This window comes from Ochlerotatus camptorhynchus, unplaced genomic scaffold (genome assembly GCF_037179485.1).
Source record: "Ochlerotatus camptorhynchus isolate MF236.1 unplaced genomic scaffold, CSIRO-AGI_Acam_v1.1 ptg000315l, whole genome shotgun sequence".
Lineage (NCBI taxonomy): Eukaryota > Metazoa > Arthropoda > Insecta > Diptera > Culicidae > Ochlerotatus > Ochlerotatus camptorhynchus.
In genome coordinates, this window is record NW_027040803.1 from 16,042 (window position 1) to 259,834 (window position 243,793).

At 39.4% G+C, this 243,793-nt stretch overlaps 6 protein-coding genes across 7 annotated transcripts; 4 read left to right on the forward strand and 2 right to left on the reverse strand.

The window, feature by feature from the left end:
- The first annotated feature begins 119,417 nt into the window (after positions 1-119,417).
- Positions 119,418-170,689, forward strand: Ptp36E (protein tyrosine phosphatase 36E). The gene is made up of 16 exons (XM_065229498.1): positions 119,418-119,428; positions 119,538-119,662; positions 119,875-119,898; positions 120,327-120,607; positions 120,737-120,871; positions 147,501-147,641; positions 148,383-148,549; positions 148,615-148,750; positions 148,817-149,066; positions 149,627-149,703; positions 149,812-149,943; positions 150,014-150,235; positions 150,310-150,404; positions 163,465-163,600; positions 163,727-163,833; positions 170,523-170,689. The coding sequence occupies exons 1-15, from the start codon at positions 119,418-119,420 to the stop codon at positions 163,805-163,807; spliced, it is 2,013 nt and encodes a 670-aa protein (XP_065085570.1). The 3' UTR covers positions 163,808-163,833; positions 170,523-170,689.
- A 41-nt stretch (positions 170,690-170,730) lies between these two features.
- LOC135707655 (glutamic acid-rich protein-like) lies at positions 170,731-177,135 on the forward strand. Its single transcript, XM_065229501.1, has one exon. It carries the CDS (start codon positions 170,863-170,865, stop codon positions 174,316-174,318), a length of 3,456 nt encoding a protein of 1,151 aa, XP_065085573.1. The 5' UTR covers positions 170,731-170,862; the 3' UTR covers positions 174,319-177,135.
- A 21,570-nt stretch (positions 177,136-198,705) lies between these two features.
- CNBP (CCHC-type zinc finger nucleic acid binding protein) lies at positions 198,706-212,149 on the forward strand. Of its 2 annotated transcripts, none has more exons than XM_065229510.1 (3): positions 198,706-198,835; positions 199,092-199,414; positions 211,774-212,149. In XM_065229510.1, exons 2-3 carry the CDS (start codon positions 199,171-199,173, stop codon positions 212,022-212,024), a joined length of 495 nt encoding a protein of 164 aa, XP_065085582.1. In that variant the 5' UTR covers positions 198,706-198,835; positions 199,092-199,170; the 3' UTR covers positions 212,025-212,149. The 2 variants fall into 2 exon arrangements, with proteins under 2 accessions (XP_065085582.1, XP_065085583.1); XM_065229511.1 differs by lacking the exon at positions 198,706-198,835 and adding an exon at positions 198,842-199,035.
- Positions 212,150-232,619: 20,470 nt separating this feature from the next.
- On the reverse strand, positions 232,620-234,694 carry LOC135707661 (E3 ubiquitin-protein ligase TRIM37-like). The gene is made up of 3 exons (XM_065229513.1): positions 233,805-234,694; positions 233,285-233,749; positions 232,620-233,219 (listed from the first exon to the last, which is right to left on the reverse strand). Exons 1-3 carry the CDS (start codon positions 234,605-234,607, stop codon positions 232,829-232,831), a joined length of 1,659 nt encoding a protein of 552 aa, XP_065085585.1. The 5' UTR covers positions 234,608-234,694; the 3' UTR covers positions 232,620-232,828.
- A 4,667-nt stretch (positions 234,695-239,361) lies between these two features.
- PIG-U (phosphatidylinositol glycan anchor biosynthesis class U) lies at positions 239,362-240,976 on the forward strand. Its single transcript, XM_065229499.1, has 4 exons — positions 239,362-239,590; positions 239,644-240,277; positions 240,341-240,612; positions 240,677-240,976. The coding sequence occupies exons 1-4, from the start codon at positions 239,467-239,469 to the stop codon at positions 240,928-240,930; spliced, it is 1,284 nt and encodes a 427-aa protein (XP_065085571.1). The 5' UTR covers positions 239,362-239,466; the 3' UTR covers positions 240,931-240,976.
- A 188-nt stretch (positions 240,977-241,164) lies between these two features.
- Tap42 (immunoglobulin binding protein Tap42) lies at positions 241,165-242,471 on the reverse strand. The gene is made up of 4 exons (XM_065229500.1): positions 242,315-242,471; positions 242,024-242,232; positions 241,340-241,961; positions 241,165-241,279 (listed from the first exon to the last, which is right to left on the reverse strand). The coding sequence occupies exons 1-4, from the start codon at positions 242,432-242,434 to the stop codon at positions 241,169-241,171; spliced, it is 1,062 nt and encodes a 353-aa protein (XP_065085572.1). The 5' UTR covers positions 242,435-242,471; the 3' UTR covers positions 241,165-241,168.
- Positions 242,472-243,793: the final 1,322 nt, after the last annotated feature.

Consider the following 243,793-nt stretch of genomic DNA (forward strand, 5'->3'; position numbering starts at 1 on the left):
CTATCCTCGCTGTTTTACTTGATCAAGTTGTATAACCTCTAATTTTACTCAACCTGCTATTGTATGAAGGGCCAAAAACGGTTTGGGTAAATCCGTGGGCAACATCTCCAACGTGCATTCACGGGATAAATGAAAATCTCCTTCCAACAACACGATTACAACCGGTCAAAAATCAAGCCAACCAACAGGAGGATGTCCCTATGAGTGGAGAGAAGAGCCCGCTCTCTTTTCACGAAATATTAAAGACAGGGAGTTGGCATTCCACTCTCCCCATCCATTTCGCTTCAATCGGGTGGTGAACCGTCCCGTACCCAGCATTTATTGTTTCATATAATAATGGAATGAAAGTTAAGAGAAATAGTAAGGAAATATCTCACTCGATATGTTGCAAAAGAATCCATGACGTAAAAGTATCCATGATTATTTCGAAGAGCTCCCATAGATATGCTGCCGCTACTTCTTCAACCGATGTTAAAAACAGCACTCTTGCCTTCCGTTCCTCACACAGCAGCGTAAACCTTAATCAACCACGAAACACACTCTAGGACTGCTTTCACTTTCCATCAATCGCGACACAGCGGCTTTAGTTTGCCAGTACAGTCTGTAAGACGCAGCGCTAGTTCCTCACTGGCCGAATCAACTCGCGACCAACGCGGAAATCTGAACCGACAAGTCCTGCGACCGAAAACAAACGCGTCTATTAGCGGCCACGGCCAACGGATTTACAACATGACGCCATATATACTAATTTGTGGTTCTCTGGTTCTGTCAAAACTAGTATTTTATGCTGTTACATATGGAAAGGGCGTATTCATTAAATTGATTAAAACATTTTTTATTGTCTTTTTTACACAAGATAGTTGCACAGCGTTTCAATTTGTTCATAACGAAACAGAATGAGTTTAGCAAGCTTATTGCGAATCGATAGTTTGAATTGTTATATTTTTTTTGCGTATTGTTCCATCCAAAACTTTATATTTAAATCGACGCACAACTTCAACAAAAAATGTCGATGGTTATTTACTGCATTTTGATCAAGTAAAGGGTGATACGGTCAAAATTTGGTCAAGGGAAAACGCGTGTAAATCGGTGAAATCGTTTATTTAAAAAATCAAATTAAATTTCTTTTTCAAGTTCAATTAGTATGAAATTCAGGAAAAATATTCAGTTAGGCTTCCGCTTTTCCAAATCCGAATTGCCGGGCCTTACGCTTGACCCCTGCCATCAGATTTTGTACAGCCACCTTGTCCACCTTCTTCGCCGCAGAAAGCCAGTTTGCCTTGAACTGCTGCTCGCCCTTAGCAGTTTTTTTGGTCTTCTTTAGGTTCCGCTTGACAATAGCCCAGTATTTCTCAAATGGGCGGAGCTCTGGCGAGGGTTTTTGTCCTTGGGAACCACCTGCACGTTGTTGGTGGCGTACCACTCCATGGCCTTTTTACCGTAATGGCAAGATGCCAAATCCGGCCAAAACAGTACGGAACAACCGTGTTTCTTCAGGAAAGGCAGCAGACGTTTATTCAAACACTCTTTCACGTAAATTTCTTGGTTGACAGTCCCGGAAGCTATGAAAATGCTGCTTTTCAAGCCACAGGTACAGATGGCTTGCCAAACCAGATATTTCTTTGCGAACTTTGACAGTTTCATGTGCTTGAAAACATCTGCTACCTTTCCCCTTCCTTTTGCCGTATAAAACTCCTGTCCCGGAAGCTGCTTGTAGTCGGCTTTGACGTAGGTTTCGTCGTCCATTACCACGCAGTCAAACTTCGTCAGCATCGTCGTGTACAGCCTCCGGGATCGCGCTTTGGCCGTCGTATTTTGTTTATCATCGCGATTTGGAGTCACTACCTTCTTGTAAGTCGATAGTCCGGCTCGTTTTTTGGCTCGATGCACGGTTGTAGACGATACACCCAGCTTATTTGCGGCATCTCGGAGAGAGAGGTTAGGGTTTCGCTTGAAACTACCGGCAACTCTCTTTGTCGTCTCAGCGGCTTCCGGTTTTCGATTTCCCCCCGATCCAGACTTCCTGGCTGTCGACAAACGTTCCCCAAACACTTTAATTACATTTGTAACGGTTGATTTGGCAACTTTTAGCGATTTTGCCAACTTTGCGTGCGAGTAGCTCGGATTTTCGCGATGCGCGAGCAAAATTTTGATACGCTGCTCTTCTTGCTTGGACGGCATTTTGACAACTGAAGAGTGAATTCCAAAATCAAAATAGGAGCAACATTCTACACACACACCTTCAAAATGAGGGGTGTTCAGGTTTTTTAAATGCAAAATTGAAAGAAATACGTCAAGTTGATATTGACCAAATTTTGACCGTATCACCCTTTATGTGCTCCGACAGTACTGATAAAGCATTTGATGCATCATTTGCCACTCTAAGAAGCGTCCGATTAATTATTAGATCGTAGTATTTTCCCACATTTCAGTTGTCTTTCTCGTTGGTTAGAAGCTTCACTTCTAATTCTGCCATTCGGCACACCAATAAAATATCTCCTAACATTAGCTAATATTGATTTCTATTCACCCAAGTCGAACGTTAACTTTGAGCTGAAGGGCTTGAAGTAGTTTTCATTCGCTCGCATGTAAACAAATTACTTACTGTAATGAGAGAGAGAAGGATTATTAATTTCCATTTAATAACACTACCTTATTTGCTTATCCTTGACAGATACGCGTATTTCGTCTACAATGTGCAGACTTCTTCAGTGTCTTGTAATAATGCTCGACTGAAGAAAAACATCGCATTTACCGAATATATATTTACAGGTATATTACAGGTACATTTTCACTTAGAAACTAGGTAAACTTAAATTACTTAGGTACTCCGCTGCTTGCTCGTTGATGTGTCCTAGGTAGTAACTTGAAAAGCCATGTGTGTCCGTTTCCTTGATCCCTGTAGAGTAAAGTTGAATTCCGTTGTTTGTTGATCTCGAGGCTCTCTTTGGAACATTTGGAACAAAGCTAAGTTAGTCTTCCTAATGCATTAGGGAAAAAAATGTATGAGAATCCGAGTCAAAAATTATTCCAATGCACTAGGAAGTTTAAAAGAACTCAATAGTTAGATACTTTTGATTTTCCGTGTATATTTCAATCATTATCCACTGCACAACTCAGGGCTGGTGGCAATCACTGCTGTCAAAACTAGTGTTTTAGTGAACATGTTGAAGAAAAAAGTGACCAAATAGTGACTTATAGTTGTAACAATAGTGACTAAAAAGTGACAATGGCACACCAAATAAATGATTGATGTTTTAAACTTATTCAATTAGTTGGAGAACCGGGATTTTTTTTCCTTAAAATACCTGCCTAAATAAGGATATTTTAAGGAAAAGAATAAATTTATATGAATGAACTTTATAGATTGATCTACAGTGGATTAATCTTCAGTAACAAATAAATGAAAAAAAAATAGAGGCTTTAAATATGATTTCTTTTGGTTTTTGAACATGCTTATTTCCTAGAAATTTTAAATTTGAGCTACTTCTGGACTTAAAAACTATTATAGTTCAAGAAATTTTCAAGAATATCGAATCCAATTACATGCACGATTTAAAAGGCTCGTGGAATTTTATTATAATTCATTATAAGTTCTTGAAATGTTTCTGAAAACCACTGTTCTTATGTGAAGTTTTAGAAGTTTTTCTAAATTCCTGGAACTTTTGTGCTCCTCAATTTTCATGGAATAAGAACGAAATAATTAATTAATATTCAATAAAGTTCTCAAAATGTCATGAAACTTCCCTTAAATTATCGACACCAATTTAAAACTCCTTCAAACATTCTGACGATTACTGAATATCTATAAAGTTCTCTATACTGTCCTGAATGTATCAGTATTTTTTTAAGAACCCACAACTATATTGAAATTAATTGATTTGCCTTAAAGTTGCCACAGTTTTCCTTAAGTATTATAGCCATTATAAACGCTCACTAATGTTCCTTGAACTTAACTATGCTTACCTGTTCTTTAAATTTGTTTAATAAGCCGGCAAATTTCCTAATGAATATTAATAATTCCCTGACGCTTTCAGATCAATCATAGAATTCGTGGAATACCCTATAATTCCACGGAATTCCTTGTAAGTTGCTACTAATTTGCTGAAGTTAATGGGATTGTTCTGAAGCGATCTGATCTTCCTCGAAATCATGAAAGTTCTTACAATTGTTGTGAACTTTGATGAATACCATGAAAGTTCTAACAATTGTTGTGAAGTTAACTGCAATGAAGATCTCTAATCGTTCTTCTAAGTAAATGAAATAAATCATTTATTTTTTCTTTAATTCTGGCAGTTTGAAAATTTTCAATATCTTCAACTTGTACATGAAATACGAAACTTCAAGACACTGAATGATTTTAGATCTTGGACTTACTCAAATTAAGTTAGTTTTATTTAACTATCTTAAAGTGGGAAATAAAGTAAGTGTTAAGCTTCAACATTCAATGGATTTGATTGTAAAACTTTTTCTTTAAAATTGATTGCCATGTCTTATTTTTTTTGGGTCAATTGCTGTTGTTTTTAGCTTTTTTATTATAAGTCTAGAATTTATCCGTTAAAGTTCTAAGACTAAGTAGAGAAAGACGATTAAACGTCACAAAGCAAAGAATGCTTAAACTTGAAATAAATTCTCGCTAAAAAAAATTGAAAATAGTGATTGATTACAATTAAAAGTGACTTTAGTTACTTGGCCTTTAAAAAAGAGGCTTTTTAGTGCCTGGCTTGAAAAAAGTGACTCGCTACCAGCCCTGCAACTACACATGATACGCTAACACATAGGCATCGAACAAAATGCAAGTACCTTCAATAACAGTAGCAGAAATCAAAAATCAAAAATCATCTTTAAAATTTGTTATTTGAATGCAATGATTGAAATTCATTGATACGCCTTTTTCATTTGATGAGCTGGAAATCAATGTGACGTTCTAATGCATCCACATAGCACGAAACAAAAACATATTTTTCACTGGGGATAAAAAATTGCGCTAGCAAAGGATGCCCCAGCTGATGTGTAAACAAAGGCTACTGGTGCGGCATTTACAATTCTAAGGGGGGTACGTGAAACTCGGCTTATCTGTCAAGATATCAAGCCGCTGGCCATGGTACACATCGATTGCATTTCTGAAACACACACCCCTATTCTGTATTTCGTTTCGAACGTAATTCTCATACAAAAAAGCACATTTCGTCCGCCAACTCGCAGAAATGCACAAACAGAGCACAAAGAACGAGCTTAACTGCTAACGTTGAAAGCCAAATACAAACTGATTCTTCTAGGACATGATATCCGGAGAAAAAAATTGAACGTGGGTTCGAAAAAACTACGTAACTTTTATCGATAATTCTAACCTCACTAACTACAAATTGAAAGCAATATAGAAACTGGATAAACAAATGTTTAACAACCATCATAGCTTCACGCAATGTGAAGCTATGCAAGATTTAGGACAGTCTTTAATCTAATCACACCGCAACTCCAGGTTTTCGGAGAAAATAGTAATTTTGAAAATCAGTTGATAAAACACCTTAAAATAGAGTCCTTTACTGTACCATTTCGGGTAGGGCTTTTTTCCCGTCTTTCAATTGGAACGTAAAGTTTCAATTGTAACGTACAAGCTTGAGCTTGAGCTTGCTTGAGCTTGATTGACCGCCCACGGTTGCTACTCTGTTACTGCCAGATCAGCTGTAATTACACAGAGAACCAATAGACGATGCATGGGACTAGCAATCATCCTCAATGTGTAAAAACTGGTGATCTTAAATTAGGCAATACCAGTGCCGGCCGCGCCCGAACACAGGTCAAGAAAGGAATGGGAAGGATTGTGTTGACATGACACTCGCTTTGATGGAAGCCGAGAACACCTCTGCACTTTCACGAGGAATCACTGGGATGTTGGATAAGAGGGTTGGGTTTGCAGCAGGGTTCGTTTTGGTAAACGATAAGCTGAATTGATGTCCTAACGATCATATAACGCGAAGGAGCTTGGGACTAAACCCACGGTCTTCTGCTCAGTAAGCAAAAACGTTTGCCACTAGGCAGACGAGCACCTTTTAATAACCGAGTTGCTGTTATTACCATGTAGTCATATTAACAAATAAAACGATTGACGAATCTTGAATGTGGATGGGCCTGAGATTAGACTCATGATGTTCTGCTCAGTAAGCAAAAACGGTTGCTCTAAGGCCACCGAGCCCCTCATATCACATAATACCGTTGCTCAAATTTGTGTATCCATTCAAACCCGGAACCAACGACAACAACGAGTTTCGCAAAATACACGATACACAAGCGATTTTACCATAAATCTCTTTGATATGTAAGGACGTGGGACCGCGTTTTTCTGCTCAGTAAGCAGGCCACTGTAACCGACGATCTTTCAAATCCGAAAACTAAAAACTACGAAAAAGTACTTAGGCTATCATTAAGTTCCACTTTCACGCGACGTTCAATGACAGGGTCCTATCCAGGATTATATCTGAAAAATCCAAATCTGGCCAACGCCCACCCTAAACCTAAACCTGTTCTAATCCACCTGAAATGACTAACGAATGGAAGACTTTGACTACCCAGCCATGCAATAGTCTCATTCCGTGCCTTATGGCAACTTGATGATTCTATTGCGCTTATCTTTTGGCACCACCCAGGGGAGACTTAGTCCTGTACCCAATGCTTAACTTATCTCCATCCCACTCAGCTACTCGCAATTTCTTGTGATATAGTGTACGGAATATTATTATATGAGACAATTCAATGCAGACGCCTTTCTAAATTTGGCAGATCGACAGGTAATCGGTGAGTTACCACGATAGTTGCTATTCAACAACTCGACAACGTCCCATCGTCAACGCCTGCTATGAGAATTTCCCATTGCAGACGTTAACGAAATGACGTCATCGAGCTATCGATCAACTACCCTGGTTATCGCCTGGTACCTTATAGCACGATGCTAGGAGGCGAACCGGAAGAATCGATGAGCTACCTCTCCCCCCGTAAAGTTTCAATTGTAACGTACAAGTTAGAAAAAAAAAGAAAATGTAGCTTATCTAGATGGAAATCGCTATTTTATGGACACAATAATTATGCAACCAAATTAAACCCATCCACCTGTTATCGCTTGTTTTCTTACCGGCCATCAACCGAAACAACAAGTATATACACCTTTATTAAAAATCCTCTTTTATTCTTTTTATTCTCTCTCTTCAGGTAAGCCACGGACCTAACAACTTGTCGAAAGGATACAGAGGAGCAAACGTGACAAAATAAGTAAATTTAACATAACGTCCACCATGACGAAATCGATTCCGCCGTTATGCAGGTACAAAATATAGTAAACAAATTCTGCCTCCTTTGGCGCTAATTTATTGCTCAATTTTCCTGATACTATGAATTATGGCAACCAGAAGATTTAAGGCACCCCTGATGGTATCGGTAGACCTTCGAGGGGGGGGGGGGGGTTCGGCGTTCATCGGGTTGTTCCAGTATAGTTCTCAGTGTTGACCTGTTCCAGCACGGATTCAGCCATGCGACAACAAAGTGACGGATGCGCCAATAAAGACAATTTTTTTTTTATATTTGTATTTTCTCTCATCATGGGAAAATTTGTACTATGAACGGCGCTTTTTTTCCAGATGTCGATTTGAAATAAAGTTATATTTTTCCTGACATTTTCGATTGAAATCAAACTGCGGTGAAATATTTTTTTATAATGCCTGAACAGAAAATAGCTTCTTCTGCTCAATTTTGATTTTGGCGCTTACGTCACATTGCTTTCACATGGCAGGGATAGCCACGGGACAATGAGTTATAAATCACCTGCAGGTCTTGTATCTCGAAACAATGAACTACAATGGGAAATTGAGTTAATGTACTAGATGGGATGAGGGTACAATAAATAGTTGATTAAAACGTTTTGTGTAACTAATAATGTTGCCTCTCACGGCATTGTGTTGTGAAAATTTGGTGTTTTTAGACAACATTACTCCTTTTTCCATTGTAGTGTGGTGTAGTTGTTGTATTATGAACAGAATTCAATGAAAATGTTATAACCATTCATTTCAATCAACGATTGGCCACGTAGCTTAGGCCAATAATCGCTATAGAAACCTTATTTCTGATTGATCTTACTATCACTTCGCAATTTCAAAAGCACAAATTTCAGGTCCTTCAAAACATTTAACTGGAACTCCACGATTGCTCCAGTGCAGCAAATTTCAATTTCATAAGCGGTGCCGCATCACTTACCGAGATTATCAGCCATCATGACGGCCATTTTTGAATTCTTCAAGGAATCACCTTAACTAAGTTCATGTTGGAAGTGGTGGGTTTGGTGGATCCAGATTCGGTCGAGGCTGAAAATTTTCTCGGCTTTTTTAAGCATGAAGTACCATTGTGATTGTCGCACTGTAAACAAAATGCAAAAAATGGTCAGGCTTAGATAGTTCTGAAAGTTTAAAGTCAGCGAAAAGTATCAGTTATATGCCAAACTTATGACTTCGTCGAGCTTGCCACATCATCAGTTGCCAATGTTCGCCCAAATGTTTCGATTCCAGCAGAAAGAAAGATCCTACTATTCTGCACCCCCTCCTTTCTCTCCTTTTGACACCGGACCTTTTCAGCAAAAAATCAAACAAATTGAACATTACCAACAACGAAAAGAGGCGAATATTTTTCATCCCATCCACGAGCATCCAACAAACCAACAACCAACACTTGGTGCGCTGCCGGTTGGCAAGCAGAACAGAACATCGGAAAAGATGCATAAAATATTACAATCATTCCATTCACCGGCGTCGACGACGGAGACGACGATGACATTGACGAAGACCGGAAAAGGCGACCGGCACCGGGTGAAAGCAGCATTGCAGAAATTTACATATAAATAAATTCTGCTTCTAGCACATTAAACTTTTCACTTGAGTACTCGTCGGGCTCCTCGGCTTGGCTGTCCACCATGCAATCATTCTCCGCCCCCGCACTGCTATTTGAAGCACTTGTGTAGCTGCTACAGCTACGGTTCATCAAGAATGCAAAGAACCACAACAACGACGAACGGTCCCACACATCTACGGGTTGGCTAAAAGCTAACATGGAAAAGTTGGAGTTTGAAAGGGGCTCGTTTTCGTCACCGGCGTCGTTCGTCGATAGCTTACATGTTTGAAGCAATTTCAAAACCAATACTCCATGCATCCACCCGCTCTTTCATTCAATTGTCAGTGTTCAGTGTGAGTGCTATTTTGCCCATGGGAGTAAGACATCTGCAAATATCAGCTCTCACACAAAGGCTTGTGATGATTGGCCTGCCGCTACCGTCGCCGTCCTCTCATCGTCTATGTAGGATGGGTTCATTTGAATCTAATTTTTGGTTTTTTTTTATGATGAGGCAGAAGGAATCAATTGTATGTGAAAATTTTGAAGGCAATAAAATTGTATGCAATCACCATTTGGATTAGTATGCGGTCAGGACATTAGATCAAATTGGACAGTAGTTTGCGAACCAAATTGAGCTGTGAAAAAAAATGGTTCGTACTCGAAACCATTGCAATTCACTGTGTTCTTCATTTTTCCTTTTTGTAATTCAGATAGGCATTCGAGGCAAACGGGCATAGGGAAAGAGTCTTATAGGCCCAGCAGCCATCCAAGCACCGGGATCATAACAGGAACTTTGTAATTTATAAAAATCCTTGTTTCCTTTTCAGAAAGTTCTGTCCCACTCTTAACAAAGCCCTCTTGACGCACTTCCATAGTTGTTAATTGAGAGCTTTCTAAATCTTAAAAGTGCAGAGCGAGATTGAAGAACTCACTCCCAGAATCAGTGAAATATCTATCCGATTATCGTCCAGTAAGTGCAATTTAAAAATATCTACTACGAACTGACGATTTTTGACGTAGGACTACGTCTTTCGGGAAGGGTGCCAATCTTGGGAAATGCAACGAAAATTGGTCAGACTTTAAATGCTAATAACTTGGCCAAAAATCAATGGATTTTGATGATTGGTATGGCGATCGATTCGGCAGTTTTATAAGATTTTTTTATAAATGTTAATTATTTAAATAGCTAAACATTAAGAAATATGGAAACATTCAAATTTCTCATACATTTTCTTCGACCGCAAGGTGCTCACCCCTAACACAGCCATCAGAAAGTTGGTCCCTAACAACACAAGCCAAAGCCGCATAATCATTCAGCGTTGCACGCAGCGTTGCCAGCATACCAAATTTATCTGGATTTTCCAGATTTTTAGTCGTCTTTCCAGATACACAGACAGACCATTTTATTAAATATACTGCAATTGATTTACCCTCTAATAAAAAATAAATAAAAATCCAAACTTGATTCTTCAATTTTTAAAGGCCATCAACATTGGACATTATTGGAATATTAAGATAATTCTGAAAATAGTTCACAGTTAAGTGTGCGGCGAATTCTTTGTGAAATCAAAGGAGAATTTCAAACTAATTCTAAGTAATTAATGAATAATGAATTATATCCATCTTTGTGAGTTTCAGGGTCGTGCGGCATCACTCATCATTTAGGCGTATTGTGAGTGAAGCGAAGTGAGGGTTCGATTCCCACTCCAGCCGGTGCAAATTTTGGCAACCTGAAAATTTCCCTACTGATCTAACGGATGTGGTGTGTTGTCCGTTGTCTAGTGTTAAATATTCAGTCTGTGCAACCTCTGGTTGAAGACGGTGTCAATTGTCTTGTCAACTCTGATGACAATTGCATGGAGATTTTGTCAATAAAGGAAATACAATCCGGAAGAGAAATCAAAGAAAATTCTTACGATGAAACTTAAGGAGTATGCTGATACGAATCGTGATAATAATTTCAATGGAATTCTGTTTAATAGAAACAGAGTTTATTTCTGGGAGACTTTCAAAACTATTTTGGCAAAGTACTTGTGTACTTAGATAATACTGAGAAGGATTTCAAAACAATTCTAACCCAACCTACAAAGCAGTTTAAAGGGAATTATCAGATAAGTCTGAGAAGAGTGTGACTGTCATTCTAAAGAGTGTACCAAGAAAATAGTTAAGAATATTTTAAGAATTTCATAGAGAAAAATGGACACAAAATGAGCCAATTCTTGAGAATTATTACCAATTTGAGGGAGTTGTGGAATTGGAGATTGATTTATTAGAGATTAAAAGAGGTAATGCTAATAACTCTTAGAATGATACTGGAAAGTTTATATATTTTCAAGATTATTTTAGAGGAATATAGAAAAGAAATATTATGGAATTCTAAGATGATTCGAATTGAACTAAAAAAAAGGCAAAGATATCCTGTGAAGAGTTCCAAGTAAATTCAGACTAACAAAAAAAAATTCATGATCTGGGACCCAGGAAAAATATGAATTCCTGGAATTTAAAATCATTACAAGATCCTGAGACTTTCACTTTAGTAATATAATAAAATTATTCTTTGGCATAATGGGCATGCGAATAGTAGTTTTGCGTAGTTTAGGGTAACTTTGTGTGAGTTCAAGAATTAAACTGTACATCTAATAAACCTCAGAGTAATATTAGTATTATCAAGACCTAATAAAATCTTTAAATTCTGGTACTGCATCAAATAGTAAGGACTACATCGACTATTATTTCAAAAAATCCATCCCATCAAATTGCCTTCATTCTTTGCTTTTTATTCGTTAAAAAAAAAAGTTACAGTTTAAAAAACAATTCTAACCATATTTTCTGCTTTTTTTACCCATATTTAACCCAATTTTTGAAATGCTGCGTAATGGATATTTGAATTTTCTGGGCACACCGTGTAAACACTTTTCAACTTTTGGATGATTTTAGCAATGCTCACAAGTTATTTGCGTTACATAATTAATTTAAACATGTAATTTATAACCATTCTAGTACTTTAAATAAACTCTAGATGATCTACTGACCTATTTTTACGGGAGATTGGCACATCAGTTTGATTTCAATAGCATTATGTTAAAAAGAGGAGTTTTTGGAGCATTCCAAATTTTTCAAGCTTTTATATTTTACCTGGTCCAGATTTTTCTGAAAATGACCTGGCAACGCTGGTTGCACGTTGGACGGGTCGACCTCGAACTTGTTTGCTGCAGCGTGGACATTGTGGATTTTTTTTTTTCCTATATTCATTCACCTACATCATCTAAATACAGAAAAAGGAAGGGCATAGAATGATAAGCCAAATGGTTAATTAAGCGAAACGTAGAGAGTTTGACTGCAGTTATCGTTTGACCGCCGAGTGATAAACAGGGGTGTTCCTTGCGTTGCACATTGAAAGCGAAACTAACTCAGAGAGTGAATAACTTTTACTCAGTTGTGACCTTTACTCATTCGTATGTTTTTTTCTTTCTTACAGCGTAGGTTATTCAACGCATGAGTATCCTACGATTTAAAAAAAAAATCTCCACACGAATCAGTACACCCAACCGGTGGATGTAAGATGCGCTTACAATTATGTGGGATTCATCATCAGAGGATGTAAGTGGAGACCGCATGAACCGAGGATGCGATATACCTAGCTGCGGTCCAATGCAAGAAAATTGGAGACCGACAAATGTAGAGTGTATTAGTGAGGTAAATTTATTATGTCGAAAAAAAAATAGGAAAAAGGACTCGAACCACGAACGTTGAGATTATCAGACCTGTGCTTTCTCCACTGCTCTCTCCATGCTTCTGAATATGGATAGCCTAAAAGCAAAGAAGAAGCGTTCATTTTTTCTCACACTCGACTTCGTATGCTTTTTCTGCTGGAGAGATTCGAGGCAAGTGTGTGCGTCGTTTTACCATGTTTACATAAAAATCAAGGCAAATGCTTGCTTGTGTAGGTGAAAGCACAGACAGAAAATGAAATAAAAAAGGCAATCGCCTGCAAGGTCAACTTCTAACATTCGCTGCGATGTTCATGAACAGAGGATGATAGGAAATGGAACTAACATTAATTGTAATATATTTTTGGTTTGCGTGTATGGGTGTATTTCTTCACTGTAACAACTACGGGTAATCATCGAAAGTACTTGCATTTTACTCAGGCACTTTTGAGCAAACTGCAATCACTCTCTCATACTCGAAATGTGCCACGACCAAATTGGCACAACAACACCCTATACGCTATCTGACCAAAGCGCAAGGGAATAGCTTTTACTCAGTTTTGAGTGACTTTTACTCATCCGTATGTTTTTTTCTTTCTTAAAGCGTAGGTTATTCAACGCATGAGTAGCCTATGATCTAAAAAAATCTCCATACTAATCAGTAAACGAGACTCATTACACTAGTTTACAAAACAACATAAAAGTGTGAACTTTAGTGGTTGATCAACGTTTCTAATGCAAAATCCTACGCTGAATTCAATGCCGTGGTCAAAAAAAAATTAAAGTAGAGCCATTTTTGAGATATACAAAAATTTTGATTTTTTGAATTTTGGACAAAAGTACGATTACTAAAATGTCAATATCTTTGGAACTAGTGCACCAATTTTAAATCTTTTTTTTTTATGAAAGTAAAGCTAAATAAATTTGCTATCCTTCACTAGAATATTATGTCTTAATTAAAAATTTAATTTTGAAGTCATTTAAAAATTTACAGCATTTTTTTTTAATTTTTCCTGCGAATTTTCCATAAAAATCTTATTTTAATCAACATTTTTAATGGGATAAAACAATTCAAAAAATCATTCCATAACTTATTCTTAAAGTCCATTAAAAACTGGAGAAAATGAGCCTTTAATGGATGAAATCGGTTGGGAACCGCTATTCCTGGAATTTTCTTCCGATTTCCGAAACCTTTCTGGCTTCCTCTATATGTGTCCTCCGATTTTCCTCGAAAATTTCTTTAAATTTTCCCCGAAAGTTACTCTATATTTTATTTGGAAGTTCCTCGGAGTTTTTTCGACTTTTCCTACTGTTTTACCTGACTTATAACGAATATACGTTGTATGCGAGTACCCCGTATACAACGTTTGACTCGTCTAATTTTGCATAGCATTTGCAATGTAAAATAAGACGAACTATACTTTGTATTCGGGGTACTCGTATACAACCTATATTTGTTATAAGTCAGGTAACACAGTAGAACTTTCTACAAACTTCCTCCAGAAAAGCTTCTTTCTCCTTTCTCTGGAAGTTTGTTCGGCTTGTTTCAGAAGCTAATTGAAAAATTCCCCAGAAATTTCTTCTGAATTTCCTGGGAAGGCCATTTTTGTTCCAAAAGATCAAATTTTCGCTTTCGAAAACAGCAACAAAATTAATTAAAATTGTAAATACCGATAAATACCAATTTTTTAAACCATTGATACCGATAAGCCCGAACACAATCTGGTAACGCTGCTCTAGTAATGTTATCCAGCTTGATAAATCCTATATATAATGGACACAGGGTGACCAGTGAACCAGGAAATCGGGAAAAAGCTGGAAATTCTAAATCACCGGGAGAAGTCCGTGAATTTCGATGATCAACAGGGAAAAAAATACTTCGTCCTCTATTTGCAAAATAATAATCTTCTTAATTAGGTACTAGATTTTTCGGATACATTTACTTTGAAGAACTTATTCGATAATTTTGATGAAAATTCCAAAGAAATTTAGAGAAAATTTAAGGGTGAATTGTAGAGATAATAAGGCATGTAAGAAACAAATTCCAATATAGTTTTTGGAAGTATTTTTATAGAGCTTTGACTACAAAGTCAAGTCAAATGTTTAAGTTCAAAGTAGAATTATTCGGTGATTCTGTGTGAAATTACATGACGATTGTTAAGAGGATTACAGGTTAATTTCTAATGAATATTCTAAATTAATTCTGAGAAGAATGTGAAGAAAGTTCGTATGAGAACTTTTATAGAAATTCCGAGAGTATTGAATTCTGAGGGAATTAGAAAGATAATTTCATGTGCATTCTAATGAAAGTTCCAAAAGACATGTATGAAAAATATCAGCAAAATAATCTCGTAGTTCTACGTCAACAATGCGGTCGTGTTTTGGACACAACCCTCAACTTTTTATCTAAGCCTTCTCCCCATGTAGGTAGTGAGGCACCTACGCCTCACCAAAAATTGACCTCAATCAAGACCGGCGGTAGGACTATAGTGGGCTAAACTGGCGGGGGCTCCTATTAGTTGACATACGAGACCATTAGAACAATACGTTTTGAATTATATGACAAGATGCGTTGGGTTAATTACGGCATTACATTAAATACTATTTTCATCAGGGGGGGTGGACAAAATTTAAGATTGCGCATTTTTTATCAAACGATGCCCTGATACGGGACATGTATGTAATTTCGGCCTAAGTGTCCCTAATTTGGGCCCATACATAAATTCAGAAATCGACTAAATTTTCAATAGCAACCAAAAATATCCATTAGTACCGTCCCAATGACGCATTCATCTAGATACAATTGATAAATAGCAGATTTTTAGCGATGAGCCCAATATTAAATCCATAGGGCAACATTAGAGCCATTTCCCCTATATGATACATGCTCATGCAAAAGATGAGCGCTCAAGGACTTCATTTGCCCCCAGCGCTGTTATGGTAAATTTAGAGCTGGCTATTCACTATTTTTTATGGTCGCCCCCCATCTACCTCAACTTCAAGCGCCCCCTATTGGGAGCGCCCGTAATATTAATAAACAGAGGTGCGTCCACCGACAAACCAACATGAATGATCATACAAATTACAACGAAATTTCTGATCAAAACACAAAACTGACATCTGCCGCCGTGTTCGCGGAAAATATTTATCCTAGCCACGAACACGCGTACTAAATTTATGAGTTCGTTCGTGTCTAATCTATTTCGGTGACAGATGGGATCGCTGCACATTTGAATCGGCCGTTATGAATTCTCAATCAAGAGTTAAGTTTAAGTTTCATGTCGGTTTATCGGTGGTGCGTTTTCTTCTAAGATGTGCGTGGGACAAGGTATCGATATTTTTAGAATCGTGAACTGGTTTCGGAAATTTATGGTGGCCTGAATGACATGAGAATTCAAAAACCAATTCAATCAAAGCACAGGACTATGCTGGCCACCTCCAGCCATGTTCCGGGAACCCCCGGCTCCAGTTAATAGCTAAGGGCCAAAATCCATCAAGCGATACCTTAAGTCACATGACAATTCATCTACCTTTTCTCATCGTATGAGCACTTTAGTCGGAATATCTATTAGTAAGAAGGATAAGAGTTTATTATTGGAAGATTAATTCAAAAACGACAAAACGCTTGCTACTACTACTAGGATACACTCTCTCCTTAATATAGCTTGATCGGAGTTGTAAAAGAATAATGATATATTTCTTGCCTGGAAAAAAATAAATTTTTGGCGTACCCCTCAAAAATCCGGAACAAATCCTGTGGCCACTGGCCACAACATATTTTCAAATGGTTTATTACAAAACTGTTATAAATTATTTTTCGAAAAGTTTTTGAATTTTGACTAAATTTTGCCTGTCCCAATCATTTTGCTTATCCCCTGTAACTGCATGTATTGACACAGTGATACGAGTAAAACTGCAAAGGGGCTGACCTCCGGGGAAATCCGAAATAAGATGGTTGGTGGACATTTTGAGTACAAAGGACTCAAGAGAGATTTTGGAGAATGTTTAGAAAAATTCCTAAAGTTCTCGAAGTTTTCCTGAAGCTCTCGAAACTTTCCATAAGTTCTCTGTTCTCCTCTAGGGATTCCGAAATTTTCCAGATGTTCATAAAGCAAGCCCATAAGATCCCTTGATTCTCCTAAACCCCTCGGAGCTGTTCAACTAACTTTCTAAAAGGTCTAAGGCTTGTACTCGAAAAAAAATGTACCATTTTTATCCGTGTGTAACTTTTTTATCCGTGGGTAAAAATTGATGAATATCTGGGTATAACTAGTTTGAAGTGAATTGTTTACATGTGCAAAATTTCATAACAATCGGTTCAGTGGTTATTGAGATGTCATCAAAACAAAAAGAAATGGATCGGAAGACAACTGGGAATCACCCATACAACTGTGTCTCGGGTGGTAAAATCGTTTAAGGAGTCCCAGACGACCGAGCGGTGGGCTGGAAGTGGAAGAAAATCGAAGACAGCTAACCCTGTGAAGGCCCGGAAGGTGTTGGATTATTTCAAGCGTAATCCGAACCTTTCGATTCACGACGCGGCTCTGAAGGCAAAGTGTTCCTCCTGGATCGTTCAGCAAACCATAAAACGAGCTGGGCTTCGTGTATTCAAGGTCCGGAAGGCACCGATCCAGCGAGATCAACAAAACACGGATGCCAAATCCCGCGCAAGGAAGCTGTATCGAGAGTGGTTAACGAAACCGATGTGTGTGGTTATGGATGACGAAACCTACATCAAGGCAGACGCAAAGCAGATATCGGGGCTGGAGTTCTACGTTGCCAAATCACGGTTTGATGTGGATCTGATCTGATGTGACATCGCCAAAAAATACTTGCTCTGGCAGGCCATACCGTACATCACAATGGGTACCATCAACAGCGAAATTTACCGCACCGAGTGCCTCCAGAAGCGTCTGTTGCCCTTCCTGCGGTCCCACGGAGGCGAGACATTATTTTGGCCGGACCTGGCATCATGCCGTTACGCGCGATCAACGTTGGATTGAGACAATAACGTTGTTTTTGAACCAAAAACCGCCAACCCCCCCAAATTCACCAGAGATTCGTCCGGTGGAAAGATTTTGGTCCATAATGAAGGCCAAAGTTCGAAAATCATCCAAGGTGTTTAAGAATGAGCTGGAGTTGAAGAAAGAATGGATGAAAGTGACCAAATAGGTCGGCTCCACCATTACACAAAATGTAATGAGGGGTCTTAAGGGAAAGGTGCGGGCTTTCAGCGATGGAAAGGAAAAGGAATAAAGGAATAAAGTAATTATGCCATAGTCATTAAAACATAATCCATATGTATTAGTTCATTCCCTGAAAGTTTCAAGAAAATCCGACTTAAAATAAATTTTTGGCGAACACTTTTGTCTGGTGCATTTTTTTCGAGTACAGGCCTTATAAACGTTCTCATAATTCCCTAGCGTCTGATATAGGGAAGTTCGTGAAGTTCATTGAGCTTACCTGCAATTCGATAGGCGTCTCTAGACTTCAAAAGTATTCCTTTAAGGTTCCCACAGTTTTCCTAAAGTTAATGGGAATGCTTTGATGTTCTTTGATCTTCCCTGTAAGTTTTCTCCCTTTTTGTTATGTTCATGAAGTTCCCACAATTTTTGTTTAATTTCCGGAACAATTTAAAATATTTAAAACATTCCTGAAAATATCAAAACATCTCAACAGATCTTAAGATCTTCAAACTAAATTGCACTGTGGTTGTTTGATCTTCCCCGATGTTCAAGGAATTTATCTGTAGTTCTTAAGATTGTCCTGAAGCTTTTGATACTGTTTTTCCATGGAGCTCTCAAGTTTCTGTGAAATTCCTGACATATATCAGATGTTTTCTAAGGTTCTTTAAAGATCACTTCCTTCGACTACAATGATCTTCCCTGAAGTTCCCACCATACTTGAAACTATCCTGAAATTTACGGAACTTAAAATTAAAATGTTTCCGCACAATCCTGATGACCATTGAGTTATTGCAAATTTTCCGCAATTTTTGGAACTTTCCTGAAGATCTCAAAGTTTTCAAAGGATTTCTTAAACTTCACTGGAGATCTGTTTCTTAAAATTTTCTGAATTTCACTGCCATCAATCGACGACAATCGAATGTGCAGGAAGGCATCTTCCACACCTGCGTAGGATATCGCACCCATTCTCAATTCAATACACATAAGCCGGGACCAACGGCTTTACTTCCCTTCCGAAGTAAGACGTGGCCATAGATTTTTATGCCTCAGAAAAATCCCACCGACCTCAGCTGGGATTGAACCCAGACCCATTGGGGTGCGAAAGCAGTCACGCTTATCACTACACCACCGGCGCCGGCTTATACAGATTTATGACCTGCTCCATTTAAGCCCATGGCTGCTTGAAATCAAAGACGAATGAAATGTCTAATCCTACTAACAATACAAGCTGATATTTGTACTATTTAAAACAATAACACAACATATACCCATTTTGCCCATTGAGAATTGCATATTTGCGAAATCGATGACAGTTATTCTGAATCACCCTGTAGTTATACACAACTTACAACCAGGCCGGTAGCTGGCAGCTGTGCTCCACACGAACTCGGTTCTTCGGAATTTTTCAACTCTATTTATGCAACGGAAAAAAATAGTTAGTTAGTCTTCATCTATATGATTCCTATTCTTCTATTCGTTGCTCTCTAGTTTGAAGTGGTTAAGACTAGGGTTCTGATGCATGGTCATTATTGGTGTCATTGTTTAATTTTGTTACTAAGGAATCAAACTTTGACTAACAAAGGGGCGTGCCTTTGGAGGATGTTCCAACGCTACGAATGGCATAAATAGGAGGACCTTTCAATTCGGATCGATTTCTTACGATGAAGGCAAGAATGACAACTGTATCAAAACTGATTAATTCTTCATTTCTCAATAGTGAAATACAACATGCACAATAGATCAAATTACTGGTCGGAGTGGTGTCTCCCTTAGCTCATTCGGTAAAGGCGCAGCTACAAAGCAAGACCATACTGGAGGTGGCTGGGATCAATTCCCGGTCCGGTCTAGGAATTTTGCGGGTTGGAAAATTTCTCGACTTCCCTGGGCATAGAAGTATGATTGAACTTGCCACACAATTATATCAATGCAAAAATGGTACAGGCATCGAAAGCTCTCAATTAATAACTGTGGAAGTGCATCTAGAACACTAAGTTGCCTTAGTTGCGATATTAGACTGATGCAAAATTAGAAATTTTCGCTCCACAGTGCTCAAACGGTTTCAAATCAGGTCTTGATTAGCCTCCCAAATTTAAACTCATTTGGTTAGATAACTGACTTGGCACAAACTATTCAAAGTTTATATGGAAATTACTATGGGAAAACTAAACTTTTTGTTCATTGTCTTCTACCCACTTTCCATATTGCTTTTTCAAAAATTTCTATAACTATTATTACGGGAAATTTTCTAAACTACAACTTTGCGCAATATCGTTTTTCAGCCAAATGTCAAATTAAATTGTTATTAATTGTTCAAGAAATTGATAATCTTATGCCATGATCAAGCAGCTGTTCTGAAGGCAACACTGTATTCTGCAGTGTGACATAGTAGCCATAATATTTGTGCTCTATTCTTCGAACCAGAAACACCAATGTTGCCTGATGAACAGTTGAATGAGCATAATCATAAAACATCAGTGACTTGAATCATTAATAACTTTTGTTCCTTACATTTGATTGAAAAGTGGTTTTGAACAAAGTTGTAGCTGGGAAAATTTGCTACAATCACTGCTTTCATTTTTGAAAGCATAGTGATGTGGTGAATTGTTAGATAGATATCAACAAAAACATAAGTTTTCCCATAGTAATTCCCATATAAACTTGAAATGGTTTAGTCAGTTTCTTACTAAAGTAGTTCAAATTTTGGGTGACTAAGCAGGACGCAATTTGAAGATACGGAACTGTGGAGCGAAAATTTCGATTTTTGCATCAGTCTAATGCGATATGCAAGAAGTTTGAAATGCGAAGGAGAAGAAGAAGAAGAAGTGGTTTTATGTACCGAACAGAGGAAAAAAAACTCTATTTATTCCAAACTCAAAACAATTTTTCATTATTTTCAATATATATATATATATTTTTTTCGTATTGCAATTAGTTTTCAAACTTGCGTGTTTGATGAGGTGGATCTTACTACGACCTGTTAAGAGGGTATCTATCAGCGTTGAGGCTTCTGCTTGATTCATCTCGTACTAAATTCTCCGGAAAATAGGATAGAATTAATCTTTTAATTTACGTTATTGACCGTAATACACCTTGTTTATTTTCATCCGTTCTCTACAAAGCTTGTAATGTACACATACCGTAAAGATTTATTCCAAGCAGACAGTGAATGTGATGATGTTTATTCAAGAAAACAACCGAACGGAAATAATCGTCCAAATCTAACCAAACAGCATTAAATTTTCCCAAGATGCGATTACTCGATGGTGTTTGGAGAAGCCATATTACCACAGACAAACAGATTCTCCGGAATCTGAGTATCATATTTGATGTTTACACTAAATTTAATCTAAGATCTCTGAATGTGTAATCTGAGCATATCTAAGTGTAAGTGCAGTACAAACCGTGAATGTACGATCGTTTTATTATACTAATTCTCATTTTGGTTTTTGAACACTACCGCCATCTGTTGCGCACTCTGCCCTCCACAGTGTGGTTAACATATGGCGGTAGTAATTAATGGACGATGCAATAAAAAGTATTCACAGAGTAATGTCTGGTTGTCTGTGATGTTATAATCATAATCAAGCCAATGGCAATGAACGGCCCAACACATTCATGTACGAATGTTTGTATGTGTAAAGCAATAACAGTGATAACTGAGAGGATCCCAGTTGATGTGAGTTTTACGCCAATCCTAATTCCGGAAACCACTGCTGCGCACCGGGGATGTAATCCGGGTACGGTAAACGGCTATGGTGGAGGGTTGACGACCACGCGCCACGAGGCAGGCATGATAAAATAATGAAATTATGAGCTCTTGTAACCGCATCATAAACGTGGTCGTCTCTCTACGCCGGGTATGGAACGAACTGGTGGACGATTATGCTGGTAATTCCTTTCCTGATAAATTCGCATAATCGAGTAAGGGGTTCACGAGATTGTGTGATAATGATGTGGCGGGCAGGTATAATCACACGAACCCATCGGCATATGGAAGGTGAATCAAAAGTTTGATTCACTCTGTTTGCCACGTAATGGCAGGAACGTGCCCCAATTACGAATGTACGAAAAGTTTAAAAAGTTGTACACTTTCTCGGAAGCGTATGCCAAACTGAATCGAATGCTTACTTACTTTAATTGCGATGTAAGGAGGATGAAACGAGGATAGAATATGTTTCAAAGATGTGGTTTCTTTAGGAACAGAAGTTTTCCTTTTCCCTTGCTCCAGAGCTTTCGTCATCATGGGAACGACAACTTTTGGAATGTTACTATTGAGAACCGTTGTGTTTGTCATCGTTCGGGTTAGCTCCACTTGGAAGAATTTCACTGAAAAGGTTGCTAGTTAAAGTAGAGAAAACTTCAAATTAGTGGTAGCCACTGATGGCCTAAAAGTTTTTGCGGTCTAAGGATTATTTTTCTACCATTCAACAAAGATGGGGGAAAACCGCAGAAGCATTCAGAATAAACCGAATTCAACGTAGTTAATGAGGGCGCGATCACATATTCGTTGAAAATTGCCAGTCGTTTTTTTTTTTAACATGATTGTTAAGTAGTTCTGAAGGGTGTATTCGATAAAAATGGGACACACATATTTACTCACCAAAATTAAATCGATCAATTTCGTCTCCCATCCCGAATGTCCGCACCTTCTTTTTCACTCCACCCATCATATTTTGTACAACCGATTTTCACAGTGTTTTTGTTGTTTTTACCCAAATTTTCTTCAACTCCAGCTCTGCTTTAATAGTTTTGGGATGTTTGCGAAGTTCCGTCTTCATAATTGCCCAGAATTTTCCAATTGGGCGAGGTTTCGGTGAATTTGGAGGGTTCAATTCTTTTGGCACAAAATTGACTCCTTTGCACAGTGGCGGGCCTCCATACAAAGGTCGGACAAAACCTCATATGTTATCCGAAATTACTAAAACTCACATGTTAAGATGATTTTGGTATCCTGAATGTATTTCTGATATTAAACTTTTCATATATTTTGGTTTTATTATATTAGGGTGGTTCGAAATTATTAAAATCAGCTCATTTTGGGTTAAGTAAAATGTTATCAATAATAAGCTATCACGATGTGTTAGTTGAATGGAGATTTTGATTAAAAGGGTTATTAGGGGGTTCTGAAATCATTATTGATATTGAAATTAACTTAACTTGTGTATTTTTTGCTCTTAGGGTGGTCCAAAAGCTATAAAACCATATAAATTATTAAAAAAGTTCGATTACCTACGTTTTTCATTCAATGGATCGATTCAACTACACACACATGTTAGCTGACAAAACTGATTGGTATTCTTAGGGACTGTCCATAAACCACGTGACGTTTTTAAGGTGCGAACCTCAGAGCTAAGTTAATGCTGAAGTTGATGTTATATAAGGATTCATTTCTTTTACGATTTACAATGGGATCAGATAGTCTCAAAATGTGAACTACGTAAAATGTGAACTGTCCCTTACCAATCTCATTTCAACGCTTTCATACATGCTCCTCTGAGTGTGGGCTATAATATACATTGATCTTTTTTCTCACTTGTCGAAGAGATACCATACAGCGCGCTGCAGTGAACAAAAAAATGATGATACCTCATCTCATTTTACTTGTCGAAAGTGAAACAAATGTCAATACACATTCGCAATACCGAACGGAGTTGCTGATAAACAATCATCAGTGATCGGTTATCATATTGATAAAAAGTAGAGTTCCAACAAATACTTTCAAATTGTTAATCACTCTTTGTGTGGTTTAGTGGAAATGTGCTCTAAGAAAAACGGTATAGATAACACACAATGAAATTTCTAGTTATATTAGAAGTAATATTTGTTTATATTTTATAGAAGTTTACTTAAAAAGAAAAGCCGTATTGGAGGGTGCTCTGAACTGTAGCGATGTACGTGTAGAGCAGAAACGCAAAGCTGTCGACCAATATGTGTCGCTATATGTTGGATGTGCGGTAGAAGGTCGTGATGAGATCGTTTCCAAGCTTTTTAAGGAGTTTCAACGAAGATGGCAGAGTGCGAATCGAAAAAAGGATCAGTTTTTGAAGACCAATGAGCAATGGTTTGTAGGTATTGTTTCATGTTTTTTACGGTTGATTATTTTTTGCTTTTATTTAATTTCTTAGGTTAGAAGAGTTCGTCGTTTTTGGTGAAGCAACATCATCTTCATCAATGCGGAATGTAGGTGGTCGTCCTTCAAAAGATTTTGAAGACGTTTGTGATCGAACCAAGCGGCGAAAAACAGAAGTGTTGCGTAAATCATTTACTCTGCAAGAACTGAAATTTGCTGCAGGAATGGCTTTGCAAGCAGAAGGAAATGCGGAATTGGCTTTGTTACTAAAGAAAGGCACCTGCACGACAAGCATTCCGATTGAGCATGCTTTGGCAAAATATGTCGACGCAAAACTTTCGAAAAGAAGATACAATATCATTCGCGCACCCGTTCATCTTATGAAAAAATATCTTCTTCGAAAAATTAGTGCTTTCCATCACTTGAGCACTTTGAAATTACGGAGACTGTATGTAACATTCAATTACAAGCATTACTGAACCACACTTGCTCTCGGTTGATTGTAATTGTTAAAGATAAATTTGAAAATCTAGTTCGTGAAGGTTTCGACGATTTCAGCCTTTTACTAAAATGGGGCTGTGATGGAAGTTCTGGTTTTAACGAATACAAGCAAAAATTTATGGATCCTAGCTGCTCCGACGCTCACATTTTTTTAACATCGGTAGTACCATTAAGATTAATTACCGACCGGAAAGTAGTTTGGGATAACCCTCGATCGTCCTCTACGCGATACTGTCGCCCTGTTTCATTGAAATTTGCAAAAGAAACTGTCGAGTTAACAAAACAAGAATTTGAGCGCATGAATGACGAAATTTCTAATTTAGAACCATTCGAATTAGAAATTTCAGGCATCAAGGTGTTAATCACATTTGATCTTATGTTAAATATGATTGATGGAAAGACTGTTAACGCCATCACCAAAACAAAATCTTCTCAGAGATGCTACCTTTGCTATGCTACGAGTTTCAATTTTAACGACATTGAAGAAAAGTTCAACAGAGCTATCATCTCGGATAATCATGAGTACGGTATGTGTAGCTTACATTGCTGGATCAGAACATTTGAGTGTCTGTTACATATAGTATACCGACTTAGCTTCCGAAAACGGATAAAAACTGCACATATGGAGGAGTACAACAATGCTAAAGCTCGAATTCAAAAAAGTTTCTTCCAGCAACTTGGATTACACGTCGATAAGCCTCGTGCTAAATTTTGAAATAGCAACGATGGTAAGATGGCATTTTATAAGACTGACTTTCTTTGATTTGCACGCTAGGATTCTTCAATATTAATACCTTTTACCTGTTAATATTCTAATCGTATCGTTCTTATTATCTACAGGTAACACCGTGAGACGTTTCTTCAAAAATGCTGAGATTTCATCTCAAATCACTGGAATTTATCTTGATCTTATCATTCGATTGAGAACGATTTTGCAAGCCGTTTCATCTGGAGAATCCGTTGACCCAGAAAAATTCCACCAATATGCAAAAGAGACAGCCAAACGCTATGCTTCTTTATATGGATGGTATAATATGCCTACAACGCTGCATAAGTTGCTTGTCCATGGGTATCAAATAATAAATAACGCATTGCTTCCCATTGGTCGTATGTCCGAAGAAGCCCAAGAAGCAATGAATAAAGAAATTAGGCATCAGTCCGCATCGTGCTCTCTTGCCGTGCGGATCTATTTGCTTTTTGCTTAAGGAAGTGTTACTACTACCTAAAGCTACAACAAATTTAAACAGCACTTTTCAGTGCTCAACCTGTAAAAATTTTCTACCTTGTTCAACTCCTCTTATTCCTCTTCGATCCTTGTTTGGACCCTACCCGAGGTAATCCTTCTTGGATATCGATTTGGAAAATTCCTCTTCGATCCTTCAGATTCTTATAGTAATCTGCTTGGAAGTCGATTTGGATAAAAATTTACTGCCGCCATGGCGCCTAAACGCAAAAGAAAGGGGCAAACTCTTGACCCCCCTTCTGATGAAATTAATTTGAGTAATCAATTTGATTTGCTCACGGATGATGAGAATGATCCATCATCCAAGAAAAATTCTAGTAAACTTTCCCGGCTTAATGCCAAGAAGGAAAAGATTCCCCCTATTGTGATAACTACTACCGATTTCCATGCTCTTCGCATGGAACTTTTGAATTTCGTGAAAGTTAAGTTTTCACTACAAATTGGACGTCGGGGTGAATGCCGTGTATTGGCTGAAACCTTGGACGGATTTAAATGTCTTCTCAAGTATCTTACTGAGAAGAAGCACAAATTTTTTACTTACGACACCAAAACTGAACGTGTGTTCAAGGTTGTCATGAAAGGACTGCCCAGTGGTGAATCCCTGGATCAGATCAAAGATGAACTGGCAAAATTACTTGGAGTTGTGCCACTCCAAGTAATCAAAATGAAAATGAAATCCCGTCCTGGCGATTCGCGCAACGGGATTTCTAATGATTTTTATTTAGTTCACTTCAAGTCTAGTGAACTAAACAACCTTAAGGCCTTAGAAAAAGCTAGCCTTATGCTCCATGTCCGAGTGAAGTGGGAACACTTCAGGAAGACTGGAGGAAATTTCCAAAACCTCACTCAGTGCCGTAAGTGCCAGGGATGGGGCCACGGAACTAAAAATTGCTACATGCCAGCTAAATGCATGAATTGTGGTGATTCCTCTCACGCAAAGGACGACTGTCCTGTGAAGGAAGATCCTAAGAAATTTAAATGTTCAAATTGTGGTGAAAACCACAAATCCAATTTTTGGGAATGTAAGACTCGCAAAGCGATCCTACAATCTCGTTCTAACCGTCAGGTAGGAAACGCTCCACGTTTCCGACCAGGTACAAATTCCTCTGCTGTTAACAACGGTCAGCGAGGAACAAATTCTACATTCGTACCCGTAGGTACAAATATCTCCCCTGCTTCAAATGTTTCATCTGTACCTACTCCCCTCGCTGCTAACAATGTTCAGCGAGTTAATGGAGCTACCTATGCTGCTATTGCAGCGGGTAGAAATCAAAATACTAACCAACGTTCTAACGGAAATTTTGACAATTTTGACTTAGGAAGCATTACTGCCCCTAAAATGGAATTTTTACAGAATTCATTAATTGACATGATTTCTGATATGCTTAAATCTAACTCCATGTTTGATGCTATTCAAACTGGAGTAAAATTTGCTAATAATATTGTCATGACTTTAAAATTCAGCAATGGATTTTAAAGCATTAAACATTTTAAATTGGAATGCTCGATCTCTTAAAGATAATGAAGACGAGCTATTTAATTTTTTGAGAGTTCATAACGTGCATATTGCCGTTATAACTGAAACGTTCCTTAAACCTGGCCATAAGGTTAAGAAGGACTCAAATTATTTAATTTATAGAAATGATCGTCTTGATGGACCCTGTGGTGGCGTTGCCATCATTATTCATAGACGAATCAAACACAAAATACTTTCTTCATTTGAAACCAAAGTTTTTGAAACTTTGGGAGTTTCTGTTGAAACAAAATTTGGACAACTTACGTTTATAGCTGCCTATTTGCCATTCCAATGCGTAGGCCAGCAAAAGAATTTTCTCAAGGGTGACCTTCAGAAACTTACCCGTCATAGGTCTAAATTCTTCATTATTGGTGATTTTAATGCAAAACACCGCTCATGGAATAATGCTCAAAGCAATTCCAATGGTAATATTCTGTTTGATGATTGTTCTGCAGGTTATTACACTATTCAATATCCAAACAGCCCAACATGCTTTTCTTCTGCAAGAAATCCCTCAACTATTGATTTGGCCTTAACTGATTCATGTCATCTTTGTAGCCAATTGGTTACCCATGCTGACTTCGGTTCTGATCACCTTCCAGTAACTTTTGAAATATCCCAAGAAATAATTTCTAATCCCAACAGCTTTACTTTCAATTACCATAGGGCTGATTGGGAGCAATATCGAACATTTATGGAATATAACTTCGATCCAAACATTCCTTTGCAAACCAAAGATGAAATTAATTATGCTCTTGAATCTCTGACTACTTCTATAGTTGAAGCAAGAGCTGCCTCAGTACCAAAATGCGAGGTTAAATTCGATTCAATTATAATAGACGATGATCTTCAGCTCTTGATCCGTCTTAAAAATGTCCGTAGGAGACAATTTCAAAGAACACGCGATCCTGCCATGAAAGTTATCTGGCGGGATTTGCAAAAACAAATTAAAAAGCGATTCTCTGCCCTGAGGAACAAAACTTTTGAAAATAATGTTTCTAAATTAGACCCGAGTTCCAAACCCTTTTGGAAACTCACAAAAATTTTGAAAAAACCTCAAAAGCCAATTCCAGCGCTTAAAGAAGGTGGTAAAATTTTGATCACAAATTTGGAAAAAGCTCAGAAACTTGCTAAGCAATTCGAGAGTTCCCATAATTTCAGTTTGGGTCTTACTAGTCCTATTGAGAATCAGGTTGCTGGGGATTTTCTGAATATTTTCTCTCGGGAAAATATTTTTGATGATTCCTGGGGGACTGATTTGGACGAAGTAAGGTCTATAACTAAAAAATTTCAAAATATGAAAGCTCCAGGTGATGATGGAATTTTCTATATCCTCATCAAAAAACTCCCAGAGAGTACCTTGTCTTTCTTGGTAAAATTATTTAACAGATGTTTCCATTTGGCATACTTTCCTGATAAATGGAAAAATGCAAAAGTTGTTCCAATTTTGAAGCCGGATAAAAATCCAGCTGAAGCTTCTAGCTACCGTCCAATAAGTTTGCTTTCTTCAATAAGTAAACTTTTTGAAAAAATAATTTTGAATAGAATGATGCTTCACATCAATACGAACTCAATTTTTGCAGATGAGCAGTTTGGATTTCGCCATGGGCATTCAACTACTCATCAACTCTTGAGAGTTACCAATTTAATTCGTTCAAACAAATCTGAAGGCCACTCAACTGGAGTTGCTCTTCTAGACATAGAAAAAGCATTCGACAGTGTTTGGCATGAAGGTTTGATTGCTAAATTGAAAAAGTTTAATTTTCCACTTTACATTATGAAATTAGTTCAAAATTATTTAACTGACAGAACTCTGCAGGTAAATTATCAAAATTCCAAATCTAATCGACTACCTGTTAAAGCAGGAGTTCCTCAGGGTAGCATTCTTGGGCCTATATTGTATAACATTTTCACTTCGGACCTCCCTGATTTGCCTCAGGGTTGCCACAAATCTTTGTTCGCTGATTACACAGGCATTTCCGCTAAAGGAAGAAGTCTTCGTGTTATTTGCAGCAGACTTCAGAAAAGTTTAGATATTTTCTCTTCTTATTTACAAAAATGGAAGATTTCTCCCAACGCTTCCAAAACTCAACTTATAATATTTCCACATAAGCCTAGGGCTTCCTTTTTGAAACCTAGTAGTAGTCACATAGTCACTATGAACGGAGTTCCAATTTCCTGGTCAAACCAAGTGAAATATCTTGGATTAGTTCTTGACCAAAAATTAACTTTTAAAGATCACATTGAGGGCATTCAAGCCAAATGTAATAAATATATAAAATGTTTGTATCCTCTTATAAACAGGAAATCCAAACTTTGCCTGACGAATAAACTTCTAATATTTAAACAAGTTTTTAGACCGGCCATGCTTTACGCTGTGCCAATATGGTCTAGTTGTTGCACTACCAGGAAAAAAGCACTTCAAAGGATTCAGAACAAAATTCTGAAGATGATTTTGAAGTTGCCTCCCTGGTACAGTACTACCGAAGTACATAGAATTTCGAATGTTGAGACTTTAGCACAAATGTCCAACAAAATAATTAATAATTTCCGGCAAAAATCGTTACAATCCTCAATTGCAACGATTAATTCCCTTTATACTTAGATAAGATTTAGTTTTAGTTATTTAGTTTTAAGCTATCAATTGTTATACTGACATGCAGGTTTAAAAAACCTGTTTAAAATACTGAATTGCCAAGACAGGAACAATGTAAAAACACTTAGATATATATCATAACAATTAAGGCTGGTAAGTTACTGTAGTAACTGGAGCACCTAGGTTAAAAATGAAATGTAATTTATTTTGAATTTGGAACAAATAAAGAGTTAAAAAAAAAAATAAAAAAAAAAAAAAAAAAAAAAGAAATTAGGCAGCTAAGAGAGCATCACGCGTGGAAAGGTTCACGCAAGCAAACAATGAAAGATTTATGTTGTGGATTGCTTGTTGCATCCGATCCCATTGTTTCAAGTCATCGCCATGGGCAAACGGTAGTGGCAGATGAATTGCCTAAAGAGGTGGAAGATTTGTTGATAGTTGAAGATTGCGATGAATAAATGTTAGTTTGTTTAATAAATGTTTGTTTATAGAAATAAAAGTTAAATTTTAATAATTTTTTGGTGTCCCAAATTGATTACGTAATTGACTGTTTAAACGCTACTCAAACTGTTTATCAAAACTCTCAAATTACTTTTTTCTGGAATGAAACCTCTCCAAAAATAAATGTCTTAACAAATAAAGGCTAAATCATTCTTAGTCATCACTCTCCTCCTCTCCACCTTACTGTTTTTTTTACCTAATATGTAACACTCACCTCCTTGTGGTCTTTTGTCCGTAGAAAAATTCTAAAATTTGTTAGGGCCGTGGTCATGACCCCCTCCCCCTCTGGCCCTCCCACCTTCCCTCCTCCCTAAGACCACGTGGTTTATTGACGGCCATTTACCTACCAGAATAAGGATTACACTAAATAGTCAGTATTTAGATGGTAATTTTATTTATGTTAAGATAAAATACAATCTTCAAACTATTTGGCTTCCTCCACAACCATGCGTCTCCATAGTGACTTGATAAAAAAAATCGCAAAGAGTGGCCTATATACTCAAAAACTAGACAAAATTTCGCGTCAGATCCGGGATATGGCATCGTTTTCTGATGTTTCCTGTAAAAGTACTGGCTCTCCTTAATACTAAGTATTTCTCCAAAATTTGCATATAAATCAATATTTTTGCACGCTGGAAAAACACTATAATTTTGCGAATGGATTTCAAACAAACCTTGAAATGTTTTGGTTATTTATGCCCAAAAACACCTACAGTATTGTCAGATTATCCTAATTTTCCAATGTTTTACAACGAGCTCATGAAGAAAGCTCATAAAATAAAGAGAATAAAAATTGAAAAACTATCACACAAACCTCAACTTTGAAAAAATCCCCAAGACTCAATTTTTGACCAAATGACTTGAAAATTTGGGATTTTCTTAGTTGAAGTATCTTTATTGAGAGAAAAATATAAGAAAAATAAAATAATGAAGTCAATTTTTGAGGTTTTGTCCGACTTCCGGCCACTGTGCTTTGGCTCGAAATTACTCCAACACGTTTCGAGCGTAGTGGCAGGATGCTAGATCAGACCAAAACAGAGTTGATCCTTTGTGCTTCCTTATGAATGGCAAGAGACGCTTCGTAAGGCACTTTTTCGTGTAAATCACACCGTTGATTGTTCCGGAAGTGATGAAGGGATCGCTTATTTCACCACATCCGCAAATCGCCTGCCAGATCAGGAACTTATATGCAAAATTTCGATAATTTCATCTTTCAAACATCGTCCGGAGCTTAGACTTGGCAACGAAATATTCTTGCCCAAGAATTTGCCGGAAGTCAGCCTTGACGTAAGTTTCGTCATTCATGACGATGCAACACAATTTGGTGAGCAACTTCATGTAAAGTTTCCGAGCGCGGATTTTCGCTGTAATGTTTTGCTTTTCATTCCGGTTTGGGGCTTTTTGCACCTTGTAAACATGTAACCCAGCACGCTTCATGGTTTTCTGCACAAAACCGAGTGACACCTGGGACTTTTTAGCGACATCTTGAATTGACATGTTTGGAAGGTTCTGGAACTGCACACTAAAAAAATATTAAAATCACACGCAACCTAATTCATTTAAACATGCTTATAAAAAAGACGTAAACGAAATATTATTCAAATTTACGTTCTCTATCACTGAGATGAAAACATGATCTTGATATATAAATATGTACATAGTAACAAACTGAATATTACATTTCAGTCTTGAAATTCATCGTGCTTGACTTCAACATTGCTCACTGTAATATTTTTCAGTGTTAAGCCACGTAATTATGCCAAGCGCACGCATGTAAACTATGCTGAACATAAAAGTGTCTGCTGAATTTTTTAGCTTCTTTATGCAGAGTCTGCTTCCGTCCGTCGTCGGTGTCGAGCGCAAATGTCTTTTCAGTTAAACGGTAATTTAGTGAAAAATGACTTTAGAGTGTCGAATTTTTTATATTAAATGTGAAACTGTGGAGGTTTTAATAAAACACCTCAGGGTGCATAAGAATATTGGAATTTATGAGTGTCCTATCGATGATTGTCGCGTTAATTTTAAATCTTTCGTGGCTTTAAAAAAGCACTTAAAGCAACGCCATATTGGAAAAATCAAAAGCGGCGAATTCGACTGTGGGGTGTTAGGATGCGACGTGAAATTGGATAATTTTAAGCTTCTTACGAAGCATACATTACGCCATATAGAATCTGGTGAACCTGTATTTTGTCCTCTAAAGTGCCAAACTAAAAAATCATTCCGAGCTGGAAACAGCCTTCGGATTAATAATATGTAATTTCATCGCGTCAGAAGAAGTGTGCCACAGAATGATAGCAAAAATAGTTGTGTTGAAGAAGAAATAGCTTCTAACCTCGATAATCACAATTGTGATGAAGAAACACCTAAAAATTTCCGCGAAGAACAGTGCGACGACGATAAAAATTGTGAAGCAGCTGAAGCTTTGTTTGGAAGCCTATTTATAAAACTAATTTCCAAAAATCATGTTACTGATGCTGCAATTCAGGAAATTATAGTGGCATTAGAAGAAGTTACTGCTGCACAGAATAAAAGCTTTAAAAAAATAAGCGAAGAAATTGCAAGAGAATTTGACCTTTCCGAAAACAGAAGAAACATATTGGTGTGAACTTTGACTAGCGAAAATGTAGTAAACCGTTTATTTGGTGAAAATGGAAAATTTCGTACTTCTCACATGCGCAAGAAGTTTTTTAAGGAAAACTTCTCATACGTTGCACCAGAACAAATTTCCCTCCAAAAAGACAACGATCACGTCGAATGTTGCTACTATTATGTTCCCGTGTTGCAGACATTAGCTGCTATGTAAGATGACAAACGGATTTATCAAGCTGTTTTCCGCGATAAACCGTCGGTGCCAGGATATTTCACAGACTATCGGGATGGCTTGAAGTTCAAAAACAGTTTTTTTTTTTTTACAGTGACAAAACCATTAACATTTTTTTGTATCAAGATGCCGCAGAAGTGGTAGTTAACGCGATTGGGAATGCTACTGGTCGCCATAAGTTGCTTTGTGTTTATATGGTCATTGGAAATCTTGGCCCTCATCTGCGATGTCTTACTGATAATGTTCAGTTAGTGTTGCTATGCAAAACCAAAGATTTTGCACATTTCGGATCACGTGCTATATTCAGAAGATTAGTTGAAGATCTCAAGACGTTGGAGGATCAAGGAATTGTTGTGCACGGTGGTGGTAGTGCGAAGCGGGTATATGGTTCGGTATTCACCATAATGAACGATAACCTGGGCGCACATCAATTGGCCGGGTTGACCGAAAACTTTTCTAGAAATTCTTTCTTCTGCCGTTCTTGTTATGCAAATGACCAAACATTTCAGAAAGACTTTACTAGTGTTGCCGAGCCTAGAACACCCGAGTTCATTACACAAGATCTTGCCGTTATTGCCAGTAATCCATCTGCTACACCTTATAGAGGAGTCCTCTATAAGAGGAGTCAAGGCCAACTGCATTTTCAACGAGTTGAAACATTTTAACATGTTCGACTTGGTGCTCCACCTTGTATTGCCCATGAACGTGAACGTCGATTTGTTCCTTATACTAGGAAGAATAGTAAAAGCTAAAGCATGTTCTGCAGCTTTCCTCCAAGCAAGAGTTAATAGCATCTGTCGTCAACTGAAACTTGGTACGAAAATAGCATTTGATTTCACTCGAAAGACCCGGAACTTTAAAGCTAAAGCTTGTGACATTTGGCACCTTGTTCAAATATTACCTCTTATTTTCATAACAGCTTCAGTTGATCATTCAAATCCAATGTTTCAAATGCTACTCTTGATAAAACAAATCACCGATATTGTAACATCACCAATTATTTGCACGCAGCAAATAGATCTACTTTCCTCATTAATCGTTGAGTATTTGGAGTTCAGAACGCAGCAGTTCAATGTTCCACTCAGACCCAAGCATCACTTCACGATGCACTATCCCCGTTTTATTACTTGGTTAGGTCCCCTGATGACATACTGTACCTTGTTTTGTGAACGCAAGCATTGCTTTTTCAAGAGAGCATTGCGAAACACGTTAAATTTCAAAAACGTTTTGAAATTTTGTACTGAACAACACCAATATTACCAGGGTCTACTGAATACAAAAAATATTCGTTTCGCAAAGGAGTTCTTGGTTGAGAAATATATTGAACACCATCAGGATCTACCAGCCTCTTTGATACATCAACTAAATAAGCATGGTTTTCAAGATAAGGATATTATTTGTGCTGAGATAGCCTCTTACAGCGGATATACGTATAACTCAAATGATTTTCTTTTTTTGAGTCACGTGAATATGGCGAAGTTTTTTACGTTATTCAAATTAAATTTCTTGTCTATCAAAAATCAACATATAGTCAAAGTACGCTTTAAATGTATACTCAGGTCATGAAAAAGTTAACGACAACCTAAAAAAAGCATTAATGGACTTTTTCGATCAGTTTCATCGTGGAAGTTATTGGTAAACAAGTTAAAAATAAATAAAAATGATTTCTCCTATAACTTTTTTATCCGCTTTACTACCAGGTCCCAGAGAGTCCGAAATTTCAAATTTGAGAGAGAAAATTCTCTCTCACGAGCTCAATCTCCCAACAAGTCATGTAATTTGATAACACTGTGTGATTTCCCTTTCACAAACTTCAGAATAGAGCACCTAGCGCTGAAAAATTTGCCCTTATTTATGCTCACACACGAAGTCCTTCCTTTTTACCATGCCCAACACACAAAATACTGACTTCGAAAGTGAATCTAAAGTCATAAGCATTGGCGTAAGTTATGAAAATCCTTGGGGGCAAAATAAATTTTTCGAATAACAAGTAACGCCAATGTGCATAAGTAGAGATACCAGGCATGTTTTGCAGCATCAGGTACTCTATTTTGCAGCCTGTGAAAGCGATTCCTAGGAGTGTTATCTATCTCTGCTAATAGCTCACGAAATACAATTGAAAATTTTCCGAAAGATGTCGCCACAAATAACAGCAGTGACAAATGATGGGAAATTAATGCAGAAGCTTAATTAAATGGTTAATTCCTTAACAACTTATTAGGCATTTTGACTATTCAAAATCAGTCCGAATTTTCATTGCCAGTTTTGTGAATATTGAGTTATTTTGCTTCAGCTACTACACAGTCATCTAAAGTTAGACTAAAACTAAATATTATCTAAGTATAAAGGGAATTAATCGTTGCAATTGCCTGAAATTATATTTTGTTGGACATTTGTTCTCAAGTCTCAACATTAGAAATTCTATGTACTTCGGTAGTACTGTACCAGGGAGGCAGCTTCAAAATCATCGTCAGAACTATGTTCTGGATAATTTGAAGTGCTTTTTTCCTGGTAGTCCAAAACTAGACCATATTGGCACAGCATAAACCATGGCCGGTCTAAAAACTTGTTTAACTATTAGAAGTTTATTCTTCATGGAAAATTTTGGATTTCCTGTTTAAAAAGAGGATTCAAACATTTTATATATTTGTTACCTTTGGCTTGAATGCCCTCAATGTGAAGTTAATTTTCGGTGAAGTAGTAATCCAAGGTATTTCACTTGGTTTGACCAAGAAATTGGAACTCCGTTCATAGTCACTATCTGACTACTACTAGGTTTCAAAAACTACAAGGGACAGCCCTATGGGGTTGTATGCAATGGCGACGTAGGACTACGCGGTCTTATATAATAAATCTTATTTGTAAACTGCAGCAGGAGCTTGTGATTTGTGTAGGAATAGGAATTTGAGTAGGGTTCTCTCTGTTTATACTCTTTAATATGACGCGCTTGACATAGATGGCCCAATCAATAGTGGTGCGGCTTCTTCCTCGTTCTATGAATGCTCATGTGGGCTGCAGACTTTCGTTGTGAACTGGAGAACACCACCACTCACCACACGGAGATTGAATAAACACCGTTTGGTGAGACCGGAAGGTATTCAACTTTGAAATCTGTGTTAGGGAAGTCGCTTTTCGTAGGCAAGCGGTTATTTTTAATATCATAGCAACAGTAGCATATTGTGCAATTTTCAATAGTGACATTTTGAAAAATGATATAGTCTTAATATTAACAGATTTGTAGAAAAAATCCTATCGATTGATGTAATCAGAATTAAAATCCATCATCTCTGGATCAAAATCAGACCACTTTCATGCCACGACCGACTTTGGTTTTTGAAATTGCACCCAGATTTAAACATATCTAGATAGAGCTGGAAATAGGCGTAACAGTGATGACTTCTCTCGATGATTTTTAGGAATTCAAGGTACGCTCACGCAAACCAACATTACCGTCGGGTAGAGGAAGCCTTACCCTACCTAATGGTGATCCGATTGATGACCTTGACCATCACACACGGTGATTGGAACTGAATTCGATCAACGGTTAGGGCCAACCTTGATAGCTAGCTGTTTGGGGGAGCTTTTCGTTTTGAAATGGAGAACACCACCCGGATGGAATTGAACTTTGAAATCTGTGTTAGAGAAATCGGTTTTCGCAGGCAATCGTCGATAATTTTAATAATCATAGCAACAGTTGTACATTCGTGCAATTTTCGATAGTGACATTTTGAAAAATGATAAAATCTTAACTTAAGCGTAGGAATATTTCTGATCGATTGGTGATAAAATTATTGAAATAAGTCCAGGGGCAGCTAAGTAATTAACGTTCAAAATCTTTCATAATTTTGTTACATGTTCCATTTTTGATTTTCACAAAATGCACCCCATATATAAATCACAGACGTAGTCCTACATCAAAAAAAAAGCTCAAGGCTTATGTGGGAATATTATAGGTTGAGTTTTGGAAGCGTTGGGATAAATCTTCCATTTTTGTAAATAAGAAAAGGAAATATCCAAACTTTTCTGCAATCTGCTGCAAATAACACGAAAACTTCTTCCTTCGGAACTGCCTGTGTCAACGGTGAACAAAGATTTGTGGCAACCCTGAGGCAAACCAATGAGGTCCGGAGTGAAAATGTTATACAATATAGGCCAAAGAATGCTACCCTGAAGAACTCCACCCCTAGAAGCGACCAAAAATATCCATTAGTACCGTCCCAATGACGCGTTCATCTAGATAAAATTGATTAATAACAGATTTTTAGCGATGGGCCCAATCTTAGACCAATAGACCAACTTTAGAGCCATTTCCCCTATCATAATATTGAGTGGAAAACTAAACTTTTTTCGATTTGCCAATCAAATTTTCATGCCAAATACTGTCGAATGCGTTTTCTATGTCTAGACGAGCAACTCAAGTTTAGCAGCCTTCTGATTTGTTTGAACGAAATAAATTGGTAACTCTTAAGGGAACATGAGTAGTTGAATACCCATGACGAAGTCCAAACTGTTCATCTGCAAAAATTGAGTTCGTATTGATGTGAAGCATCATTCTATTTATAATTATCTGTTCAAAAAGTTTACTTATTGAAGAAAGCAAACTTACTGGCTCACATTCCCAAAAGTTGGATTTGTGGTTTTCACCACAATTTGAACATTTATTGCTTTAGGATCTTCTTTCACAAGACACTTGGACTTAGCGTGAGAGGAATCACCACAATTCATGCCATGCATTTAGCTGGCATGTAGCATTTTTTTTTGTTCCGTGACCCCATCCCTGGCATCCCTGGGAGAGGTTTTTGAAATTTCCTCCAGTCTTCCACTTCAATCGGACATGGAGCATAAGGCTAGCTTTTTCTATGATCTTAGGGTTGTTAAGATCACTAGACTTGAAGTTAACTAAATAAAAATCATTAGAAAAATCCCGTTGCGTGAATCTCCAGGACGGGATTTCATTTTCATTTTGATTGGCTTGGAGTGACTCAACTCCAAGTAATTTTATCAATTCATCTTTGATCTGATCCAGGGATTTACCACTGGGCAAACCTTTCAAGACAATCTTGAACAGACTTCAGTTTTGGTCTCGTAAGCGAAAAATGTGTGTTGCTTCTCAGTAAGGTACTTGAGAAGACGTTTGAATCCGTCCAAGGTTTCAGCCAATCCACGGCATTCACCCCGACGGCCAAGTTGAAGTGAAAACTTAAATTTCACGAAGCTCAAAGGTTTCTTGCGAAGACCATGGAAATCGGAAGTGGTTATCACAATAGGGGGAACCTTCTCTTTCTTGACATTAAACCGGGAATGTTTAATGGAATTTTGCCTGGGTTATGGATCATAAGCATCACCCGTGAGCATATCAAATTGATTGCTCACATAAATTTCATCAGAAGGGGTATCAAAAGATTGCCCTTTTCTTTTGCGATGAAACGCCATGGCAGCAGTGTAACGTTTCTCCAAATCGACTTCCAAGCAGATTACTATAGAATCTGAAGGATCGAAGAGGCATTTTCCAAATCGACATCCATTTTGCATTTTGACAATTTTGAACATTTTTGCGTTTCAAGATTATTATAAGAGTTTTAGTGATTTTGAGTACATTTGAGGGGTTTCTAACACACACATGTATGTGTTTTAAAATTTATTTCGGTGATTGCAAGATTATTTTGAAAAAAATATTGAGTTTTTTAGTCATTCCAGCGTTTGAGGATATTTTAGCGATTTTTGGTAATGTGTGTGTTTAAAGATCATTTTGCCAATGTAATTTCATTGAACTTTTCTAATTAGTTTCAATCAAGGTTGCAAATACTCGTTTTAGCTAAAATAATGTTTTTCGGAATAATAAAACCAAAAGATGGTATGATGGCATGTTTTACTTGTAACTTACAAGAAGAGGTTACAAAGTATGCGTTTGAAACATAAAACCTGTAAATTTTGCTTTCTATGAGTCACAACCAGCGATTTTCTGATCGCTGAGTGAGTGAGTGAGTGAGTGAGTGAGTTTGTGAAAAATCGCTGATTGTGACTCTCATGAAGTGAAATAAACAGGTTTAATATGTCAAACACATTCTTTGCAACCTCTTCTTGTATCCTACCAATTCAAAATATGATCATGGCATCTAATTATTTCATAATTTAGAAAAACATTGTTTTAGCTGAAATCAGCATTTGCAACCTTGGTTTCAATACTAATTTGCCATTTATAGACTACTCTTAGTTTCTATTAGTGTTTTCAAATCATTTTCGCATTAATTTTCAAGTCGTTTTAATGCCATTCTGTTATTGAGTTTCTGGAAATCAAACATCATGCTCTTTTAAGCGGTTTAAAGCCATTTTGGAGTTTTGAAGCTTATGGATTTTTTCAGCGCAAGCGGGTAGCAAACGACAAAAATTTATAAACCACTACAGCAAAATCATAAGACCTATGTTATTGACTCAAAAGCCCTTTGTACGTACACAGTACGTCCGTTGAAGTTCAGAGCTAGGAGGCTGAAGTTAAACCATAAATTCCCTGAAGGTTCTTAAGATCTTCGAAATTAACTAATAGGAGTTACCCGTAAGACCTTTGAAGTTGAATCAGAAGAATTCTAACATTACCACATATGGCTGCATAAATCTTGTAATAATTGTAATGGCAAGTTATTTCGAACTAACTTGACAACCTATGGGTCCTCTGGAATTGGCTGAATAATTATTTTATGTGAACCAAAAAAGCTACATGAGTCATCTGATATTGAGCTCTGAATCTGAAGGCTTTTAGAAGAGATTTAATTATCAAATCAACCTATAGATTAAAAAAAAATGCTGGTTAGCCCTATAAATGCTGCAAGGCCTCTACGGGCCATTTGTAATCTCTCTAGACCTAGCCCGTTAGGCCAGCATAAAATGTGTATAGCTCATGCAAGCCCATTGTAGGCATTTGACGTTGACTCTAGACTTAGGTAGTTAAATTCAAAGCATTAGTCTTCAAGCTTTGAACAATTTTGCACTTAGAACATTCCACTTTTGAACTCCAGCAATGTCTAGTGAATTCGGTGAACAAACGAAACGAAAAAATAAGTCGTGTTGTGCACTTCTGCACAATTTCTTCGCCATTTTCGAAGAACAGGTTCAGTGTTCTGATCGGTGATTTTCAAAAAAAAATGCAAACTAATCAAGCTGAAAGTCGCTAATCGAACAATACTCAACCATTGTTTTCCGGGAATCCAGTTGTAAGACCAACAATCAATACGAAACTAACGATTTTAAATTGCCTCAAAACTTGACTAGCCTATTGGTCTCAAGCAAATCGATTAACGTACCCCATTTTAGTCAAAATTCTAGTACTACACAATGTTTGTTTTGATTCGCTATGAAAGTTTAACAGATAAAATGAGGGGTTAGTGGATTTTCCTATGTTTCGAGGGGTGAATCGATTAGCTTGGGACCGAAGAGCATAACACCGTTCAAACGTTTTGACTAACTTTTCGACTAAATGAAATAGGGTTAATGTCCCTAATTTCGGCCTATGCGTTCCTAATATTGGACTCATTCATAAATTTCGAAGGACAGCGCTGTTTGCCAATTTTTCCCTAGAAACCAAAAATATACATTTACAGATGATGCATTGTTCCAAGATAAATTAAGGTACAGGAGATTTTTATCGATCCCAATCTTTAGATCCATAGGCAAACATTAGAGCCATTTCCCCTATGATCGTCCTTTTACGACTAAAATAGTACCAACCAGGAATTGAAGCAAAAATCAAGCTCTGGGCCACTCTACCCATCACGCTGTCGTTACGCAATCTTCAGTGAAAAGTTCAATCAACCCAAGGCCCAGGGCCCAGGGCACTCGACCGAATTCCTCCGAGTCTAACCACACCGTGTTAATCACCAAAATGGCAAAAAATTCATCTCGCTAATGAGAGCCAAAATACCGCGTCACAACTCGTGGTCGGAGAGGTGATTTAATTTATTCCACGAATGACATTCCACCCGCAATCCATGCATCCACACCGTTCAGTTGATGATGATGATGCTGATGATGATGGTAGCACGTAAATTACGACGGCCCTAAAATGCTAGCTGTCATGTCTGAAACAACGTGGCACTATACCTACCGTCAGCTATACAGGCAACGGACAGCAGAACGGAACACGGAGAACGGTGCTAAAAAGTGAAGTGTCATCTAATTGAATCAAAACAGCTCTTCAAAAGCATTCGACGCCGTCGCTCTGCCTCTCAGAGTGTCAGCGTCAGGATTCTAGGACTCCCTCTCGGTCCCTACTTATAGCACTTATTCATCGAGGTGTAAACGTGCTTATCCAAGCGATTCTTCCTCAATGAATTAGAGTGTGGAGGCTTCATTTTCAATGCCATTTCCTCTGTTGGTTTCCGTACCTAGGGTAGAACAGAGGATAAATGCACCCCGGGCAAAACGCCCGATTTGGTTTTTCATAGCTATTCCACTCTTAATTCTAAGATTGTTGGTGCCGAAATGCTAGTTTAAGTACTAATGTACCAACAAATTTATGAATTAAAAATGGAAATGCTATGAAAAACCGCATCGGGCGTTTTGCCCCAGGGTGCGTTTTGGGCTGTTTTCCTCTACATAGTTCACTCGGTCTCTCATCAAACGGGTTTTCCACTGCTCTTGGGATCGTCCTCCTGCTCCATGAACAGTGTGTGTTTTTCGATTCTTCAATTCATTTTCCCACATCTTGGCTAGCTTTATATGTTTCACGGATTCGTAACACCTTTATCGCTTGCTTTTCCTGGTGGCTGCCACCCACCATGAGCACAGGTTGGTTGTTCAATCGATGGGACACATTTGCTAGCTAGCTGTGGATGTTTTCACGGGCGTAGCTAGAAAGTGCTTGATCTGTTCGGGAGTGTCTGTGGCACCATAGTAGTTCTGCATACGTTAGTGTATCTTTATCCGTACTCTTTGAGAGTTTGACTCTAGTGGTATGCACTCACGAGATGTGAATGAAAAATATAGGAATCCTTTGGTAGACCTAGACCGTTTGCTACACAACTTGGTTAAACTGCAAGCTCTTCGAAGAATGGAGACATCGTTCGCATCCATCATCCGAGACACAGCTGGAGCTGGAACTATAAAGGCTTCAACGGGAACACGGTTCTGCTTGAGAAACCGCAAAGCACAACAAGGATTACGTGTCGGTGCATTACCAGCCAGCCACATGTTTTAATCACCCTTTACCGTCTCGTGCTTGCTCGGGAGGTAAGTAGAAGCCTTCGAAACTATCCCAGCTGAGCGTCTTACAGCTATAAGTACAGATGGCTCAAAATCCTTCTGAAACAGAAACGTCATCATTATCACTTGCTACTATTAAGCTGTACAAGTGGTCGATCGTCCCTCTCCGGCAGCCAAGCATGGTGCAATGCAAATGTGCATGTGCATATATATGTCACACACTCTCGACCTAGATTTTCCTGTCCTGTTGACCGGTGCAGGGCGAGCGAGCGGGAAGAACTGCATACATGTGCAACTTTTGTGCGATGCGACGGTCGTTTCAGTAGATGAATGGAACAATTATTGCCAGGGAAAAGCGGTTCGTGCTGTTGCAATGATACGGCAAGTGGATTAGAAAACGAGTGAGCATTTATGTGTTTAGCAGAGCTGAATTATGGAGCAGGTTTTCGAGTGATTTGTGTGGGTAGCTTGTTCAATGTACTAGACGAGAAGCGGAAAAAAATCACCAACACAAGAAAAGCGATTTTCTTAGTACAGTAAAGAAGATGTTTCATAAATAATTAAACGCAAATTCACGGGCAATGAGAACGACCCAAAATGCAGGTGCAGGTATTCAGCGATGAATAAATTTACCTCATGTTTTTTTTTCTGTGGAAAATCTTAAAAATCTGCCGGAAAATGAGGAAAATTGACGAAAATTGTAATCTGTCTAGGAGTAGCACCAATAGACTGAGTCAATCCAATTTTTATTTTTCTCATATTCGGGACTTTTCTCCAGGTCAAACCCGGACAAACCTGGAAAAACATAAGGCAAATTTACTCATCGCTGATTTCCTGCACTTTATGTGATTAATGAGTAAACTAAACGCAAATAAGGGTTGTTCTCATTCGCCATGTTGGAAGCAAATTTGAACTGCCATAGCTTACCAGTGACGTAGTGAGGGTTTTGCAAAGAGAGGTGGGAGCTTTTTTTTCAATATTGGGGATTCTAAACGACTAGGGTAGAGAACTACTTTGGCCCAATCGCCCATTTTGGGCCTATCGAGCAGAAAACTTCAAATAAATCCATGATTTTAGAGTTAAGAAGTCAATTATGCGTTTGGTACTTTAGTTAATAAGCTACGGAACGAAGTCAATGAGAACGAGTGATATGAAAAGTTGCACCCATTATTCCCAAAAACAAAAGAAGCGCTCCGACCGAATCAATTTTTATCTTCATCCGATAAGCCGAAGTGAATTTATTTGCGCTTCTTTGGCATTTCAATGCGTTAGGCCGAGTTTAGAATTTGTAGGCCGAGTTTGGCGTCAAGAAGCAGTGTTACACTTTTGACAATATCTCAACGATTGGTTTCTCTTTTTCAAATCTCACGATACGTACGGAAAGGTAAATAAATTTGGAAGCCATCAGTAATAATAACATTCCGTTTGGTGCTAAACTGCGCTAGAATAAGAAAGATTAAGTGCAGGTTGTGCTTAATAGGCCGGAAATGGGGTAGTTAACCCTATATATCTTTTTTTCAAATTGTGATTTCTCGGTTAATTGACTTCTCGTACTTTGTTATCAATAATTTCTTTGGAATATTCTTTATAATTCCCATAGAAGAAATTTAGATTTCCAATTTCCCGGTAATTCTGCTTACATCTATCTTGGAGTTCTTCTCGTAATTCCCTGATTAATTTTATAGAAACTTTCCTTTACAACCCCTGAGTATTTTTTAATTACTTGATTTGTATAGGCTCAATCAAATAAAATTAACAGAGCCAAGTTATCATTTCCGTTATACATTATTAATGTCTTATATCTAAATTTAAAGGAATTCAACCGAATACTCGTGGTCTCCTCGAGGTTAGTGAATAACAATTTTATAGATGTGTAGAGGGAGAAGAAGATAGGAGGTATGATTTATGAGATATTCCCTAAGTATTCTTCTAAAATTTGTTTAACATTTCCATTAAATTTCCTTGGAAAACATTGAAATTCATCTTAGTTTATTAGGAATTCCCATTCAGCATTCCCTACGTACTATCCCAAAACATCCTTGCAATTCTCCTCAAACTTATCTCGAAATGCTCCCAAAAGTTCTTCGATATAGTTCTAAGAATTCCCTTGCAATCTTCGTCGTAAGTTTTTTCTAACCATCATCTAATTAATACCCTATTTGAATTGCAATTATTGTCAAAATGCCCTTGATGTTATTTTTTAGAATTCCCTTAGAATTTGGATCAGAATTTCTCTGGAAAGACAATCAGAATTATTATCAGAATTTCCTGTGATTTTTTCTGAAAACTCCGTCGAAAATTTTCGCATATTCTGTTGAGATTCTTTTACGAATTATTTGCACAATTCCTCAATGGCTCTTCTACTATAATTCCCAAGTAATTTCCCTCGGCACTCCATAAGGAATGTTCCCTCCTTAAAATGCTGTCGAAAAATTGATACTCTCTTTTAGACTATGTACAGATTGAAATTCCCATAGAATTTTTATCACAGTTCTGTTGGAGCTCAAGTCAGAATTGCTGTGTAGTTCTTGTCAAAATTTTCTTGTGATCAGAATATCTTTGGAAAGACCTTCTCGCATGCACCGGAGGTCACTGTCGCAAACCAACGACACTGGTTGTCACTTTGTTGTTGGTTATCATGAGCGAGGTTCGGTTCGCGCGAAAAGGATATAACAACCTTTTTTACAGAAGCGGGTATGCCCTTTTCTATTGTTAATCGAGATAAATAAATAAATAAATTAAGATTTGAGGGGTGTTTAGGTGTTCGAAATTATTAAACCCGATTTTCTCCGTAAATTTGGCTTAAATCATAGTTTGGAAACCTTGGTAAATATGACCTTAATCGAGATTTCAAGAGTGTTTAGGTGTTCGAAAATGTTATACTCAATTTTCTCCATAAATTTGGCCAAATTCAAGACTTTTGTTTTCACATATTTTAACACGTTTATGTACGAAAATATTACCTCAATCGCGATTTGAGGGGTGTTTGGGTGTTCGAAATTTGTACACCCGATTTTCACCATAAATTTGGGCTAAATCATGATCATATTTTCCGTCGATATTCTTTTCCGTACTGAGTACCAATGCTACCAACACCAGGGAGGCAGCTCCCACACCTGGACCCTACCTATCGACACATCAACTCATGGACCGGGGACCAACGGCTTTAATTCCGTTCCCGAAGGAAGGCGGGATCAGAGATGTTATGCCTCTGAACAAAGCGGTGGCGCCGACTGAAATTGAACCCAGGACTACTGGGGTGAGAGGCAATCACGCTTACCACTACATCACCGGCACTGCTATGGTATAAATCTTGAATTAGGTTTATCAAATCTTTAAATCCGTTTACCTTATAAATATTGGGTTAATCGTTATTTGAGGGGTGTTAAGGTGTTCGATATATTTATTCCCGTTTGAGGGGTGTTTAAGTGTTCGAAATGTGTGTATTCGGTTTTCTCCGTAAATTTTGCCTAAATCATGATTTGGGTTTTGAAAATCTTTAAACCCGTTTATCTCCGTAAATATGACCTTAATCACGATATGAGGGTGTTTATGTGTTCGAAATTGTTAAATCTGATTTGCTCCGTTAATTTGGCTTAAATCATAGTTTGGAAACCTTCGTCAATATGACCTTAATCGAGATTTGCAGAGTATTTAGGTGTTCGAAATAGTTATACCCAATTTTCTCCATAAATTTAGGCCAAAATCATGACATTTGTTTTCACATATTTTAACACGTTTATCTCCGAAAATATTACCTTAATTGTTATTTGAGGGGTGTTAAGGTGTTCGATATATTTATTCCCGTTTGAGGGGTGTTTAAGTGTTCGATATATGTGTATCCGGTTTTCTCCGTAAATTTGGCCAAAATCATGATATGGGTGTTCCAAGCCATTCAGCCCGTTTATCTCCATAAATAAAAGCTGACTAAAAGTTAATTGGTACGCACAAAAAGACCTGTTATTCGTGATTCAATAAGTTTAAAAAGTTCATTAATGGTTGCTTTACAGTATTTTTTATTAAAACTTCAAAGTTACATCATTAGATGGTTATACCCAACTAACAATTTTAGCTGCAGCTTAGCTTATACAGGCAAACATTAGCTGCATAAGGCAAATTTTGACTGTATAAGCTAATCTGCAGCTAAAATTGTTTGTTGGGATATATCTCCAGTTCGAACGAAATCTCGAACCTTTGTCTTGATGGAGCCCATCAGCGCCCGAACAGTGGAAACGGGCACGGAATCAGCGCATTTCTTCCATTTTGCCCACATTTACTGAATTTCCTTGAATGCCCCGCCACTTCGTCAAAGTCGGTGCTTTGAAATTGCCCAGTATTTTTCGATTGATCGAAAATCCGGGCAATTCGGAGGATTCATTAGCTTGGGGACAAAATCGATCTTGTCGGCGGCATACCATTCCAGAATCACCTTGGAGTAGTGGCATCTGGCCAAATTGGGCCAAAATATGACTGCCCCTATGCTTGCGGATGAACGGCAATGGTTCCGTTTTCAGGAAACAACTGCAAATTGCTTGCCAAATCATGGCCTTCTTCGCCAACTTGTTTGCAAACACGAACTTGAATCTTCCCGGCACATCCCCACGTCCAGTCGCGATGTAAAACTTTTGACCGGGAAGCTGCTTAAAATCGAGTTTGACGTATGTTTTGTCATCGATCAAAGTGCAGCCCTTGTTTCGTGAAAACACGGTCGTACAAGGGCCTTGCACGCTTTTTGGCCACGGAATTCATGTGCTTCATGTGCCGGTTCGAATGTTAACTGGCTTTGTACGACCTGTATCCCTCTCTGGCAAGAATGTTCCACACTGTTTGAAAGTTGGCGTTGTACCTTCTATCCACATCTCGGATCGAAAGACCGGGGTTGACTTTAACGCACCTCAACACATTGCTGTGCAGCTGACGGTCCCTGGTTCCAGCTGATTCCTTTTCCACACTCAAGGTTTCCTCGTAGTTTTTGAGCACTCGACAAACTGTTGTTTTCGGCATCTTCAGCAATTTAGCAAGCTTGGACCACTCCGGATTTTCCAGGTGTATGTGCACAATAGTTTTTCTTCTTTCGAGTTCCATTTTACGTTATTTCTGAACGCGATCGACTACTTTGATCAAACTTGCACCAGTTGTTCTCTATAGAAGTGTAAACAAACCACTGCCAAATATTTTCGATTCCCAACACTAGAGGCGTGCTAGCGGCGCGCGAGGGGCGTACCAATTTACTTTTAGTCGCTTTTTTGGCCTTAATCACGATTTGATGGGTGCTTAACTTAACGAAATTGTTATACCCGATTTTCTCCATAATTTTGGCCTAAATCATTATTTGGGTTATCCAAATCTTTAACCCAGTTTTTCTTCGTAAATATGGCCTTAATCACAACTTGAAGGGTGTTTAGGTGTTCATGATATTTGTTTTCCAAATCATTAACCCTGAAATGGTAACGTTAAATCATGGTCCATGTATTGCTGTATCTCAAGATCTTGATTATTTAGAAGGGTGATGTCTTCAGCAAAGTTGATCAGGCACCATGCATAAATGACGTAGCATTTCAGGGGGAGGGGGATTTGAGAAGTTGTGACAAGCCATATTTTAGGTATTGAAAAATTCGCTATCAGGGAGGGAGATGAGTCTAAAATTGGTCAAAAATAGGCCACGTCAAGGTCAAGAGAATTTCTCAATTCGGAATTCTGTCGCTGGGCAGTGCTACTGAGCATTCCACATAAATATATTCTGAACTGCTGTATGGTCAGGTGGACAGGTCGACAGATCATCTCGTAAGCATACATTTTATAATGGTGTATGTATTTTGCAAATCGATCAAGAGGTCAAGGGCTGCTGGGAAGGGAACAAATCAATTGGACATACTGCCACAAGGTGGCACTAGTGAACATCCCACATGCAAATATTTTGTACTGCTGTTTCCCTAGACCCTGATTATTGAGACGGGTGAGGTCTTCGACAAAGTTGATCAGTAAGTCAAAGACTGCTGCGAGGTAGACAGATCAATTTCAGAATTCTGCCTCTAGGCAGTGGTAGTAAGCATGCACATATGTTGTACTGCTAAATCTCATGATCCCGATTATATTGAACGGTGATGTTTTCGGCAAAGTTGATCATGTGGTAAAAGGCTGATGGGAGGTGGACTTACCAATCATGAATTCTGCCACTAGGCAGCTGTAGTGAGCATCTCCCACATGCACATATTCAGTATTGCTGTAACTATCTCAAGATCCTGATTATTTAGACCAGTAATGTCTTCGGCAAAGTTGATCAGGAGGTCAAGAACTGCTGGGTGGTTAACAGATCAATTCGGAATTCTGCCGCTAGTGAGCATCCCGCACGCAAATATTCTGTATTAAAGTCTCTCAACATTCTGATTATTTAGACCGATGATGTTTGATGACCGGTGATGTTGGGTGGTGGGCATAGTAATTAATAATTATCCCGCTAGGTAGCGCTAGTGAGTATGTTAATAATATGTTCTTCTGTATGTCCAGATACTGATTATATACAAGGGTAATGTCGTCGAAAAAGTTGATCAGGAGGTCATGGGCTGCTGGGTGGTTGACAATAATTCTGCCGCTAGGCTAGTTAGCATTCAGCATGCAAATATTCTGTGCAGATGTATCTCAAGACCCAGATTATATAGAACGGTGATGTCTTCGGCAAAATTGAACACGAGGCCAAAAAATGCTGTGAGATTGACAGATCAACTCTGAATTCTGCTGCTAGACAGTACTAGTGAGCATGCAAATATTGTATACTGCTGTATCTCCAAATACTGATTATATAGAAGGGTGATGTCTTCGAGAAAGTTGATCAGGGGTTATGAGTTGTCGGGTGGTTGACAGAGTTTCCACTAGGTGGTGATTATGAGGAGAAGCCACATGCAAATATTATGTGCTGTTGATCAGAAGGTCTGGATGCTGAGCAGATCATATTACAATTCTGCTGCTAGGAGGCGTTGTGCTCCCTAACGCCTTAGATTTTATTTATGTGAAATTTATTTATGCGTTTTGTAAGAAAAATTTGTCTATGGACCACACTGCAGTTGATCACTAGACACAAAGCGTGGATTGATATGGAATAGATACAGTAGTCATAATGACCAGTAATTCGATCATCAAGGTCAACGTTCATCATGTTTTTAAGCTTTGAAAGCGTTGCTTTATGGTCAAATCTGACGTAAGATGACAACTAGCTAGGGATAGTGAGAAGGATGAAGGTTTTGGAATTGATAGTTCCGTTAGAGAACGGCAGTGTGAAGTTTGAACAGAAACTGAAAATAAGTAAGCAAACTTTTGTTGACGATATAATTTGAATTTTCTTCAAGCTTGATCTGATGATCATGTGGTAGATTCTGAGTAAAGCGTGGTGTCTTTACAACCTAAACTCGCAAATAAATAAAAAGATTTCAATTCGCTCATATACCATTGACTTGCATTCTGACTAGCGCCACCTACGGGGAGAATTAAAAAATATCTGTTCACCTCCCAGCAGCCCTTCACCTCCTGATCAACTTTGTCCAATGCATCATCCTTCTAAATAATCAAGATCTTGAGATATAGCAGTACAGAATATTTGCATGGTGTGGAGTGTATACGCAATCCGGGTTTCCAACTACGCCAAGTCCGACTTAACAACCCAAAATAACTCAAACTATGCCATGAATTGAATTTCAATTCAGCTTAAACTGGGACAGTGGAACCGTCTCAGTACGTTACTTTAAATAATTATGCGATTGCTTCAAAGTGGCCTGTGGTACATATGCCTTCGTTTATCTCCGTAAATATGGCCTTGATGTGAGTGGTGTTTAAGTGCTCGAAATTGATAAACCCGATTTTCTCCGTAAATTTGACCAAACTCGTGATTTTGGTTTTCCAAATAAATAAACCCGTTTAACTCCGTAGCAAGTTACTTCACAACCCTATTGCTAGAACACTAATGGCTAGATTCGTAGGCTTGTTCTTCAAATATAATTTTCATTTATTTATAAATTTATTTATTTATGTATCTATTTATTTATTTATCTAATAATTTAATTATTTATTTATTTATTTATTTACTTATTTATTTATTTATTTATTTATTTGTGTATGTTTTTATTCATTAATTAATTTGTTTATTTATTTACTTTTTTTTTTTTATTTATTAATTAATTAATTTATTTATTTATTAATTAATTTAATTATTTATTTATTTATTTATTTATTTATTTATTTATTTATTTATTTATTTATTTATCTATTTATTTATTTATATATTTATTTATTCATTTATTCATTTATTTATGTATTTATTTATTTATTTATTTATTAATTTATTTATTTATTTATTTATTTATTTATTTATTTATTTATTTATTTATTTATTTATTTATTTATTTATTTATTTATTTATTTATTTATTTATTTATTTATTTATTTATTTGTTTATTTATTTATTTATTTATTTATTTATTTATTTATTTATTTATTAATTTATTTATTTATTTATTTATTTATTTATTTATTTATTTATTAATTTATTTTTTTATTTATTTATTGATTTTTAATTTTTTTTATTTATTTACGTATTTATTTATTTATTTATTTATTTATTTATATACGTATTTATTTATTTATTCATGTTTATTTTTTTTTTATTTTTTTTTATTTAATAATTTATTTGTGATTTGTAATTATTAATTCATTTTTATTTTATATTTTATAAAGAAAAATATATAAAAATATGTGAAATGCGATTTGAGATTTCAACCATCACCGGATAAGCCATCTAGAAGAAAGCTAGACGCATATACAAACATGGCAAATTTCGTCTCACTGGGCCGATTTCTCATATTTAATTTGATTCTACGATGGCACCATCAAACTGTCGAATCAAGACCTATCGATTAGGATTGGTTTGTGCAGGTTAAATAGTTTATGCGGGTTGCTATTAGTCGCAGACGAAAAGTGACGTTGAAACCGATTTTAAATCCTTCGTAGGCTTAAATCACGATTTTAGAGGTGTTTTAGGGTCGATATATCGCAATTATAGCTATAAATAAGATCACAATCTCGATTTCACGGTTTAAATCTCTCAACGTGATTATTTCCCTAAATAAGACATGATTCGCGATTACAGGGGTGTTTCTGGGCATCGAAATCTTTCATTGCGTGTATCTCCATAAATAAGGTCTAAATTCTAGATAGAGCTGGAATTAGGGCGTAACAGCCTTTGAAAACAATGACTTCTCTCGAAGATTTCTAGAAATTCAAGGCACGTCTACATAAAGCAACTTATCCATCGAGTAGGGTAAGTCTTCCCCTACTCGATGGGAATGTCAATTTACCAGGGAGAGCCATGACTTTCGAGAAATCATCGAGAGAAGTCATTGTTTACAAAAGCTGTTTCGCCCTAATTCCAGCTCTATCTAGAATTATGATCTCAGGTGTGTTTTGATAATCTTACTGCGATTATCTTCTAGATGCTCTGAGACCCACGTATACGAGCGTCAATTTTGACATTAAATTGAGTCATAGCAGACGTGAAAGTTAGCTCAATCAAACGTACCTTTCGTCGAGTCTCAAAGCAATTAATTGTACATGACGTTTTTGTTTACGTCTCAACCTGTATGCCAAAGATGGATTCCATCACGTGTAAAATTAGTCATTTCTAAGTTTGAAGATACACCTTACATTGAAGGGATTAATTTGGGCCATAAAGGCCTACAACACGGATGCGGGATGCTAACATCATTCTCGCATATTTGTGCCATGCATGAGACATGTCATTTGGATCGTACAATTTTCCTACCCACTTAGAAAAAGAATGCCTGTGTCATCGCAGTGTTGAAATGTACCCTATTGTGAGTATCACACACACCCTTCTCTTGAATAATGATATGGTATCGTGTGGCTGTTAAATACAAGCATGCACCAGCCATTATGTGGACTGACTAGAGACGGGAAAACGAGTGCTTCGTGAGAAGAGTCACTAGTGAGCGGTGTGCAGGGATATGGCGTAAACAAAATTAAAAATTAAAACGTGCTCACCAGGATCAGTCGCAGTCGGGGGATGCGAAGCGGCGGTATGATGCTGCTAATGCAACTCTCAATAGGAGCAATGGCACATCCTGCTGCACCAACGTCGTAGCCTTTTTCGCTGAACATCCGGGGATTTCATTAGAACCCTGGCTTGGTTGGTAGAAGTGGGACGAAGTTGGAAAGTGCCTTGTCGACGGGATACCAAGAAGCTTTCCAGTCCTAGTCTAGTGGTGCCAGTCTAGCAGATTGAAAGAAAGTGAAATGCGGCTCACTGTTGTTGGAAGAAAATGCCAAGGGGGGAATGTTGGGGCAATAGAACACTGGAATATGTGTATGTATCTAGGTATGTGACTATGCAGTCTACTTGTCGGAGATGCACGAGTAGGGGAGCCTCTTAGAGGTCTGTTTCCCCGTTAGTTAAGATCAAAGTTCACTGCCGTAATGGTATTTGTTTTAATAGTGTTATAGCTCATTGCACAGGATGCGGCAAATGACGCTTGATGGGAGGACAAACTGTGTTATATGTGTGTAAAAATGATTGCACTTTTCTTATGTAATGTACATCATGCACTACTGCTGGGGCGGGATAAAATGCAGAGGGTTAGGAAATGTTAATTATCATTCTTGCGATGTGGGGTACACTTTATAAGGCAGAAGAGGAATTTATCAGCTTAAATAGATGGGAAATGAGGACGTCAATCTAATTACCTTTATATAATTAAAAGATTCAAGTGATCGATACGTGAGGAGCAAATTGGTGCTTGTAAAGCTAACAAAAGCTCTGTTATACCTCAAAATACAGGTGCCAAACAATTCATCTACATTCGTATGTGCAATTTGTGGTACAAGCAACCAGCAACCTTAATTCCGCTTGAAAAGTTTGCTATTCCTGAAACTTACTGCTTTGATAGCCAAAATTTGCTTCATTGACAGAGTTCTAAATCCCAGCCTGTATTCATTTACTTTTCTGTAGTGCATTGCATACGGTGCCGTCACTGCAAACGGTTGCACAATTAGCCCTGCTGCTGAGTTAATGATTCCAGGTGTTTACACTTTCCTCATTAGTCCTGGGTCCTGGGTGCTGGGTTCCGGGAACCAGGGACGGTCGACGACGGCAGAGCTCTCTTATCTACATGTTCGTTTCTCTGGTGCATGGAAAATTGCATAAAATGCGAGGAAATCTTTCTCAAGCATCCTTGCCACGAAGCGTGAAAACCAGTCCTATGCCATACAGCCACAATCCGGAACTTTAGAATCCGTTTGAAAAAAAAGTCTAACCACTGACAGTGTGCTTATGCTCATATGTGCGGATTTTCGCAGCAAAGCAGTACGAAACGGAATCGGAATTAGCTGTGTATTAGCATAACATTTACAGCCATATGTTGAGGCCTTTAGGTTTGGTCCGGTTTGAAGAGTTTATCCTTTATCGCTTCGACACAGACTTTAAGGCCAAATGAAGGCATCAGTGACTGTTTTGTACTTGTACGAACGAGTACGTACGAACCGACAACGTTTACATAATATCCCTTCACAAGTAGCGTACTTCCGTTTTATGATCAAAGCCATTTCGGAAGGATTATAGCCGTTTGAAATGGATTTGCGTTACACGCATAAAAATCGTAAACGGTACTTTTGCTTGGCATTAGAGCGTATAATATATTGAATTATTGCACGCTATGGACTTGTTATTACGGTATATCTTGAATTTCTGACCAGATATGAACTACCATAGTTGGTTCAGTTGCTCTGATAGATAAATACCACAGACAAACAGACATAACACATTGAATATTTCTCACTGTAAAACATCGTCGCTAAAACATTACCGCCATCTGTTGAGTACACTGTGGTGGGTAGTACGCTGAACAGATGGCGGTAGTATGTAAACGTCAAACGCAAGGGAATTTACTATGCACGCCACATGTGGCAGTACTATTTCTAAATTGACCGTTAAATGCTTGTTCGATGAACAACTTGCGAGTGTTATGTCTGTTTGTCTGTGTAAATACTATTTATCAATGGACGGTTTAATTCAAAAGTGCTTTACCAACCGATATGCTATTGTGCACATGATTTTTTCATACAAAATTGAGAGATGAATAATATAATATAATATATTGTATATCTCGAGATGCCAATAAAATTACAAACGCATTTGAAGTTCAAGCGGAGAAGGCTGAGTAAGAATACCTGTCGAATAGAAAGCTAGCTAGAAACAAATTGACTGCAGTAAGACATCCTTTTGTCATTTGTGACCACTGTCAAATTTATTTTATTTTCAGTCGAACAGTCGAATTCATCTCTCCAGAAAGCGTCAACATACATATGGAATTGGTGTTTTGATTTATTGTTCTGTTTCCGATGAGATATCATATATTTTCTTTCTCCGTAGAATAAAATTTTCTAAAGCCTAAGTTCCTGAAAAATGTAAATTCTAAAAATGTTTTCGTGTCCAAGATTTAAAAAAATATATCAGTGCCTGGGGTCATAAGGTTGGCATGTATGTCCAAAAACCCAAAAAATTTACAGTATGAGATCTTGCAATGTATCTCAAGATACTCCCAATAAACTAAACCGACCACCATCCAGAAGGTTTTGCCACTTACCACGACATAGACCTTAGTCCCTTGAACTGCAGAAAACAGGCTTGGTGAAATAAATTAATTTTGATATCACATCAAAGTGGATGCACTTCACTCGTGTCGAAAATATGGTGTAATATTACTTGCCAAAAAGGACAAAATGTGCATTAATACAGTGCATGAACTGACATTACGCTGCTTTTACTGCATTTGTTTATTTTTGTGGCCATAAAAATTACATGAAATTTTCGACATGATATAAATGCATCCTCTTGGATGTAATATTAAAATTTTATTTTTAGCTATGAACCATGAAATAAACTGTCCACCAGTAAGAATATCTTGGTCTTGAAATCAACTTTCTGCATGACTCGAATGATAGACATACATGCACACAAGTACCTCCTATCAAGAGAATTCCAAATCAACCAGCGGCCTTAATATCCCTAGCAAAATTTTTGCTCCGCCCACCGTATAAAAAAAACCGTTTGAAAACAATGTCACCTGCAAATGTATCAAAAAAATTATTTGCGCTCATTATATATAAAATACAGCTATCACTCCACACATGCGCACAATATAGTAACCCCTCCATGTATAAAGGGGGTAGAAACGTCGTAGATATGACAGTTTTTCAGAAACCGGAAGCCGCCACCTTAGATACCTTAGATATAATGGCGATTATTATTCGTCGTTTCCGCTCCGAAAATACCCAAAACTCGATTTTGGTCTCTACATGTTGTATTTGACAGTTTTTAAAAACCGTAAGCCACCATCCTGTATTCCCAAATGACAGTAATCATCGATTTTCGGCTTCGTTTCCAGTCTGAAATAGTCAATATTGAAGGGTATTCAAAAACCGGAAGCCGTCACCTTGGATTTTAAAGATCCGGAATTAGCCACCTTGAATTCCAAAATGGTGTCAATCATCGATTTCCAGCCTCTACACGACGTTTCCGTTTTGGAAATACCCATATTGTAGGGTAGGGCTAATAATCCTATTCTCAGCCTATGGTCCTATTTTGGGCCTAACGCTAAAACTCAGTTTTAAACCTACTTCGGCCTGATTTTTCTGCTGGAATGGAGTATAGTGAATTGCATAATATCATTAGTAAATGAAAATTAATGACATGTTGCTTCAATCCTGAGTTTTTGCATAGGCCTAGAATAGGTTCCGTTCCCCTATTTTCCAGTTTTTCAAAAAACCAGAAACCACCATAGTGTATTTCAAAAAGACGTCAATCACCGACTTCCGGCTTTTTCTCGTTATTTCCGTTCCAGGGTATTGGACAATTTATCAAAATCCGGAAGTCTCTATCCCAAGATTCCTAAATAGCGTCAATCATCGATTTCCGGACTCTCCACACCGTTTCTTATTCGAAAAATTTTGGTTTTTGAAAGTTTTTTTTTTTTCAAAAACTGGAAGTTACCATGTTAAATTTTAGAAAATCTGAAGCAGTCATTTTGGATTCCAAAATGGCGTCGAAAATCTTTTTTATCTAATTTCCGTCCTACCAAGCTCAACCCGCGCATCACCTCTATTTTCTGAACGAGTTTAAACAAAAAATGGAATATTTCTGTCAAAAATGACTTTTAAATTTATTTACCTTTCCATACGTTTCGTTGGATTTGATAAAGAGTCACAAATTGTTGAGATATTGTTTAAAATCTAATTCTGCTTCTTGATTCTAAATTCGTTTTACGAGTTTCAATTCTGTCCTAACGCATTGAAACGCCATTAGATTTTCTTCATCCTACGGATAAACGTAAAAAAGGGGATTCGCTAGGAACGCTTCTTTTGTTTTAAGAACAATGAGCGTAAATATTCAAACAATGCGCTCTAATAGTATTAATGTGGTAGCTAATGAACTAACGCATGGGAACAAATCTATTATTGAATTGTGGACGGTGAAATCATTGATATTATTGATCTTTGCTGCTCGATAAAACGGAAATAGGAGATTACGACGAAGTAGCGCTCTACCCTATTACACCACATTACATTAATGTACAAAACATGTACATTTGAGTTTATCAACTCCCCAAAAATCAAAAACGAAGTAGAAGCAGCATCATTACGGACAAACTTTTGCATTTAAATCAGAAAGATAGATACCACGTAGTGGATGATTTCTCAACCAATCTGCCCACCGTCCGTAAGGTCTGGGTCACCTGAACAACTTGTCTGAAGACAGACAAATTCTAGATGGCCAGGATCTCATGATATAGCTTAAGCAGCAAATACACACGCACACTAGCGCCGCGTAGTGAGACAACTTTGAACTGCTGTCCACCAACCAATGATCCAATGAACAAATTTGCCCAAGACATTAACCTTCTATATGTCCAGGATCCATGTTGGAACCAATTAACGTGGACTCCATTTATGCGCTTCCCCGCACAAATGGAATTGGCAACCTAAGCAGCGACCTTCTTTCTATAACCTTTTTCTCTAAGGAACGCACACATATGCAGTATTGGTTTGTTTACAATCTTTTGCTGCCAGCTGCTCTAACAATTTCAGTCGAAAGAATTGTCAAAAACTGTTTTGAAACGCTTTTACAAAGCTCCAATCTTCTCTAGTGAGAGCGAGTATTGTCGACAACCAGTTTTTCTTCGGCAACCGTTCCATTTGAACTGCATGTAAATCTGTTGTTCTATTATCGGCAACTCGAAATCAGCTACAATTTGTAGTGCGTGTGTTGCATTTCAAGAAAACCTTGCTAGATTGCTTTTTCTCAGTGGTAAAAATATAGTCAAATTGAAGCTGAAAGCATAAAGAATCGTTTACATGCTTTCAGCGAAGTGTTTTCGTAAGAAAATCCAGTGAAAATAGTGTTTCAATTTGTGTTGCCGAAAATAGTCTGTCATGCCGAAGCCGTCATTTCCCCTATAAAGATTCGTTTGTCGGTTTAAGTAAATTTTGTTCGTGGACAGTTTCAATGATTTCAGGAAAATAACACGAAGCTCTGATGAATTCAAGGAATTCAAGAAAAATAGCAACGTCCTGAGCCCTTCTTTATATTAATTTCGAATACTTCAGTGAAGCTCCTAGAACTTTAGTGAATACCCGAGCTGCCGTTCTACGCATATCTTTCCCATGTTACTTTTGGACGTTTTTTAGTTTTGTTCATAAAACAGTACTTTTTTAGGTAGACTTTGGAATGAAAATAGAAAAAAATATATAATTTGTTCTACAACATCAAGCTTTATTGTCCCATGTTGATATTCTACGCATAACTGTCCCACGAAGATTTTTTTGACTGAATCTATCATTAACGAATCGATTTGTGTACAAGAATTATTGAAACAGGATTTATATGATCAAAAGAAACGAAATGAACCATTTTAGGAAGTGGAAGTTTTATTTTATGTTGATACATATTAAGAAGAACGGGATTTCATATTAAAACACCTGGTTCCAATTTCAAACAATGCGTTATTAGACACTTACGTAGACGCAACGGACGGATCTAATGTAGGTGGCCCTTAACAGTCCCATGGACGTTGGGAAAATTGCACAATTGCGGGAATTTGAATGAACTTCCATGAGCTTTTGGAAAACTTTACTTAATGTTAGTTCCACAGTAGCGCAGCCAGAATTTCAGTTTAGAAGGGTTTGTAAAAATGACGTAATTATAATAAAGCTATTTTTATTGAAGTACCTTAAAACGGGGTAACATTGATAATTTTTCAAAGTATATTCTAAATATTTTTTTACAGCAATGACTGTTTTTCAAATTTTATATTTTTAAAACAAGTACTGAGGATCCAAGAGTTAATTCGTGAGCAATATATTGAACGAAAATTAAAGCATTTGCAATATTTTTTTAGTTTTTTGACCGAACTTCAGTATTTTGATTTGGGGTTACTTGATAATGCTCGATGAATGTAGAAAAAATGAGTGAAACTTAATAAGCAATAAGAATACAAGATTGAATTTGTGATGACTGTATCGGAAATACATTTCATAAGTGATGGTTTGAGTGCATTTTTCAAAAAAGACGAAAACACGAAAATGGTTTATTAATATTTTTGTAAAATATGTAACACATACTATTAAAAACTATAAACCATGTCAACGGAAATACCCTAAGCTACAATATGGAACCAATGTTTCTTATTTGGAAAAAGCACAGTGAGTATTTTTTTTTTTTTTCTTTATATTATACTATCAAAGTTACCCGCATTATCAAAGGGGTATCTGGTACCAGTGACATCATGAAAATCAATTTCCACTAATTTCATCTAACTTTATGGAAGCTATTTTGGTTTAGAGAGCAAAGCAAAGCCTTCTAGCTCAATCGTTAGAACTGTCCAATGTCAGTTAGAAGAAACTTCCAGATCAAGTCTTGAATAACCGGAATTAACTTCCAGGAGAATATGCAGGACTCTTCCGGCGGAAGTCTTAAAAGTCAACCCAATAAAACTAGAACAAGCTTTCGCGGAAATATTGAAGAAAACGAATATATTAACAAATGTAATCAATCCAAGAAAATTATAATAAATTTCCAGGAGTGGCCTTAAGATTCTTTTTGGGGAATATAGAAAATAAACAATCAGGATAAGTGCAAAGAGCCTTCCGGAGAAATTAAAAGAAAAATTCTGAAGGATATTGGTTGGCATAGCAAAAATTGCAAATATCTGTGCATATGTGTAAAAGTTGTCCCACATTTTTTATAAAAAGACAATCTATATATATATAAAAATGAATTTTTGTCTGTCTGTCTGTCTGTCTGTCTGACCCTTATAGACTCGGAAACTACTGAACCGATTGGCGTGAAAATTTGTATACAGGGGTTTTTGGGGCCGTGGAAGGTTCTTATGATGGTTCGAGACCCCTCCCCCTTCTGTAAGGGGGGGGGGGCTCCCATACAAATGAAACAGAAATTTCTGCATAACTCGAGAACTAATCAAGCAAATGGAACCAAATTATGCATGTGGGGGCGAGTGTGGGGGTATATGGAGATAATCATAGGGGGTAGCCCTTTAGATAATAGGGGGTGGGGGCTACGTACAATATAGCATGCTTTTTTTTAAATCGGTGCATAAACTCAAGCTAATATTGAATCCCGAGCAAGACCGGGCACACTCAGCTAGTTTTATATAAAATTCAAGACTCTGTGGGGGTTGAACCCTCAAATTGCCCCCTGGCTGCGCCAGCGTAGTTCCATTAACATCAGAAAAAAAATGAAAGAACCTTCAGGAAGATCCGATTTATGGAAATTCCATTAATTAAAAAAAAAATCCGAAAACATCCAGATCGACAACGTACAGAACAACATTGAAGTTTTATGATCTTTATGATAGGTTCCGATAGGTTCCGATAGGTTCCGATAGGTTCCGATAGGTTCCGATAGGTTAAGGGCAGTTCCATAGATTAAACATGTTTCGAAAACTTCATTGAAAATCAAAAGCTTCAGATCAGTTTTATTGAATTCATCCGATGCATAAACTTCAGTTGAGTTTAATGATATCAAGGGTTTTTTTGTAACTTCGAGCAGTTCTGACCTTTCAGGGCCTGTTTCATGATTATCTGGAAAATCATGGGAACTTCAGGGAAATTCTAACAACTTTAGGGAAGTTCTGAGACCTTCAGGTGAATTCTGAGTACATTAGGGAAATTCCATTAAATTCAGGAAAATAGCGAGATGAGAACCGTCAAGAAGTTCTAAAAATGATAAATGACAGTCTAGAGAGAACATTAGCAAGTTTAGAGAGTACTGCAGAAAACGTCGTGAAGTTTGGAGGTCTTTAGGGCAGTTTTATTAATTTCAGGCCAATTCCATGAACATCATCAGTAGATTAGTGAATCCAAACAACAAACAAGAGAACTACAGGGTGATTTACAAAAATTGCAGGAAGCTCTGCGAAATGAATGGAAATACCGAGGATTTTGAAGAAGCTCCTGGGGGATAGTAGGGAAATTTCTGTAAAATTTCAGCCATTTCAGGCAAGCTTGGAGAACTTTGAGATCGGTTCCATCAACTTCAAGATGACTTCAAGAACTTTTAAGAAGCTATTGATACTTCAGAGATATCGGGAAAGTCAAGAAAACTTCAGAGAAATTGTGGATACTTTAGAGAAGTTCCAAGAACCTCAGGGCAGATAGTTCTAGAGAGTATCAGGATAGCTCAGAGATCTTAAGGCTGTAACAATCACTTCAGGGACGTCCAGACTTTCGGGCAGGTTTAAAAATATTGAATATTAGTTCCGATTGATTCAGGACAGCACCATGAACATCATAAAAATTTTGAGAAACTTTAAAAATTCCAGGAATTTCAGTGAAGTGCAGGGAACTGCTGAAAATGTAAGAAAACTCATCACATGTTTTGTGAATTTCAAAGAAGATCAGAGATTTCTAATCAGAGGCATAACATCTCTGATTACGCTTTCCTTCGTTAAAGCCGTTAGTCCCCGGTTCATGAGTTGATGGGTCGATAGGAAACAAAGCAAGGAAAAAATACAGATCTTTAGGAAACCTCAATTTATATCAGGGCAGTACCTGGACCAGGCATGGACAATTATTTACATACATTTCGTGCATTTGTTTACATTTATTTGCCTCTAACTTTTTTCATCGATAAAATTCCACAAAATACTGTATACAACTTTGTTAGTTTTTGGTATTAACTACAACTTTTGTCAATAACTCAAATCTGTATTTCTTATGCTCGACGAACCAGACCGAGCAGAACTTGTTATTGCTTTTCAGCGAATTTAATTTAGATAGACTGAAAAACAATGGTGGGTTCTGCTTTAATTAATCCGCTCTGATTCATCATGCATAAGAGATACAGATTTTAATTATTCACAAAACTTCTAGCTACAAAACCTTCGTACATAATTTTACAGAATTCTGTTGGGGAAAAAAGTTAGAGGCAAAAGAATGTAAATGAATGCACGAAATGAACGTAAATGATTTTCCATGCCTGTTCAGGAGATTTGCTAGATCTTCAGTATGGCTTTGAAAGGCTCGGGGCAGTTCAGTAAACTTCATGGAAATTACAGGAACTTTACAGACGCTTCGAGAAACTCAGGGAATTTCTAAAAACTTCTCAAAAGTTAATCTTCGAACTTTAGAGAAGTTTAAACATTTTTAGCAGTTCCAAGTATTTCGAGGAAGATCAGCGATTTCAGAGCAGTTAAATTAAATAAAGGGTGTATGTGATAAAAATGGCACACACATACACAGCTGTAATTTTTTTACTACTATACCAAATGATTCGACATTTTCAGTGATGATTGTTTAGTTCATACCGTAAACATAATAATACACGTAACTTATATGAAGGTCTGTGAGGTGCTTTTTCTCAAGTAGTAGTCATGAGAACAATACGCAGTCTAATAAAATGTATACAATCTCAAATTTGAAATAAAAGTTTATGCAAAAAAAAATATTTGACCAGAAATTACACTTCAAAATTTCAGGTCATTTTGACATATCGTAATCCTTCAAAACAAATGAAAATCAATTGTTACCGCCAAACAAATGTTTTTTTTTCTACCACACTTTTAAGGTCCATAATGCGTCAATAAATTTAACAAGGAATGAAAAGAATATGTAAAAATTTGTAAAATTTTGTCTTTATTTTTGGGGTTTTTTTTTCTTGATTAAGACCCAAGTCAAAGCTCGTATTTAAATAACACCATATTTTTTACTGGTGCAGTACTCTCTAAAGAATGTTCTCTATAATTTTAGAGTTATTTGGTATAATATTTAAAAGCTTACAGCTGTTTATGTGTATGCCATTTTTATCACAGGAACTTTCAAGAAGTTCCGAAGAATTATGGAATGTTCCAAGAATTTCAGGAATGTTCTGAAAATATCTGTAAATGTTTGGGGTCTTCAGGGAAGTTCCATGAATATTATGAAAATTGTTGGAACCCTTGAGATGTTTCAAGAACTACTTGAAAAATAATGAAACGTAAGAGAAAATTCGATAACTTCTCCAGAATTACGGAAATTTTCAGGAAATTTGGAGATTTTAAACGAAGTTCCATTAGCTTCACAGAAGTTTCGAACACATCGGAACAATTGTGGGAGCTTCAGAATAGCTCCAAGAACTTCAGGGCAGTTCAATTTACTTGAAGAAAACTGCGTCTTTCAATACCTCTGAGAAATTCTGGTCTAGAGAACATTATTGAAGTTCAGAGATCTTTAGGGCACTTTCAATTAATTCAAAGAAGCTCCGAAACCTTCAGAAAAATCTAGACTTTTGGGTAAGTTTAAATATCTTTAAGAATTAGTCATTTTGTTTCGGCATTCAGTCTTCAAGAAAAATGTTGAAGTTTTATCATCGTCATCGTTTCGATCCAGGATTGGGATCTTCATGAGGGCTTTTTAGGTTAAGGTCATAAAGATTATTGAGCTGAACGAAAAACGGTACAACTTTATATTCCGAAGGACGTCGTGATAAGGGAATTCATGTATCACAAAATCCCGACGGCACCGCTTGGGATGGAAACCAGGTCCTTTGAAGTGAGAGGCAGTCACGCTTACCACCGCACGTCCAGCGCCGCTGATGAATGGAATCTTAAATATTTTTCATATTTTGTTACTCATGAGCAGTACGAGAATTTGGTTGGTTAAAAGAAAGATGTTCAACGTCAATTAAAAACTGCTCATCTTAGGAAAAGGACCAATATAGACATATAGCTAATAAATGATGACTTTCAAGCATTTAAGTAAAGAAGAAGCCATCCCCAGAGTGATTTTAGACTTTCGATTTTTATCAGTTGAATTGTTATCTTCCATAGAACTGCTTGTTTTTAAGAAGGATATAACGTTTAAGAGAGATAAATGACTTTTGAAAATTTCAGTTAAATTGCCCGAATTGCGTTTAAGTTTGCTGCTTGCTTTATTCAGTATATTTCATTTTCAAATATAAGTTCTTTCGACCTTTTGTCCTTTATTTTTTATGATTCGGCCTTTTTTCTCTTCGCTTTTTTGTTCCTTCGGCCCTTTGTCCCATCGACCTTTTGCCCTTCCAACATTTTCTTCTACAGCCCAGAGATATACCCAAGAGCGAAACATCAACAGAGAAATAAAATGCCGAAAGCAAAAAAAAACTCCTTGGGGGCACTTGCGATTTGAATTAAATTCATGATTAAATATCCTTAACATCATTCATCTGATGAAATTACCAAATCGTCGAAATAACTGCAGTGATCTTGCCACCGTAAATGATGTCTAAATTCTAAACCACAACGCCAACAATTTTCACCATTCATCATAACGTTGAAATCCACCGCGAATTTATTTCATTCAATGTCCCATTCTCAAGCAAGCGCCAACTGCCCCGCCCATCTTCGACATTCAGTGTTGCAATCGGTTTCAAAATAGCACCCAATTGAATTTCGACGAACAATTAGCTTTTTGCCGAAAGCCCAACAGAGACGGCTCGAACCGGACTACGTTCTGTGTTTTGTGTAGAGGTACGGCCTATGTATAGAAGCTATCATCATACGCCCGGCACACGGCTCGGTGGCGTGGCGGTGGCATTAATTTCCTAGCTTTTCCCTTCCGGGCATCCGACGCCGCAGTGGAGGGGTGTACAATAATAAGCCAATTAACATTTCGCGTGCAAAAATCATCATTTCGCTGAATTGTTATTTTTAGCAGTATAACAATTAGACCGCGTCTATTCTCATTGTGTTTGCTCGCGTCGCATCGTATTCTATTTCATTTGCCCTCCTAGCTGATCTGATGGTGCTGTGATGTTTGTTCGTAAGTACCTACGTTTTGGTTTGGTGCTATCCGGAACAATTGGCCGGTGGCAGTAGAGGCAGGAGGTGTCTGCTACTGCCTATAGAATACAGTCATCCAATTAGGGAGGTTCTGACCCAAAGAAGATTGTAATTAAAGGGTCGTCCTTTTTTTTATTAGATGGATAAGGAGCGTTCAAGAATATTTCGCCGTCACAATTAATCTGCATCATATGACCGAAAATTTAAGAAATTCTGAAAATTATAAGAACCACCTTGGACGACCCATCGTCACAATTGTTTCATATTTCAAAAGATTTCTGTTAAGCAAATCTGTACGACTCATCAACCGTCATTGCCGTGTCATCATTGTGTAGCGTTCAGCCATTTGTTGTCAGAATCTAGTCCGCCTCGCAGCTGTCATGGGTAATTGGCGTGGTCTTTGCAACGTATCTATAAACTATTTTCGGTGAGACGCGATCTATGAACGGGACAAAGTGTACAAAATAATGTTTTGTCCTGATGATTGTGTTGTATGAGATGATTTAAGCAACGCTGATTGAACTCTTAGTGTCTCCTACAAATTAAATTTCTGGGAAATGAGAAAAAGAGTTTCGTCCCATGCACAAGTTGCGAGATGCAGAACTAGATGTAAACATTCGGGATATCGGGAAGGTTTTTCCTGTGAAACCGCTAAAAGGAAAGATATCATGGGACAATACGAAAAATAATAGATAGATACGATTAGTGCCGTGTTTTTGGATCTGAAACGCGCTTTCGCAACTATGTTTAGTCACTCACACTTATTCAGTCAGTAATTTTTACTGAATTTTTGAATTACGGAACTGTCCGGTTATTTAAAAAAATCTGTGGAAAATTCAAAGTGGAGGAAATGTGTTACGAAAATTTACAGACTTACTTTTGTTAACCACGTTTAATGATGAAAAATAAAATTTGTCAAATTTATCGAATCTTTGCGAATAACGTTCATTTTAATTTTAACCGAGTTTTTCAGCAATTCAAAAACCCAGTTAAAAAATAATGACTCCTGTAAAAAATCTAAGTGAATCATTGCAGTTTAAAATTTAGTAGATGCCGTAACACACTTGAATGAAGATTTGCATTCTTTGAGTTGATGGAAAAAATTTAAATATTATTTTCCAATTCTTCATACTTCTCATGAGAATTCATTCACATTGCATTCCTTTAATATAGAGTATGCCCATGCCTACCTTGGCATTCCTCTCAGAATTCTCTTTTGTATTTACCTCAGATTTGCATTGAAATTCTGATTGAAAATATCTTAAAAATCTCATGGCTTTCTCCTCAGGTTTTTTTAGAATTTTGCTTTGAAAATTCCTAGGATTTTTTCTCAAAACTCCCTTAAACTATTTTTAGAATTATCTTGAAATTCTTCTAAGAATTCGTTTGTAATCATCATCAGAATTTCTTCTGAAGTTCCTTGGAATTTTTCTAAGAATTCCTTTGAAATTATCCTCACAATTTCCTTTAAATTTTCACCAGAACTGGAATTTTATTTTTATAATTTTCATGATGAATTTAAACCTCTTGCGGTCACTCGTTACTTGTCCGGGGGTGAAATTTTAGCTCGTGACTTTGTTGTGGATGGTATGGATGTTTATCACTACGCCGGGTCCGTTTCCATTGAACTGGAGTTCTCATCACATTCGCCATAGAATTATCCTTATAATCGTATTGAAAATTTACTTAAAACTACATTGCATTAACCTTGAAATTCGACTCAGAACTAGTTTTTGAAATTCAATTCAGAAATCCTTAGCAATATACCTCAGAATTCTCGAGGAATCTTCCTCAAAAATTCTCTTGGAACTATCACTAGATTTAAAAGCCTGAAAGAGACTCACTTTTCACAATTTGGCCCTAAGACCTATTCAGTTGAGTGGCTCAAAAAATCGATTTTTCTTCCCCAAGCTTAATCGATTTCAAATCAGGTCCTGCACCCAACCGAGGGATGTAAGATTCGCTTAAAATTATGTAGGATTCATCATCAGAGGATGTAAGTGGAGACCGCATGAACCGAGGATGCAATATACCTAGCTGCGGTCCAATGCAAGAGAATTGGAGACCGAAAAATGTTGAGTGTATTAGTGAGATATTATGTCGAAAAAAAAATGGAAAAAGGTTGCCGACTGGGAATCGAACAACGAACGTTATGATTATCAGACCTGTGCTTTCTCCACTGCTCTCTCCATGCTTCTGAATATAGATAGCCTAAAAGCAAACAAGAAGCGCTCATTTCCTCTCACACTTGACTTCGTATGCTTTTTCTGCTGGAGAGATTCGAGGCAAGAGTGTGCTTCGTTCTGCCATGTTATACATAAAAATCAAGGCAAATGCTTGCTTGTGTAGATGAAAGCACAGACAGAACACGAAATAAAAAAGACAAAAAACCATTACATCGCCTGCAAGGTCAACTTCTAACATTCGCTGCGATGTTCATGAACAGAGGATGATAGGAAATGGAACTTACATTCATTATAATAATTTTTTGGTTTGCGTGTATATTTTGAACCACCCTACTATTCAGCCTTCAAGAAATAATAAATCTGGAATTCAAAAAATTTCCCCTTTAAGAACGTCACTACTATCCATTGAACTTAACTTCCAAAATGATTGCGATTGTTCAATAAGTTCCAAAAATTGCATGAAGCTATTGTTAAAATTGTTTATCCGAAATCTTTCAGGATTTGCCACATGAGCTATCATCATCTTACTAAAGAGGTCCACAATGGGATAATTTTTTGAAATCTTAAATTGAATGACTGCAATTCTCAGGTCCATGGATTCAGCAATATTATTCAGAATTCTAAATGGAGTTAAGATGGGGATCAGGAAATCTTGAATCGAGATTTGACGGAAGTCCAATCGTCATTCAGCAGAATTCCACTTTCTGACACAGCAGAATTCCAGTCGAAAAGCGACAGAATCGCAGTTCAGATTCAGTGCAATTTCAGTCGAGTCAAAATTCAGCAGAATCCAAGTTGAAATTTAGCAGAATCCAAGTCAAAATTCAGCAGAAATCCGGTGTGGATTCCCATTAGGGATTCAACAGAATATAATTTCAGTGAAATCCCAGATTGCATTCAAGAGAATTCCAGTTGAGATTCAGCATTATTTTAGTGAGGATTCAGCAAGCAGGTTTTATCCAAATTCGGATTGAGATTCAGCAGAATTTCAATCGTGTTTCAACGAGGAGGGCGACCCCGTCGTAGTGGTGAAGATCCATACCTCTCACGCCAAAGTCACGAGTTCAACTCTCACCCCCGGACAAGTCACGAATGACCCAGGAGCGTTAAAGTGACACACACAAAAGAGTTTCAACAGAAGCCGAATCGTGATTCAACCGAAGTCGAGTCGGGGTTCAACCGAAGAACAAAGTCTGCACACTTATCATATATTAAAAACTCATGTTAATTTAGGTGCTCTGAGACTGACATGTACGAGCTCAATGTTGACATAAAATTGAGTCATAAGAGACGCGAAATTCAGCTCAATCAAACGTACTTTCCGTCAAGAAACGAATTTTTCAGTCTCATAACATGTTTGCTTACGTATCAACCTTTATATCAAAAAATTATTCCGTTATGTGTAAAATTATGTATTTGTAAAAATTCAGCAGAATCTCAGTCAGGTTCAGCAGATTGCGAGTCTGGGTTTGACAGAATAACAAACTGCATTCAATAGAATCTCCTTCAGTCGAGGTTTAGCAGAATTTCAGTGATTCAGAAGAATGCAAGACGGGATTCAGCAGAATTCCAATAAGGATTTAGTGAAATCTAAGACTGGATTCATCTGAATTTTAGTAGAGATTCAGCATGATCCTACCCGAGTAGCACATTTCCGTCACAACAAGTTGCAGCAACTTGTTTATGACTGATATAAGTTGTAAAGAAGTTGCCACAACCAATTTGTGACAAGCGTGCTACTAGGGTAGTGTTGATTCCGCAGAATCTAATACGAGAACAGCTAGAAATCAACAGAATTCCAGTCAAAGTCAAAATAGGATTCAGAGGAACCCCAGTCTTGATTCAGATAAGAGTCCAGATTTATGGAATTATTATAATCCGTCTCGGAATTCAGCTTAATCTCAGTTGGGGTTTAACAGGTTCCCACTAAAGAATCAATTTTGGTTTTATGAGGATTATGTAGACCTTGATTTAGACTTGTGGAATGCCTTAAAGTCTCGATAAAACTTGGAATGTTACTTGAGCAGTCTAGAATCAACAGAACGACAGTCTGCATTCTACAGAGTTCCAGTCAGTCGAGATTCATTATGAAATCCAGTTGAAGGTCAGGATTTAGCAAAATTCCAGAATCTCATTTATGATACAATACAATCTTAATTGGGATTCTGAATGAATCAAGACGGGGCTCAGCAGAATCCCAAAGCAGATTCAGCGTCAAATTCAAAATTCAGCAGATTCTCAGCCTGGGTTTGACAGAATCACAATCTACATTTAATATTGCAGTCAAACAAGCCAAGCTGGGATTCAGCAGAATTCTAACCTGGATCCGGCAGAATCAAAGTCTGGACTCAGCAGCACCAAAGTAGAAATTCATCAGAATCTCAACCAGTGACAGATTCCTAGTCTGGATTCAACAGAATCACAATCTGCGTTCAATTGAATCACTGTCAGTCTGTAATTAGTAGAATTCATGTCAGGTTTCAGTAGAACTTCAGTCGGGATTGAGCAGAATTCAAGTTGTAATTCATCAGAATCTCAAAATGGATTCATAAAAAAACCCAGACTAGATTTATCAGAATTTCAGTTGAGATTCAGAATAATCCTAGTCAAGATTCAGCAAAATATCATACGGAATTCAACATATTTTTTTATTAATTCAGCCGAATGAAAGTTTTGATTTAACAGAATCCCAGCCGAAATAGGATTAATCGGGATTTATTAGAATCCTATTAGGGATTCAGCTCAATCTCAGTTGGGGTTTATCAGGAGCCCAGTGGGGATTCATCAAAATCACAGTCTGCATTCAACAGTCTTTCGAGATTCATCATCATCCAGTCAAAACTTATCAAAATTCATCAAAATTCAAGTTGGGATACTTCAGAATCTCAATCACGATACAATAGAATCTCAATTGGGATTCTTCATAAACCCAGATGGGATTCAGCAGAATCTAAACCTAAGTAGATACATAAGACATGTAAGCGGCGCTGGTGGTGTAGTGGTAAGCGTGATTATCTCTCACCCCAGCAGGCCTGGGTTCAATCCCAGTCAGCGCCACCGGGATGTTCTGAGACATAACATCTCTAATAACGCAGTCCTTCGGAAGGGAAGTAAAGCCGTTGGTCCCCGGTTCATGAGTTTGATGGGTCGAAAGGTAGGGTCCAGGTGTGAGAGCTGCCTCCCTGGCGTCGGTAGCATTGGTGCTCAGCACGGAAAACAAATCAAGGAAAAAATATACATAAGATTCAGAATACGGAGTCATCAGCGTCAAAGTCGAAATTCAGCAGAATTTCACCCAGGATAAAACAGATTCCCAGTTTGGATTCAACAGAATCACGATTTGCATTCAATAGAATCCCTATCAGTTGAGATTTAATAGAATTTTAGTGAGTACATCAGAATTCAAGATGTGATTCAGCAGAATTCAAGTCAGGATTCAGCAGAATCTTAATCAGGATTAAGCGAAATCTCAGTGTGTATTCATCAAAATTTCAACTGAGATTCAGCATGATCCTAGTAAGGATTCAACAAAATTTCATAAAGGACTCAACAAAATCCCAGTCGTAATACAGCAGAATGAGAGTTTCGATTCACCAGAATCCCATTCAAGGTATGATGAATCGTGTTTTTAATCCCACTAGAGATTAAATTTAATCTCAGTTGAAGTTTATCAAGATCCCAATCTGAATTTAACAGAATTTCAGTCAGTAGAGATTCTGCAAAATCCCAGTCAAAACTCTTCAAATTCCACTCAGGGCTCAGCATAATTCCTGTCGGAGTACAGAAGAATCCCAATCGGGATACATCAAAATTCCAGTCGGGATTCAGCATCTTGAAACCAGTAGAATTAGGGTTTGGAATAAGCAGCATCAAAGTTGAAATTCATTAGAATCTCAGCGAGGAACGGATTCCCAGACTGGATTCAACGGAAACAATTCAATAGAATCCTTGTCAGTCTGGCATGCCCAGAATTTCAGAGAAGATTCAGCAAAATTTCAGTTGGGATCTAGCAGAATTCCATTCAGGATTACGCTGGATTCAATTTCGGTCAAGTTAGCACAATCTCCATGCGGATTTGGAAAAATCCCAGACCAGATTCGTCAGAATTTCAGTTGAGATTCAGAATAATACTTCAGCAGAACCTCTTTCAGGATTCAGCAGTATGAGTTTCTTTTTAATTTAACAGAATGAATGAGTGCGTTTCGATTAAACAAAATCTCAGTCAAAATAGGATTAATAGGGATTGACTAGAATTCCATTAGGGATTCAGCCTAATCTCAGCTAGGTTTTATCATGATCCCAGTCTGGATTCAACAGAATCACTCTGCTTCCTGATGAATGTGGGCGTCTTTGTGGAATACCTGTAAAATGAGAGAGAGAAGGATTAGTAATTTCCATTTAATTCCACTACCTTATTTGCTTATCCTTGACAGATACGCGTATTTCGTCTACAATGTGCAGACTTCTTCAGTGTCTTGTACTAATACTTTCAAAAGAGTTCCAGTCTGTCGAGATTCATCCAGTTAAAGCTCATCAGGATCCCAGTCAGAATTCAGCAAAATTTCAGTTGGAATACATCAGATCTCAATCAAAATACAATAGAATCTCAATTGGGATTGCACATAAACCTCAGAGTATGGATTCATCAGATCGAAATTAATAAGAATCACAGCCAGGATGAAATAGAATCCCAGTTTGGATTTGACAGAATCACAATCTGCAATCAATAAAATCCACGTCAGTCTGGAACCAGGAGAATTCTAGTCGGGATTCAACAGAATTCCAGCTTTAGTTCACCCGAGTTTCATTCAGGATTCTCTTAGAATTCCATTCGGGATTCAGCAGAATCTTCAAGATTCAGCAAACATCAAGACTGGATTCAGTAGAATTACTGTTGATATTGAGCATAATCCTAGTCGGGTTGTAGAAGAATCTCATTAGAGATTCAACAGAACGCTAGTAGGAATTTAGCAGCATGAGAGTCTGGATTCAACTGAATCCAAGTTTGATACAGGATTAATATTTTTTTAATCCTACTATGTATTCAGCTTAGTCACAGTCTGCATTCAACAGAATTCCTGTCAGATCTAGCAGCATTCCAGTTAAAACTCTTCAGAAACTCAGTCAGGACTTAAGAGAATCCCAATCTGGATCCCCAAGAATCAGAGTCTAGACTCAGCAGCATCAAAGTCGAAATTTAATAGATTTTCAGTATGGATTCAACAGAATCATAATCAGAGTTCAATAGAATAAATGTTTGAAATGATTCAAAATTCAGCAAAATCCCAGACTAGATTCATCAGAATTCCAGTTGACATTTCAACATAATCAGTCGAGATTCAGCTGAATGAAAGGTCAAACTAGGTCGGAACTAGGAATCTGCTAAATGCAGACTGTGACTCCGATGATTCCCAATGCAGCAGATTCAGACTCTGGATTCAACAGCATCAACGCCAAATTTCGGCAAAATCTCAATACCCAGATTTCCAGTTTTGATTCAACAGAATCACAATTGGCAATCAATATAGAATCCGAGATAGACCAGATTTCACAGAATTCTAGTCAAGATTCAGTAGAATTTTCATAGTTGGAAGCTCAGAGAAATCCCAGTCGTAATTCAGCAGAATCTCAATCGCAATTTAACAGATTTACAATCAAAATTGAAAATAATTCCGGTGTGGATTAAATAGAAATCAAATCAGTTTTCAAAAGATTCAAAAAAGTAATTCAGTAAAATCGCAAAAAATATTCAACAGAATCTTAGGTTACATCCAGCACAATACAGGTGTACTTAAGTATTCAAAATCTTGTAATGCACTTCACTTCCTAAATAAGGCTTAAATCACGATTTAGGTATTTTTTTTTTAATTCGATCCCAATAAGTGTGTTTATCTTTGTAAATAAGAGGCTGTCCGTGGACAGTATAAGAGAGAAGAGAGTTGTCGAATGTACACGGCTCATACAAATGTTTAATCATTAAATTAAATTTAACGGCTCATACAAATATTTAAACATTTTAAACAACAAATGTTTAAACATTAACATTGCATGGATGATTGCCCACGCAGAGGGAAGAAGGGTCCAAATCCTTAAAAAAAAACTGTCAACTTAAATGTGGACATTGCCTTAGCAATTCATTTTCGTGATTCAAGTTTAAAGCGCGATTTTGGCGGTGAAATATTTAAACGCATTTCTCTCAGTATCTCGAGTATCTCTTTGCTAAATTTCTCACAGATCTTGTAGCCTCTATTTTCTTCAAAAGCTAATAGTTTAGGGCTATAAATCGAACTGGAGGATGAAATGTAAACTGGATTTGCCCCGTAACGTGGGTAGATCACCTTTTCGTGGTACGTTACGGGATGTAAGATCTACCACCGATTTCTAGTCCTGACTACTTCAAACTAGGGGAACAGGATTTTTTAGTAATCCAAGGAACACATCTTAGTCCTTGTTACTTTTTATGCCTTGTTTGATAGTGACAAGACTCGGCTTTGTCTACCGAGGATGATCTTGAAACAAGGAAAAAAAATGAGTTAGTTGTCTTCATCTATGTGATTCCTAATCTTCTATTCGTTGTTCCCTAGTTTGAAGTGGTTAATACTAGGGTTCTGAATCAGATGCATGGTCATTATCGGTGTCATACCTTAATTTTGTTGCTAAGGAATCCAATTTTGACTGACAAAGGGGCGCGCCTTTGGAGGGTGTTTCAACACTCCGAAGGGTATAAATAGCGGGACCTTTCAATTAGAGTCGGATCCTTGCGATAAATGCAAGAGTGGCAACTGTAAAAAAATCGAATACTTCATCATTTCTCAATAGTGATGGAGTAATACGACATGCACTAAACTAAGGACACGAGATATACTACAATAGATCAATTTACTGGTCGCAGTAGTGTTAGGTCCCGAACAAAGGAAAAAAAAAACTGGATTTACTTTTACTCTCTACTCATGAGCATATTCACTATCATTTACTGATAATGCACATAATGACTATGCAAAACGGATCAAAAGTACGCAACATCCCTCAACTATGACGATATGACTCATGAGATTTCACAACACTGCTAACTATCTTACGGAGTATCCATTAAGATTATACGATCCAGACACCACAAATGGCCGTCAAAATAGCTGACCCGCACTATCACTTCATATTTTCAAGAGCACAAATCTCGAACACTATTGCGATTTCATTTGCTTCTCCATGTTTGCTTCACGGCAGCATTACTTGTAAAGATTTCTAAAATCCACCCTCCTTCCTGAAACGTGACGTACATATTGGATCACCCCTTAAAACATTACGAAACTAGGGGCAGTGTACCAGTTATGGCTTCTGTGGTCCTCCAATGGGCCATACAGTTTCAAAATTTTATCCACGACAATCTCTATGTTGTTTACGTTGAAAAATTTGAAAAAAACTTATTTTGAGCAAGATTTAGACCGTATGGTCAATTAGGAGAACACTAGTGCAATAACTGGCACACTTCTCCTAGTTCATGTTGATCTCTCGCTAAAAGCTTTACTTCCATCAAAATAAGACAACTTACCTGGAAGATTCCCGTCAACCAGTTATCAAAGCCAACGTCCAACCCTTCAAAAACAAATTCCCCGTCGATACCAGTCACTAAAACCATGCATAATGTATTATCGATGACGTTCTTTCAACACGTAATCGACATCAAACCGTATTACGAAGCGAACTGCCACTTTGGTGCTTAACTCATTTCCCATTAACGATGATGGTTTATACAGTAGAGAAAGAAACGACACACCTCGACCTCCACTCGGAAAAGTTCGCTCAAGAAAACACCTCCTGCAAGTCATTAGACAGATGAGCGCCGGGAAGCACTCATCTCGTGTCTTTTTTTTTCGTTCGTTAAAAGATGAGACAGAAAGCTTTAGTTAAACAAAAATGGGAAAAGTTTGCAATTTGTCTGCTAAATTTACAGGGTAGTTTGTGTTGGCAAAATGTTCAACCGTAAACACGGAATAACTTTGCCACTTGATGATGGGATCTGTCAGTTGGGTGGGGTTGGTAACTGCTGTGCTTCATTAAGAGTGATGAGAAAAATTTCGTTGAAAGTGGAACGTATGTTCTTGTTCTAGTTTATCCGGCTATTGGGTTGGAAAACAAAGCTTAAAACAACCAGATTAAGATTTCCGACTTCTAAAGGGTGTCCACGATGAAATTGCCACACTATGAAATTGCTCTAACTTTTTAACCGTTGGGTAGAATTTAATGAAAATTTGGGTGGATTTAGTTCATAGTGCATTATTTACATCCTGCAAGTTTTAAAGTCCTGTGATCAAAACTCGCGGAAATGGAGTCGAAAGAACAGCTCGTGCGTGATAAAATCTTGCACATTCATCACGAGAACAAGGATCTCTCGCATCGTTCCATCGCTAAAACGTTGGGAATCGCGAATTCCACGGTGTCGCGAGTGATTAAGCGGTTCGAGGAACGGTTGACCACCGATCGGAAGCCCAGAAGTGAAGGAAAAAGTATTCCGTACAACACCAAAAATCACAACCGCGTAGTTGGGGCCTTCAACCGAAATCCGAACGCCTCCGTTAGGGATGTGGCTAAGAAGCTGCACCTAAGCCGAAGTTTTGTCCAGAAGGCCAAAACTAAGGCTGGGCTTCGAACGTTCAAGGTACAAAAGGCCCCTAATCGCGATGAGAAGCAGAACAAGTCCGCCAAAACCCGTGCCAGGAAGTTGTACCTCAACATGCTGACGAAAGTTGAATGCTGCATCATGGACGACGAAACATATGTGAAGGCCGACTTCAAACAGATCCCCGGCAACCTGTTTTTCACGGCCAAGGATAAGTTCAGCGTTCCGGAGCATGTCCGCACTCAGAAGATGTCCAAATTTGCGAAGAAGTTCCTGGTTTGGCAAGCCATCTGCACGTGCGGGAAGCGGAGTGCACCTTTCGTGACCCAGGACACGATGAACGGACAGGTGTACATAAAAGAGTGCCTCCAGAAGCGGCTGCTTCCTCTCCTGAAGGCCCACAACGTCCCAACAATCTTCTGGCCAGATTTGGCCTCATGCCACTACTCTAAGGACGTGCTGAAGTGGTATGCGGACAATAAGGTCAATTTCGTGCCGAAAATGTTCAACCCTCCCAACACTCCGCCCCATCGAGAAGTACTGGGCGATTATGAAGCAGCTCCTTCTTAAACGACCTAAGGTAGTGAAGACAGTCGAGGAACTGAAGAAAGTATGGGTTTACATGCAAAAAACGGTTGATTCACAGGTTGTGCAGAATCTTATGGCCGGGGTTAAGGCCAAGGTGCGGGCATTTGCGTATGGACTGTAAATAAAATACGAGTAAAATGGTAAAATGAAGTTTAATAGTTATTTCTCAATCCCTGAAAATTTGATGGCAATCGGATGAAAACTCGAATTTTGCGAATCAATTTTGTGTGTGGCAATTTCATCGTGGACACCCTTTACAATATGGTATTTGTTTGTTCAACAGCGATAATTCTTTCAAAAGGTCGCTCCAATAGCTATAGGAAATCATCGGCTTGTTTTCCACTGCAATTAAATTTAATTGCTCAATAAAAGCCTCCGATCTACAGCGCTTGATCTGATGTAGTTTCCATTGAAAGCAGTAAATACCAAACGGGGTTTAGCAGGATGGTTTTTCACTGTGGTGACTGAAGGTAACTATTAAAAGAAAACTGCATTAGTAATTGCGTGATTGTCTAAATCATTGCCATGAGTGTATGAAAGCCATTTATTTCTCAAAACGTTGGATTGCTTCCAAGAGAACTTTTTGCAATATATCCTGTTTGGCTTTCATAAATTTTATTGGCTTCCATTCAATTTGGTGAAATCAATTTCCTTGCAAGCTTCCTAAACAAATACTCACAGACGGGGATGGGTTGCGTTTAAAAGGATTCACAATTTTCAACGCATGTTAGTAAGGAGTGAAATCTTCTGTAGCTTACGTTTCCGAAAAATAGATCAATTTTATGCCAAATCTTACAAAAGATCCCATATCGGAGTTGGATGGAACTTTTGACGCGTCTTCGGCAGGGATGGATTCACCTCAGAGCAGAAAAAAAAAGAAAAGTAAAATTCCAACTTCACTCAGTTTTCGATACAATGCGCTCTTCTCCGCTTTGCATCAACTTTCCTCTTTAAAACTGAGAACGGCTGTTTGGATACCACCTCAATTTTCAAAAAAATGAGGAAGCCACATTTTGTTCCGCTTTGAGACACTTTTTAACTTTATTGAATCCGTTGCTGCGATGAGTCAAGGAATGCATGCTTCCTGTTTGGTTTTCCTTGCAATGTTTAATAAGCGTCGCTGGACTAACTGATTAGGAACGTACCTTTTGATCACAGAGTGTTTGGTTCGATTCCCGGTTGTAACGTTTTTTTTTTTATTTATCTTTTGCTACTTTTCTACTTCATTCGCCACCGGTAAAAATTCAAATGCTTCTTATTTAAAGAGCATATTGAGGAAAGTAGCTTTATCCAAGCGTACTACTCTTTCTCCGCTTACTTTTGTGAATGTGTTTTTATAAAGCTGTGAAATCGTTCAACTCAAGTCGATAAGCTGTAAAGTTTTACACTGCAGCCAGTGCTGCAAAATCTCGACAGTACACGGTGATATTGACAATTCTGCTTTGGTCACTCATTTGAGCTAACAGTCATAGTCAAGGCAAACCATGTCAATTGTCAATGACAATGGTGTCAGTGACGAACATGTGCAAATTGGTTTATTAGCTAAATTTTTAACGAAATAAAATAACTTGAGCAAAACAATTACATGGATCCATTTTAATGAACAAATATCTACGTCCTGAGCTACTTGGATAACAATAATGTGACACAGAATGTCCTAAATTACACTATTTGTTATCAGGTGAATCTTTGTCATTGACGAAAAAATGAATGAGATTTTGACGAAGGTTTTTTTGAGGATCAAGTCTGTCAGTGACTATGTGACGAGCAATTTTGTCAATATCGCGCGAAAGTCTGTCAATGACAATGACAAATCTCAGCACTGACTGCAGCACATGCTATTGTTATCCAATTGATATTGACAAAAAAGTTACCGTGTATTTTTTTCAAGAATTACTTTTCTAAACAACTTTATCTCAGACGTCATTTTGATCAGAAGTGACGTTTCCTGCATTTTTTTGAAAAATGCCATTTTGAAAAAAAAAATTATATGATCCAAAATGGTTGAATTTTTGTAAAATTGTGAATGATTGTCCATAACACTTAAATCTTAAATATTTTTTTTTTGTATTTTGTATTTTATACTTGGTCTGGAACTAATGCATTGCTTGCCACACATTTGTAACCCTCTCCCCCCTCTCTTCTTCTAAGAGCGTGACATAATTTATGGATCTTCCTTTTTCAAGCATCCGACATACAAGTAGGGGAAATAGCTCTTATGTTGGCCTATAGATCTAAGATTGGGCCCATCGCAAAAATGTGCTATTGATCAATTTTATATAGATGAACGCGTCATTTCCAAGTAACCAAAAGTTCCGCATTCAACGATTAAAATCACTTCCATGTTCCATAAAGTTCAAATAAAGTTCCGACCGAACCTTCAAGTTCCATAAAGTTCAAATAAAGCTCCAACAGAACTTTCAAGTTCCATAAAGTTCAAATAAAGTTCCGACCGAACCTTCCAATTCCATAAAGTTCAAAAAAGTTCCGACAGAAGTTTCAAGTTCCATAAAGTTCGAATAAAGTTCTGACAGAACTTTCAAGCCACATGAAGCAATCCGCACAAGTCTTTATTAGTAACAAAATTTAAAGTACGTAAATGTGAAATGATCAGTGGCCCGAATAAATCATCATTCTTATATTTATGCAGTACATCAACATTTTATCCAAACATACACAAAATTAAAGAGTTATTTCCTGGATTCGAACCCGTGTATTCGGCATGCGATCTACGAACGCTAACTACTGCACCACAAGTGTGTTGGAATACGGTGCGGGCAAACACCAAATTTACAATTCATTAAGGTGTTGTGTTTCATGTCAGTCAGCTGGCACTGAAAACTCCAAAAGTAGGCGGGACAACAGACAACACTTTAATATGTATCAGATGATGTAGCGGTTCGTGCTGGGGCTCTCACGCAGAAAGACTGGGTGTAATTCTTCAAACAGCTCCAATTCTACTACTAATTCTGATCAATCAATACACATTAATAAAACCTGACTTTAGAAATAACTTTCATAAAAGGGCGAACTAAATATAGAATTAGTGTAGAGGACAATTTTTTTTTTTAATTTTTTTATTTTCTTAAAGTACCGTTTAAGTTCCACCAGAAGCTGCTTAGAATGCTCTTCAATTATGGTAACGGAACTTTCAAGTTCTTATAGCAACTTAAAAATGAGGCTGCTTAGATTTCTATAGACCACCTGTAACCAAGCTGCTTAAGCCACAAATAGCCTTTTATCGGAACTTTTGGTTACTTGTGTTGGGACGGTACTAATGGATATTTTTGGTCACTATTGAAAACTTAGTCGATTGCTGAATTTATGTATGGGCCCAAATTAAGAGTATTTAGGCCGAAATTACATCCATTTCCTCTATTACTTCTACAAATTTGGGATCATGGAATTGACGGAGAGGGATATGAAAAAAGACGAAGACGAGACCGAGCAGCTGGTACTGGCCAAACTGAATCGAAAGTAGTAATTAAATTAATGGCGGAAAAAAGAGAACTTACACGGTAAATCACCACCGGGAAAAACCCGAAGAACACGTCAATACAACACTGCCTTCGGAATAGTGAAATCAATCTATTTTAAAATTGTTTTTATTTTATTTCGTTTATTGACACAGTAGAGCCTGTTACGACATTAGAGCCTACTACCCTAGTAGCACGTTTGTCACAGATCAATTGTAGAAACTTATATACGACTTATTTTAGTCATAAACAAGTTGCTGTATCTTATTGTGATGAAAGTGTGCTACTCGGGTAGAGAGGGTCTAGTATAAGAGAGGAGTGGATTCATAACAAACTGCCTAGATGATTTCTTGTAACACTGCTGATGCAATCAAGATAGGCGCTGCTCGATTGGCTCTGGCTTTGACAGTTCGTTTGGCTTAAAACCAGTCAGATCGCTCTTCTTTTATACTAGACCCTCTCTAGAGCCTACCAAAGGGGTTATGCATATATTATGTAATGCTCTAAGGGGGAAGGGTGAATATGGGTCCGTAGATATCCTAGACAGGAATGACATGGTATTACCATAGATGTAACTCTAAGACCAGAAGGTCCCGAAGAAACGTGCTCAACTTCTTGGCTCAGCTCTGGTAATCTCTTTGGTCCCAAGCTAATCGATGCACCCCTCGAAACATAGGAAAATCCACGAACCCCTAATTTTATCTGTCAAACTTTCATAGCGAATCAAAACAATCATAATGTAGTAAAAGAATTTCGACTAGAATGGGGTACGTTAATCGATTTGCTTGGGACTAATAGGCTAGTCAAATAGTGAGCCAATTTAAAATCGTAAGTTTCCACCGGTTGGTATTACCAAGCCAGAGCGGCGAGTTCGGTTTGGTTGTAGGATAAAAGGTCGAAGGACAAAACGTCGAAAAACAAAAGGTCGAAAAACAAAAGGTCGAAAAACAAAAGGTCTAATAACAAAAGGTCGAAAGACCCAAAGTCGAAAGACAAAAGGTCAAAAGACAAAAGGTTGAAAGACAAAAGGTCGAAAGACAAAAGGTCGAAAGACAAAAGGTCGAAAGACAAAAGGTCGAAAGACAAAAGGTCGAAAGACAAAAGGTCGAAAGACAAAAGGTCGAAAGACAAAAGATCGAAGGACAAAAGGTCGAAAGACAAAAGGTCGAAAGACAAAAGGTCGAAAGACAAAAGGTCGAAAGACAAAAGGTCGAAAGACAAAAGGTCGAAAGACAAAAGGTCGAAAGACAAAAGGTCGAAAGACAAAAGGTCGAACGACAAAATGTCGAAAATCAAAAGGTCGAAAGACAAAAGGTCGGAAGACGTATGTTTGAAACATAAAAGGTTGAAGAACAAAAGCTTGAATGGACAAAAGCTTGAATGGACAAAAGGTCGAAGCAACAGTAGCTCGAATGAAATTCAAAGGGACAAAAGGTCAAAATTGAAAAAAAATTCGAAGGGACAAAAATTCTTATTGTAAAATGTCCGAAATATACAATAGGTTAAAATAGGCAAAATGTTGAATAAAATTGAAGGGTAGGTAGAATTAAAATAAAAGGTACAAAATATTGAATGCTTAAAAGGTCAATGTTTTTTACTGGATCAATAAATTAAAACATTAAAAGGTCGGAAAGACAATATGCTGAGTAAAGCAAGTAAATCAAGCTAAGGTTTTGACTAACCTGACGAAGTTATTTATGTATATTGGAGTTAACTCCTTCTATGAGCATTTTCTTTGTCTGATTGAACAATCCAGCTTAAAATAATTGAAATATATATATCAATCTTAAAGTTGACTCCTTCTTTATATCATGAGCAGTTCTTTGACAGGCGAAGCTACTGAACACTCTAACGGAAAATGCTCGAAAATTATTTCTCACAATTGAAGTTAACTTCTTCTTTGTAACATGAGCAGTTCTTTTCAGATAAAAGTACTGAACCAACCAACTTATTATCTGACCAATGCTTCAAAAATGTCATTCGACATTTTGTCTATTCGATCATTGAGCATTTCCAGGCTAAAGGGCAAACAAAAAAATTTCAAACTCGAGCTTCTCCGATTTGCATGAAACTTAGCATAATTGTTTTATCGTCAATAATTCACATTTGAGCTTAATTTCGGCCATTTTGAATCTTACATCAAATTTTTCAACACTTGAAAACGTTACTTTCCATGGATATGGATTCCCGCTCCAGCCGGTGGAACTTTTCGCAACCCGAAAAGTTCCCTACTGGCGTACTGATTGTTGTGTGTTGTACCCGTTGTTCTCTAGTGTTAAGTTAAGTGTTCAGTCTGTGCAACCTCTGGTGAAAGACGATATCAATTGTCTTAATAGAGTGCTTTCGATGCCTCCATTCCTTTATTTAACGTCGGCCTATGTTCCGCAGTGCCAATCACCGACGGACATCGATTGCCTTCCATTGACGGCAATCGAATGTGCAGGATGGCAGCTTTCACACCTGCGTAGGATATCGCGCTCATTCAACACACATGGGCCGGGACCAACGGCTTTACTTCCCTTCCGAAGGAAGACGTGACCAGAGATTTTTATGTCTCAGAAAAATCCCACCAATCTCGGCTGCGAATGAACCCATGCCCATTGGGGTGAGAAAGCAGTCACGCTTATCACTACACCACCGGCGCCGGCCCTTTCGATGCCTGTTACCATTTTTTTTGCATTAGTGTATATGTTTGTTAGCTGAGATCTTGGCAAAATTCCCGTTTGTTAGAATCTCGGCAAGTTTTTCACTGAGATCCAGCAAAATAAAATGCCGAGCTGCTCGGTGGTGCCCATCTCGGCGAAAAAATCTAAGTGTGTAGATTACACTAATGCAAAAAAAATGGTAACAGGAATCGGTAACAAAATGGTAACACTGTGTAATTGTGTGGCAAGTACAATCATACTCTATGCCCAGGGAAGTCGAGAAATTTTCCGAATACAACCACTGCCAGCATGGTCTTGCTTTGTAGATGCACCTTTATCGACTGAGCTAAGAGAGGCCTTTAGGGAAAAATAGACGATAAAGTAATTTTTGGTGAAAAAAAAAGTGTTTAATATTTAAATAACATAAAAAATACCCTTTTAATATTTTCGAACAATTTCTATTAAAGTCTTATAATTATAGCTTCTGTGAACTTTTCACATGAGACACTAAAAATTCCCAAAAATAATAGAACAACAACTTTTGGACAAATTTTTGGAATATTTGTTTAAACTAATTCTTCGAGAAATTTTGCTCAGAAAACAGTTTTTTGATAATCAAAATTATACAAAAAATATTGTACAAACAAAAAGATCTAAAATATAACTAAAGGTTGTTGTTCTATGATTTTTGTCAATTCTGAAGTGCCCAACTTGAAAATTTCGCAGAAGTTAGCAAATGGCCGAAATTCAGCTCAAATGTGTCAGATCGGAGTTGGTTGGAAATGCTAACATGAAGCTTTAGTGTGATGATTTATTAGCTAGAGAATGATCTTTAGAAGAGGGTAGGTGGATAGTTCCGTTAGAGTACGGCAGTATGAAAATTGAATAGAAGTTGAAAATGAGCGAAGGGCCATTAAAGCGACAGTTTTCAAGATAGACGCACATTTTTGCCTAGCCCGTACGATGTACGCGGGGACTTGAAGTATGTCTCCAAGTCCACAGGCAAAAATGTGCGTCCCTCTTGTTGCTCATAAACTGACTGCGGCTGTGGAATAGTTCTAGCGACGTTTTCATCACTACCTAAAGCCCCACGTTGCGAGAGCATTTCCAGTCGATGGTGTGTTATAATGCAGTTCTTCTTTACCCAACTATTGTGTTGCTCCTCTCGTCATGACCAACGTGATCATCTCAGAGAGAAAGCAGTAGGGTGGTTGTTGCGTGCTGTACCATCATCAGCATTGTTGACGATCGATTCGTCATTAAGCGTGAAACTACTTTTTTTATCCATTTCGATCTTTTGTCCATTCCACATTTTGTACATTCGACCCTTTGTCCATTCGACCTTGTGTTCATTTGACTTTCTGTCCCTTCGACCTTTCGTCCCTTCGAACTTTTGTTTTTCGACCTTTTGTCATAGATTCGCCACACAATATACAAATGCATGCATTGGTTGGCATAGAAATGTTTATGCCGAGTAGAAGAGAATATCAAACCAATAACAAGTTTACTACTGAAAAAAGAATATCATAACATCTCAATTTGTTATTGATTTGATCGAAATACATGTTAAAATTTCAAAAAAAAACATTGTAACATCAAACCAACAACATAGTTCTTTGAGCTGCTGAAGATCAAACCGATAGCAAAATGAGCTAATATAGAAAAAACAAAATTAAAAAAGCATCAAACATGACTTCAACGAGTCTCAAACTGCGTGACTGTCGCAAGTGCTGACCACGCACCTATACTAGGCTGGCCCACAAAAATAAAAGTTTTAATTTTCCACGGGCCAACCTCTAGATTTGTGCCTTTAGGTGAGAAAACCATTCTCTGCAAGTTTTAGCTCATTCGGTTGTAGGATGAGCTGGCGCTTTTAGTTTGAATTTTGTATGGGGACTTTGGTTAAAAAACATGAAAAATGACACTCATACACTTTATCGATCATAAAAAAGTTTCCTTATTTTCGATTTGATTCTGATTTTCAAAAATTGTAGTTCAAAGAATGAGTAACATTTTTGCTGAAGACTGCATTATGAATTCGGTTAGTTTCATTGAGATATTCGCTTTGTATATGAGCATTATGTATATTTAAATTTTAACCAAGTCCCCTTTATAAACATTAAACTAAAAGCACCAGTTCGAGTTACGTCGAAAACAGCTGAAACATTCAGAGAGTGGTTATCTCACCTACTGAAATGAGTCTGGTTGTTGGCCTGTGGAAAATATGAACTTTTATTTTTTTTAATTGGTAATCTAGTTGATACATTGCATAAGCTGCCTGTATTTTGTTGCAATATACGAACAAAATGCACATATAAGTTCAATAATGAATATATCCATAATACTAACTTGAATTATGATGCTGTCTTCAGCAAAGTTGTTTCTTATAGATTAAGCTACATGTGCTGAAATTCTGAGCTTAAAAGAGTTTGCTGAACCTGTTTTATGCACGAAAGAGTGAAGAGATGTTATTTATCCATACATTTCAACCAATATCCCCATATAAACTTTAAGCCGAAAGCGCCAGCTCGTGTTACAGTGAGCTGAAATTTTCAGAGAGTGGTTTTCTCACCTAATGGCACAAATCTGGGGGTTGGCCCATTGAAAAAAATGATAAAAAATTTCTCCCATATAAATGTGGGCCAGTCTAACCTATACCTATCAACTTGTTGAAGGTGAGAGGAAAACGGGCCAACAATCAAGTTTTAAGCCGTTCAGTGATAAAAATAAAATAATCCATAAATAAAAGTATGGAAACAAGTCGGGGTGTCATAAAATATGATTGATTTTTGACGAAAAATGATAAAATCCAGTTCCGGTCGGTCAAAAATATCTAAATAAATGCTAAATATATTGAACCAAAATGCCTAAATCTCACTGTGGTCGTCACAAATCAGCACACTCACAACCTCATCCATCAAATCCCATTCACAATCAGTCACTGCATGGATTGTTCGGTCGGTAAACAAACCGAACTTTTCGGGTTACCCTCAGCGAGCGAGCAAATGGTGTCAACCCAGCTAATCACAAAAGCAAACTCCGGATTGACTCCTAACTCTCAAAGGCACAAGCTCAATCATTGATACAGTCCGGGTTCTGCAAGTCCGGGTATGGACTCTTTGATTTGATTCATTATGTATCACGTCAAATCAATCTCGACAATGGTGATTCGTGGTTTCACGTCGCCACTTGATTCTGTGGATGTACCCGTCCGTGTTCCGGTATAGTGCCAATGCGATGTAAATCCGACTGCATAGTCACAAGTACACGGAATTTTAGATGGGTCATTTTATTATTAATGAAACAAAGTATTTAAAGAAAGGGAAATTCCTTGGTTATTGGTAGTTCATATTAACGCCAATTAAGTTCGCAATTATTATGCTATCCATCGAAGTGACGCGTTTGAAAGTGAGTCAATCAGAAGTCGGTGATAAATTAGTACAACATTTCAAATAAATAACCACTCCGCTTTCCCATGGCGAAGAAAGTACCTACAAATGGTGCATTCGGTAAACAGTTTTATTGAATTTAATTAAACCATCCATTACACTACGAAGCAGGAAGCTCGCAATCGCAGGCAGCAGATTTATTGCAGCATCAGAACTTGTTTGCAGGAACCACATCATCCCCACATTGTGCAAATGGAATGTTCGCTTTTTCGCAATATTCAATATGGAATATATCCACCTACACATATGCAGTACGGCACACAAACCGATTCAATTTGTTTGCATACCGCACTGTAGAGCATCAGTCAGTAATGTTGGTTTTGGTTCTGTAAGGGGTTTATTGAGCGATGCAGTTGGTGCACCGCCTTTAGGTACTGCTGCTTCTGCTGCTGCAACTGCGGTGTAGGATTGTTTCTGACGTTTTGAATGGGAACCTGCAAGAGCGAACCCACATATGAAATTGTACGAATCGAAAATATACAGTGCCTAATTACTTATTATAGAAGAATAATTTGTGGAAAATGCGGTGCTTTACGGAATGCCTAGCGAGGTGTGTAAAGATGCGATTTAAATTAGTTATGTGTTTGTATAAATTAATAATGGAATTGTAAAACCAAATGCAATACACGTTCAATTGAATAGTCTAATCGTGACATTGACCATGAGCATGAGGATGAATGACCGCCCACGGTTGCTACTCTGTTATTGCCAGATCTGCTGTAATTACACAGAGAATCAATAGACGATGCTTGGGATTAGAAATCACCCTCAATGTGTAAAAACTGGTGATCTCAAACTTTTTAAAAGCAATACCAAAAAAGGAATGATCTCACCCAAATAACCAAGTGAAGCTGCACCAGTAGCAACAGGCCTTCTTGTAGACTCATCGCAGGTATCTCCTTCCTCCTTACGTGATAATTATTATTTTTTTTTTAATTATTATAGTCATTTTAACGCTTTTGGGCCATTTGTGACTTGTCTGGGGGTGAGATTTGAACTCGTGACTTTGGCGTGAGAGGTATGGATGCTAACCACTACGCCGAGGTCGCCCCCAATAATTATTATTGTAGACGGTCTGCTTAACATCAACACGAACCTGTCAGGGCTTTGGCAGAAGCTGCATAAAATATGAGTATGAGCATGATTGACCGCCCGCGTCCACTACTCCGTTACTGTCAGATCAGTTGTAATTACACAGAGAACCAATAGACGATGCTCGGGACTAGCAATCATCCTCAATGTGTAAAAACTGGTGACATACTTTTAAAAGGCAATACCAGCGCCTGCCGCGTCCGAATGCAGGTTAATTAAAGAATGGGTAGGAATATGTTGACGTGAAAACTCATGTTGTACGTTAGCGTTAGCGTTACAAAAAAGTACCCAAAATTAAGTTCTTTTCACTCATCTCGGCACTATAGTGCAGGAACCCAAAAGTAGGTAAAGCGGGTCAAAGTAATTTTCATTTACTTGTGTGCAGTTCGTATGGAATTTTCCACTAGCTTTTTAACCAAAAGTAAGTTAGTTGTACCCAACAGTAGGTAAATATGATTATACCCAACGTTGGGTTCCCACACTTTACTACCCCTGTTGGGTGGTTTTGCTCCTTCTTTTTTGACAACATTAGAATGAGCAAATGAGACAAACTAGTCTAAAGTAGGTAAAAATGAACTGGCCTGTGGTTTAACGCAACACGACAGAAAGGGGGAATTCTTCCGTAATGATAATCTCCAGAGCACTCGTATATAATTACACTCTTTATTGGGGAGATTATAATATTCCTGTGCGGGTCATGAAAGAGCGTTCCAAAGAGAATGCATAATTTTAGTTCAGTATACTGGTTTAGGTTATGTTTAGGCATTGGCATTATAGTTTTTAATAATTGAGTAGCTTTAACTTACGTTTAGTTTCCCCTAAATGAGATTTGTCCTCACGTTCTTGTCAGGTTTTAAGTTCGCTCTTGCTGTAAGTAGTTTTAATCTTTAATTTTAGAAGAAATTTCCGGTTTGTCACTAGTTTCTTACCGGTGTGCATCCAGATTAGCTTTAAGTTAGGTTATTGTGTTCAATTGTGATCGTACTGATTCTTCGTTTGTAGGCAAACTTCTAGTTCATGTAAATAGTTTAGGTTTAACAACTAATTTAGTATTCAAATTAATAAATGTAGGAAAACTTGAAATTTTACCGCATAGAAAGGTGCACTGATAGTTTTCACTTTTGTCTTCTGTTATTTTTTTTTTTGCATTCTCACGAGTCGCTGTGGTGACATTGGCATCTGTCACTTCCCTGCAGGGTTACCACCAACACTCATCGGGATTCCAGGGGTGGTATCGGGTCGACAAGCTGCTCGTGATGATCGTAAAGGGCGCGTGCTGTTCGTAACAGCTAACATGGCCGTTGGGTACTTTTTTCTTACCGTGTAGATTGGATACTAGCGACACTCACGTCTCTTCTGAAATTCGCAGTTAGACTACTTTCGGGAATAATGCTGGGGAGTAAACATTGGTTCCAGTCTAAACAAGAGTAACAGAAGCATAACTGTCGCTATTCCCGGCCACGCCCATCTTTACCATAACTAGGGATAAGAAAGGATTTTTTTTTGCAATTACTTTATTTGTACAGACTCAATCGAATAAACTTTACAGAGCCAAGTTATCATTTTCTTTATACATTATAAATGTCTTAAATCTAAAATTAAAGGATTTGAACCGATTACTCGCGGTCTTCTCGAGGTTAGTGGATGACAATTGTTTGGATCGGGAGAAGGAAAAAGAGATTTGGAATATGATTTATGATTCAAAAATTTCACTATTTCTAAAACATATACTTAATCCTATCGACGTTTTATCAACTCTGTAATTATACATTATTACAGAAACAAATCTACAAAAAAAACACACACACACACACATACAAGGAAGGAAATGTTGATGTAGTACTTACTTAACGAGAGGCCACCGCTAAGTCACCCTCATAAGTGCTACGGAGTTGGAGGGTTGGGTAGGGTATTCGGTTAAGATTCACCACAAGTTGGCGATGCAACCAAAATTATATATTGTTTATTTGTTGTTCATTTAATCTCTCGATAGCCGACTATCGAAAGAAAATATTAATTTTGTTTAGTGAGCATGAATTTTAAGAGTCATGACGGAAAATTTGGGATTAAACCCGTAATTTTCTGATCAGTAAGCAAAATCGATAACTCCAGGGTCATCGAGCATCTCATAATCCACAGCGCTTCGCTTCAAAGTACGAATATATGGATGAACTATCTATTATTGAATAACTATTATCTACGATTATTACATAAATGAAATAAAATATAAACTACAAACAAAACGTGACTACTAAAATCTCAAAAAGATATTCTCACAAATATATTTCACGCAACCAGGAATCTCAAAACCATTAGACGTTATAATGATATTCTGCTTTCGGTTCATTGTTTTGGCCGAATCTGGCATCTGTTCACTATGCTTCTGCTACGTTGGAGATGCTCAAGAAGGAAAAAGTCGATTTTGTCGAAAATTTCCAAAATCCCCCAAACGGCCCTGAACTGCGTCCTATCGAAAGATACTGGGCATCTTATGTCGTTTTCGTTTTTGCGGTGTAGCACTGGTGTAGTGTAAGCAGGAATAAGCACGAGTCTTTGACAACTCAACATCATTTATTTGTAAACAAAGGTGCATCCTATATCTACACCCTAAAATATTTCGGTGTACGGCAGTGTAGCACCGGTGTAGCTACACCGCAAAAACGAAAACGACATTAAGAAAGATGGAAGAGAAGCAAGCTCTGTTGACTGCTTCAAGAAAATTTGGTCTGCAGCACAACGAAAAGTTAAGAAGAAAGTTCTGCAAAATCTAATGGGTGGTATGAAGATAAAAGTCCGAGCGTTCTTCAGAAATGAGAAGTAAACATTCAAACTCACGTGAAATTGGTCATATGTATGTCGATTTTCATTTATATAAAGTAAACTTATGAATTTGTTCGAAAATAAATATTTTCCTTTGAGAAACAGGTGTCTACTTTTATTAATGAACAGTCCTTAGGATATAACACCTTTGCCCGGTACCTCCACTTGAGCTTCATGTCTGCTATCTATCACTGTTTGCAAAAATATCTAATAGCAATAACCTTTGTTGTAATACTTCCTTCAACGAAAACAAATTTTCTTGCATTGCCATCTGGTCATCTGGGAGGAGGTTCGCGTCTAGTGCTTTCCCCAGGAACCCTTCACGGCCACCAGCTACCGCCCGTCCAGTCTTGGACGTATCCTGCGAGTCATCTTTCGGCTTTCTCACAATCTCCGACACTGGCGAGAAACCAGCAAACGAGCACTTTTGCAAGCCATAAACTTGCTGATTCACGGTAACGTCGGTCACCGAATCACCACCAATACTCGCGACGGACACATTATCAGCACTTTCCTCGGCTAATTTGCCAACCGGACCGTGTTCAAACTCGCACACGGTGACGAGACTCTCGATAGAACTACACACCGAAAGCGTGACATCCGAGCATGGTGAACCAGCCTCCCGGGAGGCAAATCTTAACAGTCTAATCGTGACCATCAAGTATACAAACAAAACCGAAAAATAATTTAATAAATCGAATAATCACCGAATCATGCTACTCGATAAGAAGGTGTAGCTGGTGTATGGAATGAGATAACTGATTTGTTTTTCATTCCCTCGTACAGCCATTCCATAACAAATAGTGGTTCTCAGAATTTCGTAAAAAATTGCAAAATATTAGACCCGGTTTTTTTTATTTCGCCATTAGGGTGACCATTTCCAGAAAAAAAATCGATTTTTACAAAAATGCCTATTTTCAGCCGAGACAAATTTAGGGACTTATGAAGTCGAAGATTGAACATAGAAATAAAAAAGTGTATGGTAATTGAACCTGGTCAAGGTAGTAAAAATTAAAGGCACAGTATGGACATTTTTTGACGGTGTCGGTGCTTGAATAGTAAGCGTGACTGCTTTCTCACAGCAGTGTGCCTTATGCAAAATGTATTTATTTTTTATGTGTTGAACGAGTTCTGAATCGTTTTCTGTCTTTTCTCAATCAAATGAATGCAAAAGTGGTGCAATTTACATTTATACTGTATAAATCCGCACCATTGGATATCGATCATGGATAGCTTTGGTGAGTTTATTTCAGTTGAAAACATTCCTATAAATGTATTATCATTGTTCTTGATTTCCTTTTGATGTTCATCACACGTTTGATCGAAGTGTTTAGACACTTGATTTTTTAAATGCACAATCACATTTACTGTAAGTGTATTTCACCTTAGTTCAATGTGTTATACACGTTGATCTCTAGTGTTTCAAACTTGGTGATACTGTACCTTCATCCTTCCTGCGTCTGGGGATTGCCGTGGCAACTGAAGCTCTTTCACCGTTCGCACTTCATTTATTTTGAACATCTTTGCTCCGTCGTGCTTGCCCGCAATCGAAACGGTAGTGATTAAGGAGTCTCTCTCGCAACGCTCAGTGCCACCGGTCCATCGAAGATACAGTGGGCTTTCCACTCCATCCAATTCGAGCTTGTCAGCTAGGTCTTGGTCCATAAGGGTAAGCTTTGAACCTTCGTCCAAGAATGTGAACGTCTGCACGTACCCGCTCTTTCCGTGCAGTGTGACTGGGATGTAACGGAATAGAGAAGTGCTGGAGCTAGAGCGATGAGTGTTGCACTCATGTCTTGATGAGCTCGCATCCTGTCGATCTGGATGACTTTCGTTGGTCATCGGGTCCGCATCCTTCTTGCTCTGATTCTCGTTGTGAAGTAGCGCGTGATGCTTCCGCGTGCAACCATCCTTTCCGCACGGCCGGGCCTTACATCCACCGTTATGTTTCCCCAGACAGCGACGACACAGACTGAAGTCGTGCACCACAGCCCACCGGGAATCTCTCGATAACTCCAAGAACTGTTTGCATTTTTCAATTGCTTTGCAACTGGACTTGCAAACCGGGCACTCGTTGTTCGAAGGTTTTTGAACAATCTCCTTCCATGAATGCAATTCTAGAGCATTCGAGTCCAAATGCGCGTTAAGGCAGCCGCTGCCCTTCTTGGTGGTCCGTGGCTCGTTCCACGAGGGCTTGGGATCTTGAATTCCAGGGATGGTCACCATACTAGCTGCTTCTGCTAGGGAATAGATCCAGTTTCTGAAGTTCGCCAGGTTGACCCTAGGAAGCGTTTGGCGATACCTGGCCCAGTCCAGTTTGATGGACGGTGGCACTCTGCAGACGAGTTGATGCTACAGCGACACGTTATACATGTGCTCCTCCAACTCGCACGCGTCCACGATGGCGCAAAAGTTTTGAACTTCAACGGCAAAATCCATTATCGTTTCGAGTTTGTCAAAATTTATAAGATGTTGGTTTTCGTTGGTTTTGATTGAAGAGTTTAGACACTTGATTTTTTAAATACACAATCACATTTACTGCAAGTGTATTTCACCTTAGTTCAATGTGTTAAACACGTTGATTTTTAGTGTTTCAAACTTTGAAATGTTGAAAATTTTTCACTATCTATTCAAGTGTATTGCACATTGAATCACACCACTGTTCAAAACAGATGGATTTAAAGTGTTTTGCATTTCAATGCGATGTGAATTGCTTGCTCAGAAAGGTAAACATTGAAAACAAGAGTTGTGACTTTATCCTATCAATCCGCCTTATATATGAAAACAACCGTGGCACATATTCAGGTGGCGAACTCTCATTTTTATGGCTATCCACCCTACTCATGCCATCGATCATTTTTCATAAGGGAACCGTAATAGAGAAGAGATATTGCAACAAATTCTCTCTATCATACCTGTTTTCTAAAACATGAAGTGGAAGTTGTTCCACCAATGACCCGACGAGATAGCTTATAGAAGTTACATTCAAATTCAAAACCATAAGTTTTTCCTTGATTTCGTTGAACTTTGATTAAATTCTTAAAACTTTCCTGATGTTCTAAAAACTTCTTTGAAGTTCACAGAAAGTCTCTCAGTTTCGCATCTTTTTTTTTCCTAAAAAATTTATTTTTATTTCTTAAAGTTCACAGTACTTTCCTAATGTTAATAAATTTTCGCTGTGGTTCGCAGACCATGCTAAAGTTTTCAACAACTGGCGTTTCAATAACTGATTGAAGAGCATCATTGAAATTCATATAGTTATAGTTCACAGAGCTCTCTTAAAGTTCGTATAACTTACCAGGACGACATTGAACTCCCCAAACTTCTCTGAAAGATGCTCTGATTCTATGGAGGGACGTTTTTAAAGATTGCAGAACTTTCTTAAAGTTCACTATAGTTCCCTATACTTCGCAGAATTTCCTAAAAATTCGCAGAACCTTCCTGAATGATGAGAGAGAGAAGGATTAGTATTTTCCATTTAATTCCACTACTTTATTTGCTTATCGACTATCTTGTACTAATAGTACAAGACACTGAAGAAGTCTGCACATTGTAGACGAAATACGCGTATCTGTCAACGATAAGCAAATAAAGTAGTGGAATTAAATGGAAAATACTAATCCTTCCCTCTCTCATTATATAGGTATTCCACTAAGACGAACACATTCATCAGGATTCTTCCTGAATGTTTTTTAGGCAAAATATAGGAACTGCAATGAAGCTCTAGCAATTCTGTAGTAATTCAAGATGAGGGCTACCTAAACTCACTGCGCAAGAGTTGCTAACCTCATGTGAATTTCAATCCTGTATTAGCGGCATTATCGGTCAAACGATTTTCAGAAAATATTTAAGATTTTTTTTTTCGAAGCACAACAAACGAACTCTTTATTTTCTTCGTAAGATTTTTTAAATTTTCCTAGATTTCCTACACGATACATCTATAAAAAAAAACACCACTCAAAACAGGACAAAAATGAATGCCTACTATGATTATGCGGATTTTTTGGACTGTCCTGCTGGTCATTTCTCTTTTACTCTTATGAGGGAAGAGATATTAAAAAAGATGTTGTTCTAGCAATAAATATTTATTGATTTTGCGCAAAGTCCACATAATTAATACGGATCTTATTTGAGAGTTAAAGGGAACTCTTTAATGCCATTTGGATCAATTCAATCAACTTTTGAACCTTATTTAGCTGCATTTGTTCAATTCATAATAGTTTTGTATCGTCAATAGTCCATATACGCCTTTGTAAACTTCAAAACACTTTTCTCAAAAAACCCAAGGTGAAATATTTTAAATCCATCATCGATTTGATTGTAAGGATCAACACTAACATCCTGAGTAGAAAAAACTGAAGTACATAGCGTGCAACGCTCTTGATAGACTTCTGATCGACTTAAAAATACTAGTGAAAATATCCTTTGAAAGCCCCCTGTAGAGCTAGTCGAAAAAAGAATGGCCACACTATCAAATGAGCTGTAAACAGTACACTCCGTCTACAATTTAAACAACGGAGGAACAAAAGAGACGATAAATTATCTGGGCCTCACCTCTTTACACTCATTGCGCAATACCTTGACGATTGACAATTCGCCTTTTCGTTTACTCTGTAACAATTGACTCCTATGGTAAAATCCGTAAAATCCCATCAGCAAACATCAGTCTGTGCGTTAAATATGGTGAACATTTCCTTACCCTTTTACTCCTATGAAAATCCCATCAGATACTGACAAAGCCCGCTAGATTTCAAGTATAGATTGTCAGATGCATATGGGATTTTACCAACAATCAATACGAAACAAACGATTTTTAATTGGCTCACTACTTGACTAGCCTATTGGTCCCAAGCAAATCGATTAACGTACTCCATTCTAGTAGAAATTCTAGTACTGTTTGTTTTGATTCGCTATGAAAGTTTGACAGATAAAATGAGGGGTTAGTGAATTTTCCTATGTTTCGAGGGGTGAATCGATTAGCTTGGGACCGAAGAGAGTACCAGAGGTGAGCCAAAAAGTTGAGCACGTTTCTTCGGGACCTTCTAGTCTTAGAGTTACCTCTATGATCCGAGCAAAGAGTTGCAGAGTTGCCGTCAACATCAATGAGCATGCAACCATATATCTGATTTTCTTCCATAAGGGCCAATTCCGCAAACGTAAATAATTACTTTTTCGGCGAATTTCTCGAGAGTGAAAACTCACTCAAGTAAACCACCACGATGATTGTGTAGAGCGAAAGTCTTCCTATCCGATAGAATTGGTGGCTTACATTGATTGACATAGAAATTTACGAAAGAAGCCATTGTTTACGTTTTCGGCATTGGTCCTTATGAACGCTGAGTGTCGATATCACGAAAATTTTGTTTTGACACATCGATGTCGAACTATGCCACTGAGGCAACGCAAAAATGGGGTCAACTTTCAGTCATCTGTTTTGCATGAAGTTCCACATATGTTATGTGACCGAAGCATAGCCCGAACTACTTCAAACTAGAGGAACAGGATTGTTTTTGTAATCAACCTTAATCTTTTTTTACTTTGTATCTCTTTTTTTTATCCAGTTCGTTTATTTGGAAGGCTCAATCGTGTTAGCTTTACGGAGCCGATGATTCATTGTTCACTGTTTGTAACAAAATTCACTTAATTCTATGTCTAGTAGGAGTTGGGCCGAATACTCGCAGCTTACGCTAGGTTAGAAGGGTACATTGTCTAAGGATAGGATCAGGGGAGGAGCTAAGGGGTGGGTTTTCGCTGTCTCATCATACTTTGTATGCCTTGTTGATAGTGACAAGACTCGGTTTTTTTTCCACCAAGGATGATCTTGAATCAAGGAAAAAAATTGTTAGGTAGTTATTTTTCATCTATGTGATTCCTAATCTTTTGCTTGCTGTTTCTTAGTTTGAAGTGGTTAAGACTAGGATTCTGATGCATGGTCATTATCGCTGTTATTTATTGCTTGATTTGGTTGCGAAGGAATCCGTTTTTGACTAACAAAGTGGCGCGCCTTTGGAGGGTGTTCCAACACTCCGAAGGGTATAAATAGTGGGACCTTACAATATGAGTCGGATCCTTGCAATAAAGGCAAGCATGATACCTGTATCTCACCCGAATACTTCATCATTTCTCAATAGTGATGGAGTAATATGAAATGGATTAAACTAAGGACACGGGGTATACCACAATAGATCAAATAACTGGTCGCAGTGAAGCCCATAAATGTCTGAGCAAGATTTAAAAGGAATTCTGAAGCCAAATAACAATGCCTATGGACTTTTGACCACAATTCCAAGAAAATTCTTACAAAAGCTCCAAAGAACTTCTGATATTATTTTCAATGGAAGTGTGATAATAATCCTGAATATGAAAACAATAACAAAGGAACTCTAAACAGAATATTATTTTTGGAAGAACGTTACCAAATGGATGAAGATTAATAAGGGAATGTTGATGAGAATAGTAGTATGTTTATTATTGAATTACCTTGTCAATTTGGATGCAAAGAGGATAAGGGGTTGAACAAATTCTTGTGATATTATGATTTTGTTTTCAACATTCTTGGACTGGGACTGTTGGGAGATTTTAATCTTGAAAAAATCTCGAAACGCTTGACACACTCACATTTTTTGATACCCGGGTTTCGAAAAATAACAGATGGCTCTTCCTGGAAATTGTGACGTATTTTTATCCCGTTACCAGACAAAATGTTTTAACCTAGTTATTCAATGGACAGTATTCATACAAATTAGATCATCTCCATCTTTCCCTGGAAGTTTCCAACATTCTCCGAATTTGTTTGGATCTTCCCAGAAGTATCTTCCGACCTCCTCCAGTAGTCCTACTGGATTCATTTATATCTTTACAGACACTAGTCTGAGTTAGTCTGAGGTGGGCTATATCTTGACTGAGGTGGACTAAGACTTTCTGCTTATTGAATTTTATATAACAACTTAAATTCTTGCCTCCACTCTTGACTACGGTTCAAAGGCTCGAATGAACTAGATTTTATTTGATCTCTGAAGTGAGAATATTTTAGTACACATTGCATTTTACCCTTGTTCATTTTATTGTACAACTGTGAATGTAATCAAACCGAAACTGTTAGGATATTACAGTTTTCTCTGTAAGTGGAAATTGGCAATAAGACTCTTCAAACTTCGCCAGAAGTCATTGAGACTTCCTTTAGAGCAGTCTTTCGTCTTACCCACCCATACCTACTGGGACGACAAAGCAGTCACGCTTCTCGAGCAAAGTTGGTTAACAAAAAGTTAGCAAATCGATATTAATGTTTGTACTTCCTATCACAATGAAAACTCATTTTGATTTCAATTGTCACGACATTAGTCTGATATCATATTGTGCTTTCATTATGCAGTCAAAACTTTTTAGGTTGGGTGAGCCAGTAGTGGAGGTACTAAGCCAATTTATCAATTAAGAAATAAATATACGATGTACACGCAATTGTTATACGTCAATCTATAGCTTTCAACCTCTATTTTGATAGTAAAATATTACATTGTAATAAAATTGCATAAAATTTTAGAAAGATCGTCCTCCATTAATAGTTGTGGTAGTTGCTAACTTTGGTTCCTATAATAGTGGAATGCGTTGGTTTCTTATGGGTTCTACTATTATTTCTTATTTATTTCTTATTTATTTGTCTGCATCAACAGGCTGTGTAAAGCCCCAATGATGATTTAAGTAACTTATATAGGTAAAAATCAAATCAAAAAATAAAAACTAAGAATAAAATACATAAATAAAACACACAATCATTCACGGTTAACTGTGCCAGAAAAGAACGATGAGAAGTATCTTCGTAGCAGCTGTCGAGGCATATGGAAATCGAAGATGCCCGAGACTCGATTGAACACTCGTTGCAGCCCACCTATTGCACCGTTCATGCCATAGTTTGTGCGCTGAAGTGGCAATCTCAGCATAACGTTGTTACGTAGCGCACGGGGTTGGACGTTAAAGTTGACTTGCCCCAAGATTGCACTGCAATCAATTCTACCTTGTAAAGTGTCCGCAATGAACAGGGCCCTAGAGGTGTCTCTTCTAGTTCGGAGAGGCTCCAGATCAATCAGCTGGCAACGACTTTCATAGCTGGGCAGATGAAATGGGTCTCTCCAAGGCAGCTTCCGCAGAGCGAATCGAAGAAAACGGCGTTGAACGGACTCAACTCTCTCAGCACCATTGTTGTAGTTTGGACTCCAGACCACAGAACAATATTCCAGAATGGATCGCACTAAGGAACAGTACAGTGACTTCAAACAGTAGATATCGGAGAAATTCTTTGCTATCCTGAAGATAAATCCCAACGTCCTAGACGCCTTGTCGACAACGTACGAGATGTGCTGCTTGTACGTAAGTTGAGAATCTAGAATAACACCCAGATCTTTCACATGGTTCACACGGTCGATTACAGTGCCGATAAGTTTGTATTCAAATGTGATTGGTTCTTTCTTCCGAGTAAAAGTGATCACTGAACACTTAGTGGGGTTAACCACCATTCGGTTCAAATTACACCAGCTGGCAAAGGCTTCGAACTGACGTTGAAGGAAGTGACAGTCATCAATCGAGTGGATTCGTAGGTAGATTTTAAGATCGTCTGCATACGATAGTCGTGGACCTTCGATGACCAAGTTCACGTCATTGAAGTAGAGTAAGAAAATCAAAGGTCCCAGGTGACTTCCTTGAGGTATTCCTGACGTAGCTAGATATATATTGGACCGGTTGTCACCAATGGCAACCATCAGTTGCCGATCAGTGAGATATGAACGAAACCATCGCAAGAGGTTGCCGCTGACCCCAAGTCTATGCAACTTGGCAATCGCGATGGCATGGTTTAGCTTATCGAAGGCAGCTGACAAGTCGGTGTATATGACGTCTGTTTGAGTCCTCTCTGCCATGCTTTCCGTAAGATACGATGTCAAACACAGCAGATTTGTGGAAGTAGAACGACCGGAAGTGAAGCCGTGTTGATCACCACTTAGATACTGCTTACAATGAGAGAGTAGAGGCTCCATGATGACTAACTCGAATAACTTCGAAACTGCGCTCAACGACGTAATTCCACGATAATTGTCCACATCCCGTTTGCTGCCCTTTTTGTGGATAGGAAACATATGTGCGAATTTCCAACAAGATGGAAATGTACCACTCGATATGGACAATCGAAATAGGTGAAGCATGGGCATCAGCAAGCTGGCGATATGCTTTTTCAGGAATACGGATGGAACGCCATCGGGTCCTGGATTGAAGGACGACTTGAGTTGTGATGCGGCAGTGGAAATCATCTCGACGTTGACATCCATCGCACCCAGTGTTTGACCGTACAGTGGAACATTACTAGCTGCTAGGGTAACGTGTTCGTCAGTTAATCCCTCATTCGTGAAAACACTGGCGAACTTCTCAGAAAACAAGCGACAGATCTGCTGAGAAGTGGATGCAACTGCTCCATTCAACACCATTGAAGAAGGTAGGCCGGATTCCTTGCGCTGCTCATTTACGTAATTCCAGAATGACTTCGGGTGCGACTTGAGTTTCCTCTGAATCCCTCGTTGATATCGCGAATAGCATCGACGGCTAACTCGCTTGAACTCATAATTGAGCCTAACGTAGTGACGTTTCAGCGAAAGCGTACGATACTTAGTGAATTTTCTTAATGCGGCTCTCTTGGTCGACTTCAACCTACGCAGTTCACTCGTCTGCCAGGGAGGATGAGAAATTTTACGGTGAACTCTTTTCGGAACGTGCCTGTCAATGACATAAGCCAAGACATGTGAAAATGTTTGCGCAGCGGTTTCAACATTATCAGGATCGAGGATGCTCTCCCAATCTAAACTAGATAGCACGTTGACGATACTACGGTGATCGGCTTTCCGGAAATCGTATGACACGGTCGTGGAAATGTTGTCAAAGACCCGATCGTGATTGTCAGCAACAGTGACAACCAAGGGAGGGTGATGATGTACTTGCTTTACTAGTGGAGAAGGTGCCGTGGAGATGAAAGGAGCGGTGTCCTGAACGCTAACGAAGCAGAGGTCCAGGCTACGGTTGTTTTCGTTGACTACGTGGTTTATTTGAGTTGTTGTTGCTGTTATAGTTATAGTTGCTGTACTATAGCAGTCGAGAAGGCTAACTGATCCTGTATGAAATGCAGAGTGTACAGGGTCTGGGTAGAGAAAGCCGCTGTAAGATGGTTTCCAGAAAACACCGGGTAGATTGAAGTCGCCCAGAACGATTATCTCATCAGTTGGTGTCGCACTCTCCATTATGGTGAAAACGGACCGGCAATGGGTATCGATAAGTTCGTTGTCACGAACCCGGTCAGGTGCAATATACACCGCACATAGGTACAGTGTGCGATCGCTCAGTTCTACGGCCACCCAAACTTGTTCCACACAGTTCCACAAGACGTTTTCAATAGCTCTCGCCTTTAACCCGGAACGAACTGCCACGAGAACACCACCTCCAGTAGATTTCCGACTGTTTTTCGGATTTCTGTCACAGCGGAAAACCTCGTATTCGGATCCGAACACCTGGATGGAAAGCGTTCGAGAATCGAGCCAAGTCTCGACAAAAACGATGACATCGTAGCACAGGTCCGATACAGCTAGGTGGTAGTCGAGAACACCAGAATTCATTCCGCCTACGTTTTGGTAGTAGAAAATGACGTCGTGTTTACTACGGTCGGTGGTCGCACGAGGTAAGGCGTTTTCCCTGGAAGTCATGGAAATATCAGGTGGCGAATGGACATGAACAATCTCAAGTGGATACTCGCCGTAGTGAGTAGGTTGGAAGACCCTCTCTCCACATCCAACCACAGGCCCGGAACGACTATGAAGATCGGAGGCGGCAGATGGCAGGACTGGGTCAGAGGGATTGGGGGCTTCCACAATGCTTTCTACAGCGCGTCCCAGGTTCCAATTAACAGGAGTAGAAGCATTTCCTCGATCGGTGACATCCAGAGTGCTGAAATTCGACTCGGCATCAGGCAGTGAATGTTCAGAATAATATTTGTACTTGCCTGACATAGCAAGTTGGAAGACCCTCGATCCACATCTAAGCTCAGGGCCGGGACGACATTGATGTACGCTGGCAGGAATCGGCACGACTGAGTTAGAGGAACCGAGGACTTCCCAAGTGCTTTCTACGGTGCGTCCCGGTTGAAAATACTCATCGTTCGTTCCTGCGATGCGTCTATTTGTCCGAAGTGCAGCAGCAACAGGATTCACTTCATCATGGTCCGGACAGCTAATGATAACCTGGGTGCGGGAAAACTCGTCACGCAACGAAAAGCTCGAATCAAAACAGTACTTGCCTGTGCAAGCATGGTGGAAGACTCCCTTTCCACCACCAACCACAGCACCGAGACGGCTGTGATGAACGGAGGCTGCGATATGCCGGACTGGGTTGGGGCGATTGGGAGCTTCCATCAGGCTTTCTACGGTGCGTCTCGGTTGAATTTCTGGAAGTATAAGCTGTCACTCCATAGGGGCAGCATTCGTCAATTGGGTGATTTTCAAGCTTCGTGAATCTTCGAACTCACGGAACTGGATACTCTCAGGCCAAGAGTCGCAAGAAAGTGCCAGGTCACGCAGTTCTTTCTTGACGCCAATTTTGAACGATACGAAGTTCAGCGTTGTTGGATCTCTACCTTTGGGTACCAGTTTGGCCACCATTGGTGTTTCACTAGGGTCCAGTGCCAGACAGTCACGAACGAGTGACGCAATATCTTCGTTCGTGGTACTGGGGTGAAACGCCGATAAATATACCCACACCTTATCCGCATTTTGGTTAACTGTTTTAATCGACTCACTGGGTGGTTTCGTGCCGCTGAGAATCGGTTTATCGTTCGAGTTAATCGAGGTCCGACGACGCTTTGGGGTGTTACGATTAGAGTTGAGACGATCCGATCTAGGCCAAGACAATGTCGATGTCGAAGCGGATGGTAGTTTTGAGTCTACTTTGGCCGCTAGGGTGGCCACTGCCGAATTCAATTTATCAATGTCCGCCTTCATCGAATCGACGGCTTCCGGTATTAAAGAGCTCTGCGCGCTGTCCCGGCTGACGATGTTGCGGAAATGACCGTTAGTGAAAAGCTCGGAACAGTGATCACACATCCAGAACACGTTTTTCTCGTACAGTCCCAGCTGGTCAAGAAGCTCCAGTTCAACCTTGGCGCAAATGATGTGAAAAGTATCACCGCAGAATCCACGACAAAAAATGCGTTCCTTTTCGGAAACGGTCTTCTGGCACTTTTTACAAGCCATGGTCGAAAATTTCTGGCCGATGGTGTAAGTACTACAGCTATGCAAATGCGCCGAAGGGTAGGCAAAGGAAAGCTCGAAGTACACTGGGTTCAGCTATTGCCAGAATTATTTCAAATTGGCGCGTCGCAAAGCACTTGAAGATTGCGCTATTCACCAGCAGATGGCGCTTCAGACGAAAAACGTGACGGTAGTATAGCAGTACAATTAAAACAAAACACCACGAATGACCAAAACACTTTTCAGAAATAATACCACTCAAGCACAAAAAAACTAGTTTCACACGCACGATTTCACAGCACAGGGTACTAATAAAGGACGGGATCACTAAACTGTGAATTTACGAATATATTTCGAACGAAAACAAGCCAAATGTTTACAGACAGTGAACAAAGCATTCGCGGAGCTGTGTACACGGAGAGATTTTTTTTATAGGAACACTACCGCAACTATAGGTGCAAAGGAGTGAAAATCTTAAAGAAAATTAATTATTTTCCGTCACTTTTGGGCATATTTAAAGTTTGAAATATGCAAATATGCTTTATTTTAGGAGAGCTACCGATGAAAAATAATCTTATCCGGGACCTCCTCACTATTCCGGAACAACCTCCATACCGCAACTATTGGTACACCACTATTACTAGAACACCTACCCTAAATGAAAGCGACTTAACTTGAAGTTCTGCTGTTAACGTCTTGTTTAAAATTTAATTTAAGCTCGTATGCTGTTAAACTAACTATTATTGTTTATTTGTTTTGTTTAACACATTTTGGATCATTCGTTACTTGCCCGGGGTGAGATTTGTGCTCAAGTCTTTCAGCGTGAAAAGCATGGATGCTAAAGATTTACGCCAGGCCCGTACTCAGTTAAACATTATGAATGCAAAATCAGAAATCAAATTGATTTCATTGAAAGCAATATTAGTTTTCCGTTTGATTCAACAGTGTAAAAGTTTGCTCTAATTTTTGCTGTGTTAACCGTTAAGTCAACCAAAATGAGATCAACTGGAGTATTCAAAATAAGTTACATCATAACAGCAATTTTTGATTTCAATTTGATCTTCAGCTTTGCTCGGGTTACCACTCAGCCATCGGTGCCGTCAATAAATGGTACTTGACTTTTTAGTTTGGAAAGGGTTGAATGTCGAAAGATTTCTAGGGTGTAGTAAACCCTCACTACGGCTCTGCACCCAGTAGACCACTAGGGAAATTTCTGACGCCGCTTACCGCAAGGCCACGAAGCCCACAAGTCTATTGCACACTGGATATAGAAACACAAAAATGTATCAAAATTCAACAACTCTTTGGCCCACAAAAGGAATTTGATTAAATTAGTCGATATTTCAGGGAAAAGTCTCAGGAATCGAATAAAATTAGTTTTTTGAGCAGGATAGTTCAAATCAGGGTTTTAAGTGATTTTCATCAAAAAAAAACTGTCACACACAGATGCAGCTACAGACGATCTTACTGTGGGATCCATGTACATGTACAGGAGTGGAACGGCGTGAAGAATGAGGATGTTCCGAAAATTCCAATCCAGCATTGAAGCTCAAGGAACTGCTGGGCGTTTCATGGGCAACAAGAAACAATTGCTACATGTGCCCTAGTGAGATGTGTTCCTTTTAAGACGCATGGACCATATTCCATTATACGCACCCACCGTAATCTAAACGTATGGTATTAACTCACACATCTACCCTATAATCAAGTTAACTCACAAGCCCGGTAATCTTTTCATAGCAATTAAAATCTAATTTGGTAATAAACAGCAATCGGATTTTGTTGTAGCTTTGGCAAGCTTTAAATTTAGGCAGTTGTTTTGAAATTTGTTACCAAAACAATCCCGTGAAACAACATTTCGAGTCAACTCGCCCCCGTAATAGGATTAGTAGGAAAGTTTGCCGGTTTTCCTCCGAAACGGAAACGCAGACGAGGACAACGGACAACCTTTCCTCCCACGCATAAAGGCTACCGAATAACAAGCACAAATAGTGCTTAGTGTTGATTCTTCCTCATCTCCGATAAGCAAAACCTTACACGGAATATGCAAAGCGTGGAACTCTTCTTGTTGACAATGTCGTTGAGCGTGCCACAGTCTATTAACCCACTTCTAAAATTTCAAATTTATTTAAATAAAGTATCATTTCAATTTTTCATCTTTTGTCATCACCACACTGACTCTGACGTTGCAACGAGATTCCCGTTCAACAACGATACGGTTGGCTGATGGTGGTTGGGTGCAGGAGTAGTAGGTGGGTCTTCATAAACAAATTATCCTCGCAGCGAGCCGTTCTGTCTTGCGTTTGGCTCCTGTCCATTGTACTCTATGAGCAGTACTCATCGGATGGCTACCCGGAGGCACTTGGACTCGTTAAGCAGCTTACATCACCATCGTAGTCGTCGTCATCATCGGTTACTACAGCAGCACTTGAACTTTTCCAAGGAAAAACGACAAGATACATCATTGGGTGGTGCAAGAACAAGAAAACCAACATCCATCGCACTGTGTACTTCATCATCGAGTGCCCTTTCGTTAATTTTATTTTGCCCTTCAATATCCCACTGGGGGAATGAGGCTGTGCTGCTAAAGGACTGCGGCAACGTGATGCAACGAACGCAACGCTTTAGGAAAATGGCAGATGTTCTTCTGTGAGACGTGAGAGAACGACCAAGAGAGAGAGAGAGAGAGAGAAGGTGAAGTTCTACAAATAATGATCACAAGATGCTTCAAAAACTAGCTGGTGTGGTTTGCAAATATAAATTACCGGTAGGACTTGTCAATGAATGAATTTCCTTTGGGAAGGAAAATGGAGTTATCGGTTCTCTTTCCACTTCCTGCGAATGGATTGATGATTTTACAATTCATCATGCGTCTTCATGTGTACATAAATTATCAAGGAGGTTTGACTACTCCTATTAATGAAAGTTAAGAATTGGGTTTTTAGTGGAATGCTCAAGAGAAAAAAAGTGACTATTTTCCATTTAAGATGAATCTCTGAAGAACACAAAAAAGACTGAGTCACTATGACTGATATTCTCTATTCAGTGGCGTAGCCAGGATTTCTGTCTGAGGTAGGTTTGAAAAAATGACGTCATTTAAAAAAAATTATTGAAGTACCAGTGACATTCTGGGAATCAATTTCCACCAATTTTACCTCATTCTATGGAAGCTGAAAGAGAGGAAACAGTTTGAAGAAAAATGGTGAGATACAAGACACGACCCCATGGTTGACGTAGATTACGTTGAGCTGTTAAGTGAACTTCTCGTGCATTTTTCTTGATATTGATTTAAAATACAGTAGAAGAAACCTATTATTTCGATCATTTATATTTCATATTTCATACTACAGTGTATGAAGTCTGTTCATTTTTTCCATGCTTTATGTGTTCGCGAGTACAGGTCAATGGAAATGGAAAAGGGTGCTCATGCCCCTTCCTCTTCTATCTACCGTCTGCCGGCTGTCTGACCGTCTGCCTGACGATCCTTCGTGCACTGCCGGGAATTACGCATGCATTTGTCTCTCTTTAATAGTTTTTGTTTGTCTTGTTCCCCCGTCTCGATGAGTCTCATCGTCACCCACTGGTCAGCATAGCCGGTCGAACTACAGACGAAGCTATAACCGCACTACCGTCCATACTAGCGACAACGCTCAGATGAGACAACGAAACCTCACCCCCAAGCTCCTCCCCTGATTCATCCGTCGACAATGTACCTCTCTAACCTCGGGTAAGCCGCGAGTATTTGGCCCAACTCCTACTAGACATAGAATTAGGTGAATTTTGTTACAAATAACGAACAATGAATTATCGGCTCCGCAAAGCTTACGTGATTGAAACTAGATAAAAAAAAATAACTCATATATGTTGCAGCCATATGTTGACACATAGCACTGATTTTCACTGTTGTACCGTTTCTCAATAATCGATTATTTTACTTAGAAGAACGCGGGCTCGTAGTCACTCCTGAGTAATATTGTACTAATTGGAAATAGTAGATAGAGTTTCTTTCTCTAATATGCACCTCTATATCGTTCCCTTAATATTACAACTAGGTAACTCAAATTTTGAAGATTCAAGAAAAACAAGTTTCAAGCCGATGGCATATTCAAAATAGCTTAAAACTTATTTTCACACTGCACTGATATGCCATAACTAATAGGGTGGCCCAAAACAACACATTATCTTCAACCAAATGATAGCTAAGGGTGTTACAAAAAAACATTTGTATGAAAGTAACCCTTTTTCCTTTCCTTTATTTAACGTCGGTCTCTGTTCCGCAATCTAGTGCCAATCACCGACGGACATCGATTGCCATCCATTGACGGCAATCGAATGTGCAGGAAGGCAGCTTCCACACCTGCGTAGGATATCGCACCCATTCAAACACACTCATGGGCCGGGACCAACGGCTTTACTTCCCTTCCGAAGGAAGACGGGACCAGAGATTTTTATGCCTCAGAAAAATCCCACCGACCTCGGCTGGGATTGAACACAGACCCATTGGGGTGTTAGAAAGCAGTCACGCTTACCACTACACCACCGGCGCCGGCTGAAAGTAACCCTGCAAAACGTGATTAAGAGGTAGCCCCGATGAAATTTTTAAAAGAAGTAAATTGTACATAGTTATAGCTGAACAAATATTTCCACTGCCTACTAAATGCCTTACTTTTTCATGGCATTTTTTAAATATTTTGAAATCACGGTTTTCTAGATGAACAATGACTTTTAATCATCAAAAAAGAGTATCTAAATAAGTCTTCTAACTTTTTAAAGTTTATTAATTGGAAATTTTATTTTCAGAAACTTTGCTTAAGTATACGATTATTGTCGATCGTTATTAAGTTATTCATGATTTCCTGGAACAAACAAAGTAATATTTTTGCAAATTTCCATTAAAATCTATTTATTTGCAATGTCACACAAAAACCGTCAAAAAATATAAATTATTTGGAAAAGTTAGATGTAATGATTCAAAATAAAACTCTTCTGAGAGATTTTCAGATCATAAGGACTTAAATTTCAGTATGTATATCAAACGCATTCATGGGTACAGCTTAACCAAAGAACATTGGGATGGTCAATTAAAAAAAAATCATTTTTGGCAGCCATTGGTTGTATTCAGAACTTAAAAGTATAAAAATTTTCAAAAAATAATGCATAATGTAAATTATAAAGATATCTTAGATATTTCTCTGAATAGCTACTGGCAAAATTAAATTAAATTCCACCAAATCTTTGATTTTAGGTCAACCTTTCAACTACATATACAATTTTGGCACACTTTCAAGTTCTGAATGAAACTAGTTGCAGGTGAACATGAAAAGATTTGTTTGTTTTTTTTAACTGGACATCAATGTACTTTGAACTACTCACTTGGACTTTTAAACGGGTTTGAGCTAAACACTGATGTTTATAAGCACCCAAAATCAGAATTATTCTCCGAAAAGTTTAAATTATTCACTTGATTATTTCTGCATACATAATTCGTTGAGTTTAAAACAATTTTTATTTTTTAGATATTTGTATATGCAGTCTTCATTTATTGACAATTTCAAATTAAACGTATGTTTTAAAATAGCATGTAAGGCAACAGCAGTATTGTAAAACGGTCTACACTGATTGACGACAAATAAATAAATAAATAAATTGATAATCCGTTCATTTTTCCAGGCTCATTTGCTGTAGCTTTGCGGAGCCGATATTCTTTGTTTAGATCACAAAATTGCATAAAACTAACGTTAGTAAAGCGGGGGCCGATTACTCGCGGCTATCTCGAGGCTAGGAGTAACAAATTGTAACAAATGGATGGCAGGGTTGGGATTGAGAACGCAAGGGTTTGAGTGATTATTTCTTCTAATAGTTCATATTTATTGACCGTTTTTGTATGACATTGCAAATATATAAATATTTTAAAGGAAATTAATAAAAAAATCTTGCTACAGGAAATCATGAATTACTTTGAAACGATCAAAAATAGGCATATATTTTTTCAACAAATGTGTTAGTCATAAAATTTCCTATCCATGAGCTGTATAAAATCACATATAGGGTTACGGTATGTAATGTGGGTCTAGTCCTTTCATTCGGCCTATCACGCAAATAAATAATTAATTAAGGAATATTACACAAAAAATAAGGAAAATATTGATCACTGATGGTTGATAAATGTGTACCACACACAAATCAATTTATATCACAACATTTCAATACATTTTCAGCTCTCGTAAGTAATAAAACTGGTTGAGAATATCACAATGTTCGGAGTTTTTAGCCGCCATGACTTATAAGGTTAAGATGGGAAGGTTGACTGACGATCATCAAATGGCCTGATTATGGCATTTATTGATTGGAATTACCTGATAATACACACTAGACGTAAAACTTACAGTTGCTGTTTGAATATTTTATGTTTATTTTAATTGTTTAACAACGTTTTCACAAGTAAAACATGGACCCAACTTTAGGGACACATTTCTTTTCTATGTTCCTAACTATGGCCCATGAAATTCATTTGACAGCATATAGCAATAAGAGTAACGTCAACAATGTTGTTTTGCATTTGGATGATAAGGAACGAACAGGAAGGGAGATTTTTTCTGCCAAACCTGTATAATGAACATCACAATGTTCTGATTTAGATATTCTGCGGTCAAAAGACGATAAGCGAAATTTTTAATTTTTAATTTTTAAATTGAGTGATTTAATGTAGTTTTCGTAAAATTTTCTCTAAGAAATGTTTTGAGGAATGAAGAGCATTAAGTTAACAGTGATAGTGATAAAAAAAATACATCAGAAAACGTTACCAAGAGCGTTTTTTTGAGGATCAAACAAGATAGGACGAAGTTGCATCCATAAATAGACCCAATTTGGGGACAATAGACCCATATTACATACATTTCCCTCGTGAGTTATTGTCTTAAAAAAAGTAAGTTTTTCAACTTTTCGTGGTTTCTGATAGCAAACGACATGATAAGCATATCTAAGCATACCATTTAGCAGTAGAATATCGTTTGCAGGTAAATTCATTGATGAGTTATGATTAAAAACGTAATCGATGGCTGCATATTAGACCGAGGTTAGGGACGTATACCCTAAGTATTATTTTGATACCCTCGAAATTTCTGTGAATAGAAAAAAAATGTCATGAAAAAATTAAGCATCTAGCAGGCTGTGACAATTTGTTGTCCTAATAGTATGGAGCTGTGAAAAATCAACGTTTTCAAAGATCTCATCGGGGCTACCTTTAAATCACGTTTTCCAGAATTTCCGCAACACGAAGTTTTTTTTTGTAACATCCTTAGTTATCATCCTATCCTATTTCTCGGTATGATCGAGTTTCACATTTTTCATTAGTATTAACGAAAAAATATCGAGTTTTAAATTAAAACCACCTAGTTACCTAGTAGTATCTTAAAAAAATTAAATTTTCCGCTTTCGTAATATTTGAACGGGACCCAAATGGGAAATAATATCTCACTGCAAATCGGTCAAAACCACCGATTTGTCCCAGGAATATAACTCTTTCTGTAAAAATTAGTGGTCCTGAGAAGGAACGATTCTCCTAGTCAGAAAGCTTACCCTCTTACCGTTGGAGATACTGCTGCTAGTAGTTGCTCAGGAGATCGGTCAACTACATTGTCTGATGCGAAAATGAGCTTCTCTATGGCATCGTTATTAACTAAAAACTCTTCCCACACCGGACGAATTTTATCCGATTAACTCTCGACAAATCAAGCTAGGCATTAGGTCCTAAGTTACATTGACAGATTCTCTTCTCCTCGTCGACTATCTCTTTGCATCCTCACGGCCATATTAAGACATTCTCAGCTATTTTCAGCACATAGATCAATGGAAGGATCTTCTGAGGGATCGCAGTAGGCCGCGCTTGAAAGCTGACGTGTTTTTCTTTTGCTGCGTATTTTTCGTCAGCGAATTAAGCTTTTTTGCCTTGAATTTGTAAATTTGTGTGCTGAAATTTACTTTCAAGTGTTCTTAAAGTTATCATTTAGTAATATATCGTGTTTTTTCCTGTGTTGAGGCGTCCAGTTTTGAAGCCAAATTAGATTAAAAAAGAGAAGAATATAGCAAATGAAAATAGAAACATGCAGTGACAAAAGAAAGAAGCAAGGAAAAAAAAAATCCGCCTTGAGTGCTTCGGTTGACCTTGAATTTAACCTCCAAAATCTACGTCGCAGCTTCAGTTCAATTGTTTGGTGTCGGTTTAATTGTCCCGGTTCTCCGAGTTCGGATGCCACACTTTCGGCGCGTAGTTCTATTGAGAGATTCGTCACCGTGGACGAGTTTTAATCCAGTCCGATTGGTGAATTAGCCCGGGAAAGTGCTGATAATGTGTCCGTCGCGAGTTTTGGTGGTGATTCGGTGGAAGACGTTACCGTGAATCAGCAAGTTTTCCGCTTGCAAAAGTGTTCGGCTGCTGGTTTCTTGACGGTGTCGGAGATTACGACTAATTTTAAAAATGCCTCGCTTAAGACTTGACGGGGTGTAACTGATGGCCGCGAACGGTTCCTAGGGAAAGCACTAGACGCGAACATCCTCCCAGGCATGGCAGTGCAAGAAAATTTATGTTCGGAACTACGTAACCCATGGATTGGGGGATCAAATGAACATCGTGAGACCAGTCCAAATACTTTTTACAATAAAAAAAAACATAAACTAAATACGTGCCAGGATTCAAAAGAACATTTTGAAGCTGGAAGTGTGTGTGTAATACTAATATCCAATTGATAGAGGTAATACATACATGCGGGGTTTATTGTAAGTGAACGTAACCTCGGAATGGGCGTAGCTCTCCAGAAAATCTTGAAATGGGTTGCTGGATCTGCAATAAATGCGACATTGTAGAGAGAGTTCTTCCATAATAACACTGCCGGTCAGTGGGGGTTAGAGTGAATACACACACACACACACACACACATAGATCAATGGAAGGATCTTCTCTAGTTTTTTTTTCTATATGACAAACACGACAAGAAACAGTTCTGTACCCAAGTTATTAACAAAAGAGAAGGATTCAGCTTGAAATGAAAGAATAAGATAAATATAGAAAACCACCAGTCGGATCAGATGTTATCGGGTAGATGCGGATTGAGTTTAATGCAAAAACAACTTGTTGAAGCGGTGAGTTTCCTTCCACTCTACCGCTGATCCACTCATCACGCCGACCACTGCACGACAGAAGAAGGAAAAATTTCACCTTTTACCGCTGACTTGCTGCTAGTACCACTCAGCACGCCTTCCGATGCGAAAATGAGCGAAGGCACGACGACAGCAGCGCTCTTTTATAACTTTTGAGGTTCAAACAGAACGATGTGCAACTATGTGGTACTTGACGACTGGGTTTGAGAAAAAAAAACGTTTATTTCATAAAAATAGTAATAAAATTATTACTTTTTATTTTTACATTTTTCAAAAGTTTTATTATTGAAAATTGGAAAAGTCTTTATTTTAGCCGATTTGTAGAGTTATTTCCTATCGATTCGTGTGTTTGGATTTTAATTTCTTCTATAAATGACAAAGTTATAAGCGTTCAAACCCCAACATCTTTTCGTGACGTACCTGTACCTTTCCGTAAGACGTAGTCTAGGTCAAAAAGCGTGTGTTTGTTCCGGAAAAAAAATCAAAATCTACCATTTCCAGGAAATTAACTCTGTGAAGAACTATCAATGAACTACAAATTTCGAATCGGTGCTGAAGGAAATTTTTTGGAGAAGTTATAAAGAGCTTCCAGAGCAGGCAGAAAGATTGAAGAAACTTCCAGGGAAAGCTGACGAACTCCCGAAATCCAAAACGGAAGAAATTTTTGGGGCAGGTTGTTCCAAGTATAGAGAAACCTTCTAAAGAAGTAGGCTGACAGCAGGACCTCTTGGGGAACATGGAAGGAGCTTTTAAGATATATCGTTGGATGTTTGAATTGGCCGATGTCAGTCAGAAGAAACTTCTAGATTAAATCTAGAATAACCAGATTTAACTTCCAGTAGAAGTTACAGGACTTTTCCGGTGGAAGTCGTAAAAATCATCCTAATAAAAAAAACTCCAACAAGCTTACGCGGAAAAGTGGACTGGCAATTAGATTAATTTAGGGGAATATAGAAAATAAACTATCAGGATAAGTTGGATGAATCTTCCGAAGAAAGTTAAAAAAAAACTTGCGAGGGATGTATGAAGAATCTTACAAAGGAAATCAGAAGAATCTTCCGGGGGTACTTAGAAGAAACTCATGAAATAAGTCAGAAGAAATCGGGACATTTGGAAAAACAAATCAGGAGACAATTCTTTTAGTAGTTGGATTAAACATGCACTGAAAATATATTTTCGTTAATACTATTACGCTCATTTCGTAAATATGGGTTTCGTAGATAAAATAAATATTTCCTTAATTGTGCAAAACATTCGTATTGCATGTTTTAAGCTACAATGCCAACATTACGCATAATTCATAAAATATACGAACTATATTTCGTACATTCGCTCCGATGTGGAGTTAAACGTCAAAAAACGTAAATTAATGCAATCAAGTCAAACAAAAGTAGTGAAAAGTTTCCTTAGTGCGTGAACACAAAAGTGCAACCAAGTGGAAATGTCGATGGTTCCAATTGACCACTTTGTCAAGCAGTTTTGGCGTTACTTTCTACCAGCGGTTTCACAAAACTGGACCAACTAATTTCTATTTTTTTATGAAACGCACAATTTTTGGCTACTTTTTTCGTGATTCTAGAAGAAAAAATCTCAAAATAATGTTTTATTTCAAAGTTCAAGTGGTAGTAAACGTCATTTTAACTGCTCGAATGAAGTGGTTAATTATATCCGTGACTGGTGGGATGACATCAAGGATACTGTAATACGTACTTCTTGAATTCAAGACCAGCACTTTGGTAACGGAATCAACTCGGATAAGCTGATAACGGTAACTCGGACACTTAAACTTCATTGTTTTATTTCCTCTCTCAGGTATTGGCGCTCGATCAGGACATTGGCAAAAATTGATGGGTAACCTATTCCATCAAATTCGGTCACGGAAAGGCGATACAACTACGCATCGACGAGAACCAAACTTCACGGCCGGCCCTTCAGAACCTTAGGCGGACCATGTATATTCGAAGGAGGCTCAATTTCAGCATCAGCCCAACAGGAAATCGGTCGTCGGTCAATAAGGACCTATAAAGACTATAAATAGGATGTTGTGTGTGCAGTTCACAGCTAACAGAAATGTCGATCAAGGCTTCCTGAAACAGCATCATCAGCATCGAGAAGAAACAGGACGAGCAAGGTTGCATTTCGAGTTATCAATTCGGTGCAACATCCTTCGGTTAAGCCACAAAGCCTTTAAGATCAAGTCACTGAATTCAATTTTAATTACCTTGCCCTTAGAATAACAATTGTAACTGTTGTTTTTAAGAAGAATAAATAATTTTCGTTTGTGTTTACTGTAAACATTGTTTTGACAGGCAAATTTGCTTGAGTCAAACGAATTTGAAAGAAATACGAATTGATTTCGTTCTCCGAATTTTTTTCGTATATAACACGAAAGCCAGAGAGACGGTTTTATTCTTCTACGAAATGTTCGTACAATGTATGTATGATGTTTTATTGGTAAACGAATATTTCGTGCTATTTTCAATGCTTGTACTTCTTGTCACGAATAATTCGTATTTATTTTATGATACATTTGTAAAATACAAGAATGTTACGCAGTGAATGATTTTAATATTTAAACGAAACTAGATTCATGTATAGTACGAGTTTATTTTGTTGCAGATAACAACGAAAAGATTCGTAGAATAAACAAACGCTTTTGTTATATGTACTAAATTTTATTTTCAGTGTGTGGAACAAGTTAACTTCCAGCAAAGTCGGATGAATCTTTTGGGGGGAATTCAATAGGTCTTCCAGGGTAAATCACAATATCAAAATAAAACTGTTAAGCTTATTTAATACTTTAGGGAATTAAGTTGTCCAGAAGGTCATAATTGATTTTCCTTCAGCTAAAATCAACCCATGGGGTTCTTGTTATTATGAATTTATTATTAAACATCGTAATTAATTACTTTTTCAAGCTTCTGCATACATTTTCCATCAGATGTCACTGCTGTTTTTGGGGGGACATCTATCGGATGTCTGATACCTCTATATAGGCATTTGGTAACATCCGAAGTCCCTCCCTCCACACAAAATAGCTCACCCCTCACAGGATTTCCCAACACCTTGATTTTTTTTTCTGAACTGACGATTTTTATACAAGTTTGTGTCAGACATCATTTCCATTAGACAAGCCATTTCCGTTTGAAAAATATTGAATATGCCATTTTGAAAAATTAGGCGGTAGTCAAAATGGTCAAATTTTAGCACAAACTTGGTTAATTTCCCCTAGTGAACAAGTTTCATGGAATTCGGAATTGCACAGGATTTGCACAGGAGTCCAATGAGGCAGAAATCTTCAATATTGATCGGAAAAATTGTTTGTTAGGGTGAGTCACTTTGAAAACAAACACCTCGCCCCATAACTGCCTTTTCGATTTGAGGTTCCCATCATTGTGCGTAATTTTAATGAATTTGATTGCGATCTGCATAACTGACAGAATATTAATGCTTATTTGAAAAATTAAAACTAAATATTTATTCATTCCCATTGCCCATAATAATGCCATACCTGTGATTTAAGTTGGGTTAATTGTGCAGAATGATTAGATGAATACCGCATATTGAATCGATATCTGCGTCCCGACCTCGTGCAAATTTGGTACGGTTTTAGGTGACCTCAATATTTACAAAATCTAAAACGCAGTTGGGAGCCACTATTTACGACCCGCCATACAAAGTTGCCCAACCCTACTAATGTCAGATTGTCCTGTAATATTAAAGCTTCGAGGAACTTCAAAAACACTAGAAATTATAGCAAATCCAGAAACTTCGAAAGCTCCATGAACTTGGAGATCTCCGTTAACTTCTGGTACCGTACCGTGGGGGTGACATTGGACCAAAAAAAAGTCGTTCCCTACAACACAATTTATGCATGTATTCATCAATGATATATTTAAAGACTGTCATGGAAATGGTTGATTGAAATTGATATCCCATTTCACTAAAATTAAATTTTAAAAATAAAACAATATAAACTTTATTGGGGGTGACATTGGGCCAAATCATATATTAGGTTAAAATATCTTAAAATATGTAAATTTAACGTGGCTATTATAAGTACACTTGGTTATAATCACAATTTACTTCGTATGTATGGCAAAAGATCGCATGCAACCCTCGTCTACCCACATCAGTGTGTTCAAACTTTTGATTGCCTGTGGACATTTTAAAAAACGTATGTTTGCTACTATTTATACTTTGGGATAGTTTTCGGCTCTTGCAGTCTTGAATGAGCAGCTACAAGGAAGTTTTGCGTCTACTATAAACGTTTCTATGATATATTGCATCTTTATCTGGAATTTAAAGGCTTTGTTGTGTTGTTGTGAATGTATGTGTTTTCTATACAGCTAAATGTAGGACTACTCATACACTCAGAACAACACAACGAAGCCTCTAAATGCCAGATGAAGATGAAGCGTATCATCGAAATGTTGGATGGTAAACGCAAAACTTCGTTGTAGCTGTTTATTCAAGAGCCAAAAACCAACCCCAAATTTCTCAATACAACAGTCGAGAAAGCATTACTATTTATAACACTTAGCTTTACAGCACTATTTAAATAAAACAACTAGTTAATGTTATCTACACTATACTCAAGGAGCTCTAGCAACATATTCTAGTAATCATTTACTGTATATTCAAAATTTTTACATCAATAAACATTTTTCAATTTTGGCCCAATGCCACCTAGAAAAAAACTCCATAAACAAGAGAGATTTCTCGAAGTATCGGGACTGTGGTTCCTAATAGATCCTTATTACACTGGAGGCATACATGTGAGAACATTGAAAATACTCCAGCAACTGCTAGGTTGCAGAAAATACTCGCTAAAGATCATTCCAATGGTCTGGGCACTTTGAAAAAAGAGGATGGCTCTTTTACTACTTCTACAAATGAAACGTTAGAGTTGATGATGAGAACGCATTTTCCATGCTCTATTATTAATTCAAACGAAGACCAAAACGTGACGACAACAGCAATTGGTATCGATGAAACCAGGACGGATATTCATGAAATATTGAATGAAACGACTGAATTAGACAGAACAAGAGCTAATGCTTGCACTTTGGCCAACAAAATCTTTACTGAAAGAAAAGTTGAATGGGCGATTGACTCCTTTGAACCTTTCAAGTCACCAGGTAGGGATGGAATTTTTCCTGTACTACTACAGAAGGGAAAAGCGGTTGTAATGCCTATTCTAACAAAGATATTTCGAGCAAGCTTAATATTAAGCTTTATACCGGCAGTGTGGCGACAAGTCCGGTTATTTTTATTCCCAAGGCTAATAAAAAGGATAAAACTTCACCAAAATCCTTCAGGCCAATAAGATTATCGTCTATTTTGCTAAAAATAATGGAAAAAATAATAGATGAACACATAAAGTCATCATATTTAGTCACAAATCCTCTGAGCAAATATCAATTTGCATACCAGGAAGGTAAGTCATCAGTAACAGCACTCCATACGGTTGTTACAAAACTAGAAAGATCTTTTGAAGCAAAAGAAATTTCACTTGCTGCATTCCTTGACATTGAAGGTGCATTCGATAATTCATCTCACGATTCAATGACTACAGCTATGATGAAACGTGGTTTCGATCAAAGCATTGTAAATTGGATCAATGAAATGTTATCAAAAAGAGAAATATCAGCAAACCTTGGAAGCTCACTCATCAGTGTAAGAGCAGCCAAAGGATGCCCGCAAGGAGGCGTGTTATCACCTGTATTGTGGTCTTTAATAGTTGATGATCTTCTCAAAAATTTAATAGCCCATGGCTTCGAAATAATTGGCTTCGTAGATGATATAGTCATAATTGTACGTGGCAAATATGATTGTATTATTGCTAACAGAATGCAAATTGCTTTAAATTTTGTCTCATCGTGGTGTGATAGGGAAGGATTAAACATAAATCCTTCTAAAACTACTATCGTGCCATTTACACGAAGGAAGAAATTTTCATTAGACAACATAAGATTGAAAGGCACACTTTTGGAACTTTCTAATGCTGTCAAATATCTTGGAGTAATCCTCGATAGTAAACTTAATTGGAATATGCACCTAGAGCAGGCAATAAACAAAGCTACTAATGCTCTATGGATATGCAAAAGAACATTCGGTAAACAGTGGGGACTGAAACCGAAAATGATCCATTGGATTTACTCGGCAATTGTGAAACCCAGGATTACTTATGGTGCATTGGTCTGGTGGCCAAAAACAAAAGAGAGTGTTGCTCAGAGAAAGTTAGAAAAACTCCAAAGGTTAGCAACTCTCTCAATAACAGGTGCAATGAGAAGTACACCATCGAAGGCATTGGATGCTTTGCTTTATATGCTACCATTGCATCAATTTGTACAATTAGAAGCCGAAAAGTGTGCTCTAAGGATTACAAGGTCAGTGAAACTCTTTGAAGGAGACCTTAGAGGACATCTTAGGATTCTAAAAACTGTTAGTATCAACTCTCTAGTAAGGAACAACGAAGACTGGATGGAGAAAAGATACAATTTCAATCGACTTTTTCAAGTAGTTGACCCTGGGCGTAATTCATGGCAATTTGGTGGCCCAGTTCTTCGTCCAGGATCGATTGTTTTTTATACAGATGGTTCAAGATTGAACAATCAAGTGGGAGCAGGAGTAACTGGCCCAGGGATAGAAATATCGGTTCCTATGGGCAGATGGCCAACTGTGTTCCAAGCTGAAATCCAAGCAATTTTAAGCTGTTCCGTTATATGTTTGCGTAGAAACTATAAGAGTTCAAATATATGCGTCATGTCCGACAGTCAAGCTGCTCTAAATGCTTTAAAGTCGGCGACATGTACATCAAAACTTGTCTGGGAGTGTGTTCAATCACTTCAAAAATTGTCTTGTCATAATCAAGTCAACTTATATTGGGTTCCTGGTCATTGCGGGATTGAGGGAAATGAAAGAGCTGATGCACTAGCAAGACTCGGATCTTCTCATAAGTTCATCGGGCCAGAGCCCTTTTGTGGCTTATCGGCTGCATCTCTTAGAATGGAGCTAAAAGCGTGGGAATCTTCAAAAGTGGAGGAAAACTGGAAGAACACTTCCATAGCTAGGCAGTCGAAGCGATTTATTAATCCAAACATTTCTGTGACCCACAAAATCCTGGAACTTTCTAAGAAAGATCTTAGTATATATGCAGGTCTTATAACAGGTTATTGTCCGAGCCGTTATCACTTGAAGCTGATTGGAAAACTTCAAGATGATGTATGTCGCTTCTGTGGCATAGAAAAGGAAGACTCGGAACATTTGCTATGCCACTGTCCGGCAATTTTCAATAAAAGGCGTAAGTTCTTCGACAAGGGGCTGATAGAAACCTTTGACATTTGGAGAACAACTCCCAGTACGGCAGTGCACTTTATTCGAAGTATAATGCCGTGCTGGGATAATGCTATTAGTCAAACGATGGCGATCACTCCTAATAATAGTGATACGGCATCTTGATATAGCTAAAGAAAAAAAAATGGGGAATATATCACAATAGATCAGAAAAATGGTCGCAGTGATGAAAATACCCGACAAGGAAAAAAAATAGATCCTTATAGTTCTTTCAGTGCTAAGACTACCGGAAGTTTCCACACTTTCGGGAGTTGCCGCAGATTTAGAATAATTCTTGAAAATTACAGAATTGCATAAACTCCAGAATTATCGGACTTCCGGAGCTTCGTGGAGTTTCGAAAGTTCCCACAATTCCGGATGTTTCTAAAATTTCTGGTATTCAGAAAGCTCAGAGATTTCCTAGGTTTGTTGGTGTTTCCGTAGATTATTATAGTCTGGAGAATTTTCGGAGTTTCGAGACATTCAAGAGTTTTTGGATTCCCTAAAATTGCAAGATGAAAGTTCCTGAAGTACCAAGATTTTTGATAGTTATCGATGAATCGGAATATCCAGACGCTCTTAAGTGTTCTTTTAGGGTCGGTAATTTTTGAAACTAAGGTACCAATCAAACATACGCCTCACAATTAGATAAAAAAAAAAAACATTTATTCAGCCTTTAACCACCTCAAATTCATTCATGGGCAGCCTAGTTAGTAAAGTCACGGTATTACCAAGCCGGAGACAGCGGGTTTGATTCCTGGTTCGGTCGTGGAAATCTTTCAGGTTCGAATTTTTCTCGACTTCCTTGGGCATAGTGTATCATTGTGCCTCCCTGGAATATATAAATTCATGCATTGGTTAGCATAGAATGGTCTCAGTTGATAAATGTGGAAGAGGATCTAGAACAATAAGATGAAAGCCAGCAATACATAACCGTAAGAAGCTTAGCGTATTCTGCATTGCTTCGATCTCCAATGGCCCTTTGGAATGAGCGGCAGTCACGCTTCCCAGACAACCAGAAGTCGTATAACAATGTTCAGACAGTATCGTAAATTGTTACAGTTTAAGTCAATATCGCATAAAAGAATGACATGCATCGCATTATGTTTATGTATTACGAAAAAGGATATACAACATTTTATAAATACTGGATGTTTTAAGAAGGGTGGATAAAAGTTGGCATTGCCGCTTGAGCACCATGAGTTCTAAGTGCAGCTCTAATTGTAACCTGTGCAATCGAAACCACATTCATTTTGCGAAAAATTCTATCAACCACCAGCATCTAACCATATCCCATCCATTCTGGTCCCTCTTTCAGGTCAACCTCACGCTATGCAGATCTGGAGAAGCCCAAGAAGAAAAAGACACTCAGTTCCACCAGCCTAGTTTCCATACCGAACACAATCAAGTTAAGCATGTTGAATAGCGGTTTAATTTCATTAGGTAAGTCCATTTTCACAGTCTCTTGTGGTGCGTTTATCAAATCGACTGATCAAAGAAGCAGCTGCAACAACAACAACATCGACGACGACAGCAAAGTTGCATTTTCTAAGCTGATTTGCATAAACGATCACAAAGTGTCACGATGGTCGCCGTGCTTCTAATGAAGTTTTCTCAATTTTTCTCTCCTTCTCCTTCTCGGTGGATTCTACCAGATAAAGTTAAATTATCAGCCAGAGGTAAGTGTTTTTTGACCCAGAGAAATTGTGTGCGACTCCTATCAAGTTTTCCCTGTCTTGCCTGTTCACCATTCTCTTTTATTATTACGCTCTATCCGTACGTTGTTCTACCTTGTAAGATTTGAAATTCATTAGAATTCATGAGTAGGAAAAATCGCGAAAGCACTCTACAGTCATTGCAAACTTCCTCATCATTCAAATGTTTATTCATTCCACGAAATTGTACTCTAGCCCTTTGGACCTCTTCATTTAATTGACTCACGTCCTATTCTTTCGCGAAAAGCTCGCCCGTGCGCGAACAGCAACGTCCAAACCGGGGGGGTGGCAGGGAAATCTATCGGAAAAGCATCTCTTCCTCGTCGCACTTTAATTTCAATTCACGCTTGTCTCCTGCTGGCAATTTACGTTCCTTTCACTGTCACCAACAGATGAGAAAAACCCGCTCTCGCAGACGATGCCGGACAAACCGACCGAGCTGCGACACTTTAGCAAACTGTGCGAGCAGCGGCGAAAGTTTCCCATCCTCTACAAGCTCGAATTCCAGACGGCTGTGAAGGTGGAGACCAATACCTGCCGGCACGCGACACGCAAAGCCAATGCCCACAAGAACCAAAATCCCAAATGCATTCCATACGACTACAACCGGGTCGTGCTCGGCAAGTACGAAAACATCCCAGACACCGACTACATCAACGCGTCCTATGTCGATGTGAGTATCCTTGAGTCTCGTCTTGTTTCTTTGATAAATCTATGTCGTCGATTTATGTGTTAAAAAAAAACTGATCAATATATATTCCATTCTTTCATGTTCCCGCTTAATATTGGCCAACGCGAGCAGAGTTTACTGAAACCCAATGCATACATCGTAACACAGGGACCAACCGAGGAGACAGTGTTAGACTTTTGGCGGATGGTGTGGCAGGAGAACTGCAGCGCAATTGTGATGTTAACGAAAACTTTCGATTTTACCAAAGTAAGTACCGCTGCTGATGAACTTTTTTTTTTTGGCTAGAGTAGACTGTATGGAACTGACTCCGTTAGGAAAAAAAAAACATCCCCTATAACAATGCTCAACAGCTGCAGGTATATCAAGCGACGAAAAGTTTTTTTTCTGTGGACATTGGAGAGCAAAAACTGAAAATTGTTCGACCAAATCGGGGTTTATCCTGAGAGAACGGAAACAAACTCCTCGTTGATTACATGCAGCGTCGGAATCAAAGTTTGAACTGGTCACGTAACAAAAAAAAGAAGTGCATTTTATGGAAATTTCCTGGTCCCAGGTGGAATAATTGAGAGATTTAACAAAGTTCTATACATGCGCGTCGTAATTACAGTAGTTGGGGCTCCAACTTAATCCCTACATACAATTCCATCGTTCAGATGACAATTGTATGACAGAAAAGCAGACAGGTGGAACGATGATTGGTGGAAAGTCGATAGGTTCATAACTCAAACGAACATTCGCTGTAATATAAATTATCATTTTAATACACAGGAATCTCCCAAAGAGCGCAGTTGGTGGCAGTGCTGAGATTTGTCATTGTCATTGACAGACTTTCGCGCGATATTGACAAAATTGTTTGTCAAATAGTCGCTGACAGACTTGACCCAAAAAAAAAACCTTCGTCAAAATCCTATTCATTTTTTCGTCAATGACAAAGATTCACCTGGTAACAACAAGTGTAATTTCGTACATTCTGTATTACATTAATGTTATCCAAGCAATTCAGGACGTAGTTGCTTGCTCAAAACGTAAAATCTGATATAAACAAATCTGCTATATATTCTCTCTAGATCGAGTCCATTTCACAAGACACATAAACTTCTCTTCCTAATTAGTTAACCACAAAGTCAACAACAGCCTAAATAAAAACAAGCAAATGATAAACAGCACGCAACTTTCTACCCTAAACGAAACCATCTCAATTTAGAAGCCAAAAACTAAGATTTGCAACCTTAAGTTTGTTTGTCAAAAGTCCTTCAAAATACAATTAGCCATTCACATTTGATTGAGACTGTCAGATAACAACATCGTTAGTTAATCCCTCCCTAGATCATTGGAGCCATAAACAGAACGGCTCTTCCATCGCTACTGAAAATATTTCCTTCATTACGTAATGGGACTAAAAAGTTTCACATCCCGCCTATCGCATTTTCCACACGGGACAAGAACAATCAAATACTCATTTTATGGGACACGCGACTTTCGTCTTCTCCTTCTTCTTCTACTAGGCTTTACGCTTCTGCAGTGGGCGTTTAGCCGGCTCTCAAAACTTAGTTGTTCTAGATGCACTTCCACAGCTATTAATTGAGAGCTTTCTATGTCAACCAATTCATGAATTTGTATATCGTTTGGCAAGGCAAGGAAATTAAGAAAATTCCCGGGAATCGAACCCACCGCCTCCGACTTGGTAATGCCGTGCCTGTGCTGACTAACCTATCAGTGCCATTCGTGCGCAGCCCGCAAAAAAAACGTTCAAGAACTTTTCCTCGTGAATCGTATCATAAAGCAGGGCCTCGTTTGCTACCCCATTTGAAGTGAATTAACTTGGCGAGATGACAATTTATCGCCAATCGCGTTTTCGAAAGTGCTACTCCTCTGCCCTTTTCCGGAGCGCACCAGTTTGCCAGAAATCTCACTTCGTGACTTGAATTCCGCAGATTCTCATACTCCCTCGAGGGCCAACAAAGCCTCGCACCAAATTACTTCACTTTATAGCGGCGCGGTCGATTCATCCGGTTTACTCCCTTGCGCTTGGGAGAAGGTTTTAGTAGCAAGAATAAAAATCACTTCATCGCCACCGCCAGCAGCGAAAACGGCAGGCACGATTGAAACAGGGGATGAAACTTCGCGAAGAAGGATCACCCACGGGAAACCGATTCCAGGGACACAGATAAATGTTTTTTCCTGTCAATCTTTCAACCCCCGTCGTCGTCGTCGTGCGATGAATATGTGATTCCGGAGCCGAGTAGAACATCGTCATCACCATCGGCAACGGGGGAAACAGCACAATAAACGGCACCTTCTGGAAGTTTATTTGGCTGTTTTTCCGGTCCTGAAAAAAATGCTTCGCATTTTATGGGAAATCTGTTCTATTAGTCTGCGATGTGTAATTTCGTGGCCTTCAGTAGGGTTTGACTGTCGATGCCGACAGCTGTGGAAGAGATCAACTTTACTGTCGGAATGTTGGCATTAATGGCTATTTAACATTGGGTGATTTGAAACTTGGAACTGGATGGTCATCTTTGGGAAATCCCTCTCGTTGAATTATCTACGATCATCGATTATCCCAAATTGAGGGGAATTTCTTTTGCTTCGTAGATGATTTTTTTTTTCTAATTGACTCATCATTCTCCAATGCAAATAAAATAATACTTCCTGTGTATTCTACTGTAAACCGATCTCCAACCATGAGCGAATTGCTCATACGAACAAGACTTAAATAATTGTTTCTTGTTCACAATCACTTTCTTCAATTTTCGGTCTTGTTAACATCACAGTTCACAACTTCTTTGTTTTAAATTCAGCGTCAGTACCGTCCTGATGTGCTTCTTTGAACTGGACGGGCTACTTTGAACACTTTCATACTTGTACCGTATGCGTGATAATGTTTGCACCATTGAGCAATGTCAAAGTTTAAAAACCCGAATTTATCCACCTATGGTGTTATCAGACCCTTCTTACTTATTCAAGTTTATTTATTTTATTGTCATTATCAGTGACCAAGCCCCCCACCCCCGTGTCATCCAGTGACGCTACGCCACTGCCTGGGGGTACCTGGAATATATCCGGGTGTAGTCTATTTGGTGAGGCTACCAATCACCTTATCATCGTATTTTAATGTGATTTAATGGGTTTTAATTCAATTCATATTCAAGCAACTTCCCCGGGGTACCCGGAACATGTCCAAGTGTGTCGAATGTGGTCTGGAACACTTAACACGACTTGCATTGATCTTATTTTTGAATTCTGTAGTAATTTGATGTGTCGCATGATGGTTTTGATACGTTTTCCGTTAAATCCAGCGTGAAGGCCCATATTCACCGGATCTCATTCCGGCCATATCTCCGGAACCGGTTCACCGATTCCAAAACCGTTCAAAAGCGTTCAATGGGACCCCAAGACCTATCATTTGGCGCCGAGTTTGTCCAAATCGGTTGAGCGGTTGCTGAGAAACATGAGCGCATTCATTTCGTTACATACACACACACACACAGACATGTTCCGATCTCTTCGAGCTGAGTCGAATGGTATATGACACTCGGCCCTCCGGGCCTCGGATCGATAGTCGGTTTTTCAAGTGATATCTATACCCTTCTTTGTAAGAAGGGTAAAAATTCTCAAAAATTTCGTTTTTGAGTTTTTTTTTTATTCATAGGGGGGATGTTTCTCAAAGTCTTAAACTATGTTAATCATCGATCGAGTTTCCACTTGCTGAAATTACGGCCTCCACACGCTTCTGGAATGCATGGCAGGTTTCAATGATGTAGTCTGGATCCATTTATCTCCAGGTACGGGTCAATGTTTGTCTGAGGCTTGCTGTACTCGGGTGGCGTTTAGAACAGGCCTTGGCCTTAATGATGCGCCATATTGAGTAATCCAGCGGACTAAGATCGGGGCTGGATGGCGGCCACATATCCTTCGCCCAGAACGGAAGATTTTCTTACCACCACTTCTGAGTGCGGTTCGAGGTGTGGCACGGCGCCCCATCTTGTTCAAATACAACATTTGGCTTAAGACCGTACTGTTCTTTGATCCACGGAAGAACATACTTACTTAAAATCCCGATGTAGACCTCCGTGTTGACCTTGTCGCCTTCTGGAATGAACACCGGGTCCATTTTTGCCATCGGAAGCCACCAATCCAAAAACGATAACGCTAGCAGGATGCTTGGTCCAGATACACGTTCTTGTGCTCGTCGGCCACGTCTTTTACCGGAAAAGAACTAATGTACCGGCCGGTTCTGGAATTTAATACGGGATCGACGGTAAACATGCTCTCGTCGGTGATCAGGATAACCGGATTTTTTCGATTAAGGAAGTTCAAGATTTTCTTGGATCGTTCGACTCGTAGCTCCCGGATGCGGTTGGTAATCATGTGAGTTTTTTTTTCCGTGCCCTCGACTTCGCCCCGCAATCTTCCTTTACGATCTTCCAATGGTCCCATGTTCCTTTGCCATTTTCGTTATTGAACGCACTGGATTCACCCGAATCTTCCTTTTGATAGCAGCGATAACCCTCGGAGACCTTCGCGGATAGTTGTCCTTTCTTTTCTCGGTCTAAAACCCTTTTGACGGTCCACCGGGACACTCCCACGGCGATTGAAAATGTCTTTTTGCGACATTTGCGCGTGGGACAAATCACGAATACGCTGCCACTTCGTCATGGTGTTTTTATACACAGCCTACTACGGTATGAGCTATAGGTTACGTGCATGCAAAGAAAACCAAGGCATTTTATGCACAGTTGAAACGGGAACCGTATGTGTACGATGGTGCAAACATTATCACGCATACGGTAGAATCAAATAAAGTAGCGTAAAGAATCGATTGAATGTATATCTACAACAGTGATGGAAATCAAGCGAGCATGATTCGATTTCCAGTTTGTCGTAAACTGTACAGATCGTGATCTTAAAAATACGTTATTGCATAGGCAACTCACAGATAACAAATACATAGTTAGACTGAGTCAAACTCAGATAAGTGAGTTACCCTTTTCGCTCATTATATCCACAAATCGCAATGTGCTTATTTCAAAAGACGAGAGTGAGTGTCTCTCTATGAGTAGCATTCTTTGGCAGTTTGGGGTTACAGAGCAATAGCGAATTTGTTTATTCCCAGGTTGAAACCAGTTCCAACCCAGTGCAAACCCGAACTTTTTGTCAGTGCGAAAGTCGACCCGTGCCAGGTTATAAAAACAAACGATCAAACTGACGTTTGCTAGAAAACAAGCAGACCCTAGGATTCCCCAACTTGTTACTGGGATTGTAGTTTACTCGATCGTATAAAACCTTCAGCTAATATCTTTGAGCAACTCCCAGAATTAAGCGGAAAGGTTTACCAACGAGTTCTATAAAATGTTTACCTTCACAAAAATTTGAACCTTTGAAACTTGTAAAAACATTCACTCTTGGGAGTCGATAAGAATTCATAATACCAAAATTGCATGATTTTTGACTGAACTGACTATGAATTTAATACAGGTTGTTTAAATATTTATTGGATGGAGATTATGATGTCGATTGATTTTGTCCATTTTACATTCAAAACAGGTGAAAATTGACCACAAGTCTACACAGCAAAAAATCTGAATTTTACTTGCAATGTAAACAATCATCCGTGTAAACTTATATTTCATTTAACGCAAACGGGTAACTTACAAGAAATGTTGCTTACAAAGATGGATGGTTGCATATCCAGGGGTGGGATGTGACTGTCAAGTACGAAAAATCGTCACCTACTTCATATAACTGGCTCCAAACGTTAACAAGCCATAAGAAACCAACATGGCGAGATGGATCAACTATGGTCTTAGTCAATCGAAGGCAACACAAAAAAAAACTACATGGTTTGTTTACGTTTGGAACCAATTTCATACAAGAATGATCAGTAGGCTGTTTTGACAGCAGGTCCTCCCCCTCACACACGATCTAATACCATAGAGGTAACTCTAAGACCAGAAGGTCCCGAAGAAACGTGTTCAACTTTTTGGCTCAGCTCTGGTCTTCGGTCCCAAGCTAATCGATATACCCTTCGAAACATAGGAAAATCCACGAACCCCTCATTTTATCTGTCAAACTTTCATAGCGAATCAAAACAAACATTGTGTAGTACTATAATGGGGTACGTTAATCGATTTGCTTGAGACCAATAGGCTAGTCAAGTTTTGAGCCAGTTTAAAATCGTTAGTTTCCACCGATTGCTAATACCCCCTACAGACTATGGCTTATATCCTGTAATATACCCGAGCAAAGTCGGTTAACAAAATGAAAGCAAATCGATATTAAAGTTCGCAGTTCCTATCATAATGAAAACTCATTTTGATTTCAATTGTCGCGACAGAAGTCTGATATCATATTGTGTTTTCATTATGCAGTCAAGACTTTTTAAATTAAAGAAACTTAACTTGAAGTTCTGCTGTTAATTTCTTGTTTAAAATTTGATTTAAGTTCATCTGTCGTTAAACTAACGATTATTGTTTATTTGTTTTGTTTAACACATTTTGCATCATTCGTGACTAGCCAGAGGTGACATTTGAGCTCAAATCTTTCAGCGTGAGAAGCATGGATGCTAACCATTTACGACAGGCCCATATTAAGTCAAACATTATGAATGCAAAATCAGTAATCAAATTGATTTCATTGAAAGCAGAATTAGTTTTCCGTTTGATGCAACAGTGTAAAATGTTGATCTCATTTTTGTTGTGTTAACCGTTAAGTCAACCAAAATGAGATCAAATGGAGTATTCAAAATAAGTTATATCATAACAGCAAATTCTGATTTCGAAAGACATTACAAAAAGTAGAAGGGTCTGTACCTAGGGGTACGAACGGAAGCTTGACGTAGGACCGCTAGTAAACGGAACAAGTGTGAAGAGCATTTAGTTCTTTTAATTGAGCCACTCTTTTATATCTTAAAGGGCTGAACTCAATGATAGCGGCAGAAATCCGTTTGACAACCCACAATGAGCGCGTTGCGGCAAAAGCGGCATTGTACTAAAACGCATTTTTTTTTTACATTTTGGAAAAACGCGTTACGGTTGAGCGGCAACCTGAGAAGTGCTCAATGTTTTCAGATGAATTTTTTTGTAATTTTGAATTAACCAGAAACTTCAAGACGTGAACCAAATAATCATCCAAGGTAGTAAGTAAGTAGTCAGAAAAATGATGGCCGCATCCGGACATGTTCTGGGTACCACCGAGGAAGTGGTCAGATCCTTATTGAATCAACACCCTTATGTGACACATCAAACTACATGAGAATTACAGTTGTTACCTGCGTTGGAATTAAAGATTATTGCGTGCCCCTAGTGAGAATTTAAAAATAAGAACATTGGTGGCCATATTAAGTACTGAGGACTACGCTGGCCAGACATGTTCCGGGTGCTCCCGGGGAGTTTCATAAATTTCCCGAAATTTTTCTGATGCCAATGGAACTTCTCTGGAGTTCTCAGAAATTCTCTTCAGAACTACTCTGAAGGTCTCCTCAGAACTACTCTGAAGGTCTCTTCAGAACTACTCTGAAGGTCTCTTCAGAACTACTCTGAAGTTCTCCTAAAACTACTGTAGATCTTCGATGAAGTTTTCAACATTTCATTTCCCCAAGGTTCTTTAAACTTCTCAATAAATTAGAGTTCTCTGGACTTCCCTAAAATTCATGGAGCTTTCCTTAAGCTCTCGAAGTTTTCCTAATATTCATAATTCTTCTACGAAGAGCTCTCGATATTTCCCCACGGTTAATGGTGCTTCTTCAAAGTGTTCCTAATTTTTTTGAAGTTAATGCAAATTCAGACACGATCACTGAACTTTGGAGAATTTCAAAACCCCTTGGATATTTTTACAAGATTGATCAATTATTCAGAAGACCTTCTACGGATCAACTATTCAATCAGATAATCCCTCACATATTTCTTCACTGTGTCAGCTGAATCAGAGATTATTCAAATAACCGTATGACTTCATGATGATTAGCTAGTTTGAAGATCTCCGACTGATTGGAAGTGCATGAACCCAGAGTGGGCAAAGTGCTTATCAACAAAACCATACGAAAATCATGATAAAGTATACAATTTCCGATAAACGTGTACTTTTCAAAGATATCACACAGCTCCATGATTAAAAGTATGTAAAAAACTATCAATACAAGCGGTCTAATTATGCGCTGTATTACCGTGTTTTAAGTTTTTTTCTCAATCCGAAACTAGTCCGCCCATTAACTCAGTCGCCCAAACTCAAAACTACAATCAAAATTATCCCATTTTCGTGGTTTGTTTACGTACAGCATGCAGCAGAAGAGGAAAAATAAATAGATTTTGCGTGCATGCATTGTGGGTAGGAATGCGGCAAAGTTTTTAGTTTTACATTGTAATAGTTTACATTTTGCTAATAAGGAAAGCATATTTGTTGATTTTAATTAGAAAATTTGATATTCTACCTACTTAACCTAGTTGTCTAACCTAACGTGCCAGAAACTTAATGTTCTGTTGATCGGATCGCATGCAGCAATCTCTGAACCTTTTGATGGTAACAGTTCTCCGTAACGCCAAGGTCTGAAGACCAGCCAGGTGGTGGACCTCAGAATTTCTAGTACGCGGTGGACTGTTGAGGATCATCCTCAGGATCTTGTTCTGGATCCTTTGAAGTTTGAGGTGATGAGAATGTGCGCAACACTCCCAGATAGGCAACCCATACTCTATGACGGGAAGAATTATTTGTTTGTAGACAGCAAGCTTGTTTCTCAGGGATAGGGTGGATCTCCAATTGATTAGCGTGTATAACGACCTTATCAAGATGTTGCATTTTGTTTTTGGTTTCTCAACATGCTCCCTGAAAATCAGCTTGCTGTCGAGTGTTTGTGTTGAGGCTAGACAGGAGCGATGTTCTATATCTTTTCAGGTTAAGCAATGATGTGCAACCAAGTGGTACTCGATTATGACGACTGGGTTTGGGAAGAACGTTTATTTCATGAAAACAGTGATAAAATTATCACTTTTTATTTGTACATTGGACAATGCTTGGCATTACCACTTTTTCAATTATTTCTTGTTGAATATCTTCAGTCGGAGGAAGCATTGTTGTAGATGCGTAGAAATATTTCTGATCGATTGGAAATTATTGAAATTGGTCCAGAGGGAAGCTGAGTTATTAATTTTCAAAATCTTTCATAATTTTGTTTCATGTTCCATTTTAGGTTTTGACAAAGTGTACCAGTATAGAAATTAAAGACGTAGTCCTACGTCAAAAAACCTACATGGTTTGTTTACGTTTGGAACCAATTTCATACAAGAATGATCAGTAGGCTGATTTGATAGCACATCCCCCCGCAGACACGATCTTACATGTGAACTTGTATGATATACGCTACGATATACGCTCCATTTATGTGCAGCATAGTAAATCTGTGAAATTTTACCGAAATCTCAACAGCTGAATGTTCGATGATTTTTCACAATTTCCTGTAATTTTTCAACGAATATCTGTGAAAAAACACAGAAAATCTGTGAAAAATCATCGAACTGTTTACCGAACGTTCAGGTGTAATCTTAGTGTGTAGTCTAAATAATGGCCTTCAATACCATCATAAAACCCAAATTGTTACTTGGGATTGCCGTTCTAACAATAGCGCTCGTGGCGAATTGGAGAAATAGAAAAATGATGATGGTGTCAACATTTTGCACGTTGAGGTATAGGAAAGAAATCTTGAAAAGCGTTTATTATCCGAAAGAAATATTTGTCATTTTTTAAAAGCTGCTACGGGGGAAGAAACCTCAAAAGCTACCCGATAGACGTATAATTTTAAATTTTTATTTTTTTTTCTTAGTTTTCGTTTAGATCTGTAGATTTAAACTTTTTTAACCTCGTATGCACAACCAAATTTATAGAGAATACTTTATTCGTTAAATAAAAGCGTTTTTAAAATATTATCCCATACCTCGCCGTGCAAAATTATGATACTATCATTATTTTACTAAAAACGGCGCCGGTGGTGTAGTGGTAAGCGTGATTACCTCTCACCCCAGCAGGCCTGGGTTCAATCCCAGTCGGCGCCACCGGGATGTTCTGAAGCATAACATCTCTGATCACGCCTTCCTTCGGATGGGAAGTAAAGCCGTTGGTCCCCGGTTCATGAGTTGATGGGTCGATAGGTAGGCTAAGCCTCCTAAATAAAGCTAAATTAATTAATTAATCGATAGGTAGGTTCCAGGTGTGGGAGCTGCCTTCCTGGCACGTCGTCGGTAGCATTGGTGCTCAGCACGGAAAACAAGATCGACGGAAAAAACAAACCAAAAAATTATTTGTCTAATTCTCCTATTTGCCAAAAGTGGCGCTTTATGCTATCGTTAGATTGCCAATTACACTCCATAAAGGTATTCCTATTGGATGCACACCACATCCTATTATTAACTACTTTATAGATTTCATACGAACATGTTCAAGTTTGCTTACATCAGAAAACATGTCCAAAGAAGCCCGCCACGACGGTACACACTCCATCACTCCGGTTGACACGGAGCGATAAGAGCCAGTGCTTAAAAGACGCCATCGTTACACGACCCGTCGTCTGACACTTGAGCGGTACCCAAAAGACCGAATAATACCTATCATAGCAAAACAATAGCAATTCACAACATCCCTCCGACACGGGCAAAAGCAACAACTTTGATACTCGAATGTGTCTACATAATATGTAGGCTGGGCTGTGGGTAGGGTGGCAAAAACAAAAGCATAAAGATGACAACGAACTTAGCTACATACTGTCCGCATGGGGAGGCAATCCGACGAAACTTTGCTGTTCATTTTCTGGTCGGCTTCCTTCGGCTTCCCAGACAGACAGCTGTTGTTTACAGCGCCGATTGTGAATAAGCCGGAAAGATGTTCTTCACACGAACCGCACCGCACACACATCCACGCACACGTGTTACAATAGAATTTTCTGGCTAGGGAAGCAAAGAACACTTAATGCGGTTGAAACGAATGGTGCCTAATTATTGCTCAGCTTCAACCAACGGTATAGCTAAGCTGGAGTGTTTAAGATACGAACAAGGTTGTTGTTTGGAATTAAACTAATTCTTAATTATTTTTTTTTTCTATTATAGTCACTTTAACACTCTTGGGTCATTCGTGACATGTCCGGGGTTGAGATATGAACTCGTGACTTTGGCGTGAGAGGTATGGATGTTAACCACTACGCCCCGGGGTCGCCCCCATTCTCAATTCCAATTTCGCCAAACGTTATAAAAATCGATTTCAAGTACACGAAAGCGATGCGTACATATCTGCATAATTTATGACCTAAAACCACCATGAGAAAATGAATTCACACACCGCAATTCAGGATTGTAGTCGCGCATCCCCCAAAAAAATAAACTCAAGTAGAAGTGGATTGACCTAATCCAACGAAATTTTCACAAAGAACCAAATTAATGGGACTTCGGTTTGCAGTCCATTCTCAGTGTGCAAATTTTGGTGAATAAGAATTTTCAAGATCAATAGCGGTGCCGACCACGTCCTTACGTTCATCGGAGAAGGGAAGGATTGTTAGTATGTAAGACGTTGCTACTAGAGACCGAGAACACAGCTGCATTTCCACTCCTATCGTGGGAAGGGAAATAATGTTAGTGGAAAGGTAGCAGATCAGGATTCACCATAGCATGTAATATGATCGTTTGTTTGCATTGCGACCCTAACAAATCTCTGAAAAGAAGTAGGTGGGAATTGAACCCCTAATTTTCTGCTCAGTCAGCAAAAACGGTCGCCACTAGGCCACCAAATGCCTAATTGTTAATACATCTCTGGCATTTAGAATCATAAGGGCCTGCGATTATCGATTCTTATCATTAAATTTCTCTTCGCATTACTACAGTTAGTGAACCAATTTTCCGAAATTGTTCTCGTACAGTGTGCTAAAAGGATGTATTAGTTAAAAGAAACATCGCACCGAAAAATGTTAAACCTGCCAAGTATTAACTGGAGAAAAAATCGATGGATGCAGAGAAACGATCATTGCAGCTAGGCCCTCATGGTTCTGAACGCTTATTATAGTCGAGTTTCCTATAGAGATCTTGCTTTGCTATTATCGATCATTTTAATTTCTCTAAAAGAGAATGGTGAATTGACCATACTTTTTAACAACATGATGAACGAAAAAAAAAATCAATCATAATAACGGGTCAGGATATGTTAGACGAAGTTACCATCGTTGATTTTCCCTTGAGTGTATTGGCAAGCATTTACAGAATCACTGGCACAGGAAGCTCTTGTTACATCCCGTCGAAAGGATCATGCATGATTTCGGCGAGAATTGCTCTATTTTCACTGGATTTTTTGTTTTGCCTTATTTTCCTACAGTTTCATCGGTCATTGATGCAGAAGTCGATACACACAAAATTTTTTTTTTTTAATATAAGTACAACGGATTGCTGGATCATGATCAGCGATCCTATGCTTTACTGAAAAACAACAAACGATATTTTTTTACCGAAAAATTCAGGTAACATAAACTGTCAACCAAAAGAGTTGTCAAACTGTTAGCATCACCGTCGCAAGTATTTTTGAATTCGTACATCACCTTCAACACCGCAAGAGGAGGGAGCATATTTTTTTTTTTTTATTATTATAGTCACTTTAACACTCTTGGGTCATTCGTGACTTCTCCGGGGGTGAGATTTGAACTCGTGACTTTGGCGTGAAAGGCATGGATGCTAACCACTACGCCGGGGTCGCCCCCAGGAAGAGCATAAAAAACTACAAATAATTAAAACTATGTAGGCAAGGACACTGGCGCGGATACTGGATATATTTAATATGTTGTGCATGGAAAAGAACCTGCCGATTTTGTCTTTATTATTTGTATATTTGTATCAACGATCTCAGAAGCTAAAAGCTCCTAGTGAAAACGAATCCGATTTACCGTGTTTAATAGTTTAATCAGCAAAATGCTGCCAAATGTCAGAATTTTTTAATTCCTGAAAAAGAGATATTACTGAAATCATTACTGATTTTCAGTAAAATTTTGTCATTCTGACAGATGTTGGATTTGCTGTAAAATTCAGCAGTATTATTTAGCTGGAACGTTTGCTGATCTTTCATCAAGTCTAAAATACGCTAAATTTTGCTGATTTCCAGCGATTTAAATTTGGTGTGTAGTTTTCCATCTTTGCTTCGGTTTTTTTACAGAAATGCGCTGAAAATCATTGATATGGCTACATTCGATAAAGATTTTCAATGAGCTTCTTAAACGAGTATCACCACTTCTATCACCGAATGAACTTAAAAAAGCAACAGTCATTTACATGAAAGGTTGCTTAAATGAATAAAGGCCGGCGCACAATAGATACGTTTTCGGGTTTTTCGACAGTTAGCCCAAAAAACCCGAAAACGTATCTATTGTGCGCCAGCCTTAAGAATGCAGCGAATACGTATAGACAAAAAAAAAACAAATAATCCGTACGTGCACTGTCAAGGCTTTTTACTTTTCCATGACAAAGGTTCATTCCAAGGGGCATCCCACTCTAAATTTCATACCTAAAATCAATAAAATATTTGTAAATCCCGCGTAAGTATTCTAAGGTATTTTTTAGTATTTTAAACCATGGTTATAAATTTCCATCGAAGTAGCACTTATTTTTTGATGACCGGTTGCTAGTGTATGTGTTTGTTGTTGACTTGTTGTTTTCGGTCGTCTTGTATTTATACAAATAGGAGTGTTAACCCAACTAACAATTTTAGCTGCAGATTAGCTTATACAGCTGAAAATCTGCTTATACAGCTAATTTTTGCCTGTATAAGCTAGTCTGCAGCTAAAATTGTTTGTTGGGAAGTACTTTCATTATGAGTATAAATTAGTAATATTTAAGTTATATTTTTCAGCGATTCAGCTTGTAAAAATACTTCAAGGGCTGGTTACAAATAATGATGTTTTCAGTACAAGTTTAACGGTATTTACCGATCGACTGAACTCAAAGTGTGTATTGGCTCACATATACCCTCTCGGTGCACAAAGATGATGAGTATTGGTATATTCAGATATATGCGTGTATTAGCTGACCGGAGCAAAATTTGCGAGACATGAGAGAGACAACTAGCACTTTTCTCTCTCTCTCTCTCTCCCTCTCGTAGCTTCGCAAAATCTCACCTTGCGCGTGAAACATCGCCCAGGGTGGAATTCACCTTATTTCTAAACATGTTAATTACCTTGCAGTGAATCATCTGACTACCATTTGGTTTTTGCAGTATCGAGGATCTGAAGCCGTGAAAACGTGTTGCAGGCCTGAACAAATGCAGGAAGAAAAGTTTGTCGATCTACCGGGTGTTGAATGGGAATGATCGTGATTCGTTTCTGATCGGAAGGTTTTGGCCCTTTTGACTCTCCTTTTGAATAAACTACTGTATTGATTATTTTGAAAAATTAATGCAATTATTATATCACATTTAACACAACGTTTTATACGTAGGAAAATAAAGAAAACTAAACCCGTTTATTTAAATAATTCTGACTATGTTGCTTATACTGTGTCCAGTGGCCTTTATGGTTTATTATCTATTGTAATAAGCATGTTCTGCGTTTAGAAGGTGGAAAGCTACGAGATCTGCGTTTCCGCAATACGCCCATATTCTCGTTTAAAATACTGTCCGGACGTAAAAGAGAATATGGGTGATAGTATGGTCACATGGTTTCGTACTTTAACACTCTTGGGTCATTCGTGACATGTCCGGGGTTGAGATATGAACTCGTGACTTTGGCGTGAGAGGTATGGATGTTAACCACTACGCCCCGGGGTCGCCCCCATTCTCAATTCCAATTTCGCCAAACGTTATAAAAATCGATTTCAAGTACACGAAAGCGATGCGTACATATCTGCATAATTTATGACCTAAAACCACCATGAGAAAATGAATTCACACACCGCAATTCAGGATTGTAGTCGCGCATCCCCCAAAAAAATAAACTCAAGTAGAAGTGGATTGACCTAATCCAACGAAATTTTCACAAAGAACCAAATTAATGGGACTTCGGTTTGCAGTCCATTCTCAGTGTGCAAATTTTGGTGAATAAGAATTTTCAAGATCAATAGCGGTGCCGACCACGTCCTTACGTTCATCGGAGAAGGGAAGGATTGTTAGTATGTAAGACGTTGCTACTAGAGACCGAGAACACAGCTGCATTTCCACTCCTATCGTGGGAAGGGAAATAATGTTAGTGGAAAGGTAGCAGATCAGGATTCACCATAGCATGTAATATGATCGTTTGTTTGCATTGCGACCCTAACAAATCTCTGAAAAGAAGTAGGTGGGAATTGAACCCCTAATTTTCTGCTCAGTCAGCAAAAACGGTCGCCACTAGGCCACCAAATGCCTAATTGTTAATACATCTCTGGCATTTAGAATCATAAGGGCCTGCGATTATCGATTCTTATCATTAAATTTCTCTTCGCATTACTACAGTTAGTGAACCAATTTTCCGAAATTGTTCTCGTACAGTGTGCTAAAAGGATGTATTAGTTAAAAGAAACATCGCACCGAAAAATGTTAAACCTGCCAAGTATTAACTGGAGAAAAAATCGATGGATGCAGAGAAACGATCATTGCAGCTAGGCCCTCATGGTTCTGAACGCTTATTATAGTCGAGTTTCCTATAGAGATCTTGCTTTGCTATTATCGATCATTTTAATTTCTCTAAAAGAGAATGGTGAATTGACCATACTTTTTAACAACATGATGAACGAAAAAAAAAATCAATCATAATAACGGGTCAGGATATGTTAGACGAAGTTACCATCGTTGATTTTCCCTTGAGTGTATTGGCAAGCATTTACAGAATCACTGGCACAGGAAGCTCTTGTTACATCCCGTCGAAAGGATCATGCATGATTTCGGCGAGAATTGCTCTATTTTCACTGGATTTTTTGTTTTGCCTTATTTTCCTACAGTTTCATCGGTCATTGATGCAGAAGTCGATACACACAAAATTTTTTTTTTTTAATATAAGTACAACGGATTGCTGGATCATGATCAGCGATCCTATGCTTTACTGAAAAACAACAAACGATATTTTTTTACCGAAAAATTCAGGTAACATAAACTGTCAACCAAAAGAGTTGTCAAACTGTTAGCATCACCGTCGCAAGTATTTTTGAATTCGTACATCACCTTCAACACCGCAAGAGGAGGGAGCATATTTTTTTTTTTTTATTATTATAGTCACTTTAACACTCTTGGGTCATTCGTGACTTCTCCGGGGGTGAGATTTGAACTCGTGACTTTGGCGTGAAAGGCATGGATGCTAACCACTACGCCGGGGTCGCCCCCAGGAAGAGCATAAAAAACTACAAATAATTAAAACTATGTAGGCAAGGACACTGGCGCGGATACTGGATATATTTAATATGTTGTGCATGGAAAAGAACCTGCCGATTTTGTCTTTATTATTTGTATATTTGTATCAACGATCTCAGAAGCTAAAAGCTCCTAGTGAAAACGAATCCGATTTACCGTGTTTAATAGTTTAATCAGCAAAATGCTGCCAAATGTCAGAATTTTTTAATTCCTGAAAAAGAGATATTACTGAAATCATTACTGATTTTCAGTAAAATTTTGTCATTCTGACAGATGTTGGATTTGCTGTAAAATTCAGCAGTATTATTTAGCTGGAACGTTTGCTGATCTTTCATCAAGTCTAAAATACGCTAAATTTTGCTGATTTCCAGCGATTTAAATTTGGTGTGTAGTTTTCCATCTTTGCTTCGGTTTTTTTACAGAAATGCGCTGAAAATCATTGATATGGCTACATTCGATAAAGATTTTCAATGAGCTTCTTAAACGAGTATCACCACTTCTATCACCGAATGAACTTAAAAAAGCAACAGTCATTTACATGAAAGGTTGCTTAAATGAATAAAGGCCGGCGCACAATAGATACGTTTTCGGGTTTTTCGACAGTTAGCCCAAAAAACCCGAAAACGTATCTATTGTGCGCCAGCCTTAAGAATGCAGCGAATACGTATAGACAAAAAAAAAACAAATAATCCGTACGTGCACTGTCAAGGCTTTTTACTTTTCCATGACAAAGGTTCATTCCAAGGGGCATCCCACTCTAAATTTCATACCTAAAATCAATAAAATATTTGTAAATCCCGCGTAAGTATTCTAAGGTATTTTTTAGTATTTTAAACCATGGTTATAAATTTCCATCGAAGTAGCACTTATTTTTTGATGACCGGTTGCTAGTGTATGTGTTTGTTGTTGACTTGTTGTTTTCGGTCGTCTTGTATTTATACAAATAGGAGTGTTAACCCAACTAACAATTTTAGCTGCAGATTAGCTTATACAGCTGAAAATCTGCTTATACAGCTAATTTTTGCCTGTATAAGCTAGTCTGCAGCTAAAATTGTTTGTTGGGAAGTACTTTCATTATGAGTATAAATTAGTAATATTTAAGTTATATTTTTCAGCGATTCAGCTTGTAAAAATACTTCAAGGGCTGGTTACAAATAATGATGTTTTCAGTACAAGTTTAACGGTATTTACCGATCGACTGAACTCAAAGTGTGTATTGGCTCACATATACCCTCTCGGTGCACAAAGATGATGAGTATTGGTATATTCAGATATATGCGTGTATTAGCTGACCGGAGCAAAATTTGCGAGACATGAGAGAGACAACTAGCACTTTTCTCTCTCTCTCTCTCTCCCTCTCGTAGCTTCGCAAAATCTCACCTTGCGCGTGAAACATCGCCCAGGGTGGAATTCACCTTATTTCTAAACATGTTAATTACCTTGCAGTGAATCATCTGACTACCATTTGGTTTTTGCAGTATCGAGGATCTGAAGCCGTGAAAACGTGTTGCAGGCCTGAACAAATGCAGGAAGAAAAGTTTGTCGATCTACCGGGTGTTGAATGGGAATGATCGTGATTCGTTTCTGATCGGAAGGTTTTGGCCCTTTTGACTCTCCTTTTGAATAAACTACTGTATTGATTATTTTGAAAAATTAATGCAATTATTATATCACATTTAACACAACGTTTTATACGTAGGAAAATAAAGAAAACTAAACCCGTTTATTTAAATAATTCTGACTATGTTGCTTATACTGTGTCCAGTGGCCTTTATGGTTTATTATCTATTGTAATAAGCATGTTCTGCGTTTAGAAGGTGGAAAGCTACGAGATCTGCGTTTCCGCAATACGCCCATATTCTCGTTTAAAATACTGTCCGGACGTAAAAGAGAATATGGGTGATAGTATGGTCACATGGTTTCGTACATCCAATTATGTTCTTATCAGGCATTGTCATAGTCACACAGCGAAGAACCGAGCGGAAAAAGAACAACACAAAATTCACAATTAGATTGGTTACACAAATCATGGAACTCGAACGAGTAACAACAAAAGGTTTCAATGCCTATCAGAATTAATTCTTTCTGGTACATGGTGAACAGATTACACCGTAAATGGTCCAGGAAACCTGTTCACGCTTCTAATCAAATTAATACTAATTGTTTAACAAATTAACCAATATCCACACAAAACGCCTGACATTGGATAAACAAGCAAATCAAATTGACATAGCAACCAACCAAATAAACTAACGCTAGATATTTCTTAAGTATTTTTAAGTATTTTTGGGTATCTTAGATATCACTAAGATTTTTATATGTATATTAGGAAAAATACAAAGTTTAGAGTGGATACCCCTAGGTTCATTCTCCTTCATATGAATGAAAACAGATAGATATGAAAAGTTGAATTCAAATATTTATAACACTGCAAGTAGTAGGCGATATGCGCATTTGTCAAGATACAAATATTGTAGTGGAATTCAATGGAAATACTCACCTACATATTTATTTTGCTTTAAGTACAAGTACTCTAAGTACTATATTAGTAATAAAATGGTAGTATCGTGAAAATAGAGCAAAGACACGTTCAGTTCGCATCGTGCTCTCTTGCCGTGTAGATCTATTTGCTTTTCCCGAAGAAAGTGTTACTGCTACCTAAAGCTACAAAAAATTTAAACAGCACTTTTGAATATTACAATAGAGTTACCTCTATGATATTACCTGCAAATGTTCTACCTTTTTCGACTCTTATTCCTTTTCGATCCTTATTTGGACCCTGCCCGAGGTATTCCTGCTTGGACATCGATTGGTAAAATTCTTCTTCGATCCTTCGGATGCTTATAGTAATCTGTTTGTAAGTCAATTTGGAGAAGCTTTGATCTACCGCCATGGCACCTAAACGCAAAAGAAAGGGGTAATATCTTGATCCCCCTTCTGATGAAATTCATTTGAGCAATCAATTTGATATGCTCACAGATGATGAGAATGATCTATCATCCAGGCAAACTAGTTATAAACTTTCCCGGCTTAATGCCAAGAATGAAAAGGTCCCCCCTATTGTGGTAGCCACTACCAATCGCCATGCTCTTCGCACAGAGCTTGTGAACTTCGTTAAATTCAAGTTTTCACTTCAAATTGACCGTCGGGGTGAATGCCGTGTATTGGTTGTAACTTTGGACAGATTCAATCGTCTTCTCCAGTATCTTACTGAGAAGGAATACACAGTTTTTACTTACGACATCAAAACTGAACATCTGTTCAAGGCCCATTGGTGAATCCCTGGATCAGATCAAAGATGAAGTGACAAAATTACTGGGAGTTGTGCCAGTCCAAGCAGTCAAAATGAAAATTAAATCCCGTCCTGGCGATTCGCGCAACGAGATTTCTATATAATGGTTTTTATTAGGTTCACTTCAGGTCTAGTGAACTAAACAACCTTAAGGCCTTAGAAAAAGCTAGCCTTATGCTCCATCTTCGAGTGAAGTGGGAACACTTCAGGAAGACTGCATGAACTTTCCAAAACCTCACCCAGTGTCATAAGTGCCACGGATGGGGTGACGGAACGAAAAATTTCTTCATGCCAACTAAGTGCATGAATTGTTGTGATTCCTTTCACGTAAAGGACGAATAGGTAGGAAACGCTCTACGTTCCCGAACTGGTACTGATTTCTCTGCTGTCAACAACGGTCAGTGAAGAACAAATTCTACATTCGTGCCCGTAGGTTCAAATAGTTCACAAACTTGAAATTTTTCATCTAAACCTGCTCGTTACAATGTTAAGCAAGTAAATTGAGCTAACTATGCTACTATTGCTGCTGGTAAAAATCTGAATCAAAATTCTAGTCAACATAAATCTAATGAAAATGATGCTGATTCCAACTTGGGTAGCATTACTTCTCTTAAAATGGAATCTTTACAAAAATCGTTAATCAACTTGGCTACTGATATGCTGAACTGATATGCTGAAAACTAGCTCCATGTTTGATGTTATTCAAAGTGAAGGTAAATTTGCTAATAACATAGTTGAAGATGCTAATTTCAAATAACAGATAATTTGTTAACGATAGATTAGGAGGAGAAAGTATAGAATTGATAGTTCCGTTTAGAGTACGGCAGTTTGGAAATTGCATATAGAGAGTAGACATTGTTGTCCTAAGCTCGCTCTCTACTCTCTATATGCAATTTTCACACTGCCGTTCTACGCATATCTGTCCCATGTTCTAAAAGTAACATCTGAGAAAATCGCGAATAATGTTTCGAATCATTTCTGCTCATTGGAAGAAATATGAGTTAAAATAAGTTAGTGTATTGTTCATCTTTTCAACAGAATCAATTTCAGAAATTACCTTCTATGAAATTAGTCAAGCCAATTTTTATACGAAAACAATTCAGTGGGACTGTTCTGCCGAGAAATTTGCTATGAAGTAGGAAAATCTACGCATATCAGTCCCACTAAGAACTATTACTTTCCGTGTTGCTTTGACGGCCACGTTGCGTTTGACATCTTTACTCTTGTGGTTGTAGTTGTGTTTACATGAGAGTGCTTGAGTTCTCCGTGAAGTTTTGAAAGTGGATAGTTTGCATAGGTTTGCACATTAACTGAAACCAACAATAAGTGAGTTGACATTGCTGCAATCGTCGTTTGCTACATCTATAAAGCCTATAAGTATCGGCATCTTGAGAAACAAATGATGAATGCTCTGTGCAGAACACAATAAGATACGTTCTCTTAATATTTTTCATCATAAAATAAAGTTTCTACTTCTATTTTTCATCATGAAATAAAGCTTCTACTTCCTGAAATGACTCATTGAGTTTCTTTTGATCATATAAATTCTGTTTCAATCATTCGTGCACTCAAATCGATTCGTTAATAAAAGATTAAAAAAAAATTCTTTGTGGGACAGTTATGCCACAGACACACCGACATAAAACTCACAATCACATTCATCGCAAATAATGTTTTAGTTGGGAATGTGCTTGCATTTGTCATGGTGGCGCCACTGAAGCATTGAGCAAGACACCACATTTCGAAATTATCACTGGAGACAGTTCTTTTTCACGTCTAGTTAGCAGATGTCAGCTCTTGAAAATGATAAGTGGTCAAGGCATCTCACTGGAGACACATACCACATCTGACAAATACAGAATAAAAGTTGTTGAATATTACATCAAAACTGCTGCACATTAGTCATTCCCTTCCTAATATTACGCTGTACGATGTACACAGAATTTGAGAACAAATCAATTGGATGACTGTAATATTCTATCAACTTTTACCAGTTTTGATGTTCAATACTTCACCATGAATGTCATTGATTGATACATATTATACTTTTTTTGCTGTGTACACATTAAAATGATGAGCGGTAGAAGAAAGGGCACTACTTAGTGATGCATTACCTTGTTTAAAAACTTGTTTCCAGCAAAAGAAAAAGCACACTAAGCAAACAAAACAAATCCCTTAAAAAAAAGTCTGAGCTTCTATGAATTTTTCCTACGGATCCGTACTTCCGAACAATTCAATCAATTATATAGATCTACGGAAAATTTCGTAGAACCGACATCACTGACTTCCATCTGTTTTGTTTTTATTCAACACAGCTGACGCGTTGACAGAACGAGGGAAAAGTAACTAGTGAAATAATTTCATGAACGAGGGATGATCCGGTTGCAAAACAATGCTTGGGAATGTGGATGATAGATGGTGCTAAGGCGCATGCAAAATACGCTTGACGATATTTTTTCCGAACAATTTTCTTCTAAGAGTTATGTATGTTTGTCTGTGGTTATGCGTAGAATTTCAACATAGGACTTGATGTTGTTTTTTAATAAGCCTAAAACAAATAACATATTTTTCTATTTTCATTCGAAAGTTTACCTAAAAATGTACTGTTTTATGAACAAAAGTGAAAAACGTCCAAAAATAACATGGGACAGATATGCGTAGAACGGCAGCGTACTCTAAACGGAACTATCAATTCTATACTTTCTCCTCCTCATCTATCGTATAATAACATAGTTATGACATTCAAAGTGTTTACGACTTTCAGAGTTGGTTGGAAATGCTATCGAACAAGAAGCTTTAGTTTGATAATTTATTAGCTAGAGAAAGGTCTGAAGAGGGTAGGTTGATAGTTCCGCTAGAGTACGGCAGTATGAAAATTGAATAGAAGTTGAAATTAAACGAAGGGCCATCAATGCGACAGTACTAGTCAAACGCACACTTCTTTAACTAACTAATACATAATTGGATGAGGAGGCTTGAAGTATTTCTTCAAATCTACAAACAAAACAGTGCGCGTTTGACTTTTTTTCCCCTTGCTTTACTTTTCCGTCGATCTGAGTACGAATGCTACCACCAGGGAGACAGCTCCCACACCTGGACCCTACCTATCGACCCATCTTACAACTCATGAACCGATGACGAACAGGCTTTACTTCCCTACCGAAGAAAGGCGTCATCAGAAATTGTATGCCTCAGAAAATCCCGGTGGCGCCGACTGGGATTGAATCCAGGCCTTTTGGAGTGAGATGCAATCATGATTACCACAACTATGACTACCAGCGCCGCTTACGCGGTTGACTTGCTCATATGCTCTCTGTGGCTGTGGAATATTTCTAGCGACGTTTCATCACTACTTAAAGCCCCACGTTGCCGAAAGCATTTCCGATTCTTCTTGACCAAACTATAAGAGAGAAAGCAGTAGAGTGGTTGTTGCGTGCTGTACAATCATCAGCATTGTTGACGGTAACTCCCGCCTTGCTTTGTTTCATGCAAAGTAGTATAGTCGCATTAATGGCCCTTCGCTCAATTTCAACTTCTATGCAATGTTCATACTGCCGTGCTCTAGCGGAATAATCAACCTACCCTCATCAGACCTTTCTCTAGCTAATACATTATCACACATTGGCTGAAAATCTCCTTAATAAACCAAATTACCAACCAACCAACCAAATTATCACACTAAAGCTTCCTGTTAGATAGAATTTTCAACCAACTATGATAGTTATGACTTTGAAATTCAGTAATGGATTTTAAAACATTAAATATTCCTGAAACATTCCTTAAACCTGATTATACGGTTTCATTTATCGAAATGATCGTCTTGATGGGGCCGTTGGTGTCGTTTCCATCATTGTTCGTATCAAACATCAAATTCTTTCTTCATTTGACTCCAAATTTTATGAAACTAAACATGGACAACTTACATGTATTTGCCATTCCAATGCGTAGGCCAGCAAAAGAATTTTCTCAAGTGTGACCTTCGGAAACTTACTCGTCATAGCTCTAAATTCTTCATTATTGATGATTTTAATGCAAATCACCACTCATGGAATAATGTTCAAAGCAATTTCAATAGTAAAATTCTATTTGATGATTGTTCTGCAGGTTATTAAGCTATTCAATATTCAAACAGCCCAACATGCTTTTCTTCTACAAGAAATCCTTCAACTATTGATTTGGTCTTAACTGATTCATGTCAACTTTGTAGCCAATTGGTTACCCATGCTTTGGTTCTGATCATCTTCCAGCAATTTTTGAATTATCCCAAGAAATAATGTCTAATCCCAACAGCTCTACTTTCAATTATCATCAAACATTTATCGAATATAACTTTGATCCATACATTCCTTTGCAAAGATTATATTAATAATGCTCTTGAATCTCTGACTACTTCATATACTCGCAAATGCATCTGACTCCGACTCCAAATCCATTGTCCTGCTAAAAAGGATGAAGTAAGTCATCTAATCTAATCTAATCTAACATCAACACAGCCAGTTCTTGAAAGCATCCTGGAAAATGATGTAGGGAAAATGACGGCTTCGGCATGACAGACTATTTTCGGCAACCCAAATTGAAACACTATTTTCACTGGATTTTCTTACGAAAACACTTCGCTGAATGCATGCAAACTATTCTTTATGCTTTCAGCTTCAATTTGGCTATATTTTTATCACTGAGAAAAAGCAATCTAGCAGGGTTTTCTTGAAATGAAACACACGCACTACAAATTGTAGCTGATTTCGAGTTGCCGATAATAGAACAGCAGATTTACATGCAGTTCAAATGGAACGGTTGCCGAAGAAAAACTGGTTGCCGACAATACTCGCTCTCACTAGAGAAGATTGGAGCTTTGTAAAAGCGTTTCAAAACAGTTTTTGACAATTCTTTCGACTGAAATTGTTAGAGCAGCTGGCAGCAAAAGATTGTAAACAAACCAATACTGCATATGTGTGCGTTCCATAGAGAAAAAGGCTATAGAAAGCAGGTCGCTGCTTAGGTTGCCGAGAATACGTAAATTCCCCTATATACCTACATAATTTTTATTGTCTTTTCGATATATGTTTCAAATCGAAGATGCGTCACACATATCAAAACGGCCAGGCCTACTGTGCAGCATTTAAGGGGCAAGATGATTCAGAAAATATCGGGCTGTTTAAATTGAAAATTTAAACACGATGCTTCAAAATCCAATAAATGGATGAAACGTGGACATCTCGTACCGTACGTTTCGATTTTGGTAATTATGATTGGTTGGTCGTTGGAAGCATCAAAGCTAGAGCATGAGGGCATGAGCACTAACTCTTGTCCTAGCCTTATATGACTTATGGATATAGCGCCATTACTCGGTTTCTGAAAAGAGAAGAGAGAAAGGAAAAGGCGAAGGACAAAGGGAAAAGGATTATGTGAAATCTATGAACCTAAGCAATATTTTTGATTTGAAATATACAATATATAAATGCACTGCCCGAGTCTTGTCACTATTAAATATCAAGTCATAAAAAGTAACAAGGACTAAAATGTGATCCTTTGATTACTGGAAAATCCTGATTATTGGGACTAGCAATCATCCTTAATGTGTAAAAACTGGTGATCTCAAACTAGGCAACACCAGCGCCGGCCGCGCCCGAACGCAGGTCAAGAAAGGAATGGATAGGAATGTGTTGACGTTGCACTCGCTTTGATAGAACGAGAAATCCTCTGCACTTCTACGAGGAATCACTGGGATGTTGGGTAAGATGGTTGGGTTTGCAGCAGGGTTCGTTTTGGTAAACGATAAGCTGAAGTGAAATATAAAGAGATAAATAAAGATAATAAGAACGATCTCATCGAGAGACCAAGTGAATCTGTATCAAGCTGCCAAGCAATGTTCCAGCGCAGTAGTCCAAATCGTTTGCTTGATGAGAATCAACATCCGGTCTGGCTGTCCGGTAAAACTTGAATGAAATGTCCTTAATCGAGTGCTCTCTAGATAGGTTCATCACTCCAACTTGCTCCTCAGTGTGATCAAGATTTACTTCGTTTTGTAAACTGCTTAAGCAGTGAATAGCTAATATTTCTCTGAGAATCTTGCAAGATGGCTGCTATACAGACGAACTCGGCAACATGTTCACCCTTTCTCCTCTATCCAACGCTGATCGATCGTCCAACACTCCTCCCCACGAACACAACAAACTTCACTTCCTCTTCCAAACAAACAACAAACGACTAAATTTATATACCAAAAATAGTTTATTGTCCGATAAGTCCATTCCGGATTCACTATCATTAATGCTTTATATATCAAATAATCACACTCGCGGAAAAATAGAAAAAAAAAATCGTGACAGCTTTTAAAAAGCCAACCGACCTCAGCAACGCCTACTCCGAATCTCGTTAAAAATATGAAGCAAGTCATGCCCATCAACTTTGCTTAAGGCGGCATAACTCTTAATCCACGTTTTCATGGTGCTATTAATTCAGGTCATGAAATTAGACTAGAAACTGTGCACCGTGGAGTGAAAAAGAGTCAACACAAGGGTCATCTTTAGGACGTCGGCTTCATTCATAATTAAACGTTTATTAAAAATTGTTGTCACAATGAACGAAAAAATATTATTTTCAACACCCGTTCGATTTTGGCACGGTGCCAAAATCGAACCGGCACTGTAATTCAGAAGCTCTGCCTTTGATATATCGAATAACACTACATAAGAACTATCATCGAAATGTCGACCAAAGGAGGTATCGAAATGCAAAGGAGAATTAAAAAAAAAAATTAATGTTAAATTAATAGAGAATATTTTTACTTTTGACAAAAATAGAAAACAAAACTGCAAATAAGCCTGCTTATGATACCGTAGTTTGAGCAGTTTAAGTTAAATGCTTCCTTCGGCAGTGTCAGTTTTGAAACTTTATTTTCTTCCCTCATTACTTTTTGTATTTTTTACAATTATTTGTGTTTCTTTAAATATTCAGCAGTTACACCCCTGTTATCGTCAAACGTACAGGCGAATAAATCTGATTTTCCACAACTTACATTAACCCCCGGAGCAAACTCAATCTTTCCGCATTTTTTGTTTTACAATTCCCAACTTACCCGAGGATCTGCTGCAGTGCGCACTGACTCCCCGCCACAAAGGAAATTGGTTTAATAAATTCTAAAAAAAAGTTTTACTTCTCGAAAAATGAACTTTGTTTTCATATTCCTTATCGCCGGACGATTTCTTTTTCTCATTGCTTTTCTCTCTCTCTCTCTGTCTTTTACCCCCGCAGGTAATGTGTGTTCAGTACTGGCCACCCAACCGGGAAAAGGAGGAAATCTACGGCGACATTCACATCAAAGTGCAATCCGAAGAAGAGCTAGCTAATTTCCATATAAGAACGTTTAGGTTATTTAAAGTGAACAAAGACAACGTAAGTGCTGTAGCCGCACAGACTGTCCTCATCATCAACTCATTCCAAGTCACGTGCCTTCCATCCCTTTTGTGTGAAGGTGTCATTTGTGTACCAACTTCCAGCCAAATCCATCAAAACTTCTCTTCAAACAATAGTTCATACAGAAAGCTAGCAAAGCAAAGTACGTGATGGCATTCCACTGACACGGTCCTGTGACGCCGGCAAAGCTGACGACGTGTGTTCTGCATGTATTTGAAGCGTCTTTGGACGACACAAACATGCACTTGTAATGGTGAAAAGCGTTCAGCAGCCGGATACATTTAGCACCCACGATAGAATATGTCTGTCCATAAACTCTCACGTTGTGTAGACTAAGCGAGGAGGAAAGTTACATCGCATACGTCTTAAATCTCTGACAGAATCCTACAAGATTTGCTAATCATAGTCTTCGGGAACGTGTGTCATCCTGACAAAATATTTGTCGTTTTTTTCCATGGATTATAAAGTTATCTCATTCCCCATACATTTTACTTGAACATTTTCCCATCTCATTAGCTCGAGCACGTCGAGTGATTCTGCAGGTGCCGGGCTGTGTCTCATTCATTGTCTACCTTGTTCCCATCTCGTTACATCCATCACCCATTCCATCACTTCTCCACCCACTCATCGCTCATGGGAATAACGCTAACAACAATAACGGTAACCCACTGAACGGAATATGACGAATTTCCGTTTCTCTGGCTCTTCCTGCAAGTACAGGTAATGACGGAGGAGCGTTTCCTGCTGCAGTTTCACTACACCGAATGGCACTCGCACACCTGCCCCTTCTCCAATGCGATCCTCGAGTTCCGACGAAGGGTCCGCTCCGTCGTGGGGACAATCATCAAGGCAAACAGCCAGGTTGGTCCGATGCTGGTGCATTGCAAGTGAGTTCCACAATTGTATATCTAAATGAATGTTAAATTTACACATTTTCCCCCGCCAATCGCAGTGACGGCGGAGGGCGATCCGGGGTGTACCTGGCAATCGATGCCAACATGGAACTGGCCGAAGAGGAGGACTCGTTTCACGCGTTTGGTTATCTGAAAAAGTTGCGACAGTCTCGGAAAGGCCTTATCGAAAATGTGGTAAGTTCATCCCTCGGGTCGAGTCTTTCACAACCGAAAAACTTTTAAATTTTCTTCCCCCTTCAGGAACAATACAAGTTCGTATACGACACATTGGAGGAGTTTGTGATCTGCGGCAATTCGTGGTTTCCGGTGAAGGAACTGTCGCAGCGGTTGAAGGAGAAGAGCCTCAAAGATAACGTATCGAAAATGAACTCCTACCAAAAGGAGTACGCTCAGATTTGCAAACAGACGCCCCGGTTCACCATTGGAGACTGCGCCGGGGGCCACCGCGGTGACAACCGGGATAAGAACCGAGACGTGCTCTGTGTACCACGTAAGTTTAGTGGAACGGCGAGAGGTAAACAGTTAGCAGTGAACATGTGCTGACATTTGCGATATTATCACGCGCTAGCAGGACGGAGATGTGGATCAAGGATTATTTGCTAAAAATAGTCGCAATTTGAGACAATATGATTATTTAGTTACGCAATGTAATTACCCAACTTATAGACACTCGAATTTGGAAACCGCCGAAAATTCAATTTTTGTTTGTCACCAGAGCACTCCGCCAATTTTGTCAGCTTATAGCTCTCTCATTACATTAGCATGTCAATGTCAACAACGTCTGCAGCCTTCCCGTGTTCCCGTGCCAAGGAGAATGTGTTGGTACCTAGTGTTCCGTAGGGACCTATCCACCACCTATTCCAGCACGCAGCACGGTGGAGGCGTCCACTAGCCGCTTACCTGTGTCTGCATTAGGCACGCTGTTCCTAGCGTCGTCATCGTTGGCCCTGTCGTCGTCGTCGCGACTGGCAAAAGTTTAATTGAATTACGTGCGGGTGTTGTTAACAGCATCTTTTTTCTCTATCTCTCTCTCTCTCCCTCTCCCAACAGCTGACAACTTCCGTCCTTACCTTACCTCGTTTCAGGGAAATTCATTTACCGACTACATTAACGCTGTATTTGTAGATGTAAGTACGCGCGGAAATAGTACCCTTGGGATACTGCTCCCACTGCATACGGTTCTCTTTAATTAGCGTACCTTTTTTTTCATATTCGTTCTCAATTTTCATTTTCAGGGCTACACCAAGCCTAGAGAGTATATAGTTACCGAGTGGCCCTTACAGAAAACCTGCGGAGAATTCTGGTCCTTAGTGTACGATCACGAATGTTCCGCGGTCGTCGTCCTCTGTCAACCACCTCAAAACTCGGTAAGTACAATAATTTCCGACTTTCAGTCCTAGTAGGATTCAAAACAACTGTCCCCCATTTACAAAACAGCAACAATATCCTTCCTGCTGGCCCGAGGGTCGCCATTCGAAAAAGTACGGTCCGGTCTTTACGATCGATCACATCTCGCACAACCACTACGCCAACATCAAGTCGTGGGTCTTCCGAATCAACAAGAAGGTGATCTCGCTGACGGAACTGATGGCCGGTGTGAAAGCTCCACCCAGAACGGTACAGCTCTTTCAGCTGATATGCTGGCCCATGGGACACAAGGTGAGTTCGGTGAACCAGTCAAGTTAAGAAAACAAATCGTTTAGAATCCAATTGCAATGGTCATATGTTTACAGGTGCCAACATCCACGAATTCGTTGGTGGAGCTGATGAACATGGTCGAACGGTGGAGGCAGAAAACCGACTACGGTCCAGTTTGTGTCGTATCGCCGTAAGTAGAGATCAAAATCATGTATTCAATGACCCATTAACATCAGGAATCCGTTTAGAATTACCGGAGAGCAAGTCATAAGCCGTAAACTTGATTATCGGTTTGTGACCGGAATAGTTGAATCAGTAATTTTAGGAAACGTCCCGCTTTCATTACGCTTTATTGATATGCAGAGATCTTTGTAGCAGCGTTTTAAACAGTGGAAAAAATTCGGAAAAAGTTACCCTTAATCACAGAGAACAGGCGTTGAGGCTCGCATAAAATTTCTCTAAAAACTAGTGTAAAGATTCCTATTTGACTTAAGCGACACTAACGGCGACTTCCCCACTTAAAAAACCTATTTGACAACCTGATGGCACTGGCATTGCACAATTTACACTAGACACTAAGTGCTGGTAGCGCCAAGTGGCAATTTTCAACAAAACAGTTTCTGAGTTTCTGACCGAAGTTGGACGTCTATTTTCTGTGCCTTAATTGATTTTCTCGAACGTAAACGGTTGGAGTAGATTGGAGATGAACTAGCCAGATGATTAAATATCTCCTTAATAAAGCTTTTAAAAAAAGCTTGCAGTGGATGAAACAGTACTACTTCTAGTGTTTCCTGGACATCCCGGGAAATTTAACAAAAATCAAATTTCCCAGTTCCCGGGAATCTGCTCAAATTTCCTGGGAAACAAATTTATATTTCCCAAAGGAACCAACAGAGCATTTCCAGACCCAATAGCAAACAAAATTGAATCGAATTTCATACTCGACCTTCTCCAATTTGTATAAAACTTTGCATGATTGTTTGATCATAACTCGAAAATGTCACTTCCAATAGAAATGACGTCTTAGACAAAGTTGTAGGAAAAATTATTGCTTTCCACGGTAAAAAAAAATCAAGTTATTTTCGGTAAATAATCAAAAATATACATGTATATATTTCATTCTTTAGTGCAAATATTTTTAGGGGTGATAGAAGATCATATTTTATGAAAAAAATGTTCTACGCATAGAACAAACCTCAAAGATTACTGAGTTATTGAGCTTTTTTCTGTTTTTCTTTCTATGCTTGCTACAAATTGGCTCTAACTCGGAAAATATACTATTTGGCACAAAATTATTATCTTCACTGGATAGCTTAGAAAATATCCTACTTAAAAGTGTCATTCCTACTTCAAGTATGCTGCATTTAATTACATTTTAGAGATAAACATGTCTAAAATTTGTGTTTTTCTACGTGTTTTCCCTTATTATTCCAAAAGATACGTAATAAAGTGAATTATTTTGTCTAATCAAAAAATGCCTCTTAAATCGTTCTGCATTGCTCTCTTTGACACCACCTTTGTATCTTGTTTAGTTTTGTTGCTATTTTGGTCTAAACACGTAATGTTGGGTCGTTCATTAACGGTTGCATAAAACACAAATTCAACCCCACCCAAGGGTGGTTACTCTACACACTTATTTTGCACCAACATTTTTCTCAGTGTGCCTCAAGTGTGCCGCACTGTACCAAGAGTGCCATGTCATCTGACTGATTTTTGTGTGTGTTTGGCAACCCGGTATTTTGACAATTCAAATGTGTTTTTTTTTTTGTATATCAAACCGTACGAGCTGTCGAAGACAATGGTCACGTCAACGCCAGATCAACAGAATGGGCAGCCCTTCAAGAATACTGCTGCTGCGCAGCACTCTGATCGGCATAGGCGTAGCTAATGAGGATGCCAGGGGGCCAGCCCCCTCGAGAATTATCTAGGCCCCCTCCAAAATTTTTGGTGCTTTTTTTTACTCACCGGTGTGGTATATAGAGTTGAATATTAATGAATAAAATTGATAACTTTATATGTAGGTATAAAAAAAATACTTGAGTAATGAAACACTCATTTTGAGTAAAATATCGTTGGTGTGAAACATCGTGAGGGGAAATCCCGGCACAGCTAGCAGCCAATAGAGATGGATAGATGGAAAGAACGTAGGGTAGGTATAAATACGGGCTATCTCAGTTTGTAGAAGTTTTTTTTTTTCGCTGCCAGACTGATGAGCAGTACAGTCGACGTTTCTTCTCTCGCTCTCTTCGTTCGTTCGATTGAGTTGTTCCGGCAATCCCGGGAAACGGTCAAGGCCTGAAGACAACAGTGACAGTGCGACTGCCGGGAAGAAGCTGCTCGTCAACAATCGGTTCTCCGTTCTGAAGGACGGTGCAGAACCGGTGACGGTAACAACAGGACCGCCGAAAAAGGACAGAATGCCGCCCTTCTACGTGAAAGGCTTCCCTCCCGGACTGCGGGAAAAAATAAACTTCTACATCACGAAGGGCGTCCGGTGCACCATCCAGCTGTGCACGGAAGGATACAAATTGATGGTTCCTGCGTTGAACCATTACAACGTGGTTCAGGCCATGCTGGACCAAGCACAGGTGGAGTACTTCTTCCACGACATCGAGGCTGTTAAGCCGTTTCATGGTGGTCCTGCGAGGACTATACGACATGGACACAGGCGTCCTCTTGGAAGAGCTGGTGGCTAATGGACTAAAGCCGGTCCAAATTCACAAGATGGCCCGCCACAACAAGGCCGTCAAGTACCACGACCAGCTATACCTGGTCCACCTTGAGAAGAACTCAACAACTTTGATGGACCTCAAGGGCATCCGCGTCCTGTTCAACGATTGGCTGCTGCGGCAGCCGCCACCGCTCAAGTTCAAACTGCCAGAGTCCCTGCAAACTCAGGCTAAACTGGCGTCAGGATGGACCGTCCCTACCGCAGCCCGAAATCAACGATGGTTCTTGGTTCACCGCAGCGGAACTAATGATCATCTTCCTCAAGATGCACGACATTGCCAACACCATCAGGAACAAATCCGACCAGCTCCAAGCTGTGACTGCCTTCATGCTCAGTTATGGACCGTGAAACCATCAAGATCGCCAACTGGAACGCTTGCTCGCTCAAGAGCAAGATCATCGAGTTCTTTGACTTCCTTAACAAACAAAACATCGACATTGCCGTTATCACCGAAACCCACCTGAAACCGGAGGTAAACATCTACCTTCCTAACTTCCGGCTTCTAAGACTTGATCGAACCAGCTCCGGGGGAGGAGGAGTGGCCATTGCTGTATGGAGAAACATCTGCTGTCGGCTTCTGCCGAGCTTCCAGCCGATAACCATCGAAGCTTTAGGGGTAGAAGTCTCCACTCCTGTCGGCCCTATCACCATCATTGCGACCTACTGCCCCAAGCAAGTCACCATCAGGGACGGGTCGGCAGCAGACCTGCGGAGGGACATCATCAATCTAACTCGACGGCGCGAAAAGTACATCATCGTTGGCGACCAGGCTTGGGGCAACAGTCGACGCAACCAAAACGGCACCATCCTGAACGACGACCTGCAAGGGGCTCGCTACACCATATTAGCGCCGGACTGTCCCACCTGGTTGAGCCGGTCTGGCGTTCACTCCACGATAGACATCTTCATCAGCAACATGGGAGACATCATCTCGCTACCTGTGACCCATCAGGAGCTGAGTTCGGACCACTATCCGGTGGTGGCCGAAGTAGGCTCATCCGTCAACCGAATCCAAGCTTCCCGACGCAACTACCATCGTGTCAGCTGGGAGCAGTTCCAACACTGTGTCGACTCTACTGTCGACTACGGTGTCCTTCCAGAGACGCCCGAGGACGTTTACCGGTGTCTACGTTCCATCGAGGAGGCGATATCCCGGGCCAGGGAACAACACGTGCCAGTATCCAGAGAGGTGAGCAATACTCTGAACCTTGATAGTATTACCAAAGATCTCATCAGACTCCGTAACTCCATCCGAAGGAAATACCAGCGCTCTGGTTACGTGTCTTGAAGACCCATTGCAATCGTCTTACAAAAACCATCCAAGCCAGGATGGTGGACCTCAGAAATCAAGATTTTGCTAACAAGATCCGCTCTCTCCCAGATTGTGCTAAGCCCTTCTGGAAACTAACGAAAATCCCTAAAAATAAGCCAAGACCCATTCCACCACTGACCCCACTGGATCGTCCCGGCGACCCAGTGGTTCATCTGATAATTCCTGAAGAGAAGGCTGCCGCGATAGGTCAACACTTCGTCAGCTCCCATAATCTCGGACAAAACATCGTCAGCCCTCATGAATCTGTGGTTGCTGAAAATGCAACCAATCTTCATCAGATTCATAACATTTTTCCAGAGGAATCTGAGATTACGGCTGACGAACTGTTGGCCTTTATCAAATCATCTAAAAACATGAAGGCCGCAGGTTTCGACAACATCCTGAATCTGGAACTCAAACACTTCGGATGCTTTCAACATCGGTCCCGGGGTTACACAAGGAAGCATCCTTGGCCCTATTCTATTCAACCTGTTCACCTCCGATATGCTGGCTCTCCCTGATGGTGGATCGTTGTCTCTGTTCGCAGATGACACATCCATTGTTTACAAGGGTAGGTTCATCGGCGCTCTGACTGCCAAACTTCAGAGAGGCCTGGACGTCCTGTCTGAATATTTCAACAGCTGGAAGATCCGTATCAACGCGGCAAAGAACCAGGTCATCATCTTTGCACACTCAAAATCTCCCAGACTTGATCCGTCTGAAAATAATAAGATCTGCTTAAACGGCTCAGTGGTGGAATGGTCCAAAGAGGTCGTGTACCTCGGGCTAACACTAGACAGCAAACTTCTTTTCAGGGAGCACGTTGACAAAACCAAAACCAAGTGCAACATCTTGATAAGATCGTTGTATCCACTCATCAACAGGAGGTCTACCCTGTCCCTGAAAAATAAGCTTGCTGTCTACAAACAAATCATCCTTCCCGTAATAGAATACGGGATGCCAATCTGGGAGAGTTGCGCCAAATGCCATCACCTCACCATCACCTCAAACTCCTAAGGATTCAAAACAAGTTCCTTAGGATGATCCTCAACAGTCCCCCGCGGACTAAAAATTCTGAGGTCCACCACCTGGCTGGTCTTCAGACACTGGAGTTACGGAGAGCTAACTCCATCGCAAGGTTCAAAGATTGCTGTAGGCGATCCGATCAACAGATCGTCAGGGATCTGGCACGTTAGGTTAAGTTAGGTTAAGTAGGTAGAATAACAAATGAATACATTCAAGCAACATACATCACAAGAAGAAAATTGAAAAACATTACACAGTAAAAAACAACATGTACAACACAAAATCAAAAAGTCCACCAAAGATGAAGAGCCCTTCTGGCTAACGTCTTGCCCTGTATTAGCAATTGTAAACCACATGACAAATCAAAATAAAGAAGAATTTTACTTACTCGTAGAAGGTATTCTTGTGACGAATTTTGGAGGTGACAAACCACCACCAGCAGCAGAAGCAGCATAGCAGCCGCAATAAAAGCAGCGCACCCGTGGGAGCTGCCTCGCTAATTCGTGTAGCCGTGGCCGAGGCTGGAAACATCGGTCCGGTCACGACAACCTGTATTTTGTCAAGCTTGTTAAGTTCGATGCTACTATTTAACAGTGATTATTAAAATTGGACCACCAACATTTTCTTTTGAAGCTCTTTATGTTCACAGCAAAAAAATAATTTTAATATTACATCCAAGAGGATGTATCATGTCGAAAATCTAATGTAATTTTTATGGCCACACAAATAAACAAAAGCAGTAAAAGCAACGTAATGTCAGTTTATACACTGTATTCATGATAATTTTGTCCTTATGGCAAGTAATATTACATCATATTTTTGTCACGATTGAAGTGTATCCACTTTGATGTGATATTAAAATTAATTTTTTGCTGCGTTGATTACTTTTGTTATGTTCTGGACTAGTAGAAACAATTTTGAGAAATTATATTATATCAAATTGATGGCAATAAGACGTCTTCAGACTCTACAAATTGGCCATGAGCCCAGAGATTTTTCTTTAACTTCACAGCAAAAAAATAATTTTGATATCACGTCAAAGTGGATGCACTACAATCATGTTGAAAATATGGTGTAATATTACTTGCTAAAAAGCACAAAATTATCATTAATACAATGCATGCACTGACATTACGCTGCTTTTACTGCATTTGTTTATTTATGTGGTCATAAAAATTACATGAAATTTTCGACATGATTGTAGTGCATCCACTTTGATGTGATATCAAAATTATTTTTTTGCTGTGTTGTGGGAACTTCGTAAATCTTCAAAAAAAAGTTCAGGGAAGATCGTAGAAATTACGAGAAACGTAGAAGTGCAGCAAACTTTGTAGACGTTTTTCGAATTTGGTAGCAATTTGAGGAGCTGCGTAAAACTTTATATAAGTGTAAGGAATTTTGAAAAAGTTCAAGGAATTTAGTAAAAGATCTAAAAATAGTTCAATAAACTTCCAAGAACTTCAGGGATCTTCGCTTCAGATTAGGGAACTTCGTTGCAGTTTTTCAGAGATCTTACTCCAAAAAAGCTCCATGAACTTCTTGGAGGTTTTGCGAACTTTGCTAAATTTCAAGAAACTTTCTAGGTGTTCAAGAATATGTTTAGATGTCTTAGGTGTCTTTCCAGAAGTGCAAAGATATTCAGAGATCTTTGTATAGATGGTCTATGGTAGAAGCATAGTGGTAACTCTAAGATCAGAAGGTCCCGAAGAAACGTGCTCAACTTTTTGGCTCAGCTCGGGTACTCTCTTCGGTCCCAAGCTAATCGATTAACCCCTTGAAACATAGGAAAATCCACTAGCCCCTAATTTCATCTGTCAAACTTTCATAGCGAATCAAAACAAACATTGTGTAGTACTAGAATTTAGACTAGAATGGGGTACGTTAATCGATTTGCTTGGGACCAATAGGCTAGTCAAGTGGTGAGCCATTTTAAAATCGTTAGTTTCGAATTGATTGTTGGTAGTAGTGTTGCCATGGTACAATAACTAAGCGATCGATTGCACCTCTGGTGATGAATAGGAGAACGTCAAAAAGAGTGGTGTGAGCAGAATTTTCTGCCATAAACATAGAAAGCGGAACACTTTTTCACTTTTCCTGATAAATTGATTCATCAAAGATGCTTCAAAACTTGATGTACAGTGGAAAAATTTAATTCTGTATCGGTTTTGCAAGGATCTTGCTGGTGTTCAAGAATATTTTTGTTGAGAAAAATGGTAAGTTAGAATAGTGCCTTAGTGGTTATGATCTTCCGAATTTCTTGTGTGTACATAGTTTGAGTGCAAATTAGTTCAGATCAGTGGAAAATCATACAATTACCGAAGGAAATTGGATATATGTTGAATGAAAAATGCTTTAATTTGCGTTGTGAAAAATTCTGAGTCTGATGTAAACAACCGGTTTTTGTTGATGTTTCCCCTCCAACTCGCGGGGCGCACTCTACGTTGGTGGTGCATTAAAAAGGCCTATCCAGTAGTAGTGTTGCCATGTGGTACACTGAAAAATTGCAATAGCAGTTTCGTCACCAAAGTTCACTTCGTTTGTGCTTCTACGGCACGACCAACTGAACTGAAAATGTGGGCTCTCTATGTGACACTGTACGTGTTGTTGTTCAAAAATCCCCAAACTCAAATCACCATCCAGGAGCTACTGGAGGTGGAATGGATGACGCAGAAAATCAATTCGTCACAGTTCAATTTTCCCAAAATCGTCCTCTGCTAACTTACGAAGTCAATCCGTCGAAGTGCTACGTAGATGCAAATATCTGCTCCAGCTAGACAGGACTGTTCACGTCACCGCACAGCCTTTCGATATTGGATGATGTAGATGGTGAAAATGAGGATGAGCATGCCAATGATTCACTGTTATTTAATTAATATATTTTTGGATTCATTTTTAATGATTTTTATTCGGGGACTGAGGTTAAAATGTTTAGTGGCGGAGTAGCAGTGACTCTATTTTAATCAATCCTGAACTTTTCCAGGTTGAGCGTAGAAGCATTTAATTAAATGCGAAATTATTTGTTGCTGATACCGAAAATTGTTTGTTGTTGCGCAGAAATAATGCAGTGATGCCAGTTACTTTAGAGATCACAAAAAATATGTACCATGGGTGCCATATGAGTGAGCCATGGTGTGCCCTACTGTGTTTTTGGCACACTGTGCTGAGTGACCTACCCCTTGATCCCACCGTGTTTTACTATTGACGTCTGTATGCACTTATTCGCCGTGGTGGATGACGGTCTGATGAGTGTGACCAAGAAGAGAAAATCTAAACAGCGGTCAGTGATGCATCGCTCTTTTGGGACTTTTTCATTACTTTTTAATATAGAATGCCTACGTTAAATCCAATTGAATTTTCAGTTAACCCATCTTAAAATAGAGTAGAGCCACACTCAGTGTTTTCACTGAAGCTACACTCGAGAGCGCTCTCAAGTGTACCTTTATTGAAAACACAGAGTGTGGCTCTACGGTGCAGATATTTTCAATTTTGATAGGGAGATTAATAGCACCAAACTATCTTTTTTAAGATGGGTAAACTTAAAATTAATTTGGATTTAATGTAAGCATTCTATATTAAAAAGTAACGAAAAAGTCCCAAAAGAGCGATCCATCCTTGTCAGCGGCTATCAAGTGTGCTGTGCGCGCTGCATACAGACGTCAACACGAGGGCAAAAATCGCGAATTTCGGTGGAGCTCACATCAATATGATGAATATAGTGGGTGAGAATGACTACAACAAGCTACTATTTCTAGCATTCACCACTATGTTTGTTTTGATTCGCTATGAAAGTTTGACAGATAAAATTAAGGGTTCGTGGATTTTCCTATGTTTCGAGGCGTGCATCGGTTAGCTTGTGACCGAAGGGAGTCCCAGAGTTGAGCCAAAAAGTTGAGTACGTTTCTTCTGGACCCTCTGGTCTTAGAGTTACCTCTATGTCTTTAGTGCATCCACACGGGCAGAAATCCGATACCATTTTCATGATTAAAAAAACAAAACATCAAAAAACATGCCATCACATGAAATCATAACAATGATTCATGATTTCTTTACGCACTGATAAAATTTCAAAGATTGTTTTTATGTGTCCGACACATGGATTTTTGCAATGTGATCCACAAATTATATCTATGTATCAGACACATACTTAATATGTGTACTAGATTGATGCAAAATTTGACTTTTTCGCTCCAAAGTGCTTAAATGGTTTCAAATCGGGTCCTGATTAGCCTCCCAAAGTTACAACTCATTTGGTTAGAAACAGACTTCGCACAAGACATTTGAAGTTTACATGTAAATTACTATGGGAAATCTCAACTTTTTGTTCCTTGCCTTCTAGTCTTTTTCCATATTGAGCTGCAAAACAGTTCGATAGCCATTCTTATAGAAAATTTTCTCAGCTACAACTTTGCCCAAGATCATTTCTATGTAAAACGAGACAGGAAAAAGCTATTAATTATTTAAGAGATTGGTAAACTTATGACATGATCAAGCAGCTGCTCTGTAGGCAACACTGTATTTTGCAGTGTGACATAGTAGCCATGATTGTTGTGTCTTATTCAACGCCCCAGAAACACCAATGTTGCCTGCTGAGCAGTTGATTGAGCATCATCATAAGACATCAGCGCATTGAACCATTGATAACTTTTGATCCTTGCATTTAATCAAAAAGTGGTCTTGGACAAAGTTGTAGCTGGGAAAATTTCCTGCAAGTACAGTTGTTTGTTTTTGAAGCAGACCGATCTGGTGAATTATTAGATAGACATGAACAAAAATCTTGGTTTTACCATAGTAATTCCCATACAAACTTCAAATGGTTTGTGCCATCTCAGTTTCTCACCAAATGGGTTCAAATTTTGAGAGGTGAGTCAAGATCCGATTTGGAATCGTTTACGTATTGTGGAGCGAAAATTTCAAATTTTGCATCACTCTAATGTGTACACATAAAAGCCATGTGTAACCACACATATTATTCATTTGACTCATAAATTTCATGTGTGCTTCTGGGTGGATTCTGTTTATGTGTGGTCACATAAAAATCATAATGCAGCGGAATCATTACCGCTTCAAGCGTTACCTGGAAACCGTGCTCAACGCACTACATACGCCTTTTGTCTTCCATCTTATACAAGTACTGTTAGTCAAGTGTTTTTGTTAGTTAGTCTAGTTATTTTTGGTTTGAAAGCTAAAAGTTAAATTCATGATTTTAACTCGGATGATTCATGGTTTCGGGAATCTTGGGTGCGTTACGCAAACATAGCTCATGATATCATGAATATTATTCATGGGGTATTTTCATAACATGAAAATATGCTATATTCATGAAATCATGAGTCATTTTTTCTCATTTCGGATTTTTGATTTGTTCCCGTGTATCACAGAAAAACAAAACTACCCACCGCTTGGGTTTTTTAAACTTAAATTTGAGTTATTTGACCTCTGTCCGTTTCATTTCCTCTCGCTATTGTTGTCAAAAATAGAACGAAAGATTCGACTCAACCGTCTAGTTCCGTACAAGAAGCCAAAATTGAGTAATATGCGATATACCCAAATTTGAGTTAATTGAACTTAATTTTGGGTAGAAAAAATTGAAAATAACTTAGCGATGGGTAATTTTTTTTGCCGTGCTTAAATGCAAACTACTTTGAGCCGGTTTACCCAAATTTGGCTTATCGTACGGAACATGGGAGATGAGTGAAAAGAACTTAATTTTGGGTTGTTTTGAATTTCTGTGTATATATGGTTGACAGGAAAAAGGGTCCCCTGCACGGTGTTTCGTGAAAAACCATTAATGAATAAAAATACCCATTTATAATAACCAAAAATGGGTATATTTTTTACCCACTAATGGGTGAAAAAACACTTGGATATTTTACCGTCTCATTTCATTTCATTAAGAAATTTCTAATCCTTTCATTGACCTTAAAACTCTTGCTGACAATCTATCGTATCTTTGTGGGATCGTGAAGCATACTGTTCCAGAACCTGAGGAGTACGTACTGGCACAGAGAACAGACGCTAGTATCTATAAATTATCTGTCGAAAATTACCTCCTGGTGCTACCAGCACTTAGTGTCTAGTGTAAGTTGTGCAACGCCAGCGCCATCAGGTTGTCAAAGAGGGTTTTAAGTGGGGAAGTCACCGTTAGTGGCGCTTAAGTCCAATAGGAATCTTTAAACAACTTTTTACAGAAATTTAGTTCGAGCCTCAACCACCGACAAACCGACATCTAGTCTAGTCTAGTCTACACATACACTCCTCAACCACCGACAAACCGACATGACACTTAATTCTGACTTATGTCCGAAAATTTTATTGTTTTAGCTATGGTCATTCATGTCGGTTTGTCGGTGCCTCAACGTCTGTTCTCTGTGGTACTGGGTAGTCGTAAAGCTCATAAAACAACGCGTTACCAAGTAGCTCGCCATTAGAACAAACGAATGTTTAAATCTGTTAAAAGGACAAGGCAAGTTAAAGAAGCAATGCACGACATTTCCGTGTAAGATGTTCTTGGTATCATATTGCAGAACCCATACGTCTTTTTAATAGAAACTAAGCGATTGATTCAACCTTTGGTGGTGAATATGAGAAGTGTTGTGAGCAGAAATTTTTGCTACACCGGTGCTACACTGCCGTACACCGAAATAATTTTGGGTGTAGATGTAGGATGCTCCTTTGTTTACAAGCAAATAATGTTGAGCTGTCAAAGACTCGCGCTTATTCATGCTCACGGAACCGAAAAATTACCCAAAATTAAGTTCTTTTCACTCATCTCCCATGTTCTGTTCAATAAGCTAATTTTCAGTAAACCGCTTATAGTAGTTTGCATTTGACTACGGCAAAAATAATTACTTACTCGTGAGTATTTTCTACCCAAAATTAAGTTCCATTTACTCAAATTTAAGAATATCTCATATACTCACTAGTAGCTTATTGAACGATAGTCATGCGAAAGTCGAATCTCTCGTTCCGTTTTTGACAACAACAAAAGTGAGAGTGGGATGCAAAACTCAAATTTACCAAAAATTAAGTAAAAAGAATTTAAATTAAGGGTAATTTTTTTTCTCTTCCGTAAAAGTGAAAACGACATTAAACAGCTTTAAGTCTTAAAAATTGTTCCAAATTTCAGTGGCATGTAAAATTATGGAGGAGCGTAGCACCCTTATAACCTACGCCAGAAATTTTTAATTGTTGACATAATTTAAACGCTTCTGTGAATGCAGTTTTTCATATGCTCTTCAATCCACCGATCTCAATTATCAACACGGCAAAAATTCGCCAATTACGCAATCCACACTGCGCCAATGAGAACTCCATTGAAATGAATCAGCCTGAGTGAAACCTATAACCATCGGGATAATGGCGACTCCTTTTTCCGCAGCTAAATGTGCCTCGCATTTTCAATGCATCGTTTCATCGTTTGCCACTCAAAGCAAAGTGAAAACGAATAAAAACTTTACCTACGTTGTTTGGTCGGCAACTACCCGAGCAGGAGAAAATAACTTATTAATTCCAAATTCAGGAATGAAAATACTATGACTAATGTTCTACGAATAACGAACTAATACATAATATATTTATTAAATTAACTGACGGATAACAGAAGCTTTTTTTGTACACAAGAATAACATAATTTGTTATTTAAAAGGACTTCTAATACCAATTCAAGAGCCCTTTTAGGTATTATGTTCTAAAAACTGAAAGATAACATTTTGTTATTTTGGAATCAAATTTTATAAAGTATGTCGATAACTGTTAGTTTAGATAAGTTTTTATCCAACAAGCATACTAAAATAAGGTATCATACAACATTAAGATATTCATATGTTATCGGTTAGTTATCGGTTCCTGCTCAGGTTGTGACAATAATTGACGCCGATTTGATCGAGATTTTTTTCTCGTTATTAAATTGCTTATCTTTTCTGACGAGCAATTTCCATCGCATTTCTGCAAAATATTACTCCATACAATGTTCACCTTCTCTCACCATCACAAACCGATTCAATACTGTCCAATTCAATGAATTCAATCGTCTCCCCATCATCGAAATGTGTTCTCCCTAACCTCTCTTCTACGATCCTAATCGATTTTAATTATTGGGGCCATTGCTTTTTGCTGCATCTATTTCATTTCAATGATTTGACTTTTTTCCTCCCTTGCTTCTTCTTTTTGTTTTTGCTACAGAGACGGTCGCAGCCGAGCCGGAGTGTACTGTGCGGCGAACGCGTGCATCGAGCAGGTCATTCAGCACGGCGAGGTGGACGTATTTCAGGCGGTCAAAACGGTCCGAAGGCACCGGCCCCAGCTGGTGGACAATATGGTGAGTTTCTTCGTCCGGAAGCGCCCCTCTTCTCCGGGCTATGAATGCTGATGATTGCACAGGGAAATTGATTACCCCTCTTTTCGGTTTTTTTTTTCTTTCTCTCGTTCCCCTTTTTCACTGCAGACTGAGTATAAATACTGCTACGATTTAGTTTTACACTACGTTCTACACTATTTGAATAAAGACTTGAAGGAAAAGAAGTGAGAATGCGAATTACACGATGATCTGTGGTAAGTTTGATGGTTCAATTTGATTGTTATAAGGCTAGAATAGATCATCAAATGTCTTTTGTAATATTTTTGTTTATTAATCATAGGAATTTGAACTTGTTTTCTATTTTCACAGGAGCTTCTGATTTTGTCATTTAGATATAATTTGTTTAGAATTTATTGGTAAGTTTTACGTTTTGTTTGATTTGTTTCTGTAAGTTTTGATGATTACCTGTTCTGTTTTCGTTTACATCACATTTATATCATACTAACATCATGCTTTGGTCTAATCTAATACTTAAGTTGTCATAAGTCCTAAACAAAATTGAAAATGTTAATGTCCAGAATATAAACTAACATGAATTTGAAATATGGTTCGAAATTTTCATAAATTTAGAATGATCAAAATTTTTTTAAATAGGGTTAACTACCCCATTTCCTTCCTATTAAGCACAACCTGCACTTAATCTTTCTTAATCTAGCGCAGTTTAGCATGAAACGGAATGTTATTATTACTGATGGCTTCCAAATTTATTTACCTTTTCATACGTACCGTAAGATTTGATAAAGAGAAACCAATCGTTGAGATATTGTCAAAAGTCTAACGCTGCTTCTTGACGCCAAACTCGGCCTACGGATTCTAAGCTCGGCCTAACGCATTGAAACGCCAATGAATTCAGTTCGGCCTATCGGATGAAGATAAAAATTTATTCGGTCGGAGCGCTTCTTTTGTTTTTGGGAATAATGGGTGCAAACATTCACACCACGCGTTCTCATTGACTTCGTTCGGTAGCTTATTAACTAAAGTATCGAACCAAACGCATAATTGACTTGTTAACTCTGAAATCATGGATTTATTTGAAGTTTTCTGCTCGATAGGCCCAAAATGGGCGATTAGGCCGAAGTAGTTCTCTACCCTATGTCAAAATCTATTAGGATTTTCGAGGAGCGCTTTATGGGAGGCTAGTTCTGGAAAAAGGTCAAGATGATTCTCATCCGTAGTGCCCCTACGACGCGTGTAGAGATGCTGATCTAATTGCATATATCGAAAAAAAACTGGGTTACTCAAGGGGTAATCGACTCTGCACATTGTGCCGAAACACATCGTGGCACACTGATCGGCGCGTCATGGCACTCGATGACAAGTATGACACAAAATATAATATTAAATGGCATCACTGTTTTGTGTTGACATTTTGCCAATCGTTGCTAATGTTTACTTCTTCGTTTACTTCAAAGTAAGGGGGGAAAGGGATTTTTTTTGTCAGTGCCACTTTCCAGCGAAATTGTCCCCAATCAATTATACAAGATTGTATAATTCACGACACTTTTTTTTGTCTTTATGTCTTCTCTACCAAGGGGTAGGTCACTCCACACATCAATCTTGGGTCATCTTTTTTGTCAGTGTGCCGCAGGTGTGCCGCAAGTGTGCCGCAGGTGTACCGGTTGGGCCGGTGATAGAGCAAGCTACGATTGTTTGTAAAATACCCATCCCAGCAACCCGGTGCTTCTGACACCTTGAATGTTTTGGTTTGAAATCGCAAGGATAAATCGGATTGAGAATGACGCGGGAAGTGGCGGGTCTGCAAAATTTTGGTGTTTTGTGTTCATAGTGATGTGAAAAGCAACTGTCCATCAGCGACCGGAAAGAGTTGGAACAGGTGGGGAACATTGTTGGAAACCCGCTATAGAGGATGATAAATAGACTACTGCAGTTTGTTTTGTGTGAGTTGCAGCATTATTTGAATTAAGAGTACTAATGGGGTCTGATAAACTACCTTTTTCTCTTGAGCCCACACTAGAATCTATTAGCGAATTCGTTTATTTTCAGTTCCAACCTGGATCGGATATCAAGATTGGGTCTGCTTGTTTTCTGACAAACGTCAGTTTGCTCGTTTGTTTTTAAAACCTAGCTCAGGTTGAGGTTCACACTGACAAAAAGTTCGGTTTCGCACTGGGTTGGAACTGGTGTTAACTCCGATAATATATATTTCGTATTTAGATCTATAAGTGAACCAAGAAGTAAACTGCTGGTCTGAGATCCACTTGTATATTCATTTAGAGGATGTTTCTGAATATACAGTCAAACAGCACGTAATGTTGTGAACAACTTCAATTACAGTTGTCCAGCGGTGCTCCCATTTTATTTACAGGAATCCAATGCCTACAAGATTGACCTCTACAGAAAGTACACACGGCTTTTGAGAGATGTCCATAGTTTCAGGGAAGTCCAAACGAACTAGTGAGAGTCACCACGCCCGGCAGAATAGGCCAGAATTAACAGGAATTGACTAGAATTAAGTATTAACTCGATGGCCATAGGATCCGGACCGAGAGTCAATTGTATGGGTAAGAAGCATTGCAGCGATAATGTACGGTGTCAACAACACCCCGGTGCCGAACGATCGTACTATTCTTCAGATGAATCTGCAATGGCAGCTATTTCTCCCGCATAACACCTCGGTACGATTGATGATTCACCAATCAGTCAGCCATACAGTTCATTATATGAACTGAACTCGGATTCGATTGACTGTGGAGGTCAACAGCAACATTAAGAAAGATGCTGCTAACAGAATTGTGAAGGTAACCACACCGGAGGTAACCGAGCCAATCTAAATCGCGGTCTTACGAACGCAATCGGAACCGGCAGCAGTTTCAGGGAGATTACATAATATGCGATTCAGAAATGACCAAGGAAAAAAATAAGATGGAACAACAGGTTGATACAAGGAGGAGGTAATCATCAAACGACTGCAATCAGTATCGAGATTCTGGACCGACATTTGGATAAACGATTGATGAAGTAGTCGGAGTCAGACGAATTTAGTACCTAACCACGACTGCTGACACTATGAAGCTACCACGGGTCTATTGCTGCTACTAATACCGCCGGTGGGCATTTTAAGTCGAGTCCTTCGTATTTTTGAGATTGTAGCATTGCCGACGATATTGCAGACAAGATTCATGTTCCACTTGCCGGTTCTTGGTTTTGGCAAACGTCTGCCAGAATGACACACGGTAGAGAACTGTCTTCTCCTGGGTGGACAGCTTCTGCCATCATTGACCCTTCTCCTTCTCGCGGAGAGGCTAATCTTCCAGTGCCACTTCGTTGAAGCGGATGACCGGCAACCAGCTCGTTGAATATTAAAACGACTTTTTTCCGTCCTTGACTTGAAAATGTAAACACACTATCGCAAAAATCATAAGTGCAGGGTTGCCAAACTCATGGGTTACTGAGACTGATAGCTTGATTGCCACACTTTGGCACGTTCAGCACAACGCTTGACCTAGCTTTCGGCACAGATAAAGTACTCGGCACAGATTGGGATGTGCAGAGTTGAATACCCCTTGGGGTTACTGCAACCACAAGTTATTTTCAATGTTCGAAAATCCCGGTGTTATCGATCGATCGGTTTTCAAACCACGGTTGTCAAAATTTAACTTCTATTCTGTCAGAAGTAATCACGCTCGGATCAGGGTTATTCGATAACTTTTCATCTGTCACGTTTAACCACGAGTTAAATTTAACACAGGCTGTGAACTATTTGCCGAGTTAAATATAACTCGTGGTTAAAAGTGACATTTCGAAAGCTATTCTGTATGTTCGAAAATCCCTGTTCTGTCGATCGACCGGTTTTCGAGAAGAACTCAGCCACGGTTGTCAAAATTTAACTTCTTGTCTGTCAAAATAACCACGCTCGGATAGCAGGGTTAATCAATAATTTTCCATCCGTCAAAATTTTACCAAAAGTTAAATAAATCCACCAAATGATTCACAGCCTAAATAGTTAATAATAATTGATGAATATAAGTGACGGTCGACCAGCAGATGGAAATGATGTGAACAATTATAATGACTTTTTACTACCTGTCAAATCGTATGGAATATTTTTTAGTACATCATCATTGTTACTTATTTTTAATAGTGGAGCTTCTTGAAATAGTTTTTGTTTAACTGCAGAAGGATATAAATCGTAGCGAGTGTGAATTAATCTCCACGGCTATCGACTGTCTTTGAAGTAGTCCTCAGAACTGGCCAAGGATCGGGAGAGACTGCATACTAGAGTGATGCAAAATTTGAAACTTTCGCTACACAATACTTAAACGATTCCAAATCGGATCCTGGCTAACCTCTCAAAATTTGTACCCATTTGGTGAGAAACTGAGATGGCACAAACCATTTGAAGTTTGTATGGGAATTACTATGGTAGACCAAGATTTTTGTTCTTGTCTATCTAATAATTCACCATATCGGTCTGCTTCAAAAGCTTTCCACTGCACTTGTAGGAAAGCTACAACTTTGCTCAAGACCTCTTTTTGATTAAATGCAAGGATCGAAAGTTATCAATGGTTCAATTCGCTGATGTCTAATGATCATGCTCAATCAACTGCTCAGCAGGCAACATTGGTGTTTCTGGGGCGTTGAATAGGACACAAAAATCATGTCTTCTATGTTACACTGCAAAATCGCCGGCGCCGGTGGTGTAGTGGTAAGCGTGACTGCTTCCTAACACCCCAATGGGTCTGGGTTCAATCCCCAGCCGAGGTCGGTGGGATTTTTCTGAGGCAAAAAAATCTCTGGTCACGTCTTCCTTCGGAAGGGAAGTAAAGCCGTTGGTCCCGGCCCATGTGTGTTGAGTGGGTGCGATATCCTACGCAGGTGTGGAAGCTGCCTTCCTGCACATTCGGTTGCCGTCAATGGATGGCAATCGATGTCCGTCGGTGATTGGCACTAGATTGCGGAAAAGAGACCGACGTTAAATAAAGGAAAAGAGTTACACTGCAAAATACAGTGTTGCCTACAGAGCTGCTGCTTGATCTTGTCATAAGTTTACCAATCTCTTAAATAATTAATAACTTTTTCCTGTCTCGTTTTACATAGAAACGATCTTGAGCTAATTTGTAGCTGAAAATTTTTTCTATAAGAATTGCTATCGAACTGTTTCTCAGGTCAATATGGAAAAAGACTGGAAGGCAATGAACAAAAAGTTGAGATTTCCCATAGTAATTTACATGTAAACTTCAAATGGCTGTGCGAAGTCTGTTTCTAACCAAATGAGTTGTAACTTTGGGAGGCTAATCAGGACCCGATTTGAAACAATTTGAGCACTGTGGAGCGAAAAAGTCAAATTTTGCATAAGTCTACTGCATACGTTCAAAGTGCAGAAGACTCCAAATCGTGACGATCGGCAAAATACAGTGGTAAAGTCACGGGCCCGGAAACTGTACATTCAGATACTGACGAAGCCTCATTGTCTCATCATGGATCAAGGCGGACTTCCAGCAGCTTCTGGGGCTATTATTCTTTACCGCCCAGCACAAGTTTGATGTTCCGGAGGAAGTAAGGAAGCAGAAACTTTCATGATTTGGCAAGCAATCTGTTCATGTGGCAAACGGAGTGCGTCTATCGTGACTACCGGGACTGTAAACGGGGAGATCTACCTCAAGGAGTGTCTACCGAAGCATCTGCTTCCTCTGTTGAAGCAACACGAGGCCCTACGATATTCTGGCTGGATCTAGCTTCGTTCCACTATTCAAATGTTGTCCTGGAGTACCCAAAGACATGAACCTCCCCAACGGAACTAAGGCCCATCGAAAAATACTGGGCTATTATGAAACAGGCACTACGGAAGCATCCCAAGGAGGTCAAATTTGAGGAAGACATGAAGAAAAAGTGGGTTTCCGTACAGAAGAAGCTGCAGCCAGATGTCGTATGGAACCTAATGAGTGGAGTTAAGCGTAAGGTACGAGCGTACGGTTATGGTATTGAAGTTGAATGAAATAAATATGCCAAAAGCTTACTAATGGGTTATATTTTATTGTCTGAAAGTTTGAAAAGGATCGGTCTATTAGGTAATTTTCTACAGCGTTTTTCCGTGATGCAATTTGGTGTGGGACACCCTTTACTATGGTCGCATCGCCTGCTTAAGCTAATCCTGACCCATATCCTTTCTAACTATGCAACTCCTTAGCATCTATGGGGGCGACGGTGAGTCGCCGGTCTCCCGTTAAGTAGATGTTATATGAACAATATCCTTCCTTTACCCGTAACGAAGAAAATGGGTGTGGCCGGCATAGGTAATCGTCACACTTTTCCAATTCTGAATTTTGATTGGAGATCTATTCACTCCAAATAGTTTTCCTTAAGCAATCAGAATAAGAACGTTAAAGGTGATACATGACAGTTGCCAGTATGCAATCTACGAATTACTCCGTTACACATGCAACGCTACGAAATAATAATACCGAACTTGGTAGCAATTCCAACCTCAACAATATTGACAGCATTCAACCCTGGCCATATGCGTTCAATCGAAACTAATTAATCTAATTATTTTCTGGACATAGATTACTGGCGCTTCATTTTGGATTTTCAATTTGATTAACTATAATCGGATAACGTGATTACTCAATTTAAATTAATAAATTATAATTTATATCTGAGCAGCTAATCAGATTAATATTTACCGTCCTATTTCGAATGTAAAATTTAATTTCATTCTAACACAATTATAAACTATTCCCTGGTTTTATCCGGATGCATTAACATTGTCATTCATTTGTGGATTTGTTCATTTAGTTTCGCTACCTACATTTTGTTTTCTTAAATAAACCATCACAAGTCAAAAGATAACGGAACGGAATCCCTCCTGGTAATTTACTTAACTAAATCTTCTCTCCGTCTCTTTCTCTCGTCCCTCTTGCAGGTTTATCGAATTTGGCCGGGGCAAAAGCATCCCGCTGACCCCCGAGTACTCAAATTCCGAACTCTCCAAAGAACTATCGAACGCAGGTCGTGTAATCGTGGAAAAGTCAATCAGAAAACTGCAACGAGGAGAGTGCTACGACCGTGGTCAATCGTTTGACGACAAAAAGTTTGTTATCGACAAGAACGGCAAAATATGCGAACGGAAGAAGAAGGGCCGCCTGTACAGTTTGGGTGGAAATGATCCACCGCGGAGGTGTCATCGCGGCCGGCTGGACCGGCTCAAAACCGTCGGCACGTTCGACATCTCCAACGAAATTTCGCGGCTCAGCCAAAAGACGATGAACCTAAACGAACGCATCATCGGTAACCAACTGTTTGCCCAGAGGGTTGACGAGGTCACTGCCACTGCCATCGGTAGTGCCGCCGGCGGTATCGGTGCCGGGTTGGTCCCATTCATAGCGACGGCCGCCTTTGGACCTGCCCTTACCAATCCCGGCATCGGTACGGCCAACCATCATCAGCAACAGCAACAACAGATCAGTGGCGTCATCCGGCCGGGTAACGGTCCGACGCTGCTGAAGCAAAACACCGAAATCATTCACCTGTCGCCTCATCATCATCTGCCACTCAATCATCCGCTGATGCTGCAAAAACAGCAACAGCAGCTGAAAGCCGCCAAAAGCCGAAGCCTAAGTACGGGTTCCTACATTACTAAAGAATCGAGTGTTCATTCTAGCGTAGAGAAGATTACCAAATCCAATAGCAATTCCGAGTTGACCGAGAACGCGCAAAAGACGATCGAAACAATTCCGAAGAACAAATCATTAGAAGATAGTAGAACAATGAAGCTCAACCAGTCGCACTACTCGCCGATGCGCAAACCGATTCTGCGCAAGTCCAAGAAGATCATCCGTACCGATTCGGAGTTCCTCAAGGGCAACATCTACGAGAAGGAATCAAGCCTGTCGAGCTCGCAGTACACTCCGACTCACGAAAAGCGACGGGAGTTTGCCGAGTACTGCAGCAGCAATCCATCCTCGGAGACGCACAAATCAACCGACGAAAGTTCGAAAAACATTTCGACGGACGAAATCGACACGGTGTTCTCCGATACGATGGAACTGGAACAGATGGAAGCCGACTACAAGATGCATCTGAAGAACAACCTTCAGCGAGAGTACAAAAGTGATAGCGATACCCTAGACGAGGTGGGTAAGAAGCAACCGGACTACAGTACGTGGAAAAATCAAAGCTACGAGAATACGTTCGACATTTTTGAGGAGAAGGAGCAAGAACAGGAGGAAAGTGGGAACTCTTCGAAGGAAGTAACCAAGACCGATGAAGATTCGAAGAAGGAAACCGAACGCTCGAAAAGCGTAGAAGACAGCACTGCGCGAAAGGCTAGTGAAACGGATATCAAGTTCAAACGAACGGCAGATCGGCCGACGGAGTTGGAACTGGGAACTTCGTCGGACGGTAGCAAGAATCCTTCCGTAGACGGTTCGTTCGGTCACATCTTCGAGAAAAACCTCGGTCGATTCAAGAGGATGAATAAACTTTTGAAATGCAAGCGATTCAGCACTTCTGCTCTGTACGATAAGAAGAGTAAACCGAACTTTAAGGAAACCATGTTCTTTGAAGACAAAACCTCACCCGCAAAGCCGACCACGGAACCTGCAGAACGCTCGCCTGTCAAATCCTGTCACTCACAGTCCAAAGCGTCAATCAGCTCTTCCAAGTCTTCCCTCTTCGGTACGAAGAAAGGCAACGTGTTTACTCTCAAAGGCAAAAAGTTTCTGTTCTCCGGCAGTAACAACGCAACCAGCAATGGCAATGCGAAAACTTCCCCGAACAAATCCAAGTCAAACAACGAGATTAGCTACTTCCGAACGAAGTCTACGAAAGGATCGAAGAAATCGCTGAAGAACAATAGCACTGCATGCCTGAATCTGGAAACTACATGCACCTCTCCGCTGTCAGAAGCCTTCTACAATACGACCGGCAGCGTCCGGCTCAGTGCAATGGAGTTGTACGAAAAGTTCTGTTCGCAGGACTTCAGCGGGCTGTACAAACATGAAGCGATTCACCACAGTGACGGTCAAAGTGGAACGGATTCCGAGCCCTACGATCCGAACCGTAGTCTGGGCGCGATACGGAAGTACAAGCGAAGGAACTTTAAGCTTCTGCGGCAAAAGAGTGAACCGAAGTTTTCGTTCAGGTCGGATACGTTGTATGAGAACGAGGATAGCTACGACGATACATGCTACCCGGATGAGGAACAGAAGGACGAGTTCGAGGTGGAGGATTACAATCAGTTTTTGTATGATGAGCAGTACTACGAAGAAGATATAGAGAATCTGAGCATAGAGAACATCTACTACCGGGGGAATTTGGTACGGGAAGATGGAACGGTGGTGGAGGCGTACCAGTACCAGGAGGAAGATGATGAAGAAGGGGATGAAGAGGAGGAGGACGAGGAAGAGGAAGAGGGAGATGACGATGAGGAGGAGGATGACGAAGAAGAAGAAGAAGAAGAAGAAATCCATGAAGAGCAGGGAATAGCAATACCTGACAGGAAATTGCAGCTCCCGCTTATGGATATGGCTACGTCGATGGATTCAGACTGTGATGAGATTTACTTGATGCCTCAGAATGAGTCAAAAAAATTGATCATACACGATTTTCTGTTCCATCATAGTAATAACGAGTTTGACAACGTGGACGACGAGTACGAGGTAACGGAGGAAGAATTGGAAGCAATCGACGCGGGTAAAGATCAGGATACGCTGACGATTTATAAGATTTGTTCCAGGGAGAGTATCCTGAGCTCGAAAGGTGATCTAGACAATATTGCGCTAAGTTCGTCGCTTGATCCATATTTCTTGAAGTCGGATTGCTTGACGGCACTAGAGCGGACTACCTCGCTGGAACTTTTGAGCAATTCCAGTGGAACACTGAACAAATCTACGTTAACCGATTATGCATTTGATACCGTTAAGAACGCTAACCTAGATAGCTGTAGCACATCGAGACTGAGCTTGTCGCTTAAGAGTGAAATCTTCGAGGAAACGTTGGCCAACGGAGCCAACAGTGGGTCCGGAGAGATCAAGCAGATAAAGAATTGGAACATCGAAGATTTCACGCTTACGCCGGATGGATCGTTTTCGGACGAAACCATGGATGAGCTGTTGAAGACTCACCTGGCGGAAGAAGGTGACAGTAAGACAACACCTACCGAAACGAGGGAGACTGTTGTAAATCCTTTGACAAGCGAATACACGATCATCGATCTAGATGAAGAACCGTATATGATGGATCCGGCGATATCGGACTTCACTAACGAAATTACCAAGGAGTTTGATCTGCTGTTCTCGCGCGCCGAAACGGAATCACGTGCTGCCAGCTATTCTGGCAGTCCGGCGTACGACGAAGAAGAGGACGGCCAGCAACCCATGCACCTGGACCAACTGGACGTCCAACCAGCGGTGGTTATTGAACTCCCTACTCGATACTCAATGCAGAAACTAGAACCCATCAACCTAGACGCCGATGAAATAACGATAAACAGACATACCGAGGACCAACTCAAAATGCAACACGATAGTGCCAAAGAAGTAGCTGTAGTAGATAACAAGTGTAGTAAAACGGTAGATAAACAGAAACCATCGGAGCCAGATCGAACGACGACGGCGGTGGCTGCTGCTACAGATGCGACAGGCGGCGATCGTTTGCGGAAGGCTCGTAGTCAATCCCTAGGTAATCTGAAGAACAAAACCAAATGTTTTCCATTATAGAAGTTAAGAAACGCTGTAATTAGTCGACTAGCGGTATAGGGAATGTGGACCGGGTCGTTTGGTGTTTCTGATTCCACTCCGCGGCTCACCATTCTTTCGTTCGACGTTGTTTAGAGTATGTTTAGAGTGTAAATTGTTATGTGGACGATGATGTGGAAGATTGTATGGCGGATCTTTTACCACGAACAGGAATTCAATCCGGCGCCCTTTTATACGTTACGATAACTCTACACTGATAGTGATAGGAAATCTCACCTCTCATTTCAATTGTTGTATAGGAAAACGCGTAGTGAGCTAAATAAACAAAAAAAAATATATCAACTCATCATCCATCATCCAAACCAAGCCAAAAATTGTAAATTAAAACCAGAAAAAGATGACATGTTCTAAAACTCAAATAGCTAAACCAAATTGTAAAGAATGTGTGGAACACTTCTTTCGGAAACCCTAAGTATAAGATAACCGCAGTAGGCATTGACATACCAACACACTCACCCGAGTTCGTTTTCACTAAAACACACATACATGGACACACAAACACAGTTTTACACACATGAAACGTACACATCCATACATATAGTGAAAAGGAAAAAACATACATTTATACATATTCCATTTGTTGATTACTATATATTTTTTGAAGGAGAGGTTTATTGTGGTCTTACACCAGTAAGAAAGAGAAAAAGTTTACCTTAAGTCAATGAAAATAATTGGATTAGCGTACACTTCTTATAGGCAAAAGAATTAAATTTATACATATTACCTTGGACATTTGAAAAATAGTAGTTAAAATATATATAAAAGAAAAAACAAAAGTGTGATACAGTGAAAGAACAGTGGTTAATTGTTGTAATGAAAAAGGAAACCAAACAAACGTCTTAAAAAGACGATAATTATTAATTTGTTGGATGTAAAATTTATATATGAAACATATAAACCCAACTCGGTGTTGTTTGCTCGAATTGAAAATAAAAGAAAAGTTTACGGTATTGGGATTCGAAGGTGCAATACATGGAAATGAAAGTTAACTTTTGTATCATCTCTAAGAGGATCCCATATTTTTATACAAACAGCTTTTAAACTACTTCTACGAAAGATAACTCTCTCAGCAAAGCTTGTAGTTTTCTAACGTAACATAGCGAAGAATGACATTTTATACGATATACAATTTTTAATCAACAGCAGCAGCAGCAACAAACAAAACAGTAGACTCTCCTTCGAAATGGCCTTAAATTAAATGAAAGGATTCCAGGACTCCATTATAGTACATCGTCGAATCATACTCTTTTTATCATAATTGAAATACTCTAACGATACTTCAGAAGAACAAAAATGACCAAAGCACGTTTTAAACTTGATAAATAATACCACGCTACACTGGAAAAAAAATAATCTTTTAAACGAGCATCCTAAGGAAACAAAATCATTAATATCGTTACGATTTAAGCAGACTGTTTTTGACCTGTAAACCGAAGCCAAAGCTCATAGAATATTCTTTGTTAGTTCTCAAACTTTCTATAATAACTCATTTGTAATCTTACCGAACGTTACTTCACATCGGAAGGCATCATTGTACTCATTAAGCGATTGTAACCTTATTCCGAAAACCAACAGAGAGCAAGCAACACCGAGTTTCCAATCCACCATAATTGTTGTCAATGATTGTCATTAAGCGTTTTTTATGATACCTTTTAAGGCAGCAACCATCCGTCGTCGTAAAAGCGTATGGGAAATTCTGAGTTTAGTGTCCATTTCGTATCAATTGCTGGTTCCGCTGCTGGGAAGATAAACACAAACACACACAAAATCGATTAATTTTCTTTCCAACCGGAGCAAAACAAACACAACAACAACAACAACAAAATAAACAGTAGGCGCTGCCGTGTAGCAGCTGACACACAACAGACAACCAAAATCCAAACATCCATCGGTGTGATTTGTAACGTTTAATGTAAAATTTCCTCGTGTAAAGCAAGAGTAAACCATCAACCATAGCAAAGAGAATGCGATAAATGCACAAAACCAAAACAAAAAAAAAACACGATATGATTGCTGTTGAATGTTTTATATTATTTGTAATATTGGAATTCCAACGGAACTAACAACTTTTTGTGTCTGTACCTCCTCTCACTGTCCGTCGAGAATAAAGCATGGAAGATAAACCCATCAAACTTTGTAATACGTTAGCCTAAAAGAAACAAACAAATTTGTTAGCCTCCTCGTGGAAATCAATTTCCCACAAACAGCTAAGCCACCACATATGTAAACAAAGAAATTATTTAATCGGATAAACGTAAACGTTGTTATCGTTGAAAATACCTATATTCATATTTTTGAAACCAAAGTCGCTATTTACTCCCTGGTGAACGATGTCTAAGCAATTTTTCGTGCAATTCTATTTGCCTGTCACTAACTATAAACAAATCATAATTCAATCAAACAACTGACGCGAAACCAAAACAAATGATAGCAACAAAGCAGTAAAAATCTCTCGTCCAGTAACCACTAGAGTAGAGCAGTTGACTATTCGTTCCGGACGACTGCCTGACTGCACGTGCAACTTCAAAGTGTTGATCTCCGAATGATATTTTTCTGCTCTTTTTTAATTTACGTTTTTTTTTTCGAACAACACTACAGAAGCTAGATCATTAGTATCATTTCTATTTTTTCTTTCTAATTTTTATATCGAATAAACAAACCAAACAAACTAAACTCTACGAGAAAAATTCCTTTTGTTACATTTATAACTAGGTGAGAATGGAAAAAAAAAATATTTTTATAGGAAATAAAGAAATATATATAAACTGTAAAAACCGATTTCACTTCTGGGTTTGCCTGTTCTAAACGTATCCCAATATTCCCCTATGAATTCAGTGAATAAGTCTCAAATCTTTGAAACAATAAACTCAACACAATAAATGAATTTCTAGCATTTCTAAGGGCCTAGTTGCGATGATCGATTCTCTCGATCGATTTTCGCTATCGATTAGTACAACTAATTTCCCGATAAATTTCCAATGTTGCTAGCAAAATCAATAGCAAATGCTCCGAAAAAGAATACTCTTTTTACACTTATGCTAGTCCACTGGCTAAGCCAGCTCAACCAACTAGTACGACTTTCAGTTGTTCCTGAAATCGCATGATGCTGACGCTCTGTTTACATTATGCTGGCTACTTTTTAGTACAGTGCTAGTGCACTGTGTGGGACCTCCCTTAGCTCAGTCGGTAAAGGCACAGCTACAAAGCAAGACCATGCTGGAGGTGGCTGGGTTCGATTCCCGGTCTGGTCTAGGAATTTTTCGGATTGGAAAATTTCTCGATTTCCTTTGGGCATAGAGTATAATTGTACTTGTCACACAATTATACTAATACGAAAATGGTACAGGCATCGAAAGCTCTCAATTAATAACTGTGAAAGTGCATCTAGAACACTACATAAGTGCTCTCAGCAATAAGCTAATATGCCATACACAATAAGCTTGAAATGCGAGGAAGAAGAAGAAGTAGTGCACTACTGTGGTTACCTGACTTATAACGAATATACGTTGTATACGAGTAAACCGAATACAACGTATAGTTTGTCTAATTTTACTTTGTAAATGCTATGCAAAATTAGACGAATCATATGTTGTATTCGGGGTACTCGTATACAACGTATATTCGTTATAAGTCAGGTAACACAGTAGCGCTATCAAATAAGCGCAGATGTAAACACCACACAAGAGATTCGATCATCGAACTCAAGATTTGTTTATTTGATGAAACAGCCCAGCCCATAAAAAAAAAACCAATTGGTTTACACAAACGACTCAATTGCGTCAAAAGTGAGTTGAATTTTTCGGGCTTTTCAGGAAAAACTTCTCGAATTTGAGGAAAATCGACAGTGGTCAATCAGTCGATAAGTATACTCCTAGACTGAGTAAAATTTCAATGGATTTCCCTCATATTCGAGAAGTATTTCCCTCGGTTTCCACGACTTTTTTCCCGGAAAATTATACTAACTTTTTAATTAATCCACTATTGGCGAAATTGAGTCGATTCGAAACAATTTGGAATGATCTGATCGACCGTGTGAAAATAGATGAATCTGTGTAATTTTTTGCATACCAGTCGGGCGGTTCTAAATGTCGCAGCGATTTGGATGACCACTCGTCTCCATCGAAATCCAAGAACAACCCCCTATCGAGAAAAACGTTGCGAAGTGCACGTGCTTCAGTGAGGGCTGCTCGTTGTGTGAAGTTAGAGACTTAAACTGAAATTGATCTTCAAACAACAAACCCATTCGACCTTGGCCATGAGCTTCTTCTTCTTCCTTCTTTTATTTAACGTCGTAATCCGTAATCTAGTGCAAATCAGAAACGATATTAAATAAGAGACGCGCTAAGACTGAAGCCAAAAGTTCCAATCGAACCGTCAAACGCTGTTCCAATCGAGCAATGTAAATAAACACGAGCGCTTCGCGAAGAAAAGTGTGGGAAGTATTGAGATTGGTGTTGAATTTAATTGTTGAGGTTGGTTGTGTTGACCTGAGTGATGCGGAGAAACACGAAATGGTTGTCAAAAAGAATCCAACGATTGAGAGCTGCTAAAAGTGTTACTGTTTAAAACAATCTCCGTCGGCAGAGGAAGTATTGTGGTCAATGTTAAAAATGTTGTCATTTAATTCAACAAAAAAAGTCTTTATTTTTAATGCACTTTGTTCTATATATTTTTTTTTTACACGTTTGTATTAACAGTACATAATATTTATTGATCACATTCAAATAAACATGCTTTGACTATCGTATTTAGTTTTTCGCATTTTCCATACTTTTTCCGCGTTTAATCTATGTCGTATCAATGATTTTATAAGACAGCTCTTCAATTCGTGGCAGTTTGGTAACATTACTGGGAAAGGAACAGAATGCAGGTATGTTGAAAACGAGGTTGAAAACTCTTTCCCTGAATTTTCAATACCATCCTCTCTCAGCTGTGTATAACAGTAGTCCAACGTCGCATAGTAATAGAAGATTTGTTCTGAAGGATAATCACGTAGACTGTCTGTTGATTTTTGTAGCAAAATAGTATAGCGGCCGATTTCTAAATCAAAAGGAACTCGGGTTGTGTACATTGAAAGACGTTCATTGCACGGTTTATTAGTAATTAATGAATTTAGTAGTATATTTCTACAATGGTGAAACAGGGCACGATCTTGCGATGCAATAATAACATTTCCTTAATTAATAGAATCGCCTGAAGAGAAATCATAGCACTCGAAAGTAAATAATACAACGAACAAACGAACTTGAACGAACTGCTGAAGGAAGAATGTAAACAAGCTTTGTAAGAGTCATGTGGGTAGGTGCACTTCCAACACCATGTACACGTTATTTATGGAGCAAAGTATGAACTTTTGACAGCATGTATATGCAATTTGAGAGCAGTGCATTAGCAAAACAATATGTTTCATCGGAAAATTTTCAAGTTGTTTCCTGCTGACTTGCAAAATAAAATCGGCTGTGTTCGCAATACCCAGGTTTTGACGTAGACTACGTCTTACGGGAAGGTACTGGGGGTTAATCAAAAATCTAAAATTGCGATCGATAGGAAATACCTTTCGTAAGCTGTTTCAATAAACGATTTTTCAATTTTTTATAAAAAAAACTGTTCCTCATAATCAAGTACAATTTGGCTGCACATCGTGCTGCTTGAATCTGAAAAGCTATTAAACAGCGCTGCTAATGTGCCCCAACTCTCATCATTCTTTGCTCGACTGTCGAGCTGTTCAGTCCGTATTTTCTCTCGAGTTCTCGATTCGATTTTGTTTCGTTTTGTGCTGTCGCGTTGCGCCGTGGAAGTGTCGCCATCTTCTCGCATTCTGGCAAGTTTAATTGAACTTGCAAACACGAAACAAATGGTGCGTAAACGTGCCAATGAGCCAGCAGCGGGCCCTTCAAAGAAGGTGCTAATCAAGCCCAGCGCGTCGCAGGATGACGCCGGAAAACGAGTACTGCAAGCCAACCAGTATGCAGTACTCCCGGAAGAAAATGGCGTTCCCATTGCAAGACGAGAGCGGATTCCCCCGCTTTTCACGCCGGTGAAGGATGTTGCCAAGCTGGGTGCCGAACTGGCAAAACACAAGCTGCTGCCTCGCTTCAAGCTTTGCAGTATCGGTACCAAAATCATGTGCTCCAGCCTGGAGGAGTACAAACAAATAGGAAGTTTCGCAGAGCAAGCCACTGAAGGTGGTTTTGCGTGGATTACCGTCGTTCGAGGCTGCTGCGGTGAAATCCGAGCAGGAGCGGCTTGGGCTCCAACCTGAGGCCATGTTCCAGATGAACCGGTGTCCCAACCAAAACACCAGCTTCCGTGATCAGTTGTTCCTGGTTCATTTCACGAAGGGATCCACCAGTCTTGCAGCTCTGAGATCCAAAATCCGGGACCTGTTTCAGGTCATCATCAGTTGGGAGCATTACAAACCCCAACATCGTGATGTAACGCAGTGTATGAACTGCCTCTCATATGGCCATGGCACCAAAAACTGCCACATGAAGACAAACTGCGGCAAGTGTGCTGGAACTCACTCAACTGCGTCCTGTGAGCAAGTCGATGACATCGAGCCAACGTGTGTCAACTGCGGTGGAAACCACCAAGCCTCCAATCGCGGATGTCCCAAGCGAGTGGAGTTCATTAATATCCGTCGGAAGGCTACAATCAACAACCAGGTCGGTCGCCTCCGTAATCATCGTTCGCCTCCTGTACTCACGGAAGTCCAGTACCCAGCTCTCCAGCCCCGTCGACATGTTCCGAACCTAGCCCCGCTTCCGCTCAACAACCAACAAGCCAATCCTGCGAGTATGCAAATGGTTCCCAACAGTCGAATAGTTCAGCATCGTCTCGCTGCTGCTGCGGCCCAGCCAATTCCAGGTTCATCCACCGCCCCTGGTTTATCATACGCTGCTGCTGTCTCAGGTGAACCTGTTGACGATTCTCCGTTCACCTCGGAGGAACTTGTGACGCTCGTGGCCGAGGCCATTATCATCATGCGCACCTGCAAGACTCGATCTGAACAGCTACATGCTACCCTGTCCCTTGTCACTAAGTATGGACCGTGAAGCAATCAAGATCGTAAATTGGAATGCTTGCTCCTTGAAGAGCAAAAACATCGAGTTTGTTGACTTTCTCAACGAACGGCAAATCTTCATAGCCGTCATCACCGAGACACACTTGAAGCCTGAGCTGAACGTCTTCCTTTCCGAGTTTCGGCTCATAAGGCTTGACCGCACCAGCTCCGTGGGAGGGGGAGTGGCCATCGCTGCAAGGCGGAACATCAGCTGCCGGCTACTACCAAGCTTCCAGCTGAAAATTATCGAAGCCATTGGAATTGAGGTGAGCACATCGCTTGGTCCAATCATCATCATCGCGGTCTACTGCCCCAAGCAAACCAACATTAGGGACGGCTCGGTCGCAGACCTGCGAAGAGACATCATCAAGCTAACACGACGGCGGCAAAATTTCGTCATCGCTGGCGACCTGAACGCCAAACATCAAGCCTGGGGCAATAGTCGGCGAAATCAGAACGGCACAATATTATACAACGATCTGCAGCAAGCCCACTACAACATTCTGTGTCCGGACTCTCCCACCCGGTTGAGTCGATCCGGAGCTCATGCCACCATCGACATCTTCATCAGCAACATTGGCGATAACATCTCCGAACCTATCGCCTATCAGGAACTGAGCTCGGACCACTATCCGGTGGTGGCCGAAGTAGGTTCCTCGGCCAATAGGTTTCAAGTTTCCCGGCGAAATTACCATCGTGTCAACTGGCAGCAGTATCAGCGCTATGTGGACACAGCAATCAATTACGACGTCCTTCCGGAGTCGTTCGAAGAAGTCGATCTGTGTCTGCAAGCCATCGAAGAGGCGATATCCCGTGCCAGGGAGCAACACGTACCAGCATCCAGACAGGTGAGTCATTCTCTGAACCTTGACAGCCCAACCAAAGATCTTATCAGGCTCCGTAACACCATTCGTAGGCAGTTCCAGCGTTCTGGGCTGCCCCACTTGAAGACCAATGTCAATAGGCAAACCAAAATTATCCAGGCCAGGATGGTGGAACTCAGAAATAACGATTTTACCAAAAAGATTCGCTCTCTCCCAGATTGTGCAAAACCATTTTGGAAGATGACCAAAATTTTGAAAAATAAGTCGAGACCGATCCCTCCGCTTTCTTCTGTTGACCACTTAGACCCATCCCTACTGATAACCTCAGTTGAAAAGGCCAATGCTCTTGGCCAACATTTTGTGATTTCACATAATCTTGGTCAAACCATGGTGAGCCCCCATGGGCCTGCCGTCCTGGAGGCAATGACTAGAGTCGCTGACACCCCCGTAGTAGTGCATGATCATAGTAGAATATCGGCTGATGAGGTGATAGCAGCTATTAGAAGTACTAAAAACATGAAGGCTGCGGGTATGGATGGTGTAGTCAACCTCGAGTTGAAAAACTTGAGTATTGACTTCTTCAACCATCTTACCGTTATCTTCAACAAATGTTTGGAGCTTGGCTACTTCCCCGCATGCTGGAAGTTAGCCAAAGTGATTCCAATACACAAGCCTGGCAAAGATCCTACCAGTGCCAAAAGCTATCGCCCCATCAGCCTCTTGTCCTCCATCTCGAAGCTATTCGAAAAATTGATACTCAGCCGTCTGCTGGTGTTTTCAAATGATAATAACATCTTTCTCAAAGAGAAATTCGGGTTTAGGAAAGGCCACTCTACCATCCACAAACTTGAACGGGTTACTAACATCATCAAGCGGAATAAGTCCGTTTCCAATACATCTGTCATGGCATTGTTGGACGTCGAGAAGGCGTTCGACAATGTCTGGCATGATGGTTTATTGTACAAGCTACATCGATACAACTTTCCGATCTACCTCGTGAAGATCATCAAAAACTACTTGTCGGGCAGATCATTCCAGGTCTACTTGAACAATGTCCCCTCTGATACGTTCAACGTTGATGCTTAAGCCTGGCCTGGTCGAGTGAAGTAGTCTACCTTGCTCTCACCCTCGATAGCAAATTGCTATTCCGATCCCATGTGGACAAAACATCCAACAAGTGTAACATCTTGATCAGGTCGCCTACCCTCTGATAAACAGGAAGTCCACCCTATCCCCCAAAAACAAGCTTGCTGTCCACAAGCAAATCATTCTGCCGGCTATTGAGTATGGTATGCCAATCTGGGAGAGATTGTGCTAAGTGCCACCACCTAAAGCTTCAGATGATCCAAAACAAGATCCTCAGAATGATCCTTAACAGTCCACCGCGAACTCGTAATTCTGAGATTCACCACCTGGCCGGTCTTCAAACACTCGAGGAGCGAAAGACTTCCACGCTGGAAAGGTTCAGAGTCGCCTGTCTACGATCAAACCACCAGATCATTCGTGATTTGGCAACCTAGTTTAAGTAGTTAGGTGCTCAAGTAGGTAGGTTATCAAATTTTTAAATTCAAACCAAAACAATCCCACAAACCAATTAACTAGAACAAAGATGAAGAGCCAAAGGATAACCAATTGAAATGTTAAATCAAATGTTGAAACATAAAAACCCAGAAAATAAACGTAAATTTTACTACTACTGCCCCAACTCATTTTCGCTTCGAACGGCGGGTAAACCGGTAGCAGCAGCAGTAGCAGTAGCAGCAGTAGGAAGGCGGTTCCTGTCAAGCGCGCAGCGTTTGAGTTTTGCACCTCGAACTTTGCGCGTCGTTCCCGTCGAGATCACTGGCTGCTGGTAGCAGCGTCGGCTCGATGGCGCAAGCGCTCCTTGGCTGAATGATAACTACAAATCTCGATTACTTTTCGAAAGGACATATCCGCTTTTGTAAACAACGCATTTTATCGTCGTTTAGGCATAATTAATAGCTCGCCCCACATACTAACACCACTATATCAGGTAGGGGAAAATTTCCTCTATCTCATGGTAGTGTTAGCATGCGTGGGTGAGCTACCAGTTACGCCAAATCGACGATCAAATGCGTTGTTTACAAAAGCTGCCCAAGTAACAAATTGATGCTTAACAAGTGTTCTTTCAACGATTTTAATTCAGGCTTACTTTGAATAATTGTTGTACATAGACCACTTTAACTTTTGTTCAGCTTTTAAACATCTAAATCTGGTGATTTTAATCAGCCCAAAGCTTAACAACAATCTAATTTATAAGCTTTTCAATGCATTAACCAACAGTCTTTTCCAACCCTTGTTCAGCCTTAATTTTTTATTTAAAAAAAAAATGTAATGGAAGACCTCTCCATATCTTATATTTTTTATGATACTGCTTTAGAATGTTGCTGACTAATTGGATTTACATATTTATATTGTTATTATATGTCTAAAAATACCTTTACATTTCGGGATTCGAACCGGCAGTCGCTGATTCGCAGGCGTCAACTATACCCACTCGACCACATAAGCATATTTGAGGCAGAAGGTATGATCATTAGCATGAAGCACGTCAAAATTAAGTTGAATAATAGCAACAAAAAGAGTATTGTACAGCAATGCCGAATTATAAACAATACATTGTGACAGTAAAACATTTCTCTCATTTCAAGTGCAGTAAACACAATCTGGACACAAATGCGCGATGTATTTCGATGCTATTTTAGTGCTATTATTGAATTCTATTTTTGAAATGCGGTATGAAAATTAAGTGCAATATAAAGTGGTGAACTGACAAAACACAGGAATACTAATGTTAATACTTCCGATTTCGGTGCAGTCCACTTCTAGGTGGAGCTATTCTTAAAAGCTCCTCTTCCTTGTCAATTATCTCTACTGCTGGTGCTGCTTGGGATTAGTCTGGGATTTGGGATTTAGAATAACTAAAATGTCGGAAATGCAACTGACGACATTTAACAATATTGTGCAATAAATTATTATTATTCTATCAGGCTATCAGAATATTTGTAGCGCATTGCTGGTTTGTGGAGTAGTATTAAGCTTAAATAAGTCTTGTTCAGTCTTTATATCAGCTAACTTACTGAGGTTGAATTATGGGGATACAATTCGCTTCATGCACTACTAATCAACTGTATATTCAGCCTGGTGTTAGTCAGCTTCATACACCTTAAATCAACCAATAATCAACTTTTGTTCTTACAATTCAGCTTGAATTGTTACTTGGGCAATTACCGAATTTTTTATCGTGACATTTCGAAAGTTATTTTCAATGTTCGAAAATGCCGGAAATTGATCAGTTTTCAAACAGAGCTCAAAATTTAACTTCTATTCGGTCCGAAATAACCACGCTCGTATAGCAGAGTTATTCGATAACTCATCTGTCACTTTTACGTGACAGATAACGAGATAAATTTGACTCGCCCATTGCGACATAGCCTTGGAAGTAAAATCAGGGCCATCCATAAATTACGTATATTTTTTTACCAACTAACCCCCCTTCCCCCTCGGAGCGTGTTTTGCAATACACCTAATACATGGCCGGTCCCAACTTCTGGAACCCCTCTCCTTCCTCAACTACTACGATATTTATGAAAGTTCCCACTGAGCAACACTGAAAATCAGCAGCACACCACACAAAACCGGGTTGGACAATTTCGGTATTGATCATCAATATTTCGCGATCAGAACATTTTAGCTTTAAATCCCTCCATTTAATTATCGGTACATCTTTTTTTTTTTCCTTTGGTTTGTTTTTTCCGTCGATCTTGTTTTCCGTGCTGAGCACCAATGCTACCGACGTGCCAGGAAGGCAGCTCCCACACCTGGACCCTACCTATCGACCCATCAACTCATGAACCGGGGACCAACGGCTTTACTTCCCATCCGAAGGAAGGCGTGATCAGAGATGTTATGCCTCAGAACATCCCGGCGGCGCCGACTGGGATTGAAACCCAGGCCTGCTGGGGTGAGAGGTAATCACGCTTACCACTACACCACCGGTGCCGTTATCGGTACATCTTTAATCTATTGATTGAATTAAAAAAATCTTAATATGGTTTTTTTAAGATTTCGTGCGTTTTGTGAACGCAAATTCATTATTGTGAATAAGAAAACGGGAACGGGGTGTTTCTGTGGTGATAAGAAGGATTTTCCTACACAGATTTCAGTTTTCTGTTCCAAGTACTGAAATTATCAGACGGTACCTCTATTTATGCTTTTAGATTAGCTATGAAAGTCCCTCCTACTTAGAAAATTATGCTATGGAACGGTTTGTACAACCCCAGTTTTTTTTTTTGCTGATGGGGGCGAGGCATAGCCAGCCGTTCGATTGCATAATTCTTCAAGTAGGAGGGACTTGCAATGCTTATCTCTTAGCATAAATAGAGGTACCGTCGAGTTTTTTCAGTGCATTCTCTGCTTGATCGTCAAGCAGTTCAGTTCGGTGTTAGCTCGCTCTCTCGAGTTGTTTGAAAAGTTCATTGCGATAGTGTTCGTGTTCTCTCTTTCGCGGTTTGTCGTGCGTGTGTGTGTGCCCCGTAATGGGGAAGCATCGGTCGCGAAGCCCGGCGAAGGTCCAGAACCCCGGAGAAGGAAGCTCCGGTGTGCCTATCTCGAACAGGTTTGCTGTTCTCCCCATGGATGGGAATATCCAGCCAGCTGTGTTGGAAAAACGCAGTAAGAAGAGGAAGAAGAATCGAGGCCAGTCCGATGTCACTGCGACGAACAACAGCGATGTTGGAGATTTCGGTGACGCTGCCGAAACCGTGAATACTGCCGAAATGAGCACGGCAAAAGTGAAGCTACCTCCATTGGTAGTGAAAAATGCCCATCTTAATGTGCTCATTGCGGATCTAGCGACGCTGGGTGTTAAAGCCGAATACAAGTTGGGCAGAGTCGGCACTAAAGTGATGCTCCGTACCAAAACGGAGTTTGACGTGGTCGTCGCCCACCTGAGGACTTCCAAGGTGGAATTCTTTACCCACGACATTCCCGGTGAGAAGCCGTTCAAGGTCGTCATCAGGGGCCTACCAAACTTCGACCCGAAGTTTATCGAATCAGAAATCAGGGACCGGTACAAGCTGGCCCCAAGTGCCGTGTATCGAATGACAAGAAGAGACGAGAATGTGAAGGCGTATCCGGATAGCCTTTTCCTGGTACACTTCCAGAAGGGAACGGTGACGCTCAACGCACTGAAAGCCATTCGGTCCATCAATTCCATCATCGTTCGCTGGGAGCCATACCGTGGCGGCCATCGCGATGTGACTCAGTGCCAGCGGTGTCTGAACTTCGGACACGGTACCCGCAACTGCAACATTAAGCCACGCTGCGGAAATTGCGCTCAAGACCATGCCACCTCCGAATGTGCTGCGGATGAAGCTGTGGCGTCCAAATGCGCCAACTGTGGTGGTGCTCACCAAGGATCCAACAAGCAGTGCCCTAAACGCGAGGATTTCAAGCGCATCCGAAATCAAGCGTCCACCAACAATCAACCAGCACGAAGGAAGGATAAGGCCCCGGCTTTCAGGACAGAGGACTTTCCACCTCTTCGTGGACAAGCGAATCCCAGGGTGCGATCCGCGCCCCCTCAAGAAACGTCTGGATCTTCTGCTGGACAAAGCTCTCCATCCCCCCCTGGATTCTGGAGGCAACCAACAGCTCAAACAAACAATCCCGATCTGTTCTCAGCAGACGAACTGATGGAGATTTTTATCAACATGACCGGTGCTCTACGTAAGTGCCGCAATAAGCCCGAACAGATCCAAGTGCTCGGTAAGTTCATCATCCAATATGGTGTCTAAACCGCTAACCATCGCTACCTGGAACGCTTGCTCTGTAAGAGCTAAACAGATTGAGCTTGCCGACTTCCTCCGCAAGCATAGCATCGACGTGGGTCTTCTAACCGAAACCCACCTAAAGTTCGGTGACAGCTTCTGGTTGCCTGACCACAATATTATCCGGCTTGATCGCACCAGCTCCAGGGGGGGTGGTGTAGCGGTCATCGTCAGAAAGGGAATCAAGTTTTGCACTCTGCCCCACATCCGCACTTCTATCATCGCGGCCATTAGTGTGGAGGTGGAATCCCCAACTGGAAACGTCCGGTTCATCGCTGTTTACTGCCCACGCCAGTGTACCGCAAGCAACGGATTAGGAATCCAATTCAAGAAGGACCTGACCACCATCACCCGTACTAGCTCCCGATTCATCGTTGGGGGCGACCTGAACGCCCGCCATGAAGCTTGGCGGAACTACCAGAGGAATCGAAACGGATGTCTATTGTTCGACCACGCACAACATGGACTGTACACAGTGCAATTTCCGGACGAGCCAACTTTCATCTCTCCAGCGGGAAATCCCTCCACGCTAGACTTTTTCCTGTCAAACATCGGACTATCCAAGCCGGAGGCGCACAACGATCTCAGCTCCGACCACCAACCGGTGGTGACTGAAGTCGGTGTCAACGTGGTTCCTGCTAGAGGCTGCCTGCGTAAAGACTACCACCATGTCAACTGGGTGCAGTACGGTCGAATGGTGGACAGCAACATCGATGAAAATCCACTACTCGACACCGTAGATGACATCGACCGGGCGTTGGAAGGACTCCAACAGGCCATATCCGAGGCTGACGAGACATGCGTTCGACAAGTTCTTGTGAGGGGTAAGTTTGTTGCTATTGATTCCCACACCCAATTATTGATTCGATTGAGAAATGTGCGTAGACGCCAGTTTCAGAGGACTGGAGACCTGGGCAAAAAACGTGAAATGGCCGATCTGAACAGGCAGATTGCTTCCAGAATGGACTCACTCCGAAATGAAAGTTTCGGGCGTGTTGTCCAGAATCTGGACGACCGCTCCAGACCATTCTGGAAGGTAGCCAAGGTCCTGAAAAATCATCCCAAACCCGTTCCACCTCTCAGAGTCGAAAATGATGACGATCGGCTTTTAATCACCCCACAGGAGAAAGCAAATGCGATCGGCGAGCATGTAGCTTCATCGCATTTGCTTGGCTCGACTATCCAAAGTCCGCTCGATGATCAGGTTGCGCAATGCGTTCAAAACCTAGATGCCTCCCCTTGTGTCGTGCCTCCGGCGGATATGATTACAGTACAACAAATTTGCTCAGCGCTGAAATGCACCAAGAACATGAAGGCTCCCGGGTTTGACGGTATATTCAACTTGATCTTGAAGAGATTCAGCATGAAAGTGCAGTCTCTTCTAACCACTATCTTCAACAGATGTTTGGAACTGCACTACTTTCCAAGCATCTGGAAAGTAGCAAAAATCATACCAATCCGCAAGCCCGGTAAGGATCCAACATTGTCTTCAAGCTACAGACCAATCAGCCTCCTTTCAGCGCTGAGCAAATTGTTCGAGAAACTCATTCTCAATCGTTTGCTCAAGTTTGTCGAGGAAAATAACATTCTCCTTCCGGAACAGTTTGGATTCAGAAAGGGGCACTCCACCAATCATCAGCTAGTACGGGTGATGAATAACATCCGAAGTAACAAAGCTGTATCCAAGTCCACAGCCATGGCCTTGTTAGACGTTGAAAAGGCGTTTGACAATGTTTGGCATGATGGACTTGTGTACAAGCTTTGTAACTTCAACTTTCCATTACATCTTATTAAAATCACCCGTAACTACCTCCAGCAAAGGTCGTTTAAGGTATCGTTGAATGGTTGTCTCTCAGACACGTTTTCGATCCCAGCAGGAGTCCCGCAAGGTAGTCTGCTGGGCCCCTTGCTTTACAGCATTTACACTTCCGACATTCCTCCCCTCGGTGACGGTTGCGTGTTTTTCCTGTTCGCAGATGATACCGCAATAGCCGTCAAAGGAAGGATGCCTCGCGAAATAACGAACAAACTTCAACGATGCCTTAACGCCTTTGCTGATTATGCCACCACGTGGAAAATCAAAATCAATGCCACCAAAACACAAGCGATCATGTTCCTCCATCGGCAATCGCCCAAACTGAAACCGGCTCCATCTTGTACTGTAATCATGGATGGCACAAGGGTTGAGTGGTCCGCCGAAGTAACCTATCTCGGGATGTTGTTCGATGAAAAGCTCCTCTTCCGTTCGCATGTAGAGAAAACAGTAGTCAAGTGTTCTGCCTTGGTTAGGTGTCTGTTTCCGCTGATTTGCCGCAGATCCCGCCTCTCAAGGGTGAACAAACTGGCCGTCTACAAACAAATCATAGCACCTGCGATCCTCTACACAGCTCCGGTGTGGGAATCATGTGCACAGACTCACAGGAACAAAATCCAGGTCGCTCAGAATAGAGTGCTGAGGATGGTACTTGATCGTCCTTTTGACACTAGAATAACAAATTTACACGAAGAGGCAGGCATTGCCAAAATAGATTCCAGAATTAACGAAATTAAGACTAAATTTGCACAAAAATGTAATTTATCAGAACATGCTTTGATAAGCAATTTGTATATAGTAGATTAGGTGTATATAGTAGTTGTAGGTTAGTTGTAGTTGTAAATAGTAGTTATAAGTAGTCTTCTTTTTCAAATTTTCAAGCAAACCAATCCCACCAAGGTGGTCATTCTCTAAAACAGGCCTGATAGGACTAGGAACTGTAATTAATAATAATTGAAATTTCACAGGAACTAAAGTTGAAAAGACGCATCTGTGTCACTTGATAAGTTATACATGTAAACCACACAAATTCAAGAAATATAGATCATTTAAAAAAAAAAAAAAAAAAAAAAAACAAAAAAAAAAAAAAAAAAAAAAAAAAGTCACTCAAAAAGTTTTTTCAGTGCTAGGTTCTGAAATTCGAAAGTGAGCGTTCAAAAGGGCCTACTTGAAATGTTTGGTTTTCTTCATCGATTTTCTGTTTACATTGCTACAGCTAAGCAAAACAATCAACTCGGAGGCAGCTTGACAGCTCCAGTATATTGCCAGTGTACTCCGACAATTTGGTGCAGGTGGTTCTGATAAACTCACAAATTTATTTGATGTTATTTAGATTTATATTTGTGTTATTTGAAAAGGGCGAATGCGGAAATGATGTACAGTAAACAAAACTAAAGTTTAAAATTCATCTTATTGTCGCGCACTCACTAAACCACACACGCGACGTTACACTCAAAAAATTCCACCCGTCATCATAATGTGTCTCACACTTAATTGTGCATCATTTCATGAGTGAATCTTATGCTGTGAACCATGCCTAAACACTATTGGTTCGAATTTTGACACACTTGCAGTCTGTGTGCCTCACATGGTGATGTCAATAACTTTGTACATCATAGTTCAAATGTTGTACAATATTCTACTTTACCGATTCCAAAATTGAATCGACAAATATGTAAACGAAGCTGCCAGGGGGCAGAGCATCCAAATGCCTTTTTTTAATGGGTCTTATTTGGGATTTGATCCTGGACTGTTAGGTTGTGCTGCAGTCATTCATATATGCTCATATATGAAGCTGGTTGATAAGGATGAAGTCACAACTCATGTTTTCGATGTTGATCTTGCAGAACATGCAATTCACATAGCATTGAAATGCAAAACACTTCAAATCCATCTGTTTTGAACAGTAGTGTGATTCAATTTGCAATACACTTGAATTGATAGAGAAAGATTATCAACATTTCAAAGTTTGAAACATTAGAAATTAACGTGCAGAACGAAGCATGGTGAAATACACTTTAAATAAATGTGGTTGTGAATATGAAAAATCAATTGTTTAAACACTTCGATCAAACGTGTGGTCTTTTTTAAGTGTAGCGAAAATATATGATTGCCATCGAATGAATTTGAAAAAAAATAGCATGTGTTTCAGTGTTTTTACGCTATTGCTGTCATCGTCGATGATGGAAAAAGAAAGAATGGTTTTGCATTATACTCATCTGTGTCTTGAGGCTTCAAGTTTGGTGAGGAATATTTTTTGTGAGACACTTATTTGATTTAGTTCATTTAATTTTATGTATTTCTTTAATTTAAAATGGATCTACAAAATGTTCCTCATCACCCAGCAAAACTGCTACTCACCGCGTAATATAATCAATTTTGTAAGTTTTTTTTCCGGATAGAATTCTTAATGCTTACAAAGTTTTTGGTATATTCCTCAATCCGGAGTTTTAAATAAAAATCAATGCACAATTTTATCAAGATATTGCGATGTCCTGATAGTTTAAAAAAACATGTTGATGAATGTTGCAGATGCTCATTAGGATTCTACCGAAAAGGCAATAAAAATAATCGCTCCGGTGTACAATAGCTACACGCGCATCATCTCCGGTATCCTACCCTCGACGCCAGCCGATGCCAGCTGTGTCGAAGCCGGCACTCTACCTTTCCGGTACCAGCGAGGGGGACAGAGTTCTTCGTATAATCGCCAACGCAGAGCTCCCCTCAGTGGCCAAGATTCACTGGTACGGAGATAAGAGTTGGCAATCTCCCGCACCAAACATCGACAGCCGGATAAAGGAGAAGTTTAGAACCGGGGGTAAATTCCGTAGCCCTTAGGAGATCGGTAGCAGAGCTGACCGGATTGTACCCAAACTACATGTATCGTTACACGGACGGGTCAAGATCTAGAACTGGAGTCGGAATGGGAATCGCTGGTGACATTTCCCCAACGAGAAGAAGTCTGCCAAAACGATGTTCGGTGTTCTCGGCAGAAGCATCGACTATTCTTCATGCCGTCACGGTTCCTGCGGATCGCCCAATCCTGATCCTGTCGGACTCCCACAGTATTATTCAGGCCCTTTCGTTGGAGGTCCCGGTCCACCCCTGGATCCAGGGCATCTTGAAGGTTGCGCCACCAAACACTACATATGTACCGTTGCAGGACGTGAAGAGATGGATCACTTGAACAGTGCGGACAGCGTGGGCAACGGAATGGTCGAGTGCCAGACTTCCGTTTATTAGAAAAATTAAAGGTGACATCGGAAACTGGACGGACCTTGCAAACCTGCGAGATCAGAGGATTTTTTCCAGACTCCGGACAGGACACTCCCTAATCTCACGGGATTTCAGCGGAGGACCCTTCAGGAAGACCTGTGAATTCTGCCATATTCCTTCGACGGTGGAGCACGTTTTATGCGTATGTCCACAATTCGAGCACCTCGCCTCCACGGTCTGCCTGCCAGCGTACGGGACACGCTAGCAGACGTGCGCTCAACTCAAGCAGCTGTACTGCGCTTTTTGAAGGCGGCGAAGCTATACTGCAGGATTTAGCACCATCGCTTCTTTTGGCTGTCCGGACATCCCCACTGGACATGGCCCCCAAGGACCTCCTACAGTGGACCTATGTTTTGTTCATTTTATATTTTGTTCTTCTTTTTTGTATCCTTTTAGTCTGTCTTTTTCGTATGCTGTTTAATGTGTTATTATACTAGCTGTTTAAATGTTTTAGCTAAGTAGATTATCAAAGGTTGAAGTAGCATGATACTCAAGCAATGTGGCTGGGGACCTCTTTCTAACGCTTCCCACCCTTTACGGAGATGAACTAGCCTACGGCCGAGGGGGGCGACACATCTAAATCTCAATTCTAGATGCTCGAAAAATCTCACACTTGCGAATCAATCTTCGAAAAATCATCTTTCATTTCTCGCATCTACTTGCATCGCGCTTCATTTTTTTGCAGGAAATCTTGAAAATCGGCATAAATCTTCCTCCTATCTACTCAACATGCGTGCAGCTAGCCACAGCAAAACACAATTAGGGTTCTACCATCAAGCCGTTCGTATTATATTTCAACATGTCGTAAGAATACCGAAGAACACGAGAATAGAGAAACACAGGAAAGTAAACTTTTGTTTATTTATACGGCCCATGGCAAGCCTTTATCGCGCCACTATGATGAACAACAAAATCTGTAGGCTGAAGATATTTAAGAGCAAAATAAAATAGAAGACAGCAAAGTATTTTTATTGTCATTTGATAATATAAGAAAATGAATGATTATTTCGTTTCACCACGAAAATATTAAATTCGCACTTATCATATAGCATTCTTGCCTGTTGTTTGACATCCACACATGGAGAAACAAAAGGTTGGATTCCCATAGAGAAATGTCATTGCGGCGGTGAAGGAAAATCCCTTTGTTTATGTTGTGTGGCGACATCTACTATTTGCAAGTGGATACGTGAAACTAAGGCGATCTGCCACCTTGCCGGGGACTTGAAAACAATTCAATCTGAACATTGCATTAGGTCCTAAGTAACACGGACAAGATTCTCTTCGTCGACTTTCTCCTTGAATCCACTCGGCCCAGGTATTTTCAGCACACATATCGATAAAAGAAGTTTTTATCTCGTATCTAATTGTTGTACACAACAAGAAACGATTCTGTGCTCAAGTTATTAAGGCTGTGTTCCATTTGGTGAATGTTTACTTAAATTTGACAGATGGAAAATTTTCAAATTTTTGTTTCTTCAGCAGACTTATTTCTGACAGACAAGGAATCAATTTTGACAGACGCTTTCTCGAAAATCGGCCGATCAACAACAGGGATTTTCGAACATCTTTTTTTTTTGCTGCTCTTCTTTTTCCTGGTAGACCGTGTGACGGTCCATCTCGTCTTCGAACATCTTAATTTATTTTCGAAGTGTCAAATCTAATTGAACATTTTCCAAATGGAACACAGCCTTAGTATTTTTTATTTGTTCAATCGGTAGATAAAAGATGTACCGAGAACTTATTGGAGGGATTCATAGCTAATTGATATCCCGATCAACTATGAAATGTTGCATAACATTGGTGCAAAATTGTGCACTCCGTTTACCGTTTTGAAGTTGAATCGCAGAGGAAACCTTATTTCTGGTCAATCTCATTACCACATAAAAATTTCAAGAGTACAGATATCAGCTCTCACAAACTTATAACAAAGAAACTGGAACTTCACGTTTGTTGCAGTCCAGTACACAAGGAGTTTCCATTTCATGAGTGATATCACAACCGTCCAAGATTTGTGTCCTAGAAATCTTGAAGTGCTAGGGAATATCAGCCATTATGACGGTCATTGTTGGACGCTTCAATGAATCACCTGAAGAAAGCCTTACTCATATCTGATTTTTATTTAGGAACCAAATTTAATAGAATGTGTATTCGCATTTTTATGAGGTCTTGAAATTAACCAGGAAATCCAAAATATGTACATAGGACCGAAATCATAGGTTACTTCTACTGTATTTAAAATCAATATCTAGAAAAACGCACGAGAATTTCACTACACAGCTTAACGTAGTCTACATCAACCATGCGGTCGTGTCTTGTTCATATTAATGCTTATGGTTACTTGGATACTCAGCGCTGAGTGAGGCCTAGCCTGGAAAACTGGATAGTAGTTTATGAGATGTTTATGTAATTCATCTATTATTGGACTACGCCAAAAATGCAGGCATGCTTGGCATGCACAGTTGTACACACCAACTGCTCATTTGTTAACAACTTTTGTTTGTTGAATTTTTGTTTTTATTTAAAGTAATTGATAGATTAGCATCATAGCTTACTTAAGATATGCAAAGAGTAGGTAAAGGGGGCGGCCCCGGCGTAGTGGTTAGCTTCCATACCTCTCACACCAAAGCCACGAGGTCAAATTTTACCCCCGGACGAGTCACGAATGACCCAAGAGCGTTTAAGTGACTATAAAAATAAAAAAAAAAGTTGGTAAATCTTAACATTTGATTCAACACCAATGAATTTTACGCTTAAAGTCCGAGATGTGCAGCGAGCATTTCTCACTTGATTTTTACAACGCACATCTACTTTTTCTTACGTAGGGTAAATTATGGCTTCGGCACCCATTGACTGTTTACGGCAACCGAAATTGAAACGTTAATTTCACTGTATTTTCCCATCAAAACTCTTCGCTGAATGTATAAAGCCGATTCCTTAACTTTTCAGCTTCAACCTGATTACATTTTTACGACTGTGCAATCCTGTTATGCCATATATTTCTTTGAATGAAATATACACACTACAAAATACGGCTGATTTCGAGTTGCCGATAATAGAACAGCTGGTTAACACGCAGTTCAAATGGAAAGGGTGCCGAAGAAAAAGAGACTGCCGACAATAGTCTCACTCACCTGAGAAGTTTGGAGCGTTGTAAAAACATGTTCAACCCGTTTTGATCAATTCTGTCGATTGGAATTGGTAGAACAGGAAGCAGCAGATAAATGTCAACAAACAAACCTGTCATGTATGTGTGTGACGCTGAGAAATCGCTAATAGAAGTTCGGACGCTGCTTAGATTGACGAGAATACGTAAATTCCCCTATCTATAACAAACTTAAACTTTATTCTACCTACTGCTTCAAACAGAACTATCACCCCTATTCTGTATTTCGTTTCGAACGAAATTCTCATACAAAAAAAATATTTTTTTGTATGAGAATTTCGTTCGAAACGAAATACAGAATAGGGGTGTATGTTTTGTCAACTGTATGGAAAGTTATTAGCAAATGTGCAGTTCGTGAAGAAAACTGTGTATGCCAAGCATGAATGCAGGTCTTCGGTGCACTTATTCCTCTTGAAGGAAGAAATCCAGAAATCCATGCTCGGTAATGGCGACCTGTTTGTATGAATAAATATCCAGAGGTTCGGATTTTAACCCCTCCCTTTCCCTCTCCCAGGAACAGAAGAAAAAAGAACAACATACGCCCACCAGTTAGTGTCAAAAAGCACAGTGAAGGATACATTTCTGCATACAAACAGGCCGCCATTACCGAGCATGCATGGGAAGCTGGATAAGTGCTGCGAAGGCAACAAAACGATTTGATGTAAACGTGCACTTCTATCACAAAAACGAAACGCGCTTATTTTTACAGTTTGGTGTAAAATGCGCAATATTTAAAGGTGTATTATAGAACGTACTGCATGTCATACACCATCCTAAAGCTGTGTTCCATTTGGTGAATTTGACACTTTGTTTGAAAATTTTCCATCCGTCAAATTTAATTGAAAATTCAGCAAATGGAATACACACGGCGAATAAGAACGACCCAAATTTGAGTTTAGTTCACTTATAATCGCCAAAAGTGCAGGAACTCAGCGATGAGTAAAATTTGTCTCATATTTTCCCAGGTTTTTCCAGGATTTTCCAGGAAAAAATTCCCGAATTTGAGAAAATTAAAGATTGAATTCACTCAGTCTATTAGTACTACTCCGAGACTGAATAAAATTTTCGTCAATTTCCTCATTTTCCGGCAGATTTTTTAGGTTTTCCACAGGAAACCATGAGACAAATTTACTCATCGCTGAGTTCCTGCACTTTTGGCGATTATGAGTGAACTAAACTCAAATTTGGGTCGCTCTCATTCGCCGTGCAGCCTAAATCCTTTTGTTTACGCTACGTCGTATTCAAATGCGATTTGCGTGCCTCCGCACGCCTCAGCACGCACCCAACTAGAACATTAAATCAGTGCCAACATTTCAAAGGGGTGCAATTGCTTTTGTAAACAATGACTTTAGCCGTCAATTTCTCGTGAATGAAATCTTACCTCTCCGAAATAACAATGCTAGCTGGTAGAGGAGACATTCCTCTACCTGCTGGTGTCATTATTTTTCATGAGTGAGCTTTTATTCGCGAGAAATCGACGGCTAAATCCATTGTTTACAAATGCAATTACGCCCCTTTGAAATGTTGGCACTGAAATCAGTGCCAACATTTCAAAGGGGCGTAATTGCTTTTGTAAACAATGACTTTAGCCGTCAATTTCTCGTGAATGAAATCTTACCTATCCAAAATAGCAATGCTAGCTGGTAGAGAAGACATTCCTCTACCTGCTGGTGTTATTATTTTTCATTCGTGAGCTTTTATTCGCGAGAAATCGACGGCTAAAGCCATTGTTTACAAATGCAATTACGCCCCTTTGAAATGTTGGCACTGAAATGTTAAAAGCAAATTTTGCTTTCCTTGTTCACCTTGATATGTAATTCATTGTGCACAAGATGCAAAGCACATTTTGCAAACAAATTTCCGACACGCAGCATGTGCTCAAGCGAACCGCATCACCGGAGAAAAACCGGCAGGAACACCACGAAATGGACCGTGTCGGCTTTCAACCAGTACCGGAAACAGTATCTGTCAAAACCTGTCTACCCGCCGATGCATTTCATTTGATATGATCCCCCTCTCGCTTGCTCACGTGTCATTGAATGCACCAAACAAACAGGCAGTGCGACAGGGATAGAACAGAGTTTGCGAAAAACGCGACACCATCGTCATTCGCAAATAATGCAGTGCTGGCAGGTCGAACGGATTGCTGGCATAATTGGATTCTGTAAATTTTAAATTGAAACGAATTTACCGCCGAAATCATAGGTCAATGGTGGTTTTTGTGATTTTGGATATTGTTTGATGAAATTAAAAGCAGTGAACTGAACGTTTTATGCTTGGTGGGAAGCTATTTGCACGGCATAAGTTAAATTTCCATTTTCTTAAATTGTCAAACTTCCTGGCAACACTAGCCCATCGACGTTGCTGAGCCGTGCTGAAGACGACTAGCAAGAAAAAAGCAAGACTTGACTCGATCCTATCGTGAGTGAGAAAAGAAGTACTCTCTTGTGTGTGCGCCCGCGGACGGTATTTGCGGTTGGTAAAAAGGTAATAATTCGTGTTAATTCCGTAAAATTTTATACGAAACGCATAGCTTAACTGTCGTGAAACGATTTGCGCTAATTTTCACGGTGAAAACTGACCGATTTGCGGGCTGAAAATAACTTTGAAAAATTGTGCTTCGTGTGGGCAGTGCGGAAAATCGACATTTTGATTTTGTGCGTCGTGCTTCTAGCGAAAAAAATTGTGTGCAAAATTAGTGGTAGAAATTTTTCGCTGAATGATCGTTTTTATTTCCCTGCAGAGAGTGTGTGGTGTGGAGAGCGGAGCTAGATTGTGGCAGGAACGGATCTAATCCTTTAGAGAACAGTTCGAGGAACAAAATGTCTGGAAATACGTGCTTCAAGTGTGACCGGCCGGGACACTACGCCCGCGATTGCCAAAACGTTGGCGGAGGTGGTGGTCGTCCAGGCGGACCCCGGGACCGTCAGTTCGGCGGCGGCGGTGGTGGTGGTGGTGCCGGAGGTGGCGGCGGCGGACGTCGCGAGAAGTGCTACAAATGCAACCAAATGGGCCACTTTGCACGTGATTGCAAGGAGGATCTGGACCGGTGCTACCGCTGTAACGGTAAGTTTCTATTCCTTCATTGTTTCCCCTTCTTTTCTCGCTGTGTGGCAAACACGTTTATGATCGCGTGTACAAAAGTATATGCGACCAACCTATCCGAGTCGAAACTCCACATTCTCATCGGCACCCTGTTACGAGAGGGGGATTGTCCGCTGGTGTTCCGTTTTGCATGGTGTAACCTTTCCCGAGATCGAGATTATCGTTCAATCAATATTCGCCGCATCACCATGTAGCCGGGTAATGGATGGGATAGGAGACAAGCCCGGCAGAGCAGAGGTACATAAATTTCGATCTGTGACGCCGAATGCGCGAAAGAGAAAAACATCAAGGCAGGAAACAATCCTCTCTAGACGATGGTGCATGCCGTTGATGAGAGTACTTTTTGTTTGACGGCTGGGCACTAGTGCTGCCAGTTTTCTGTTATTGTTATGATGCTATTTTATTGAATTTTAGCCGTCCTTAAAGATATCAATTTGTGCAATATTTCAAGACATGAATGCACCATTAGATGTAAAGTGTCGCTAATAATAAAAAAGCGAAAACGCTGATAAAAGTGCGCTATTACGTTAATTCGTTTTGGTCTCTTCTACGCACTTTTTTCTTAGCTCATCGAAAAAATGCGCAGATCCTAATAAATAAATACCATAAATGAACAATAACCCAAATAGTCGAACTTTTCCACAAATGGTTTGGATGATACCCCAAACACGTCGTTAAGGAAAATAACCATAACAAATTTATTAGGGGAAGACGCCAAGACGATACAACGTTGAAGCGCACTAGTCAAATTAGAAATGCAATAAGTAGGGGAAATGAATGTAATGTCGGCCTAAATGGGCCCATACATAAATTCAGCAATTGACTAAATTTTCAATAGCGACCAAAAATATCCATTAGTACCGCCCAAAGATAAAATTGGATAAATGCCAGATTTTTAGCGAAGGGCCCAATCTTAGATCCATAGGCTAACATTAAATCCATTTCCCCTAATTCGAACGTTTTTGAACATCATAATTTTAAAACGAATGGAATGTATTTAATTACCGAAGCCGTTCGACACCTTTCTTGAGAAATTTTCAAGAATCTGCAATGAAGATAAAAATATTCAAGATGTCGGATATTGACATTTCGAGATACCAGATTCGAAAAAATAATCCTACAATCTTGCAAAATGTTCAAAGCTTATGGACATAGATGAACAAATTGAAGGATAAGATTGATAGAAGCCACACATGGCCGCTAGCATAGCCAATTTTACAAGGCAAATCAGCCAAGACAACGGTAATTTCTAGACTAACATTTGAAAGGGGTGTAAGAGCCAAAATGTAAACAAACCATATTTTGCCACATATAGAGCGAATAGTTCACAAACTACTCGATAACACGAAAAAGTAGAAGAAAATATCACTTCAAATCATCAAAAACGTTTCTTCTTACATGGCGTATTTCCAATTTTCAACTCTATGATGCATCTGGTTGTTACGCCTTGCACCAGAACTACGAATTATATCGTTTTAATATGCCAAATGTTTTGATTCTGTAGTATCTAGTCACGCCCGATTCATTTGAAATGCATCCGATTGATAGTTCACGTGTAAACAACGAACAAAAAGAAGACCAAAAAATCTCCGGGCGTAATTCCACTCTCACAAAATTTGCGAACGAAGAACCAAGGCGGAACAACAAACAAAAAATACCGAGGGTGTACTTCCACGGCGTATCACCAGTGTTGGCAGTTCAAAGGGTGGAAGATCTGGGGGGTAACAACATGTATGAAATTATCAGGGCGTATGATGTTTTCTTCTCAATTTCACGGCAAAGAAAACTTTTTTTTTTTGAGTTTTTAGTGATGCATGATGATAGATTACACTATTAACTATATGTCAAGCTTATAAAATCAACCAGAAAATGGAAAGTCGTGAAATAGGATTAATTTTTAGGTCAACAAAATTCAGAAGCGATTTTCTCGATATGGTCTTTTTGGAATTACGCCCTTTTCAATGTTAGTCTAGATTTCCCCAGTACTTTATCCAGCTGGTTGTCGGGTACCTCTGGTGGCAAGTCATACACACGCACATATTGGATGAATTCACCAGCATGCGACATGCGTACCTTTGCCGTCGTTCCATTCGCATAATGGAAGATTAAATCCTCCGAATTGTATGCCAAAGCATGGTATGGAGCATCGCTTCCTCTGATTTGAACTTCATGAAGACTCCCCTTTCCTCACCAATGCGATAAACAGCTTCCATTTCAGCCGGATCCGCGTCGAGTGCTTTGGCGAAATTTACAATCTCTCCGATGTTTGGTTTAGCATCACCATGGCTGAAGCTAAACTTGATGGTGTTTTTTTTATTTCACACATCTTGTACCGTAGCAACAAAAGGCACCGAACTGTTAGTAACGAAAAAAGAGCAACTATATAATAGCGAGTCTCGAAAACAGGCTATCGCGTGGTTCACACCGAAATAAAAAAAAAAATCGACGGTAAACAGCTGTGGGACAACTGAATGATGAATTTTGATGCAAGTCTAAGAGTGGTCTCTTTCCTGGGGGTTCCCGAAAAATGACTGGATGTGGCCAGCATGATCCTGGCTATTCCTAATAACTGCTATTGAACAGGTCGTAGAATTTTAATGTGATTCAAGGTATCACATGATGGTTTTTTGACACTTCTTCGGGGTGTATCGAAACATGGCCAGGTGCAGTCAGTGTGGCCCTAAGTCCTCCAAATGACTACTATTGAACTAGTTTTTGAATTCTAATATGATTTGAGGTGTCACATGTTTTTATTTTTGTTTATTAATTTATTTGATAAGGCTCAACCGAATTAACTTTACAGAGCCGAGGATTCTTGGTCACCATACAATACATTTTAAAACTATAGTTACAAGGTACAACACAATAAACACTTTATCTTCCGCTATCCAAAAAGCCTCCTCCATCAGAACTGGAGCCGCTTCCAGTAGTTTCATTGTATGGCAAATTGTTGTACGCCAACGAGGGTCAGAGCGCTTCCATTGCAGCAATGGACGCAAAACGTGGTCAGCACTCACACACTTATCACGAAACGGTTGCTTTCCAAAGTCGACGGCGCATCGACCGAAAGAACTGCTGATGAAGAACAATGAGGAGGACCACACAATGGTTGCTGCCGAGAAAACAGACGATCGCGTAGCACACATCGAGAGTGGCCTGCTTTTGTCGACAGCCGAGTGAACACTGACATGTTTTTATTTGACGGCTGTTGATTCTAATTCGGTTTAGTGGTTGCCGAGAAACGTGTCTTAATAGAGTTGGTTGGAAATGCTATCGAACATGAAGCTTTAGCACCGACAATTATTAGCGAAAACAATAAAATTTCTGACCAAAGCACACTACTGACATCTGGCTCCATGTTCGTGGGAAATATTTAGCTAAGCCATGCACCCGCATGTAAAAGTTATGAATTGGTTCGTGTCTGATCTATTCTGGACAAATTATTTTTATCTAAATCAAAAAATTCTATGGTTTGACAGTTCGGATCACTGCACATTTAAATCGGTCATTTACGATTTTCGGGCATAAATCAGAATTAAGTGTCATGTCGGTGGCTTTAGTGTGATAATTTATTAACCAGAGAATGGTCTGAAGATGGTAGGTAGATAGTTCCGCTAGAGTACGGTAGTATGAAAATTGAATAGGGTAGAGAACTACTTCGGCCTAATCGCCCATTTTGGGCCTATCGAGCAGAAAATTTCAAATAAATCCATAATTTCAGAGTCAACAAGTCAATTATGCATTTGGTACGATACTTTAGTTAATAAGCTTCCGAACGAAGTCAATGAGAACGCGTGATATGAATGTTTGAAGCGCTCCGACCGAATCAATTTGTATCTTCATCCGATAGGCCGAAGTGAATTCAATGGCGTTTCAATGCGTTAGGCCGAGTTTGCCGTCAAGAAGCAGTGTTAGACTTTTGACAATATCTCAACGATTGGTTTCTCTTTATCAAATCTTACGGGTACGTACGGAAAGGTAAATAAATTTAGAAGCCATAAGTAATAATAACATTCCGTTTGGTGCTAAACTGCGCTAGATTAAGAAATACTAAGTGCGGGTTGTGCTTAATAGGCCGGAAATGGGGTAGTTAACCCTATAAGTTGGAAATGAGCGAAGGGCTATTAATGCGACGATACTAGTCAAACGCACATTTATTTACCTAACTCGTACAATGTACGAGGAGATTTGAAGTATTTCTGAACGCTCAGTATTCGGTTCCGGTGTGCTTTCCTGTTTCAAAGTTTCGTAAGTGAAGTTAAGAATTCAAGGGTAGAGATCTACTTCGGCCTAAGCGCCGATTTTGGACCTATCAAGCAGAAAACATCAAATAAATCCATGATTTCGGCGTTAACAGGTAAATTCTACGTTTGATACACTCAAAAATATTAGTAACTAAAGGATGATTTAAATTTAATCATTTTATAATTAAGACATGTTTATGCATTGTTCAGATTAAAATATGATTTAAAAAATATACTATGTTCGAATAACGGCGTTGAATTCGTTCAGTATATTTCAAATAACATCTAAAAATTGAGAAGCAGACGTAATATCTATCGTAATAGCACGCATAGCCGTTACAGTTAATTCCATTTTCGTTCCTCATACATTTGTTTGTCTAGTGGATCGGTCTTTGAAGCGCTGAACATAACCAACTATAGACTGCACTTCTAGTCGCAGTCAAGAAACGATGAGGACCTGATAGTAATAGTTAAATATTCTTAAGGAGCTGTGAGTCGGGTTGAAAAAGATCGAGGAGCTAGCTTCAAAGGAGAAATCAATATTTTCTGCAAGGATTTTATAAAACTGCACATCTATGATAATCAGTTCCGCCGAATTGTGTTCGAGGAGCTAAAATTGAACGCCTTCCGATGGGAAATAACGAACAACTTTTTATGAGGATTAGACATTTCCGACATGCAACTGAAACTTTTTCGAGCCAGTAGCTGAGAGCTTCATTGGATGGATGACAATAATGAAACAGGCGGATTACGAGAATCAATTAGATTAGATGTACGTTATGGTAGGGTCCAGGTGTGGGAGCTGCCTTCCTGGCACGTCGGTAGCATTGGTGCTCAGCACGGAAAACAAGATCGACGGAAAAAAAAACAAACCAAAGGAAAAAAAAAAAAAAAAAAAAAGATGTACGTTATCTGGTGGGCCAAATATCTCCAGTATTTGAGAACACTTTGTTTATTTTTTGTTTTCAAAATCAGCTTTTTATTTGATAGAAATCAAAAAACGCATCCACACCAATAAACAGCTTGTATACATCCTATCATTATCACGACTTTAAACATTGCAATGTATAAACCATTTTTATACTAAGTTCGTATTCCATCGTTTTATGCGTCGGTCGGGAGAGTTGCGATTTAGCGTAGCTTTTATACTATTTAGATTTGAATATATTCTGAGTGTACTATACTTAAGTTTAAATGCTACCGAACGAAGTCAATAAGAACGCGTGATATGAATGTTTGCACTCAATATTCTCAATTCAATCTTTATCTTCATCCGATAGGCCGAAGTGAGTTCATTGGCGTTTCAATGCGTTAGGCCGAGTTTGGCGTCAAGAAGCAGTGTTAGCCTTTTAATAATATCTCAACAATTTGTTTCTCTATTAAATCTAACGGTACGTACGGAAAAGTAAATAAATTTGGAAGTCATCAGTAATAATAAAATTCCGTTTGGAACTAAACTACGCAAGATTAAGAAAGACTAAGTGCGGGTTGTACTTGTTAGGTAGTTAACTCTATTTCATAAGCCAAACTTACACTGAGGCAAAGGAACGTTAGAATTCCACTGAGGGTGCGACACATCTAAATTTCAATTTAAGATGGTCGGAAAAACTCATGCTAGCGAATCAATCTACGAAAAATATTTCTTCATCTCTTGCATCTATTTCTATCTACTCGCATCGCTCTTCACCTTTTGGCAGGAAATCTTCATCAATCTACTAAGCTTGCGAAGTCATTAGTAAAGCCACAAATGCTCTTTGGATAAGCGAAAAAAAAAAAACTTTTGGTTGGAAATGGGGACTAAAACCTAAAATGATCCACTGGATGTATTCCAGCGGCGCCGGTGGTGTAGTGGTAAGCGTGATTATCTCTCACTCCAGCAGGCCTGGGTTCAATCCCAGTGGCGTCGCCGGGATGTTCTGAGGCATAACATCTCTGATCACGGCTTCCTTCGGAAGGGAAGTAAAGCCGTTGGTCCCCGGTTTATGAGTTGATGTGTCGATAGGTAGGGTCCAGGTGTGGGAGCTGCCTCCCTGGCGTCGGTAGCATTGGTGCTCAGCACGGAAAACAAATCAAGGAAAAAAAACTGGATTTATTTGACGATTGTTAAGACCCAGAATAACCTATGCATCATTGGTTTGGTGGCCTAAAACCAATGAATAATCAGCTCAGAAGAACCTGAGGGAGGCTGCAAAGACTAGCCACTACTCTCTCAATAACTGGTGCAATGAGCAGCACGCCAAGTATGGCACTAGATGCTCTACTTTATCTGCGTCCGTTGCATCCATTTATTCAATTAGAAGCCGAAAGGAGTGCATTAAGGATCCGACGGTCACAGAACTTTCTTGAAGGTGATCTTAGAGGACATATGAGCATCCTAAAAATGTACAATATTGATTCTCTTGTGATACAAAATGAAGATTGGATGAAGAAAAAATATCACTTCGATCGTCTTTACAATGTAGCAGATGCGGATCGCGATTTGTGGGACAATGGGCGCAAAACATTCGTCCAGGATCAATTGTCTTTTATATAGACAGCTCTAGATTGGATAATCGTGTAGGAGCAGGGGGTAACTGGTCCAGGAATAAATATCTCAATATCTAATACCTACTGGCCTACCGTGAAGCATCAAGTAATCAGCAACTTCTTCTTCTTCTTGTTCGCATTTCAAGCTTATTGCTTTAGCGCGTATTAGCTTATTGCGTGCTCTCAACTTAGTGTTCTAAATGCACTTCCACAGTTATTAATTGAGAGCTTTCGATGCCAATACCAATGCATGAATTTGTATATTGTGTGGCAAGCACAATGATACTCCATGCCCAGGGAAGTCGAGAAAATTTCCAACCCGAAAGATTCCCTCGACCGGACTGGAAATCGAACCCGCCGCCTCCGACTTGGTAATACCGTGCCTTTACTGACTAGGATATGAGGCCCCTGTAATCAACAACATGTAATACTAAACTTGGAAATGTATAATGTCACTCCAAAAATTGGCCTGCCAAAACCAAGTGAACCTATTTTGGGTTCCTGGTCACTGCGGAATTCAAGGGAATGAGAAAGCCGACACACTAGCTAGGCTGGGATCATCACAACAATTCATAGGACCAGAACCATTCTGTAGAGTTTCTGCTTGCCCTCTTAGAATGGAGTTCAAGAAATTTGAAAAAAAAAAAATAAAAGTGGAAACCAATTGGAACAACACTCTCATTGCTAGGCAGTTGAAACGGTGTATTAATCCGAGCATTTCAATGACGAGCATAATTCTTGAACTATCAAAAAAAGATCTCAGTATGTACACTGGTTTAATAACAGTACACTGTCCATGTAAATATCACTTGAAGCTTATAGGAAAACTTCAAGAGGACATGTGTCGATTATATGTGGCATAGAAAAAGAAGACTCTGAACACCTGCTATGCTCTTGTGCAGCAATCTTCAATAAGAGGCAGTGGCGTCCCGTAACCTCACTTTTTACATATTCACACTCGAATCGGAAACGTAAAAAATACACTTAATCTTCTAGTTTACTCGATATCTATCCATTTCTACACGGACGCTGTCTTGCTCGTGTAGAGCACATAAAGGATCTCGGAGTTACCTTGGACTGCAGACTCACTTTCAGAATCCACTACACTGACATCATCTCCAGAGCTAATCGACAATTGGGCTTTATTTTCAAAATTGCCGACGAGTTTCGTGACCCGCTATGTCTCAGGTCACTTTACTGCTCGCTTGTGCGATCCTTATTGGAGTCAAGTTCAGTTGTTTGGTGCCCTTTCCATGCTAGCTGGATCACTAGAATTGAATCCGTTCAACGCAAGTTTGTGAGATATGCTCTTCGTTTCCTCAACTGGCGTGACCCAACGAACTTGCCACCGTACGAGGAGCGTTGCCGTCTCCTGGGAATCGAGCCATTAGAGGTGAGACGGACGGTCGCTCAAGCTATGTTCGCTGGAAAGCTGCTTACAGGTGACATTGACTGCCCAACACTGCTGTCACAGCTAAATATGTATGCCCCTGAGAGGTCTCTTCGTCAACGCGACTTTCTGTTTTTGGAACCACGGAGCCGGAATTATACACAACACGAGCCAATTCGAGCAATCAGCCGGCAATTCAACAACTTTTTTTTATATGTTCGACTTCAATGTATCAGCTGACGTGTTTCGTCATCGGCTACTTGGCCTTTTCCGTACCGTTGACCGTAACTATTTAGTTTAAGTTTTATTCATTTAGACAGTATTTGTCAGTTGAATTTTTCAATAAACAATAAACAACAATTGCAAGCAATATTCTGATAATTGTTTATGTTTTGAGAGTGTGTGCACAGGTAGATTGAGGTTAAGGAAACGCCACTGATAAGAGGCGCATTTTTTCTGGATAAGGGGCTTACAGAACCCTTTGATATTTGGAATTCAGTTCCCAGCCAAGTACCTAGTGCAATTCATTCGAAATGTAATACCTGACTGGGAAAATGCTTTCGGTCAGTCTATGTCGGTCGCTTTATGAAATGGTGATACGACATGCTGATGAAGCAATATTAAAACGGGGAATATATCACAATAGATCTAAGTACTAGTCCCAGTTATCAAAATACCCAACACGTAAAAACAGCGGGCGAGCATCTCACAAAAACAAAGCAACATTTTTTCCATAAGGAACCACTTATGAAATTTCGAGTAAAAAGTATTTCTTACGGATATCATCATTTTCCGGCAGATTTTTTAGGTTTTCCACAGGAAAACATGAGGCAAATTTACTCTCATCGCTGAGTTCCTACACTTTTGGCGATTATGAGTGAACTAAATTGAAATTTTGGTCGTTCTCATTCGTGTTGGTCTTTATTTCCAACTTCGGTGAAGCGAACGAGTGAAAGAGCGCTGGACTTTGATAGTTTCGTCTCTCATGAAACACATCAACGGAGGTTTCATGGCGTGTATGACGGAAATCATTTCTGATGTGAAAATATTTGCAGATTACACGTAATCTGTTTAATTTATCTTCCAACTACATATTTATCTAAAAAAAAAAGTAACGAAAACGGGACATAACGCATATTAAACAAATTGAAAGAGCGGTGATCGAGTGTCGTTGAAAGGAATTGAAAGTCATAATGAGGCTTCGTTTAACTCGAAAATCGGCGTTACTTTCATTCAATGTGATCAGCAAAGCAACGATGAGAAAATCCACAGCCAGAGTTTCGTTCTAAGGGTGTTTCTTTGTCATTTTCGGTTCGTGCTGATAGTCTAGCTAGGCGTTATAGAAATCTAGAGTAACACTTGAAATGGGCCTTTGTCCAAAACGTAAACAAATCGGGTTTTGATATTCTTTAGCTCCCTTTGATAGCTACTTATCGTGTAGGAAAGTTCCGCAAAATCGAGAAAAATCATTAAAAATAACTCGATTTTCGAAACGGCCGATCAACGAAATTTTTGGATTCATTAACCATTCATTTATTTCATTTCATTTCATTGAAATGAAAGTGACGTAGAAGGGCCGATGATTGAAAAATTTCAAACCAATGCTATGCCCTGCTGCTTGAGGCAGGGTCGATGATTTGTTTTCAATTTATTTGACGGTCCGAAAAGGCTTAGCAAAGGGCGTACCATTTCTGATGACAAGCACAACGGTTTAACAAAAAGGGCCTATCCATTGAAAGATTCACAAAAAGGCGGAGTAATTTATGAAATTAAATTGTTATCGATTTTCATATATTTTTGAAAGCTTTTTCCATATTTTGGATGCTGCATACTGAGATACAGTTACTATTGTTATTGTGAACAATATAATTGCCTAAAATACTTCAAGTTACTTAAATATGAATTGCGGCGATAAAAATTCAAAGGGGGAGAGGTAGCTCATCGATTCTTCCGGTTCGCCTCCTAGCATCGTGCTATAAGGTACCAGGCGATAACCAGGGTAGTTGATCGATAGCTCGATGACGTCATTTCGTTGGCGTCTGCAATGGGAAATTCTCATAGCAGGCGTTGACGATGGGACGTTGTCGAGTTGTTGAATGGAGATAAGTTAAGCATTGGGTACAGGACCAAGTCTCCCCTGGGTGGTGCCAAAAGATGAGCGCAATAGAATCATCAAGTTGCCATAAGGCACGGAATGAGACTATTGCATGTCTGGGTAGTCACAGTCTTCCATTCGTTAGTCATTTCAGGTGGATTAGAACAGGTTTAGGTTTAGGGTGGACGTTGGCCAGATTTGGATTTTTCAGATGTAATCCTGGATAGGACCCTGTCATTGAACGTCGCGTGAAAGTGGAACTTAATGAAGGCCTAAGTACTTTTTCGTAGTTTTTAGTTTTCGGATTTGAAAGATCGTCGGTTACAGTGGCCTGCTTACTGAGCAGAAAAACGCGGTCCCAGGTATTTTGCGAAACTCGTTGTTGTCGTTGGTTCCGGGTTTGAAAAGATACACAAATTTGAGCAACGGTATTGTGTGATATGAGGGGCTCGGTGGCCTTAGAGCAACCGTTTTTGCTTACTGAGCAGAACATCATGAGTCTAATATCAGGCCCAACCACATTCAAGATTCGTCAATCGTTTTATTTGTTAATATGACTACATGGTAATAACAGCAACTCGGTGATTAAAAAGGTGCTCGTCTGCCTAGTGGCAAACGTTTTTGCTTACTGAGCAGAAGACCGTGGGTTTAGTCCCAAGCTCCTTCGCGTTATATGATCGTTAGGACATCAATTCAGCTTATCGTTTACCAAAACGAACCCAGCTGCGAACCCAACCCTCTTATCCAACATCCCAGTGATTCCTCGTGAAAGTGCAGAGGTGTTCTCGGCTTCCATCAAAGCGAGTGTCATGTCAACACAATCCTTCCCATTCCTTTCTTGACCTGTGTTCGGGCGCGGCCGGCGCTGGTATTGCCTAGTTTAAGATCACCAGTTTTTACACATTGAGGATGATTGCTAGTCCCAAGCATCGTCTATTGGTTCTCTGTGTAATTACAGCTGATCTGGCAGTAACAGAGTAGCAATCGAGGGCGGTCAATCAAGCTCAAGCTCAATTGCGGCGATAAAAATTTAAAATTCAGTTTCTGGTTTGTTTACGTTTTGGACATAGGCCCATTTCAAATGTTGCTCTAGAAATTATGCGTTGAACACGTTGTATGCCAGAAACAAAACTGAGGCAAATATACTTAAGAGTTTCATAAGGCTCGAGTTATGAATTTCACAAGCGTGACTTCTATGAATGATTTTCGTCTACCATCAGGTTGCACTTATACGCCTTTAAACATTTCACTTTCCCAAGCGTTGAAAGACGAGTGGTCAACACACGGGGCCTATAATCTCAACGTCCATGGTTCGTTTATAGTATGTTCAGGTTTATTATTTTTGTCAAATGAATGAAATTCATAACGATTCCTTGTGGCTTCGTACCTCCTTTTGCCTCCGTGTAGTCAACCGGTGGAAACTAACGATTTTAAATTGGCTCACTTCTTGACTAGCCTACTGGTCCCAAGCAAATCGATTAACGTACACCGTTCTAGTCGAAATTCTACTACTACACTATGTTTATTTTGATTCGCTATGAAAGTTTGACAGGTAAAATGAGGGGTTCGTGGATTTTCCTATGTTTCGAGGGGGGTGCATCGATTATCTTGGGACCGAAGATAGTACCAGAGCTGAGCCAAAAAGTTGAGCACGTTTCTTCGGGACCTTCTAGTCTAAGAGTTACCTCTATGGTAGTACCTCATGTGTTACGATAATCATTCATAAGTTGTGCTTATGAAATGCAAAACACATGCCTATAGAATTCATAAGTATATTATGAAACCAAAATTGTCTAGGTTCATCAGTCATGTCTTATAGAATTCTTATGATGTTTTCACTTCAGTGTATGATTTCTAGAAGAAATACTTTTGTAGAAAATTTATAAATGATTGCATTTCTCGTTATTCACAATAATTATTATTCGAAATTTTCCTATCAACCAACTATTGGTAGCGACAAGGCAAAGTGTAGTTTTCAGTCTTTTTCGACGTGATGAACGTATGAGATTTAGCAGCAATTGCTACCCCAGACGATTACAATGTCTCATTCTTCTTCCAATTACAGGAAGCGGCCACATTGCCCGTGACTGCAGTCTCTCACCTGACGACTCTTGCTGTTACAACTGCAACCAGAGCGGTCATCTGGCACGCAACTGCCCGGAGAAGAGCGACCGGGACATGAACGTGTCCTGTTACAATTGCAACAAGAGTGGTCACATCTCGAGGAATTGTCCCACCGGGGACAAGAGCTGCTACAGCTGTGGCAAAATCGGTCACTTGAGTCGCGACTGCACAGAGAACAAGGGCCGCGATTAGAAGTCGGGTTATGCGTCGTCGTGGTGCGTCAGCAGCAGCAGCAGCAACAGTATCACTGCAAACAACAATAATAACAACAACCACAACAACAACATTGTCGGCAGCAGCAACGTTTTGAATCACAGCAGCAGTTTGAACCACATCAATAATAATCATAATAATAACAATAACAACGGTACGGCGGTGGCCGGCTACTATCGCTTGCCTCCGCCGCTACCACCTTCGCAGCAATCTGCCGCACAAGCGGAACAACAGAAGCAGCAACAGCACCTATTCGGTGGTCTGAATCCGTTCCAGAACCATCTTCACCACACCCAACAGCAACATTCAGCCGGTCATCATCATCATCATCAGTTTACTACTACTACTACTTCTACCTATTCCGCCGAGAATGCGCTGAAATCGACGCCGCAACAGCAACATCAGCAACAAAATGCTGCCTATCTGCTGCAGCAACAACAACAGCAACAGCAGCAGCATCACAAGAACTACTACAATAGCGCCTCATCTCCGATAGGGGCCCATCTGGGGCATTACGCCTCTGTTGCCGCTGCCGTTGCCAGTACTCCGATTCCCGTTGGTGGGGCTAATCCTGGACCTCCCGGACCAGGTGGCATGGGTGGTGGTGGAGGAACTGCTACTACTGCTGCTGCCGCCGTCGCCGCCGCTGCTGCTGCCACCCTTCACGCAAGCAAACCACGATTCAAGTTATAATATACACTTTGATAAAATGATTATAAATAATAATGAACGAATGATACACACAGATACAAGAAGTTTGATGAAATCAAAAAAAAAATACAAGGAAGCAAGAAGTAAATTAACTTTCACACAGAAAAAAAAACATGAAAATCTAAACACACTCACACACGTAAACATTTATACACTCACACGTCTGAAGAGAGAAGGAGGAAACGGATATTTATGCGCCATTTATTGTTTTTCCCTTTTTTTTTCGTGTTAAAGCAAAAACAAACCTCAGCAAAATTATCTTAATTTCTTTTCTAATGGAAGGAGTAAATAAAGGCCAAGAGAGAGCAGAACCCCATTGAAAGGTTAACCCGTTTTTCCGTTTTTTTTTTTTTTTTTATTATTTTCCTATTACAGTTAAGGCATGATGGTGGTAGTAAACAGTGTTCTGATTGTGACATCGGAAAATGATTAGTTTTTTTTTCTTCTGTCGAAACTTAATATGACTCCCTATCTCTTATTATATGATAACAATGCTTGTGTTTTTGATAAAGGTCGTAGATTTAGGATATACGTTTTTGTTTTTGCCGTGTCAGCAAGATAATCGAACCAGTAGGTACATTACTTGCATTTCACTACTTTTTAGTAAGTCAGAGTAGTAGCTACTACACGATGGAGAAGGAGGTTGCGATTCGAAATGCGGAACGAGAGTTTTGAGAGCCGTTGGGTCAAACTGTGGTTTGTTGTAACTTTGCTAATTGGATAACAAATAACAGAACAGGGTAAGAGGTGTCAATTGAGGCTGAATCTATCTGGGTTCTATTTTCAGGTGCATGATTGTGGAAAACAGGAGATAATGAAATGGATGCAACAGCGGCTTACGTAACTATTAATTATTGGTCGATTTGGTAATCGTTGTTAGAAAATTTTGATTTACTAATTCGATTTTGGTGTCTGTCAGGAAAGTTTGCTTCCATGAACGACACAGACTCCGTGCATTTGAAAGAGAGAGAGAGAGGTATGTACTTGAAATAGATGTTTCTGTTAGTAAAAACCACCAAGTGTCTGTCACTACTCCCATATAACATGGGTCTCAACTCCAATGATTTTTCGATTCATAAAAGTGTAACGGAACACGTTTCGCGATCTTTCTGAGTGTGGAAATTAAAATGATACAGCAGCATTGTTATGCCACTAACATAAGAGCGGAGGAAATTCAGAATAAGGAAGGTATGCTTTCAAACTTGCTTCTACGACGCTGCCCGGAGTGTCTCCCCCTTATTCTGCGCCGCGAGTGAGGTGAGCTGACTCCCCATGCAAATCAAATGGAGAGTCACCTCACTCGCGGTTCAGAATAAGGGGGATTAAGGCGCCAACTCTGAAATTCATTTTCAATAAATCAAGCGAACTAACCAAGGCAATTGGTTTCAACTAAACACATACCACAGTCGCTTAACGTTGGCTTTCGATGTTGAAGCAGATAGCCGTCGAAATGCCGATCGAATGACCTATTTGACCAAACGGCTTTCAACTCAACCGCTCAACAACTTAAAACCCGTTTACTATTGCGCTTCAAAGAGGGGGATTATTTATTGTATCGAAACACACACACACTAACTTCGGTCAATTCAGTCGCGCATTGTTACACTGATAATCGCTAGTTTAGAAACTTGAATTTACACTTTTTTCGTAGAAAAAAGTAAAGACTAATAAAAAAGGAAATCGATGCCCTCTAAGGGTGCGCTAAATGATGACCAACAAGAATGAGAAAAACTACATCCGACAAGCCCTCTAGGTCCTTAGTTTTAGACTCGCTAGCCCGTTTTGTTTGATTTGCCTTTAAAATAAAATTCCCCAAACTACACACATAAAAAACACATTACACGAAACTTAATAAACAACGCTGAGTTCAATATAGAAAAGAAAATTAACGTTTACAAATTGGAATGGGAAACATTTAAGAAAATTACAAAAAATCATAGATCTTTGCGTACTAGTATAAAACAAACAAAACAATATTTACTAAATACAATTGATTGAAAAAAAAAACTATGACTCTAATAAACAAAATCTATAAACACTGAAAAAAAAGTAAGAAAACAGATTTTAGTGTCGATAAACGTCTATATAATAAAGAAAAAAATGTAATCGTACAAAACGAAGAAAATTAAGCAGATGAAAAACCAAGCTAAGCAAAGCAAAAGAAGCAGGAGGAATGAAGGATAACGGAACAAACTGGGAGATCTCACCAAGTTCAGCAGGCCCAACAGAAGAAGAAGAACAGGAAGAGATGAGCGCAGCGCAGGAGAACCGAAGGCAAGCAAGCGGGAGGAGGAGCAAGAGAATAGGTACACAACACGATTCAAGCTATGTTATTCTTTTTTAATCTGTGATAACAGCCAAATCTTGAAGCAGAGATAAAGAGAAAGAAAGAAGAAAATCATCATAAAGCGTATAAAAGGAAGCAGGAGAACATAAACTAGTAAGCGGACACAACGTTCTTTTGTTCTTCCTAAAACTAGGGATTCTGTGCAACCCCCAGCCAACCACGGAAGAAGGTTGTTTTTCGGCGCAGCAGAACCTAGAACGACTTTTTAGGAATACAAAACAAGTTACAAATTAAAAACAGAGCAAACAAAAACAAAAGGGGAAACTAACTTTCGAAGATTGGTTCGGTGGAAGCCGTTTCCTTAGCCGTCCTCGCATTTACAAACAAAAAATAAGGGTTTCTCTACGCTTGCGGGTTTGGGTCGTTTCATCGAAAGTGAGGAAAGAATTTCCGATGAAATGACCATTCTCGCTGAGCGTTGTTGAGAGAAACCCTTGAGCATGTCGTGGAAGCCTGAAACAATATGAAGCAACTATTACACGTGTTATCGTTTTATGATAACGTTGTCACTTTGTTTATCTCATTTTGTTCACTTTTTATACACACTAACAATACAGAAGAAAAGAAGCAAAGAGACCAGAGGAGAGAAAATTTAATGCTACTTACAGTAATTTTTAACTGAAGCGAACCCCCGTGGCGAAAGGAGAGCAAATTACAGCAACAACAAAAAAAATGCAAAGAGTACCTTTAACAAAAAAAAAACGATTAATTTAAAAGAAGCAAGTAAGCAAAAGAGGAAAGATATTTTTACAAATTACACATTTTCCGTGTGACCAAAAAGAAGTCGTAAATGTAAACGCGAGAAATCAGAAGAAGTCTACCGAGTTGAAGTCAGTGCGGCGCTACGAAGCGTACAATTCTAATATTCCTAAGTGCTCAAAGTGAAACGAAAGTGGCGAAAGCGATGAAGAAGAATACGTTCTGAAGGTACTTACCGAAAAAAAAATAAAAACCGACGCAAATCAGCGAAAGCGAATGAGAAGGTAACCTTCTCACATCTCAGGAACCGAAGTTCCCTTTTTATGGCGATTTCTAAAATTAGGCCAATTAGGGAATGGAGGCACGACGAGAGAGGAGATAGCAACAAAAAATCGTAATATGAGCTGTAACACTCACACACGTACACACACATACAAACAAACATCCATACCGACACACTCACACCACCCAACAACACTAGCAAACAGATAGGCGAAACAAAACAATAAAGTTCTTTTATTGCTGATTATCGAACCGAGAGATGGAGAGCTGCTGGCAGGAGAGTTAAAAAAGAAAACACAGAAAATCGTAACCGGAACATCAACCCCAAAAAAAAAACACTACAGTAGAAACAGAAAATAAAGAAAAACAAAAAACTAGCAACAACCCCCCCTGTATTGTAAAACTGCGAAGAAAGGAAGACGGGAAGAAATACGTCGAAGAACACAGAAGAAGAGACGTGGAAGAAGCAAAACAAAACAAAGCGGATGAAGGGAAGAAGGTGACGAAGACCACACAGAAGGAAGACGGAGAAAACTGCGATTGAAACAAAAAAAAAAAGTTGAAAATCTTAAAGATTACACACAAGAAGAAAAAAAAATGTACTATTATTATTATTACTCTGAATATTACACAAAACTAAACAGAAAATGAAGAAAATTATTGATGATGGTAAATTGCAGATAAGATGAGAAAAAAAACCTACAAAATGCAAACTTTTTATAAGTAAAAAGAATTGTGAACAAAAAAAATATAAAAGGAGAAAAACAATAGGGTTTTATTTCTGCCACCTGCTACAGTTGAAGAAGTCGGATGAGAATGGGACCTGGGGAGGATTAACAGAAGCACGCACTCAGAAATCACATAGCTGCAAATCCCATCACAAAATCACATGAACATTAGGGGGTCGATGAAATTCAGATGAAAAATCATATAAAATTAAACTGATCGCATCAATGTTATGTGAAATTCAGATGAATTCCATTAATTTTCATTTTGGATGAAAACTGACATCTGCAATGTATATCCTAGCCACGAACACGCATACAAAATGTATGAGTTGGTTCGTGTCTAATCTATTCCGGGCAAATTATTTTTATCTAGATAACAAAATTCAAAGGAATTTACCACTTTGTCAAGCAGTTTTGGCGTGACTTTCTACCAGCGATTTCACAAAACTGGACCAACTAATTTCTATTTTTTTTATAAAACGCACAAATGTTGGCTACTTTTCTCGAGGTTCTAGAAGAAAAAATCTTAAAATCTTTTATTTCAATGTTCGAGCGGTAGTAAACGTCATTTTAAGTGCTCGAATAAAGTGGTAAATTTACCCAAAGTTTTGCACTAAAGACCCACGCACATTAGATCAGGATCGGACGTGTTGCGGTAAAGTGACAGCTAAATCTATTGTCTAACTGTCAAATTTACGTCAACGCAACGCAAACGGATCTAATGTGCGTGGCCCTTAATACTTGTGCATTTCACAAACGTCAGAGAAGTCTATATGGTCTAGATGGTTTTGACTAAAGTGCCTGAATGGATCACATCATTCTAGCAGTTTAAAATGACGTTACCTACCACTCGAACTTAGCCGTGGAACACTATTTTGAAGAAATTTCTTTTAGAACCTTGTAACAATAGAGTCTTATTTATACCAAGCTATAAAAACGTGGAATTTATTATTTCACTTTCTGAAAATTGCTGGTAGAAGGTCACCTCAAAACTGCTCGACATTACGATTAATTTATCAAGGGGGGGGGGGAGGAGTCGGCTGTCAAATACGAACAATCGTCGCCTACCTCGCATAAAGGTCCGTTTCGCAGGGCTGGTAGCAGGTCACTTTTTAGTGACTTGGTCATTATTTTGAAGCCAGTCACTAAAAAGTCACTTTTTACACCAAAAAGTCACTATTTCCCTAAAAATAGTCAATTATTTTTCACTACTAAAATAGAGTAAAATTTAAAAATATCAACAAAATGTTTAAATTGAGTACTTAAGTACACCAATTGGCACTAAGCAAGTCTACATTAGCTTTAACAAAATATACATAGGTATCTGTTAAAAAATTCAAAATTTTAACTAGGGTGACCAATGAATCGCAAAACTTTAGAACACCAGAAAAACTATTGGGAAATGCCTTCAATTTCGATTAAAAATCGGGGAAAATATATCTCCTTGCCCAGAAAAAAAAATTGTAAACCTTGGAAAATTTCTAAAGGTATTTGTCTGTGATAGATTTTCAAAAGCATTTCAAGGATGATTAAGAACTTTAAAAAATCCTAAGTAAATTTTAAGAGACTTTTAAAGGATTCTAGGGATGACACCAAGATATATCAGAGAAGAATACCAAAGTACAGACTCCGAAAGTCTTATGTAAAATTAAGTGCTCTGAGGACCGATTTCTTCATCTCCGCCTAAAATTAAATCAGGTTTACCTATATAGTTAAACTTGGTTTAACAGATACGAGCGTTGCTTTTTTTTTTTTTTTTTCCTTTGATTTGTTTTTTCCGTCGATCTTGTTTTCCGTGCTGAGCACCAATGCTACCGACGTGCCAGGAAGGCAGCTCCCACACCTGGACCCTACCTATCGACCCATCAACTCATGAACCGGGGACCAACGGCTTTACTTCCCATCCGAAGGAAGGCGTGATCAGAGATGTTATGCCTCAGAACATCCCGGCGGCGCCGACTGGGATTGAACCCAGGCCTGTTGGGGTGAGAGGTAATCACGCTTACCACTACACCACCGGCGCCGTTAGCGTTGCTTTTGATTATTGTTTAAATTATTAGAGACGAAAAAATCCGGCTCCGAAACAATTTTGGAAATAATTCCAATATAATTGAGAGTGCATTTTAACGAGAGTCCTGAGAAGAATTATATGGCGATTGGATGAGGATTTTAGGTCCAATTCTAATAAAAAATCCCACTGCGACCTAGCAAGAAGTACAGTCGACTTGTTTCGCGCTCCGGTATTTCGGAAGTTTTCTCGGTATTCGGTTGGTTTAAATTATCAGTTTTTTCTCGCTTAGTGATTACTGGCATAGTACCCGGCTAAACAATTATCTGAAAGTGAGTTTTTCTGAGAAGAAAGTGGTTTTTGGCGTCATCGGAAAGAAAATTGTTCACTTGCAATTGGATATTCGCAAACCAATTTGCGCTTCATCGGTGCGTGATCACGCATACCTGCACACAGATCATCGTCATCGAGTGTCAGCATCTGCCTCCGCATTTATACCGGTCATCCATCATCGTGTGTCCAGCTGAGTGCCGAGCCTCATACAAGCACACCACTGCAAAGATCGCCCGCTCACGCGCATCGAAGGTCACCCACGCTGCGCGTCGCGCCGCTGCTGCTGTGTAATCACTCGGTGGTAGTAGTATAGCAGATAAGTTTTTTTTTTCCTGTTTCTTTCTCTCGCCCATCAGTTAAATTTAATTTTGTGTTTCTGTGTTTGTACGATGCTTAAAACCACTGACACATGTGGTTTTAAGCATCGTTTCAGTGGTAGAGCGTTTACCGCTCCCACTAGTACGGCAAAATGGACGTCTCGTCAGAAGACGATATGGACATTTTGTCGGAAGATGACACCAGTTTGCCACTCGATGGCAAGAAAAGACGAAAACGTCCTGTCATTCATGGTTCGTCTCAGAAAAGCCCCCGATCGCGAGCCTATCCAGATGACTCGACTGGGCCATGGGTTGTCTACTTTCAGCCCAAAAACAAACCTTTGAACTTGATGCAAATTTCCACTGATCTGACGAAGCGATACTCGGCCGTGACCGAAATCACGAAGGTTAGGCATAATAAACTTCGTGTTGTCGTTTCTAACCTGAAGCAGGCTAACGAGATTGCTGTCTCCCAGCTCTTTACGCTCGAGTATAGAGTTTACATCCCAGCTCGTGATGTGGAGATCGAAGGTGTGGTCACCGAAGCGAGTCTGACCCCCGAGATCTTGGAGAAGCAGGCGGTTGGCCGTTTCAAGAACCCCTTGCTCCCCCCGGTGAAGATACTGGATGTCCAAAAACTGGGCTCAGTATCTGTCAGCGAGGGTAAAAAGAGTTTTACCCCCACAGACTCGTTTCGCGTGACCTTTTCTGGTTCAGCCCTTCCTCAGTATATCGAGCTGGGAAAACTTCGACTACCTGTGCGCTTGTTCGTTCCCCGGGTCATGAACTGCCAAAACTGTAAGCAGTTGGGACATACGGCGTCCCACTGTGGCAGCAAGGCACGCTGTCCCAAATGCGGGGAGAAGCACGAGGATGGCGCCTGCACAGTCACTGCACCAAAATGCGTGTACTGTAAGGGAACTCCTCATGGTCTCTCGTCATGCCCGGTGTACAAACAACGCGGGGAAAAACTAGAGCGCTCTCTTAAAGAACGTTCCAGGCGGTCTTTTGCAGAAATGCTTAAGACAGCCAAGCCATCGACCAACGAAACAAATCCCTTCGCTCTTTTGTCAGATGACGAGTCTGGCTCTGACTTGGCTGAGGAGGGAGTTTCTTTCAGTTTTCCGGAAGGTTCTGCCCGGAAACGAAAACGCATCCGTTCGCGGAAAGTTGCAGATCAAGAACCCCAAATCAGCTTGCCCAAATCAAGGAGTGGTGGAAAAAAGGAGACTTCTACTCCTCCTGGATTCCGCAGAACTGATTATACCCAGGATTTTCCACCTCTCCCGGGGACATCCAAAACCCCCGATGCCCCAATTTTCAGAACACAAGCCCCTTCTTCATCTGGGTTGTTCTCATTTGATAACATTGTGGACAGTATCCTCAATTACCTCGATATTTCTGATCCTCTGAAAAGCATTGTTCTGGCAATGCTTCCTACTGTGAAAACCCTCTTGAAGCAGTTGACATTGAAGTGGCCCCTCCTTGCAGCAATCATCTCCTTCGATGGATAATTTTCCAAACGAGGTCGGGGATTTGATCACTGTTCTACAGTGGAATTGTCGAAGTCTTATTCCTAAGATAGAATCGTTTAAGTTTTTGGTTCACAATAATGATTGTGATGCATTTGCTCTATGTGAAACTTGGCTCTCTTCAGATATCGATCTTCCTTTTCATGATTTTAACATTATTCGACTGGATCGTGAGGATTCGCGTGGAGGAGGAGTACTTTTGGGGATCAAAAAGTGCCATTCCTTCTATAGAGTGAATCTTCCACAATTTCCAGGTATTGAAGTTGTCGCATGTCAGGCTTTTGTTAAAGGCAAGAGCCTTTGTATTGCTTCTGTGTATATTCCTCCCCGAGTTTCGATTAGTCAAAAACAACTTTCAGATATCTGTTCAGTTCTTCCTACTCCACGGTTGATTATGGGAGATTTTAATTCCCACGGTACAGGCTGGGGGGAACTGTATGATGACAACCGTTCTACTTTGATATATGACCTCTGTGATAACTTCAATATGACAATTCTTAACAATGGAGAAGTAACACGTCTGGCTGGTCCATCCTCAAATGGAAGTAGATTAGACCTCACACTTTGCTCTAATTCATTATCGTTGGATTGCACGTGGAATGTGATCCAGGATCCCCACGGTAGTGATCACTTGCCGATCAAAATTTCGATTGCCAGTGGGTTCAATTCGTCGGAATCCGTTAACGTCGCGTACGACCTCACCCGTAATATCGATTGGACAACGTTCAAGACCGCGATAGATGAAGCCGTGTCGTCGGTAGAAGAGCTTCCACCATTGGAGGAATATAACTTCCTCTCCAATCTGATCTTGGACAGCGCGCTTCGAGCTCAAACTCGGCCGGTTCCAGGAACGTCTTTTCGTAGGAAACCTCCTACCCCTTGGTGGGACCAGCAATGCACTGAGGTTTATCGTAAAAAGTCCGACGCGTTTAAGCTTTTCCGGAAACGCGGAACACCCGAGTATTTCGAAGCGTACTCGACTCTTGAACACGAACTCAAGAGCCTCATCAAAGCCAAGAAACGCGGATACTGGCGGCAATTCGTGGACGGTTTATCGCGCGAAACGTCGATGAATACGCTTTGGAACACGGCGCGAAGGATGCGTAACCGGTCTTCAAACAACGAGAGCGAGGAGTACTCGGATCGGTGGATTCTCAAGTTCGCGCGAAAAGTATGTCCTGATTCCGTGCCGGCACAGATGATTCCTCGCGAAACGACGAATTCGGTAGACGAGATCAGCCAGCCTTTTTCAATGCTAGAGCTCTCACTCGCGCTCCTTTCGTGTCGCAATTCGGCTCCGGGGGCTGATAGGATCAAGTTCGACTTGTTGAAGAACCTCCCAGACGTCGCTAAGAGGCGCATGTTGAACTTGTTTTGTCAGTTCCTGGAGTTTAATATTGTTCCAGATGATTGGAGGCGAGTGAGAGTTATAGCCATTAAAAAGCCTGGAAAACCCGCGTCAGATCATAACTCGTATCGTCCCATCGCGATGTTATCGTGCATTCGAAAATTGTTGGAGAAAATGATCCTTTTTCGCCTCGACAAATGGGTTGAGACGAACCACCTACTCTCAGATACTCAATTTGGTTTCCGTAGGGGTAAGGGAACGAACGACTGTCTCGCGTTGCTTTCCACAGAAATCCAGTTGGCTTTTGCTAAAAAAGAGCAAATGGCTTCTGTCTTCTTGGATATTAAGGGGGCTTTTGATTCAGTATCGGTTGAAGTCCTTTCAGACAAACTCCACGCTTGTGGCCTTTCTCCATTAATAAATAACTTTTTGTACAATTTGCTGTCAGAGAAACATATGAGCTTTTCTCATGGAAACTCTACAGCTTCTCGATTTAGTTACATGGGTCTCCCCCAGGGCTCATGTTTAAGCCCCCTTTTGTACAATTTCTATGTCAGAGAAATTGACAATTGTCTAAGTGACAACTGCACGTTGAGACAACTTGCAGATGATGGCGTAGTGTCTACGACAGGGCCCAAAGGGGTCAACCTGCAAGGACCCTTACAGGATACCTTAGACAATTTGTCTACTTGGGCTATCCAGCTAGGTATCGAATTCTCCACGGAGAAAACTGAGTTGGTCGTTTTTTCTAGGAAGCATAGCCCAGCACAACCAAAGCTTCAACTTTTGGGTAAACCGATCACTCATTCCATGTCTTTCAAATATCTTGGGGTCTGGTTCGATTCCAAATGCACCTGGAGATCCCACATTGAGTATCTGAGACGAAAATGCCAACAAAGGATCAATTTTCTCCGAACAATTACCGGAACGTGGTGGGGAGCTCATCCGCAAGATCTTCTAACGTTGTACCGGACAACGATTTTATCGGTTTTAGAATACGGTAGTTTTTGCTTCCAGTCGGCGGCTAAAACTCACATCATCAAACTGGAACGTATCCAGTATCGTTGTCTTCGTATCGCGTTAGGATGCATGCACTCGACTCATACGATGAGTCTCGAAGTGTTGGCGGGCATGTTGCCACTATCGGATCGGTTTTCGGAATTGTCCCTCAGGCTCCTCACCCGTTGTGAAGTTATGAACCCACTGGTAATCGAAAACTTTGAGAAGCTTCTTGAGCTAAACCCTCAAACTCGTTTTATGTCATTGTACTACGTGTACATAACACAGGATGTCAGCCCTTCACAGCATAATCCTCATCGTGTATGCTTCTCCGACTTCGGCAATTCAGTTAGTTTTGATTTATCAATGACGCAAGAGATTCGCGGAATCCCAGAGCATCATCGTTCCATGATTGCTCCGTCAATTTTCGCTGCAAAGTTTGGCCAAGTTGATTCCGCAAGATCGTTCTTCACAGATGGATCACTAATAGAGTCGCCCGCTGGTTTTGGTATTTTTAACGAATTTCATAGCGCCTCTCGAATGCTTCAAGCTCCTTGTTCCGTATATGTTGCTGAACTGGCGGCAATACACTATACGCTAGAAACGATCGCCTCACTTGCACCAGATCATTATTTTATTTTTACGGATAGTCTCAGTTCTGTCGAGGCTATTCGATACATGAGGCCGGTAAAGCACTCCTCGTATTTTCTCATGAAAATACGAGAGCTTCTGAGTGCTTTATCTTTAAGATCTTTTGTCATCACCTTTGCATGGGTCCCATCTCATTGCTCGATTCCGGGCAATGAGAAGGCGGACTCACTTGCTAAGGTGGGCGCTATGCAAGGCGATATTTACGATCGACAAATCGCCTACAATGAATTTTTCTTCATTTATCGTCAACAGTCGCTCGCCAGCTGGCAAAATAAATGGAGTGAAGGAAGTTTGGGACGATGGCTATTCTCGATCATCCCTAAGGTGTCGAAGAGTCCTTGGTTCAAGGGGTTGGATGTGGGTCGAGACTTCATTCGTCTGATGTCTCGCCTCATGTCCAATCACTATTCGTTAAACGCTCACTTGTTTCGTGTTGGGCTGGGAGACAGCAATCTCTGTGAATGTGGACAAGGTTACCAAGACGCCGATCACATCCTTTGGTCTTGTGCTGAGCATCGTGGAGTCAGATCTGAGCTGTGCGATTCCCTTCGGGCTCGAGGTAGACAACCTAATGTCCCAGTTCGGGATATTTTGGCTAGACGTGATCTGGAGTTTATGAAACTCATATATGTTTACTTTAAGAATACTAACCTTAGATTGTAAGTTTGATTAACCTTGTGTTTAGTTTGTGTATTGTGCGTGTAGTTTTTTTTTATGTTTGTCTTCAAGATGAATAGAAATAAGTTCATGTTTTAGGATTAATTAAATATTTGTATAATAAATCATATTTCAAACCTCCTTCTCCCTTTCCCCATCCAAAAAAAATTGTAAATCTCCACTAACCTCGAGACGACCGCGAGTAATCGGTTCAATTCCTTTAACTCTAGATTTAAGACATGAATCATGTATAATGCAAATGATAACTCGGCTCTGTAAAGTTTATTCGATTGAGCCTGTACAAATAAATTAATAAAAAAAAAAAAAAAATCTAATAAAAATTCTAAATTAGTTCTGAAATTGAAAATTCCATGAACTCCAAAGATGGTCTCTGCGGATAGTTTTAAAAGAATACTGGGGTGATTTTTGAAGATACTTCCAAGAGAATTCTAAAGAGTTCCACATGAAAACCGAGAAGAAGTCCAATGGAATCGAAATTTGTGGGCTCCCAACAAACAATTCAGTCACAAATAAGCATCTTCTTCTTCTTCTTCTTCGCATTTCAAGCTTATTGCGTGCTCTCAACTTAGTGTTCTAGATGCACTTCCACAGTTATTAATTGAGAGCTTTCGATGCCTGTACCATTTTTGCATCGGTATAATTGTGTGGCAAGTCCAATCATACTTCTACGCCCAGGGAAGTCGAGAAATTTTCCAACCCGAATTGAACGCAGCCACCTCCAGCATGGTCTTGCTTTGTAGCTGCGCCTTTACCGACTGAGCTAAGCAAATAAGCATATACATTGAATAAATGCTGTATAACAGTGTACAATGCTGAATAAAACAGGATGTCGATTTTGTGCTTATTCAGAACCAGAAGCTTGATCTAATAACAAACTGAATAAGTGTAATTTGCACATACATTGTCGCTTTAATTCGACTGTTTTCAATTGATTTAATAGCATGCTTTATTAGACGTCTAATAAATGTTCTTTAGCTCCATTATTAAATTTCATTGCATTGCTTTAGAATATTGCTGAATAAAGGTGAATACAGTCAACATAATAGCACCGTCGGTGATAATTGTTCTTATACCACTATGCGTCCATTTAGCAATCACATGATTTGTAAATGCTTATAAACGACGTATTAGATTCATTATTCGACAACACTGATTTACACCCCTATTCTGTATTTCGTTTCGAACGAAATTCTCATACAAAAAATATTTTTATGTATGAGAATTGCGTTCGAAACGAAATACATTATAGGGGTGTTAGTCTTACAACAAGGCGAAATCAGTAGAGTAGTGGTTATCGTTTCCGTTTTCCAATTAGAAGGTCGTGAATTCAATCCCAAGCTCAACCCTTTCTTTTATTTGCGTAGAACATAATTAATTTAAATAATAAAAAAATATATATAATCGAGCATCCTTTCAACATTGGCAACATTGGTCTCATTTAAAACAACAATGAATGAATTAATCTTTCCCACAGGGCCTTGAATGAGCTAGAGTTGCGATCGGGAGTGCTGATAGATATTTACTTTCATGCAAGCTTTTATAGATTATTGAGTTGCCCATATGATGAATTCTAGGATAGCTCAGATGACAAGGCAAGCGGCTGGTGATCGGGAAGGTACATGGTTCGAATCCCATACAACGACATGTTTAAGTATTTAATAAATTTTCTAATATTTGTTTGGTGCGAGCCACGTCAGGAATAATGAAATACAATACACTTAAACACACCCTTCCCTGTCCCCGTCCCTCTTATTTTCGGGTTAATTTTCCCACAGTTTAATAAATGTATAATAATGTCTAATTAAACGTTACTTCACATGAGAATCAAGCGTATACAGAACATCACTGTTTTAAGAATAATCAAAAAATTTATCGCATAAACTCATATAAGTCGAATAAAAGCTTCTCGACATAATTATACAACACCAGTAGTTCAATGTTGTGGTTGAATAAATTCTCCAGATTTGTGTGAACAAAGCCTGAACAGAAGTTATTATTAAAAATAGTACAAGTACTATTAAGCATGCAGTTGAATAAAATGGCCAACAAGTCGTTTCTTCAATAGACGATTGTTTGTTGGGAATCTACGAACTTTTCGGAAGTTATAAAATTTTCTCTGTAGATTATCATGATTCAATTAATATCTGCAAATATCTCTGAACATCTACGGAATTCTCTTAAGTATAAAAAAATATCTAAAATTTTTTGAGCTTCCCGGAAATTTAAAGAAGATCTACTAATTTCTCTGCAGTTATGCAAATATCTATAAAGATCAGCTAACTTCCCAGAAGTTCTGAAAATTTCACTTAAAATCCAAGAACATCAATAAAATTCTGCATATTTTTCAGTAGACGATTAACGTATCCTATTCTAGTTGAAATTCTATTACTACACTATGTTTGTTTTGATTCGCTATGAACGTTTGACAGATAAAATGAGGGGTTAGTGGATTTTCATATGTTTCGAGGGGTGAATCGATTAGCTTGGGACCGAAGAGAGTACGAGAGCTGAGCCAAAAAGTTGAGCTCGTTTCTTCGGGACCTTCTGGTCTTAGAGTTATCTCTATGCTTTTACTGTTTGTCTTAATTTTTATTTTAGGACTACTGAATTCAAGCGCAACATGTTAAAAAGTCAATCAACCATACGTAAACAATGACAATGAATGTCGATTTTTCACGGATTAAAACTCATTCAGGCAAGCCAACATCAGCATCTGGTAAACGAAATTTACTTTACTAGATCCTGCTGTCGATTTTTCTGAATGAGTTTTAATCCACGAATCATGGACGTTTAAAGTCATTGTTCAAAATTTCTTCATTGCATCTTTTCACATGTTGTGCAGGAATTCGAAATTGCGGATTTGGTTAAATCTGTAATGTAAATCCCTTTTCCTATAGCCATTAGACGGAACATTCCGTAGGCATCTGAAAAATACGTCTCATTATAATTTTACATGTCAACAAACTTGAACGCGTAAAATTACAATTTTGCTTCATTTTACGACATGTAAAAATACTAACGGACGTAATTGTATGTCATTTGAGTCGCTTACATGTGTCGGTCTTAAGAGACTTAAAATTACATGAAGTTTTCGAAGTGTGGATCTGAAAACTTGTCTGAAGTTTTGTAAATTCCTCTGTAGGCTCTAGGGCTACCCTGAACATCTGAAAATGTCCCTGCAGATCTTCTAAACCCTGAAAATTTAAGATCCCTGAAATCGTATAATTATTTTTTTTTCTAAACCCCCGAACTTCACTGACGTTCTGCAAATTTTGACTGAAGATCAATTAAAATTTATGACATTCTAAAAATGCATCAGAAAATCTGCACTATTTCTCGAAGGTCTAAAAATTTATGAACATTCTTGTGTTTTTTTTTTCAAAGTTCTGTAGCTTTGTTCTGCAAATATATGAACTTTTCTGATGTTCAATAATTTTTCAGTAGATTTCCAGACTTCTGTGAAATTCTTTACATTTCACTGTAGATTCTTGGACTTTTTCTGAAGGTCTGCGAAGTTCCCTGAATATTTACCAAAATTTCCCTTATAGTTTTACAAATTGATCTGAAAATATGCTTGCTTGAAGTTTTAAAAATTTCTTTGAACATTTTTCTGACGATCTCCGATCTCTCCTGTGATTTTTTCTGAATTTCTGCAAATTTCTTTTAATTTCTCTAAAATGTACTGAAGTTTTGTAGTTCTGTTCTCAAGAACTACCCTGAAGCTCAAAAATCTATCTGAAGCTCTAAAAAAAATCTTAGTAGTCTCTTAGACCTGCTATCTGGCACTCGGCACAACGATGCCCTATACGCTATCTGACCAAAGCGCAGGGTACTATTTGGCAGCAGGGATTTGTACCTAAATTATCTTGCAACCCTTGCTAGAAGTCAGCATTTCACATGACTTTTATTTTTGATTCGATTTACGTGCAAAATATGAATTGATTGCATCGCAATATTTTGCACATTTCTTGGTGCCATTAATTAACCAACTAAGATCAATTAATCAATAGAGTTAGAATATTGTTTTTGATTCCAAAAACTAGTTGAATTTGAGAAGCACACAAAACATAAAGGTGATTGAATTTCTGTTCGATTGCAATACTCTCAAATTTATTCTATTAAGACCAGGCCAGTGACAAGTGCCTATACCAACAGCAGCGTTTGACAGTAGGCAGCATATCCCGGGCTCAAATCATTTATTTTGCTGTGCTGGGCCCGCTGTCACCGTATAACCAACAATCAATACGAAACTAACGATTTTAAAATAGCTCAATTACTTGACTAGCCTTTTGGTCCCAAGCAAACGATTAACGTACCCCATTCTAGTCGAAATTCTAGTACTACGCAATGTTTGTTTTGATTCGCTATGAAAGTTTGACAGATAAAATGAGGGGTTATAGATTTTTCCTATGTTTCGAGGGGTGAATCGATTAGCTTGGAACCGAAGAGAGTACCGAAGAGAGCTGAGCCAAAAAGTTGAGCACGTTATTTCGGGACCTTCTGGTCTTAGAGTTACCTCTATGGTATAACATGTTGCCTACACGCCTGCCACTGGACTGAATAAGACTAAGAAATCCTCGGAAAAATTCTAATGGAAATGTTCGATTGGCTCAGACTTTGACAGTTCATTCGGCTCAAAACATTCTCTCCCTCTGAGTATTTCTAGTTTTAAATATAGTCGCTATATTCATAGTCTGGCGGATAGAATCTCGGGAACCAACACAGAAACAAAATCCATAGCCGAAATTACTATATTGATGGTTTAAATTAAATACTCCCACCAATAGATTTGTGCAGAAACGAAATTCATTTAATTTTACTATTTTTTCTATCAAAACTACTATGCCGTTTGAGTAAGCATAGTAGTTTTGACAGAATGGTATTAACTTTGTTTACATTTATAGTCAATTATACTGAAATCATGGTAAATTTAACGGCATTAAGCGTAGTTATACCGAAAATAAGTGTTTTCTGCAAAATAGTATTTCTAACTATGGTCTTTGTTTCAGTGAATCGAGCAAATTATGACCAACAACAGAAAAGAGCACATCAGCGTTAGTGAACAAAACTTCGGAAACCCCTTTCTCATGACTCAATTCTCGCCTACGAAAACTAGCACCATCTTTGGGTTGAGGAAAGTTTCCCCTATCCGAAGATGCCGGCAGTTTGCGTTCGATTGGCGAGGAAAGAATAATCAACGTTGTGTTTATAAAAGTGGATAGTACCTTTTCAATTGTTGGTCCGCTTTTGATAGATCGAAATTCTATCCGCCAGACTGAATACACAGAAATTCAAAACAACCCAAAATTAAGTTCTTTTCACTCATCTCCCATGTTCCGTACGATAAGCCAAATTTGGGTAAACCGGCTCAAAGTAGTTTGCATTTAAGCACGGCAAAAAAAATTACCCATCGCTAAGTTATTTTCAATTTTTTCTACCCAAAATTAAGTTCAATTAACTCAAATTTGGGTATATCGCATATTACTTAATTTTGGCTTCTCGTACGGAACTAGACGGTTGAGTCGAATCTTTCGTTCTATTTTTGACAACAATAGCGAGAGGAAATGAAACGGGTAGAGGTCAAATAACTCAAATTTGAGTTTAAAAAACTCAAGCGGTGGGTAGTTTTGTTTTTCTGTGATAGATCATTGCATGATGACGTCACCAACAAAATTTTGACAGTTCAGGGAGCTTGTTTACATGGACATAGTAGTTTTTCGGAAGTTTCGATTCGAGTGCTCTTAAAAGCAAGGTTGCAAAGACTCATTTCAGCTAAAATAATGTATTTCGGAATAATAAAACCAAAAGATGGTATGATGGCATGTTTTACTTGTAACTTACAAGAAGAGGTTACAAAGTATGCGTTGGAAACATAAAACCTGTAAATTTTGCTTTCTATGAGTCACAATCAGCGATTTGCTGATCGCTGAGTGAGTGAGTGAGTTTGTGAAAAATCGCTGATTGTGACTCTCATGAAGTGAAATAAACAGGATTAATATGTCAAACACATTCTTTGCAACCTCTTCTTGTATCCTACCAATTCAAAATTTGATCATGGCATCTAATTATTTCATAATTTAGAAAAACATTGTTTTAGCTGACATGAGTCTTTGCAACCTTGCTTAAAAGTTGACTGTGATCTGAACATGACCAGGACGTGTGTTTTAAAAAAGTGCGAATCTAAAAGAGATCGGAAAGGATGTCGGTTCTTTAAGTTTCCATCAGAATCCAAAAATCGTTTCCTAAACTCGTTCCTAAACGCTTTGAATGCCAAGCGTAGAAAACTGTGGTTTTATGCATTGAAGCTGGAGGAGAATTTTCAGTGGAAATTCAAATATGTTTGCTCTCGACATTTTTGTTCCGGTAAAGCTTGTCGTTATTTGTTGAAAGTAAAACTTATGAAATTTTTTGATTCTAGGAAACCCTGCCAAAGCAACTGATGTCAGAGAAGTGGATTGGGTGCCGTCTAAAAATTTGTCCCAACCGGATGACTCAAGTTCCACTTACAGTTCGAGTTCCAGTTCGATTTCAAGCTTAGAGGAACAGGCGAGGGAACAGGAGAATACGACGAGTATAACAATCGAAGGAGTCGAAAATGTTCGTATTTGTTGTAGCTCAAACCAGTCTTCATCCTCGTATTTACCCTCAATCAAGGCACAGGAGGATAGTAGTGATGGTCGTACCAGTGGCAGCTCTTTTACACCAACAGCGAATACCGAAAAAAAATCCGAAACATTGGACAACCGCGAGTTTGTAGGATCCCCCACGTCTTCACCCCGGTTCAGCAACTGTGATAGCGAAGCATCTTCCCCAGAGTTTGATGATGATGAACTGCCAAACTGCTTAGATCGTGCCATACAAATTGGAGGTAGGAAAAGTGTTACTGAATTTATAATTTAGTTAACCATAATGCCTATCTTTTACAGATTCATTCAAAAGTGCGAACGAAACATTTCAAAAATACTATAATGAGATTTTCCGTCTCCAAGATCACTGCTACGAGCTACAAAACCAGGTGGCAGCATACAGACGAGGGATTACATTTCTCACAACTGATGCAAAATGTAATTATTTTACTGGTATTCAAAACACAGTTGTTTTGAAAAAGTTATTCGCATTCGTTGAGCCTGCTTTGGACACTCTGCATTGCAGTCTTTCTACGGATCAGATGTTCGTTATGACTCTGACTAAGCTGCGCCTCAACACACCACTAGCTTCATTAGCTTATGACTATAATGTACCATCTCAAAATATTTCCATCGTACATTGTACATTGTTTACCAATGTTGTCAGTGGGCTGTTGAACCAACGCCTGTAAGTAACTTGCTCCGACATACACCCGTAGAGTTCAAGTTACTATATGGTGAAAGGCGGGTCTTCATCGTTGATTGTTTCGAGGTTAGATGTCAAACGCCAGGGTCCTCGAAGGCAGCTGCGTCTCACTACACAGCAACTACAAAAAAGTGAGACAGTCAAGTTTTTAATAGCGGCTCATCCAGATGGCACCAGATGACATCCGTAATAAGCCCTTAAGTATTTTGATTGCATTTTAACTTCAACGCACCGGTTCTTTGTATTGCGTGCCCCTCGATCTACGCGTCAATCGTTCCTATCGTGCCAGCAACCAGCCAAATCGTACACTGAAACAGACCCAAATGGCCAAAACACGCTCGGAAGTTATATAGAAAGGTTCTCACGAGGAACCCAGGATGCATACTGATGGACAACATTATCTAGCCAAATTTACCAGGCTTCAGGATGAACGTAGTGAACACAGGACAAATACAGTGGAATTTGTATAACGATTTTCGAAATATTCTTTGACAACGGAACGAACGCCTATAGTAGAAATAGTACTAATTCAATGAAATCTATCCATAAAGAAAACTTATGCGAAGGTTATATATTGCGATTACATTTTATAACTGAGCAAATTATCATCGGATCCATTCTCTAACATTTTTCATCATTTTAGCTTGTTAGAAATACCCCTTCTGTTATCAATTTATCAATAACGATTTCAAATTCAATGCATATTTAAGAAAAATAACCCTAAATCTTGTTATCGACCGAACCATGGGGATCGAACAAAAGTGAATGTCCAAGAAACAAAATTAAAAAAAAATCATCGCCTTTCCGGCGTTGTCGGTTTACTTATCCAGCGGTTGCACACCAAACCGGAAGCGCAGCACTCCGCTCGAATAGAATCCGGTATCGCTGAGCAGTCGCTTTCGTTCCATGAAGCAGTGCCATCCATAGCCGGCATCAATGGTATCGAATGCACTTTCCGTACACTGGATGACATTCTTCTTCGGGTCGTCGTGCAGCAGTTCAATGAAGTAGCGACACTTGGTGCGAGTTCCCTTTCGCAGGACTACGAAAACCTTCAGGTTTGTTTCCTCCAGTGTCTGTGCAAACGGGTACACCCGGAGGCACCAATGACGCTCCGAACTGTCGACGAGATCGTTGGAATGGATTGCTTCCGGGGATTTCTTCGGGGTTTTGGCCAGGCTGAGAGCGAAGTGCATGATGCAGTATTTGCTGGAATAGAAAAAGAAAGTGCTGTAAATTGTTATTGCGTTTTTCTATATAGGAATAAGCGTTACCAATTGATGTCTTTTCCCGAGGATGTCACCTGTTTCTCCAGGTCAGTAATCGAGCTCTTCATGGCACGACAATGGTTCTTGAAGAACCGGTTCTCCGTGATTGCATTCAACGGTCGCAAACCCACCTTAACCACGAGTTCATTATTCTTACGCATGAAGCCTTGCTCTAGGATGTACTCTACGGTAGCAATCTCTTCCTCCTTGGGCGGACCATGAATGGTGAACGTCTTGGTGAGGTTCTTGGATATGTCGTTCGGATGGGGAAGTTGCACCAGCAGCTTGTACGGATGCTTGGCCGCTTCCGCCTCGTAAGGGCTGACCTTAATGCAGAGCAATTCCTTCTTGCGCAGAAAAGCATTCCACATCGTGCCGCAGGACGTGGTCAAATGCTGCGGCCAACCGGCAAACGTGCCATCAAAATTCATCAACGTGTACTTTTGCATCTCGTACGGTGGAACAAGTTCGCTGAAATCAATAGAAACGATTACCGGATGTAATATAAGTTGACTTTTGAAACTACCATCCAACATCCTCAAACTGCAACGCGTAGAAGCCCTTCGGAGCGCAATCGGCGATCAGCTCGTCGCACTGCTGGTAGACCTCCGATTGCTTCTGAAAAAATTCCGCTGGCGGCATCTGGTCGATCATTTTGTGGAGAGTGGCAGCCAATTTCTGTTTCTTGGCCGGGAACTGGGCACGCGTTTCCAGCTTTCTCTTGCGATTGACCGTGAGCCGATTGACACTTTGCTTTGCCTCCTCGCAGATCGCATCGATTTCGTCCAGAACCGCCCGTTCCGCCGACTGGATGGTCGTTAGGTTAATCGCGCAATGTTTGGCTTCACGCTGCAGAACGCCGACCGTTTCCTCCAACCGGGCCAATTTCCGTTCCGTTTCCACTCGCTTCTCCTGGAAGACCGTTTCGACGAAATCGATCTGATGGCGCATGTGGGCCGCTCCGGCCAGAAAGCAGTCCCCACAGATGATGGCCTCGCACGTCAAACAGAACAGGTTCATTTCTTTTCCGTGGGACCAGCAACGTTCTTGCTTTACCTTGTTGACCGTCGTCGGCGGTTCAGGTTCGGGTTCGATGGTCACTTCCACTTCTTTCTTGATGTTGCTGCTGGTGCAAGCTTGAGCGGCGGTACAGTTGGGACATACCCGGGCCGTCAACAACGAAATGAAACGAGCTTGGCTGCTGTCAAGGTCGTCATCTTTGAGACCGAAACAGCTTCCGCAGCTGATTTGCAGACACTCGGAACAGGAAATCGCCATTTGGGCTGCCTTAGCGCACCCGAAGCAGATAGGAACCGGTAGAAGAGACATTTTACCTGTTGTTTCGGACCTTTTTGAAGAAATTTGACCGGTTTTTTACGTAGGAAAAAACTAAAATAGATTGTATCGACGCACCACGTGAAATTACGGAAATTACCGAAATTACTTGTTTCGCACCAATAGACGAGTGCACGGATGGATTTAAGTTCACTCACTCGACAAAAAGTGAAACAACAGCGGGGCCCTGTTTACTAAAAATGAACACATGTGTTCATTTTTAGTAAACAGGGCCCCGCTGTTGTGTCACTTTTTGTCGAATGAGTGAACTTAAATCCATACGTGCACTCGTCTATTGACGAGTGCACGGACGGATTTGAGTTCACTCACTCGACAAAAAGTGACACAACAGCGGGGCCCTGTTTACTAAAAATGAACACATATATGTTCATTTTTAGTAAACAGGGCCCCGCTGTTGTGTCACTTTTTGTCGAGTGAGTGAACTCAAATTCATCCGTGCACTCGTCAATGAGTCGATTACGGAGGTTCAGCAATCGGTTAGTGCATCATTGAAAAATTACTGTACGATACAAGCAATAGTGACGTCAACGTATATATACGTTGATTTTCTAGAGCAACATGTCAAAAGGGCCTATCTACACTGAACCAATATGACATATTCCTGTTATGTGGAAATCTTATAAATTTGCGCTATAAGATAATCCATTGAAAATTATATGATTGAAAATGTGCCAGGTAAATTCTATATGAATATCTGATACATTTACAATGCTGATAATTTGGCAACTTTTATATGATCGTCGTATGATAAGTGAAAATCGATCAAATTATAATAATTAACTGAAATGGATTTGAAACCCATAAGCATAAGCTACACTTTTCACCACAATATAATATATGTGTCATGAATCAATCGAAGTAAAGTTTGTGTGAAAATCACATGAAATTTACTTCTTCTTTTGACACATATATTTAATCGATTTCTAAAAATAAATCGAAAAATAAACATCAGGCAGTGGGAGCTTTCACAGTTGTGCCTTTTTTTATTGTAGCTGATTTGGGATTCGATCAAGGACTGTTGAGGTGTGATGCTTTCGGTGTCTGCGCTCGATTTCACTGGGCCACGGCTGACTTCAAGATTGAGCTCGTTCAAATAGCATGAAGTAAGAACAGCTCTCCCGACATGGAATGCAGTGCAACGTTATGCTCGTTTTGCTAGAGTGAAGACAAATAGCACTGACAAATTTATGTTCCGTTTCGGTGGTGTGGTTTGTTCAAATCTTTCTTAATGCACCTGTGTGCAATAAATCAACGACTAAATTATATAAGTTGATGTAACTGGTTCATGAAGTTCGAGTACTAGGGCTGGAATCTGAATTAGCCGTGTAGAAGGCTTACAATTAGAATCATAGCAAAGTAAATATTGCAGTAGAATCATTTTTTTTTTCAATCTCAATACATACTTTTCCGGAAACAAACAAAGATTATTCAATACAGTATCATTGTTGTTAGTAGTATTTAGTTCAACTAATCATTTTAATGAGTGTACGATAACATCGTTGAAAATTGTTTCAATAATTTATAAAGAACAATCATGTAAGATGTATTTTATTGGGAGCGATATTCAGCCCAGAAAAACATGCAAAAACAAACGTTTGCTGTTGGATTTCTTAAAAGGCATATCTATATGACTATTAAATGATTGGGATGGATCTGTTTACAATCTTTAAACCTCAAAAATCAAAGGAAGCTATTCCAATGAGATATACATGTTTTCCTATACTGCAAAGTTAAATGACAGTCCAATAGTTTCTTCATGTCTGTTTACACGCGACATATCAACAAACGTCAAAAATCATTAAAAGCAACTCCAATAAAATATACATTAATATGATATATCTTTTAGTGAGCAATATTCATCATGAAAACAGGTGGAGAAGTAACGCCTGTTGCTGTTGGGGATCTAGTCCTTGTAGTGAACGACGCCCGTAGGAACGGATGGATTCGAGGAAGGATCAAGGATGTCGTGGCTTCGGAAGATGGACGAGTTCGGCAAGCTATAGTTCAGACTGCGAGGGGGATGTTACGTAGACCAGTGTCGAAGTCGGCCGTGTTGGAGGTTGAGTCTGGTGGTAACACTGGAACCGGTGGCCAGTGTTACGGGGGAGGATGTTGCTGCCAACACTGCCCCACGGTGTTACCGCCTCGGTTACCGCAACCGAACGACATCACCGCTTCTGGCGAACGGTGTTACCACGATTTAAAACGTCAAACGTAAAAGTTGACGGACAATGACGTGGCCGATGAGAGGATGTCTGTAGAAAATCTTAGAAGTGAAAAAAAAGTTAGAAGTAAAGTAAAGTGATTGTAATAATCATTAAATTAAGCCTAAAACCCAGGGGGACGACTTTATCTACGATGCAGGAAAAATTGTGTTTTGCTGTGGCTAGCTGCACGTACGCTGAGTAGATAGAAAGAAGATTTATCACGATTTTGAAGATTTCCTGCAAAAAGATGATGCGCGATGCAAGTAGATGCGAGAAATGAAAGAAGATTTTTCGAAGATTTATTCGCTAGTGTGAGATTTTTTGTTCATCAATTGAGATTTAGATGTTTCGCCCCTCTCGCCTAAAACTATATTTTTCAGTTCTTACAGCTAAAGTTGTACTTAAACTATCTTACCCTATACTATCACAGTTAGTTATCACAGTTAGAAGATCACAGCCGTAAGTTTATATAAAATACTATTAGAAACTATATATAACCTAAAATTTATCGCAGATTGCTTCACATACGAGGATTTCGGTAAGGCATTAATATCATAGAGGTAACTCTAAGACTAGAAGGTCCCGAAGAAACGTGCTCAACTTTTTGGCTCAGCTCTGGTACTCTCTTCGGTCCCAAGCTAATCGATGCACCCCTCGAAACATAGGAAAATCCACTAACCCCTCATTTTATCTGTCAAACTTTCATAGCGAATCAAAACAAACATAGTGTAGTACTAGAATTTCAACTAGAATTGGGTACGTTAATCGATTTACTTGGGACCAAAAGGCTAGTCAAGTAGTGAGCCAATTTAAAATCGTTAGTTTCCACCGGTTGTTAATATCCCATACGCTCAAAACCGAATAATTGTAAGTAGTATTATAACTAAATGAATTAAATGCTAACTTAAGCTAATAAATATTTCTAACGCAGTTTACACATTTTATCAGTAGACCCCTTTTTCCACGAAATGTGTGAAATTTTACACATTAATGTGTTTACGCTGGTTACCGTATATTTAATGATAGTCCATGCAGTATCTGTCAAAAACCCGAAAACGTATCTATTGTGCGCCGGCCTTCAAGGCCGAAAGTCGATTGTTCCGTTTTTGACAACAACAAAAGAGTGGAATGCAAAACTCAAAATTACCCAAAATTAAGTAAAAAGAACTTAAATTTACGGTAATTTTTTTTTCTCTGTGTGCGATCGACTCACCGACTCAAGTAAGCGCCCGGCGAATGAGAACGACCCAAATTTGAGTTTAGTTCACTCATAATCGCCAAAAGTGCAGGAACTCAGCGATGAGTAAAATTTGTCTCATGGTTTCCTGTGGAAAACCTAAAAAAATCTGCCGGAAAATGAGGAAATTGACGAAAATTTTATTCAGTCTCGGAGTAGTACCAATAGACGAGTGAATCCAATCTTTACTTTTCTCAAATTCGGGAATTTTTCCCTGGACAATCCTGGAAAAACCTGGGAAAACATGAGGCAAATTAAGGGGGTATTCCCGATCTTTTTTTTTTCAAAAAATCAAATTTTTTTTTCACGTTTTTTTGTACTTTAGACTATATACTTTCATCCCCCCAAGCCGTTTTCCGATCAGCGAATTCGGTGTTCAGGCATAGCTGACTAATGGTAAGAACCCCCAAAATGGTTTTAACTAAAGTCAAAACTTTAAACGCGTTTTTCTCGAAACCACATTTTTTTTATCGGGCGAAGATTTTTCTCAGAAACTATAAGAGATATTGACTTGCGCATTTTGTTCCTTATTAAATTCTTTGGAGCTTCTCCCACTTTCAGCCAAAAATATTAACATTTAACATTGTTTGAAGCACCTTAAAGCTGCAAAAAAGCGGGCTAAAAATCGCCTGTTTTTTCATATGGCCGCCATTTTGTTAATTTGCAAGATTTTTTGCTGCCAACAGGAGAAGCTCCAGAGAATCTTATGCAGATTATTAAATTCATCACGAAATCTGTTTCAGATGAAGCCGTTCCAGAGAAAAGTCTTCGCCCGTCCAGGCGTTTGCGGCGAACAGGGGTCTGTTTGTCGCCATTTTGTGACGTCAATAATGTCTTTTTTTATGTCGAAAAAAATTTATTTGTTAACTTTAATGTTCAATAAACAAGAATCCCAAAGAGTTAGGCGCATTACTATTCATTTACCTTGAAAAAAAATAATTGAAAAACAGGCCGAAAAAAGGCAAAAGATTGGGAATACCCCCTTAACTCATCGCTGAGTTCCTGCACTTTTGGCGATTATGAGTGAACTAAACTCAAATTTGAGTCGTTCTCATTCGCCGTGAAATTAACTCATCGCTGAGTTCCTGCACTTTTGGCGATTATGAGTGAAACTAAACTCAAATTTGAGTCATTCTCATTCGCCGTGCGTTCGTTCTAAAGTTGAAGTGTTTCTGAAGGGCCCTAATAAACCCGCCGCTCACGATTGTCAAAATTCGACATGACGTTTTAGCGACGCTAATAGCACCGATAGGGCATCAAGCAGTCACCAAAACAAAAGATTTTCAAAAAGTTGCATTTTTCCACGAAGTGATGTAGCCTTTAAACCTAAAAAAAATAGTATTATCCTACATTAAGTCCAGCGGCATTAAATAACCAAAGACTGTACGATGAAGTGGATGACGACCGTAGTTTTGGGCGCTGCCCTCCGTTATCTGCTGATGACATCGAACTACGCCAGCACGATACAGAATCGGGTCGAAGTGGCCACCCCGGTCAACTCATGGAAACGAGGTAATTTTAAGTTCTTAAAATTGAATGTAAATCACCACCGAAGCATGTTACAGCAATCGAAGGTGCTTTCCTGTACGCCAACGGGACCAACCCCTACGACGGAGATCTCTATCACCAGAACCCATTTGTGTTGGTTTCGGTTTGGTGCCTGATGCAGAAGTTTTCCGCTTTTACCAGTGCCATATTCATCCACCTGGAAGTGGGAACGATTCTGATGCTCAAGTGTGCTGCCGGCGTTTTCATCCGTAACCTATACGACACCCAACGGAGTCGGTTTGCAAGTTTTGCCAAGGGGACGAGAGAGCTGCAAATTTCGCCGGATGATGTGCGGATGGTACCGTACTATGTCGCTCTAGCGTACATGTTCAATCCGTACTCGATCCTGAACTGCGTTGGCCAAACGACGACGGTTTTGAGCAACTTTTTACTAGCCCTGTTCGTCCTGGGAATGGCACACCGGTTGAGGTTGGTGGCCTGTGTGGCGTTGGCTCTGGAAACGCAAATGAACATCTACCCTTGCGTTCTGATCATTCCGGCGGCGCTGTTCATTGCACAAGACGAAAAGAACAGATTGGTCAGCATGCTCATCACTTGCGGAACGTTTCTGTTGACTTTCTTGGGAGTTAACTACGGTGCTTTCATAATTATGGGCGATTGGAGCTTCCTGGATGCAACTTATGGGTTTATGTAAGAATTCAGAAAGACCTAACCGAAGATTTCCGAAAATAATTGCACATTTCTCATCCGCAGCCTAAACTGCCGAGACTTGCAGCCTAACATTGGTCTGTTCTGGTACTTTTTCACCGAAATGTTCGACCACTTCCGGACGCTGTTCCTGTACACATTCCAAATCAACGCCACTCTGTTGTACCTCTTTCCGTTGACATTCAAGCTCCATCGGGAACCGATCATGCTGCTGACGATGCTGCTGGCCTTGGGGGTAGTCTTCCGTCCCTATCCCTGCATCGGCGACATCAGCATGTATCTGTCGCTGCTTCCGCTGTGGAAATCGATCTCAAAATGTAAGATAATCAATGTGGTCCTGCCAAGAATTCTGCCCACAATGAGTTTTTCCCCCTTTTTCAGTTATGGGTCACAACTTTATCGTCGGAGCGACGATGCTGGTGACGAGCATCCTGGGGCCGACCGTATGGCACCTCTGGATCTACTCCAATTCGGCCAACGCAAACTTTTACTTCGGTATGACGCTAGTCTTCTGCACGGCGCAGATTTTCCTCATCACCGATCTATTCTTTGCCTACATCAAGCGCGAGTTCTGTCTGAAGCACGGCATGAACATCACAATCGACGGAAAGGAGGCACGCATTGCATTAGAATAACTCTGTAGTACATCAAGTTCCCGATATAAATAGAATAAACGTCGTTTCACATATTGAAAATTTATGAAAATCAAAATTAAGCGAGTGACATAAATTGTATTTCATTTTCTCCTTCACACTGTTGCTAACATATAGGTAAATCAGTTCGTGCTGCATATGATCTCAATGTGCTACACATATTTTCCACATCAAATTCATATATTTTAAGTAATTTTCTGATAGCTCTACGTTGCATCGTTTAGCTGCGGTTGTATCGATTGCCGTAGCCGCGGCGATGATCGTCCTTGAACTCGTCCTTGGCACGCTGCCGGGCCAGGTACTCCTCATCGTCTTGCTCGACCAGCATTTCCTATTAAATAATGACCAGAAAATTATCTCAAATCTCAATCTAAGCCATCAACCCATTTACCTTCTCCTCGGCTTCCTTGTCCAGATCCGCTTCATTATCCTGATAGACGCGATTCATTAGACTGTTCTTGTTGATCTCCTTCATCCTCTCGGCGTCGGGGAATATCCCTTCGGCTACACGCTGCTCGTAAAATTCCGCTACCGTCATCGTTGGCATGCTCGGATAGCCCAGCCCATAGACCGCCTTCTGAGCCGCATCCCTCGTAATGATGATCGGCTTCAACGGTTTCGGTTGCGGTCCCTTCGGTGGATGCATTCGGCCTTCCTCTCCACCTCCGCTGTTCCTCCGCATGACGGCAAGATGTTCGAGAATTTGCTTCTCCTGGCTAATGCTGATCAGTTCTTCCTGCGTTTCCATGATACAAGACTTCAACAGCTTCAGGTAGAAGTCCCTCTTCACCTCATCATCTACGTGGTCTTCCTTCATTGCAATCTTGAGCGTCTTGATCTGGTCATCTAGCTCCTTCTTTTCTTCATACTGCTTCAACTTGGCATTCCGTCCCTGAACCATCCTCGTTAGATCCTGCAACTTATCCGGGCCACCGTGGTGTCCATGATCCAGAACTAACACCGCCGCCGGTTTATCGCACAGTTTATAATCTTCGCATCGGCGCAGAAAATCACTGCAAAATAACCCATTCAGACAAAATCCCAAAATGTCCACCTGGAAAATTACAATACTTACTTGTAGTACACCTCAGCCACCTCGACGATCTCCTTCCGTTCGGCATTGCACAGCTTCAAGGTCAACTGGCCGAGGAAGAAGGGCAACAAAAAGTAGCGTAAATTGTCTGTGGCCACCTCGTCGTCCGTTTCATTTGAACTGAACAGTCCACACAGACTGACCAGCCGGGTAGAATCCTCGAACAGACCGATGCACTTCTTGATCTTTGTCTGTGGGCGTGGGAAAATGGAGTTCTCTCGATCATCCAGTTCGGCCAAGAATACGACCTACAATCGGGAAATTTTCACATACCTGAACTTCGAAACTGTTGGTCGGATCGTAGCACGTATCCAGGGTGCTCATCAGGTCGTATCCCTCTTGGAAAATCTCGGAAAGTTTACGATCGATCGGTATATCCTGTGATTCGGCCATCTTTTTGTTTACAAATAAAAAGTAAAATGACTTCTACACGGTAAGAATAAAATAGTCCCCGAAAGTAAATTCTTTTCACTCATTTCGGCACTATTGGTGCCAGGATGGGCAGGAAGCCAAAAGTAGGTAAAGTGGGTTAAAGTAAAGAGCCTGAATTTATAAAGAGACGACATCTTATCCATTTGACAGGTCTTCTGCTCGATTGGAATGACTTTTCGTATGGCTTTGACAGATAGTCGATTGTTCCAATTTTGACATGTCGTCTCTTTATAAATTCAGGCTCTTTAGGTTAAAGTAGTTTGACTGTGCAATTCATACCTGGAATTTTCCACTCGCTTTCTACCCAAAAATAAGTTAGTTGTACGCAAAAGTAGGTGAATATGATTATACACAATGTTGGATTTCCACACTTTACTATCACACGACCCACTCTCGCACATGCACGCTAACTTTTGCTTACTCACCAGGTGAGTCGATCGTACTCACTTTCGTCCGATGTATCGAGTTGTCAAAAATTGAGTAAACGAGAAATGTCAAACTGAGTAAAAGCCACTCAGTCAGCAAAATCCTGGACTTGGAAAAAATACCAGTCATGTAGGAGGAAACCTTATAGAAAATGTTTTTCTAAAGCGGCTGAAATGCCTTCAGGTAAGTACGAATTGCTTAGGGAAACGGTGTTGAACCGTTTTTTGCTCCGGTAGAATGAATCCGGAGCAGGCAATTCCCATTTCCTTGAATAAAACTCAAAATAAAAACCCTCCCCGCAACTGAAAATACCGGCGAGTGGATTTGACTCAGTCTACGTGAGAACGTAGTTTACTCAAAAGTGAGTCAACATAAGGCTACTCAATTTTGAGTAGCCATACTTGCCGCTGAGATGAATACATTCGACTCAATTTTGAGTTGACCAGAATGTGATGCGGGATTCACAGAGCCCTTCAGAATTGCTGTCGTTCTCCATGAACAGGTATGCAGCCATTTCTCGCGTCATTTTTCAAAAGGTCCTAAGCAACAAATGTAAACAAATCGAGTTAAGCGATACAAACTATTGCTCTTTTATCATTGTATGTGATACAAAAATATCCATCCAAATTTACTTTCTTTTTGGGAAAACAAACCGTGCATTCATCCATGTGTGCTAGATAGAGAAAGACGATTAAACGTCAAAAAGGTCTATGTACAGTTTGAAATGATGGGTACATCATTGCTACTTCGGTCATTCGGACTGCCTAACATGATTGGTGCTCATTTTCTAAAGGCGGGGCCAATCTAAAGTTAGGTATTCTACACGCTTTTTCAAAACTACCCAAATTTGGGTAGAATCCACTCAGATCGGTCAAAACTGAACCTGAGTTTTGA

Excerpts from the sequence above, each read along its gene's own strand:
- Ptp36E (XM_065229498.1), top strand. Across the intron at positions 149,944-150,013 it reads GTCAACCACCTCAAAACTCG|CAACAATATCCTTCCTGCTG; the intron begins GTAAGTACAATA and ends TTTACAAAACAG. Across the intron at positions 150,405-163,464 it reads CCAGTTTGTGTCGTATCGCC|AGACGGTCGCAGCCGAGCCG; the intron begins GTAAGTAGAGAT and ends TTTTTGCTACAG.
- LOC135707655 (XM_065229501.1), top strand. The coding sequence starts at position 170,863 with ATGAACCTAAACGAACGCATCATCGGTAACCAACTGTTTGCCCAGAGG.
- CNBP (XM_065229510.1), top strand. The coding sequence starts at position 199,171 with ATGTCTGGAAATACGTGCTTCAAGTGTGACCGGCCGGGACACTACGCC. Across the intron at positions 199,415-211,773 it reads CCGGTGCTACCGCTGTAACG|GAAGCGGCCACATTGCCCGT; the intron begins GTAAGTTTCTAT and ends TTCCAATTACAG.
- LOC135707661 (XM_065229513.1), bottom strand. The coding sequence starts at position 234,607 with ATGTCTCTTCTACCGGTTCCTATCTGCTTCGGGTGCGCTAAGGCAGCC. Across the intron at positions 233,750-233,804 it reads CAGTTTGAGGATGTTGGATG|CGAACTTGTTCCACCGTACG; the intron begins GTAGTTTCAAAA and ends TATTGATTTCAG. Across the intron at positions 233,220-233,284 it reads TCGGGAAAAGACATCAATTG|CAAATACTGCATCATGCACT; the intron begins GTAACGCTTATT and ends TTTCTATTCCAG.
- PIG-U (XM_065229499.1), top strand. The coding sequence starts at position 239,467 with ATGAAGTGGATGACGACCGTAGTTTTGGGCGCTGCCCTCCGTTATCTG. Across the intron at positions 239,591-239,643 it reads GGTCAACTCATGGAAACGAG|CAATCGAAGGTGCTTTCCTG; the intron begins GTAATTTTAAGT and ends AGCATGTTACAG. Across the intron at positions 240,613-240,676 it reads GTGGAAATCGATCTCAAAAT|TTATGGGTCACAACTTTATC; the intron begins GTAAGATAATCA and ends CCCCTTTTTCAG.
- Tap42 (XM_065229500.1), bottom strand. The coding sequence starts at position 242,434 with ATGGCCGAATCACAGGATATACCGATCGATCGTAAACTTTCCGAGATT. Across the intron at positions 241,962-242,023 it reads GTGGCTGAGGTGTACTACAA|TGATTTTCTGCGCCGATGCG; the intron begins GTAAGTATTGTA and ends GTTATTTTGCAG. Across the intron at positions 241,280-241,339 it reads ACAAGGAAGCCGAGGAGAAG|GAAATGCTGGTCGAGCAAGA; the intron begins GTAAATGGGTTG and ends ATTATTTAATAG.